We start from the raw sequence: 288,358 nt of genomic DNA on the forward strand, positions 1-288,358 counted from the left end.
TTATATGTATTTTTGTTTTGCCTTGGGGGTTTGCTTCTTTCCAATTTCATTGTGCTTGTGCAATGACAATAAAGATATTCAATAATAATAATATGACGTAGTTTAGATATATTTTTAAGATGGAAAAACGCAATTTTACAGGTGTTGGCGACCTGGTTCTCAAATGACAGAGTACTATCGAATATAAAGCCAAGATTCTTAGCTGAAGATGAGGGTTTTATGGAAAATCCATCAATAGTTAAGCAGTATTCTTGGTTGTTACGTAGGGCGGTTTTCGGTCCGATAAGTAACACTTCAGTTTTGTCCGAGTTCAATAATAAAAAATTGCTACTCATCCACTTTTTTATATCAACTATGCATTCCACTATTCGATGGAATTGCTGTGTTTCATGAGGCTTCGAGGAAATATAAAGTTGCGTATCATCAGCATAACAGTGAAAGCTTACTCCGTGTCGCTTTATTATATCTCCTAGAGGTAGCATGTAATGCGAAGAGCATAGGCCCTAAGACTGAGCCCTGTGGTACACCGTACTGGACTTGTGATTTGCGTGATACCTCATTGTTTATTGCTACATATTGAAAACGGTCGCATAAATAAGATCTAAGCCATTTCAAAGCTATTTCCTTAATACCGACATCATTTTCAAGTCTATGTAGGAGCATGCTGTGGTCAATGGTGTCGAATGCAGCACTAAGATCTAGCAGCACCAATAAGGAGATACAACCTCGGTCGGACGCCATAAGCAGATCATTTGTAACTCTAATCAGAGCAGTCTCTGTACTGTGATGTGCTCTAAATCCAGACTGGAAATCTTCATTAATCTCATTCCTTTGGAGGAAGGAGCATATTTGAGTTGAGACTACTTTTTCCAGAACTTTAGATAAGAAAGGTAGATTCGAAATAGGTCTGTAGTTAACTAGTTCTCCAGGGTCCAGATGGGTTTTTTTGACAAGGGGCCTTTATAACAGCAGCCTTATATGCTTTAGGCATATGTCCTAATGTCAGAGATGAGTTAATAATGCTAAGTAGAGGATCTATAATTTCTGGGAGCATCTCTTTCAGTAGATTTGTAGGTATAGGGTCTAACATGCATGAAGTTGATTTAGATGATCTAATGATTTTAGATAGTTCATCGTGATCTATAGTAGAAAATAAACGTAATTTCTCCTTAGAGGCGCTGTAGTTACCTAACTGTAGAAGCCTAATTAAATGATCAATGATCAAATAAAAAATGTAATAAAACAAAACATAATATGGCAGCAAAAACCTGACTGTATTTATTAACTTTATTTAATAAAAAGTTTAAATAATAATACAATTTTATTTCATATTTGTATTATTTTTCAAATCTTCCCTCGGGCCGTATTGGACGCCTTATCGGGCCGTATTCGGTATGTTTGACACCCCTGGCCTAGACCAAGTGTCAAAAGGGGGGATGTTACAGGTAATGTGTTTTTGCTCTCAAAATATTTGTGCAGGTCAAAAGAGCAGTAGCAAACTGAGCTGATAAATCATTACACAGCTTCCAGCCAGGAGACTTCGTGGTGGTCAAAGATTTCAGGACGAAGTCGTCGGAAAGACATGCCTCCCACTGCAAGGCCCATCACAATGGCATCCACATGGCTCTTCGCTATGGTCGAGCTGTCTCAAACGACAGGAAGAGTGGCGCTGCTGGTGCTCGCAAAGGGAATCAACAGTTCGAGTCGGGACGCATCGAACCCCGAGAAATTAGAGATAATAGAATTTTGTTTTTGTGCAACACTATATTCCAAGTTTTATAAAATGGTATGGGGAGGGACAGTGTTACCCTAATTCCGCTAGGTACTGGGGAACAAATAGGTATTTGTGTAGAGGTACGTGTACCTCAGGTGATGTGGTGGATAAGGCAATAAAATTAGAAAATGTGGGCCATTATGTCCCCTGGGACGGCAAAATAAAAAGGGAAAAGAGAAAGTTTTCGACTAGCTTTAACTCAGAAAAATTTTAATATGAGGGGAGGGACTCCCCAAATGAGAGTAAGAATATGGAATCTGACGATGGAAGATGTAGGGCAGTATTGGTGTATGTGATCAACAGAGGGGAAGGACACAGGTTAGAAGGTTCATATATCAATCAGTGCAGCAAAGGAATTTTCAGGCCGCAGAGCAGGCAGAAAAAGAGGCAGAAGAAGAAGAGGCTAGAACGTGGATAGACCCAGGAGAGACAAACGGAGACACGAGAAAGGCAATATATCAATGCAAAGGCAATAAGGCATGTGCATTGGCACTGATGCAAAAGAAGAGGTTGGAATGATTGACAGTTGTTGGGTGGTGTATGCGACTCGATTCTCCCTAGTCTCTAATCTAACTCAGCCCTACTAACACCTAAACACATTTCTGGTTGAACTGGTTTGCCTGATCTTGATATGTAGCGGACTTCTGTATCGTTTATCATCTATGATTAAAACATGAAGTTGCATGTTTTTGTGGAGTTAAAAGGTGAAAGAAAACCCAAAATACGAAGTCACATGTCTGAAAACAGTCATCTGCGCAGGTAATATATCTGCCACTTTTGTTCTGACAATGAAAACATAAAAATAAATCACGTAAGCCGTGTCTCCTCTGGGACCCGTTTCAGAAAGCAGGGTAAGTGCAAACTCAGTGTAAATTAACCCCAGAAAACGGGATACTCTGGGTTTTCAGTTTCAGAACGCGAGGTATATCAAACATGTGACCGTGTGGTAAGTCAAGCCCGTTTCAGAAATCAAGGTATCTTATACTTGGAGTGAGTAACCATAGTAACCTACTCTGTGAACCTAACCTGGTCAGGAGCAGGTTTTATTCCACTAACCCAAGGTTTTTTACAATCTCCGCCCCCTTTAGAAGCGCGAGCAGTGTTGAAATTGCCTTCGCCGTTTGCTTTTTCAATCGTTTTCCTTAATCGCGCACAAGTTCATATCACAGACATTAAAATGACATGTCCAATTATTCAGGAATCCGTAGATGAGGAAGCTGCATTCATTCAGAGAGAGTTAAATTTACGTCGGGAGAGAATATATGGTGAAGCCCCGTTTGGATGTTTTATCATATCCGGAGGATGTTTTTTTGAGCCATACCGTTTTTCTTTACAATCCATTAAATATATCCACACTCTGCTTCATCCTTACATCACAAACCTCACTCGTCGGGGTCGCACTCTTACATCTGAGCAGATTCTTTGTATGGCCTTACTTTTCTTTGCTAATGGAAGCTTTCTATATAACACGGGGGATGCAGAACACGTTAGCAAGGCAACTGTATGTAGAGCAGTAAGAGAAGTGTGCATCGCTCTCACGCACTTTTTATACATTTATACAAGTTTCCTGTGAGAGCCATCAAAGAGGAGTTTCATAGGATTGCAGGTGAATGGTGAACGTCTTTCTGAATTAGGCTGATCAAATAAATGTGGTCTTGCTGCCACCTCTGGAAGTAAGCTAATAATTCAAATACCCTTTAGGATTTCCCAATGTGATTGGGTGCATAGCTGTCTTAAAAACAGGATTTAGAAAACCAGCCATGATTGTCTTGGGGGAGCAGGTGCAAGCATGGCCAGTTTTCTGTCTTCTATCTTCAGTGCTCGGTTCTCATATCCTCATAACTTTCAAGGCCTGTTTATTAAATATATCAAACATTTCACAGTCAGGCATCCAACTAGCAAGAGCATTTAAACTCACCGGACTGAATGATGTTCTTACATTTCATTTTCAGCTGCTGCCATGTTCTTTTTATTGAAGAAGGATTGCACCTACATGACACACATCGTAGATTTTATATATATATATATATATATATATATATATATAAAAAAGCAATTCAACTTTACATTTTCTCCCACGCCGATTGTCTCTTTTGCTGCTCTTCTTTCTATAAATGTGCTCATATTCGCTGTATGTTTGTAACAGTGCCTTCAATTCGTTGCCATGGTGAATCGTGTTATCTTCGCTCAATTGATGATGGCTTTTTAAAACCGCGGTGAACACGCGTAACCTAGAGTAAACTTACTCTGAGTTTTCTGTTTCAGAACAGCTGGTTTCACTGAGTTAAATCCACTCTGAGTAGCGATTATCTGAGTAAATCACCTCAGAGTTCATATTTTAACTCCGTGTTGCTTGAACCTCCTTATTGAAACGGGTCCCTGTTCAGTGGAAGAAAGTCGTCACTTCATCAGTATTTAAAGCTTTCAGATATGAACTCTTGCTTTAGCACTGACTGACCAAAGCTTGAGGTTTCTTGTCATTTTCTTGTGATGGCATCACTTGCATGACGATAACTTTGTATTTAATTCTGGAAAGTTCTAAACAATGAAAAGTATAAATTTAAAACCAGGACTACTCATGTCCAGGCTAGCTCCTGGAGGGCTGGTGTCCTGTAGAGTTAAGTAACAACCCTGAGCAAGCTAATCAAAGTATTCAGGACTACTTGAAAAGGATGCAAAAAGTGTAATGGATTTGGGTTGGATGAACTGCTGTAAGGACAAGCAGCCGGTTCAACTCTCTTCTGTTTACGGGTAAAACATTAATTTGCAAAGATGAATGAACCACATTACCCGTACAATCTGACCGGTGCACTCAAATGACAATCATTACTGTATGGAATCTTGAAGTTAAGACAGTTTTCAACACAGATTTTTTATGGCTCTTAACAACTCTTTTAATAACTAGATATTTAAAGAAGAAATATTATGAAAACAAACTTGCTGCAAAGAGTTATGCATTTTCTTAAGTGTTTACATATGTAGTTTTCTATGCAGCGAGCATGTGGATCACAGGTTTGTGTCCGTCTGTAAAGGTTTGGGTGCCATCTGAAGCGTTCTTTTTGCCATCTCCAGAGCCCCATTCTGTGTCTTGTTGCCTCCAATAAAACCACTTGCATGAACAAAGACGCAGTCGGGAATCCCACTGAGCTCGGACAGTCCGTCATCCCGGACCCCTCGCCATTCCTCCAACAGACTCAATCTACACAAAAGCATGATTCCATCAACAAAGACACGACAAGACCTGTTCAATCTCTGTGCATTTAAACACAAGACGCACCTGTTTTGAAAGGTGTTGGGTCCCGCAGGAACACATTGCACTCTCCAGTGGCCGTTCTGATCCGGGTACAAAACAAACTTGATTGGCACATCCACCTTCATCTCTTTCTCCAGAGCGAACAGATGCTCTTTCCACGGACATCCACCCTGAGCCAGCAACGCAATCTCACCGCTCGGGTCCACCTGCACACCCGAACAAATACTTTCTCCAGTTGTCGGTATCTTGTGGATGTTATAATCGTGTTTGAAGGCTTGTACGGCCTTTGTGAGGTATGGTATCAGAGCACAGATCCTTACCTGATATCTGCTCTGAACAGCTTGCTGCACGATGTCTCTCGCTGGAAGCCAGGCGTTCATGTAATAATTCAAACGGTCCTGGAATTCAGCTCCTACGAGAGCCATGGCTTTATGGAAACCCTCCTGTGAGAAAACACTTCACTACATGAACAAAGATGTGACGGAGAGGAATGAGAGCGCAGCACTGTGTCAACTAATATGTGAAGTAGTGTTGTACATTTTTATTACAACACGCTTTTTATTCTTATCTATGCATGCGCATGTTAAACCCTCAAGAATACGATGCATACTACATGTGTCTGATCCGTGCTTAATTACGGAGTAGACACTCACTTTACTTTGAATAATTTGATGTAAGGTGTCTTTACGGCTCCAGTTGTAATTCAGGCAAGATACCCTTCAACAGTGTTAAAACACTCAAGTCAAATGTTTCTAATTAGCTTCAAACGCTTTCGGTCTGATGGTATGTGCTTAAACGTCTGACTTTAATTTAGTTGACAAAAATACATTTGTTCTGATGGTGTAGATGAGATGCTGTGGATCCTCTCCTCGTTCTTATGCCACTATTCAAGCTTATATACAGTTGTGTTCAAAATAATAGCAGTGTGTTTAAAAAGTTATAATCCTTATAATAACTTAGACATTTCAATACACAACTGCATTGGGAACACTGCACTATTCTAAACCAAAACATGAAAAAAGTAGTAAAAATTTTTAGTAAAGTAGTAAAATAGCACTTTACTTTAGAAAGTCAAACATTTACTGTATAAAATGAAAAATGCTTGAAGATTTAGCGTTCTTGTGATCTTGTCACTGAACAAATATTTAGTTGTATAGCTACAGTTTATGAAAAATGCTTCACATCTATGTTGCATGGAGTCGACCAACTTCTGGGACCTGTGAACGGATATTCCAGCACAGACCACAATTCCTCTACATTTCTTGGTTTTGCCTCAGAAACAGTGTTTTTGAAGTCACCCCACAAGTTTTCTGTCGGATTAAGGTCTGGAGATTGCGCTGGCCACCTCATAACATTAATCTGGTTGGTCTGGAACAAAGATGTGGCTCGCTTACTGGTGTGTTTGGGGGCGTTGTCTTGCTGAAACTCCCATTTCAAGGGCATTTCCTCTTCAGGATTTCTCTTTAGTCCAGTCAATGTGTTCTTTGGCAAATTGTAACCTCTTCAGCACATGTTGTTTTTTCAACAATGGAATTTTGGGGGGCAAGAACCCTGCGTTCAGCAAACAAGCGGAGGCGAGTCAAAATAGTCTTGGCTACTGGATCCGTGTTCCGCCCACACGTATTATTTCCCCATCTGCACCGGAACCCCAAATGACACTCATTGACCATTACATCAAATATTAGCGGTTCACCCGACAGTTCTGACACCATTGCACCGAACAATGTTTCATGAGAGGAAAACGCAATAATACAGACTGGACATGGATTAGTTTGTGACATGATCTCTGAAATGAGCAAAGTTAATGCTGTGAATATTACAGTGATCTGAATAGCTCTTTTTATGTTTTCAAGTTACTTCATTCAAAAACGTAAAATAAATATATGTATTGGGTTAGGCTTAATACGTAGGCTATATATGTTAATATATATGCATAAGAATGTATACAAATAAAATATACAATATTAATTCAAAAAGCTAAATAGTTATTTTGCATATAGTTCGTTTATAGTAAATATTTTGGGGCAAAAATTATATATTTAGATAGGGTTAGGGTTACTCCTCTGCATCTCATATCTGGAGCCGGGCCTGGTTTACAGCACATTTTAGTGTATAATGGATGTCATTGAACAGGCTAAAGAAAATCTAAATCATGTTTGAGCAGTGGTCAGTTTTCCTCTGACTGTAATGAAAGGGAAAGATATTTATTGCAAGTGTAAAATAACGCTATTACAGTCATCTAACTAATGACAAGTCCAAACTAGGGTGATTTACACAATAGATCAAGGGGTAGCTGACAAACACACCGTAGTGGTGTGACAGCAAAAATGTAGAAAACAAACTGTTAATTATAAATTATTATGTTTTAAATATAAATCAAATCAAATATTTATAATATAACATAAGAGGGATGTCTTTTTTCTAAATGTTTGCCGTGACACCATATAGTACATTTGTTTAGCAGCCCATCATGTAATACTATTGTCTCACGCTAACCTCTGTGTCCTGGTTTTTGCTGTTCCAGTGAGGATTGAGATGGCCAACGCGAGCACTGAGGGTGGTGTTGATGGAGTACCGCGCTTCACCGTTGCACTGGGAAATCCCATTATCCACTGCATCCACCTCCTCCACAAAGTTCTCATACATCTGAAACACAACACGTCACGTCACGTGTCTGACACTGGGAATAATACAACTAGCTCCTTGTTCAGAGGAGGTTTAGTGGCATTTCACCTGTATTAGTCACAAAGCAACATTACACACTGTATGAAATTTCATTTGAAGGACATTGTAATAGCTCCACTTTAATCATTCAAATGCTCAACATACTACAGGAAATATATTTCTGTGTTACGTTTAAGTTTTAGAGGTCACTTGAGTGCATAACTCCAGTAATAAGAGAGAAAGGGTGCACAAAGAGAGATATTTTGGAATAACGTGAGCAACAGACAGTTCAGAAGCACCATTGACTTCCATAGTAGGAAAAACAATTAAGTAATTGAACACAAAAAATGATATTTTGAGGAATGTAGGAAAACAAACAGTTCTACTATGGAAGTCAATGGTGCTTCAGAACTGTTGGTTTCTAACATTATTCCAAAATATCTCTCTGTGTTCAACCCAACAAATAAATGTAAACATGTCTGGAACAACTAGAGGGTGAGCAATTCCTGACAGAACTTTCATTTTTGGATGGAGTTACCCTTTAAAGTCTGAACAGAATGTTGTCTGACAGCAATAACAACGCTTTATTGATCAGGTTAGGCTCTTATTACTTCTAAACAAATAAACGGATTTAACAAAATAAATGACAGTAAAGTTTTATTAGATTTTATTGTATTATTTTTATGGTTTTTATACAGCATGGTGATGGTTAAGAGTAACCACGGCAACCAGAACATGACCCGCACCTGAAGAGGACATACAGTAAAACTCAGTTTAGAAACAATCACATTAGTGCTTTCATAATATTTATGCATCTGTAATTTCGTATGTTTCTTTAATCATCTGCGATATATGATTCGTTTATATCAAGTCAAGCGTCTGGAGAACACTTTGTTGTTCATTTCCAAACATGTTTATGGTTTTTAATGCGATTTGATATGTTGCTTTTATCTGTTTAGTAAATGAAAAGTATTCCAACTCTGATAGAAATTTACATTGTTTTAGTTATAGTTACGGGAATAAGGACAAGTGAAATTAGTTGTACTGTATGTCCACCCAAAGAATATTAAATAAAAATGTAAAATTAATAACTGGTTACAAACACACAATTTTTAATCCATTACGTTGTCTTGACGTGACCACGACCGGCAAATTACGTCAAGAGGTTACGTCGAGGTGACGACACCATTGGTCTCATTTATCAACAGTATCAACACAAATTTTTCATAGCGAGTTCGAAAGTATGAGATCTACCAACTTTACATTTACATTTATTCATTTGGCAGCTGTACAAGAAAACATTGACTATAAGTAAAACATAAAAGGTTATGGAAGTCAAAACACAGGTCAAATATCAGACACACTATAAATTCCTAAATGCAGTGTTCATTAAATAACACTATCAAATTTTATCAGCCCCCCCGGCCAGGCAAACAGTATGCAAACGGTGGCGAGGAACCCAAAACTCCATTGGAGGAGAAAAAAAACCTCAGAGGGAGACCAGGCCTAACCAGGGATTCCAGTTCCCCTCTGGCAAAAACTGCTGCCTCTGCACAAGCTCGACAGTGCCCGCACAACAAGGCAAAATAAAAAACAAAGTTAGATTTAAAATTATCATTAATAATCTAATAGCGACTGAAGTTTTGTAGAGTCGCAACGTCCTTCGTCCAGCATTTGTCAGGTCTAGGAATGGATTGCGCCCTGCCTGCTCCGATAACCTTGGAACAATGAGACAAGACTGGCTGAGAGTAGAGTTCTGTTCTGCACTCTTTGATGCAACAAATGCATCAGTTGTTATTGGAAGTGTCCCTGGTTCCGGTTGATCTAACTAGTGCAGCCTAGATCTTTGAAATATATATATTATGATAGTGTAGTGTATGCAAGATTAAAAAGATGCGTCTTTAGTCTAGATTTAAACTGACAGAGTGTGTCTGTGTCCCGGACAGTGCAGGGAAGACTGTTCCAAAGTTTAGGTGCTAGATAGGAAAAGGATCTGCCGCCTGCACTTGATTTTGAAATTCTAGGTATTACAAACTGACCTGACGCCTGAGAGCGTAGTGCACGTGATGGACTATAATACGTTAGAAGTTCTCTCAAGTAGTGAGGAGCTAAACCATGAAGGGCTTTATAGGTAATAAGCAAGATTTTAAAGTTTATGCAATGCTTTATAGGTAACCAGTGCAAGGTTGACAGAACCGGGCTAAACAAAAATGTCAATATGACTCTAAATTACATATAATTGTGTTTTGATAGTGACCAATTTGCAAACATAATACATTTGTGGAAAGACATTTTTCAAAATGTTTCCAACTCGGACTTTGCACAAATTCTATAGAATGCGATTTATGGTTGTGTGTAGGACCTACGCCGTAGGCTGTGCATAGCCTGATGTGCACCTCTTCAAAAATGGAATGTGTGAACTCAACGCGGAGCACAAGTGCTGTGATTGGTCTGTTTGAAGCCCTCCTTAAGATGCGATGGTGCCATGTTTACACAAATGCATTTGGCGAATAAATTATCCAAGTAAATTTTTTGTTATGCTTTTTTTAACATCAAGCTGCAACAAAAAGTGACTGTTTACTTGCCGCTATCACTACTAATGCTTCTCAGACAGCCTAAACAACATGCTGCTGCTTCTTCGGCTCTTGTCTTTGTTACACAAGCAACACACGTGTGGACACTGATGCCTAATGGTCATTGCCTGTTGACGCGGACACTGACACACAAGTATAAATGAAAACTGGCACTTTGCAGGGGGTGTAGAGCAGGCGTCGAAAGAGCCATTTTGGGCCCTCTCCCTTCAAATAAATATTTGGGTGGAGTCGCAAGACATACAGCGGATAAATAAATATTGAACACATCACCATATTTCTCAGTGAATATCTTTCTCAAGGTGATGTTGACATGACATTTACACCAAATATCATTAACATCCCAAATAATCCATACATGCAAAAAAACTAAAATAAATTCACAAATTAAGTTTAATGTAATAAAATAGAATGACAAGGTATTGAACACTCTTAGTAAAATGTATTTAATACTTTGTACAAAAGCCATTGTTGGTAATGACAGCTTCAAGACACCTCCTGTATGGAGAAATGAGTCGCATGCATTCCTCAGGTGTGATTTTGGCCCATTCTTCCAGACAAACGGTTTTCAGGTTCCGTGGGCATTTTCTATGAACTGTAGCTCTTTCCATAGATTTTCTATTGGATTTAAGTCAGGTGATTGCCTGGGCTATTCTAGCAGCTTTATTCTCTTTCTCTGAAACCAATTGAGAGTTTCCTTTGCTGTGGGTTTGGGATCATTGTCTTGCTGAAATGTCCACCCTTGTTTCATCTTCATCATTCTGGAAGATGGCAGCACATTTTTATCAAGAATGTCTCTGTACATTTGTCCATTCATCCTTCCTTCAATTATATCAAGTTTGCCAGTGCTGTATGCTGAAAAACACCATAATGTTCCCGACTCCAAAATTCACTGTTGGTTTGGCGTTTTTGGGGTGATGCGAAGTGCTATTTGACCTCAAAACATGGTGTGTATTATAGCAACCAAAGAGTTAAATTTTGGTGTCATCAGACCAGACTTAATTCTCCCAGTATTTCATAGACTGTCTAAATGTTGTGTAGCAAAACTTTAAACAAGCTTTAACATGTTTTTTCTTCAGGAAAGAAGTCTTGCGTGGCGAGCGTGCATACAGGCCACTGCGGTTCTTATGGTTTCTTTGAAACAATTGTCTTTCTGAAGTTCTCCACAAGTGGTCCTTGGCTCTTGGATCACTCTGATGATGCTTTTTGCTCCTCAATCATGCGAGGAGCACCTGGTCCTAGTTGGTTTATGGTGAAATAACACCTTGGTAATGAGACACCCTTTTATATGCCATCAGTTGGGGCTGAACCAGCCGATGTTCATTTGCTTGGACGAGGGGCAGTATTGCTTTCTAATTACTGATAGATTTCTGCTGGAGTCTTGTCTTTCCATGACTTTTTACACCTCCCATTCCTCCCCATGTGTTCAATACTTTTTCCCTGTCTCATTCAATTTTATTATACATAACTTCATTTAGGAATTTATTGGTTTTGTTTTCTTTGTGTGTATTAATTATTTGGATTGTTACCGACATCTGGTGAAAATAATTTATTGTATTTAGATTTAGCAATTTATAAATTTTTGTCCCTAGCAAGAAGTGGAAGTGTTGCAATAGGAGAGTAGCATTGCGGTGTTGCTTTAGCTTTTTTCTGAGAACCTTTGTTTTGGCAGCGTTTGATGAACAGCCACGAGAGACCACCTACTCTCTGCATACAGACATCATGCGTAAACATTATGAGAATTGCGCTAGCCAGACGGGATTTAATCTATGCTGGCTAAAGACCTAAAAGTTTGGGTTAAAGACGAAAAACGTACCAAGCAGAATGTTCTCACCATATCATTTCTAACACACATATACAGTGTTCGCCGTGTCTCTCATCTGTCAAAGTAGAAATAAAACTGCTCTTTGTTTTTCTGTCATCTCCTGTCGCGCTCAAATGTACATTGCATGCATTTATTTAGTCTATTCTAATGTAATATTTAAAAAATAAAATACATGTGTGTGAATGGTGTATGCATTTTTAAGATATCTCTTGAAGAAATTATAGCAGAAGTGGACAAAATAGACGGATTACAGCAGCAGATGTAAACGGGTCAGTGCCTCTTTCGTCCACTTGTGATCGGATTGACCAAAAACGAATCTTCATACGAGGCATAAACACCGGGCTTTAAAGAGTGCAGGGAGCAGCAGCAAGGGGGCAGAAGAGCCAACATGCGGCTCAAGAGCAAGGGGTTTACCGACCCCTGGCATAGAGGCTATGCACGACCATAACTTGTCTTTTAGAATTAAGTTCTACTATCATCTGTTTAAAAAGTTACAGATAAACTGACCTTCTCATAAAGCACCTCCAGCTGTCTGTCCTCCTGTTTCAGCTGTGTCAGTTCGGTAAGGACACGTCTGCCAAAATGAAGGTATATCAAACCCGCTGAACTCAACTTCGTCACCCATGGCTTTGCTGAACACAAACTATTGAAACTTTCCACAAAAGATCTGTTGAAAAAAAGATAAAAGGGGATATTTTAAATAAGTGAAAACAGGCTTAATTTTACACTGAGCAAAAGAAAAGCAAACTATTAACCAATTAATTAACCAATTCTGACTCGCAATTTTGGAAATATCAGTTCAAATGTTCATTAGTTTAACAGTCACCTACACAATATTTAATCAAATAGGTTGATGCTTTGAGACAATATCTTATGCTAATGTCAATTCCACATGTAGAATGGTGAATGGCGGCGCGCACAGACGCAGCGGTTGAGATATCTCTGAAACGGAACTGTATTTTATCTTTTTTTTAATATGGGTAGTCAGAGCTCATCCCCTTCACTCAGGAATCACTGATTTATATTGGGACGACACAAAAACAGTCAATATCGGTCACCGTTCAGTACATGCATGGAATTCCAGTGGAGATCACTAGATCACCGGCGTCTCCGTGGAATACCATGCCCAGCAGTGGACGGAGACGGTGCAGAGAACGTAAACAAAAGTGAGGATGCAGGGCTGGTGTGCTAGCGCGGCTAAAAAATGACCTCAAGTGGTCAATTAACCCTGTTGCCCTGGTCAAAACAGCCCACCAGAGACTTTACTTCCTCAGAACTTAGAGGAAGGCCCATCTCTCTGCCACACCGCTGAAGTCCTTCTACCATTACACAGTAGAAAGCATACTAATATATTGCATTACAGTCTGGTACGGGAGTTGTTCAATGGCTGAAAGAACCGCACTGCAGAGGGTCATAAAAACATCACAAAAGATTATTGGACTTTCATTGCCCCCCCTTGAGGAGATTTACAGGCTTCGCAGCTGCAGAAGAGCTTCTTATATCATTAAGGACTGCACTCATCCCTCTCGTGATCTGTTAGCACTACTGCCATCGGGAAGACATTACAGAGCTTTAAAGACTCGCACTTCCAGATTTAGAAATAGTTTTGCCTAACAGCCATTTTGAACGGAATTGCCTCTCCCGTGCCTCTGTCCTCCCACAGCTGCTTTAATAACTCACAACGGACATGCAATATTGCTTAAACAACTTCCACAAGACACCAAGCTATTTTTTTGTTTTTATTGTTCTTAAATGATTTACTTTGATGAATACAGTTTGTTTGTTTTTCTATGAGATGTCAAATTTCGTTGTATACCATGCAATGACAATAAAGGTAAAACTAAAGATGGCAGTTGCAGTACAAACGGCACCCCTTGAGTAGTTTATACAGTGAGGGACATCATTATTTGATCCTCTGCTGAAGTTTGCCTGCTTACAAAGAAATGAAGGGTCTATATTTTTTATGGTAGGTTTAGTAGTTAAGAGACAGAATATAAAAAAAAATCAGGAGAAAATTTTTTTATATAAAGGTTTTAAATTGATTTGGATTTCAGTCAGTGAAATAAGAATTTGATCCCAGAGCAAAACTTTGTGGAGAAACCCTTGTTGGCAAGCAACTCTAGAGGTCAGACATCTCTGATAGTTAGTCACCAGGTTTGCACATGTGTCAGGATACATTTGAGTCCACTCCTCTGTGAATCTTTAAAGACTGTGTTAAAAGAAATCAGAGAATTTTTTCTAAACACATCATGAATGTTAGAAATATATTGCTGAAACAGTTACAAAGACTCAGAAGTATAAAGTTCTGAATTGTGGTGTTAAACAATTTAACAGGACCTTAAACGGTTAATCGATGATGAAGTGGGCGTCTGAGCATGCATGGACCCGCCCCTAGCTCTATTTGACAGTTGAGAAACGGTGTGATGACAACACGAGTGGGCGTGGTTTCAGTGGCGACATCAGACACGCTCCCAGCGTTACTGTGTGTTCACATAGAGCGCGAATGAGGCGTCAAAAACGCGCTATTCGCGAGTAGTTGGACGCTTGAACATTTTGTGTTTACTCGCTTCATTCACGCTATTCGCGTGTGAAATTCGCGTCATTCGCGCTATTCGCGTCATTCGCGAGTGAAATTCGCTTCACGAAAATGTTTTTACAATTTACCGGATTCTCCGACCTCCTCACTCACTTTCTTCCAAGCGAGATCCTTTTCATTCCTATTTTTATGAACACGTATCATAAAGCTCCGGGTGTCCACACACTGAGATGAGCTTGTCCTCCATTTTTTATTTCTGCCTCTGCTCGCTACGTCGTCTACGTCACTACTAGAGCAGGCGCCTGATTGGTTAACGCGGCGCGAATTTTCGCCAAAGTTCAGATTTTTTAAATCGCGCGATTCGCGCAATTCGCGTCATTCGCGCAATTCGCGTCATTCGCGCCGCCTCATTCGCGCTATTTGCGCCGCAAGCGCGTCTATCGCGTCTTTGCATTGACTTAACATGTAAATCACTCGCGCTTGACGCCTCATTCGCGCTCTATGTGAACACACAGTTAGGGTTAGATGTCGTTATTTGCGCTATTTGCCAAATGGAGTTGGCATACCACACCATGCTGTCACCATCAGATGCAGAGAAGCTTATACATGCCTTTATGACATCAAGACTAGATTACTGTAATGCACTATTAGGTGGTTGCCCTGCAGGCCTATTACAAAAACTCTAACTGGTCCAAAATGCGGCAGCTCGAGTTCTTACACGTACAAAAAGTATGAGCATATTAGCCCGGTTCTGTCAACCTCATAATATATATATTTCAAAGATCTAGGCTGCACTAGTTAGATCAACCGGAACCAGGGACACTTCCAATAACAACTGATGCATTTGTTGCATCAAAGAGTGCAGAACAGTACTCTACTCTCAGCCAGTCTTGTCTCATTGTTCCAAGGTTACTAGAGCGGGCAGGATGCAATCCATTCCCAGACCTAAAAAATTCTTGACGAAGGACGGGGCGACTCTACAAAACTTCAGTCGCTATTAGATTATTAAAGATTATTAATTATTAATAATTTAAATCTAACTTTTTTTATTTTGCCTTGTTGTGCGCGCACTGTTGAGCTTGTGCAGAGGCAGCAGTTTTTGCCAGAGGGGAACTGGAATCCCCTGGTTAGGCCTGGTTTCCCTCTCAGGTTTGTTTGCCTGGCCGGTGGGCTGCTAGAATTTTATAGTCTTAATTAATTAACACCGCATATAGGAATTTATAGTCTGTCTGATATTTGACCTGTGTTTTGACTTGCATAACATTATATGTTTTGCTTATAGTCAATGTTTTCTTGTACAGCTGTTTTGTAACAATGAAAATTGTAAAAAGCGCTATATAAATAAAGCTCACTTGACTATTTGTAAAACCCAATTGGGGCGTTTGCACTGCAATGTAAATAATTAGCTAAGGTGGGAAGCAACAAAGTCCATTTACTTGAGTACTGTACTTAAATACACTTTAGTATTTGTACTATATTTGCGTATTCTTTTTTCTGGACACTTTTTACTGTAATTCACTACATTTGAATGACAACTCACTTTTCATGCCACAAAAAAAAAATGTCCTTGGCCTATAGGCCCTTTTCACATGTTGTCACGCATCTTCCGTTCTGCCGTGAAGCAGTGTAACGTTACTTCCAGTAGCGCCTCAGAATGGAGTTCACCAAGTCCCCTTCACAGCTACCACAAATACGGCAAGATGACAAGTCCCTAATGAAAAGATCAAAGCTAGATAAAGGATACAAATTCTTCATGAACAGTACCGTTTGATTATGAAGGTAGGTGTTTTGTTTTCTTTTTGTGTTAGTGAAGGTGCTAGGATAAGTACTCGAATAAGTTTTTGCAGTCAATAACGTTACGAAATATTAACATGCCTGATACTAAACACAATAACCTTACCAATGTCTTGACCACTCGTATTTTCAGTCACCGTTTTAAATTCTAATGCGACGGCAAAACTAAAGTAATGACACACTGCTTGCAAAATGGCGAAAGTTGAATGACGTCATCGTGAAAAGGGACAATTGTGGGATGTTTCTAATATGACACACCAGAATAAACTCAGCCTTGGTGTGTCGATTAGGGAGACATTTTGGGAGATGACATGTTGAGTTCAGTTGTGTATACGCTAGGCATGGGCCGATAACCTGTTTCAAGGTTTACCGCGGTATAATATTCCCGCGGTTTCAAAACCACTAAAAATGTCCGCTATACCGTCTCTGCGGTATGCGCAGCTTTTTCTCGTCGTCATAGACGAAAAGTAAGTTACAGGAATCCCTCAGGTTGTGTGCGAACGTAACGAGTCACATGACCCTCCTCCCTCTCTGGTTGGTACACGCAGTCAGAGGGAGAGAGTCACGTGTATGGAGGATGGCCGAAGGAGGTGAATCTTTCGAACTTTTTCCCCCTTCAAAAAAGTCTGCAGTGTGGGAATTTTTTGGGTACCGAAAAAGGTCATACGGCAGCGGCTTGGAGGAGGAAGGACATCCAACTTGTAAAAATTTTTTTAAAAGAGCGGCTGCTCGGGAGGCAATACGTCAAATATGATAGCCCATCTACGGGAGCACCACCCATCACTCTTCGCTAAATTCAAGGCAATGCTGTCTTTAAATAAACATTTGCAACCATCTAAGAGAGTTTGCGTGTTTAGCACTGTGAAAATAAATACCATTCTGCTTTCTACCCCAAGCAAATGTAACGGAGGCCAGCTAGTGAAGAGCTGTGCAGTGTGTAAACCTCAAACCCCGACCTACAAAGACGCGACTGCGGTCTTTAGCCTCCTCGTAAGAGCGCCAGTCTCCCATTCAACAATGTAATGCCGTCATAGAAGCCCACGCGAGCGGGACCGGTTAGCGGTTACACACATAGCATGGCTAATCAACTAGCCGAACATGAGTTCCCTCCCTCACGTTACTTCACAGAGCGGGGACGAGTCTAATAAATCAATTTAGCGATATCCCGTTCACGTTTATACTTTTAAGGCTCCCGTAATTTGTGTAACGTTACATCTGTTAACAATAACCACATTTAAAAACGCAAACTGCTGGTAATGTACAGAAAGAGCCCGTTTGTGTGTATGCAACACACTAGCAATCTCGCTCTCTTTCTCTCGTACTGTGTGTTTACAGCTATATGTGTGTGTGTGCGCATCAACACTGAAATAACAATAATGGATTTCAGAGCATTATTGTGATGACACATTTAATTTAGAAGAACTCACATATTCATTTAAATTATTTAACCTGACATGTTTACTGTTCCAAAATGTTGTATAGGTTTCTTCAAAATAAAATGTATTATGTTCAGTGGAAAAGTTGTTTTTATTGAAAAAATAACACATTTAAGAGATGTTATATTAATACCGTGAAACCGTGATAGGTTTGTGCAAGGTTATCATACCGTCAAAATCTCATACCGGCCCATCCCTAGTATACGCTTTTCATCTCCGATTTACTTATAAGCTAAAGATGTAATTAAACGTTTTAACAGATTAAAACTATTTTGCAAAAAACAAGATTTTGAAATTTTGTTAGTAGTTTAAAGAGTGAAATAAAAATGCTTATTTTTGAATCCGATATCAGAAACCAGATTAAATCCTTCGTTCTCTGTAGTTTTTTTCCCTTTTAATTGTTTATACTTTACATGCTCACCATTGCGCTATTTTTAGGGCTTCAGTGATGCATCATATTTTATTATCATATTATTAAGAGTTGTGTCCCAAATGACATCCTAAACAATATGCAATTAAAAATCTATTCTGTATTGAACCGGTAGCCAAAGGAGTGAGATCAGCACCGTTGTATTCTGCACTTTTGTGGAGTCGAGCTGCAGCATTTTGAATAAATTGCAGACCTTTGAGATGTTTGAGGGGTTCTGATATACAGCAGTGTAGTATCTGTTACGTGGTCGCCTTTAAAGAGTTTATACGTTTATAATGAAGTCATATAATGCAATGTTTGCAAAAAAATTTAAAGCGTATTATAATTTGAAGAATTTATTCTTACCTGACATATATGTTCTATGAATGTTGGTTAAACATTAAATGTATTCGTGTTCAGTTGAAAAGTTGTTGGTTGTGTACACAGAAGTTGAAAAAAAATATTTTTGTGTTGTAATTGCAATTTTGCTCTTGCTAAAGGTTATCATACTGTCACAATATCATACCGGCCCATGCCTACTTGTGAAACACTTCTTATATGCTGTTGTGTTTGTTTGTCACTTTAATCGAGCGCGAGCATCTCAGACTCAACACTGAAACGTACTCACACATTTATCATATGACTTTTTGCAAAAGCAGGTTGTACTACAAGTAATATGAACTTTATCGTCTCCTCCGCTGATAGAGTGACTGAGAAACTCACAGCAACACAGACAAAAAGAGAAGAAAAACAATGATCAGTGCATTACATGACTTCATTATTCATTTTTGTGTAAACAAAGCTCATACCTTAGAAACGGTATCACCGAAAATGTTTTGGGTTTTGAAACTTTGACAAGTTGCAATCAAAAGTCCACTGTAGCAGCTCATATAACAGCCTGCCTAGATGACATCTCAGCTTGGATGAAAGAGCATCACCTGCAGCTGAATCTGGCCAAGACAGAACTACTTGTTTCCGGCACACTCCACGTTGTAACGCAATCTCACATTCAACTTGGCAATACCACAATCCCAATACCCAAAACAGCCAGGAACCTCGGAGTCATATTTGATGAACAGCTGTCCTTCAATGATCACATCGCAAAGACAACGCGCTCCTGTCGATATGCCTTATTCAACATTCGAAAGGTTAGACCCTACCTCACTGAGCATCAGCAAAACTCCTTGTTCAGGCCCTGGTCATCTCAAAGTTGGACTACTGCAATGCTCTCCATGCTGTTCTTCCTGCAAAGGCTATCAAACCACTTCAGCTGGTTCAAAACGCAGCAGCACGCCTCATCTTCCAACAGCTCAAAAGGGCTCATGTACTGAGCTCTCCACTGGCTACCGGTTGAAGCCTGTATCAGATTCAAGTCACTGATGCTTGCATACAGGACTATCACTGGATCTGCACCGGCATACTTTCACACCCTCCTACACCCCATCAAGAACCCTGCGTTCAGCAAACGAGCGGAGCCTTGTAATGCCTCCTCATAAGGGCATTAAATCCCTTTCCTGCTCATTCTCCTTCACAACTCCTTTCTGGTGGAACATTCTTCCTACCTTGGTCCAGTCAACCACATCTCTCACAACCTTCAAACAACTACTTGACGGACAAATATATTTTTTATTTTTAAAGTACACTAGCGCTCTCTCTTTCTCTCAACAGGTAGTGGTCTAGCTTTTGTTGAAACTAGTAACTTTGTATTAGCACCTATTGTATTATTGCTCCTGTATGACATATCACTTATTGCTCCCTGAACTCTCTGTAAGTCGCTTTGGATAAAAGTGTGTGCTAAATGAATAAATGTTAATGAATGTGTGTCTAATCATCCTGCTTACTGAATTTGATAAATGACACCTGGGATATAAGATGATGATGATTTACCCACTTCACTGCTGCTGCTTTCTGGATTTCATGTGAGAGGTGTTGTGTTATGACATACAGCAAAACGAGATCACCTTCACTGAACATCACACATGATTTACTCCTCACAAACAGGCTGCAGTGTGTCCAATGAAGATTACACTTCATTACCCGATCGAGTTTTGTTTAGTACTGCTGCTGGTGTAATAACACTTCTTTATACCACAGGCCTGTGGAAAGCTTCAATCTGATTGGTTGACGGACGGTGTGCATTATTTATCAGTTAAACGCATACCTATGAAGTAGTTCCAGATCAGTTGACCGAATTACAGCTCAATACCACTGCACAAAGTTTAACTGAATAAGGTTATACTGTAGCCTACTAAATAAAGATATAACAACAAACTCAATGACAGGTAACTTCAATTGTATGAGAAAAAATAACTTATTATTTACAGACAGCATGACAATTTCAACAACAACACCTGGTGGCAGCGCTGTGCAGGACTGTCCAGACAAAGAACCAAAGCGAACAGCAAACCACAAGACACAATCAGCTATTTTAAGATAACACTTAAAAACAACAGCTCAATTTGTTAAATGATGGACTTAAAGTAAAAAATATGTTTGTGAAAGAGATAAACAGCCTTCAAATACACAACTGCAAGCTTCGTATGGCATCATGAGAACCGCAGCCGGAACAGAAATATCTCTGTTATGTTTTCTCTCCAAATACTTTTCTGATTTGACCGGACTGTTGAATACCACGAAAACGATTCTGTCTAAATGAAGCAAACGCATGAGCTTCTGCGCTGTGCGTCTTCCTCTCGCTCGCTCTCTGATAACTGCATACAGGCTCACACAACAGTTTAAAAAGAGACCTGTAAGAAATTAGTCCTATTAAAAATGAGCGCACTCCAGGACAAATACCTTAAAAATGTATTGACAGCAAACATTAGAACAACATGGTAACTGTGGAATAAGAGTAATAGTTACGTACCTCTGATGGTGATCGTAACGCTGAACGCTGGGATTATATTCTCCACCTACATCAACCACAACATCACATTCAGCCAGGAATGACGAATCTCTGCTGCGCACGATTTCTGCATCCTGAAACATGAACACACATCTTCAATTACTGCAAAACACCAGGGGCCTGTAACGTGGAGCTGGTTTAAGTCGCTAGAAAAGTATGTTTTTTGGTACCATGAAAGTCATTTTGAATCTTAAAGTTTAACCTTTAATCACCAGAAGGGATGCCTCTATTCTCAATATAATATTGAACCGTTCGAACAGACACAGGCTGGCTTTAGTGTATGCTGAATTTTGTCAGATCAAGAATGTATTTTCACACGGCATACGAAAGCAGCACGTTCACTTTGCTATCACCCAGCACATGCAGAAAGAGCTACAGCACCACGCTAAAGTCAGTTTAATAGCTGTGTGGGTCAGCTGTGGCCTGCTGGTTAGTCAAGTCAAGTCAAGTCAGCTTTATTTATATAGCGCTTTTTACAATTTTCATTGTTACAAAGCAGCTGTACAAGAAAACATTGACTATAAGTAAAACATAAAAGGTTATGGAAGTCAAAACACAGGTCAAATATCAGATACACAATAAATTCCTATATGCAGAGTTAATTAAATAAGACAATCAAATTCTAGCAGCCCCCCCGGCCAGGCAAACAGTGCAAAACAGTATGCAAACGGTGGCGAGGAACCCAAAACTCCATTGGAGGAGAAAAAAAACCTCAGAGGGAGACCAGGCCTAACCAGGGGATTCCAGTTCCCCTCTGGCAAAAACTGCTGCCTCCGCACAAGCTTGACAGTGCGCGCACAACAAGGCAAAATAAAAAACAAAGTTAGATTTAAAATTATCATTAATAATCTAATAGCGACTGAAGTTTTGTAGAGACGCCACGTCCTTCGTCCAGCATTTGTCAGGTCTGGGAATGGATTGCGCCCTGCCCGCTCCGGTAACCTTGGACTGCATCCTGCCCGCTCTAGTAACCTTGGAACAATGAGACAAGACTGGCTGAGAGTAGAGTTCTGTTCTGCACTCTTTGATGCAACAAATGCATCAGTTGTTATTGGAAGTGTCCCTGGTTCCGGTTGATCTAACTAGTGCAGCCTAGATCTTTGAAATATATATATTATGATAGTGTAGTGTATGCAAGATTAAAAAGATGCGTCTTTAGTCTAGATTTAAACTGACAGTGTGTCTGCCTCCCAGACAGTGCAGGGAAGACTGTTCCAAAGTTTAGGCGCTAGATAGGAAAAGGATCTGCCGCCTGCACTCGATTTTGAAATTCTAGGTATTACCAACTGACCTGACACCTGAGAGCGTAGTGCACGTGATGGACTATAATACGTTAGAAGTTCTCTCAAGTAGTGAGGAGCTAAACCATGCAAGGCTTTATAGGTAATAAGCAAGATTTTAAAGTTTATGCGATGCTTTACAGGTAACCAGTGCAAGGTTGACAGAACCGGGCTAATATGCTCATACTTTTTTGTACGCGTAAGAACTCGAGCTGCCGCATTTTGGACCAGTTGGAGTTTTTGTAATAGGCCTGCAGGGCAACCACCTAATAGTGCATTACAGTAATCTAGTCTTGATGTCATAAAGGCATGAATTAGCTTCTCTGCATCTGATGGTGACGGCATATGACGTAGTTTAGATATATTTTTAAGATGGAAAAACGCAATTTTACAGGTGTTGGCGACCTGGTTCTCAAATGACAGAGTACTATCGAATATAAAGCCAAGATTCTTAGCTGAAGATGAGGGTTTTATGGAACATCCATCAATAGTTCAGCAGTATTCTTGGTTGTTACGTAGGGCGGTTTTCGGTCCGATAAGTAACACTTCAGTTTTGTCTGAGTTCAATAATAAAAAATTGCTACTCATCCACTTTTTTATATCCACTATGCATTCCACTATTCGATGGAATTGCTGTGTTTCATGAGGCTTCGAGGAAATATAAAGTTGCGTATCATCAGCATAACAGTGAAAGCTTACTCCGTGTCGCTTTATTATATCTCCTAGAGGTAGCATGTATAATGCGAAGAGCATAGGCCCTAAGACTGAGCCCTGTGGTACACCGTACTGGACTTTCGATTTGCGTGATACCTCATTGTTTATTGCTACATATTGAAAACGGTCGCATAAATAAGATCTAAGCCATTTCAAAGCTATTTCCTTAATACCGACATCATTTTCGAGTCTATGTAGGAGCATGCTGTGGTCAATGGTGTCAAATGCAGCACTAAGATAAGGAGATACAACCTTGGTCGGACGCCATAAGCAGATCATTTGTAACTCTAATCAGAGCAGTCTCTGTACTGTGATGTGCTCTAAATCCAGACTGGAAATCTTCATTAATCTCATTCCTTTGGAGGAAGGAGCATATTTGAATTGAGGCTACTTTTTCCAGAACTTTAGATAAGAAAGGTAGATTCAAAATAGGTCTGTAGTTAGAGTGTTGGGTTTGTGATCAGAAGGTTGCCGGTTCGAATCTCAGTGCCAGCAGGTCATGACTGAAGTGCCCTTGAGCAAGACATTAAATGTAATAAGTGTCATGCACTCGCCGGCCTTTTCGGACAGCTATTTATGTCATAGCAAGAGTGCCTACAGGCAGCTACAGTATTAAGCATTGCATTTCTTCCAATTTATTACAATGGCAGTGGCGCACCTTGTTAATATACAGCGGGGGAAATAAGTATTTGACACATCAGCATTTGTCAGTAAGGGGATTTCTAAGTGGGCTATTGACACAAAGTTTCCACCAGATGTAGCCATCAAGCCAAATATTGAATTCATACAAAGAAATCAGAACATTTAAGTATACAAGTTGAGTCATAATAAATAAAGTATCAAGTTAAATACTCTTTGTAAGTCGCTTTGGAATAAAAGCGTCTGCTAAATGACTAAATGTAAATAAAGAGAATTTCAGTAAAATATAATTTATATAATGAAATGATAGAATTATAATATACACTGATGATCAGGTGTTCCCTTTATTTTTTTGAGCAGAGTTCAACACTAAGTCAGTTAACCCTCAGGGACCCGTTTCAGATGCCAGGGTAAGTGCAAACTCAGTGTAAGTTAACCCCAGAAAACGGGATACTCTGGGTTTTCAGTTTCAGAACGCGAGGTATATCAAACCTGTGACCGCGGGGTAAGTCAAGCCTGTTTCAGAAATCAAGGTATCTTATACTTAGAGTAACCATAGTAACCTACTCTGTGAACCTAACCTGGTCGGGAGCAGGTTTTATTTCACAAACCCAAGGTTTGTTACAATCTCCTGCCCCTTTAGAAGCGCGAGCGGTGTTGAACTTGCCTACGCCGTTTGGTTTTTCATTCATTTTCCTTAATCGCGCACAAGTTCGTAACACAGACATTAAATGTCTAACCGGAGGATTTTTTATTTGAGCGATACCGTTTTTCTTTACAGTCCATTAAATATATCCACAATCTGTTTCATCCATAGAAAACAAACCTCACTCGTTGGGGTCGCGCTCTTACATCTGAGCAGATTCTTTCTTTACGTTTCTTTGCTAATGGAAGCTTTCTATATAACACCGAGGATGCAGAACACGTTAGCAAGGCAACTGTATGTAGAGCAGTAAGATAAGTGTGCATCGCTCTCAAGCACTTTTATACATTTGTGTTAAGTTTCCTGTGAAAGCCATCAAAGAGGAGGTTCATAGGATTGCAGACGAATGGTGAACGTCTTTCTGAATTAGGCTGATCAAATAAATGTTGTCTTGCTGCCACCTCTGGAAATAAGCTAATAATTTAAATACCCTTTAGGATTTCCCAATGTGATCGGGTGCACATGTAACCGGTCCCACTTGCGCGGTCTTCGAACCGATTTCGGTCTGAATGAGAGACGGGCGCTGTAACGATGAGCCTAAAGACCACAGTCCCTATTGCGTCTGTCGCTAGAGCGTCTCTGTTGGTCGGGGAGTGAGGCTTGCACACTGCACAGCTCTTCACTAGCTGGCCTCCGTTACACAGCTGGAGGAGGGGCAAGCAAGGCCAGTTTTCTGTCTTCTATAGCAACAGTGCTCGGTTCTCATATCCTCATAACTTTTAAGGCAAGTTAATTAAATATATCAAACATTTCCCAGTCAGTCATCCTACAAGCAAGAGAATTTAAACTCACCGGACTGAATGATGTTTTTATATTTCATTTTCAGCTGCTGCCATGTTCTTTTTATTGCAGGATTGCACACACCTGACAAAAATCGTAGGTATTTATATATATACACACATATACACACACACACACACACAGTGCCTCCAATTCGACTGGCGAGAAATAAACAGAGCGCTTTTTGTCACTTGCCGTTGCCATGGTGAATCGTGTTATCTTCGCTCAATTGATGATGGCTTTTTAAAGCCGCGGTGAACGCGAGTAACCTAGAGTGAACTTACTCAGAGTGGATTGAACTCATTGAAACCAGCTGTTCTGAAACAGAAAACTCAGAGTAGAGATTATCTGGGTAAATCAACTCAGAGTTCATATTTTAACTCAGGGTTGCTTGAACCTCCTTATTGAAACGGGTCCAGGACTATCAATCAACCCGGTAAGCAAGCATAAGTGATTGTGAACCATTTTCACTTGTTTTGGTGCAAATAAAAGTGACAACCGGTACACTGGAGAGGCGACAACAGGTCTGGGGAGGACCACTCAGAGGGTCTTACAGACCTCCACGTGCTATGAAGTATTGGAATGAAATCCTCAACTCTATTGTCAGATCTTATGCTGGTGTCGTGCAGAGCCCTCATGTTGCATGATAATACTCGACCTTATGTGGCCTGAGTCTCTAGGCGTTTCTAGAGGATTTGATTGGATTCAATTTATTGTCATTACACACATACAAGTGCAGTGTAATGAAATGTAGTAAGAAGAAAAATACAGCATAACTTGGGGAAGGTGAGGAGAAAAACATGTACACAATACACCATAGACAAGACTTGCAATAGGGGAAGTAATCATTATAAATCATTATAAATCATTATAACTATGAAAAATTATAACTATGCAACCAGAAGTGAGACCCGCTGAACAAACGACTAACTACAGCGCCCCTAAGGAGAAATTATGTTTATTTTCTACTATAGATCACGATGAACTCTCTAAAATCATTAGATCATCTAAATCAACTTCATGCATGTTAGACCCTATACCTACAAATCTACTGAAAGAGATGCTCCCAGAAATTATATATCCTCTACTTAGCATTATTAACTCATCTCTGACATTAGGACATGTGTCTAAAGCATATAAGGTGGCTGTTATAAGGCCCTTTGCCAAAAAAAAACATCTCGAACCTGGAGAACTAGTTAACTACAGACCGATTTCAAATCTACCTTTCTTATCTAAAGTTCTGGAAAAAGTTCCTTCCTCCAAAGGAATGAAATTAATGACGATTTCCAGTATGGATTTAGAGCACATCACAGTACAGAGACTGCTCTGATTAGTAACAAATGATCTGCTTATGGCGTCTGACCGACTACAGAAACGTGGATCAAACCAGAGGACTCTGCCACTCCCGCTACCCTCTCCCATAACCACACTTTCTCCCACAGCCCTCGCATCACAGGAAAGAGGCACCGGTCTACTTATCCCCAAAGACTGGAAATTCAATCAGCTAACACCCATGTGTGACATCAGCTCCTTCGAGTTTCATGCTGTTACTAATCACCCACCCTGTTAAAAGTCATTTTGTAGTTATATATATCGTCCCCCAGGTCAGCTTGGACATTTATTGGAGGAGCTGGATGTGCTTCTTTCATCCTTCCCTGAGGATGGTACTCTGGTGGTACTAGGTGACTTCAACATCCCCATTGGAAAGCCATAGGCTGCTGACTTCGTCAACGTGACCACATAATTTCTCCTCGAGCAGGTTTCTACATCAGCAACCCACAAGTCTGGAAACCATCTAGATCTGATCTTCACTAGGTACTGCTCCACTCATCACTCGCAGGTCACCCCGCTGCACACGTCTGATCACTTCTTCGTCACCCTCGACCTCACTGCTCCGGATATCGCAGATGTCTTACCGATGGTCACTTTCCGGCGCAACCTGCGCTCCCTCCCTCCCTCCCTCCTGTTTTTCCTCTGCTGTCTTCTCTGCACTCCCCCCCTCTGATGAGCTCTCTCTTTTGAATACAGACAATGCCACAGACACTCTGTATTACACGCTTTCAATCTATGCCCTCTTGCATCTGGACCAGCCCGTGCATCCCCGGCGGCTCCCTGGTTATCGGATGTACTGCGTGAACATCGCGCCGGCCTCCGGTCAGCTGAGAAAAAATGGCGCAAGTCAAAAGACCCTGCAGACCTCTCTCTCTCTCTCACAAAAACTGATTACTACCACTCTAAGGTCTGCAACTCTCCGGACTCTCGAACGCTCTTCAAAACCTTCTCTGCTCTCCTCTGTCTGCCTGCTCCTGCACCTTCATCGGAGTTAACATCGTTAACTTCATAAAGAAAACTACCGCCATCAGCAGCCAGTTTTCTACGCCACCACCTGTCGAACCCGCCCACATCCCTGACACGTGTGTGCTCCCCGCCTTTTCTCCTCTGTCTGAAGCTGATGTTTCCAAGGTCATAGGTTCCAACCACCCTACCACCTGCCCACTGGATCCCATCCCCACCCATATCCTCCTGGCCATCTCTCCAACGGTTGTGCCTGCTCTGACCCTCATTATCAACTCTTCGCTCACCACTGGGACATTTCCCACAGCGTTCAAAGAGGCCTGCATCACACCGCTACTGAAGTAACCCACCCTCGATTCTACACTTCTAGAAAAATACAGGCCTGTCTCTCTTCTTCCCTTCATTGCCAAAGCCCTGGAGCGAGTTGTGTTCAACCAGCTCACCTCCTTTCTCATGCGAAACAGCCTCCTGGGAAGCAATCAGTCTGGTTTCAAGACCGGTCATTCCACAGAGACTGCACTGCTCTCAGTCATCGAAGCCCTGAGACTGGCAAAAGCATCATCCATGTCATCTGTGCTCATCCTACTGGATCGGTCTGCTGCTTTTGACACTGTGAATCATCTCATCCTCCTGGCTTCTCTCAGTGCTATGGGTGTCTCTGGAATGGCTTTGCAATGGTTTGAGTCCTAACTCTCGGGTAGGTCATTCAGAGTATTCTGGAGAGATGAGGTCTAATGCAGACCTATGTTCCTGCCAGATCACTGCGGTCTGCAAAGGAACAACGACTAATGTCACTCTCCTGTACCTTCTCTGGATCTGTTCCACATTGGTGGAATGATCTACCTGCTGCTACAAGATCAGCAGACTCTGTTGCCATTTTTAAAAAACGCATCTCTTCCGTCAACACGTCTCTGATTGATTTATCCTAATTCTTTTCCCTTTCCTTCAAAAAAAATAAAAATAAAATAAAACTAACCTCACTATTCTTAGCTTTGTATACTGTGCTAGGCTTTAATGGACTAGTTTGATGCACTTATGTATTATGTTGTTATAATTGCTTCCAATGTTTGCTCATCTGTAAATCGCTTTGGATAAAAGCGTCTGCCAAATGACTAAATGTAAATGTTGTATCTCCTTATTGGTGCTGCATTCGACACCATTGACCACAGCACCCTCCTACATAGACTATCGGTATTAAGGAAATAGCTTTGAAATGGCTTAGATCTTATTTATGCGACCGTTTTCAATATGTAGCAATAAACAATGAGGTATCACGCAAATCGCAAGTCCAGTACGGTGTACCACAGGGCTCAGTCTTAGGGCCTATGCTCTTCGCATTATACATGCTACCTCTAGGAGATATAATAAAGCGACACGGAGTAAGCTTTCACTGTTATTTGATTTTTTGATTTTGATTCAATTTATTGTCATTACACACATACAAGTACAGTGCAACGAAATGTATGCTGATGATACGCAACTTTATATTTCCTCGAAGCCTCATGAAACACAGCAATTCCACTGAATAGTGGAATGCATAGTCGATATAAAAAAAGTGTTACTTATGTTACTTAACTGTCTGTGTTGTTTGTGTTTGTGTCATTTCTTTCTCTCATTGCTTTTGATGTCGACGCTCTACCAGTATATGATCGCTAAACAATGCTGGATCTTAGATTTTTTCCAGCCCCGCGGCCCTTGCTCTACTCGTCGGCTCCTACGCCTTTTTGGACTGAGACTGGGGTCGTACCTAACCTCGTTGTTCGTCGCCGCTCGTTGGACCCTGTCGACGCCTGGCAGATACCTGTCGTCAGCACAAAACAGTCAACCGGACAGTCAACGCCATGGTCGCGCTGGTTCCTGCCAGGATTGGCTTGGTAAATGCTAGATCGCTAGCAAACAAGACTTTTATCATAAAGGACTTTTTTATGTCCCATGAATTGGATTTCCTCTGTGTGACTGAGACATGGCTGAGTGTTGGTGAGTCCAGCGCTTTTATTGAACTTCTACCTAGTGATTGCTGCTACTTTAACTCCCCGCGGATGTCGGGTCGAGGAGGAGGAACAGCGATTGTCTATAATAAACATTATAAATGTAAGCAGTTATTGTTATCATCCTCTTTCACCAGCTTTGAACTGAGTTTATTTGAGTGTGGTCGCTCTAACACAGTGCTGTGGTCTATCGCCCTCCTAAGTACAATAAGGATTTTTTAGATGAGTTTTCTGATTCTCTGGCTGAAATCATGCCTAAATATGATCGTGTTCTTATTGTTGGGGATTTTAATGTCCATATGTGTTGTCCTGACAAGCCAATGGCAAAGGATTTTTTAAATCTCATAGATTCATTTAATCTTGTGCAATCTGTGTCGGGACCCACACAAGAACATGGACACACACTTGATCCTATCATTTGGTTTGCCCATTTCGAATCTGGAGATGTGTGATGCAGTGTTTTCTGACCATATGCCTGTTTTATTTGAGGTTGCTTTGGTCTGTAATACAGTTAAACCTAGTGATGTTGCTCGGTGCTGTCGTATTATTAACCCTTCCACTGCTGCTCGGTTCTCGGATGCTTTCAGTAAGGACTCCATCATCCCGGATTCTGTATTCACTACAGAGAAGCTTAGCTCATGGTTTCACTCCACCTGCCAAACTGCTTTAGACACTGTGGCTCCATTAAAACTCTGGCAGCCAAAAATTAAATCTGAGCCCTGGCTAAATGATACAACCCGTGTTGTCAGACGTGAGTGCCGTAGAGCTGAGCGTAAGTGGAAGGACAAACTGCAGTTGTCTTTGCAAATGTTAAGGGAAGGCTGGCAGCTTCCTTCACTTTTTTAATAAAGTAATTTTTATTAGGGCTGAAATCTCATCTCCAGTTTATGATCCCTCAATCCCTGCCTCCTGCTCTGCTGTTCTTGATCAATTTGAGCCTGTGACCCTTTCCCTTTTACAGAACATTGTTGATCAATTGAAGCCCTCAGGTTCTATAAAGGATACTGTCCCTCCCCGACTATTTAAAGAGGTTTTCCCCACTATAGGACCATCTGTTATTGCAGTCGTAAATAGTAGTCTGTCCTCAGGTGTGGTCCAGGGAAATTTTAAACATGCAGTAGTGCAACCTCTGATTAAAAAACCTGCTTTAGATCCATCTGTACTTACTAATTTCAGGCCTCTCTCTAAACTGCCTTTCCTTGGAAAAATCCTGGAGAAGATTGTGCACAATCAATTAATAGCCTTTTTGGAAGGTCACAATATTCTAGAGGTTTTCCAATCTGGGTTTAAAACCCTGCACAGCACGGAATCAGCTCTTTAAGAGTTTTTAATAATATTTTTTTAGCTACTGACTCTGGTGACTGTGTTATCCTTGTGCTTTTAGATTTAACCGCTGCATTTGACACGGTGGATCATGAGATATTGATCTCACGTTTGAAGCAGTGGGTGGGCATTGGGGGCATAGCACTGGAGTGGTTCTGGTCGTACTTGGCTGATCGAACTTTCTGTGTCAGCCTTGCTGGCTGTGTATCCTCCTCGGCTCCTCTTATGTCAAGTCAAGTCAAGTCAGCTTTATTTATATAGCGCTTTTTACAATTTTCATTGTTACAAAGCAGCTGTACAAGAAAAAAATGACTATAAGTAAAACATAAAAGGTTATGGAATTCAAAACACAGGTCAAATATCAGACACACAATAAATTCCTATATGCAGTGTTAATTAAATAAGACTACCAAATTCTAGCAGCCCCCCCGGCCAGGCAAAACAGTGCAAAACAGTATGCAAACGGTGGCGAGGAACCCAAAACTCCATTGGAGGAGAAAAAAAACCTCGGAGGGAAACCAGGCCTAACCAGGGGATTCCAGTTCCCCTCTGGCAAAAACTGCTGCCTCTGCACAAGCTCAACAGTGCTTGCACAACAAGGCAAAATAAAAAAAAATTAGAAAAAAAGAAGTCGCACTAAAATTAGATTTAAAATTATCATTAATAATCTAATAGTGGCTGAAGTTTTGTAGGGACTTCACTTCCTTCGTCCAGCATTTGTCAGGTCTTATGTGTGGGGTTCCACAGGGCTCAGTACTTGGCTCTCTTCTTTTCTCTCTCTATCTGCTCCCACTTGGTTCCATACTTAGGAAGCATGGCATTTCTTTCCACTGTTATGCAGATGACAGTCAGATTTATATACCACTAAAAAGGAAAGATTCATACTCTGCCAATCTACTAAAGTGTCTTGATGACATAAAGGCTTGGATGGCTTTGAACTTTTTTAATTTAAATGATGAAAAAACAGAAGTAGTGGTTTTTGGTAGCACTCCCGGGGGGGGTCCCTGTAGATTTGGGTTCCTTGGGCCAGTACATTAAACCTAGCATCCAAAACCTAGGAGTTAAAGTAGACCGGGAGCTGAAGTTTAGTGGTCAGATCAATGCATTTGTTAAAGCAAGTTTCTTCCACTTGAGGCAGCTGTCAAAAATAAAGCCAATACTATCAAGGCAGTATTTTGAAATGATAATCCATGCCTTTGTTACCACTAGGCTGGTTTACTGTAATGCACTATATGTGGGGGTAAGTGGGTCCTCCATCGCCCGTCTCCAGTTGGTACAGAATGCTGCTGCACGTCTTTTAACTAGCACACGTAAGCATGAGCACATTTCCCCCATATTAGCTGCACTTCACTGGCTGCCCATTCAATTTAGGATTAGTTTTAAAATTCTTTTATTTGCTTTTAAAGCTCTAAATGGTCTTGCCCCGCCCTACCTCTCAGAGCTACTATGCCCTTATATACCCAGCCGCTCTCTCAGATCTGAGGATCAGCTCCTCCTGAGTGTGCCTAAAACTAAGCGGAAGCTCAGAGGGGACCGTGCCTTTGCTGTGTCGGCTCCTAAATTATGGAACGATCTGCCTCTTCATGTCAAGCAGGCTTCTTCGTTGCCTGTTTTTAAGTCCCGTCTTAAAACCCATCGTTACACTGTGGCCTTTTATACCTAGCAAGATGTTGATTTTATATACTCCAGTATAATATTTATTTGGGATTGCTTATTGCGTCGAGATTCTCTGTTTTATTAAAAATGTTTTATTGTTGTATTATATGTGTAACTGTGCAAATTGTGCAAGTTTCTAGATTTTTTGAATATAATGTCTTAATTTCTGTACAGCACTTTGGTCAGGTTTGGCTGTGTAAAGCGCTCAATCAAATAAAGTTAGATTGGATTGGATTGTAACAATGAAAATTTTAAAAAGCGCTATATAAATAAAGCTGACTTGACTTTATTTTACTGTAATTCCTGCCCTGAATGGGTCTATAATTTTGGCTTTCATTGACCATTGTCACATTATTTTGTTCTTGCAAGTTATGCAAAGTATGTAAGTGAAGAGATTTAACCTGGAAATTTTGTTCATTGAGATCTAATGTAGTGTGATTTAGGTGTTCCCTTATTTTTTTGAGCAGTGTACATGTAATTCTTAACTTTTTACTGTTCCTGTCACATTAGCATAGAACAATGAAAATTGATGTGCTGAGCCATCAGAACAGAACTGAAAACCGTGGGTGAAAAACTGAGGTTCGTATTGAACCGTGAGTGACCTGTATTGTTGCATCCCTCATCTCTATGGTAACATATGCTGCACTGGAGCAGGTTTTTATCTAGGTTAGAGATCTCGCAAATTTACATAGAAGTGATGCCATCAATTTATACAGCACATTGCAAGGACTCATTCTTTCTAAAATATAAAACCTTATCCATTTACATTTAGCAGACGCTTTTATCCAAAGCGACTTACAAAGAATTCAGGGAGCAATGGTTAGGACTAGGATTAAAGTCATCAAATGTAACATAACATTGCATATGATGAATCATTATTGAAGTTACAGAAGCTATTGAGTCACAAGCAGTGAGTTTCCTTGACTTCTGACAGACAGAAGTAATATGCTGCTGTCGCTTTAAGAGGAACACAACAGATCCAGTCCACTGATACTGTACACGTGTGTTGTTTTCCTCTGTTCTGTCCGTTCACTTAAGACATAACCTACAACTCGAAAAGAGGGGCATGTTGACCTACTTTGCATGTGAATTTGTCCGTTTAAGCGCAAGACAATATTTGTGCCATGCCTGAGACTCAGCATTGCTTATGCGCGCTTCAGATCTTCTTACAGAACACGAGTGAGTTCTTGTGCATCATCTTGCACTTAAATGTTTAAATTGGCAAGGCTTGAATGAGTTTAGTTTAAACAGCAACATGTGCTGATCAGGTCTCGCCTGCACTCGAATGGGTGATGACGACATAAATGACTGGTCATATAACAGCACACGTCAATCCTATTGAAATCTATCCACGTTATTTGATTTGTTGTAGGTATTTAATGTGCATTCATCGACAAACATAAATTAGCTGAACTTTGTCAGGTGGTTTTACGCATTGTAGTTTTTAATGAACCTTATAATAAATGCGTCGTCAGATTTAAGATGAGCCACGGTTCAAGAACGTGCCGAACCGTTGGTGGAGAACAGTGGAGTAAAACTTTTTACCGAGAAGTGTTACTCTTTACTAGCGCTCACACAGTCGTTGTCTTCTTTGCATTGTTCTGTAGGAACAGAAATCGAAAGCAAATGTCGTAAAGTAGATTAATTCCTATAATATCACCAACAAGCTTCCGTAGATCTTAGCTCGTGCAAAGAAAATAACAGAGTCGGTGGTGTATTTTATTTGTAAGGATTTGCCACAGTGTGGTTGAAACCCCTGCTTCGGGCATATGGTGAACACTAGCTGTGTTATGCGATTCCGACTCGCAGGCACATAACGGACGTAGAAGTACCGAGGATTTACGAAGAGGTAAAAACAAGGGTCAAAAAGTCCAGAGCGAGTGGCCCTGACTTGCAATGCATGGACCTCTCGAGTTACTGAGTCGTATGTTAGGATTACATCACAGACACGCGCATTGCATAAAACGAGCCATACTGGCATAAACATTGCGGAGTTACTGAAAACTGCACTGGTGGAGTGGGACATAAAAGAGAGGCATAATGACAATTTCAGTTTTATGAATAGATTTTAATGTACTTTGTTTTTTATTTACAAAATACTGAAAAAAATATGTTTTTGTGGCATTTGTATTTAAGTGTTTACTGACTAAATATGCACTTTAAACATTATATGTTCGCTGTTCAGTAACACGGTGTAAGCAAGATGACAAATACCTCTTATAAATAGCTTTGTTAATAAAATTGAATGGAATCTTGTGTGTCTGCCGAGTTATCACTAATGTGATGAACATACCAGAATACCATAGATTGTACACACCAACATGTATTTTTAGCTCACTCTTAATTTTTATTTATTTAAAACAAATGATTGCAATATATCGGACGTTTGTATCGTATCGAATGTATTGTGATATATTGTATCGGGACCCATCTATCGTGATGTGTATCGTATCGCGAGGCCCTTGCTAATACACAGCCCTAGTAGTCACAATTGCAGCGAGTTGTACTTTGGTAAATTGGCGATTGTACTGCAGGCGTCGTTCTAAAAAAAACATCCTCTGTATTTAATAATTAGCATTTTCGATCACATGACTTCTATTGTAGTTCATGTTTACTCGTTATTATAAATATCATAACTTTCGCAATCCTCAACTGACTTCCATAATTCGCAATCCTCAACTGACTTCCATAATTAAATGGAATTTTCTGCTCGGTCTAGAAATAGGATTTAGAGGTGTTTGGATTTTGGTATTTTGTTATCATACCTAGTTTGTAATGTAAATATGCCCAACTAAAGCTGGGGTATTCGTTCTAATGAAACATTAATTATCAAAAAATAACATGATAAGAAAATAAAAAGTATTTATGGTTATTTATTGAACATTTCGAATAATAGACATTTTTGTGTTTTTGGAAACATTTCCTCTGCCACTGAAAACACAAATCATCTGTCGTGAGAAACACGATTACACACAGAGTGTCAAAACTGCGTTTTTAAGAATGCACACAGCGCAGGAACGTGACGAATTAAGCACAAATATAAATAAAAGGCATATCTAACTGAACTTATGTACCAAGAAAAGCAACCAAACGCGGTCTTTTTGGGGCCACGTGGGCTCGGGAGTAGTAGTTCCACCACAGATGTGTTTGGCTGTCTGACAGCAAGAAAAGAGACGTGGTGCAACCCGTCAAACTCCTCTGTTCAAACACTTTCTGTTCAATAGTATCATTCAAAGTATTTAAATGCGTCCGAACATGATGTATAAATGTGCTTTTGTTTACCTTGTATTCCGGTAGTTGTTGAAGGAGGAAGCACGCGAGTACTTCATCACAGTGGAATGTGCCGTTATGAGTCCCGATCCTCACGCGAGCTTTATTAGCTTCTTTACTCATCTTTATGAAATGAACTTTATTACGAAACACTCGAGTGATTCTGCCACGGATGACGTTCATGAACAAATCTCACATACGCATGCGCGCTACTCCTCTTCTTCTTCTTCTTCTTCTTCTTCTTCTTCTTCTTCTTCTTCTTCTTCTTCTTCTTCTTCTTCTTCTGCGCGGACTCGAGCGCTCCGTCCCGGAAACACGATTTGTTCCGCGCATGCGCCAAACTGACGTCAATTTCTGTCTGAATTAAATCGAAACATTTTACGGCACTTTCGGGTATTATTTATACCGTGACTGCTGTTGTTTTAAACTCGCTACCCGATACGCCCACTGTTTTTTTTATAAATATTTTATTAGATTGATCAATAAGTGTATTTATCATATTTGTATAAGTTTCGTTTTTCTTAATGTGATTCTTTCGCTGCTTTGAGATATTCCCCGGCTTGTTAAATTGTTGCGAGTTTGGTTGTTTGTTTTAAGGAACTACTCAATCCATTTCGGTTAAAATTGGCTAATATGTGGCACAAATTAACTTTGTTGAATTAAATAAATGGTCAGATTAAACTGAATTGTTTAAATTCTCTAGACAGAAAAGTACAGATGTGTATACAGATGTGTTTCAATTCATTTTCTAAAGAGGGATCTACTTAACTGTTCTAGATTGTTTAACACATGTCTGCATTTAAGAAACATACAGAATAAAGTTACATGTGTATTTATTCAATTTATTTATACATTTGTTCCATTCATCACTCACTCTCTTTCTCGCTCTCTCTCTTTCTCTCTCGCTCTCTCTCTTTCTCTCTCTCTCTCACGAGCACACTCACACTACATTTCTCATTGTAGAACATAGCATTGACCTTTAGGCCTTGTTCATCAACACAATATGACAAAAATGTTTCCATGTCTTCTTAGTGGTAAAATATAAACAAAAAGTCATCCTTCGCCTCAGAGAATTGAGCCCCCGGAGGTTCTTGAAGGCATTTTGTTGATCACCCCTGTTCATCTAAAAAAAGACCTCCTCTATCACCTCCCCACGGAATAAGTGTCTGTGATCCTGTACCCAGTACCATGCTGTATTTAGGTCTCGTACAATGGTTGGTTCCTGCACCTAGTGAAGTTTGTTACATTCTAATTGGTTGACTAAATTATTCCTTGCATACTAAAATGTCAGTTTACTATTTTAAACTATTTATTCAGCATGCATGCAAATGTTTCATGTATAACCACTACTGTATAATCATTTACCTTAATAATGTCCTTGTCATCCACTACTCTTCTGCTGGGTGACAGTTTGGTGGTGGTGGATTTTGAAACCCTAAACACAGGCTCAACGATCCCCTGAAGGAGTTGGGAGGCTTCTTCAGTCCAGTATGCAAACCTCTGTCCATGCCTTTGACATATATGTAAATGTATATGAACTCGATGTAATAGCTTTAGCTTACTAAATACAGCCAAGATACTGAAATTATATCTGTAGAATCTATCATATCCCTCTAAGCAAAATCTTTCTCATATGAGGTTAATGCACCACCAATGGCGAATTAATGGCACCTCCTCCTAAAACACACAAACACAAAATGAAATGTACACATACCAGTAGTTAAATGACATACTTGTGTGAAAATGCAGCTTACCTTTGTGAATGTTAAGGTACATGATGTGCAGATGCTGAGAGCATACTGTGAAACACAAATTACATTGAAAGACTTGCATGTAGACACCGCAAGAATCCCCACTGGACTGTTGAGGAAAAACTGGAAAAGGAAAAGTGCATCCACAGTTAGTTTAAAAAACACCTATTGCAACTGCCTCTGATGCCACAGTGATTGCCAGTTCCAGGGTTATTATAGCACTCTGCAAGAACAGCCCTCTTCTTTCCTCGGACAGGACAACTAGCCGCATGTACTGTTTAGTTGGGCCGGCGTAGAAGAGTCTGTCGCCTGTTTAAATAAGAAAGAAAGCATGAAAGTTGCAGTTAAAATTCATATTATCTGACTATCTGATATCGATAAAGGTCAATAAAAACATGACATCAATTTAACCAATTTTTTATATAAATTGATTTTATGACCAATAACACAATTCAATCCTACAGGAATCATGCCCAAACCAAACTGCAAGGAATGACATTTGTAATGGTTTTAATAGTAAAAGCTAATAGTTCATAGTAGTATTTTAATGGAAAAAATTTGCATCTCTGTGAAGGTTTTTATAGTTTTCTAGATGGTCAGTCCTCCTTTTTGTTAAATATAAAACCGCTTAACGCTACTTAATTCGAAGATGTCCGGTAGGACAGTCAGGAATTTCTCCTTTTAAGATGCATTTTTGAAGTCTTTCGTGAAAAGCAAATGAATCCATACCGCTGTCACACATAATGAAAGGGGTTTGGCTGCACGACGTAACCGAGCTGGTCCCAGGTCGAGAAAACTGTCGTAAAACGTCGGCGAAAACAGGAAGTGACGTCAGTTTCACGCATGCGCGGAACAAATCGTGTTTCCGGGACGGATCGGGTAGCGATGTCGTGCAGCCAAACCCCTTTCATTATGTGTGACAGCGGTATGGATTCATTTGCTTTTCACGAAAGACTTCAAAAATGTATTTTAAAAGGAGAAATTCCTGACTGTCCTACTGGGGGACCTTCGAATTAAGTAGCGTTAAGCGGTTTTATATTTAACAAAAAGGAGGACTGACCATCTAGAAAACTATAAAAACCTTCACAGAGATGCAAATTTTTTCCATTAAAATACTACTATGAACTATTAGCTTTTACTATTAAAACCATTACAAATGTCATTCCTTGCAGTGTGGTTTGGGCATGATTCCTGTAGGATTGAATTGTGTTATTGGTCATAAAATCAATTTATATAAAAAATTGGTTAAATTGATGTCATGTTTTTATTGACCTTTATCGATATCAGATAGTCAGATAATATGAATTTTAAGTGCAACTTTCATGCTTTTTTTCTTATTTAAACAGGCGACAGACTCTTCTACGCCGGCCCAACTAAACAGTACATGCGGCTAGTTGTCCTGTCCGAGGAAAGAAGAGTGCTGTTCTTGCAGAGTGCTATAATAACCCTGGAACTGGCAATCACTGTGGCATCAGAGGCAGTTGCAACAGTTGTTTTTTAAACTAACTGTGGATGCACTTTTCCTTTTCCAGTTTTTCCTCAACAGTCCAGTGGGGATTCTTGTGGTGTCTACATGCAAGTCTTTCAATGTAATTTGTGTTTCACAGTATGCTCTCAGCATCTGCACATCATGTACCTTAACATTCACAAAGGTAAGCTGCATTTTCACACAAGTATGTCATTTAACTACTGGTATGTGTACATTTCTTTTTGTGTTTGTGTGTTTTAGGAGGAGGTGCCATTAATTCGCCAGTGGTGGTGCATTAACCTCATATGAGAAAGATTTTGCTTAGAGGGATATGATAGATTCTACAGATATAATTTCAGTATCTTGGCTGTATTTAGTAAGCTAAAGCTATTACATCGAGTTCATATACATTTACATATATGTCAAAGGCATGGACAGAGGTTTGCATACTGGACTGAAGAAGCCTCCCAACTCCTTCAGGGGATCGTTGAGCCTGTGTTTAGGGTGTCGAAATTCACCACCACCAAACTGTCACCCAGCAGAAGAGTAGTGGATGACAAGGACATTATTAAGGTAAATGATTATACAGTAGTGGTTATACATGAAACATTTGCATGCATGCTGAATAAATAGTTTAAAATAGTAAACTGACATTTTAGTATGCAAGGAATAATTTAGTCAACCAATTAGAATGTAACAAACTTCACTAGGTGCAGGAACCAACCATTGTACGAGACCTAAATACAGCATGGTACTGGGTACAGGATCACAGACACTTATTCCGTGGGGAGGTGATAGAGGAGGTCTTTTTTTAGATGAACAGGGGTGATCAACAAAATGCCTTCAAGAACCTCCGGGGGCTCAATTCTCTGAGGCGAAGGATGACTTTTTGTTTATATTTTACCACTAAGAAGACATGGAAACATTTTTGTCATATTGTGTTGATGAACAAGGCCTAAAGGTCAATGCTATGTTCTACAATGAGAAATGTAGTGTGAGTGTGCTCGTGAGAGAGAGAGAGAAAGAGAGAGAGCGAGAGAGAAAGAGAGAGAGCGAGAAAGAGAGTGAGTGATGAATGGAACAAATGTATAAATAAATTGAATAAATACACATGTAACTTTATTCTGTATGTTTCTTAAATGCAGACATGTGTTAAACAATCTAGAACAGTTAAGTAGATCCCTCTTTAGAAAATGAATTGAAACACATCTGTATACACATCTGTACTTTTCTGTCTAGAGAATTTAAACAATTCAGTTTAATCTGACCATTTATTTAATTCAACAAAGTTAATTTGTGCCACATATTAGCCAATTTTAACCGAAATGGATTGAGTAGTTCCTTAAAACAAACAACCAAACTCGCAACAATTTAACAAGCCGGGGAATATCTCAAAGCAGCGAAAGAATCACATTAAGAAAAACGAAACTTATACAAATATGATAAATACACTTATTGATCAATCTAATAAAATATTTATAAAAAAAACAGTGGGCGTATCGGGTAGCGAGTTTAAAACAACAGCAGTCACGGTATAAATAATACCCGAAAGTGCCGTAAAATGTTTCGATTTAATTCAGACAGGAATTGACGTCAGTTTGGCGCATGCGCGGAACAAATCGTGTTTCCGGGACGGATCGGGTAGCGACAAGCGACATAACATCTGCTGTGCGACGTACAAAATACATCTCATTCTTCTTCTACAGGGGTTTAATGGCCGATGGCAACCAACTAACTAGGTGCATTCCCGCCACCCACTGGATAGGAGTGTGAAGCACTGATAGGAAGTTCACACAACAACAACAAATTAATTAATAATAAATAAACTTAGCAAATAACTATGTTTTGAATATATTCTAAATACTGTTTACCAATCCTATTTCCTTAAAATAAATTATTACTTCACTATAAATTCTTCTTTGATTAGTTTGATTTCCTAACAGAGTCTGTAATGACAGTTTCTTTATTTCCACACTCATTAACGCTTGACTGAGCTGAAACCTTGCTCTTTCATAAGCTTCACATCTTAAAAGCACATGTTCTACGGTTTCTAACAATCCTAATGGAATTGTATGTGCCTCACGGCTCACGTCCCGCCTTCCTCGCCACAATATTCTTTTGAGGGAATGTCGGCAAGCTCTCCACTCAACTCCTGCTAAACATCTCATGACATTTATCGCTTTTTTGCATTTATCTACCAGCTTCTGGATATGTGGCTTTGCTATTGGCACAATAATCCCATTCCACTGGCAACTTTCCTGACTCGCATACTTTATTAAAAAGTCTCAATATTATCTCTAGTGATGCGTCTGATAGATGTTTTACCATCTCATAGCAAATGTCATCTCTACCTGGTGAAGTTTGTTTAGTCCCTGCTAGCGATTTTTTCAACTCAGACTAGGTCAATTCTGAATCCAACGCACGTACAGATGCTTCTTTATCATCCAGTAAATGTGGATATTTACTCAATATCTCTTCCCTATTTCTCCTTAAATTATCTAATATGTACTTAAACAAACATTTTTGCTAGCACCTCAGCTTTTCCACTATCAGTAAGAATTTTCCTGTCTTTATATTCTGGAACAGGTATGTTGCCATATCTTTGAATCCCTCCCATCTTTCTAATCATACTCCATACTTCATTAATTTCAATGTCTTCCCCAATAGTATTACAAAATTCCCTCCAATAATTTCTTTTAGATGAACGAATTACTCTTCTAACTTTTGCCTGTTCCCTTTTACATGATACTAGATCATTAAAGTTAAGTGACCTTCTTACTCTCTTAAGAGCTTTATTCACATTTTCCAGCTAATCGTTCAGAGACTATTGTCCGGTCCAACGCTGAATGATTTCCCTTAACTAAATCCATTCTAGTATAACTACCATAATTTATGCAAACTAATCCTCCCCAGTCCAACATGTCTTCAATGATCTCTCCGTTATAATCCGTTTTCACACTTCCCCATAATGTGCTGTGCGCATTAAAATCTCCACACCATACTACTTTTTGTTTCCCATTCCCTCCAAGTTTTTCTAGACTTTCCTTACTCAACCTATCACAAGGATTGTAAGAGTTGATTATTCTAATACTCCTAGATCCTTCCCAAATTTCCACCACCACAGCTTCAAGTTCTGTTACTACTTCAACTCTTTATCCAATTCCTTGTTTACTAAAGGTTGCTACCACCACCACTACCTTTAAATCTATCTTTACGAATTGCAATGTATCCATGTATGGTAAATTTAAATTGTGGTTTAAGCCAAGTTTTCTGTAAACATATGATATCAGGACCATTTTCTTGATTTGCTATATATTTCTTGAATTCTTGTCCATTCGATATTATGTTTCTTGCATTCCACTGCAAGATAGTTATTACCATTATACACCACCATATGTTACGTGACTATTTGCTCTTTGACTGTTTAATGGTTGTATCAGTAGTAGCCTTTTCCTATGCGACCTTTGTTCGCTTTTGCTACTACTGTTGGCTGAGCTGGATATAGCTTGACACGTGCAGTTATAAAGATGAGTAGTAGAAATTGATCCAGTCGGTCCAATGACCATTTATTGTTATTGATGTAGACAGAAAAATAAAACAAACAATTTAAATGAAAGCAGTCTCTTATATGGTAGCAAACGGCTTGTCACGTCATGGAACCATACAGCACGTAACCACACGTTCAAAAGACTGTTTGCCTTCTCAGCCACGCCCAGATTATGTGGCTTCCTGTCTTTAAGGCCTTTTCCCTTGGGCTCCACCTTCAGTCTCGCAACAGTCCTTTAGGGGGCAGTAGACAGACCTGTGGCCATATATATATAATCACACACTCTACTATTCACAAACATGAAATCAACACAGCTCGGTTTGGCTCCTACATACCGGCCCCTAATTGTATTTGCAGAGGCAAAAACAATTACTCTTTTTAAATGATAAAGGAGTGTCATGAACGTGTTGCGGGACAGAGACAGAGGACCCAAGCGCAGACAGCGGATGAAGGGTTAACAAGGGATTTTAATAATAAGTAAAAAACAGGAACAAAACAAAAACCCACGAGGGAGTAAAACAAGAGAACAGCACAGGTACACAAGAACATAAACTGACTTCACTAAACTAACATACAACTTAAGACAATACACTAGACTTACGTTACATGACAAGGCAGGAGACAAGTGCAACATCTGACACATAACAATGATCCGACACAAGACACTATGGCATTAAATAGGGAAATAATCAAGATGGGGACAGGTGCAGGGCATCAACTAATTAACAAGCAATAACGGGAAACAAGAGGACGGGAACAGAGACGGGACCAGAGAGAGCCTATGGCAAACCAAAATTAACCATAATCGCCTCTCTCCACATTAAACATGAGGTTATGTCATGATCCTGCCACTAGACTAAGAGAAACATGACATGATGCGGCAGAATCATGACAAAGGAGCCTTGCATTTTAACATTTACATGAAACAAAACAAACATTTCCATTTATTTGCATCTTATAGTAAAATTCAAAATTAATCTCTAAATTGAATGAGTCAACTTATCTTTACTGCTCTTGAATGATCAGGACTTCTTTACAGAACCTTCGTCACCCTCTAACAGCAAGCAGATTTTGGACACTGGCCTCTCTAGTATGCTCGTTTTTGTTTTCAGCTTCACGACTCTTACATGACCTCTGGCATCAAGTTTGGCCTCAACAATTCTTCCCAGTAGCCACGAACTGCGAGGAGCAGTATTGTCTGCGATCAAGACGATGTCCCCTGGGATGAAATTCCTTCTTGCCCTTGACCATTTTTGTCGTTCTTGTAGAAGAGGGAGGTATTCCAGAAGCCATCTTTTCCAAAACAGCTCGGCCATATACTGGATTTGTCTCCAACGTCTTTTGTGGTATAGATCCGACCTTGAAAAGACTCCAGGGGGCAGAATTGGGTTAGTTCGGAGCGACAGAATATGATTCGGTGTTAGGGCCTCTAGATCTTGTGGGTCTCCAGATACTTTTGTAATGGGACGGCTGTTAAGAATTGCCTCAACCTCGCAAAAAACAGTGTGTAACCCTTCATCATCTAAGGTTTGTTGTTTTAAGACTGAGCATAAGACATGCCTTACCATTCTAACGAGGCGTTCCCAGAACCCACCATGGTGAGAGGCTGCAGGGGGGTTAAAGCTCCACTGAACTCCTTCCTTCATCAGTTTGGTGGATCTTCCTTTGATCTAAAGTTCTGATTGCTTCTCTTAGTTCTCTTTCTGCACCTACAAGGTTAGTGCCATTATCTGATCTTAGGGTGGTCATACAGGTAAAGATGACGCCGTATCTCTTCATTGTGCTTCTTCCCCTTCTAAGTAGTCAAGGCCAACGTTGGAGAATGGTGGCAAGTCTGTGACCAGTCTTTCACTTGGCAGGTCAGCCATCTTTTGTTCGCCGGTTTTACCTCTGTGCTTTCTACAAGTCACACAGTGAGAGAGAACTTTTCTTGCAGCAGTTACCATTTATTATACAGTATGCTTTTCGTACCTGAGATAGCACATGGTTCCTTCCCCCATGTCCCGTTTGAACATGGAAGTGGCGCAGAATCAGTGTGGACACATGGTGATTTTTGGCCAAAATGGCCGGGTGTTTTCTTTCCTCAGGCATCGCGGTTCTTCTTAGACGACCACCCACTTTGAGGACTCCATTGTCCAGCACTGGATCCAATCTGTATATGCTACTGCCCTTTTTCACATTGGACGCACCCTCCTGCAGCATGCTGATTTCCTCAGGGAAGCTTTGTCGCTGTACATAGGAAATAACAGCCTTTTCTGCGGTTATCAGATCATCAACTGTTATTGCTTCTTTTATGAGGTCTTTGACATACCCTTTTGTCATTCTGGTTACCCTTTGAGTCTGCTTACAATCTTTCTTTCAGTTTTTTCCTTTCTGCGCAAGTTTTAGTGCTTCTTTAATTTTTAGGATCATGCAACCGCTACCTTCAACTTCAGCCAGTCTGAAAAGTGATTGAGCAACTTGTCTGTGTGCCTTTCCTCACAGGTCGGCGTGATTGCATTCACTGTAGCAGATTTCCTCACCTCTGGATCGTCTTCACAAAGTTCAACTTTATTCACAGGTTAATTCGGCCAGTCCTCTTCTGATGACCAAAGGAACTCCGGTCCAGAGATCCATCTTGGGTTGTTCATGAACCTCTCTGCGCTCACACCTCTAGAACAATCATCAGCAGGGTTTCTCTTTGTGTCAATATATCTCCACTGAAAGACTTGTGTGGCTTCTCTAATCCTAGACCTTCTATTCGCCACATAAGTATGAAAATGAGTGTGGTCGTTTGAAATGTACTTTAAGACAGATGTGCTGTCAGACCAAAACACTGGCATATCTGTAGTTGGTAGCAATTCTTCCTTTAACATTTTATCCACTTTAACTGACAAAGCTGCAGCTGCTAACTCATTTCAATGGAGCTACTCTTGCTTTGCCAATCAAGAACGCTACATAGACCTTTCCTTCTGCATTTGTCATTCTGAGATAGCGGACTGTTCCATAGCCTAGCTCGCTGGCATCAGAGAAGTGGTGAATCTGGTTATGCACAGACTCACCAAAATGATTTGGCTTAAATCAGAACTTCAAAGTCTTTTAGTTGTGAGAGACTACTGATCCATTTAGTCCACTGGTCAGAAAGTGTGTTTGGAATGGTCATGTCCCATCCAAGGTCCTGTCGGCACAAATCTTGTAGCAACAGTTTAGCTGGCAAGGTAAGCGGAGACAGATTACCCAATGGATCGTATATAGAGCTTACCATTGATAGGATGCCCCTTCTGGTTCTAGCACGCTCACTGATGGTGATGTTGAACTTGAAGGAGTCACTTTGGACACACCACAGCAGTCCTAAGGCTTGTTCCATGGGCAATTGATCTTTACGCAAGTCCAAGTCTTTTATCTCTTTAGCTCGGTCTTCTTGTGGAACAGCACCAAGAACAGCTCTACTGTTGCTTATCCACTTTGGCAAATGGAAGCCTCCTCTATGACAGACTTCAGTGAGGTTTGAGATTAGTTCTATTGCTTCTGGTTCTGTGGGCATCGATTTCAAACAATCATCTACATAAAAATGTTCCATGATTGTGTTTGCTACCTCAGGAGGGAAGTTGCTTGCATTGTCCTGTGCAGTCTTTCTGAGAGCAAAATTAGCTATGCTCGGTGAAGAGACTGCACCAAACAAATGAACAGTCATGCGGTATTCCACTGGAGCATCATCCGTTACTCTTTGTGGCCACCATAAGAAGCGCAGGAAGTCTGTATCACTTTCAGTCACCTTGACTTGGTGAAACATGGCCTGTATGTCCGCCATCAGTGCTACTGGTTCTTCTCTGAAACGTGTCAACACTCCAATCAGTGTGTTTGTCAAATTTGGGCCTTGGAGTAGTTCAGAGTTAAGGGATGTCCCCTTAAAAGTTGCACCACAGTCAAACGCTACTCTAATGGTCTTCTTTTTTGGGTGATCTACCCAATGACGAGGGATATACCAAACCTTTCCATCAGTCCTATTCAGTTGTGCAAAGGGAACAATTTTAGCCTAACCCTTGTGAATGCAGTCACTGAGGAACTCTGTATACTCCCTCTGATAGTTCGGATCTCTTTTGAACTTCCTTTTCGGATTCAACAAGCGCTGTTCTGCAACAACGCGATTGTTGGGCATTGTCATATTTTCTGCTTTGAAAGGTAAGTTAATGCAGTAGTGACCCTCCTTTACTTTAACAGATTGATTGACAATGTTCAGGAACTTCTTAGCATTCACTGACATTTCACTTTTTTTCTTCATAGGCCTTCTCTTTGAAGTCTGTGTTGTATTGACTCACCAGAAGTTCTTGCAGGTCGACCAAGGAGATCCGGTTTGCAGTCACTGTGGTCATTTCATCACCTTTGTTGCCTTTGTTGCTTCCTCCCAATGGACCGTTGATTACCCAACCTAACAACGTTTTTATTGCATAAGGTCCATCTTTTTGCGAGTTGATTACCTGCCAAGGTTCCATAACGTTTGCTGCATTCATTCCTATGAGCAAATCAATGTCACTGTCTATGTGAGGTAACTGGATTTCACTAAGGTAAGGCAATTGCTTCAAGTCTTATTTTGTTGGGATGTTCTCTTTTGTTGCAGGCATAGAATTTTGTGTATAGACATCAGGTAAAGGAATGAATTTCTTGCCATTAAGTTCACTGACTTCGAAACCTGATACTAACACACTTTTTATGGGTTTCTCATGTGCCATTGTTCTCAGTAGTACGGTCGTTTGTTTCCCTTCTAGACATAACATCTGTGCCAGCTTCTTCGTGCAGAATGTTGCTGAACTGCCAGGATCAAGAAGAGCATACGTTTGAATTGTTTTGTTGCCTTTAACAGACTTAACTTGCACGGGAAGGATTGACAGTGCACATTTACTGTTAGAACAACATGCGAAAAAAGGTGTCAACCCGAGAAGGGGGGCGAATCCAGGTGGGAGCACCACCGGCGGGGAGGACACAGATTCACCAATCGGAAAATCAGGAGTGAGGAATTCAACACACAGGACGAACCAGAGGGGAGTCACTACGTATGGGGCACTAGCCCTAGTATAGGGGTCTACCTGGGTAGGGATGACTCTACCTATACTGGGCCTGGTTCCAACAGATGGCTCCGCTCAGTCTGTTACCAAGTGCAAATGCTTAGTGATGGATGGAATGCCTATACTTCGCCACGAGGGGAAAGTAGGGAGGCTAAATAGCGCTAAATAGTCTCACCTAGGGAGGGGAGAAGGCGCTTTCGCAGGCGTACGCCCAAACCAGGAGTCCGCCCTAAACGCCGGTGGCGTTAAGGACGTGGGCTGCAACTGGCAACCTCGCAAAGGTAATGGGCGTAGCCCAACCCGCAGAACTACAAAAGTCTGCCAGAGAAGCGCCCTGTGCCAGTGCCCACGAGAAGGCTTTACTCCGCGTGGAGTGGGCTCTCACTGCGAGCGGGCAGGGGGATTTTGGGACTGGTATGCCATCGTGATGGCATCCACAATCCAGTGCGCCAATCTCTGTTTGGAGCCCTCCCAGAGTGCTGTCCTCCATAACAGACAAAGAGCTGCTCTGAACTTCTAAGGCTCTGTGTGCAGTCCAGATAGAGGCGCAGAGCGCGTACTGGACACAACACATTAAAGGCTGGGTCTTCCTCCCTGGAGGGGAGCGCCTGCAGGTTCACCACCTGATTCCGGAAGGGAGTGGTGGGAACCTTGGGCACGTAACGGGACGGGGTCTCAGGACAACGTGACTCTTGGTACCCTTGGGACTCGGAGAAAGCCTGTAGGTCCCCCACCCTCTTCATGGAGGCGAGCGCCGTCAGGAGTGCAATTTTCATCGACAGATGAGGAAGACTGGCAACTCCGAGGGGCTCAAACGGGGCCGTACCAAGGCCCTGCAGGACCACGTTAAGGTCCCAAGAGGGTACGGAGCACGGCCGAGATTGATTCACCCCCTGAGGAACCTGGTGACCAGGTCGTGCTGACCGAGAGACTTACCCTCCACGAGATTGTGATGCGTGGCAATAGCGGCTACATACACTCTCAACGTGGACGGGGAGAGATTACTCTCTAGTCTCTGCTGAAGAAAGGCCAGTACTGACCCAATCGGACAACTCCGTGGGTTCTCCTCCCGGGGAGAACACCAGGACGAAAAGAGGCGCCACTTATAGGCGTACAACCGCCTAGTGGTGGGGGCTCTAGCCTGCAAGACGGTCTCCCGGACCGCTACTGACAAGCCCCTCAGGGTCTCTTCGTCCCGTCCAGGGGCCAGGCATGGAGGTTCCAGAGGCCCGGGTTGGGGTGCCAAACCGTGCCCTTCCCTTGCGACAGAAGGTCCTCCGTCAGGGGAATGGGCCAGGGGGGGCGTCGTCAGATCTACCAGATCCGAGAAGTCTGGTTCCGGGGAGGCAAACAGGTCCACCTGCGCCTGGCAGAACCGCTCCCATATGAGCCGGACTGCGCGGGGATGGAGTCGCCACTCTCCGCGGGGAATAACATGACGAGAGTGCGCATCGGCTGTCTGGTTCTGGTTGCCCGGAAGAAACGTGGCCCGCAGGGATTTGGTCTCCTGCTGACTCCAGAGGAGGAGGCGTTGGGCGAGTTGCGACAACTGCCGTGAACGTATGCCGCCCTGGCGATTGATGTACGTCATGGCAGTCGTGCTGTCCGACCGGACTAGCACGTGTTTGTCCTGCACAAGGGGCTGGAGAATCCTTAGTGCCAGATGGACTGCCAGCAACTCTAGGCAATTGATATGCCACCGCAGTCGGGGACCCATCCACCGACCCCATACTGCGTGCCCGTTGCACACCGCACCCCACCCTTGCAGGGAGGCGTCTGTCGTCGACACGACATGCCTCAAAACCTGTCCGAGCGGAACCCTCGCCCGGAGAAAGCAACCCTGTACGTAGTCTTGCCACTATGAGACGGCTGTCTGCCGCTCGTAGGGGACGAACCAGGTGAGCGTGAAGGGGTATGGGTGGTTTATTATCTCGGAGAAGGTAGGTTCTCAAGATCAAACCCCAGTCAGTCTCTCAACACAACGTCGAGAGACCGACTGAAGGGGAACTGCCCTTTCAAGAGTTTCTGCAATAAAAGGGAGGAGAGAGACAGGTCTGTAGCTGTCGGTAATAGTAGGTTTAGTAGGCAATGTGGGTTTCTTGAGTAGGGGCATGACCTGGGCCTGTTTGAATGTGGATGGATGCTATAACATTGTTTACATTGCACTATAGGGCTGTCATGCATGACTGAACTGTACACACCAGTACTTCATGTTTATCTGCTCTACCAGACTGTTTATATACACACACAGCATCCTCTGCACTCTATACTACTCACTTGCACACCAGAAATATTATACTGAATGCTCATTTGCACTACTGGACTACTTTCAACTGCATTAACTGATCCAATGCACTGTAACTTCAATAAGTGCACTAACTGATCTAATGTACTGTAACTTCAATAACTGCACTAACTAATCTATTGCACTGTATCTCTATTAACTGCATCTACTCATTTATTGCACTGTAGCTTCAATAACTGAATTATTCATCTACTGCACTGTAACCTTATTAACTGCATTTAATCATCTACGGCACTGTAACCTTATTAACTGCATTTAATCATCTACTGCACCCTAACTTTAATAACCGCATTAACTAATCTATTGCGCCATAACTCCAATAGATGTATAACTCATCCACTGCACTGTAACTTAAATAACTGCATTAACTCATCTATTGCACTGCAACATTAATAGCTAATGTCTATAATTTATGCACTTGCATTACTGTTTAGTCTAAATTGTTATCTGCTCATAGCCACCTGTACATTTCTGTTCATAGTATATAGCCAGCTGTATATATTGTTCAAAGTACAAACCCACTGTAAATTTTTCATAGAACATACCTACTGTAAAGTATTATCTGTTTAAATGTTTTTGTCATGCTGGTTGGAAGTGTCTTAACATCCTGATAGCTCTCAATAAGTAAAGTGATGCATTGGAATTTTATAATGATATATCGTCCAAAAAACACGTTTGCCCAATCCTTTTCCCTCGGTGCGAGGGCAATGATAGGTCATGTGTTCATTTTCAGTCATCGTATTTTGAATCCATCTGCTCATCCTGTTCACACAGAGTGTGGCACTTGCAAAAGACGAACAAATAAAGACCATCTTAAAAACTGCCATGACTAAAAACGTCTAATAAGCAAAGAGGTGAAAGCAGAATTGCATTTGCGAATGCATTCCGGTCCCTGACCTACGGTTCGCAGGAGTTTCCAAGGGTGTCCCGTTCGGTCTGTTTGTGATTTTTTCTGGAGGTTTCAACAGGAGATGGGTGTAATTTTTTTTGAAACTTGGCCAAAACAGGAGTTGTTGCTTTTCCACGATGGGAGCAACTACGGGCGTCAAGGGTTTCAAAGATGATGCCATGGTAACTTCTGGACATGTTATGATTCGATTTTAAAAGGTTTTGATTATGTTGCTTATATAGTTTGTGGATCTTTATGTATTACATTGTTACCCAACATCAAATGGGAACTGGGCTGCATCTAATCCCGTTTTAAAGCTGTTGTTTACGTTAGCTGTTTTTGCTATTGTAGTAGCGTTATATACTTTCTACTGTAACATGTTCTCACTGGTGAATGAGACATGATTTAATTTCAATTGATCCAAGAGTTTTTGGTTTGTATGTGTTCATGAATCCATACTGCGGTTAATAGTCTCAGTTTCAGTGCTGAGCCTCCATTGAAAGCGAAATGAGAATGAAAATAACGAAAATAAAAAAATAAAGACGAAAATAAAAACATACACGAAAAATTTCAGCCTTTAGACCGCATCATAGTACTGAAACTGTGCTCCTTAAAATTACAAACGACCTGTTTATAGCATCAAATAAAGGTAACAACTCACTCCTAGTCCTGCTTGACTTTAGTGCTGCGTTCAATACTGTAGACCATAACATACTTCTAGATTGCTTGCACGATTATACCGGTATTCAGGGTCAGGCACTACAATGGTTCAGATCTTACTTATCAGACAGACATCAATTTGTCCATTTAAATGGGGAATCATCAAATCTAACGCAAGTAAATGATGGATTACCTCAGGGATCGGTTCTAGGACCCGTGCTGTTCTCCATATACATGCTGCCCATTGGAAACGTTATTAGAAAACATGGAATTTGGTCCACTGTTATGCAGATGATACTCAGCTTTATTCATCAAGACCAGATTATTCCTTCCAGCTATCCAAATTGGCAGTGCATTGAAGATATAAAACATTGGATGACCTGTAATTTCCTTCTTTTAAATTCTAATAAAACAGAAATATTACTTGTCGTACCAAAGACACGTGAGCAGAATATTTCTGATTATAACCTGCAAGTTGAAGGCTGCACTGTTACTACAACAAGGAGGTTGTTGGTTGTCCTGCATCATCAATAAACAAAGTACAGTTAGTTCCGAATGCAGGTGCCAGAGTTCTAACCAGGTCCAGAATTACGATCACACAACCCCAATGTTATCAACCCTTTACCGACTACCCATCAAGTATCGTATTGACTTTAAAGTTATTTTAATCACATATAAAGCCTTTAATGGTTTTGCCTCTACCTACATAATAGAGCTTCTATCACACTACAACCCATCACGCTCTCTAAGATCTCAAAACTCAGGACTTTTGATAACACCTAGAATAACTAAATCCACCAAAGGGGGTCGAGCTTTCTCATACAAAGCACCTAAACTCTGGAACAGCCTTCCTGATACTATTCCAGGGTCAGACACACTCTCCCAATTTAAATCTAGATTAAAGACACATCTTTTCAGCCTAGCATTCACTTCATGCATAATATGCTAAATAAACCACCGCGAGACTGCTGACATTAGATATTATTTACTAGAACAATTTAGCTTGTTCTATAAACACCATGAACTGTGCTGTGTTTTATCTTTTTTGTGTTTTTCTTATTTTCTCTTCTTAAGCTGCTTTGGAACAATGCACATTGTGAAAAGCGCTATATAAATAAAATTGAATTGAAAAGACAGTCAATCGTCTTATTTTTTAAAGTAAGTGGCAGTTTTTTTTTAAAAACAGAAGCATCTCTGCATGTTCAGCAATGAACCTGTTTCTGTTGTCACTTAGAATGTGTGACACAGAGCTGAACAGCCTTTCACTTTCCACACTGCAGTATGGGGCTGAAAGATATTTTTGTGCCATATGAGACAGAGCAGGAAATCGCATATTATGAGCTGCCCAGTACATGAACGGTTTCTCTGAAAGACATACATTGCTTTCTCATACTTTCAAGGTATGCTTCCACTGGTATGGTAGCGGTTGTTGGAGCTCTGCTCTCTGATGTAGATGCACATCCATCTGCAATGTCTTCGAAAAAACTATCCAGACTGCTACTTGGCTTGTCACTGTTAGACCTTTTGTCAGTTGGTGCCCCCTGTGTCTCAGGTTTGGATGTCTCAGACATTTTTTACATCTCCAGTATCAACATTTCTTTGGCCTGCCTGGCAGTGTTTGAGTTGGATAAGAATCAATCTTTATACCTTGAACAAAAAACAATGAGAGCTGAGAGACTCGTGCGGGACATACAAGCTAGGACGGGACAGGGAGTCTCTCAGCTTGCTTTCCCTGGCTTGGGCTCGGGCTGTTGGTCCGGAGGCTCGGGCTGGGGGTTCCGGAGGCTTTGGCTCGGGCTGTGGGTCCGGAGGCTTGGGCTCGCGCTGTGGGTCCGGAGGCTTGGGTTTGGGCTGAGGGTCCGGAGGCTTGGGTTCTGGGATATCCGGGGCCCTGGGAAGACTGGTGGGCGCCAGGCTCCCCACATAGGCAAACATTTGGGTTGGCCCCTGGGGTTCCTTGGGCTCTGGAGGCACTGAAGAGAGCTCTGGGACGGGTACAGAGGCCTGGGGAGGCTCGGGATCAGGTACAGGGTTCTGGGGAGACTCGGGAGAGGCTCGGGGCGCAGGCACGGGAGTGCTTCGGTGCGCTGGCACGGGAGTCCATCGGGGCGCAGGCACGGAAGTGCATCGGGGTGCTGGCGCGGGAGTGCTTCGGGGTGTTGGCACGGGAGTCCATTGGGACGCTGGCACGGGAGTGCTTCGGGGCGCAGGCATGGGAGTGCATCGGGGCGCAGGCTCGGAACACCAGAGGGGATCCAACTCCCGGAGTGACTCTGGTGTGATCAGGACCGGTAGCTGTGCCCGGGAAGGCCGGAGATTTTGTCCCTCTTGGCATTCCATATTCCGCTGCGGCGGAATCCCGGAAGCGCACTCGCGCTGCTTGCGCTGTAATGCCCGCCGATGTGGATGGCGCCGACGGGACTTCGTGGAGGAGTGGGGCGCGGTCCCGGAATGAGTCAGAAGGACCCCCATGTGGATGACCGATAACGCTAACCGCTCAAGCCACTGTCCCGCTCCTCAACGTGGTCCACTGATTCCTCCCCCGGGAGAACCTGATTGATCAACTCCTCCAGGGGAAGGTCGTCCGCGTACAGGAGCAGAACGGCGGTGAGCATGTCGTCGTCCAGACCGGTCAAAAACACACGGTTAAGTGTAGGATCGTCCCAACCCACCCGGTAACACACCCCAAAGAATTCCTCCACGTACCTCTCCAGTGGCCGTCCCTCTTGAAGAAGACCCACGAGCGCGTCCACTGGAGAGATGTTGATGTAATCCATTTTTTGGTCAGTCATTCTGTCACGGCTCACGTGCTGACTTCACAAAGGCGGATGACCAAGGTTTACAAAAACAGGTAACTTTTAATAATTAAACAGACTGGTATACGTAACGCAAGACATTCAATAACCGACAAGAGAATAACGGAAACACAGAGTATAAATAGTCTTTGGTGATGAAACTGATGGCTGGCAGGTGCGGGAAAAGACGTGATTACAAATGACGAACAGGTTCGGGTTTGCGGTAAATAAAGTCCATAGGGAAAACAAGCAGGGAAACAGACGGGAGTGTTACAGCTCCATTTTGGAAAAGAGCCTCTGCAAAACATCAAGCAAAGTTCACTTCATTATTTTGATTCCGTGGTCCTCATCTATTTGTTTCAGCAACAGGCTCTTTAGCACAGTGACAGCAGGAATCACATGTACAGAACTTGTAGGAATTGCCCAAGTTGTAAGCATTTCCTCAAATATGTGTAACAGGTTCGTTATGGCCCGCATAGTAGGGGAAATTAATAAGTTACTTTGGAAGACTTACAGCGGAAAGGATCTTAGTCCCCCACCCTAGTACTTTGAGTCTCGGTTTATTTTAGTTGTACGTTTTATCTTACCCTGTTGTATCATATACTAAAGGAACCAAAGAGTGTGGCTTCAGGTAAGTTAAATAACACGGCGGCTGTCTGAAGTATAAGTATGTAAGACAGTAACTGTCGTTCCACACTCCACCAGTACCTAACAGAGCAAGTGAGACGCCCCCACTCCAAAGTAAGTAACACCACAATATCGTTTTAGATTAATTGAAACCATTAATCATTTATTTTGCCTTTCCTTTAAGGTTTATTTTTCTCCTCTGCAATACTCAGCAAAACTGAGTTTAGATTAAGGCATAAAATGAATAAAATAAAACAATATAAACAATAATAATTCAAATGATAAGATTTGTGCAGGGTAACATTTACAATTTACATTTGCAACAACACAACTATAAATTATCAAATTCAAATCGTCAGTTCACTCAGTCTATATCAACAAAACGTGTAATGATATAAAAGTACCACTCCGTAGCCACGTTGACTTGCGTTGAGTGCGATGACTTTCGTTGAATGTGATGACTTAACACACGTGAGAATAGTAACCAGGAAGATTATAGATGTGTGCCAAAGATGTCACTTGGATGGCAGGGCAACTATAAAATTACTATAAATAATGCCCGAACGTGCTCGATAAGTATCCTCGGAGAAACAGGGGATCACGCACGTGTTCCTGCGCACGTGAATCGCACGTGGAAAACCCAATACTCCACAAACAAAATCTCGAAAACAAAACACAGTCACGGACGCAATTGCTACTTGCAAAAATATGCGTTATGATGACGCTCGTATCACTAGCACTCGGGGATTCTTCATTTCGGCATTACAGCGAAGACTACGGTGTAAAATCAAACTCCAAGTTACAAATATTGTAGAACAATAACTTCGACTACAAAAGGTACGTTTCTTGATAATTTGCCTGAATTGTCTCAAATCTCTAGCATGAGTAATAACGTTGAAGATCTTGACTTTACCATTGAAAATATTAATAACACCTTCTCGGAAACGCTAGACATAGTTGCTCCTCTGCGCTTAAAGAAGATTAAAAATGACAGACCGACACTGTGGAATAATGAACACTCTCAGGCTCTAAAGAAAACGGCACGAAAAATGGAGCGCAACTTTAAGAAAACTAAATTAGAGGTATTTCGTACTGCCTGGAAGGATAGTATTAAAAAATACAGGAAAGCCCTAAAAACATCTAGATCTGCCTACCTTTCATCACTAATAGAAGAAAACCAGGATAACCCTAGGTTTTATTTGATACAGTGGCTAAATTAACCAAAAAATAAATCGTCAGCGACTTCTGATTCTGTATACCAGCATAGCAGTGATGAATTTATGAACTATTTCACAAATAAAATCCAAGATATTAGAGAAAAAATTATAACTATGCAACCAGAAGTGAAACCCGATTAACAAACGACTAACTACAGCGCCCCTAAGGAGAAATTACGTTTATTTTCTACTATAGATCACGATGAACTCTCTAAAATCAATTCATCATCTAAATCAACTGCATGCATGTTAAACCCTATACCTACAAATCTACTGAAAGAGATGCTCCCAGAAATTATAGATCCTCTACTTAGCATTATTAACTCATCTCTGACATTAGGACATGTGCCTAAAGCATATAAGATGGCTGTTATAAGGCCCCTTGTCAAAAAAAAACATCTGGACCCTGGAGAACTAGTTAACTACAGACCTATTTCGAATCTACCTTTCTTATCTAAAGTTCTGGAAAAAGTATTCTCAACTCAAATATGTTCCTTCCTCCAAAGGAATGAGATTAATGAAGATTTCCAGTCTGGATTTAGAGCACATCACAGTACAGAGACTGCTCTGATTAGAGTTACAAATGATCTGCTTATGGCGTCTGACCGAGGTTGTATCTCCTTATTGGTGCTGCTAGATCTTAGTGCTGTATTCGACACCATTGACCACAGCATGCTCCTACATAGACTCGAAAATGATGTCGGTATTAAGGAAATAGCTTTGAAATGGCTTAGATCTTATTTATGCGACCGTTTTCAATATGTAGCAATAAACAATGAGGTATCACACAAATCACAAGTCCAGTACGGTGTACCACAGGGCTCAGTCTTAGGGCCTATGCTCTTCGCATTATACATGCTACCTCTAGGAGATATAATAAAGCGACACGGAGTAGGCAAGGCAAGGCAAGGCAAGTTTATTTGTATAGCACATTTCATACACAATGGCAATTCAAAGTGCTTTACATAGAAGAAATTAAAAATATCCATTTGATAAAAAAGTTAAGAAATAAGAAAAATAAAAGTAACCAGTTAAGAATAAAAAATAAAATAACATAGTTTAGAAGAAATAAGAAAAATAAAAATTAACCAGTTAAGAATAAAAATAAAATAAAATATAGTTTAGAATAGATAATAAATAAAATAAAGTACAAACAGTCGGAGGCACAGTGGCACATTTATCAAATGCAAAGTTAAACAGATGTGTTTTGAGTCTGGATTTGAATGTGGCTACTGTGGGAGCACATCTGATTTCTTCTGGAAGCTGGTTCCAGCTGCGGCTCGCATAATAGCTAAATGCAGACTCTCCTTGCTTGGAGAGAACCCTTGGTATTTCTAGCTGATGCGATCCTAATGACCTGAGTGTTCTTTTGGGTCTGTATTCAATGAGCATATCTGCAATGTATTGAGGTCCTAGGCCATTGAACGATTTATATACCAGTATAAAACTTTAAAATCTATCCTATATGTAACTGGTAGCCAGTGTAAGGACTGGTGTGATATGATCATATTTTCTGGTTCTGCTTAGAATCCTTGCCGCAGCGTTCTGTATGAGCTGCATACGTCTTATGGTCTTTTTGGGGAGGCCAGTTAGGAGTCCATTACAATAATCCACCCTGCTGGTGATGAAAGCATGCACTAGTTTCTCTAAGTCTTGACTGGAAACAAAACATCTAATTCTTGCAATATTTTTCAGATGATAGTATGCTGATTTAGTTATTGCTTTGACATGACTACTGAAGCTAAGGTCTGACTCTAGAGACACACCGAGATTCCTGACTTAATTTTTTGTTGTTTGACCTTTAGAGTGAAGGTACGCGTTCACCTTGAGAACTTCATCTTTATTTCCAAACGCAATGAATTCAGTTTTGTCTTTGTTTAACTGAAGAAAGTTTTGGCACATCCAACTATTTATTTCATCAATGCATTTGAGCAGGGAGTCAATGGGGCTGTAATCGTTAGGCGATAGGGCTAAGTATATCTGTGTGTCGTCTGCATAGCTGTGGTAAGCAATTTGGTTATTTCTCATTATTTGGCTCATTGGGAGCATGTACAGGTTGAATAGGAGAGGCGCAAGAATTGAGCCTTGGGGGACTCCGCATGTCATGGATGTCCACTCAGACTTATGGTCACCTATACTCACATAATAACCTCTTGCTTCTAGGTATGACCTGAACCATTTTAGGACTATCCCAGAAAGCCCCACCCAGTTTTCCAGCCTGTCTATAAGTATGTTGTGATCGACCGTGTCAAATGCAGCACTGAGGTCGAGTAGGACCAGCACGGATAATTTGCCTGAATCAGTACTTAAGCGAATGTTGTTTACTATCTTAATGAGCGCTGTCTCTGTGCTGTGATGCGGGCAGAACCCAGATTGAAAATTGTCAAAGTATCCGTTTGAGCTTAAGAATTTGTTTAGCTGGTTGAAGACAACTTTTTCAATTATCTTACCTATGAAGGGAAGATTTGAGATCGGTCTATAGTTGTTTAATATGGTCTTATCCAGATTGCTCTTTTTCAGGAGGGGTTTGACAACAGCAATTTTCAGGGAGTTTGGGAAACTTCCAGAGAGAAGTGAGGCATTTACCACATCTAGGAGATCTGCTTCTAAACAGTTTAACACACTTTTGAAAAAAGATGTGGGAAGTGCGTCAAGGGCGCAGGTTGATGTTTTAAGGTGTTGAACGGTTTCTTCCAAATTTTTGCCATCAATTTCTTCAAAATCAGACATTGTAACTACTTTCTCAGGTTGTGGTGTGATCTGCCCGACCCCAGCGCTACTCAAGGATGTGCTGATCACCTTTCTAATGTTATTGATTTTATCAGAGAAGAAAGATGCAGACAGTAAGCTTTCACTGTTATGCTGATGATACGCAACTTTATATTTCCTCGAAGCCTCATGAAACACAGCAATTCCATCGAATAGTGGAATGCATAGTGATGAACATTAAAACAATGTTCTGCGCGTTCAAAAATTGGAGAGAGGCCAGTTCAGAAAACGTTGAAATTTATTGATCAGAAGTCTCAAACAAACAGCTGTTTCGGTGGATCCTCAGACACACAAACGTCTCACAAAGGGTCGACCACCAGAAACAGCTTTACAGCTATTTATGTATTTTTCGTCGGGTCTGTTCTCCATGGCGGGGTCCAATCAGATCGTCTTCCCTTTGTCTGCATTCCAGCCAATCAGCTCGCTGCCTTGTTTTTCAAACCACCATCCATCTGTAACAAATTATAGAGGCCCAACACGCTCTGTGCGTAACCTGATCTTAACACACACACATACCCATTTCCTGTGGACAACCACAGTATCAGCTGAATTCTTGGGTAACCCAACTAACACACTGGTTATATTTTCAACATATTATGCATAGTTAGTAATCAATAATGAAATCATATTAAATGTAAAGGCACGTTTAAACCACAATAAGATCCTTGAGTGTACACATTTCTTCCCCAAAAATAAGATGTGGTTATTGTTACACATTCACACATAAGCAGATCCTGCAACCCCCCACTAACTGACCACATTCCATCTCTGGCAACATCTAGCAACTGTAGAACTCTCAACTTCAAGCTTTTGTTCACAATCATGTCATGTAGGAAAATACATCTGATTTAAACAACATCAATCATCCATTTTTATATCGATCCATATATTGATCTTAATTCCCACAATAGTCGATATAAAAAAGTGGATGAGTAACAATTTTTTATTACTGAACTCGGACAAAACTGAGGTGTTACTTATCGGACCGAAAACCGCCCTACGTAACAACCAAGAATACTGCTTAACTATTGATGGATGTTCCATAAAACCGTCATCTTCAGCTAAGAATATTGGCTTTATATTCGATAGTACTCTGTCATTTGAGAACCAGGTCGCCAACACCTGTAAAATTGCGTTTTTCCATCTTAAAAATATATCTAAACTACGTCATATGCTGTCACCATCAGATGCAGAGAAGCTAATTCATGCCTTTATGACATCAAGACTAGATTTCTGTAATGCACTATTAGGTGGTTGCCCTGCAGGCCTATTACAAAAACTCCAACTGGTCCAAAATGCGGCAGCTCGAGTTCTTACACGTACAAAAAAGCCCGGATCTGTCAACCTTGCACTGGTTACCTATAAAGCATCGCATAAACTTTAAAATCTTGCTTATTACCAGGGCCAGACGGAATCCGTGTCCACGGGTATCCGCGTATATTTCCGCGGATTTCTGCGGAATAGTGCCGTGTATTTGATTGTTTACGCATCAAGTGCTCTGCTGTTTAGGGTTGCAATCTGATGATTTTATGGCGTGATCGATTCCAAAGACAACCACAGTCTACTTCTCAAGCGAATCTCATAGATCGTGATCGTTTCTAAAGTAGGCTACAGAACAAGCGAATATTACTTCACGTACGCAAAAGTAAAATCCACTAATTAAACAGCCTGTGTATATAAATGTCCACACGATATGGCTGTCGTGTTCGTATTGCATCACGTGTTTTTGTTGATAAAAGCAAGTTTAGCCTACACATTATACTCGGGTTTAGAAGCGCTGCGTAATCAGACGCAGCAAACTCACACACAACAAGGCAATGAGCGAATAAGTTTGTTAAAGCGCTTATGTTTTTTTCCACATTAATTCCTTTCTTCTTCATCTCATGAAAGATCCATTAAAGTAGTCAAAAACACGACTGAGATCGTCATAGTTTAAAGCTGTGAACAGCGCACAATTACATGTATGATCATCATTATAAAAATATTTCATTCTGCATGTAAAGTGTATATTATAAATAAAGGTCTATATTCAATAATGGTGTTTATAAAACATGTTCATAATTTTAGGTTTAATTGCAATTTTGACAGCTGATTTGTAAATGCTTTTATTTTGTAAAGTTTAAAGGCCCATTCTCTCAAATCTTTCTTATTTTTTTTTATTTATAACACATTTCAAACTATTTAAAAACTATTCAGCAGAATTCCGCAGATTAAGAAAAACATTCTGCACAGAATTAACAAAAAAAGTCAGCAGATTCCGTCTGGCCCTGCTTATTACTTATAAAGCCCTGCATGGTTTAACTCCTCACTACTTGAGAGAACTTCTCACGTATTATAGTCCATCACGTGCACTACACTCTCAGGTGTCAGGTCAGTTGGTAATACCTAGAATTTCAAAATCAAGTGCAGGCGGCAGATCCTTTTCCTATCTAGCGCCTAAACTTTGGAACAGTCTTCCCTGCACTGTCCAGGAGGCAGACACACTAGACTAAAGATGCATCTTTTTAATCTTGCATACACTACACCAGGGGTGTCCAAAGTTGGTCCTGGAGGGCCGGTGTCCTGCAGAGTTTAGCTCAAACTTGGCTCAACAACCTGTCTTGAAGTTTCTAGTCTGCCTACCGAGACCTTGATTAGCTGGTTCAGGTGTGTTTGATTAGGGTTGAAGCTAAACTTTGCAGGACACCGGCCCTCCAGGACCGACTTTGGACAGCCCTGCACTACACTATCATAATATATATATTTCAAAGATCTAGGCTGCACTAGTTAGATCAACCAGAACCAGGAACACTTCCAATAACAACTGATGCATTTGTTGCATCAAAGAGTGCAGAACAGAACTCTACTCTCAGCCAGTCTTGTCTCATTGTTCCAAGGTTACTAGAGCGGGCAGGGCGCAATCCTTTCCCAGACCTGACAAATGCTGGACGAAGGACGTGGCAACACTACAAATCTTCAGTCGCTATTAGATTATTAATGAGAATTTTAAATCTAACTTTTTTTTATTTTGCCTTGTTGTGCAAGCACTGTCGAGCTTGTGCAGAGGCAGCAGTTTTTGCCAGAGGGGAACTGGAATCCCCTGGTAAGGCCTGGTTTCCCTCTGAGGTTTTTTTCTCCTCCAATGGAGTTTTGGGTTCCTCGCCACCGTTTGCATACTTTTTTGCACTGTTTGCCTGGCCGGGGGGGCTGCTAGAATTTGATAGTCTTATTTTAATTAACTCTGCATATAGGAATTAATTGTGTGTCTGATATTTGACCTGTGTTTTGACTTCCATAACCTTTTATGTTTTACTTATAGTCAATGTTTTCTTGTACAGCTGCTTTGTAACAATGAAAATTGTAAAATGCGCTATATAAATAAAGCTGACTTGACTTGGCCATGTCTCTGAGAACTGAACACCTCGTACTTCTTGACACTCCAGGTAGGTTGCAGTTGTGGAATATGGCAGCACTGGAGGATAATGGGTTCCTGGTAGCTTCATGTTTGATTCTTCTCAAATCTTTGGCAGTTAATTTGCATCTTTTCTTCTCGACACGTTTCTTGCGACCCTGTTGACTACTTGCAACAAAACGTTGGATGGTTCTGTGATCACGCCCCCAAAAAAAGGGGAAAACGAAAAACACAAAAAAGGTAAAACACATAACATGAATAGTTTAACTTGTTTTAAAAGAGCGTTTCTATCACCGTTTTGCTGTCTGTCACCATTTGGCCGGTTCTTGGCCACCAGAGGTCCCCAGAGAGTGCTTCACACTTGATTTTGATCATTGTTTGCACCTGTGCCTTGTTTAGTTTGAGTATTTATACCCCTAGTTTTTCCCTAGTCCCTTGCTCTAAGTTTGTATGTTGTAGCACTTCACATGTTACTGTGAGGTTAGAGAGTGATTTTGGTTTTGGAATATCTTTTGTGCCATTACCCTACTGTGGATTTATATTTTTGCTTCAAGCATTATCTTTTTGTTTTGTCCAATTAAAACTTTATTTCAAGCATTGTTGCGTCTGCCTCGCCATTTTGGGTTCAAACAACTCCTAGTGGCTAAGTCTTGAAATTTACCACTTCTCACGCTGGCGACCCGAGTTCGAGACCGGGCCCTGACAGAAACTTAGAGGCATCATGAACCCAGAGGCAGTCAGTCTCCAGGAGCCTCTCGCCATGCTGTCTCGCCAAGAGGAGATGGACCAACACCACGCAACCGCGCTGGGCCAACAAGAAGCCTTATTGATGAGACACTCACAACTTCTGTCGGAGATGCTGACATCCATCAGGGAGATAATTACTCGGATTCCAGGGAAACGTACAGGCCGGGGGGGCCTGTAACGGGAGACTCAACTTCCTCCCATCCATCCAACACCCGTATGCTCCTCCCAGTCACCCTTTCCTGGGACAACCGGGAACTCTCGCTTCGAGCTTTGGTCGATTCTGGAGCCGCAGGGAGTTTCATGGACTGCAACTGGGCGAAGGAAAATGGTGTTCCCTCGGGTCTTCTCACAGATCCCGTCAGAGTTGCCAAGATGGAGACACGGCGACGAGTGGAAGACAGCCTTCAATACACCTACTGGCCACTATGAATATCTAGTGATGCCCTTCGGCCTGACCAACGCCCCGGCTGTCTTTCAAGCGCTCATCAATGATGTGCTCAGAGACATGCTATACCTTTTTGTATTCGTCTACTTGGACGATATCTTCATCTTCTCGAGCTGCCCCCAAAAGTGTGTGTATAGCACAGTCACACACAACAATGACTGAAAGAAGAATAGCAGATAGCATATCAGCAACCTGTGTGTGATTAAGAATGTTTTTACCATCAGCTTTTAAAAAGTTTCTGTGTTTCCACAGTGTGCCAAAATCATGAGTTACACCAAATGCATATCTACTGTCTGTGTGAATGTCTACATTTTTATTCTTTGCTAATTTGCATGCGCGTGTGAGTGCAATGAGCTCTGCTGTCTGAGCAGAGAAATGGTCCCTAAAAATGATATCAATTGCTTCTTTGCTTTTGGACATGCGATGTCTGTAATTGCAGACAAGCTTTGCGGACAGCTGTCTGCCGCGGTCAGTAATTTCGTGACCCAAAAAATTAACAAATCGTTTTGCCAGCTGGACTTTGGAGACATTTACTTCTACTCTCTTATCTTTTTAACTGGAAACAAAGGCCTGCGCACCGGTAAATTTGGGCATGGCACAACTATGCCCTTTTTTTGAGAAACTCGTTTAATATTGGCCATTGAGGGCTTCTGGTTTGAGGCTTCTGTTTTGAAGGGGTATTGCTGTTTGCATGGACGAAAATTACCCTTGGGCGTTATCACAACAACCTCACAGTTCCTAATCAACCCAACATCATATTTTCCTGTCACCCACCGCTGTACGGGCACCTTCCCAAAATTTCTGGTATGTCAACATGCATCATTAAACTATTTGTGTGTGAAAACACTTCAAGTCCCCTTGTTGCTCACAGACAGGCATGATTCTCAAGATGGGCGTGCAACACATTTGAATATTGCACGTCATCCCTTTTAACCCATTCTATGGCGTGTGCATATTTGTCAGCAAAACACCCACAGCTCCCCACACCATTGCAATCAACGTCATGAGGCTCTGTGAGGCAAAACTTTCGACATCATACTTACGTAATTCAATATTACATCATACAGCTGTACAAGCGCTGCACTCGGGTCGTGTTGGTATCATGCTCAATCTGTCATCATACACATTATGACTCTGCTCAGCAAATGAATCGGGCAGCAGTCAAACATGAGGAACCTGTGTTGAAATTTGACACTCCCCAACTCGCATTGCACCCTTTTGACATAAATTATTTTACATTAGAGCCACTAGCATTTAGAGAAAACATAGCTAGTTTAGACTCTGGCAAATTTGAACACTTCTTGTGAATCACAGTAGGCTATTTGTTGTCCCTGAATCTTTCAAAAATTCAAGCGGTTTGTTACACACAAGCATTGTGCATTTTAGCAAAGTTCAGAAAGCAGTTTCATTCATCATGGAATGTGAGCATATGCTAGGGGAAATCATACTCACCACCCTCGGAATGATGCCTCACTTCAATCGCCCTTTTCTTTTGTCCTCCGTGATCTCCGAGGCTCAGGACAGTCTCTGCGCCAGTGCACCGTTTTCTTGCAGTTGTTACACTCCTCTGGATCATAATTACTAGAGGGTTTAAAACCTCCTCTCCCTCGCCATCTTCCTTTTCCTCCGTGCTCTCCTCCGTTATTCATTGGAGCCATGTAAAGTTCTTTGTCTTGTTTATGTTCCTTCTGAAGCTCTTTCTTGCCTGTTTGTCTTTCGGCATTTACAGCATGACGGACGATCTCACTTCTTCTCGCGTGATCTGGCTCAATGCATGATTTTTCAACTTCTCGTCTCAGCTCTCCTCTGAGGTTCCGCAGAAAAACGGACCTGAGATGTCCTTCGAACGGACCAATGTCTGGTCCATCTGCATCAGGTTGAAGTCCAGAATGTTCTTTACATACTTCCTCCAGCCTGGCCAAGCAATCCTCCACTCTTTCATCCGTTTTTTGCACACAAGCAGCAATCTTGTCCAGGTTCAGAGATTTGGGAAACTTAGTTATTAGTCCTTGTAAGAATTCTTCCAGAATCCTCCTGTACTCGGCATTGTCTGCGTGCGACCAGTTGACATGTTCCCATAATCCTCCACAGGCCATTTACCCTGTAGCTTTCTCAGGTCAGATGGTTTCAGTTTGACTTTCAACAGTCTCTCTTATTCTCTTGTTGAGGGTGAGAATTCTTTGCAAAAGGTCAAAAGTTCTTTGTACGTCGGTGCTGGATGCGCTCTTTCTTGCTTTTGACGCACCATAGGCTGTGGTGGAGACGGCACTGGACACTGGTGGGGGCACTGGAGCTGCCTCAATCGGGTCTGGGATTGGTTTCAGATGTCGGTGAGGAGGGACACAATCATCCTCCGGTTGGTGTTTGTAACAAGTCATAGATGGGGGTAAAGAAGACAGAGGGGTTAAATCATTATATTCAGGCAAAACAGGGTACAATGGAGTTTTCGGCGGTGGCAGTTCTTCCAATGCCTTTTCTTTAAAAACATAGTCACGTCTTTTTGCTTCCCTCTCCCATAACTCTAAACATTTACATGCTTCATCATATTTTTCTTTTTCTTTTTTAGACATTTTAAATATGTCTTTTTTTCCACGTGTTTTCTTATTTTCTCAAATTTTTTGCTACTAAATACCGTTTTCTGGAAAGTTGGCTTTTTCTTTTAAATAGGGTACACCTTGTATGTTGGTTTATCCATATTCATATGGGATCTTCCTTGTCCCATTTTTCACGATTCTGAGTAGTCCCCCTCTACAGACTGTTTAGAAATCTACTATTTCAGAGTAGTCCCTGCTCTAGAGACTTTTTAGAATTCTATTTTTATTTCAGAGTAATCCCTGCTCTACAAACTGTTTAGAAATCTAAAATTCCAGAGTAGTCCCTGCTCTTCAGACTGTTAAGAAATCTACTATTCCAGAGTAGTCCCGGCTCTACAGACTTTTTAGAAATCTATCTGACTCACCGCTTCTGTGCCTTGCACTGAGTTTGTTTGGGATCACGTCAGCTTGGGGTCCGGAGTAGAGTTCTCTCGTCCCTGTATGGGGTTAGAGCTGGATTTGCTATGTCCAGAATGATCAGTCAACTCTAGTCCGTTCTCCTTCAGTCTTTTGATCCCATCCCTCATCACCAAATTGTTAAGGCGCTCTTTCCTCCTGCACACAGAGTATATATTAAAATGTGACACCCCCTCCCTTTGCCCCCTAGTAAGAATCCCGAGCTGGTTTACGAGAAGTGATGCCACCGAGCCGGGTCCAAACGGAGGACCTACCAATCGGCTATTTGTCCCCAAGGCAGTGCAGTCTCAGGTCCTTCTGTGGGGGCACTCCTCTCGCCTCACGTGCCATCCCGGTGCTGGCTGCACGCTGGAGTTCATCCGCCGGAGGTTCTGGTGGCCCAATATCGAGAACGATGTTAACACCTTCGTCAAGGCCTGCTCCTTGTGCAGTCAGGGCAAATCATCTCACCTCCACCCCCAAGGACTTCTCCATCCATTACCCAATCCCCGCCGACCCTGGTCACACATCTCACTCGACTTCATTTCTGGTCTTCCCCCTTCACTTGGTAACACAGTTGTGGTGAGCAAGGCGGGACGAGAGCCGTGACGCGAGGCCGGTGGCGTGAGTGATAAGTGCAAGCAGCTGTGCGCGCACCGGTCCCGCATCTTATCACGGAGGAGATTGGGAGCTTAAAAGGACGATCGGCAGGACTGTTGACGAGAGAGGACCGGGCCCGGACATATGTTTAGTGTGTGTATGTTTTATGGCCGGCAGTCGACCGTGAGGTAGCTGCCGGTCAGTTACTTCCGTGTTTATTGTTTATTTAATTAAAGTTTTATTGTTCAAATGTTCGCCGGTTCCCGCCTCCTTCCTTCCCTTATATGGAACTTCATTACAACAGTCATCTTAGTCATTGTCGATAGGTTCTCCAAAGCAGCCAGATTCATACCCCTGCCCAAGCTCCCCTCTGCCAAGGAGACTGCTGAATTGATAATCAACCAAGTCTTTCGAGTCTTTGGTATCCCCCAGGATAGGGTGTCCGACCGAGGTCCCCAGTTTTCCTCTATATTCAGCTCATAGGCGCCTCTACCAGCCTGTCTTTGGGGTATCATCCAGAGTCCTATGGCCAAACTGAGAGGATGAATCAGGAACTGAAAACTGCCCTCAGGTGTATGGTCTCCACTAACACATCCACCTGGTCTTCATTCATTGTCTGGGCTGAATACGCGCACAAAACACTACGCTCCTCTGCAACTGGTATGTCTCCGCATGAGTGTCAGCTTGGTTATGCTCCCCCATTGTTTCCGGATCAGGAAGCGGAGGTCGGTGTACCTTCAGCTTGGAGGTTCATTAGACGCTGCCGTCTCACGTGGAAGAGAGCCCGGATCAACCTCCTACGCTCCTCGCAACAGTACCAGCAGCAGGCCAACAGACGTCGCCGTCAGGGTCCCACCTTGCGCCCAGGCCAGAGGGTCTGGCTTTCCACTAGAAACGTGGAGACCCGTAAGCTGTCCCAAAGATTCATCGGTCCATTCAAGATTTTTTTGATTTAATTTGATTTATTTATTAGACAGTAAAAAATAAATAAAATAAATGCATAACAAGATGCCAACACAGTGACATTGTACATTTATCCAAACTGTCGAGGATAACACAAGAAAGTTGCAAAACTTATTTCCATTGTGGTCCTCGTTGTAGTCTGATATGATGTCCAGGCAAGCTATAAATATGACTAAAGGTACCTTGTACACTCAACCACATACAAATACAAAGCAAACACAAATATAGACACAGTAATAATAAATATTCATGAAGACTAAAAAAATCTAATTAGCATTTAGCAACCATTCACCACAAGCTCGATCAAAACAGTAATCTGACTGGCTTAACTTAATCTCAACTGGAAGTTTATTCCATTCCATTGCAGCCATGTACAAAAAGGTATTTTGCCCAGAACAGGTCTTAAATCTACACGGAATTATGTCTGTGGCACTGCCTCTGGTTGAGTAGCTATGAGAGTTCCTAATTAGCCTAAAATAATCTTTAAAATATCTTGGCTCATTTTTGTGCAAAATCTTTCGAGTTAATCTCAGTTTCAGTTGTCTTACCCTGTTTTCAACTGTCAGCCATTTTAATTTCTTAAGTTCTGAAGAACCAACATGGTTTCTATTGTTGAGGTTTAAAATTACCCTGACTAACTTATTCTGTGCTGTTTGGAGTTGAACTTTAATTCTCTTGGGGGTGCTACTGTACCATGTAGTACAGGCATAATCAAAGTGTGGCTGAACTAAAGCATTAGATACAATTTTTAAAGTTTCTTCATTTAGAAACTGAGCCATACGAGCCAGAAATTTAATTCTTTGGTTTACTTTTATGATAACCTTTTGACCCATACTTTAACCACTCACAGAACTATCTAAATCACAACCCAAATATTTAACATGGTCAGGAAGGTCAGGTGGCTCAGTCTGGAAATGTACCACTTCTCACGCTGGAGACCCGAGTTCGAGACCGGGCCCTGACACTGTTGTCCTTAATCTTTCTTCTCCCGTTATCTTGGGAATGGATTTTATGTTTTCGATTCATGTTCCATCCAGGACAGTAGTGCTCGGCGATGAGCCGGTGCCCCTCGAGGAGTTAGAGGGTGCTGACTTAAATATTCCTGGTACTGATTTGTCTTGCCTGGATTTTGATTCTTCTGCCCTGTCTGAGAAGGTTGGAGAATCATCTCTGAAATCCGAGCAGCAAGACAAATTGACTGAAATGCTCCAGACCTTCAGTGGGTTGTTTGATGGGCATTTAGGACGCACTTCTCTAGTGGAACAACGAAATTGTTACGGTTGATGCAAAACCGGTTCACCTTGCCCCGTACCGCACTTCTCCTGCTAAAAAGGAACTCATTGAGTCTCAAATTGAGGACATGTTGAAAGAAGGAATAATTGAACCTGCATCTGGTCCTTGGGCTGCCCCTATTGTAATTGTACCAAAGCATTCAGGAGAGCCAAGGTTCTGTGTCGGTTATCGTGCACTAAATAAACTGTCAAAGACTTGTATTCCTTGCTAGGGTGACTTTCATTTTCACCATTGACTTGGCCAGAGGCTACTGGCGGTGGCAGAGAACTCAAAGTCTAAGACTGCTTTTATTTCCCACTCTGGGTTATTTCAGTTTCGGGTCTTACTTTTTGGATTGTGCAACGCGCCCACCACATTTCAGAGGCTAAGGAACACAGTACTTGCGGGACTCATCTATAAATCTTGTGCCATCTATACGATATCGTGCTGGCGTCGCATACTTTCGAGCAGCACCTTGTTGACCTGAGAGATGTTCTTACCAGGCTGGAATCTGCAGGACTGTCTATTAAGCTTGCAACTGCCAGTTCTGCAGGAGCGAACTCACCTTTCTGGGTTATAAAATCACCCCAAATGGTATCCTACCAAATTAGGAAAAAGTGGATGTAGTGACTGTTTTCATACCCCAGCTAATGTGAAACAAGACAGTTTCTAGGAATGAGCAGCTATTATAGGCATTTCATCCATGATTATGCCCACCATGCTGAGCCACTCTTTGTGTTGACCAGGACGGACGTTCCCTTTGTATGGTCAAATGAATGTCTGACGGCCATACATTTTCTCAAGGAAAAGCTGACTTTGCACATATTTGGACATTCCCGGACTTCTCTCTTTCTTTCTCTATCCATGCGGATGCGTGCGACAGTGGACTTGGTGCCGCACTCATGCAGAAAGACAATGATAGCAGAGATGTGGTGGTGGCCTATGCAAGTCGTGCCCTGCCTAAGTCTGAGAAACCCTATTCAACTCCGGAAAAAGAGTGCTTGAAAGTCATCTGGGCCCTTGAACATTTTAGGCCTTATATCAAGGGTCTACACATGTCTATGTACTAACATCATACCCGTTTAGATGCGCTGGCGAACTTCATGCCTAAGCTAGCACCTCTGTATGCTGGCCCTTACCGCATTGTTGTATGTGAACTACAGACTCACAGACGCAAGTACAGGCGTGGACGCAGGTGTATTTCATGTCGTAAATCTGCTTCCTTTTCGTACCTGGGAACCGTTAATTGACTTGGAGGCTGGGCACACAGGAGTTTCTGTTGTAGAGACGTCGGCTGTCTGTTCTTTGCCTGATGATGTCCCTGAAAATTCAGAGGATAGTGGTGGTGCTAATGCCGTAAACCTAATGGTCTTGAGAGTCGACGATGACTTTAGTCGCCCTGTGGCGTTTAGTAATTATGATGTTTCTGGAAGTGTGGACGGTGTTGACATTGGGTCTCTGAACAATGGCTTGACTGTTAATGATAATGAACTTGACATGTACCGCTATGCCTTGAGACCTCGATGTGTACCAAGAATCACATCGGACTGGTCGACTAATAGGTGGACGAATGTGTACCACACAGACAGACTGGGCCTTGAATAGTGTTTGAATTACTTGATTGTGTGTTCATTTGTTTGGTTTGTTACTGGGGAAGGAGAAAAGTACAATTTTGGGAGAAGATGGGAATTTAATATTTAACATTGTTAATTTGTCTGTTGACTTGTTGTTTGTTACAATGTTGGACACAATGGGAGAAAGGAGTGGATAAAGTATGTCATATATTTCAGTTTTAGTTGGTTAAATGACATTTTCTTTTGCCGCTGCAGACAATGTGTTTTGGTCAATCTGTACTGTCATGTATGCCAGTGTGTACCTATAATACTACAGTCTCCTGAATGGTTGTTACTTCTAAAACTTTTCATGTATGCGGTTATGTTAAGTGTTGCTGTACTCAGATGTGCACGGCTGAGGGCAGCCTTTATCTTCCTGGGGGGGATCTGTAACGGCCACCTAGTGTTTAGGAGTGTTCATGACATGAATGTTGATGTGCCTTTAAGATGACTTCTATGGCGTACGTTATTGTATGCATGCTGTTCTTGTGAGCGCGTGCGCAGTGAGAGTGAGAATGCTTGCGAAAAGGGGGAGATGACCACTCTACTGCTGACTGTTATTTTAGTATATGTTTACGTCTAATTTGATTTTTGCAGCATGTTTCAGACTTAAATTGTTTCCCTGTTAACATTCACTCGTTGACATGTATGTGAATAGTGTGTTTAACTAAGGAGAAAAATATATAAACGACTCGTGGAACTACCAGTCCGGGTTGCACTGTGTCTTTCCTATTCTTCATCTGGGCAGATTTCAAACTCGCTGAAAGACATTACAGATGATGAATCATCGATTGAGGGTTTACTCCTGAGTGGAGGGAGAACATTTTTACCAGCATCATGAAACAATTAACCTGGCTAAGATTTTGTCAACTCAATCTGTACTCCCTTGAACTGGCTTTGTGCAACAGGGCACAGGTTTTTTACAAAAGTCACAAGCATTTTACAAAAGAAAACACACAAATAAAGGTTACAAGACCGTGATGTTACCACAAGAACTTTAATGAAGTCAGATACACAGTTCAAATAAAACACACCAAAAACTGCTTTTTACTGAGTCTTTGAGGCTAAATAGCAGCATGGCTTTGTGTCTTACACAGAAATTCTACACAGTATTTTTTCTATATGTTTATTAGGCTAATATTCTGTAAAAAATGTTATTAATGATATGATTTTAACATGTTCCTCTTATGATAAAACGCCACCTATCAAAATAAGTTTCAGCTTCAAAAAAGCCTTAAAGGGATAGTTCAACCAAAAAGGGAAATGATGTTTGTCATTTCAAACCTATTTGACTTTCACACTTCTGCAGAACACAAAAAAATATATTTTGATCAATGTTGGTAACAGAAAGACATTAGTCCCTGTCCACTTCTATTGCATGAACACAAAACCAGTTCAAGTCAAAGTGGACCAATGGCCCAACATGCTTCAAAACAACTGTTGTGTTCTGCAGAATAAGGAAAGTCATAAAGATTTACTTTGATTTCGTTTATAAAATGCCTGTATAACTCATTTTCAACAGTGTATTGAAAAGTGCAAGTCAAAATGAGTGTCACAAGAGGTTTGTGCACAGCATCCACAATATACATCAGATTGTGCCATCACTCCAGTGGGTTGCCCATTGCTTTTTGTGAACAATTAACGACTTGTCCAGAAATGGTGACTCGTTGCGCCGGATCTTCACAGCATGATATCGGGGCACTTTATACTGAACTCTCTGGAAGAAACCACACTGTAAAAGAGAAAGAGGCAGAAAAACCACACATCAGTTTAGTCAGTGCATGGGGTGAGATTGAGCTCAGGATACAAAATGAACACTTGCCAAACAGGGTTTAAAGGTATGTGTGTGACAGAAACACAAAACAAATTTGATTACAGCCAATTTCCAAAACACTCCCTACATCTCTAGCTGAAGATTCACAGGACTGGACGAGTGACACAAGCAGCTGTTTTCTGCTCATAAACAATAACATTGTCTTAGGGACCAGAAACACATGAGTAATGATCTACCGTGTCACCAGATGTGGCAAGTTGTTCTTTTTTAACACCGTTGGTTGTTTTGACCTGAAGCTTAAAAACTTTAAAAACTGTAACTTTTAAACTAATATAAGAGAGCTTGTTAGTTAACAGTTTTGACCTAATACGATAATAATAAAAAAAGCATTAATGCCAAAGTAGTTAAAGTCTTGTTTTTCTATACATCCTTTTCATAGTTTTGCATTGTTGCAGAGCTGATTGGTGATTGGCTGGATTGCCTTATGACTGTCATTGTGTTGTTATGTGAACTTGAGCGGTTTGGGGGGCCAACCAAGGGTGCACAGAAGTGATGGGGTCCACCGAGGGGAGGTGACAGGTTCACTGACAGGGGATCCAAGAGTGAGAAAGCGTCAGACGGGACTACCCAAGGAGGGGAGTCACTACGAGTGGAGCACTTGCCCAGATACAAGGTTCACCTTGTGAGAGAAACTCACATATACTGGGCTTGAATATGAGCTACTCCGCTGGGCTCGTAACCCTGAAGTGCTTAGTGATGGATTGAATGCCTATACTTCGTCCAGAAAAGGGAGGGAATAGGGAGACTGGAATAGCGCACTTACTCGCCTGAAGAGGGGAGAAGGCACTTCGCAGGTGTACGCCCAGCCGCCTCAAGACCCGGTTCGGCACCCGTGCGAAAATGCTGGAAGCAGCCCGACCCGCAGCTCTGCAGATGTCTGGCATAGAGGCGCCCTGAGCCAGTACCCACCAGGAGGCTACACCCCGGCGGAGTGTGCGTCACAACAGTGGACAGGGGGCTGAGATCGGTAAGCTAAGTGATGCTGTCCACGATCCAGTGCGCCAGTCTCTGTCTGGAGGCAGCCTCCCTGCTGTCCCCTCACACAGATGAAGATCTGTCCAAATTGGGAGCTCTGTGCTTAGTCCAAGTAGAGGCGCATGGTACGTGAGCTCCGAGAACCAAGTCTGGTTGGGACAATTGGGCACAACTAGCAGACTTAGATGCTCCTCTTCCCTGGCTCTGCACAGTACCTCTCTGTTTTGATGTACTCCATTGCCTTGACTTTCCTTGACATTGGCAGCCAGGGATATGTTAATGTACCCCACGTCAACCGTGCAGTCGCCGTCAAGTAAGTTTTACGACACTTGTGCCGAACGCTTGCACTGCTGCAGTTTTAGCTGCAAATGCTTGTGGGAAGACACGATTCAGCTGCACACCGCCACTGACTTTGGGCTTCAGCCAAATAGGTGACGGCCTGCGCTGGGTTGGCCGATGCCCACTCCGATGGTTCAAGAGGGACACCTATGGCTCAGCCTTGCGCAGACGTGAGATGCCAAGAGAGTACACTTTCTCGATGCGCCTGTTGTATACAGGGTGGACTGTTCACCGTTCTCGGCGGTGAAGAAGAATATGCTTTCCAGCAGTTCCTCTGTTCCCCCTGTGGTCCCGGTGGCCCCTGTTTAAGAGCCCCCCCATTATAGGAGCTTTGAGCAGGGCATTGACTCCCTGTCAGCCACCTCCTAAGAAAAGTGAACTTGACAGGGACAATCCAGGGAGGCCAGGACATTGGGCATGACTCCAGTTAACATCCCTGTCGAGTAACACTGGGATGGTTCAAGAGGGACACCTATGACTCAGCCTTGCGCAGACGTGAGATGCCAAGAGAGTACACTTTCTCGATGCGCCTGTTGTACAGGGTGGACTGTTCACCGTTCTCAGCGGTGAAGAAGAATATGCTTTCCAGCAGTCCCTCTGTTCCCCCTCTGGTCCCGTTGGCCCCTGTTTAAGAGCCCCCCCATTATAGGAGCTTTGAGCAGGGCATTGACTCCCTGTCAGCCACCTCCTAAGAAAAGTGAACTTGACAGGGACAATCCAGGGAGGCCAGGACATTGGGCATGACTCCAGTCAACATCCCTGTCGAGTAACACTGGGACGGCTTTTTCACTTTTTGTCTCAATAGAGCATCCTTCTCCCTGGGTGTGTTTTTCAACATAGCGCAGCCTCCACTCGACGTTGCGACATGCTGTTCCTGCTGCCTTCTGCACTCTCCTCTCAACTGTGCAGCGAAGACTTCAGGCAGATGAAGTCTGCAGAACTGCTCGCCTCCCCTGGGTGACGCCCCTGGCCAGCCACACAACCACCCCCCACGGGGACGATGTTATAGATCACTCCCCTGGCTCCTCTGTCGTGGTTCCTGGGGCGCAGTTTCAGCTCCCCAGTCTGTCCAGTTGGCTAGCAAGGAGAATCCATCTCGGCTATGCGATCCAGTTTGCCAGACGCCCGCCCAGGTTTCGGCACATTCCATTTCCTTGGTTTGATGCAAGAATGCTCCCGAGCTTCGGGTCGAGGTGCAACGCCCTGGCAAAAGGGACGAGTTTGACCGAGGGTTTCTACAGCCCCTACTTCATCGTCCCCAAGAAAAGTGGGGGGCTGCGCCCATCTTGGGGCTGCACTCTCTGAACTAAGCTCTTCAGGCTTCCGTTCAGAATGTTGATGCAGGGGCACGTCCTGAGGTCCATCTGACATCAGTATTGACATCAGGGATTCATGCCCTGCCCTTTGATCTGACTATTGCACATCGCGGTAATGACAGACGGCTCCCTGCTGGGGTGATGTGTGCAACGGGCTGAAGCCTCCTCGGGACTCCAATGGATCAGGGTGCCTCTCTGGCATACATCCGTAGAAGCTGAGAGTTGGGCTACACCCAATACTTTTGCGACAGCTGTTGGGCTCTTTTGCCTCACTACTTTCCCCACTGGGAGGATCCATCACTAAGCATCCCTTCTGGTTACAAGCTGGGCAGAGAAGCTCATATACCAAAGCTCGGTAGAGGCGAGTTTCCCCCTCGAGGTGGACCCCTGTTACTTGAGCAGATGCTCCACACGTAGTGACTCCCCCATTGGGTCATCGCTTATGACGTATTTCTCACTCTTGGTTCCCCGCTGGTGAATCTGTGACCTCCCCACGGTGGACTCCATGCACCCCTGTGTGGGTCATGCACCATTCTCCCATGAGTTCTCCCCATTCGGCAACACTGTGTGTAATTGATTCCCGTAATCTCCCCTTAGTGTTTCATTCCCCTCACCTGCCCAGTGTCATCATCTCTCGTTAGTTTTCTCCAATTAAGGCCCTGGTGTTCTCTGATCCTTTGCTTGTTCATTAATGTTTGTTTCTAGTCCCTGTGATCATAACCAGTCTTTCCTTGCCTTATCATGTTTGTGGACTTATTATTTGGACTCGTTTGTTTTGCCCCCTAGTGGGAAGTATTTATTTGAAGTCCTGTTTATCCTCCATCGTGTTTTTTTGTTATATTAAAAGTATTTTTGTTGCCACCTGCTGTTTGTGTCTGGGTTCTGTCCGTAATTTCATGACAGGCATGACACAGGCTCATTCATCTACTGCAGGTATATTTTAAAATGGCATAAATGTATATGAACATATAACATGATTTCAATGTAAAAAATGCATGGGGCTCTACAGGTCATGAGGAAGGGACGTCGTGTAAATACACAGCCTGATTGACTGTCAGTTTACATGTAACTGTTTTAACAGGGGTTAACTAGTTACTTCCCAAAACGTATGGCTTTCTCATAGCTCAGTGGTTAGAGCATGGCGCTAGTAACACAAAGGTCATGGGTTTGATCCCTGGTATCGCACATACTCAGAAACTAATATATATTGTATAAAGTTGCTTTGAATAAAAGTACCTGCCAAATGTGTAACTGTAAAACTTACTCGTATCAGCCTGACCCATTAGCAGGGTTTGTCTTGTTTTCTCTAACTCACACATCCCTTGCGTCCTGAGGACCACCAACATCGGATGCCCAGATCAACCTGTTAATCATCCCTTCACCTTTCCTCTCCTTCCCCTCCCCCTTTATCTCCACTTTTATATGTTCGCAGTGTAGCATGGTCATTGCTAGTGAACTTCCAAGTATATAAAGTTGAAACTTTACATGGTAATATTAAATTGTGAGGTACCAACGATTTTGCAGTACAAAATATGCTTCTATGTATTGTAGAGCTCTGGCTTTTTTATATGATGTCTGATTAATTTGTACTAAGTGTACTAAGTATAGTTTTGTGCTCTAGGTTCTCTCTTTGGGTTTGGCTGTTTAATTCATCTTTAATCTTTCTTTAATCAGAGATATCTATTTATTTTTATTCAATTAAAGACAGCATCTTCAAGAGGACCGGTTCCTGGGTAGTGTAGAGTATTGGATCATTGAAAGAACGGCCATAAATCCCCCCCCCCATTCCCTTTTGGTCTGTTTCTTGCTGCCACCATCAAAGGGCAAACCCTTTTGCTTCTCTGTGGGATATTTATGACTCCTGGGCTTCAAAGGAAAAAAAAGAGATATGATAAGACTTCGTTTGCATCTGTAGTTCGTCCAGAGGAACTCATCTGACTGTTCTTTGATCTTAATAAGTTTTATGAGAGGACACCAATCAGCTTCCACATGCAAAGCAAACTCCGGAAGGCAAAGACTCTTTACTTTCCCTCCAAAGGTGCCATCATCAGATTGTGTCGGTCACAGCCATAGGGCGTGACATCCTCACAACTTAAATAAGAGATCACTTGTTTCTCTTCTCTCTTCCTTGGTTTCGCTTCTTTCACTTTGGACCTGTCTTGACCAGAAACTAGTTCTGGGCATCTCTTCGGAGACCATCTTCACCCCCATTGGGGGGGGGGGAAGGAACAATGGACTGCGACCTACCACAGGGCCACGAGGCCAGAACTTTTCCAGCGAGACCGCACTTTGAAACCAATTGCAACCTTTCCATCTCTCCAAACGCTACGGATACAAATACAGCACAGAGCTCGCAAGTATTCCGTCCTAATCATAGAATAGCTGCGTTAAGTTTGTGCCTCTTTGTTATAGACGATTTATTGGTGTTCAGATGTTGCGGCCATGCTGCTCTCCCAATATATTTCTCACATTTCTCTCTCTATATATGTTTTCTCTCTCTATGTTTTGTGTTTCATGTTGTGTATTGTTTTGTATTTGCGATCGTTATGTGTACTATTTAGAATAGTTTAATAAACAACCATATTATCATTTGTGATGGGTTTTCTGTGTTCAATGCTCACAATGCAAAGTCCCTTAAACCGTGTTAGATTTATGCTACCTTTGCTCCAGTCTCTGTTTAGTGAAGTAACGTAACTTATGGCCATGAGATAACGTAAAGTGTATTAATCATTGATGCATTCGCTGGATGAATGAATACCAATATTGTTATACTGTACATTACTAATCAGAGACTGTAAAATATGTATATTTAATAACGATTATTATATGTATTTTACTTTGGGCTAAACTAATTCCTTGAATTTAACTGATAACTAAATTACTCAGTTCATTAATTTGATCTTGACAGATCTGGTGGAGAATTATTTGGTGAGTTAAGCTCATCCTTATTTTAACATGCAGCTAAAACCGCTACAGTAGATATGAAGCTACTGTTAGGTCTACTCACAGTAGATATTGATAATGCGCAACAACATGCAGATGTTCATGCCATTTATTTTGGGAAAGTGGCATGCAGCACACTGAGGTTTACCACAAGAGGTAGATGAGGGATGTTACTGAAGGTCTGTGCTCTGTTTTTTCTCGGCATCAGACGGCTGTTGCTGCAGTTGAGCACGGTAATACTCTGTTTCATAATGAGCCTTCCTCTCCGTTCGTTTGAAAAATCCACACTGCTCCATCACATATGATACAAGACAAATGAGCAAAGAAATGTAGGTACAGACAGAAGAAAGGACGAGCAATCACACATACTCTTCAGATCAGATCGTTCATTGACACTACGATGACAATGTGCTCATCGGTTCACTGGCAAACATCAATGAAAGTTGTAAAACGGCCAATCTAATCGGCCATGACGCCAGTGTTCAAATGTTTCTGTGTCTTCCTCAGATGGTTTGGTGTCATTGAGAAATCAGCTGAAAGAAGTTCACACTGGTCTATAATGAGATGTGAGTAATGCATTTACAGCGTCGGAGATCCACAACATTATATTGTGGAATAAAGTTTCGCTTCCACACGCTGCAAGAGATGGCTACCTTATTGAAAACAGACCAATAATTGAGACCTCCTAGAGAAACATGCTAAGATAATGGATGTGTGTGTGCTAACATCATGGTTTCATTCTGATTTCAAAACAGATGCACTCCTACCTTCCACAATATACACACAAGCAGAGCGAGAACACTAATTCCAGCAAGAACGGCGATGAGAATGATCCACCACGGGATCACGTGCTGATCAGACAGTCCATGCTCTGGATAAACTGTTACTGACACCTGCAAAAACAGCAACAACACGTGGAAAACATTAAGAAAAGCACTGCAGAAGACAGCTTTTCTTTTGCAATATTTCAATAACTCACGGTTGAACTTTTTAACGTGTGTTTTATTCATTCCTGATACTTAACATATAGCATATAGTATTTCATTATAAAGGTATTGCAAAAGAACTGTTTTGTTTTTTTAAATCATTATATTATTGTAGGATTGTGTAAGTGTGCTCTTTGACCTGTGTTGAAGCATCCTTGAGCACAAGATGTTTGATGGTGGATTTAATGCTGATATTGGCTCTGACAAGTATCTCCACAGCACTGACAGATGAAAACTCCTGTTCACAACAAACAGCATGTAAACACACATACACACACTACTGCAGCATTTAATCAAATCTAAACAGTATAAAAAACTGTAGGCAATAGAGTATATCCAATGTGAGCCAGAGATTTCAGTCAAGGCGGTGTGTGATGATGACACATAACCTGCTGTAGGCAAACAGTTCTTGCTCATGAATGATTGCTTTCTAAAGTAAAGACTCACTTTATAATTATGTTTAAGATTTAATTTTAAATTAAAAAAGAAGGTTTAATTTTGACATGGATTCTTTTTCACTTTTGAATTTTGGTATGACCTATAAAGCATTGCATTAACTTTAAAATCTTGCTTATTGCCTATAAAGCCCTGCATGGTTTAGCTCCTCACTACTTGAGTGAACTTCTCACGTATTACAGTCCTTCATGTGCACTACGCTCTCAGGTGTCAGGTCAGTTGGTTATACCTAGAATTTCAAAATCAAGTACAGACGGCAGATCCTTTTCCTATCTAGCACCTAAACTTTGGAACAGTCTTCCCTGCACTGTCCGGGACACAGACACACTCTGTCAGATTAAATCTAGACTAAAGATGCATCTTTTTAATCTACACTACACTAAGGTTTAGGCTGCACTAGTTAGATCAACCGGAACCAGGAACACTTCCGATAACAACTGATGCATTTGTTGCATCAAACAGTGCAGAACAGTACTCTACTCTCAGCCAGTCTTGTCTCATTGTTCCAAGGTTACCAGAGCAGGCAGGACGCATTCCAAGGTTACCAGAGCGGGCAGGACGCAGCCCAAGGTTACCAGAGCAGGCAGGACGCATTCCACGGTTACAAGAGCGGGCAGGACGCAGCCCAAGGTTACCAGAGCGGGCAGGGCGAAGTCCATGCCCAGACTTGACAAAAGATGTGATGATAGAGCTGGACAAAGGACGTGACGACTATACAAAATGTCAGATTATTCGATTGTGGAGAGGGAGGAGTGGTCAAGTGGAGTCGGCAGCAAAAGGTTGAGGTAAGCAGGGTGTATAAGTAGGTCAATTACACATTGTGAACACCTGTGTCTCGTTAAAGTAATTGGTGGGGAGATGGTTAAAAGCCAGCTTCGCCAACGAGGAGGTTGAGAGAGACCGGCTGGGAAGCCCGAGGAGAGCGAGGAAGTTAAACTTCTCCTGCGAAGACGACGTCCCGCAGTGTGTCTAGAGACGACGAGTCATTTCGATATTGTTTTGCATTATTGTTCTGTAAGAGCGCAGTGGCGCCAAGTTGCAAACCTGTAAAGAAACCTTGAGGTGCTTCCGAGCCTACGCCGACACAGACTTGTTTCTTTCCGAGCAAACAAATCTTCATTACATAGATTATTAGATTATTAAACATAATCATGCAAGCACTGTCAAGCTTGTGCAGAGGCTGCAGTTTTTGCCAGAGGCGAACTGGAATCCCCTGGTTATGCCTGGTTTCCCTCTGAGGTTTTTTTCCTCAGCACCGTTTGCATACTGTTTTGCACTGTTTGCCTGGCCCGGGGGGCTGCTAGAATTGTATAGTTTTATTGTATCACTGCATAGAGGAATTAATATATATTAATATCAGAGTCTGTCTGATATTTGACCTGTGTTTTGACTTGCATAACCTTATATGTTTTGCTTATAGTCAATGTTTTCTTATACAGCTGCTTTGTAACAATGACAATTTAAAAAGCGCTATTTAAATAAAGTTGACTTGACCTACAGGATAAATTTTCACTTAAAATTAGTTTATTGTTTTGCGGGATATTCTGTTTTTCAAGGGATTCTTATTTAAATTCTCTGATGTTGTAAACCCTTTCTGTCGGTCTCCAACGTTGTGTCGAGAGAGAATGGGGTTTGAACTTGAGAATCATAAAAAGATTAATTCATTCACCTTTTGTTCTCCGGAACCGGTGAGGCATTCTTATGCTGAGCATTCTTTTTCTATGGAAGAGTCATTCTACTTTGTCCTCTTGTGTGCGTCTTTCCCTGGTCGTTTCGGGGGCGAAGCTAGGTGGCTTAAGAGCAAATTTCCAAAAAAGCAGAAATTTCATACAGCGTGTACGTGTGGCCATCCATGTCTTTGTCTCAAAATGGCGTCCTTTCGCCCTGGGTATTTTTTCCAGCAGCGCTCAGCCTAAAATCGATGTTGCATCATGCTGGTCTTGCATACCTCAGCCTCACCTTTACCTTGCGTAGTGCCGATCCCGCAGCCTCCAGTACTCTCCATTCAATGGTGCATCATGCAGCAAGGGCAACAGGCAGGTAAGTCAGTGGAACTGCCTGCTTCCCGGGGGCCCTGCTCCAGCAAGATGGCTGTTCTGCCAGCCACAGAAATACCCCCATGGGGATGGTGATGCAGATAGCTTCCCTAGTCCCTCTGTTTCGGTGCCTGGGGGCGTGGTTACAGCTCCCCAGCCCAGTTTCTGGCAGTCTGTTTACCTCTGTTAGAGGTGAGAATGCTCCCGTGATTTGTGCTGAGGTTGCCAACCTTCTGGCAAAAAGGTGCATCCGAGCCCGTCCTGATAGCCGAGATGTCTTTGGGGTTCTACAGCCCATACGTCATTTTCCAGAAAAAAGGTGGGGTCCGCACCCAATTCTGTTCTGCGCACTGAACAAGGCATTTCTCAGCACAGAAGCGCATCCTGACGTCCGTCCGACGGACGGGATTGGTTTGTGGCTATCGACCTGAAGGACGCATACTTTTTGTCTTGATTCTTCCTCGTCACAGACTGTTCCTTAGGAGCATACTAGTACAAAATCCTGCCGTTAGGCTTGGCCCTGTCTCCCAGTGTCTTCACCAAGATCGCGGAGGCTGCCCTCGCTCCCCTCAGGGAGCAGGGTGTGCATATTCTCAACTAGCTCAACAATTAGCTTAGTGAACTGGCGAGATCTGTTGTTTATGCTCAGGCACCTCGACTGACTGGGCCTGCAGGTCAATTGGGACAAGAGCAAGCTTCCCCCACCGGGCGAAGTACAGGCATTCTATCCATCACTAAGCACTTCATGGTAACGAGTCTCCCTATGGCAGGATGTGATATCCATAGCGTTCCCACTCAGGAGAGGGTGTAGCCCTTCCCAGTGTTCCCTACGGTGCCAGGCAGAGAGTTTATCTCGTTTATAGAGTAGGAAGTCCCTCACCTGTTTGTCAGTTGTTAAGACCCTCTCGTCATGGACTGACCCGATCTGATGCCTTACTACAACAGTGGAGGGTGATGATTCACGGTAGCGCTAACTTTTGAAGTTTCACTACGCTGGAAGTTGTGACGTGGCTCAGCGCCGTGGCATTTCATATAGAGACCCCATCCTGCCTCAACACAACGTCTGCCTTACGTCTGTAACCTCTGTTCCCTGATGGAGGGATGGATGGTTGTGTCCTTCATGCCACAATGCTTCGCCATCTGCCGCAGCGACCGGGAGTTGACTCTCAGGTTCCTCAGCCCAAAAGGTCAATGAATGGGCATGCCATCTTCCTTTTATACCCTGGCATGCCATGCCATTTGCCAAGTTCATTAGCCTGTTACAATTACAATTAGAGAATATAGGTTTTCAAGTTCAAACCCCATTCTGTCTCGACACATCATCTCGTTCCCTCAAACAGGGAACAGAGGTTACAGATGTAACAACTGAGACATTTTTGAGTTCATAACATGTTCACATATGCAAATAGAATAATGTAACATTTAATTTATTTTTTAGGTGATTTTGTGAAATTTTTCAAAAAGCCCAAAATTATGTTTGTACGTTTTATGTGCCTCTCTGTCCAAAGGTGTAATATTTTAGTGTACTGTACTCTAGTCTGCTTTGTTAGTATTCAGTCCTCTTTTGTTTTTGTGTTTACCTTTTTGGATGTGCCTTAGTCTGTTATTTGTACTGTACATTTGAGCAATCAAAAAAGATAGCTTTTTCTAGCGCATGGCTAGTGTGAGAATCTAGGTCCTGTGTCCTGGTTTGACCCTGTTAAGGATGACATTAAGAGTCATGATTAGGAGGTGGGGGTATACAAGTACAAAGTGTTCCAGACATCTTGACCAAGGAACTAACAATTCTGTACCCTAGATAAGAATGACTAGATATAGTATGTTGTGACTTTCTGTTAACCAAATATTTTGGATCTGTGTACTCTCATTTTCTCATTTATGCATTATATTATATTATATTATATTATATTATATTATACCGGACCCATCCTTAATAAACTTTTACTTTTAGTGAACTGCAGTTCTGTGTCTGTGTCATTCTTGGTCCCCGGATCCGGAGTGTTCCATCGACTAGACTTGTCAACTCTTTACCTAGACAAAATAATCTAACATACCTGTTCATAATTTTTAGTAGTCTTTTGATTAGCTTGGTAAGGTGTGTTTGAAATCTACAGGACACCGGCAATCCAGGAATTGATTTGACTTGCCCTGTTCTAGTGTGTAAAGTGGGAAAAATTACCTCAATGAAAGTGCTGTTCCAAACGTTCGCTTTGATCCTTAGACGAATTGAGCCAGAAAATGTGTGTAGAGGACACCTGAAGGTCAGACAGCGTGCATAACCAAACAAACAGTCCTGAAACACAAGAGCCCATGTCATTTCATTACGACTCATATTTTTTGTACAAACTTTCTTTTCTTGAACTCACCAGTGTGAGAGTTTTCCTCCTCTCTGATGCCGATACAGCTGGAGTGATCTCCCTCACTGGGGTTTTCGTGATGACGTTTTCATCTGTCTCCACATGAGATCTCACCTGTCGGCTCTGATTACCCAGACAAATGTTTACCTCAGGTCCAGTTTACACCTGGTGTTAAGATGACTTTTGGTTGATTGGATCAAAAGTGGACGATACTAAATACAAGTGTAAACGGGATCACTTTCCACCACTTCCAGAGTTAGTCGAAAATTCCCCTTGAGTTGCCACAAAGACCACCCACTCTCTTTCTATGGACATAATGCATAAACAACTTTTTGGACTGATTACTTAAAGGAATAGTTCACCCAGAAACCCAGTTTTACAAGAACGTAAAGATCACAAACATTGTTGGACACGTCTTCTTACTGGCTACACGTTTTGTCTGTATTGTTTGTCAATAGTTTTCCATGAAGAAAAGGAGAATGATATGTTATGCCTCTTAGGGTGTCATAATTTTCGACATCACTGTTTGTATATTATGCATGAAACTACCCCCCTGTTTTGAAAACAACCTTTAGAGGTAAGCTCATGTGTTTACATGACTCTAATGTTTACTAACACAATGCAATTAAACAGAATGAAACAGTTCTTAGGGATTCTATTAAACAACAGTGATGGAGGGCATGCTGTTTATGCGAAACATGGTGTCATTTGGTTTTGCCTCTATTGCTTTAAAGTCTCCCCCTCTCAACAACAACTCTTCACCACATTAAAGTCATCAACAACAAAAAGAGTTAGGACTATATTGCCTTTCCAATGGCCAGGCATTTTAGCCCTCCCATCCAGGCCCAACTTTCAACAAACCAATCAAAAAGGGAAGCGCAAAATAAAGCCCAGCCCTACAATTGTTCTAAGTTCAGAAGCTGTTTCACTCGAACACACCTCAGAATATGGAAAAGAAGTCTATCGCCACTTGGTTTCAAGGTGAGGTTAATGGTCCAGTGAACAAGAACAGCTGGAAGCAACAATACAACCATGATTTCAATGCTGCATCACCATGGCAACATCATTAGAGATTTCATAAATAGTTTTGTAATTAAGCATCTTCCTCTTCCCATACTGCGTAGCGGTTGAATTATTGTGTGTGTGTGTGTGTGTGTCACATTTGACAGGATTCTTAGAACGTAGGATACAAAACACGTAACCATGGCAACACTATTCCCTTCAATTAAATTAAATTCAATTTTATTTATATAGCACTTTTTACAGTGTGCATTGTTCCAAAGCAACTTTACAGGGGAAAATAGAAACCTTAAAACATAAAAAAGGTAAAACACACTACATGGTGTTTTATATAATAAGTTGAATTATTCTAGTAAATAATATCTAATGTCAGCAGTCTCCCGGTCATTTATTTAGCATATTTTGCATTTAAATAAATGCTTTGCTGAAAAGATGTGTCTTTAATCTAGATTTAAATTGGGCGAGTGTGTCTGATCCTCTAATAATATCAGGAAGGCTATTCCAGAGTTTAGGTGCTACGTATGAGAAAGCTCAACCTCCTTTGGTGGATTTAGTTATTCTAGATGTTATCAAAAGTCCTGCGTTTTGAGATCTTAGAGAGCGTGATGGGCTGTAGTGTGATAGAAGCTCTGTTAGGTAGGTAGGGGCTAAACCCTTTAAGGCTTTATAAGTGATTAAAAGAACTTTAAAGTCAATACGATGCTTAATGGGTAGCCAGTGAAGGGTTGATATCATTGGGGTTATGTGATGGTACTTTCTGGACCTGGTTAGAACTCTGGCAGCTGCATTCTGAACTAACTGTAGTTTGTTTATTGATGATGTAGGACAAACACTAAGTAGTGCATTACAGTAGTCAAGTCTTGAGGTCCTAAATGCATGAATAAGCTTCTCTGCGTCAGCAACACATTGAATATTTTGTAATTTAATGTCTGTCTAATAAGTAAGATCTAAACCATTGTAGTGCCTGTCCCTCAATACAGGTATAATTGTGTAAACGATCTAGAAGTATGATATGGTCTATGGTATGGAACGCAGCACTAAGGTCAAGCAGGACCAGGAGTGAGATGTTACCTTTATCTGATGCTATAAGCAGGTCGTTTGTAATTTTAATGAGCGCAGTTTCAGTGCTATGATGCGATCTAAACCCTGACTGACATTTTTCGTGTATGTCATTATTTTCTAAGAAATCGCATAACTGAGTGGACACTACTTTTTCTAGAATTTTAGACAGGTATGGGAGATTTTAAATCCGTCTATAGTTTCCTAGTTCATTTGGATCTAAGTTTGGTTTCTTGATTAGAGGTTTAATGACGGCCATCTTAAAGGGTCCTGGGACATGGCCTAGATTAATTGACGAGTTGATAATGTTATAAATCGGCTCAATTGCAACAGGTAGTAACTCTTTTAATAATTTAGTTGGTATGGGGTCTAATAAGCAAGTTGTAGGTTTAGATGTTGCAATAAGTTTAATTAAATCTTCCTGTTTTATAGGTAAAAAACACTGGAGCCTTTCTTTTGGGGCGATGGTTGGTACTAATTCATAGAACAGACTTGGAGGTTGAGTTTTTACTATTTTGTAGCTATGACACTAAATTATTCTAAGAGCGTAAAGACTATTATAAGAGTGACATGAGTAAATCTAAGTGGACAATTTTAAAGCTTGTTGTGAGTGATATACTTCCTGTTTCCGTTATTTTGTCAATAGTCCACAATAGTGGCAACACTATTCAAGATATCAAAAATCCATTCGCTATTTATCATCTTAAATGTCTTGACGTCATGTCCCTTAGATTTGGTTACAATTGGATAAAATGACTGAATTCCTGCGCTAACGGGTGTAATTTGTGTAAAGTTGTTCAGTTTGGTGATCAATGTACACTGCCCGTCCACAAAAAAGTCACCACCTGTATTAAACTAAGCAAATACGTATACGTCTCTCATTGGATTGGAGGTCTAGGTTCAGCAACGTTATGTGCTCAAAGAATGAGGTCAGCTGACTACCTGAATATACTGAATGACGGGGTTATTCCATCAATGGGTTCTTTCTTCCCTAATGACACGGCATATTCCAAGATTGTGAAAGATTGGTTCAGGGAGCATGAGACATAATTTTCACACATGGATTGGCCACCAAAGTCCAGACTTTAACCCCATTAAGAATCTTGGGGATGTGCTGGAGAAGACTTGGCACAGCGGTTGGACTTTCCCAACATCAATACATCATTAATGCAACTCTTGACGGGGAAAAAATTACATTCTGGACATTGCAGAAGCTTATTGAAATGATGTCACAGTGAATGCATGCCGTAATCAAAGCTAAAGGCGGTCCAACGAAATATTAGACCCATCCTTAAATATTATACTTTTTTTGTGATGGGCAGTGTATGTTATGTGTTTTATAGGTACACCATAACCTTTATAGGAGGCTCAACACAAGGACCACAGCTGCAGACTTGTTGAACCATGCTTTATTATTATTCCCCCCTTCAACAACAACCTACACAAGGTTCCTACCCCAGTAGTTAACCTGATACTACATGTACCAAGTTTGGTAATTGTAAGTAAAACTAATATTGCCATTTTAGTCCAATGGTGGCGCTACAGAGCCTCCCTGCCACAACTATTTCTAAGCTTATGCACACAGCTAAAGGAAACCAGCAGTGTTGTGTGCAAATTACATTATGGTTTAAGCAGGATAAGTACTTAAAACGTCATGGAAATACATCTAAATATAGCATTAAAGTTTGTTAGGTTACCATGGAAACTCCATTTAACATAAATAATTGCAATAAATTTGCAATTTATCATCTTCAATGTCTCTGCAATATGTTGAACAAGTTTGATGGTGTCACGATCGTCAGCTGGAGTGCCCATGGACTCCAGTAGAGGGCACTCCTCTCAGGACTCTGGCATTTGTGTTCATTCCCACTTCCAACTCCATTTCCCATGGATGCTAATCACCCCCAGGTGTTCCCCATGACCACTCCCCTATATATACGGTGTTTGGACTCTCAATGATTGCGAAGTCTTGTTTAGCCTGTCTGACATTTCCGAGCGGTTCCCTGTGTTTGTTCCTGCTGTGTTTTATTTTGGATTTTTGATATTAACTGTGATTCTCTGCTACCTGCCCTGACCTCTGCTTGTTACGGTTTCTGATTTTGGATATACCCTGACATAACTGACGCTGTTCTCTGATCTCTGCCTGTTTGACCATTCTTATTAATAAAGAACTGCATATGGATCCGAACGTCTCTGACTCCATGTTACAGATGGCAATGTGATGAGACACTTCAAGTATCACCAAATTTGCCAGACATTTATTGCCTCGCCACGGTAACACAGTTTTGAGATATAAAAAATCAGTTTGCAATTTAGTCTTGGCATAATGTTCACCAAGTATGGCACGTTTCCAAGTCATAATTTGTCATTTAAAATATAGCAAATAATACTGTGACGTTGTAACAGCTCATCAGATGTCACATTAATAAATGAGGAGGGATCAATCGCCACTTAACACCATATTATATTTCCCTTGTCAGAAAGGTATACAAATTACAGATTACCACCAAAATATTACCCAACAGAAATAAGGAATAATTATTAACTCTTCCACCGTTTGGAGGTACCCTTATAATTGTCCATCTGATATTAAGTCCAGAGTTACCACAAATGTCCTTGGTAATGACAAATCAATCAACAAGTGCTCAGCACCTCTGGAAACTCCTTCAAGACTGTTGGAAAACCATTCCAGGTCATAAAGCTGATTGAGATGATGGCAAGAGTGTGAAAGTTATTATCAAAACAGATATGAAAACCACTGCTCTCAGTGTGTAGATTTTTTGTGTTTGTTGTCTCTAATAGCATTCATTTTAAATTGCATGTGCTCCCTTTATCCATTAGCTTGAAAGATCTAAAAAAAAGCTGAAAGTGGACACCAGGTGTGAACAGGTCTCCATCCACTTGTGATCGGATCAACCAAAACGCATGTTAATAACATGTGAAAACAAGGTCTTACACAGGTGCATAAAACAGGTTAACATGTCAAAAAAGAGACTTATGTGATACATTTTGTAAATACCTTGACTTCCGCTGCAGGTGACTGTTCAGTGTGGGCTAACCGGAGAGAATTCACTGCTGACTGAGGTTCACAATGAGTGTCCGTCTGTCCGTCCACCTGCAGAACGCTGGGATACAACAGCCACTTTCCATTGATGAGCTCATACGGCCACAGAATGTTCAGGGAGGCCGAGCCGAATGTCTGGAGAGGCTGACCAGTGTAAGACACCTGGTCAAAACAACAATTATTGCCACATTAACTCTTCCTGAAAATCCACAGAAAGAAAAAGAAAAGCACCCAGGTAGTAATAGATGGGGGAGATTTGCAGTTTTATAAAAATATTGAGAAATGAAGTCTTACTGTATACATATGAAAGACATGACAGAATTGAAATCGTTTGAATGTATTAATACAGTAGGTCATATACTTTTTCTGTTAAATTTGTAAAGAGAATATTTTTAATTCCCCCTTATACCTACACACACCCACATAGACAGTCTCATGAAATATACTTGGCTTGAAAACTGCTTTACTGAATTATACTTTTGTACAGAGACAGGTTGTAGAATTTTAAGCAAATTGTCATGGAGAGGCCCGTGACTATACATGAACTATGCATGCACACTGACTCACTTCACACATTTTGCATATACATATACAGTAACATGGTGTGGTTGCTGGCACTGTCGTGTTATATTGTAATGTGATTTTTGTGTTTAAATGTGAATATGTGAAGAGTTATGGACGTGTGTACTGTGTTTATGATTTGGCTTATTTGTATATTGTTGTATTATAATTTGTTATTTGTTAAAATGTTTAGTTAAGTCATTTAGTATTATTACCAGGAGAATGGTATGTTCCAGGATTTAGAGGCGCTCAGTCGTAATCCCGCAGACGGTAGCCTCGCGCCAGTGGCTCCTCAGCCAAGCGCACAAACCAAATGTCTGAACCTGCGGTTCCTCTCGTACTGAGCAGGATTACTGTCGCAACAACACGGCATCAGTAGGGTAAAACTAACCTGTCTCACAACGGTCTAATATACAGTAGTTTTTGCTGGATGGTTGCTAGGGTACTTTGTTTGATTGTTACAGAGTTGCTTGGCATCTACAGTATATAACAAAGTTGTCCGTATTGATTGGTGGTTTGCATCACTGCCGGCGGTTTGTTTGTATCACTGCACTTGCACTTTCTTTAATATTAGTGTATTTTATTCGTTGTATACATTGTAACGTATCACTTTCGTTGCTAACTTATATCTCAATAACCCTGTCCTGGTTAGTTACTTGAAGATTGTAAACAAACATTGATAGTTAACTCGGCGCCATTGGCATAGCATTAGCGTGCTAGCGGGCTTTCTGTTTACCCTGTTAAATATCATCTTGCCTTCTAGTTGTCTTGTGTGCTAACTGTTTCTCTTTTAAATATTGTCCCCATCAAAATATTTTGAGATGATAAATTTGTCCCCACCAATATTTAGTAAGTTCCTTTGCGCTGCTATTTTGATCTTTGCGCTGCTATTTTGATCGATTCCAACGGCCAGGACGACGACAGTACAAGAAACGCTGCAATTTGATTGGCGGCGGGATATCTGACAGGCTACACGCGCTGGTCGGGACTACTTTGTGCTTGCACTGGCAGAGAGTGAGCGGGTGGTGTGTGTGTGCGCGTGCAACAGTAAATTACCAGGGCCAGAGTAAAACATTTTAATATTCTGTTTTTTTGCCCATTTTCAGTTATGATCAGTTATGCCACCCGAGAAGAAGAAAGGGGACATACAAAGCTTTTTCATAACGCACAGTGTAAGTAGGCAAAATAACTAGCCACACCAATAAACTAGCAGTAGTAGTGACTGACCAGGCTTTCTACTGTGGAAAATAGTATGAAGTGGTGATAGTTTGTGTTACCCAGGATGTTAGAATGCTACGTTAGCAAGTCACTGAATGTTAGTTAGCCTATCTTAACTTAGCATCTTGCAGTCAACATAAACAGTGGATTTGAGACATTTTTCTTTTATACATTCTGTTTATGTATTTGTGAGTGTAGCCTACCCTACCCAGAAATAAAAGGGAAACCACCCACAGTTTAATGAAGGACTGTCATTGCATCGCTAGATACATGTGCTGGAAAAACGTGTTGGCAATGTTAAAAAGGCTAAAGTTAACATTGTTGGTTATTCAAATATAGTGAATCATTATTTGATTGATAATATCCCAATAACACTATCTGGAAGGAGGGTTAAACTTGCTAGCCGTAGGATAAACTACAAAATTAATGAAGTATAAACAGGCTACTAACGTACATTGTAAATTGTTTGCTTGTTAATAAACCGTATGGTTGTTCAGCATTTCACATTCCCAGGTATTAACATGAGTGTTAGTATTTGTTGGAGGTACTGGAGGGTAAATAGTGTTCCCTTTCTGTCGGTCTCTCGACGTTGTGTCGAAGCCGACAGATGGGGTTCGCCCTTGAGAACCAATCATCTCTGACTATTTTGAAAAGGCCAATGAAATTGGCGAATGAAATTTGCATGCCGGGCTCCACCCCCGGATATCCGGGTATAAAAGGGGAGCCGGCGTGCTCATTCATTCACCTTTTGTTCTTCGGAGCCTTCGCATCTGATGACATTCTTCGAATTGCCGATTTCTACGACGCGGTGCAGCGGAGATTCCCCTGGGCGTCCTGGCAGTTCCTGAGGTATTTTTCTAAAAGAGCAATTTCCTCAGCGTGGCATTGCCCGCTGATCTCTTGGGTGCAGTACACTCATCGAGGACGGGGACGGACACGGTGGTTGCCGCAAGTGTTCGGGGGTCCGACCACTGTGGCAGCCTCGTGGATTCGTCCTGCCCGCACGGCGCGCGGATGGCTATTCAGACGTTGCGTCACTGCGCGCGGATGGCCAGTCAGACGTTGCGTCACTGCGGGCGGACGGCTATTCAGACGTTGCGTCACGTTGGCTATGTTCTGTCAAGAGCAAGCCACCACCTCGTTTGCTTCCCGTTCTGTGACCGCAGCGGCTACGGCCCTGCCGTCAGCGGCGGCGAGCAGCGAGGGTGATGTGGGGATTATCGTGAGCGTTAATCCGTCAGCCGGTCGGCTCGCGGACCGCTCGCGCCCCGTCTCGCTTGTTTAGCAGGTCCCCAAGGATGGTCCTAAGCCATCTTATTCCTCAGCCACGCGCTCGGACACGAGCCGTGGAGATGAGGTGTCTCTTGCAACATCGGAGCGCGACCTGCTGGCATCAGACTCTGGCGATTCCCTGAAGCTCCCTCCCTCGGGAGGTCGAGCACAGGTGAGAGCAGACGTCAAGATGTCAGCCATGCTCGCTCGGACCGCCGTGAGCGTCGGGTTGTGGTGCAGCCCTGGTGCTCGCGGCTGGGTACTCGCACATTGGGCCCGGCTCAAGTGCCAAGTTTTACCGAGCTGCATAAGGAGTTCAGTAGGACCTGGAGCGCCCCCTTCGGCGCGCTTCCGTCTAGCTGACTCTATCGCCCTCTCTTCCCTCGGGGCGGGGGGGCAGCTAGGGACTATGTCAATGCACCCTGGGTGGAGCATGCAGTCGCGGGTATCCGCAGACGGCGGCCACATGGGGAGCTTGACCTAGGCTCACCGTCCAGGGCATGTAAGGTCTCGACATCGCTGGTGTTGAGGCTGGCAGTGCCGTGGACCAAGCTGCCTCCACTCTTACGCCATGGCCACCCTGCAGGCCAGGGCGCTAAAGAGAGCCCCAAGGGGTTAAGACCGACCCAAGTAGTGCCGCCGCCGACTGGCCCTCCGGGGACCGCGGTGGCAGCGCAGGCTGGGTCGGACGATGTCCACATCAGTGGCCGGAAAGATGCCTCGGACCCAATCTTGCGCAGGGGGGCGAGCTCGAGAAAGGCCACTTTCCCGACTCCCCTCTCGCAAGGTCGGCTGATTGGTGGCGCTGTCAAGGACTGCTCCAGCAGCCTTTTGACAGTGTAGAAACAGACCGGCCTGCTGTGACCCGGCCGCCTTTCGGCCGTCGAGGTCTCGCACGTGGTCTGCCCCCAGCAGCCCTGGCCTTCTCCAGCGTCGACTCCGGTTCCGGTGCCCCCGCAGGTGGCCCCCCGGAGGAAGACGTCGAGAGAAGGACCACCTAGAGAGATTGAACCATCGGGCCTGACCCAGCCTGGTTGCTGGATGGTCGGAATGGGGCGGTCCCTGCCGTGTCCCAAACACCTTCTGGGCCCCTTCGGGGGCCTAGTGCCCGCCTTCTCACAAGGAGAGGTCTCTCTCTGGGTCCCACTTGCAGCCGCTCTCACCCTCTGAAAGATGGTGTTCGGCAACTCGACGTTGCATCGTGGCGGCACGCAATGACGAGTATAAAGCAGCCCTCAGCACTCTCGCTTCGACGGTGCGTCGAGCTGCGCCATCGCCTGGCAGGTGATTTAGCGGAGCCGTTTCCCCCGGGGGGAACAGCACTGCTAGTCATTGAACCAACCCCCGCGGGTTGATGAAGTAGATCGCAGCCCCCCCTGTGAGGTCTCTGGGTGCTTGGTTAGCATTTCAAACCATCACGGTGGCTGGGAGTGTGGTCCGTCTCGGCATTCGATCCAGCTCGCCAGACCTCCGCCGGACTTCAGGCATCCTCTTACCTCAGCAGAGGCAGGGATGTTCCTGTGCTCCAGGCCGGGGCTGCCACCCCTCTGGCGAAGGCGATCGAACCGTCCCCTCGGCCGAGATGTCCAGTGGCTTCGACAGCCGCACTTCATCATCCCCAAAACCAGGGGTCGCTGCATACCTTGAGCAGCACCTTGCAAGGGTGCCGTTCAGGAGGCGCAGAAGCGCGTCCTGGTGTCTGTCAGACGCCAGGCGTGGTTCATGACAACTGACCGCATACTCTCATGTACAGTTTCCCTCGGCACTGTCGAGGGGCTGGCATGTCAGTAACGGGTCAGCAGGGAAAAAGAGAGCAGCTCTCCCTGGCGCGGAGCTCCCCTTTTTCCTGGTAGAGAACTCAACACTGTCTCCATGACTCGCTCACGAGCACGCACAGTCAGTGCTGAGCTGCTTGAACTTTCAGGCAGCAGCCAGCGGTCCCCTGAAATCAGTTTCAGAGGCTCCTGGGCATGGTGTCCTCGGGGGTGGCCTGTCCCCCTCGGGTTGACGCACATGGGACCGCGACAGCACTGACTACAGAGATGAGTTCCCTGGAGAGCGTGGCGCACTGGCAGTAGGCGTATCGTCATTACGCCTGCTGCCGTTGCATCCTAACCCCGAGCAGGTCTTGAGGCCGGTCGTGGAACGACAGACGCCTCCCTACGGGGTGCGGGTGCGGTGTGCAACGGGCACGCAGTGTCGGGTCGCTGGACGGGCCCCCGCCTGCGTTGGCAGATCACTGCCTTCAAGTTGCTAGCTGTCCTGCTTGCACTGATGAGGCTCCGGCCTCTCGTGCAGAGCCAGCATACTGGCCCGGACAGCACGACCGGCGTAGCGTACTAAACCTCAGGGTGGCATTCGCTCGCTGCAGTCATCGCAACTCGCCCAAAAACGCCTCCTCCCGTGGAGACAGCAGGTGGCAAGGCCCCTGCAGGTCACACGCCCACCGGGTGTCCTGAACCAGACAGCCAAGCGCTCTCTCGTCAGTTGACACCCCGTGGGAAGTGATGACTCCACCCCTGCGGGCTGGCCTGGGTGTGGTTTGGGCGGGCACAGGGGGACCTGTCGCCTCCCTGAACACCACCCAGTACCGCTGGGCATTCCTTGGACGAGGACCCCCTCGACACGGAGGCCCTAGCGCGCAGCCTCCAGTGGAGACAGCAGGTGGAAAAGCCCCGGCATGTCACACGCCCACCGGGTGTCCTGAACCAGACAGCCAAGCGCTCTCTCGTCAGTTGACGCCTCGTGGGAAGTGACGACTCCACCCCTGGTGGAGACAGCAGGTGGCAAGGCCCCTGCATTTCACACGGCCACCGGGTGTCCTGAACCAGACAGCCAAGCGCTCTCTCGTCAGTTGACACCTCGTGGGTAGTGACGACTCCACCACTGCGGCCGGCTTGGGTGTGGTTTGGGCGGGCACAGGTGGACCTGTTGCCTCCCTGAACACCACCCAGCGCCGCTGGGCACTCCCTGGTCGAGGCCCCCCTCGACACGGAGGCCCTAGCGCGCAGCTGGCCGCGGGACAAGCGGAACTACGGTTCCCCCAGTGAGCTTCATTGAGCAGGTCCTGTGCAAGGTCTGGGTAGGGAGTATCAAGTGCTGCTAGTTGCGCCTTACGGGCCCAACTACACTTGGTCCTCGGAGCTAATACTCCTGACGACAACTCCCCCTGGCCAAATCCCCTGGCGAAGGGCCTACTCGCAGGGGGTGGACACGTTGTGGCATTCGAGCCGGACCTCTGGGTCTGGCTCCTGGATGGGACGAGGAGTTCCTGGATGACCTACCCCCTCAGTGGTGGAGACTGTCACTCAGGCAAGGGCCATGCCCACAAGGCTGGATGCCTTTAAGTGGCGCCCCTTCTCGTCCTGGTGCTCTTCTCGAGGAGAAGACCCGCGGAATTGCTCGCTCAGGAACGTGCTGTCCTATTGCAGGAGAGGCTGGGGAGTAATCTCCCCTTCCACATTGGAACGTGGGTACCCGCTGTCGCGGTTATCACGTACCAGTTGCTGGTGAGCCTCTGGGGCGGCATGACCTGATTATTAGGTTCCTCTAGGGCGCGAGGGGCTAAGGCCTCGTCCGCGCCCCTTACCCTCTTGGGACCTCTCGGCAGGGCCTTTTTTCGGGCCCTGCCGAGAGCCCCTTCCTCGTTCTGCGAGGGGGGTTGACTCTCCTGCTGGGGCTCGAGTCCATCCAGAGGGTGAGGCACCTGCAAGCATTCCGTGTCCACCGATTGCCAAAATTCAGGCCCGGTGACTCTCACGTGATCCTGAGACCCCGGCCGACTTACGTGCCCAAAGTTCCGACGCCCCCCTTTTGGGAACTAGGTGGTGAACTTGCAGACGCTCCCACACCGGGAGAAAGACCCAACCTGTACGTGAGGTGTCCAGTAAGCGCATTGCGCCTCTACTCGAACCACACGGAGGGCTTCAAGGCCCTGAGCAGCTCTTGTCTGTTTTGGAGGTCAGCAACGGGAGTGCTGTCTCCGAGGAGAGTTTTCGCGCCGGATCGCACACGCTGTCACTACGGCGTGCCGATCCTAGCCCGTGCCCATTTGAGTGACGGTACACTCCGCTCGGGGTGTGGCCTCCTCGTGGGCATCGGCTCAGTGCGCCTCTCTGGCAGACATCTGTAGAGTTGCGGGTTGGGCTACGCTATACCTCGCAGAGGCTTGCAAACCTCCGTGGGGAGTCGGCAGCTCGAGTCTTGCCAACAGGTGAGACCAGCAGTCGTGGGGCGTACGCCTGCGCATAGCGCCTTTCCCCTTCTTAGGTGGATCAGTGCGCTATGGGCTGCCTCCCTTCTTTCCCCAAGGGTGAAGAATAGGCAGTCCGTCCTTCCATCAATAAGCTCTCAGGGCGGCGGGCTCGGCGGAGCAGCCCTGCCGCCTATGGCCGGGTATCAAGCTGAGTTATTACATATAGCTCTAACCGGACCTAGTGCCTCACACGTAGTAAACTAGGGTGGTTCCGTCTGAGATGTCGTCATGAGATGGTTCCCCACGTGGCAACCCATGACCTCCCCCAGGTGGACATCCACCTTGCGGCATTCCGCACATACCTCCCATGAGTTCTCCCCTATTTGGTGAGACCATGTTGGTGTCTCCACTGTATTCCCCCCTAGGGTGGGAAGTGGTCTCCGTAGCGCACGTCCTCATTGAAGGAACAGCGCTTACCCAGTAGCCCTACGACTGGATGGCCCTCGCCAATGGGGCCGTCTGAGTTGGCAGAGGGCAGGGACTACTCATCTTTGCCAAAAGCTCTGGGAGCCCCTGCCTGCCCACTGGAAGGTTACAAATTTCGCGATAGCGCTCACGTGTGGCTCGCCCAGGCCGGTCAACGTCGCTTCGCTAGAGATTGTGACGCGGCTAGTGCCGTGGCGTTTTCAATAGGAACCCCATCTGTCGGCTTCGACACAACGTCGAGAGACCGACAGAAAGGGAACGTCTCGGTTACGTATGTAACCTCTGTTCCCTGATGGAGGGAACAAAACGTTGTGTCCTTCTTGCCACGACAATAGCCGTCCGCTGCAGCAGTCACGAGATGCTCTCAGGCTCCTCAGCACAAAAGGTGAATGAATGAGCACGCCGGCTCCCCTTTTATACCCGGATATCCGGGGGCGGAGCCCGGCATGCAAATTTCATTCGCCAATTTCATTGGCCTTTTCAAAATAGTCAGAGATGATTGGTTCTCAAGGGCGAACCCCATCTGTCGGCTTCGACACAACGTCTTGTTCCCTCCATCAGGGAACAGAGGTTACATACGTAACCGAGACGTTTATAATAAAAAAAGGTTATTATATTTATTTATTTAGATTTGTTTTGCTCCACAAGTTCTGAAAGTACTTCCTTGTGACAGTATTATTTGTTAGTGTAAATACTAATGTACATAATAATTTATGTTAATAAAATGTTTGGTTGTTTAGCATTACAGTCTCAGGTTTTTATTTTTTGAGATTATACAGTTATACTAGCTCTTTAGGGACAGTATACAGGATGGTGTATCGGGGTCAGGATACAATATAATGAGATGAAGTAGATTCGCTTCTGTATTGTGATTTTCTGTATTGCCAACAGTCTGAAATAAAAAAAGGAAATCGCCATTAAAGCACTGGTATCTTACAACAAAATAATTCCAGGGGGAGGGGGATGTCCCCACCAAAGCTGAGACCAAACCTACGACCAATGGTTAGCGCACACAGCTTCCGGTTGAAAATCCCCCTCAGCTGGGAAACTTTGTGACTATGAGACGGTGTAGTGACGCACTGACTGAGAAACCTGCTCAAAGTGCCCTAGTTATTGGTGATTCTATTGTTCAGAATGTTAACATAGAGGCACCAGCCTCCATAGTCAAATGTTTACCGGGAGCCAAAGCTATTTTATAAATAGCTGGAAGAGTTTTGAGGGCAGACCTGACCTGTTGAAAAGTGATGGTCTCCACCCCTCCCGCGCTGGAGCTTTTCTTCTGTCTAGAAATATGTCACATAGTTTCAATGCTAAAATTTGACTCCCTCGGGCCCAGGTCAGGAAGCAGACAGAATGGCATAACCATGGTCTCACGTCGCAAAACACACAAAATGCTCAACATGCGATAATACTTTCTCCCAAACATCATAAAATAGAGACTGTGTCTGTCCCCTGGATTAGCAAACATAAAATAATGTGTAAACCCCTCAAAGGTAATTTAATTAATGTTAAACTAATTAAACATGAACAAAATACAGATGAGCAACTGTTACGACTTTTAGCATTTCCCAGAAGTCTAACACACAGATTTTATTAAAGAATTTGGTGGGTTCTTATCAGAACTAGTACTGGCCTTGTTGTTGGTGACTTTAACATTCATGTAGATAACAATACATATGCTTTAGGAATGGCTTTAAAGACACTCTTAACTCCATGGGCTTTAGACAACATGTGTCAGAATAAATTAGAGGTATTTCATGCAGCATGGAAGGATAGTATTAAAAAATACAGGAAATCCCTAATCTGTTTATGGCGAAATACCTGGCGTCTGACCAAGGTTGTATCTCCTTATTGGTGCTGCTAGATCTTAGTGCTCCATTCAACATCATTGACCACAGCACGCTCCTACATAGACTTGAAAATTATGTCGGCACTAAGGGAATAGCTTTGAAATGGCTAGATCGTATAGATAATATTTAGCAATAAACAATGAGGTGTCACGCAAATCGCAAGGCCAGTACAGTGTACCACAGGGCTCAGTCTTAGGGCCTATGCTCTTCACATTATACATGCTACCTCTAGGAGATATAATCAAGCGACACGGAGTTAGCTTTCACTGTTATGTTGATGATACACAACTTTGTATTTCCTCGTCCTCACTAGGCATCATGACGTGCTGGGGAGCTGTGACCAGTCCCCCAGACATCGTGACGGAGGAACTAGCAGGGAGATCTGCTTCATTACAAAATGTGCATGCAGTCCCTATGAGCTTAATATAAGTTTGCTAAACTGTAGCTCAGTTGTATTTTACCACACAAAGCATCCATTCACAGCTTGATGTACTGAAAAATTTTAAACATTTGAACTTAAAATTTCACAGCTTTTTTGAGTTTACTCCACTTTTTGCCAAGCATTTCACCTTACTCCATTAACAGAGTAATGTCACATGACTCTCAATTGAAAAAAAATATTCATTCGTTCATTCGTTCCTTTTCTACCGCTTATCCGGGGCCGGGTCGCGGGGGCAGCAGTCTAAGCAGAGATGCCCAGACATCCCTCACCCTAGACACTTCCTCCAGCTCTTCCGGGGGGACACCGAGGCGTTCCCAGGCCAGCCGGGAGACATAGTCCCACCAGCATGTCCTAGGTCTTCCCCGGGGTCTCCTCCCGGTCGGACAGGCCTGGAGCACCTTCCGGGGAAGGCATCCAGTAGGCATCCGTAACAGATGCCCAAGCCACCTCAGCTGACGCCTCTCGATGTGGAGGAGCAGCGGCTCTACTCCGAGCTCCTCCCGGGTGACCGAGCTTCTCACCCTATCTCTAAGGGATCGCCCAGCCACCCTGCGGAGGAAGCTCATTTCAGCCGCCTGTATCCAGGATCTTGTCCTTTCGGTCATGACCCAAAGCTCATGACCATAGGTGAGAGTAGGAACGTAGATTGACCGGTAAATTGAAAGCTTCGCCTTGCGGCTCAGCTCTTTCTTCACCACGACGGACCGGTACATCGACCGCATTACTGAAGAAGCTGCACCGATCCGTCTGTCAATCTCCCGTTCTATCCTTCCCTCACTCGTGAACAAGACCCCGAGATACTTAAACTCCTCCACTTGAGGAAGGAACTCTCCACCAACCTGAAGTGGGCAAGCCACCCTTTTCCGACTGAGGACCATGGCCTCGGATTTGGAGGTACTGATTTTCATTCCAGCCGCTTCACACTCTGCTGTAAACCGTCCCAGTGCATGCTGAAGGTCCTGGTTTGAAGGCGCCAACACGACAACATCACCCGCAAATAGCAGAGACGAGATCGTGTGGTCCCCAAACCTGACACCCTCCGGCCCCTGGCTGCGCCTAGAAATTCTGTCCATAATAATTACGAACAGAACCGGTGACAAAGGGCAGCCCTGCCGGAGTCCGACATGCACTGGGAACAAGTCCGACTTACTGCCGGCAATGCGAACCAAGCTCCTGCTTCGGCCGTACAGGGACCTGACAGCCCTTAGTAAAGGACCACAGACCCCATACTCCCGAAGCACCCTCCACAGGATGCCACAAGGGACACAGTCGAATGCCTTCTCCAAATCCACAAAACACATGTGGATTGGTTGAGCAAACTCCCATGAACCCTCCAGCACCCTGTAGAGGGTGTAGAGCTGGTCCAGCGTTCCGCGGCCTGGACGAAAACCACACTGTTCCTCCTGAATCCGAGGTTCTACTATCGCCCGTATTCTCCTCTCCAGTACCCTGGCATAGACTTTCCCGGGAAGGCTGAGAAGTGTGATCCCACTGTAGTTGGAAAACACCCTCCGGTCCCCCTTCATAAAAAGAGGGACCACCACCCCGGTCTGCCATCCCAGAGGCACTGTCCCCGACCGCCACGCGATGCTGCAGAGGCGTGTCAGCCAAGACAGCCCCACAACATCCAGAGACTTGAGGTACTCAGGGCGAATCTCATCCACCCCCGGTGCCTTGCCACTGAGGAGTTTCTTGACTACCTCAGTGACTTCGGTTTGAGTGATGGACGAGTCCACCTCTGAGCCCTCAGACTCTGCTTCCTCAATGGAGGACGTGACGGTGGGATTGAGGAGATCCTCGAAGTACTCCTTCCACCGTCCGACGACATCCCCAGTTGAGGTCAACAGCCTCCCACCTCCACTGTAAACAGCGTTGGTAGGGCACTGTTTCCCTCTCCTGAGGCGCCGGACGGTTTGCCAGAATCTCTTCGAGGCCAGTCGATGGTCCTTCTCCATGGCCTCACCAAACTCCTCCCAGGCCCGAGTTTTTGCCTCCACAACCACCCGGGCAGCAGTCCGCTTGGCCTGCCGGTACAGGTCAGCTGCCTCAGGTGTCCCACAAGCCAACCAGGCCCGATAAGACTCCTTCTTCAGCTTGACGGTTTCCCTTACTTTCGGTGTCCACCACCGGGTTCGGGGATTCCCGCCTCGACAGGCACCGGAGACCTTACGGCCACAGCTCCGAGTGGCCGCTTCGACAATGGAGGCGGAGAACATGGTCCACTCGGATTCAATGTCTCCAGCCTCCCTCGGGATCTGGTTGAAGCTCTGCCGGAGGTGGGAGTTAAAGATCTCTCTGACAGGAGACTCGGCCCGGCGTTCTCAGCATACCCTTAAAGCACGTTTGGGTCTGCCGTGTCTGTCCAGCTTCCTCTCTTGCCATCGGATCCAACTCACCACCAGGTGGTGATCAGTTGACAGCTCCGCCCCTCTCTTAACCCGAGTGTCCAAAACATATGGTCGCAGGTCAGATGAAACGACCACAAAGTCGATCATCGACCTGCGGCCTAGGGTGTCCTGGTGCCACGTGCACTGATGGACACCCTTATGCTTGAACATGGTGTTCGTTATAGACAAACTGTGACTAGCACAGAAGTCCAATAACTGAACACCGCTCGGGTTCAGATCAGGGGGGCCGTTCCTCCCAATCACGCCCCTCCAGGTGTCACTGTCGTTGCCGACATGGGCATTGAAGTCCCCCAGTAGGACGACGGAGTCCCCAGTCGGAGTACTTTCCAGCACCCCTCCTAGAGACTCCAAGAAGGTCGGGTACTCTGCACTGCCGTTCGGCCCGTAGGCACAAACAACAGTGAGAGACCTAACCCCGACCCGTAGGCGCAGGGAAACGACCCTCTCGTTCACCGGGGTAAACTCCAACACATGGCGGGAGAGCTGGGGGTCTATAAGCAGACCCACACCAGCCCGCCGCCTCTCCCCATGGGCAACTCCAGAGTGATGAAGTGTCCATCCTCTCTCGAGGAGTGTGGTTCCAGAGCCCAAGCCATGCGTAGAGGTGATCCCGACTATCTCTAGTCGGAACCTCTCAACCTCACGCACCATCTCAGGCTCCTTCCCCGCCAGCAAGGTGACGTTCCACGTCCCTAGAGCTAGCTTCCGTGTCCAGGGATTGGGCTGTCGAGGCACTCTCCTCCGACTGCCGCCCGATCCACTACGCTCCGACCCCCTATGGTCCCTCCCGCACGTGGTGAGCCCACGGGAAGGCGGCCCCACGTTGCTCCTTCGGGCTGAGCCCGGCCGGACCCCTTTGGGAAAGGCCTGGCCACCAGGCGCTCGCATGCGAGCACCGACCCCGGGCCTGGCTCCAGGGTGGTGCCCCGGTTGCGCCATACCGGGCGACGTCACGGTCCTTGTTATTTTAAACGTCATAAGGGGTTTTTGAACCACTCTTAGTCTGACCCGTCGCCTAGGACCTGTTTGCCTTGGGAGACCCTACAAGGGGCATATAGCCCCCGACAACATAGCTCCTAGGGTCACTCGGGTACTCAAGCCCCTCGACCACGTTAAGGTGGCGGTTCAAGGAAGGGTGAAAAAAAATATGCAACAATAAAATGCTTGAGTTTCACTCAACTATGGACTTAATTACCCAACTCAAAAGATTATATTTTATACAAAGTTAATATACACTATAATACATACACTCTACTTAAGTAACTGCTTAAACTGTTTGTGTTTTTAATATTTTAGCAGCTTTTCTGTAGCTCAGTGGTAAGAGCATTGGGTTATTTTTACAGACCACATTGACCCAACCTATCCATAATCATTCAATTTTCTCATCCATATTAAAAACTGTCTAATTTCTAACTTTGCATATATCACATATTGAACAGTGAGACTGATTTATGAAGGGTTAATGAGTTGATAACAAGCCCTGGTGAGATAAGAGATTTTACAGCTACACTGTAAAAAATAAATATATTTAATACATGTTTTGAGTGAAAAGCATGCAACATAAGAAACGGCTGACAATTAAATTAAACATCCCCAGTTGATTCAGCTGATACTTTGTTTGTGTAAAGTTTAGATCTTTTGTTTAACACTTACAAATAAATTCCCTTAATGTAATAATGTAAAATGTTTAGCCTTCTTGGGATAATTTGCTATCAGATGTACAACATGAAATAATGGCGATGCAAATTATAGTTTGCTGTGAAAAGAGGATGTGGGGGTGTTTTTGAGTCCCCCCAAAAACTCTTCAACCTATTACCATAAACACATCCTTAGCTAAAACTCTTTACACAGAAGCTAAACCCAACGCTGTGACACAGTCTCTACTCAACAGGATGCGTAGAAGTTATTTGACTATTCTACTTTTTTGAAACAATACGGTAGTCAATCTAGAATTTTGAAAAGAGTGCTAAACAGTTGTATTTTAACCTAGGCTTAGAACTAAACTAGCACTATCCTTTTTGTAGATCTTGAGATATCATCCGAAACTAAATATTTATTATATAAAACAGTGTAGAATGATGGGTTTACGATGTTCTATGCATTATAACTTTATATTTACTGTTGTTTTACTGTCAAATATAATGATATGAGTATGTTTATGCTGTGCGGGTGTTTTAAACTTGAAAACTAGTTTGCAGGAGTGTGAAACAAGAGCTTTGAGGAATGCAGGAGCCGAGTTTAAGATAACGAGTGTGTGTGTTTGCGAAAGAATGTTCCTGTCATTAATCACATTCTGTTTGCAAGACAGGCTGTTTTCAAATCATGTTTTGCAGAAAACCAAAAGTTTGCTGGGAAATGGAGTCAGATTAACGTGTTTTGAGGTGATTGGTTTCAGAGGAATGAACGCCTGCCCCAGGGCAGGGGAGGAGGCTGAAGAGAGAAACGACGTCACATATGTTTTAAATGTCTGTTACACACGAGGCTGGGGGTTGTTTTTCTTACTCATGTATGTGAGAAGCAACCCCAGCTGGAAAGAAGCTTTTACATCTGATAATAAATTGTACTTAAACTTTTTGGGAAGAACTGTCTCTTTGACTTTCTTCAAATTTTGAACATGCAGGACTGAAATGAAAAGTCCGTCAAATGGTGACCCCGACGTGATTTGAGGACAAAGAGAAGTTTTGGCGCTACATTCCGGCGGACCCTGCGGGGGAGGGGAAAGATCTCGAGACGGATTCAGGTTCAACACAAAAGCCGGCTAAAAAATAAGAAAGTTAAGCAGAAACCTGTTAATCCGAATTCTGCTATTGGATATACTTAATTTCTGTGTTGAATTTGATGAACATCTCGATGAATAAAAGAGTAAAATTGAAATAGTAAAGTAAGGAAAATCTGATTTAAAAGATTCTTTAAGGGTTAAAGTCGCGTGGTTTTAAGAGAAGAAACCATAAATTTAATAGAGGTTAAAGTCCTTTGGTTTTAAGAGAAAACCATAAATTTTATACAGATTAAAGTTCTGTTTTATGGGTTAAAGTCCCAGTGATTTTAAGAGAAAAAAACATAAGTTTAATAGAGGTTAAAGTCCTTTGGGTGAAAGAGAAAAACCCATAAATTTAATAGAGGTTAAAGTCCTTTGGGTGAAAGAGAAAAACCCATAAATGTGTTGTTTTGGTGTGAATGTGATGCTATTTAATTGAATAGGGTGTGTGTATGAGTATAATTTAAGTTGGGGTAGGGAGACAATCGTAAAGGATCTAGTAGGGAAATTCTATTGAAAATGTAAATAAAAGTAAATAAATATAATAGAATGGCAGAGTTTCAAAAGGAGTGTGATGAATATGAGTGTCCATCCGTATTAGCGCAGTGGCAGAATATCGCTCAGAAGATGATAGCGCAGGCTGAGCCAAAAGAGAGGAAACAAAGACAGAAAGAATCTGAGGAATGTTGGGTAGCGTTGTGTGATGATTACGCATGGGCTAAGGAGGCCGAAAAACTTAAAGTGCCCCTGGCCCCGAAAGTAAGAAATATGGAGAAAAAGGCTCATTGTAGGTTAGTCAGACATAAAAGTGATGAAAAAACAATTAAATGGTATAATACAAGCAGACATAAGAATAAAGAGTGTGAGTTGGAAAAACAGTTAAGAAAATGGACTCGCATTGCCCTCGTGGCAACAGCTTTATCACCCATTAGACATGATAGAAAGGAAGTGAAGGCGACAGGGGCTGAGGTTAGACAGGAAGTGAAGGACGGAAACAGTGAGCCTAATTCATCAGCACCGCCCCCTGAACAGTACCGCCCATTGTATCCAACCCTCACTTAGCCCCCACCATACACTTCACCAAAAACGACTCACAGCAAACAACAGGTTATGGTGGAAATAAAAGAAGGAACCCTAGAATGCGATGTAAAAGAATTAGAAGAGCTTAGACAAGAGGTAAAATACATGGAGCTTTCAGAGGGAAATGGTGGTAGTAGTAAGAAGCGAAGATGAAGAGGGCAGTTTAAGAGCATCTAGCCCTGAACACACAACAGGTCAGGCCCATAGCACAATGCACACAGTATGTATTAAGGGAACGATGGTAATGGATGAGGAGCCAATAGCGAAACGTACTAGGGGAAGGGAAAGAGAGCAGGATTTGAACGTTACAATTGATCATCACCCCCCTAACGAGCAATAGCAGAGAGAGCAGGCCGTGAGTCACCATACTGATCAGTTATATCCACGTGTACGAGCCCCATTGTTAGTAATGAGCACTGGGGTGCAGTACCAGCCCTGGTCACACAGTGACATGACCGCTATTTCTAGTAAACTTCCTCCAATTACATCAGGAGGCTCTAAGTGGTTGAGTAAATTAACGGCCTTGAGTCATGGTACCACTCTGGCTTTGGGGTACATTTCGAGATGGTACAACCATTAACTGTACCCTATCAGGTAATACGACAGACAGCCAGTGGATGCTGACCTCGTGTGGTGAGGAGGAGGCAGCTGATCTTTACTGGGTAAAATTAGATGATGACACACAGTGGGACACAGCAATGGAACTGTATAATAAATACCGTTCATGGATTTCAAACCAAGACTGGTGCTGTTTCAGGGCTGAAGACTGAAGTTTGAAAGCGGCTTATGCAGTGGTAGAGCAGGTAGGACATGAGATGATTACGAGGGATGCAGCAAGGTTAGATTTGAAGCAGTCAGCACAGAGGGCAGAAATGGTAGCAGTGATCAAAGCCTTGCGACACGCTGGTGGACACCGTGTAAACATATGTACTGACTCTGCTTATGTTGTTACAGCTGTACATGTAGAAATGCCGTTGTGGAAATGTTGTGGCTTTATCACTTCATCAGGTCGACCAATAACACATGTATGTGAAGCCAGAGACCTTTTAGAGGCTCTGATGATCTCCTCAGAGGTGGCAGTGATTAAATGGACTGGTCACTCTAAGGTGGATAGCCCTTTGAGCCGAGGCAATGACGCAGCAGACCTGGCGGCAAAAGCTTCTGCTGGTTATGTGTCCTCGCAGATGATGTGCACATCAGAAAGAACATCTAACGATCTATTGCCGAGATTCACAAGGGAATACCTTTGTAAAGAGCATCAGCGCTGTACCCCTGAAGAAGTCTCTGTGTGGGCACAACATGGAGCTGTTCGTGCCTCTGACGGACTGTGGCAAGCTCTGGACGGACGTCCGGCGCTCCCAGCGATTCTGTGTTATTCCATCATGGTAGAGGTTCATGGAGTGAGCCATGTAGGGGACAAACAGATGATGAGAGCGCTTGAATATTGGTGGCATCCTTTTTTAAAAGCTATGGTCTCAGCACATGTGAGCACGTGTGAAGTTTGTCAGGGATATAACGTTAAACCCACGATTAAACCAACAAGAGGTTCGTTTCCTTTGACCGGTGGTCCAGGGGATGAAATCGTGATCGATTTCACCGACATGATCATGAGGGTACAGGGTAAACGTTATGTTCTGGTAATCGTAGACTATTTCACGGGATAGCCTGAAGCTTATCCTGTCAGCAGAGAAGACAGTACGGCAGTGATAAAATGTTTAATAAATCATTATATACCTCATTACGGTTTCCCTCGCCGTTTACGATCAGATAATGGCAGTCACTTTAAAAATGAACATTTGCGAATCGTTGAAAAGGCCCTAGGCCTAAAACATGCATTTGGTGCTGTCTGGCATCCTGCCAGCCAAGGTAAGGTCGAACGAATGAATCTCATACTAAAACTCAAATTGGCTAAAATCTGTGCACAGACAAAACTAAATTGGTTGTCAGCCTTGCCATTGGCCTTAATGTCAGTAAGATCATCTGTTAACCGAATCACAGGATTTACCCCTTTTGAATTGCTTACAGGTCGCCAGTTTCCAGGGCCACGGAATGCACTGTCGGATGCCATTGTGACACCATTATCTCACACCGTCTATTTTGATAAACTGACTGCTCTCATTAAGACTTTTTCATGCCAGGTCAATCCATCTCCAGCAGCAGACCCCCCTCCAATGACGGTACAGTGGGTGAGGCTGAGGACGTTCAGGAGAAAGTGGAATGAGCCAAGGTGGTCGAAACCCTATAGGTTGACAGCGAGGACATCACACTGTGTTCAATTGCAGGGCAAGGGTGACACTTGGTTTCATTTAACCTCATGTCTAGCCTGAGACCCCCCCCTCGAGAGATCTTGCAGAGACACGGGTGGACCTGAGGAGTCAGGTCCAAGAGAGGGAAAGTGAGGGTGGAGAACCAGAGGCTGAAGAAGCCACAGGTGAAATCACTACACCACCAGTTACAATTGCAAATCGTCCATAAGACAGGTGACGTGTTCACAAGTCCATAAACAGAAACATTGGCCCACTGTGTAAGTGCCGACTGGGCATACGGTGCAGGTATAGCAAAACAGTTCAAACAAAGATATGGTACTGAAAAGGTAATTGCACAGAACAGGCAACCAGGTGAATGTGCTGTGACCAAAGAGAAGGACGGTAGAATCATTTTCCACTTAATAACTAAAGAATGTTATAACGAGAGGCCAACCTATGACAATTTCACCAAAAGCATAAGATTCATTAGAGATTGGTGTGTGGAAAATAAAGTAAAGGGTATTTCAACACCCCGGCTGGGGTGTGGTCTGGACAAATTGGATTTTGAGAAAGTGCAACGGATTTTGAGTGAAATATTCACAGATGTGGAAATACGTATTTCATTTATTCTTTATAATCAATATATATTGTTCTTATAGTGATTTTTCATATTCTAAATATTCACATTTTTCATATTTATTATTTTTCATATTTACTATTTTTCATATTTTTATATTCACATTCTTTATATTTTTTATATTCACATTTTTCATATTTTTATATTCATTATTGCTATTGTGATTTTCATATTGTCATATTCATTAACGTATAACCATTTATTCCTTACAATAAAGTACATTTTGTGTGATTTTAACCATCTATTTTTCCTCAATCGCATATCCTCATTAAGTATACTGTGTGTTTAACCGTTTAAATTTTCGAGAGTGTGTTTATTGTTCCTTTAAAGTACTAGAGAGGGTAACGAGATGTAAGCTGTTGGGGATCCTATTAATAATTTCAGGAGTTATAATAGGAATAATTTTTAGCTTAACTGAGGGTCAGGAAAGCAACAACACCATATCGAAACCGAGACACAAAAGAGCCATAGCTGATACGAGGTTACCATGTGAACAACTCGTAATTAATTATGTTTGGGGTAAGACCACATCATTTACTTTCGACCTATGCGCTGTCATAAATTGTGGGGGAAAAAATTGCTCATGGAGGGGGTACGACGTATATGTATGTATGGACTGGAATATGGACAGTGTTTGTAATGTGTACCAGTCTAGGCAAACCCATAGGGGTGAATGGTGTCCGGCATGGAATAAGGTAATAGCATATACCGGTGGTTGGAACCCTGAAAGAACCCAGCCTTAGGACCCGTACCTCGGCAAAATTTGATTTCAAAATAAAAAGAGATTACAGTGCAAGCCCAAATCCACTCACCCTTTCAATATCCACCAGAACAGGATCAGCCAACTATACAGGGGAATTTTTCCTTATAATGGGGGTGCATGTGCAAGGAACAGATAGAAAAGCAGTAATACAATTTGTTGTGGACAGTTCACCTGAGGAGGAAAGAAATGGGACAGTAGCTGAGCCATTATCGGTAGAACAAAAGAATGGAGTAGTAGAAATAGATAACACCATGTTAAAACCTGAAGATATGATAGAAAGAGCCACAGGATATGGGGAAAATTATTTGTGGCTGGAATGGATAATTACCACAGCCAGAGAACAGAGGTTAGATGATTGTGTAGGATGTGCTAATGCAAGACCCCATTTATAAATTGAACCAGCCCCGTTGTACCAAAACGATACGTGGGGTTATGAGTGTATGTTGGCACTGACACGGATGGCCAGTCCAAAAATTGTACCACACTAGCAGCAATATTCCCACCAATAACCAACTTTTCACAGGCAGGTCCATTTACACCAAAGAAAGCAAATTATACTTGCTATGATATTAAACGTCAATCACCAACCAGCAACCTGGGGGAGATAAACAAGGAGTGGTGTGATCAGATAATAGTAGATAATGGGACTAGAATAGGTACGTGGGCTAGGGCAGGTTTGTATTATTATTGTGGAGATCGAAGATTGTTTACTAGGATACCTGAGAAGGCAAAGGGAGTGTGTGCTTTGGTAAGACTGGGAGCCCCAATAACTCTGGTAGGTGACAGAGCAGTCAGAACGGAAACCATGAATTCAGCAACATTGACTAGAAGACGTAGGAGACACATCATTAAAAAGAGAGCAATAGGTTCAAGTGTAGATTTGTCATTGAATAGTCCCACGTATATCGACGCGATAGGAATCCCAAGAGGTGTACCAGATGAATATAAACTAGCAAACCAAGTGGCAGCAGGTTTTGAGAATATACCAAAAATAGCTGCTCTTTTTCCAGTCACCCCAAACAAGAATGTAGATAGGATTATTTATGTGCATTATAATGTGATGAGATTAGCAAATATGACAAGGGATGCCGTAGATGGTTTAGCGGAGCAACTAGCACCAACTTCACTGATGGCCATCCAGAACCGTATGGCTTTGGACATGTTGTTGGCAGAGAAGGGAGGAGTATGTGTTATGTTTGGTGATCTTTGTTGTACTTACATCCCTAATAATACGGCCCCAGACGGATCAGTGACTAGGGCATTGGAAGGATTGAAAACTTTGTCTATTGAAATGAAGGAACATTCAGGAGTAAATAATCCTATTGGAGATTGGCTAGACAAAACATTGGGAAAATGGAAAGCAATAGTAATGTCTGTTGTGATGTCCATAGGGGTATTTGTAGCTATTTTGATTACGTGTGGTTGTTGTTGCATTCCTTGCCTTATATCGCTGTGTAATCGCCTAGTAATTGCGGCCATAGAGAAACCGGAAAGCCCTCAACCATTTTATATGCCATTGTTATCTAGATATAATAACGACATGGAGGACCAAGAATTGTGACCTCTTTCGAGGTCAAGAGAGGGATTGATGGGTTTACGATGTTCTATGCATTATACGTTTATATTTACTGTTGTTTTACTGTCAAATATAATGATATGAGTATGTTTATGCTGTGCGGGTGTTTTAAACTTGAAAACTAGTTTGCAGGAGTGTGAAACAAGAGCTTTGAGGAATGCAGGAGCCGAGTTTAAGATAACGAGTGTGTGTGTGTGTGCGACAGAATGTTCCAGTCATTAATCACATTCTGTTTGCAAGACAGGCTGTTTTCAAATCATGTTTTGCAGAAAACCAACAGTTTGCTGGGAAATGGAGTCAGATTAACGTGTCCCGAGGTGATTGGTTTCAGAGGAATGAACGCCCGCCCCAGGGCAGGGGAGGAGCCTGAAGAGAGAAACGACGTCACATATGTTTTAAATGTCTGTTACACACGAGGCTGGGGGTTGTTTTTCTTACTCATGTATGTGAGAAGCAACCCCAGCTGGAAAGAAGCTTTTACATCTGATAATAAATTTTACTTTCTTCAAATTTTGAACATGCAGGACTGAAGTGAAAAGTCCGTCAAGAACTAAACAAGTTTGAAGATATTTACTAGGTTTTTTTTCTTGTTCCTTGTTTTATAAATTTGACCCAAAACAGATGTGGGGCATGTTTGATTTTTAATTCCAAAAAGATTTCATAAAGACAAACATGAAAGATTTTCCTTCACAACAGATGGTAGACACACAGACATTTCAGGATGAAAACACAAACCTTTTTTGGTTCATTGTCTTAAGCCTATACCATTGTTAGAACCCATCCCTCAGAGATGCTAACAAAAACAATCTCCCATTTCTCCTTGACCAGGAAGAATATGTCAGGCCATATGTCCTTTAATGAAAAAGTACTTTATGGCACAATAATAAAAACGCTGACCAAAACACTTTAATCATTTATCAGATTAAAGTATTTAACCTGGAACCAATTTACTCTCAGAAGAAACATCACATAACATTAACTTGATTTCTCTCTTTCATTTAAAAACACAACCAACTTTCACACTGTAATGTGAGAACAGCAGGTTGTTATGGCAGCAGGCTGAAAACACCTTTTCTTGCAGGGTGTAGTGGACGATAGATAGACAGCGACAGGTATACAATAACAAAAGTTGTAAAACATAAATGTCAACAAGACTGACAGGCCATAAAAACAAAAGCTAATTTGATTGCCTGGATGACATGATTTGCCTGGGAGAGAGGTGGCCAAATCACTCTTAAAAAAAAAATTAATCAATATAGATTATGTCTATATTGCGTCCGTCGGTCCAAGACCGATTCTGGAAATCTACACGACGTGCAAACTAGGTCCGCTATTTGGAAGTCTAACCATGACCCCACTTGGATGTCAATATGCAGTTCAAAATTTGCACGTCGAACTAGGAACCTTATTTTCGACGTTTAAGACATGTGCAGAAAATTGAAATTATGTATACATTAATTATTAATATATTATTTTATATTTGTCAACATGGTTAATGAATAATTATTTGTCATGATTTTTTTCTTGTTTAATTATTTATTGAGTAAACATTTTACTAATTTCCTCTAAATTACTGGTTCATTTTAAGTGTCTCTGTTTTGTGTTCGTGTCCGAATGTGTTCAATGTGGTAGATGTTATCATGGTAAATACAACACTGTAGATCTAAAACCATTAGCCGCACGCTAACATGCAGCTATTGCATCAGTTACGTTTGATATGCGTGAAATTCGCGGGGTTGCAGGCCGTGTGGAACACGAACTTTACGCTACTCTGATTGGGTGAGGCAGGACGTCTACATAACACAACCATTAAACGCCAATCTGGTTGGCCTAGGCAATACGCCAAACATGCTGCGTCAAATATTCAGAGCGCACTGCTGAAGCAGATGGTTTCTCGACTCTCGTCAGTTTAACTTAACCGTCAATCAACATTAAGTCCTCTTTTTCCACTCAGTTGAATGTAAGTACGGTCATCTTATTTAGTTTTATGTGCACTTATATACTATAGTGTTAGATGTTTAAGCTTTGTTGTCTTAAACTATCTAAACCTGCTGTGGCTACAATTAGCATTATCTCTTTCCTTTATATATATATATATATATATATATCATTCAAGTTTATTTATAAATCTAATTTAATTTTCTTTAGGCTCTTCACAAACTCCATGATGGCTCAATTCAATATGAAGGGAAAGGGCAAAAAGGGAAAGAAGTCTTTGGAGAAGACAAATATTTATAGAGCAATTACACGTAAGCCTCTTTTTCATGTTGACCAAGGAAAGATAAATAGCTCCTGCCAATCTGTTAATGACTTATTTGGACAAAACATTTTCTCCCCTGATGAGATTTAAAATACAATGCTGACTTGGTGTATGACAAGATTGCCATCCACATCTCTAATCATTTGTCTTTCTCTACTTGCAGATGGAGTCATGAAATTTGATGTGACAGCCACAGAGGACTTCATAAGGGTGAACACTTCAGAGCATCTGAAGCATGCATGTCATGATTCCGCTATCATGTCATGTTTATTCTTGGTCTTACAGCGGAGTCATGGCATAGCCTTAAGTTTTGTGTGAGAAAGACATGGCTTTGTTTTGATTCTGACTTGCCATGTGCTTTCTCGTGTCTTGTCAGTGTTTCCCACCCTTCTGTCTCGTTAACCTTCCCTGAGTGTTTCAGTACCCACACCTGCCCATTGTTATCTCCTTTGTTAGTTTTCCTATAAGATGCCCTCATGTCTATTGTCTTGTGCACGTTCGTTGTACATGTTTCCTGGCTTGTTCTTGTTCCCTTGGTCATGTTCAGAGGTCCCGTTGTGTTGTATGTATACTCGTGTTTAAGATTCCTAGTAGTTTAATTTTGCCCCCCATGTGGGAAGTGTTTGGTACAGTTTTTGTATTTAGTTTGAGTAGGGTTTTCCCCCATTGTGGGTGTTTGTTTTGTTTTATTAAAAGTCTTGTTAACCCCTTCACCAACGCTGCCTGCAATTGGGTTCTTCCACCACGCCTTCTGTGACAGTCCGTGACAAACGCAGAGAAGTGGAGGACAAACAGCAGTCACTCAAAACTGTGACATTCACCACAATAAATAATTATTCCTGTTTACACATATTTTATAAATTGTATTTTCTGTGTGTGTTGCTTATGGTTGGCTTTTTTTGTGTCAAAACACTTTCAGTTTAGCACTTGTTTTTGTTTTGTTTTATATTATTATTGTGGTACAGACCTAAGTTAACAGTCCCAGTTAAATAAAGATTGAAATAAATGAGTGGTGATTGAATTGTTTTTTTTGTAAACCTTTGTGTATGACTAGTCATATGTTTCAAGAAGGTGGATGACCTGTTTCTTGTACCAGTTAACTTCCTGTAGCTTCGTTTATGCCTCTAAAATAAGTTTGAATTTTATGTTGAAAAAACCCCCACAACAACCACATTTGGACTATATCTAGACCATATATAGAGGTCCTGTGTACGTCAATACTAGAGTCACAGTCCGCACCCCAAATTGGATGTGCAAAAATGACGTACAAAAGACGTCGTTTAGACGTGTCTTTGCGCAGTGGGATCTTAGAGAAAAAGTCATAACACAAAAGAACCAAAGCATTCTTTCTAATATACAAACACAAACGGCTTTCACAGCATGTAGCCTAGTTGAAAATCAGCCAGGTTGAAAGCAAACGTTGTTTGGTTCGAGTGTGAGGGGATAGCCTCCTACAAACATAAATGTAATTTAGATTGACATGCCATAAAAGAACCATCTGACTGACAGGATGACAGGATCATAAATCAATCAATATTGACACATGTAATGACCTCAAGTAATTCGATAATTTGTTTCATGTCTTTGTTTATCATAGATAATTTGCAGTTATATAATGTTAAGGATAAATATAGAAAGTCTCAGAAAGGATGTGTACTGTTGGGGGCGCTGTGAGAAGAAGAGACTAGTGAGTAACAGAAGCAAAAGGAGAAGCGGGGTCAACGCATGTGAATGTTGATGTTAAAACTTTGCGCCCCAGAATCGGTTACAGAAAACAAAAGAGAAAACAACCGGGGCAAATAAAACTACAGAAAACAAAACGCTGTCGTTATTATTGTCCGAGGGGGCAACACACACAGTATATGATTATACTACTCCGTTGTTGTAAAGCACAGAGGTAAGGCGTTTATTTTAGTTCGTCACCAGATTTGCACATGTGGCAGAAGACGTTGTCGTCCAGGCAACTTGAAGTTTTACCTTCCTTCACAGATTTCTATAGGACTAGGGTCTAGAGACAGGCTAGGACACTTAATGTTCTTCTCCTTGAGCCACCCCTTTGATGTCCTGGTGATATGTTTTGGGTCTTTGTCATGTAGGTTTACAATCTTGTCCCTGACGTTCTTTCTTTTTAACTTTAGGACAGTGGAGGCAGACAGGAACATGAGGGTAAGTGACAGGGTGTGGAATTGGGATTCGAACCCGGGTCCCTGTGAGCCAATAGCTCAGGTAAATGTGTCTGGAATGCTAACCACTGGGCTAATGCTTTTCTTTTGGCAGGCATATTTTATATACATTGTGAGTACTTATATGACACGAGGTGTACTTTCTTAAAGTGACAGGACTAATCTGTGCTTTATACAGGCACAAAACATATGTGCGAGCCAGAATTTTTGCTTGTCGGTTGGGTTGGGGTTAGGGTCAGACCCTTCAAGCCGGCAAACTTACAAAATCAGCAGGGGATCAAAATAAATTTGTCCCAACTGTACCAATGCTGATACTAAGTAAAAGTTTGTCACTCTATAGGATTTTTCAGCCAATTTTTTGCCCCGCCCTATGAACACAGTACGTCCGACGGCTTATAATATTAAATTTGACATTAACAAATTAATCTATTTTAATCTACGTGCTTCAAAATATGTTACACATTTTATTCCCTATGTAGTTGGTAATACAGAACAAGAATTATGTATTTTCTGTTTGAGGGAGACGAGAAAGTGGTCGTTCATATGGAAAGTGAAGCCTGGAAAACACAGGTTGCAAAACTTCTTTTTTTCCAAAGCAGTTGGCAGTTAGTGCTCTTATAGAATCTACCATTGTTAAGAAACCATGAGCAATAAATACAAGAAGGTTCCAGTGAAGGATGATGCTCTTTTTATTTGTGTTGTCATCATCTGTATTTTTTATGTTGTTGGGGAAAAGGTAAGGCTGTTTATTCCATGACTTGTGGTGCGCTTGCGGCATGGTGAAAATATGAAATTTGTTTATCTTGCTGTGGCCGCGTTATTCAAGCTTTCTGCACATCTACATTTAAAATTATGAATGTAAGCGTGAAGACTATGCAAAATGTTAACATCCCCTAAAGTGTTTTGCAGCAAACGTGCTGTCTGGTGTATTAATATAAGATCTGTATATTTAACAAAGATTGTCATCCACACTAACAAAAATTATGTTTTTCTTTCCTTGCAAATGTAACTTATTGTCTTGGACTAGAGAGAAAGTTATCACGTTTGACAGCCCTATTTTTCCAGCTCCAAGGTGCAGTTGTCAGAGACTCTTGGCTAATGTTCATGTCAAAGATCAAGTCAGATAATGTCAATGTTTGTCGCTGTTTGTCATAACAGCATTTATCGCCTCCATGCTTACTGCAGTACAATGCATCATTCGTTTATATTTTTACACAGCTCCCTCCTACAGTCAGCTGACCTTACACAATATCCATGCTTTACCACACCCCCTTTTTAATAACTCCTCGCCGGGGCGGAGCCAGACGTTGTAGACAGAGTAGGCTTAGCCCAAATAAATGGTCATTGTCCCCCAAGGAGCATATTTTTCCCCATTTATGGCCTCTATATTTTTTATATAATTGTTCTTTGTATTATCATTTTGAAACCATAACAAAAGCAATGTGTATGCTGACATTTTCTCTTTTCCCGCCATTGAAGAGTTATCTCGTCATTTACAATTCTACCGTTCCCTGCCTAAGACGAGTAATTATGGCAATCAGTGTTTGTACTGTTAGACAGCAGGTGGCGCTGTTACACACCTTTGGAAAACGTACAGACTCTCTTAACCTAGAACGTATATATTTGATCTGTTTTGGATGATTGTTCCGAGTCTAATCTGGGCGGAGTCTTTGACCAAACAATGCTAATTATCTCAGCTGTTTAATCAAAGTGATGCAGTTTTAAACCTACCCACATTCAAGGGGTAAAAAAAAACTTAGTTGTGTCTGCCTTTTTTCGTCTCACTACAGTCATCTCCGCACTGGAATTCACGCATGCTTTCTTTTACGCGCCCGCCTGCCGATTGGCTGAAGTTCGGGTATTCTTCAGTGTGATTGGTTGATATTCTGCTTGGCCTCTGTAATTTCATTGGTTTTTGTGTAAACTCTGTCTTTCTCATTTGATTGGTCAACTTTTTGACATTGACGAGCTCTAGCCACTGGTACCACTGCTGCAGCTGCACCAAGCTACTATAGGGCACAGAAATCATGAGAAAAGCTGGTAAAAAGTCGGTAAAAAACTATTACTTATATTATTTCTTTATATCCCAATAGTTGGCCGGCACACATAGCCTATTCGCCTCGTGTTAACATTAGCCATTAACCGGTAATCTCTGCATCAGCTAACAGTTTTCACATCACATAACTTTCACAGAAATAATGATAACACTGTATGACCGATTTGAAAAGAATGTTAAATGTCAAAAGATTCAGCAGTTTAATTTGCACACATGTAATTTATCTTTGTTTTAATCTGAACGTCTTTGGTTCAATTTACTGGAGTGGAGGACCGAGTTTAAAGCTGAATGCTGCCACCCAGTGTACTGAATGAATTCATTTCAGAAACCAGAGATAGATTCTGGGCTTTTGAAAAAACATTTTTGGCTTTAGCCACCAACACAGAAGTCAGGAAATTGTTGAATACAGTCAGTATTTAGTTTGTTTGCAAAACGCGCTCTTTATATAAACCACTGTAGTGACATGGACTATTTCAACGATTTTCAGTCGTTCAGGGCTTTGAAGTTTGATTACGTTGCAGTCTATGGAGGAGTCAGAAAGCTTCCAGATTGCAAAATAATGGTAGTTTCTCTGTGTATCATATAGTTTGTTACCTCTTAAATACAAACCATGCACATGATAATGTACTCACGAGGAATTCATATTGGACGTCACTGCCGACATCATGCACAGACGTCATAGCACTCTCTCCCACGACTGCACCGCTGTAAAAGAGCTGATGAGGACGAGCGAGCCTACAATACATTCACACATTCAGTTAGACACTTCACAGTGTTTTACTCCACACAAACACATGAATGATGTGCTGAACCGACCCGCTGAGCACCAGAGGAAGCTCGATCACCATACGTGCAAATGCCATGACCGGAGTCAAAGACGGCTGCTCGCTGATCCTGCGGCACATAAAATACACAACAAATTCACAATTAAAGTTAAGTGAATCTGAAATGAGCACGGACACTAACATTGAAAGATGCTATAGTGTTTATTGCTTTATTGATTTTAAATGTGCGCAACTGTCTTTCACTTTGATCAATCCATGGATCATGCACGTTCTGATCCGTACGGGATCTGTTTAACCATCATACAAGATGTGTTGGATTTGTATTATCAGAGCTTTCCGACTTCCGTTCACGTGACTGAGGGCAAATGTCTCAATCGACGGCTCAGTCAGCATTTAAGTGGCACCGAAATGAAGCACCGAAATCTGCCTTTTGATTTGGTCCAGTTACATATCTGATAAATTGTATAGGTACCGGGTTTTGGTACCCAACCCAAGTCTGTTCCCGACTCTGCATTACATACTTTCCTAAAACAGCTTTACTTTTCTAGAATGATATATAACCTAGAGATGGTTAGAAAAACTCACGTGGACATCACAAGCCGAACAGACAGCGATGTTGTTTCAATGGTGATGGCAGATGTGCTCAGAAGAAGATATAATTTCACCTGGAGTTAAAGGAGAAGATAGTTTAATCTCAGTGTGTGGTACGTATAAGAGAAGTGAGGTGTTGCACATTAGTGAGTGGTGCTGTACCGCTGCGTCTCTTTTCACAGGATTGCCCAGATCACAAAGAGCTTGAGAGCCATTCTGATTGGCTTCACACAAAACCTGCCGACCAATAACACACAGCACAGATGAATGTAGCACGTGACGGACGTGACACACGCATGTGAATGTTGAGCGTCTACCTGCTGTCCCATGATTCCAGAGTAGGAGAGAGTGTCCGGTAGAGACACCAGCAGCTGAGCGGCGTGAGCGTCATCTCCATCCTCCTGTGGATTCTCAGGGTTCGAGGGCACATTCGTCACGGTCACCTCCAGCATTATTGACCTCTGATCTGACAGCGAGAACACTGGCGTATCCCACTTGTCTCTGAAGACAGTAAACTCATGTTAAGAACGAGAAAAATTCTTGAGAATGCACTCAATATGCATGTGTGAGCAGGTACCGTGGGAGAGGAGTGAAGGTGTTTGAAATGGGAGCTCTGGTACCAAACTGATAGGTCAGCTGAAGGTTACTCTGGCAGATTTTATCCTCACCACAACCTTCCCGAACAAAATTCACCTAACAGACAGACAAACAGCAACATTTTACATTTCCCTCCCAGCTTTAAATGGATGTTCATCATTTACTGCCACGTTGTACCATCCCATCTCGCTCTAGCCTACTTATAACATCACTACCCTTGAACGCGGTTAATCTCGTTATCTCAACGCTCCCTTCCCTCCCCTTTCATCCACTAACCATGTTTTTCCCCTCATCTCTAGGTTGAATCGGGGTCCTCATCGCTCGGCCGAACATTTTTTGAATGGGATTCCAGCAAACACAGGATGTTCTGTCAGCAATGTTAGTTAGTCTTCATTCGGTCTGTGTGATGTTAGTTTATGACAACGTTGTGATTAAGTTCCATTTTACAGAAATTTGGCAAAGGTCCCAAAAACATTGTGGGCATGTTCTGAAATAACATGTCAATTAATGTATTGACATGGTGTATTGTGCTCCAGATAACCTTGAGCCTTTATTTATTAACAAGGATTGTGCATTAGGGAAATCATAATCACAAAGTTTGTTATAGTATCTAAATCAATGTTAAACATTCGGCTGGAAATATAAAACTTAAGCTTCATTATAATACAACAATTATGAATCTGTGTTCTTAGTCCTTTAGTGCACGAGTTGGACATGTGTAGCACGCGCTTTCCCCTCTGTATTCTTTACAAATGAGCCACATGCTTGCATCATTTAAACATTAACGGTCAACTGACTGACTGACAGTAGTTTTTCTTTCTTCACATGCACATGTACTGACAGACATGACAGTAAATATGTTTTTAGTCATTATTGATGGATACATCTGATTTAAGCATTTAAATCCATCTAAAACGTTAGGGGCGTCGCTAGACCCCTTATACTGGGGGCACTTGCCCCAGTCTAAATCTGCTGTGCCCCGATAATAATTTTAAGTATAAGTTTGAACTATTTTGTAAAAAAAATTGTGTTCTGTACTTTCATAATTGCTGAGATAACTATGTGCTATTATAGGCAGAACAGTTTAATGCTGTACGGAACATTGTTTGGACGTGAAACTAGAAAATATTCATTTATTAAGATAAAATATGTGGAGGCAGACACACTCTGTCAGTTTAAATGTAGACTAAAGACGCATCTTTTTAATCTTGCATACACTACACTATCATAATATAAATACTCCGAAGGTTTAGGCTGCACTAGTTAGATCAACCGGAACCAGCGACACTTCCAATAACAACTGATGCATTTGTTGGATCAAACAGTGCAGAACAGTACTCTACTCTCAGCCAGTCTTGTCTCATTGTTCCAAGGTTACCAGAGCGGGCAGGACGCAGTTTATGCCCAGACCTGACAAAAGCTGAGATGATAGAGCTGGATAAAGAACTATGCGGCGATTTGACAGGTCTTCACTTCAAAATTTCAACTGCTATTGGATTATTAATGATAATCTTATTTTGCCTTGTTGTGCAAGCACTGTCGAGCTTGTGCAGAGGCTGCAGTTTTTGCCAGAGGGGAACTGGAATCCCCTGGTTAGGCCTGGTTTCCCGCTGAGGTTTTTTTCTCCTCCGATGGAGTTTTGGGTTCCTCGCCACCGTTTGCATACTGTTTTGCACTGTTTGCCTGGCCGGTGGGCTGCCAGAATTTCATAGTTTCATTTAATTAACACTCCATATCGGAATTTATAGTCTGTTTAATATTTGACACACTTTCTCCCACAGCCCTTGCATCACAGGAAGGGGTGGAGGCACCGGTCTACTCATCCCCAAAGACTGGAAATTCAATCAGCTAACACCCATGTGTGACAACAGCTCCTTCGAGTTTCATGCTGTTACTATCACCCACCCTGTTAAAAGTCATTTTGTAGTTATATATCGTCCCCCAGGTCAGCTTGGACATTTCTTGGAGGAGCTGGATGTGCTTCTTTCATCCTTCCCTGAGGATGGTACTCCTCTGGTGGTACTAGGTGACTTCAACATCCACATTTGAAAGCCACAGTCTGCTGACTTCGTCAACCTGAACGCATAATTTTTCCTCGAGCAGGTTTCCACACCAGCAACCCACAAGTCTGGAAACCATCTAGATCTGATCTTCACAAGGTACTGCTCCACTCATCACTCTCAGGTCACCCCGCTGCATACGTCTGATCACTTCTTCGTCACCCTCGACCTCACTGCTCCGGATATCGCAGATGTCTTACCGATGGTCACCTTCCGGCGCAACCTGCGGTCTCTCCCTCCCTCCTGTTTTTCCTCTGCTGTCTTCTCTGCACTCCCCCCCTCTGATGAGCTCTCTCTTTTGAATACAGACAATGCCACAGCCACTCTGTGTTCCACACTTTCATCCTGCTTGGACAACCTATGCCCTCTTGCATCTGGACCAGCCCGTGCATCCCCGTCGGCTCCCTGGTTATCGGATGTACTGCGTGAGCATCGCGCCAGCCTCCAGTCAGCTGAGAGAAAATGGCGCAAGTCAAAAGACCCTGCAGACCTCTCTCTCTCTACCAATCTCTTCTCTCTTCTTTCTCTGTAGATGTCACCTCTGCAAAAACCGATTACTACCACTCGAGGATCTGCAACTCTCCGGACTCTCGAACGCTCTTCAAAACCTTCTCTGCTCTCCTCTGTCCGCCTGCTCCCGCACCTTCATCGGAGTTAACAGCTTCTGATTTTGCATCGTTCTTCGTAAAGAAAATTACTGCCATCAGCAGCCAGTTCTCTACGCCACCACCTGTCGAACCCGCCCACATCCCTGACACGTGTGTGTTCCCCGCCGTTGTGTCGAGACTGACGGAATGGGGTTTGACTTGAGAACCTACCATCTCTGATTATACTTTGAAATGGCCAATGAACTTGGCGAATAGGTATATATACACACGGGTATAAATGGAAAGATGGCGTCCCATTCATTCACCAAAGTTGCAGCACCGTGTCACAATACCAGTGGAACAACACTGACGAGCTTTGGACACAGAGAGCGGTGGAGTCCACAGAGGGTAGGTCACAGATTCCTGACTGGGGGACCAAGAGTGAGAGAGTGTCAGACGGGACTACCAAAGGAGGAGAGTCACTACGTGTTGAGCACTAGCTCAGATACACATGTTCACCTCATGGGGGGATACTCACTCGCTCCACCCGGCTTATACCCCCGAAGTGCTTAATGATGGATGGAATACCTATACTTCATCTAGTGGAAGAAATAGGGAGGCTGGAGCAGCGCGCTTACTTGCCTAAAGAGGGGAGAAGGCGCTTCACAGGCATACGCCCAACCAACTGTTGGTCTACCTGGAGGGCGGCTGGCAGTGAGTTGATGGCCTCCATGAGATCTCCGTCCGCAGTGGGCCACCTGGGGAGGGGACACCCGGGCCTGAGGTACAGAGCATAATCACGCTGAGGCTGCGCGACACCGCCACTCCGAGGGAGCAAGCGCAGTCTCGGGGTACCCCCGGCCTGTGAGGGGCGATGGGGTATGTAGCGAGGTAGGTGGGACGAGAGCCGGTGCATGAGTGTTAACGAGCGTTATTTATGTTTGATTTTTATTAATTAAAAGTTATTTTATGTTCGCCGGTTCCCGTCTCCTTCCTTCCCTTTTATGGAACTTTGTTACAGTGACTAAACTAAACTAAATAACAATTTAATCAAAAGCCTATGACTGAAAATAAATCAAAATTAACACTGCAGCCTGCATGATCATAAAAATAGTGACTATTAAACCACCCGGATGTTGTGTGCTTTTCTATCAGAAACATGACGACCACACATGCTCGTCATGTTTCTGTGGCCTCACCTGTTGCCGGTAGAGGAGCTAATTTCATATGGGATGTCATTTTTAGGAAGTATGAACTGGATAATAGGTTTGTATTTCCTGAACGAATGCAGTTGTCATTGTATAAACATGAAGCATGAGTTTTTCATAACCTCAGAGTAGAGCGTGTTTGAAGGGCTGGGGCTCAGTACAGGACTTAGTTGGTTGTAGCGTTTATGTCCAGCATGATGATGGTCGTGATGTCTGGTTCTCCGTAAAGTGTGTGTGATAGCCAGAGCGACGGGCCGCAGCTTATCTAGAATGTTTTCCTGGTGGAATGACAACAGAAATGTGGCAAAACAACTAACACAGTATTAAACCAGACATTGACCTTTATCTCTGCCCATCTTACCTTCACAGCGAAAGTAACCGTCTGACAATCAGGATGTTTTTGTCCATGGAGCTCAACTTCCACAGAGTGGACATACTCCGGTTCTGAGACACTGCGCTCCAAGAAGTGAACTCTGTGAGGCAGACTCAGTTTTCTACGATCTACGTCTGCCTCAAAATGTACACCGAGTGCTGATGTGGAAATTGATACAGAAACATTTATATGCACATGTGTGGTGTGTGTGGGATGGATATTGTTGTTGTATATACTGTATATGGTCTCTCTTACTGATGTGTGGTGAAAAGGAGTCTGGATAAGCAGTGTATGTGTAGCAGGCTTTCACTTCCACACTATAAGAAGACAAAACAGACAGATTTCAGAAATACTGTCATGACCTTCATGCACACACCAATAGTAAAAACTGTATAAATAAATGTTAACTAACCAAACGCCATGATTCCCTGGGCAGTTGTGCTGCGTAAGGTCAATATACTGAGGCTCGATTGAAATCTCTCGAATCACATGGACCACTGGACGTGACCTGATGGATAAAAAAATCCCTTCGGAAGGTTAATATTCCTGTATAATATGACCTAGTAACATGATCAAGTGTGTGTTTCAGTCAATTTACTTGTAAAGCACAACTTGATCACTGAGGGAGCCGACAGCCAGATCCGGATAGAAATTTCCATCAATATCCAAGCCTCCTGATATAGAGTAGCCCAATCGCTTCACTCCTGCATTCAGCCCATCTAGAACCTTAAAATGATGATGAAGACATGACTTATTATAAATCCAAATGCTGGTATATAATATACTGCATATACAGTGCCCTCCACTATTATTGCAACCCTTGGTAAATATGAGCAAAGAAGGATGTAAAAATACATCTGCATTGTTTCAGCTTTTGATCTTTTATTTAAAAAATCTACAATATTTCTAAATTTCATTTAAGTAAAACAATTTGAAGTGGGGGAATATCAAATTATGAAAAATTATAATCTAATACACCCTGATCACAATTATTGGCACCCTTGTATTCAAAACTTTATACAACCTCCGTTTGCATGAAAATCAGCTCTGAGGTGGTCCTGAAAATCAGGTATTTTCTTTTATGTCTGACGAGGTTTGAGAATACATTGAGAGTCATCCAAGTCCATTCCTTCCTACAGAATCTCTTAAGATCCTTCAAATGTTGGTGCTCTCTTATCTTCAGTTCATCCCGCTCATGTTCTATAGTGTTCAGAGACATATTTTGAAGTTGAACCAATGTGCTGTTGGAAGATCTAACCACAAGACATTACAATATTTCTAGCAGAGCAAGTCAGAGCAGGTTCAGTTTTCCTTTATTTTTATTAAATGCTTTCTGACCCCAAAATTAAACTGATTACTGCAATTTTCCATCTGTGATCTCTGAAGAGTCTTAAGTCTAAACAAGAGTCTAAACAAACAAAATAAATCATCAATGCCCAAAAGTTCTATAATAATCAATACATTATTTGTCAATTAATAAAATGCTAATTCTGCTCCAATTCTTGCTGTTATTAGGCCTTTGAATGTTACTTCAGGGTCCACACAATTGTCATCTCTTAATTTCCTTTTTTCTTGATAACCACATTGCTAACTTTGATTCGCCCAATATAAAATGTAGTAAAGAAATATTTTTCCTCCTCCGGCATATTTTGGACAACATATAAAAATTACAGTACTTACAGCAATTTTCCATTGGAGATCTACAGTGCGTTTCTCTATTGGAATTTTAAGGACCTCCAACAACCTTTGGGGAAGAGTCTATCCCAAAAATATCAATCCATTTTGATTCTTGTTTCATCTTAAGTAAAATATAATGTGACACTTTCAAACTGCTTCTTCCAAGTTTGTCAATTGTGGGATGCTAAAATGTTAAATGGAGCCATCCTCTGGTCGATCTTCAAAAGTTGTAGAAATCCTTGATTCTAGAAACCCCTGATGCTTTCCATTCTCCAATGATAACATCTCGGTTACGTATGTAACCTCGATTCTGACAGAATGGGGTTTGACTTGAGAACCAATCATCTCCGATTCTACTTTGAAAAGGCCAATGAATCGGGCGTGCCCATTCATTCACCTTTTTGGGCTGAGGAACTTGAGAGGCACTCTCATTCGCTGCAGCGGGCCGGCACAGCGCTCGTGGCATGATGGACACAATGTCTCGTTCCCTTCCTCAGGGAACCGAGACTGACATAATGGTGTCCCTTTCGAAAATGCCACAGTGCTGCGCCGCGTCACGATTTCCAGCGGAATGACACTGACCGGCCTAGGCAAGTCACAAATGAGCGTCTTCGCGAATCGTTACCATCCAGTGATGTAGTAAGACATAAATTTGTGTGACCATGATGAGAGGTTCTTACTATCGGCCGTACAGGCGGTGGCCTTGCTACTCTAGAGGCGAGTAGGCCGCCTGACACCGTAAGGAGCACGGGGAAGCACTACCACCTCCCCTGAGGGGGGGAACGCTACAGAGACCACATCTGCTGAAGGGAGATCAATGTGGAATACCCACACGGTCTCACCAGTTGAGAGAACTCATGGGAGTAGTACTGCAGGGCCCAACCCAGGGTTGCACAGAAGCGGTGGAGACCAGAGAGGAGAGGTCACAGGTTCGCTGACCCTCCTGAAGGAGCGCAGACAGAAGCATCTTCATCATTAGAGAAAGATCGGGTTCTCCAGGAGCTCAAAAGGGGCCTTACACAGTCCCACTAGGACCATGTTAAGTTCCTAGGAGGGTACGGATAGCGACAGGGGGGGAATTAGCCCCCGCGCGCCCCTTAGGAATCTGCTGATCGGGTCATGCTGCCCAGCACGACACAGATCTGGGCACAATGTGCTACAGGAAAGCGCAGCAGGGCGAGAAGAGGCACACCTCTACCCTAGCTCCGCACAAAGCACAGCAGATGCGAGAAGAGGCGCTCCTCTACCCTAGCTCCGCACAGTACCTGTGTGGCGAGGCTCACTAGGGGGGAAGATGTACTCCCGCTTGTCGCGCAGTCAGCTGTACGCAAAGGCATCCGTACCGAAGAATTTGATAAGGGTTTTGTCAGGACAGCTAAATGCTCTATCAACTGAACCTCGGCTCTGTCAAATAAAGAAAAATCTACATCTATTTTTTTGTGAAAGTGTGGGAAAAAGGCCTATTAAAGTTTGTGCATATGTACATGATATTTCAGTTTTTATTAATAATGAAAATGATGTTAAACTGTTGAAAGAAAGACTAAATGTTTATGAAAACGCTTCATCTGCAAGGGTCAATTGGAGCAAAGGTGAGGGTTTTATTATTCGTCATTGGCAAGAGAGACCTTCTCCAGTACTCCCAGGTAAAGTAAAATGGGGAAAAGAGGGATTTAAATGGTTATGGTGGAAAAAGTGTCCGAAGATTTTTTGGATTAACTTAATTGTCATATGGGGGAGAGTTTTGGCCCAAATTTAAATTTACTGAAAGATTCGGAATTCAGAGGAAATTGTTATTGATTTTCTTTGTCTGGATACCATTGGAAAAAGGCAGCTGTGCTTTATTTGTCAGTCAATGAAGGAGGACATGGACTGTAAGACATTCAAAGTCAAATTATGACCTTCAGATTTCAAGTAGCACAAAGATTGCTGTATTTTAGAGAAACTATGTGCACTGATACAGTTTGTGCTTTATTGCATAAAGTGGACATTTTTAAATATGATAAGCAGCTGTTTTTAATGACCAGTTGATGCTGTGCTGCCTGGCCCTCGTCATGCAGCAGTCAGCGTTCGCCCTGAAACACTCAGAGGCTCCTGGGGCATATGGCGTCCTTGTCGGCAGTCATGCCGCTCAGGTTGATGCATATGAGATCGCTTTAGCATTGGCTTCAGAGTCGGGTTCCCTGGTGAGCATGGCACACTGGCACAGGGCGTGTTCCCATCACGTCTATCTGCCGGCGCACCCTAGCCCCTCGGACAGACATTTCCCACATCCGGCTGTCCGAGTCCCGTTAGAGCAGATGGGAGGCGTGCCATAAATGTTAATGTAAAGGAAACATTTCTTTCCCACCTCCTTTTCCATTCTACCTAATCTATCATATCACGATGTGTTTCTTGTAAAAAAGTGATATTCATATTTTTAGCTTGAATATATTCAGATAGAACAGCTCTTTTATTTATCCCTCCCTCCATTTATGTTCATATATCCTAATTTTAAACTCTCCATTAAAAGAAGAAAAGATAAAGGTAAAATATAGGATAACACACCCTTTGTTACATTAAATGCTTTCCTGTAGCTCAGTGGTAAGAGCATTGGGTTAAAAACGCAAGGTTGTGTGTTGGATCCCAGGGGATTGCAGATACCTATGTAAAATGTATAGGATAATGTAATGTAAGTAGCTTTGGAAAAAAGTGTCTGCTAAATGTAAATGTAAATTGTCATACGTATTTTATTCACACCTTTCCCTCTCCTTAATTTTGTCATAATTTTCTTTGGTCTAAACCTTTTCCCTCTACTGAGTTCATCGAAACCTACGGACCTTTGTATTTTATCAGCTGAGGTAATACATTTATCGATATCAAGAAAAATATTTTTTACCTCAAAAGTCTTGAAAGTAATTTATTTCTGTTACAGTGTACAACTGATCTAACAGATTATCATCATAATCCTCCTCATCATCATCACCACCACCTCCTTCCTTTACACCATATGCAGTTTTTACTGTGAAGCGGGAAGGTGATTCTCCATTCCTTTACTCTTATCAACAATCTCAGGAGCACATGTAGCTTTATGGGCGTCAACTTCCATGCACTTCTCACTAGCATTCTCAACACACAGCCTAACTGATTACATTTCCACTTTCTTCCGCGTCTCTTTTATCAACAGCTTGCGCTTCCACGATTGGCAAAAAAATCCAGGTTCCGTTGGTGTGTCTGTTTCTTTCAACCTGGTTTTTGTGTTTACACGCATATTTCTTATGACCAATATCTCAAAATATTTCAGACTGCCAGTATTTGCGTAAATCATATACGACTTTCCTTCATGGTCTATGTGAAAATTAATGTCCAAAGAGAGCGCATCTAGAAAAATAAACACCTGGCATCTAAATGAAAGCACATGCTTCAGCGCTTGACTCTTACAATCTAGCAGAATCATTTTTATTCTCGTTCAATTTCACCATTTAGAATGAACGGTGGTACAACTCTTGTTGAAAGCGAAACCCACCTTGCAACCCCCACAAGAGAGCGAGAGAGAGAGAAAAGAAAGAGAGATATATTGCCTGAGAGGGTTTGGTATCTATGCCAGATGGAGAGCCGCGGTAAATAAACACTTTCCCATCTCCATCAAACGGTGCGCCAACAGCAAAATCTGTTGAAAAAAATATGTAAAAAAGTATGTTTGATATAGTCTTACCAAATCTAACATTCGTACAAAATCACAAATCAATTTCTCAGCTTTCAAAGCAGAAGATTCTTCAATTTGAGCTACTTTTTAGGAGATTTGTTACCATTAACTACACTCTCTCAACTACAAGGACAGGAACGTGTGCCTATTATTCTTACCGTTATAACCATCCTGGTCCAAATCTCCTGCACTGCTGATGGTCATGCCAAACATAGAGTCGTAGGTTCCGTTGAGTCGGATCGGTCGTGCTTTCTCCCAGTGACTCGCTGGATTCAGGAATACATATACCGCACCGCCAATCTCTGCCTTGCGATCAAAGAAATTTGGAGCTCCCACTACAAGATCTGTCCAGCTGTAAGTTGACACAATCCATTCAGATTCAGATATTATGAACATCCCATTCAGTGCATTACACAGCAGCTGTCTTACCCATCTCTATTTAGATCAGCTACAGCCACAGAATAACCAAAGGAGGAGGCCAGCTCCTCACCCCACAGGATAAACTCTGGCATCAGTCTGTAGACGTTGTCTTTCCTGAGCAGAAGCACAGCTCCGGTGTGATTGGCTCGTGGAGCTCCGGCAACAAATGTCAGCTCAGATTGACTCATCACACCTTTAGCTGAGTCCACAGAGAAACCTGTCAAGATAAGTAAATCTGTTCAAAAATCTGTATTATGATGTATGTTGCAGTGGAGATAACCTTGCCACCTGTGCCAGATGTCCCTGCCCAAGATTGTGTCAATGTAACGAGACTGGGGGTTTTCTCATGGGAACCCGAAGTACCAATGGTCATTTCAGAAAACTGCTAAGTACAGTTTGCATGCCTTTATCCAGCCCAGACATCCGACCCATTAGGTTGAGAAGTAATGCTACATGGTACCCGTTTCTCAGCCTTTCTCTTTCTAAATAGGTTCCTCTCCAGCTGTCACTTGCCTGTGTCCCCTCTGCCATACTTCCTGACACTATTCACCTCTAGTGTCACTACATCGACACAACATAAAGTGACTGAGTGACAGATAGGGAATGTTTCTGTTAGTAACGTAACCCATTTTTCATTGATGAGGGGAACTAGTTGTGTCCCTCCTTCCACAGCACTGAACTGACAGCTGATATGGAGTAATCAAGACCATTTGGTTATCTTAAATTAACTTGATTATATGCAATAACTGCAAAGGACTCATTTGATGTCTGACGCCCCATTTACATCGCCAGCGACTGCCAGAGCAACATGGTCTCATTCATTTCAGTGGTACCTTGGCGATATCCGGCAAACAAGCAAAAGTGACTGTTAGTAACAGGAAGTGGGCGTGTCTTATGCTGCAACAAAGTTTTATGCAAACGATGAGCGACCAATTGGAGTAATGCAGTGGAGCCTCCACCATCCGTCTCTGGTCTTTTTGCAACTGTTCCTAGAGCAACTAAAGGAATGCTTTCAAACCACATCAAAGCAAGAGACTTGCGACAGAGTGAGCTTAAATCAAAGAGAATGTTTAAACTTTTCTTCATTTGCAGTAGTGCAAAATGAGTAACCAAAGCGAGTAACTGACAAACACATGAATACACAACCGGAGCAGTGGGCAGCCATTTTTGCTGCAGCGCCCAGGGAGCAGTTAGGGGTTATTGTCTTGCTCAAGGGTCTCACCTCAGTCGTGCTATTGAAGGTGTTAGAGAGCGCTGGTCATTCATTCCCCCCACCTACCATCTCTGCTGGTACTAAGACTTAAACCTGCAACCTTTGGGTTACAACTCCATAAGGCCACGACTGCCCCAGTTAAAAAAAGTTATCATTTACGTTTGTATTCTGCAGGGTACATTTGTATACGGTTTAAAATAAAATAAAGTTCTTAAAAGAATGAGCGATGGGGTTTCTTTTAAATGCAACTATACTTTTCTCCCAGAATAAACTTGACTCATTTTATACTATCACCACTTCATCTCCCGGCAGCTGTTCTAAATCTGCAGATCTGATAAATTATACTATCAGGGGAGTATGAAGTTTATTACATTTATTAAATAAAGAATTACAAACCCAAGTAGCTGTTCTGAGCCACATCATCAAAAGAGCTTTTGGACGGTTCCAGAGTTTTGTAGACAAGAGCATCCTCAATCGGACTGGCCATAAACAACAGCCCTGAATGGCAATATACAAAATCACAGAGAAAGCGGATCAACAGAGAAATTCTTCCAGGTGAAAAAACATATACAGTTGGACAAATCAAATACTCGTCACTGGTTGCCAAGATGGCACATTACTATCAAGTTTATACTATCAGGCAAATGCGATCCGAGAAATTGATTATATTTTGTAGGGTTAATAATATAATTACATTTGCTTACATTTATTGTAGATTTTGTAGACTTACATATATATTGTTAATTTCTTTGAAAGATGACTTTTAATCTTTTATATCTCATTTATTTTAATTTACGATTCCGTTGAAAACGGTAAAACACAAAACATGTTTTGTTCCATCCATTATTGATTACCTTTCCAGTTGTACGTCCCTGGAGCTCCAAACAGAATGAAGTTGTTGTCGGGTGTGAAACTGACAGAAAGACCCTGTTGACAGAATCCAAACTGTTCATGTCCCTGTGAACGACCCTCACAGAACTTCCACTCTCCTCCATCCAGATCATCTCTCTCAGTCAAATCCTCACTCAGAACATAACAGCGTCCGATGGGGTCACGTGTCTCAAACGTCTGATTGACGTGTCGTCTGAGCTCATAGAGGTGAGCACAAGTCTGGATGATGACATCAGAACACACACACAAGTCATGCTCACATTCCGTAAGTACACATTTGTAAAGAAATTAAATCCAATGCCATAATCTTCTAAATGTTTACAACAAAAATGACATCCAATAAGTTCATAGTGAAGTAAACAGACACATGTCTGTCACAACCAAAATATTAAAGAGTGTCAATAGAAAGAGATTATATTATATAATGTGTTCTAAAAGACTCTATATACTGAACCCCATAACAGATCTTTATACAAACCATGGAAAAATATTATTGTTTATTTAAATGGGTGGCAACTGTGACCGAGGAACGTTCAATACAGCATGACTCAATGAATCGAATGACCACTCTTCAAATTTCATACCACAAAGTTCAGATTTTAGAAGTTCTAAGCAAAAACATCAATTTTTCTCTTTGGACCAGTAGACGGCGCTGTGTAAAAACGTTGTTTTATGTCAATACACAAAAGTTGCTGAAGATACAGCCTCAAAACCTGTTTGCTGTCGAATTTGTTGACGGACTATAGAAGAACCATTTAATAATTGCAAATGTTTCTGTGAGTAGATGCTGCATACCACATATCATGCAAATTGAAAAAAAGTTTATTCAACAATAACGTTATAATTTATGATGTAAAATTACATGTTCAAATTGTTATCCAGTCCTTGATTCTGATTGGCCAAACAACGGCCCTTAGCTGTAATCAAATGCACTGTAACTCACTGCTTCTTGGGGCTTAATGAATTTTAACACTTATAGGGGCTCCCTAATGAGTTAAGGGGGTCCTGGATACCCCCAAAATTTAGAGTTACAGTTCAGTATTCATATGAATCTATTGACATACAGAAAATAAAGACACTTACCACCACCTTTCCACCAACCCCCTGGCTTTTAACAGTGACACCCAACCACTGGTTGTGTTTGCTCTCTCGCTCCAGACTCACTTAAAAAAAGGAAATCTGTTATTATGTTGGGTCCTGCGTGCAGATGGTTGCAGAAAGGAAAGTTGTCTCATCATTAGCTCTTTTATTATTGTTGTTTGTTTAGGAGTGTCTAGATTTGCATTGTATAAACCTACCTCTATGATATTTTTAGTTTGTGTTCATCTGAATGTGAGTAAATCATCATTAATTCCTTCCAGACAGAAAACCAGAATCTCACCGTTTTCATCAATGTCCACTCGTTCACACTGCTCAGGTGTAACAGGACAGCGATACAGGGCACCAGGACGACTGCCCTCCAAAGTTCCTCTACCTCTCGCCTGGGGCGCTCCCACTAATATCCTGAAGAGAAACACACACAGAGACACAAGGTTCAGTGTCACCACAGTATCCTCAAAACATTTAGAGCTTACTTTCTTTATTAGTTCTTTCTAAACATGAAACCTGATATTAAAGGTTAATAAAACACTGGATGCATCATCACATCTTATTTGGTTATTGCTGTGTCTCATGATTAAACCACGTCATTAAACTTCAGCATCTCTTTGATTTCATTGTAATGAACAAGACCGATCAATTATTTCGTGTGAAGATCCATAAAGCTTCAAAATCAACAACCAATATCGAATGCAATTACATCAATTCATAACAGAAATCATAAACATCTTTGGTGGCCACTGAATGGAAAGGAAAACTTAGTTCAACCAAAAACAACACTTCTGTATGTGAGTCTTTCATTGGTGGAACACAACAGAACATATTTTGAGAAATGTCTCAGTGGTTTTGTTTTCATATGATGGAAATCGATGGGGTTCAGTGTAGTTTGGATATTTATATTCATTAAAATATCTTAGTTTTTGTGTTCTGAAGAAGAATGTTTTTTTTGGGGGGGGTGTTTATATTACTTTAAGATGTTTTGAAGACAGAGTGTGATGGAGCCAGTCATGCTCTTGGTTTTGTATTATGGCGCCCGGACACGGCTCAAGCGCTGGAAAAACTCTGGAAAATCATTAGCATGAGAAAGACTCGATGTGAGCAGCATCTACATGAGGAACAATGAGCGTGTCCTCCCTCTGCTCCTTCACTTCAATACTTCATTCAGCTACACATTTACTGCATATGTGTTCAGTAAAACACACACACACACACACACACAGGATTGTGTGATTTTGTCTGCAGCTACAGTCATTTTTCTGGCTCCGTCGTTGTATTTTTATTTACATCAGCACAAGTTTTAATCCAGAACAACTGAAAAATGATTGAGCCTTAAGGGCAACAATAAGCACCGTACACAAAGCTATGTTTACATATGGCAATAGTGCTGACGCTAGAATGAAAGACTGGGGAGTCATAGCTTAACTTACAGTTATCAGCGGATGACTAAGTCAATCTTAAAGGACAACTCTCAACGTTTGTAAAGCTACTTTCAACTCTTCCCATTTGTGCGTAGGTTCATAGTTCCACAGTGTTGAACAAAGTAGTATAAACTAAAAAGTTGCTATGACCTGATGGCAGCATCACTTAGATAAACAAGCAATACTGTAAGGCCTTTTCATCTTTACTTTTTTTATCTCATTCACGTAATTATTTTAGTTCAAGAGGTTATAGTAATGCTGGAATGCTGGAGTGTAAGGATAATTATGAACTCATACACTGCAAAGCAAATCTACCTAAGGGTACAAATGAACCAACCCAAACAATCCTTGGGCCTTGCTCAAGGGCACCTCAGCCGTTCCCTGTCACCATCAACCTGCAACCTTTGGGTTACACATCCGACTCTCTTAACCATAAGACCACGACTGCCCCCATATGTCATCCTTACGCAGGGGCCCGAGCAAGCAAGAACCTAACCAGCCTAAGAATAAAGAATGATGTGTTGTACAGTGAATGATGTTCAGTTTTAGATGCAGCAGGTCTGATTATAGTATACATAGAGTAAAAGCAGCACATGACTTCATAATACAACATCAATCTCTTCACACAAACATCAGGAGGATGTGACCTCACAGCGTTTCAGTTGTAGTTTAATGTTTCAATGCTTTCTGAGTAAAAGACTGTGGAATGAAAACCTTTATCAAACACAACACTTGAGGCTTTAAACTTTGTAATCTGACACATCTTCAGAAAGCCGGAGAAACCCATGAGTCATGAGATTCATCACAACTACTGTAGTTTTCCCTTAAGACCTACAGATGTCAGGACTAATGCGAACTCTGCTGGTTAACTTCTGTAATCTTTATACTTCACGTTGACTATTAGAATACTGTTGGCTGTTTGTGTTATTACTCTGAATGAATTTGTGTTCATTCAATGTAAATGTAAAAGAATGTGTGACAGTATCGGCGTCACATCTCTTCTCTGGGTTTGAACCACAAGCTGTCTGGCACTAAACTCTCTTTGAACAGTGCGTTGCTAAAAAGGCATCTTGAAACCGTATAGCTCGCTGACACACACACAGCTGATTTTAGATGTTGTGGACAGACGGGCACCAGTGTAAGTGAGTGAAGTACACCAGTCCATTTACAGCTCTGATAGACACTGGGACCCACACACAAAAAGACACTGATTTACATGAAACAGAACAATTGTTTTACTCAAGTGTTATTTATGTACAGTGATAGGAATATGCTATGTATGAATTACTGGACCACCCTAAAGAATATTTCACCCCAAAAATATGAGTTTCTTTCTTCTGTAGAACACAACAGATGATATTATGAAGAATGATGATCATCAAATAATATTGAACCCCATTGACTTCCATTGTGTGAACACAAAACCATGGAGACATTTCTCAAAATGTCTTCTGTTGTGTTCCACTGAAGAAAGACTCACAGACACATTTACAAGCACATGAGAGAGAATGAATAATGACTTTTGGCCAGTTATAGATAAGCATTATTCATTCAAGTGTAACCTATACTGTGTAAGTGCTGTCCATATTACAAACCTTTATGGTACTGACCGACTGTCTTAAATCAGCTGTTTCGCACATGAACCAATACATCATTTCACATCAATACACGCATAGATTCAGTGGAAATGGTTCACTTCATTTAGAATAAAAACAGCCTGTTGTGGTGTGTGCTTACATTATTTGTGCATGTTTGTTGTGACTCACCAGCTGTGAGGTTCAGGTGTAAGCTGCTGGTGTAAAGCCAATGAAAACCCAAAGAAACTTTCCCGTTCTCCGTCTTTGATGAGGATGGACGTGGTGTCCAGATTAAACGCTGAGATGTGACACAAGAGAGACAGCAGGATCAGGACGAGTGCAGACGCACGCCGCTGGTATGTGTGCCACAGAGACATGTCAAACACAACACACACACGTGGATCATCTACACATAACGGTGCTGCTGGTAATGATCAGGATTTATTCTGTGTATCCGCTCTGTTTGCTGACGCTCCCGTCCTGAGAGTGTGTGTCGAGAATGACTGCACAAGTGCACGGCCACCCACACACACACACACACACGATGAGCCATGAATAGAGCACACACCCCCACCTCAGCTGACATCATCACTCAACGATCTATGCCACATTGATCAGTGTAACTGGAAATCAGACTAAACATAGACAAACAAACCTCACATCTATAAGTTTCAAACCTTTATTTCTGTCTTGAGTTATATTCTTCATAATCATCAACATCAAAGAAATAATTCATCCAAAGATGAAAGGATTTGTTCTTTTTAACTCTTTCTTTAATGAAACACAAAGATGGAGGAGAGAATGTTTCTACAGTATAACTCGCAGTAGGAAACGTTCTTCTGAAGTCATATGATAGTTTTGTGTGTGAAACAGGACAAATGAAATAGAGTGAGGAGCGTAATAAACATGCTTTGGTGTCGTCATTGTTGTGATATTTTGGCCACAGCTGGTTTTTATGGTATCTCTTCTCTTCCTCTCTGGCCTTCTGCATCTGTCAGTCAACATCTTAACACTTTATTTTTAGACTTTCAACACAAAAATAACATGCATTTGTTTACTAGCGAGATGAACAGATGATCATTATTGTCCATTCAATCAGTGTGTAATAGTAAAGACTTACTGTAGGCTTTACAGCGTTATAATAAGTTATTATACTTTGACTAATATTTCACCTTTTGTGAAAAGAAATATTTAGTTTCAGTATAAATGTAATAAATTAAATACGTTTTTATCTCTTGAAAACTACCGATTTAACAGTCTAGAACAGGAGTTCTCTAAGTTTTGGGGACGAGGAACCCTTAAATGTGAGACAATCTTTCAAGGTCCCCTCAAAATTAAAAGAGTTATTAAGCATATGTTTACCACAGTTTGCACTCTTATTAAAGTACGTGTTTTGTTTTTGAATAATTTTAATATCACTTACGTGCTTTCAAAATTATTTCTTAAAACAAATGTTCTTTAAGTAATTTAAGTGTTCTAATAAAACAACAGAATTTTATTCATGAATTTTATTCATTATTTATTTAATTTTATAGAAAATTTGGCTATTACCTCCCTCAACTAAGAGATTGTCTAAGGGAGAACTAAGGGATATGTCGGCATTAACTCTCCACCCGATGGTGTGTCGCACAGCGAGGCAAAGTCAACAGAGCTGTCAGCCTTCACAGGCCTTCACTTGGGCGAAGCGACCACACTGCCAGTCACCGAACCCCCCCCCCACGGGACGTTGAACCAGATTTGTCCCCTAGTTCATGGAGTCTGGAAGCCTGGCTAGCGCTTCAAAGCCCTTCACGTTGGAAAGGGAGGGCAATCCATCTCAGCTCTGCGGTCAGGCCGAGGTCGCCACCCTTCTGGCGAAGGATGCAATCGAACCCGTCCCTCACGCAGAGATGTCCCCAAGAAAGGTGGGGGGCTGCTCCCCATTCTCGACCGCCGCTCCCTGAACAAGCACTGTTGATGCAGAATAGCATCCTGATGTCCATATGATTTTCGACTTTCATGTGTCAATCCTCCTTCGACAACGGCCGTTTCAGTGGTTTGCATTCGAGGGCTGGGCAAGTCAATCTCTCGGAGTTCCCTGGAGAGCTTGGCACACCGGCCGGCACAAGACGTATTTCCATCATGTCTCAGTGCCATCACACCCTAACCCCTTGGTCAGATTTGACCTTCCTCTGAGATATGGACTTTATACAGACAAGGGTCCCTCTCGGGCAGTGCTCGAGGCGAGTTATGGTAACGTAACGGTTCCCTGCAGGGTTGGGGTGCTCTCTGCGACGGGCGCGCAGGCAGGGGCCTCTCATCTTTGCCTAATCTCTGGGACCCCTACCTGTCAACTGGATGGTTACAATTTCATGCTAGTGCTCAAGTCTGACACGCCAAGGCCAGTCAACGTCGCTTCCCTAGAGATTGTGACGCGGCACAGCACTGTGGCATTTTCAACAGGAACCCCATCTGTCGGTTCGACACAACTTCGAGAGACCGACAGAAAGGGAACGTCTCGGTTACGTATGTAACCTCTATTCCCTGATGAAGAGAACGAGACGTTGTGTCCTTCATGCCACAACACTTGCCGTCCGCTGCCGCAGTTGAGAGTGGCTCTCAGGCTCCTCAGCACAAAAGTTGCTTGTGTCAGATCGTTAAGAGTTTTTAGCGCTGTTGATTGCCCAGTCTAGTTCCTTGTCTTGTAATTACTTTGCACTTAGTTATTCCCTTATCTTGTCTAGGCTACAGAGCGGTTTGTCCACTGTGCATTGTCTACCCCTTCTGTGCCCATTAGTTCTGCCCCGGCCACCACGGCTCCCAGACCGGCTATTACTTCAGTTCTTCCGTTGAGTGGAGACTGCTCTTCTCTGTCAGCGTGCTCTTCTGTTGAGTGGATTTCTGTTGGTGGATCAGTCTTGTTTCTTGGATTGTAAATGTATTCTGTCGGGTGAACTCTTGGCTTGTGTATTTTATATTCTTCTACCGAGCATTGTGGATTAATTCCCCTCACAGGTGAGTGGACTTTTGCTTTGTGGATTGTTCACCCTACAGCCGAGCGGACATTAGCCCTGTGGGTTTTTTCCTGAGTGTATCAGTGGACTACTGCCATGTGGTATTTCCTTGCTTTCCTGTTTTTTTGTTGGACTATTTGCCTTTGCGGACTGTTTTCATTGGGGGTTATCCCTTGCCTAGTGACAGGTCAGCCACTTCTCCCCCCCGGGTCACCTTTCCCCGGCCACCAGCCCTGTCATCATGACCGAGCGCTCCAGTCTCATCCCTCCTCCAAGACTGCCCAGCGATTTCTCTGCCTCAGTGTTTTTTGTCTGTCTCTCTCTCCGCTGTGACAGTTGTATTGAGTTTTGCCTGGGTATTAAAAAAAAATCAGTTTGACTCCTGATTCCTTTATCACAATTCCACTCTCACATGCGCTCAGACTTCAATAAAACGTTGATTTCTGCATTTGGATCCTCTCCCTATTTCCCTGCCTGCCTGTTCGTAACAACTTGTGTCTTGTCCTTCATTTTGTGTTGTCGTCATAATGCCCCACCTTTGTTCTCACACGTGTCTTGTTTCATCTGATTGTTGCCCTAACTATATATATATATATATATATATATATATGTCACGAGTGAAGCTCCTGCTTCGCTCCTCGATCGCCACCAGAGAGAGACATCTCCTGAGTATTAACATTTACCCGGACTCCACTTCCCATAGACCCACATACCGGAACTAATTGCACTTGGACTGCCTACTTAAACCTCTTACTCATTCACATTCACTGTGAAGTCTTGTTTTGCCCTGGCACCAATTCTGAGCGTTATTCCTGTCTGTTTATCCCGTGTATATTTTGGAGAGTTTACTTACATTGCGATTGTTTTCTGCCTGCCCTGATCATCCGCCTGTTTTGTGACTACGAGATTGCCTTACCCTTATTTACGTGTTTGCTGGAGATTGACCCTGCCTGTACGACAACGATTGTGAAGATTAAAGTGTGCAAATGGATCCTCAGCCTTCTGGTGCTCCGTTACAATATATAGCTGTGATGATTTTGTTCATTGTTTATGTCTAGCCCTTTGGTAGTTGAAGTTATTGTTCTACCATATTTGTAACAAGGAGTTTGATTTGCCACCATAGGCCAGTCAAGCAAACATAATAGTCAAGTCAAGTCAGCTTTATTTATATAGCGCTTTTTACAATTTTCATTGTTACAAAGCAGCTGTACAAGAAAACATTGACTATAAGTAAAACATAAAAGGTTATGGAAGTCAAAACACAGGTCAAATATCAGACACACTATAAATTCCTATATGCAGTGTTAATTAAATAAGACTATCAAATTCTAGCAGCCCCCCCGGCCAGGCAAACAGTGCAAAACAGTATGCAAACGGTGGCGAGGAACCCAAAACTCCATTGGAGGAGAAAAAAAAACCTCAGAGGTAGACCAGGCCTTACCAGGGGATTCCAGTTCCCCTCTGGCAAAAACTGCAGCCTCTGCACAAGCTCGACAGTGCTTGCACAACAAGGCAAAATAAAAAACAAAGTTAGATTTAAAATTATCATTAATAATCTAATAGCGACTGAAGTTTTGTAGAGTCGCCACGTCCTTCGTCCAGCATTTGTCAGGTCCTAATACTGATCCAAAATGTCTTCACTCTGCTGAAGAATTTGAATGTCGTCCACATTTATACCTTAAGACAGTATTAAATCTAAAGTATGATTATGAAGGTGAGTGGGTCCTGACCAGGGTTGGTCCTTTAATCTGGTGGGCCGACGCACTTGGGAGCCAATCGATATAATTTTTTTATTTTTTATTTTATTGGCCAACCACCGGCCCATAAAGCAAGGACAGCGGCCCATTGATTCATTTTCCATACTGACACTGGGCTGGCCCAATCATCTCTTAACAAGCTACACCCCTCCCCCTCTGTTTCTTGTGTCAGATGCAGTCAGTGGTTCGTAGCCAGAAATCTGTGGGTTTAGGATGGAGAAACAAAAGCGCAAGGGCAAGGCGGGTGTCGAGAAGTTGCAGGCCAAAAAATAAAAATTTTAGAGGATTGATGCCTCAACATGTGCAAAAATAACCGACATGTTTAGTGCTGTAGCTTCAGTTTCCAAGCCTACAGTACCTGACAACATTTAGCAAAAAACAGGTGAACATAGCCAATGGTATATTTTTGTTTAGCTGTATATTCAATGAAGTAGATATTTTCTCATGTTTCTAATCAGTTTCCAATATCATTAATATGCAATATTTACGGTGAGTGAATAATATGAATATCATATATATTATTAGGACGTTTTGTGTGAGTAATTTGGTAGTATAGTTTGTTTTTCTTTTTTTATGGGAATTATCTCAACTATGTTGAAATAAATGTTGTTCGGTGTCATATTAAAGAGGGGTTTGTGCTCTTTAAAACAAAGTATGGTGATAATTTTACTCATTCAGTTATCATTCTCGTCCCTCTCTCCCTCTCTCCCTCTCTCCCTTTCTCTCTCTATCTCTCTCTCTCTCTCTCTCTCTCTCTCTCTCTCACTCTCAGGATGCCATCACTTTGTGTTGGCCCGAGTCCACTACCACCTTTGATCACCAGGGAGTCAGTCAAGAGAGAGTGAGTACACTGGTCCACTTCCACTGGTACACTGGTCCATGGCACTTAGTTCTCAGCTTTGTAGGGGTTTTTGGGAATGGAACAGTTGATATGTATATCTACAGGGACCGCAAGGATGGTGTACTGGTTGGTTGTGTCCGACCGATTGTGGTGGGCCGGTCTGAGCAAAAATGCCAGGGTCCTTTTTTGTCGAAGTCCAGCCCTGACCCTGACACATGCTGTCTAACGCCCATGGAGTTAAGAGTGTCTTTAAAAGCCATCCCTTAAGCATCTGTATCGTTATCTACATGGATGTTAAAGTCACCAACGACAAGGACTCTGTCTACGGCCAGTACTAGTTCTGATAAGAACCCACCAAATTCTTTAATAAAATCTGTGTGGTGCCATGCTGAAGTCATGTTATTCATTTATTAATTAGCAATCCGAATTTAACAGTTGATAATCTGTATTTTGTTCATGTTCAATTTGTTTTACGTTAATTCAATTACTTTTGAGAGGTTTACTAACTATTTTTTGTCTACTTATCCGGGGGATAGACACATTTTTTGATGTTTGGGAAAAGGCATTATCACATATTGTGCATTTTGTGTGTTCTGCAACGTGAGACGGCAAGCAGACCGTTGGTTATGCCATTCTGTCTGCTTTCTGACCTGGGCCCCAGTGAGTCAAGTTTTAGCATTAAGACCAGGAGGGGTGGAGACCATCACTTTTCAACAGGTCAGGTCTGCCCTCAAAACTCTTCCAGTTATTTATAAAAACAATATCATTCTGCAGGCACAACTCAGACAACCAGCCATTTAGATATGATAATCTGCTATGTATCTCTTCACCACGGTAAGCAGGGAGGGGGCCAGAGAATATTACAGTGTCTGACATCGTGCTTGCCAGCTCACATACCTCTTTAATATTATCTTTTGTGATCTCCGATAGACGGAGTCGAACATCATCGAACATTTGTGCCGACGTGAATAAAAATCTTACTGAATTTACGATTAGCCTTAGCCAGCACATTTAAATTTGACTTGATGTTAGGCGCTCTGGCGCCTCTATGTTAACGTTCCGAACTATAGAATCACCAATAACTAGGGCACTTTCAGCAGGTTTCTCAGTCGGTGAGTCACTGAGCGGGGCAAACCTGTTCGAGACTGTAATCGGAACCGTTGAGTAATGTTTTGACCTGCGACTATGCCGGCTCACAGTCACAAAGTTTCCCAGCTGTGGGGGATCTTCAACCGGAACAGAGCTGTGCGCACTAAAATTGCTCGCAACCAAAGTGTCTTCTATGGTCCTTACACTCTAACTATCCTCAGATAAATATTGGATGGAAGACTCTAATTCTGAGATCTTTCCTGTCAGCCTAGCTATTTCCCCTCATGTGAAGCCCTCGCCGCTGACCGAGAAGGTTAAGCTAAACATTTGACATGAGGTGCAAGTAACAATAATAAGAGGAGAAGCCATAACTCACCGGGTTTGAAAAGTAATTTCAACTTACTGTAGCGGGATGTGTATTTTAATGGTACGCCCCGTTAGATCGGGTGAATGGTTTGTTCCGGTAAGTGACTGGCTGGTCACCAATTATTTGAATTAGCATCGGGGATAAGAGCATGGCGTTTGTGCCAGTTACAGTATAGTAGTCTGGAGGAACGCGTTTGTGGATAATGCACCTGTAGCAATCGTCTAGTGGGAGTCCTGGTTGTATGTTTCCAACTGTCCAGCGGGAGTGTGGGGTTAATGGTCCATACTAAACGGCTTTCTCAGTGTGGGGGCTGAAGGTGGTCAAAGAGGCGGAGTTGTTACAACTTCCAAAGCGTGTTCTCCGCTAGTACAGACAGACTCGTACTACGCTGCTGTTTTGCCTTTAATTAATTTTCTTTCTGACTTTAGTTTGCTTGAGTTACCGTCTGGTTTTGATTTGGCCATAACCTGTATTTTTGGTTAGTTTGGGTCTCTACGGAGTTCTCCCGCTTTTGTTTGTATTTCTTTTGGTTGATTTTATTTAGGAGTTTTTGCTTATTTTGGGGGTTCCAATTAATTTATAAATGTTATTCTTCCCATGGGTCATGGCCATTGCCTAGTGAGTTACATCAGTACTGTTGGGGACGAACTAAGGGGGTTATCATTTGGTTTATATCTCTTGTTCTTTGATTTGCTGTGGTCTGGGTTGCCGTGACGATCACTTGGGCTGCAGTGTTTGTTTGAGTTGAAGTGTGACATTGGGGTGTTTGGGGTGGCTTTAACGTTGTGTGCCTGCCCTCGGTGGTGTCCCCAGCCCTGTACTCACTGGCAGCACGTCTGACATCTCCACATCGAGCTCGTCCTGGGCTCGACCGGCCGTAGCAGGGAGCTGCAGGGAGTCCTCAGTGTCTGATGTCAGGAAATCACCACCCGATGTTGCGGCCGAAATCTCATCCTCTGCATGCCGTGGCGTGAATCCTCTATGGGACTGTCTGGCGACGCCGTGACCGCAATACCATTACCACAAATGTTACTTCAGCATCCCGGAGCATGTGAGGTAGGTATCGTGCCTGTCTGTCTCAAAGGGTCGTGCGGTCGCACCCAAGACTACAAAGGCAAGACATGCCTGGCGACATGTGCACGCTGAAGAGAATTTGCTCTTTTAGAAATGTGCTCTTTTAAGACACCTCCGACTAGCTACTGAAATGCCCAGGGGAATCACAAACACCAAGACGAGTTTTGCTGCTTTGCGTCATAGATCCAGTAGGAAGATCGCTCAGCATAAGCCTCACAGGTTCCGAAGAACAAAAAAGTTAATGAATAGGCCGTCCCATTCGCCAAGTTCATTGGCCTTTTCAAAGTAGAATCGGTGATTATAGGTTCTCAAGTCAAACCCCATTCTGTCAGTCTCGACACAACGTCACGTCCTTTGTCCAGCTCTATCATCACAGCATTTGTCAGGTCTGAGCTTGAATTGCTTCCTGCCCTCTCTGGTAACCTTAGAACAATGAGACAAGACTGGCTGAGAGTAGAGTACTGTTCTGCACTCTTTGATGCAACAAATGCATCAGTTGTTATTGTAAGTGTCCCTGGTTCCGGATGATCTAACTAGTGCAGCCTAAACCTTCGGAATACACTCACCTAAAGGATTATTAGGAACACCATATTAATACTGTGTTTGACCCCCTTTCACCTTTAGCTTTAATTCTACATGGCATTGATTCAACAAGGTGCGGAAAGCATTCTTTAGAAATGTTGGCCCATATTGATAGGATAGCATTTTGCAGTTGATGGAGATTTGTGGGATACACATCCAGGGCACGAAGCTCCCGTTCCACCACATCCCAAAGATGCTCTATTGGGTTGAGATCTGGTGACTGTGGGGGCCATTGTAGTACAGTGAACTCAAGAACATGTTCAAGAAACCAATTTGAAATTATTCGAGCTTTGTGACATGGTGCATTATCCTGCTGGAAGTAGCCATCAGAGGATGGGTACATGGTGGTCATAAAGGGATGGACATGGACAGAAACAATGCTCAGGTAGGCCGTGGCATTTAAACGATGCCCAATTGGCACTTAGGGGCCTAAAGTGTGCCAAGAAAACATCCCCCTCACCATTACACCACCAGCCTGCACAGTGGTAACAAGGCATGATGGATCCATGTTCTCATTCTGTTTAGGCCAAATTCTGACTCTACCATCTGAATGTCTCAACAGAAATCGAGACTCATCAGACACCAGGCAACATTTTTCCAGTCTTCAACTGTCCAATTTTGGTGAGCTCGTGCAGGACTGTCGCATACTGGATTTTTTTCCTATTCACACCATTCTTTGTAAAAACTAGAAATGGTTGTGCGTGAAAATCCCAGTAACTGAGCAGATTGTGAAAAACGCAGACCGGCCCGTCTGACACCAACAACCATGCCTCGCTCCAAAGGCTTAAATCACCTTACTTTCCCATTCTGACATTCAGTTTGGAGTTCAGGAGATTGTCTTGACCAGGACCACACCCCTAAATGCATTGAAGCAACTGCCATGTGATTGGTTGATCAAATAATTGCATTAATGAGAAATTGAACAGGTGTTCTTAATAATCCTTTAGGTGAGTGTATATTGTAATGAAAATTCCTAAAAGTGAAGGAAGGAGGCGTGAACCGGCAAACATTTAACAAACCTTAATACAATAAAATAAGCAATAAGACAGAAGTTAGACACTGTAGACTGCCATCAAGAGTCTTGCCGCTCGTCCTCTTAAGCTCCCGATCTCCTCCGTGAGATATGCAGGACCGGTGTGTGCACAGCTGATTCCAACTATCACTCACGCCACCGGCCCCACCTCACGGCTCTCGTTCCGCCTTCCTCACCACATACCCCCATCGCCCCTTACAGGCCAGGGGTCACCAGAGGAGCGGGAGAGGAAAATAAAAAATGTATTGGTCCGGTTCCCCGACACGCTGTCGCTCGGTCCTCAGCCCAGCTGAGAGGCTCTTCCTCACTGTGCTATGCGGTGGTGATGGATGTCGGGGGGCGGCACGCTCCTGGTGGTGGCTTCTTGGCTGAGGGTAGCCGGCAGGAAGTTTTCCAATCCCTGCTCCTCCCTTTTCCTCGGTGGACGGCAGCAGGCTCCGGCCCACGGCCCGAACTCCTGCGCTCCCTCCTCTACGGCTGCCTACCTAGGCCCAGGAGTACGGCAGCGAAGTCTTCGTACCCTGGCGACTGGCGATGGCTCCACGACAAAGGGCTGCCAGACGGAAACCACCCCACCTCGACCCAGGCGCACGCTTCGAGGTCTTCTTCCAAGCCAATTCCTCTTGCTCCAGCACCTCCGCCTTGGGCAGCCCCGCCCCGAATTTATCGGCACCGCGATGCCCCTCGGCAGCGAGGGCTCTTCGACAGCATGTCCCTCCTTCCTCACGGGTTTCGGCACCAATGTAATGAAGATCCATAAAAGGGAAGGAAGGAGGCGGGAACTGGCGAAGGTACAACAAACTTTAATCAAAATAAACAAACAATAACACGGAAGTAAAAGCCCAAAAGAACATCAATACAAACTTAGCAAATGTCCGGGCCCGGTCCTCTCTCGTCAACAGTCCTGCCGCTCGTCCTCTTAAGCTCCCGATCTCCTCTGTGAGATATGCAGGACCGGTGCGCGCATAGCTGATTCCAACTATCACTCATGCCACCGGCCCCGCCTCACGGCTCTCGTCCAGCCTTCCTCACCACATATATATATTATGATAGTGTAGTGTACTTGATTTTGAAATTCTAGGTATAACCAACTGACCGGACACCTGAGAGCGTAGTGCACATGATGGACTGTAATATGTGAGAAGTTCACTCAAGTAGTGAGGAGCTAAACCATGCAGGAATTTATAGGCAATAAGCAAGATTTTAAAGTTAATGCGATGCTTTATTGGTAACCAGTGCAAGGTTGACAGAACCGGGCTAATATGCTCATACTTTTTTGTACGTGTAAGAACTCGAGCTGCCGCATTTTGGACCAGTTGGAGTTTTTGTAATAGGCCTGCAGGGCAACCACCTAATAGTGCATTACAGTAATCTAGTCTTGATGTCATAAAGGCATGAATTAACTTCTCTGCATCTGATGGTGACGGCATATGACGTAGTTTAGATATTTTTTAAGATGGAAAAACTCAATTTTACAGGTGATGCCGAGTCACAATAGATAACAAGTCATGATTTTAAAACATTTTATTAATGCACACCAATTTATTACAATTACTGTTATGACGCAACACACTATATACAGTTAAGATAGTGCCATTAGAAAGCATTGTTAATGTCCATTTTGTAACATAATCCTTTAATACTATGATCTTTTTAAATTGAACACATTTATAAATCTAAAATAAAAAAGAATCTTCATTTATTCTTCTCCTCATTGAGAACTAAGAACAGAATACTTTCTGAAGGCACTGACGACTCTTTTGACACTTACCCACTAGCAACCGTAAAAACTGTTATAAACTGTAATCCATATAGAGCGTGTATCTTTTGCCTTTTTTATGTTGATGCAAAGCGATATCAAAGCTACCACAGGCAGAAAACATCAAGTTTAAATCGCTTTAATAACACAATGATATTCTATGATATGGCTATTATTAAAGACAGTTTAAGTAAAGGACTTTAGGGAGAGAGACAGATTCGGTGCTGATATGAACACAATCGAATTGAAAAAAAATTAAAATGAACCACCATTAATGATGTATTATTTGATTAAAAAGTGTTTGTGTTTCACTCACTTTCCTGACGAGCGAGACTGATGTCTATATGTTTCAGTTCGGCATTCTTAAGAGCATTTGCAGTACATTTGTAAGACAGACATAAGTAGCGTTATGTATGTGCTCTGAAAAAAAAAAAAAACGGTTCAAGAACATGAATATATAAATGTGAAGAAAACAATGTTATGCAAACAAACCACGGTTCAGACCCAACTAAAACCATATGAATGCAGTCCAGCGGGGGCAGGGGGAGCGATTGAACAAGGGATCAGACTAGGCAATCAAACCAAGTGTGAAACCCCTCTGAATGTACTGTATAGTGTCTTTCACATAAAATACAAAAATAGATCTGTTGACAATAGCAAATGTCCGTACATGTTAGTCATCTGCAGGCATGTTAGTGAAGCATACAAATGTTGTCATTCTTAAAGATAAAGTTTTACTTTATCAGTGCAAATGCAGAAATCTTGCCACTTTTAAACAGGAAACAGAATGAATGCTAGTAAATGGAAATCTGTACACGCACACTAGTTTAAAGATGCATTGTGTCACCTTTGGCAGCAATAAACCATAACCTTTGTATCCGTCAGATCCTTACACTCTGCAAACGAACGACGTTTTGTGGTGCCGTCCCAAAAAGGTAAAACATTCGCTCTAACATACCTTATGTGGAATGATCTGCCCGCTAATAAAAGATCGCCAGATTCTGTAGCCATCTTTAAGAATCCTCTGTAAACACATCTCTTCCGTCACTTGACCGATTAATCTCTTTTCTACTCTTTCAATCCTTAAAATGCTCTGTATACTGTGGTGAGCTATAGGAGACCAGTTTTATTGCACTTATGCTTCTTGTTGTCCTTATGTGTTCCAATTGCTTCCATTGTTTTCCTCATTTCTAAGTCGCTTGGGATAAAAGTGTCTGCTAAATGACTTAATGTCAATGTAAACCGAATTGCTAAACTCCGCTCCACCTGAGCCCATATTTCCTCTTCTGGCTGAGCCGAAAGTTGAAACTCCGTTCAAACGAAACAGTGAAACATTGCACTGAAGAAGTTAACCTGCCAGTGGCTGGTTATAGCTTATAATCGAGTAGTTTAGTACAAGAAAGTATTTTAGCATCCAAAAAATGACACACATCACCTTTAAAAAGAGGAACACACACCAGCAAATGCAAACACAAAGTAACAGACTTCTCATCCATAGTTATAGGTGAAATTATACGTGCTGGGTTCCTTCGGCACTGGAGGCGGAGCCTCAGGGATGGTAATGTTTTCTAAATCAAGGAGGCGGAGTTTCATTTCCATGCTCATTAATGTGTCAAGGTCACTTCGTGTCAGGTCACTGCCCAGCTCCTTCCCCAAAAGTGCAGAGAGTCCGTCCGTCCAGATGCAATACTGTGTAACATACAAACAACACTTTAAATATTAAAACAAACAAACAAAAATGTTTTGTTAGAAAGTGAAAGTTCATTCATATACAGTATCCCAAGAAAGTACGGAAGTGAAATCTAGTTCCGATGATTAAATAAATGTTGGAAAAGAATAAATGGTCAACAGTATTAAACAAAAATTCATTTTTGTATCATTAACCTCATATTTGTTGGGTGCCACAAAGTTGAGAGCTTCATCTGGATCATAGAGAATTGAGAAAGCCAACTCCAACACTTCCTACAAACACATCATTACACAGTTGATTTCAGCCATTTATTCAGACAAAATGTAAGTTTTGGTGTAAAGGGAAATTAGCATATTCATACAAAGAATCTGTGTGCTTGATTGATTTTAGCTAGTGTTGGTTTACATGCAGGTCTTCAGTAATGATTGTTTTAGTTCTAACTGTAGTGGGCTCCTCTGACAGACTGACAGAGTCAGTAGAGCTAGTAACAGGAACTAATGTAACAGAACGAGCAATGAGTTCCAGAACTAATCCCTCGGGCCGTCTTCATGGTTGCATTCACACCGGCATTAGCACCTCTGAAGTGATATAGGCTAGCCAACAGAGAACGCAGCATTTAAAAGAAACTACTGAATCTGAGATGTGGTTTTGTTGTGTGTTGTGAGCTTCTTGGTAACAGAGATGTCATGTAGACACTAATAAAAAGAAATACTAAGAGCCAAAATCTCCTACGCCAACTGAAACGGCTACATATCACCAAGCCGGAGAAAACACACAATGCACAGACGGAGACAACAGATTCACTTTCTGTAAGTTTATATGTTTACAATGGCGTTCTGTGTTGTAGCGATTTGATCAAAGTGAAATGAGAGCTTACATAGCAAACATTCTCCCTCAGACACAAGGGTCAAATTCATGAAACTAGCTATTAAAACCACTATTCAGGGAATCATTGGTTTAGCTCAAAGGAAAGATACATATAGTATCTGATCAGCTTATGCACTCATCCAGCGAATACATCCGCAATCTCATCGTCCTTAAGAAACAATTTTTTTATGACTGTGTCTTTACTTTACACAACTTTAGAGCAGGTGGCAAGATCAGTCACAGTTTAGGGGAAATTATTCATTCAAGTTGAATAATATAGCACATTTCATACACAAAGGTAAGTCAAAGTGCTTCAAAAAAGAATGACAAATGAAAAATAGAATGCTGTGTATGTTAGAAAATGTTACGGCCCATAACAAGTTTGGCTCACTAAACTAAACAATTAAATAAAAAAGGAAAACAGGCCGAACATATAAAAAGAAACACAACACCTGATTGAGTTCGAAACCGCCTCCAATTTTAATTAAATAGCGAAATGCAATTCAACACTTAGAGAAATTATATAACAATTCGAAAAGATTCTTATAATTCACATCTAACGAATTGATAACCCTAAAAGAAAATAGCAGTCCACGGGTAGGGAACTAAGAAAACAGAATCCCTAACTACACCTGTTCTCTAGGTAAAGTTCTTACCTGGCTCCCGAATGAAGCATAAAAAACAGGTGAGTCTTTCGGGCAACTGCTTCCCTCGCTCAGCTCTAAATAAATAAAAATAAACGTGAACTATAAATACCTTACCCGCTACTGCTGACTTAAAACAAAAACAACATTATTGGGAGAGACGCCTGTGAGCAATGAGGATGGAGAAACCGAGAGACAAAGAGAGACCGCCATTGCGGCGTCACATCCTATTTATATCCGAAATCCCCGATAACGCAAATAGCTATCTGTCAGGAACGTGGTAAGGAGAACCCAAGTGCAGGCAGACACAGGGGATGACGGGGTTAACAAGGACTTTAATAAACAATGAAACAGGAACAAAACAAAAACCCACGAGGGGGTAACAAGACAGTACACAATAACTAACACGTTAAACTGAAAACTAAACACTCAACAAGAACTCAACTGAACTTAAATGTCAGGTCAGGACAAGGCTTACAAGACACTAGACCAGGCTTCTACAACGGTGTAACAAGTACAGCGTACAAGTATAACGAACGAGCACAAGACAATAGACATGAGGGCATCTTATAGGAAAACTAACAAAGGAGATAACAATGGGCAGGTGTGGGTAATGAGACACAGGAGGAAAGCAATACTAGGAACGAGAGGGGCGGGACCAATGACGAGACTGGAGAGAACACATATTATGTCCTGATTGACCATAATATGTTTCTCTCCACATAAAACACGTGGGTCTGTCATGATTCTGCCCCTAGACCAGAAAACCAAGACAAGATTAGGCAGAATCATGACAGCTATCGTCCAGTGCGTCTTTCAACACAGCTCCTCCTATGGACTCAAAAGACACATGTCACAGACTCGTAACAATAATGCAAGACAGTCCATGTACAGGTGGCAGTTCATTTGTTTTTGATTTACAATTGAAAAATGTATACGTTTTACGATGCCTTTATTCCTTGTTGGTTTTTACATTGAAAAACGAATGATAAAAGACTGTTTCAAAAACTACTTTTGTTTGAACTGCATTTATAGTTTCTTGCCATCTTATTTTTTTTCTTAGGGTTAGAGATCTGCATTCCCGTGATTTTCGTGTAAAAGGCGGTAGCAGGCAGTTACTCTGGTGCCCTCAAGACGGGAGAAGGTCTTTGGATGCAAGCCCACACACGACAGTCTTCTAACTGACCACATGTACAGCCCGGTCAGCAGAGTGTGTACTTTATAAGAAGAGAGAGAGTTTGTTTGGAGGGGAGTCAGGACATTTCTTGCACATATGTTAAATAGTACAGTTAAAAAGGTGCTATATGCGACCTGGTTTCTTTCATTCTTACTTTGCTTAGGCTATAATGTTACGTGTCAGCTGCCTGACAAAGCAGGCAGGTGGTAAAGTGCACCTTATTAGAAGAGAGAGAGAATTTAGGAGTGGAGCTGTTAAATAGTACGCTTATTTAATTTTGCACAAGCTAGTTATAAGCCAACGGGTTTCGTTTATCACATATGTGAGTGAAAGACGTAGCACGCAGACCTCTAGTTAAATGGTCCTTAATGTCGACCCTCACATGCTCGTATCCCATTGGCGGACAAGTATGCTGTCAAAAGTTTTCTGCCAAATGTTGGGCCCGTTTAATACACGACAAAGTACTTTGAATGAAAACAAAAATTGTATAGGTTAGGTTTGTTAGATTGGAAATATTGTGCAATTTGTGGAATTCCTCATATTTTGTATGTTTAAACAAATATGTAAAATGAATAGTCAAAATTAAAGTGTTAATAACACGCTAACGCAAATTCATTTAAATGGCACTCATTTTATTGACGGGTGATTAACGCAGCGAGCATTTCCTGTTGGACCCTTGCCGTTGCCCGTAGTTTGAGAAATGGGGATGCAGCCATAGACAGTGAATGATGCAGCAGCAAACAGAAATGGAGAAAGAAAAATGAAAAAATGTCTTCTGAATGAATGGAATTCCATTTATAAACGATGTCTTATGGTTCTGTCGACAAGACTAAAGTTTTCTGCATTTATTGTCAATGTGAATAAAGTTATCACCGCAGCACATCGAGTTTAAAATATCACTTGATGGCGAAGCACACAACTGATGCAGAGAGCTCTCCTCCTCGCCAAAGGCAGACCCCACTAGATTTTTTTCAGCAGAGACGGATGGACGACTCCACAAGCAACAGACTTACCACATCGATAGGTAAATGGATGGCAACAGCATGTAGGTCAGTTAATGTAGGTTCTAATGGAAATTATTCGCATTGCATCTAACGATTACACGTATGAACTACCTTCGAGAGCCACTGTTACAAGTAAGAGTCACAACTGTTACGAAGTGTAGAAAGCTAAAGTTGAGGAGGAGTTAAGACAGACAAACACGGTTGCGCTCACCGGAGATTACTGGATTTCCCTCAGTAACCATAGCTACCTGGGGTCACGGCTCATTATTTTGACACACTTGAATCTACGGTTGTACGCTTTGACCGTCATGAAGACAAACGAGAGGCACTATGCTGACGTTTACGCTGAGCACTTTCTGCAGGTAATTAGACAATGAAATATTGAACTCAAAATTAGCACACTGAACACCGAATGCAACATGAATGCAGTGGCCAGACAGCTTCCATTCGAGCATATGCCTTGCATTGGACACAGCCTCCATCACAGTTTTTCTCCAGAACAGCTCGTTTGACTTCACCTTGGCAAAATGCAGGAAAGTAGTGGGCCATTCCAAGCATTGCCCACCAAACGCAGCCAAGCTCGAACAGCAGTAAGTTGCACGTCTCAGAAGATGACCCAGCATACGTGATTAAGTTTAAGGAAACTTTTACAACAGACATGGACAAACGGAAGGCAAAACCCAACATCATATGGCTAAGGGTTGCATCAGCACTGGACTCTAGATTTAAGGACCTCAAATGTCTGAGCAGGGCTGACAGAGCTGAGGTGTGGAGTTCAATCTGTGGCTTGCACCGGGAGAGGGGCTTGCACAGCGAAATAAGCCAGTCACTGAGCCACCTAAGAATATGTCATGTCTCATGTCTTTGCCAGATTCTTAATCTGATAATGAAGAGGACTGTATTGAGAAATGTGTGGAGCACTACAAGGTAGAGCCCTCTATTGCCATAGAGGACTGTCCCCTGCAGTGGTGGTCCAAACATGAAGTGGCACAAAGTGAGATGGCCAACCTTGCACGCAGATACTTAGCAACACCTACTACATGCATACCTTGTGAAATACTTTTTTCACTGTCAGGTCATGTTGTTCAGAAAAAGCGATCTGCCCTGTCATCTGAAAATGTAAACAGGCTTGTCTGTTTGAGTAACTCGCTCAGTGGAAAGAAAGGGAAGTAATGGGAACCTTTGTTTTTACTATGTATTTTTTTCCATGTGTTTTATAGACATCTATGATCTTTGAAACATTTTGAAGCCATAGCATGAAACCAGATAATGATCAGAAATGTTTTCGCTCTGCTGAAAGGATTTTTACGTCGTCACCCATTTATACCGTAAGACAATATTAAATCTAAAGTATGATTACGAAGGTGAGGGGGTCCTGACACATGTTGTCTAACAACCATGGAGTTAAGAATGTCTTTAAAAGCCATTCCTAAAGCATCTGTATTGTTAAAAGTCCACAACAACAAGGACTCTGTCTGCAGTACTAGTTCTGATAAGAACCCACCAAATTATTTAATAACTAGGTCCACTGCCTTTCAAGTGGAGCCCTTTCAAAGGCTAAGTCTGAAAGGCCATTCACTCACTTTTTCCCAAGTTGCACATCACCCACAATACATTCCTTGGCTGCAACATTAGTCTTTAACCTGTCGTTATGTCCGAGACCCAACACAATCAAGAAACTACACTGGGCTTTGCGAGTTTCTATACAAGATTCACAAGTTTGCAATAACATGTAATCAGATGAGATAAAAGCATATTTGGCGTGGGGTCCGACAGCTTAGAGAGACCCCCATCATAAACTGGAAGAGTGAGGCCATTGGGTGGAGGAGGGATGCTGCACCACTGCTTTAAAAGTTCTGACTTATTCTAAAAATTCCTCCACTGCACCCACCATCTTACAATGCACGCGTGCTATGAATGTTTCCTTAGTCAAGCAATCAACCTATGATGCCAGGTGGGAATCAGGCAGAGCTGGTCAGCGGGTCTGGTTGTCCACTCAGGACCTTGAGCTACGGCTACTCAGTGGGAAGCTCAGATTGGGGGGAACCACGAGAGACACACTGAAGCCATCCCTTATCATTCCATCAAGCGCACCCTGACCGCTAGGGTTGTCCCTATTGACGATACTGAGACATATCGGCGATAGCTGATTCCTTAGATGATAGTTTGCTGTTTGTCAATATATGTTGCAAAAATGTATATTAACAAGCGTACAGTTCTCCGTGCAAGAGAGCTTGTAATGCACGCAGTGCAGGCTTTTCCGTGCGGCTCTGGATTTTTCTTGTAGGCATTGCTATGCGTTTGAGGGTTTAAAACCAGAGCACAAGTTGTTCCCATTTGGCAATCAAGCGCACGCAGGCATCAATGACGCATTTGGATGAATGATATTGACTTACAGCAATACTTTTCCTTCTCTCGTTTAAAAGGTTTTGGTGGGAAGTAAACAATGTTGCCAACTGCTCTGAACTTACACACTCTGATAAAATGCTAAATCCAGTCACACATGAGCATTTTCTAGCCAAACAAGCTTTTGTTTTTGTACACAAATCCAGCTTGACATAGGTAAATGCGTAAATTGCCTGCGCCTCGATACTATCGTGTATCGGCGATCCACAGGTTGGCTATAGAAAGATGTGACTGTAGAGAATATCAGACCTGTTGTGTTTTTTCTTACCTTGTTCTGTTTGAGTGCACTCTTCTCCTTCATGTGAGGACAATCTTTTCCTGTCAGTACTGCTTTAATGTCTGACACAGCGACTGTGAGGGAATTAAAGGGAGTTAAACTGCAAATAAATATAAATTGTGTTCAATGCTCTTTTATTCACAAACATGTGCTCACTTTTATCCATGAGCATTTCAAAAGGAACTTCACCCTGAGGAGACTCATCCAGATCTCCATAGTGAAGAATCTTGTGATTTAGTGACAGACGGCAGAACCAAAACTTCTCTGTCAGGGACATAGAAGCAAGACTTTTGTTAGACTCAAAAACTTAGAGGTGTTCTGGAAGCTCTCGATCATTGTGATAGTCGGGATGCTCAGGTATTAAATGTTTTTACGGTAGATGGTTTAATCACTGTGTTGAAAAGATAAGCAAAGGTTTCGATAACAGGTTTAAGAACTTAATAAAATAACAATAAGTAATGCGAATAAGTAAATAAATCGTCAGGTGTAAATAATACACATGACACCAAATAATTTTCCCGTCAGTGTCAGTACTGTCACGATTCTGCCTCTTTTTTATCATGTTTTTTTAGCAGGATCATGACAGACCCAAGTGTTTAGAGTGTGAGAGAGACATGGCATTGTTTGTTTTGGCACGCCATGCGCTCTCTCAGGTCTCGTCTTTGTCCCCGTCCTCGTTGTGCTAGATTCATGTATTGTTCCGGTCTGCCTTGCGACTTTGCTGTTTCCCTGTCTGTATGGATTATCCCCAGTGGTTTTGTTTTTGCCCCTCCTATTATTCCTTCTTTGAGTTCCTGTTTCCCCATTACGGGCTTATTATTAAATTAATGTTTTTTGTCTACCTGGATGCCTGCAATTGGGTTCTTCCCTTCCCGTACAACATAATATATTTCATGTTTTTTCTTCCAGATAGCCAGGATTGCTACTATAACTAATCAATAGACACTTACAAACAACTATTGTGTTGCGTTCCATCTTCAACTTAGAATAATTCTTCTGCCACAGTGACATTATTAACTTCATAAATTAGGGTTAGTGGATTACTTTATTTTAGTTGTTAAATTGGGAGACGGAAACTTTACAGTAGATAGTGGACTTCTTATCTCTTCAACTGTGAGGAATGCCAATGGCAACAATTCATTCTGTGTTATTCAGAAACACGTGAATACGAGACGTGTCCTGTCATTACTCATATCTCACGTTAAGGTAAGTTTAAGCCATTCTTCTCCACATGAGACTGTTGACATCAGAGTAAGGGTGCGATGCCTCTGACGCTTACGCAGTATAAACGGTCAAAGGAAAAGATAAGGCACATTCTTCTACACGTCATTTGAAGTGCCCTCAATAACACTATGGTACCTTTTTACTACTGTGATGTACCGTACAACCAAATGCTGGCACATGTCTATGTGATAGATGAGGTGAAGTGACCTTGTCTGCGTCTGTTGCCCAGTTTACGGAAGCAGCTGCCCTCACACAATCGATTAAGTCGCTGCTGTTTAATCAGTTCCAGAATCTCAGGCTGGATTCTCTCACGAAGCTCTCTGAAACACACAAACATACACAACATAAACACAAATACTAGTTCAACCAGAACAACTGTTAGATAATAACGAGGAAACACACACATTATGGGGGGAGATTGGAAGTCATCCTGACTCATTCTCTCTGACTGACGCAGTCGCAGAATCTCAGCGTAACTCAGACTGCGCAGTTTCACTCGCATCTGCTCCAGAGATGACGGCTTCATGGCGAGAGCTCTACTGATCTGCTCTCTCACCACAGTCATCACCTACACACACATGTTGGATTTCCAGGTTAAATGGGGTCTTGAGATAGACATAATGGTTCTTATACTGTATAAAGAAATCTTTCTAAAATCGTATTATCTTTGTGCGGACGTTTGTTCCACACTCAAGGGTTTACCAGGACTTACTTAGAGAGTAGAGATGCGCGGATCAGCTCAAATGTCACCCGAATCCGCTGCTTCAAACAAATCATCCATCCTCCACCCACCCACACCAATTATTTTCTCCGATCTAGATATTCGCAACCGATCATCACATTAGCCATTCCAATTCTAATTCTTTGTTTTAAGCGTGATGTCAGTGGATCATTCGTTTTTAACAGCAGCTTCTGTGACGTTAGAGCTTATTTGCACGCCTCTGAAAAATAATATCTTAGACTGCTTTTAAATACTTCCCGTGGGCTCACCACGTGCGGGAGGGACCATAGGGGGTCGGTGCGTAGTGGATCGGGCGGCAGTCGGAGGAGAGTGCCTCGACAGCCTGATCCCTGGACACGGAAGCTAGCTCTAGGGACGTGGAACGTCACCTCGCTGGCGGGGAAGGAGCCTGAGATGGTGGGTGAGGTTGAGAGGTTCCGACTAGAGATAGTAGGGATCACCTCTACGCATGGCTTGGGCTCTGGAACCACACTCCTCGAGAGAGGATAGACACTTCATCACTCTGGAGTTGCCCATGGGGAGAGGCGGCGGGCTGGTGTGGGTCTGGTTATAGCACCCCAGCTCTCCCGCCATGTGTTGGAGTTTTTCCCCCGGTGAACGAGAGGGTCGTTTCCCTGCGCCTACGGGGGGTTAGGTCTCTCACTGTTGTTTGTGCCTACGGGCCGAACGGCAGTGCAGAGTACCCGACCTTCTTGGAGTCTCTGGGAGGGGTGCTGGAAAGTACTCCGACTGGGGACTCCGTCGTCCTACTGGGGGACTTCAACGCCCATGTCGGCAACGACAGTGACACCTGAAGGGGCGTGATTGGGAGGAACGGCCCCCCTGATCTGAACCCGAGCGGTTTTCATTATTTTACTTCTGTGCTAGTCACAGTTTGTCTATAACGAACACCATGTTCAAGCATAAGGGTGTCCATCAGTGCACGTGGCACCAGGACACCCTAGGCCGCAGGTCGATGATCGACTTTGTGGTCGTTTCATCTGACCTGCGACCATATGTTTTGGACACTCGGGTTAAGAGAGGGGCGGAGCTGTCAACTGATCACCACCTTGTGGTGAGTTGGATCCGATGGCAGGAGAGGAAGCTGGACAGACTCGGCAGACCCAAACGTACTGTAAGGGTCTGCTGGGAACGCCTGGCCGAGTCTCCTGTCAGAGAGATCTTTAACTCCCACCTCCGGCAGAGCTTCAACCAGATCCCGAGGGAGGCTGGAGACATTGAGTCCGAGTGGACCATGTTCTCCGCCTCCATTGTCGAAGCGGCCACTCGGAGCTGTGGCTGTAAGGTCTCCGGTGCCTGTCGAGGCGGGAATCCCTGAACCCGGTGGTGGACACCGGAAGTAAGGGAAACCGTCAAGCTGAAGAAGGAGTCTTATCGGGCCTGGTTGGCTTGTGGGACTCCTGAGGCAGCTGACAGGTACCGGCAGGCCAAGCGGACTGCTGCCCGGGTGGTTGTGGAGGCAAAAACTCGGGCCTGGGAGGAGTTTGGTGAGGCCATGTAGAAAAGTGTGGTTTTCGTCCAGGCCGTGGAACGCTGGACCAGCTCTACACCCTCTACAGGGTGCTGGAGGGTTCATGGGAGTTTGCTCAACCAATTCACAAGTGTTTTTGGATTTGGAGAAGGCATTCGACTGTGTCCCTCGTGGCATCCTGTGGAGGGTGCCACGAGGAGTATGGGGTCTGTGGTCCTTTACTAAGGGCTGTCAGGTCCCTGTACGGCCGAAGCAGGAGCTTGGTTCGCATTGCCGGCAGTAAGTCGGACTTGTTCCCAGTGCATGTCGGACTCCGGCAGGGCTGCCCTTTGTCACCGGTTCTGTTCGTAATTTTTATGGACAGAATTTCTAGGCACAGCCAGGGGCCGGAGGGTGTCAGGTTTGGGGACCACACGATCTCGTCTCTGCTATTTGCGGATGATGTTGTTGTGTTGGCCCCTTCAAACCAGGACCTTCAGCATGCACTGGGACGGTTTACAGCAGAGTGTGAATGAGAATCAGTACCTCCAAATCCGAGGCCATGGTCCTCAGTCGGAAAATGGTGGCTTGCCCACTTCAGGTTGGTGGAGAGTTCCTTCCTCAAGTGGAGGAGTTTAAGTATCTCGGGGTCTTGTTCACGAGTGAGGGAAGGATAGAACGGGAGATTGACAGACGGATCGGTGCAGCTTCTGCAGTAATGCGGTCGATGTACCGGTCCGTCGTTGTGAAGAAAGAGCTGAGCCACAAGACGAAGCTCTCAATTTACCGGTCAATCTACGTTCCTACTCTCACCTATGGTCATGAGCTTTGGGTCATGACCAAAAGGACAAGATCCCGGATACAGGCGGCTGAAATGAGCTTCCTCCGCAGGGTGGCTGGGTGATCCCTTAGAGATAGGGTGAGAAGCATGGTCACCCGGGAGGAGCTCGGAGTAGAGACGCTGCTCCTCCACATCGAGAGGGGTCAGCTGAGGTGGCTTGGGCATCTGTTACGGATGCCTACTGGACGGCTTCCCCGGAAGGTGTTCCGGGCCCATCCGACCGGGAGGAGACCCCGGGGAAGACCTAGGACACGCTGGTGGGACTATGTCTCCCGGCTGGCCTGGGAACGCCTCTGTGTTTCCCCCCGGAAGAGCTGGAGGAAGTGTCTAGGGTGAGGGATGTCTGGGCATCTCTGCTTAGACTGCTGCCCTCGCGACCCGGCCCCGGATAAGCGGTAGAAAATGGATGGATGGATGCTTTTAAATAAACACTTTTATTTACAAAACAAACGTTTGCCTTTGCCCAGACTTGTCTACATATTTATGAATGAAATAAACACAGGCTTTATTACTCCCTTCAGACTTTAATAGGAATATTGCTGTTTCTGTCATTGCAACACACAAACTATAGTGTTCAGCCCAAGCAATGACTTTATAAACTAATAAACATCAGAGTACGGTGCAGTTGACACTGATTTTTTTATTTTCTCTCAGATGTGTTTCGCCTCCATTTCTGCTTTAAGAATGGACCCCAGTCACATCCTCGCGAAGCATGCTTTTTTGATTAGTCTTCAAGTTAGTGCCCATCTGCCTGATTAAAACATTGCATTTAAAACACGCTTATATTTTAGTTAATATTTGCATAATTATTATCCACTCGCGACCCACCTGCAATTAATCAGAATGTAGTTTTTAATAATTTACCAGCCCGACCCGCAGATTATTAGATTAGATTCAACTTTATTGTCATTACACATATACAAGTACAGTGTAACGAAATGTAGTTTAGGTCTAACCAGAAGTGCAATTAGCAAGTGCAGGATATACAATGTGCATATATACAGAATACAATATTAGAAAAATACTATACAGTGGGCATGGACTATGAAACTACTTTACAGTAGGTATGTTCTATGAAAAATTCCACGCATCATCAGACAGACAGACACACACACCTTGTTGAAATCCTCAGTAGTGGCTCTCATCTCTTTCCATGTTTTATTGATCAGCTGCATGCAGACGCAGAAGAATTCCTCCCAAGCACGCTCGTGGGTGAAAAACATGGGATGATAGTCATTACATCCTTCATTCGCTGCGAAGACGAGATGTGATGTCATCAAAAAACAAAATGTGTGATGAGAAATAGAAGACAAGCCCTGCGTCCCAATTCACAAGGTGTAAGTCCCAACTAGTATTACAAATTTGAATTAGCCACGAGGCACAGTGTGTTGAGATCCGGATTCTCTGTTTCCAGTGAATATTCAAAGTGAAGATCCATGCACACTCAACGGCTGATATTCCCAGAGTTTAGTGACGGTACACTTCATTAATACAATTAAATACGTTATTAAATGTAAACATCACGTAAAAGATTATAAATAAATTCATACTTTAATGCAAAGAAGAGATGTATTTTTACTGATTATTGTGGCTGTTAACAATGTGTGTGTTAGGACTCTGTCCTTCCTGTCTCGAGCTTTCAAGCTCCCTGGGCAGAGTCATGACATTGCCACGTCTTTCGGGTTTCTGTTGTGTTATGTGTGGAGACATGTGGCTGTATGTGGTTACTTGATGCCACGTGTCTTCCTGTTATGTCTCTCAGCCCCACCCTCCTATCTCCTGTAATTTCATTAGGGTTTTATTCCCATCGTCTGTTTTGTAATTCACCTCGTTAGGGTTTTATTCCCATCAGCTGTCACCACTCTCCCCATGTAATCACTCCTCGTTAGTGTCTCCCTTTATATAGTCTTAGTTTCCCTCTGTTCAGTGTCGGTGCATTATCTATGCCCATATGCCCATATGCCCATATGCCCATATGCCCATATGCCCATATGCCCATATGCCCATATGCCCATATGCCCATATGCCCATATGCCCATATGCCCATATGCCCATATGCCCATATGCCCATATGCCCATATGCCCAACACTGATGTCTTGCGTGCACGGTGTTATCCCCTGTTATTGGATTACCTGGTTCCTGTTTACAGTTTGTGAACTTATTATTTATCTTTCCTAAAGATTCTTGTTTTGTTTTTATCCCCCTCGTGGGAGGTGTTTGTTTCTAGTGTTTGGTTGCTAGTGTGTTTTTTTTTTTTTGCCCATTGCGGGTGTTTGATTTAATAAAGTTTTTTGTTATACCTTCGTCTGCCTGCATCTGGGTTCTGTCCAAAACCATTTCGTGACAGTGTGTGCATACTGTTTGGCTACGCACTAAAATGTGTGTATATACATCTCTAGAACAAAAGCAGTTAGAGGATAGTATAAGCCAATTGGGACATAACAATAAAGGGATACTTCAGCCAAGAACACAAATTGTCCTCATGTTTTACTCACTCTCAAGGCATCCTACTGAAAATGACTTTCTTATTGAAGAATAATGCAGTCGGAGATATAATACCACGTATCCTATAATTCATTTATCCCTCGGCTGCGCGTCAACCAGAAGCTTGTTTTTCCGGCTGTACATTCACCGGAACGTATGACATTTTCTTGGCTGAAGTATCCCTTTAATTCTAAAGATCGTGTCGTGTTAAATCCACAGCAGAAAGTCTTCTAGAGAGATAAGACTTACGCAGTTCTCCGACCTGTAGAATCTCACACAACATGCGTGTCAGCTCTATAGCACAGCGAGCAAATGGACACTCGTGTTTGTCTTCACGACTGCTGTTTTCTAGGACAATCTGAACAACACAAACACCATCAGCAGAGCTCTTTAAAGGTTTAGTGTAAATGACAGGATAAAAACTTTCCTTTCATCATCATCAATGTCCCTGCATCTTTTTAAAGTCTTATTGTATCAACCCAAACACATGCAGATAAAACAGCACTTATAATATAGTGTGATATTTAATATGGGGCAATATAATACGTGAGCAGATATGAGGTAATGTTCTCACTCTGATGTAAGTGTCCTGATAGACTTTGGCGAGGTACAGCATGTTATCCAGCGCCAGCATTCCTGGAGGAGTCTGAGTAAAATCCAGCGCAGGATTCCCAGCATTCTGTGTACATTCGCTCTCAATAAACATCTTAAACATCATCAGATCACTCAACAGCTCTTTACTAGTGTCATGACTCACAGTAAAGCCCAGCATCTTGTAGTCTTTTGTGTAGATGGCTTTCCTCTTCTCTGTCGCACTGGGATCATTGTCTCCATCAAATGCTATTCTACGCAGTTCAAAGATGAAATCTCTCTGTGCCTGTGGACATAACAACATAACAGCATTAGATATAACATCTATAAAACATTTTTGTTCATTTGTGGGGACTTGGATGAAGGTTTCTGTGCATTATTAAATTAAGTTTGCGAGTTAGGGTTATCCATTCAATCTGCAATAGAGGAGGTCCATATATATATAGCTGTTCCTCAAATCTCTCTGTGATGGTTTTGTAGCCTCTGCTAGTACCTATCCTAGTTAAAGAGGGTGGAAGTACTCTGGGCTTGAGCACAATTGTCCCCACTCCCCCACTGACCTGCACTCATACTGTACTTTACTAGTCGGACCGAACACTCTTTCGTCATTACAATAAAAATGTTTTATGTTAGCAGCACAACTCATAACAATGTAGTGACTTCAGTGTAGTTATGTTTATGTGTAAGGCACTGCACAGACCGATCCACTAATATCACTCCCACTGTACTTTAATATCAAAAGCCGATCGATCTGTGAAGAAATGTTAAAGTCCAACAAAACATCTCGGTTACGGCTGTAACCTCCGTTCCCTGATGGAGGGAACGAGACGTTATGTTGAGATACAGACTGGGGTGAGATCTTGAGAACCTATCATCTCCGAATGGAATTTAAAAACGCCAATGAACTCTGCGAATGGCACGCGCACGCAGGTCCCTGGCCCATGCATACTGGTATAAAAGGGAAGTGGCGGCGGCCATTAATTGATCTTATTGGGCTGAGGTCCTGAGAGACATCTTCTGGTCGCTGCAGCGGGCCAGTGAAGCGTTGTGGCACGAAGGCAGAACTCCATCAGGGAACAGAGGTTACAGCCGCCGAGCCGTATCATGAAATTAAGCGGAGCGACACTGACTGGACTAGCTAGTGACAAGTGAGAGCTACTGTGAGACGTAATTTTCCAGTGAGATTCACAGGCAGTGGTGTTGTTCTCAATTAGCGAGATACAGCCCGTACCATACGGGAACACTGAGAAAAACTATTCTCTCTACTGTAAGAGTGTGCTACGGAGGCCACAACAACATGGTCTCACCAGTGGGGAGAACTACATGCGATATAATGCGCCAGCTGAGTAGAGGGGCACATTACCCTGGTGGGGTAATCCACCGGGGGGGAGGTCACAGGTTCATTGACAGGGGAACCAAGAGTGAGGGAATCAACATATGGGACAACCCTGCAGGGCTATGTATGGGGCAAAAGTCCAAGTTTAGGGGTCCGCCTATATAGGGGTGATTCTACCACTACCGGACTTGGTACAAGACTGCTCCGCCAGCTCTGCTACCACGATCGCTAATGCTTAGTAATGGATGGAATGCCTATACTTCGCCCTCACTCAACTGAAGAAGGGAGGAGGCACTTTTGCAGGCGTACACCCAATCTAGTTGCCGATCTCACCTGCTGGTAGCGTGCAAGACACGGCCTGACACTGGTTCCCTGCAGAGATTATAATCACGTGCCCACAAGGAGGCCATACCACAAGTGGAGTTGGCTCTCAATGCAAGCGGGCAAGGGCAATCTTGAGAGTGGTCTGTAAAAAAGCAATGGCATCCATGATCCATTGTGCCAATCTCTGTTTGGAGACAGCCCTCTCCTTGTGCTGTCCCCCAAAACAGACAAAGAGCTGATCAGAGCTCCTGAATCTCTGTGTGTGGTGCAGTGCATGTACTGGACACAGCACGTTAGAGGTTGGGTCTTCCTCCCAAGAGGAGAGCGCATGCAGGTTCACTACCTGGTCCTGAAAGGGAGAGGTGAGAACCTTTGGCAGGTAGCCTGGGGTCTTAGAATAACGTGAGAATTGCCCATCGCAAACTATGGGCCCCCACGGGACATGGAGAACGGCTGGAGGTCCTCCACTCTCTTGATGGAGGTGAGCGATATTAAATGAGGAAGACTGGCATCCCTCAGGTGCTCAAAAGGGACCATACGAAGGCCCTGTAGGACCACACTAAGGTCCCAAGAGGGTACGGAGCACAGTCGAGGAGGATTCACCCATATCGCACAACTAAAGAACCTGGTGGCAGTTTAAATCTAGACTAAAGACGCATCTTTTTAATCTTGCATACACTACACTATCATAATATAAATATTCGGAAGGTTTAGGCTGCACTAGTTAGATCAACTGTAACCAGGAACCCTTCCAATAACTACTGATGCATTTGTTGGATCAAAGAGTGCAGAGCAGTACTCTACTCTCCAGTCAGTCTTGTCACATTGTTCCAAGGTTACCAGAGCGGGCAGGAAGCAGTCCATGCCCAGATCTGACAAAAGCTGTGATGATAGAGCTGGACGTGGCGACTGTACAAAATTTCAGCTGCTATTAGATTATTAATGATAATCTTAAATAATTAGTTTTATTTTGCATTGTTGTGCAAGCACTGTCAAGCTTTTGCCAGAGAGGAACTGAAATCCCCTGGTTAGGCCTGGTTTCCTCTGAGGTGTTTTTTCTCCAACAGAGTTTTGGGTTCCTCGCCACCGTTTGCATACTGTTTTGCACTCTTTGCCTGGCCGGGGGGGCTGCTAGAATTTTATAGTTTTATTTACTTAACACTAAATATAGGAATTTATAGTGTGTCTGATATTTGGCTTATATATATATATATCTGACTTGCATAAAAATTGTAAATATTGCTATATAAATAAAGTTGACTTGACTTTGTGACCAGGTCGTGTTGGCCGCGGGACTTACCCTCCACAAGATTGTGATGAGCGGCAATAGCAGCTACATACACTTTCAGCGTGGACGGGGAGAGGTTGCTCTCGAGTCTCTCTTGTTGAAAGGTCAACACTGACCTGATCAGTGATCTCTGTGGGTGTTCCAGTCAGGAAGAACACCAGGACGAAAAGAGGCGCCACTTAAAAGCATATAAACCCCTAGTGGCAGGGGGTCTAGCCTGCAGGATGGTCTCCATGACTGCCTGCCGCAAGCCACTCATGGTCTCCTTGTACTGTCCAGGGGCCAGACATGGAGATGTCCCTCTTCCCTGATCAACCGAAGCACAGAAGCATTCTCTCGCCAAGCGTGAGAGAGTGGACGCCAGGCCCTGAATAGGGAGCCATGACAGGAAGCGTCCCTTCCGACCCGCTGGCGATGAAATGGCCAGAAGGGTCAGGCCCGATGGTGCTCTCCCTGGGCTCTTCCCGTCAGGGCCGCTTAGATATCTTCTTAGTGGACTGTTGACGGGGGGCAGATAACTTCCACATTGGGAGTCTATGTCTCTCAGGCTGTCGACTGGGAGGGCGCTGATTCCGGAGGGGCGGTCGTGGGGGGCACCCGTTATCAGCATCAAAAGAGCTATGAATGGAGAATAACACTCCTGGAAGCAGCCTGTGGTGTCTACGGTTAAATTGAGATTCAGACAAATTGTGATTTGACTAGCCTGGTCATTGGGATCCATTTTGGTCATCATGCGTTCTTCCAAAAGATTGAAGGTTAAGACCTGCAGCACATAGAGTTGATGGGCCATCTCGGCTTTCACTGGCCGATTCCCACGGATGATGTGCTGGACACATCAAAAATACATATATTACTTTCCATTTTGCATAATGTATGTGCAACTGTTCAGCTAGAATTGTGTATATATTTATTTTTGAAATCTGAAAGGTAAAATGTCAAGTAATATCCATAATGTGTCTCTTTTCTGTCAATCTGCAAACACTTGCTTTAAAACAAATTATTCTAGAACCCCTTAAACTGTCAGTGTAACCCAGATACGTCCCTTTTTATCAAGCGAGCTAAGTTTCCCTGGGCATTTCAGCAGTAAGGGGGTCTAAAAAACTATTTCCAATTCTGTCTCCTCAGGGTGTGTTTGTGGTTCGAAAATGGTTTGCCATTGTGCTCCGCCACTTCATCTGAGCGGCTTGCATCCTGGGTGATATGAAGACCTCCATGGATGTTGTCCTGCCATTTAAAAAAATTAAAATTTCATGATTTGGAGTGACCCCGAATAGTTGAAGATTCAATGCTTGGATGGAGGAGCCTGATTCGACTACCAATCTCACTGTTGAATCTTGTTGACAGAGGTGTTATCATGCTGTTTTGGTTATATGGGCAGTGGCGTATAGTAAACGGACACACACTGTTCAGCTAAAAATATTCTATAGTGGTTGGGTTTGTAGTCACTGATGGCCTGGATGCCCTGCCACATGCGTCGAGGGACAGAATTGGAAAAATGCTCCTCTAGCTTCAACTTGTAGCAGTGCTTGGCCTTTTTGATGCCCCTCTTCAGATTTGCCCTGGAAGTACTATAGGCCTGAGCATCACCCGTTCTGATGGCAGTGTTGCGTGCTTTCAACAGGAGGCGCACTTCCTTGTTCATCCATGGCTTCTGATTTGGGTATGTGGTGATCTGCTTCTGAATTATGACACTATCAAGTACCGTCAAGTACGTTTTTAGTAGTGAGTGAATATTTTAAACACTTACATTAAGTATGATAGCACGCAGATGTTTCTGTGCCAGTGTACTCGCCATCTCCTGAAACACAGACACGCATACGGTCGGAAACAGACAAGTGTTTCATCAGCAGGACTTTTTCAAAGTGCAGCTCATACGATGGCAATTCAGATGATTTTACTGTAATATTTGTATAGAGTGAGACATTGAGGGGTACCTGTCGTCTGTCCTCGGGTGTCTTAAGGAACAGAGCATTGATCAGAGCGATGGCATACGTCTGAATCTCTTGGTTAGAGCTGCAGGAATAAGGAAGACAGTTAGAGGTATGTCACTCTTCTCTAAGGTTAAAGTGTGGATGTCAGCTCTATAGAGTACAGAAGAGGAACTCAACAGCCAACTTTACAACACAACAACTATAACAAAAATATTTTCAGTTTTTAGGGTTGGGCCCTGCGGTGTTATAAAAAAAGAGGCCTGTTTAGGCATGAGCTGCGCATAGACATATCTTCTTTATACAGTGCGAGCTGGGCAGTTAAAAATCCAGGTGTGTGTCATCTGTACAGCGAGAGCTTTAAAGTTATAAAGTGAGGCTTGATTGTAATGTTATTCTGATGTTATATTGAATAAAAAAGCTATAAAGTGAGGCGAGTCTTTTTATATCGCCGGCTGCAAAGACACGCGTCTTCTTTATTCAGTTATAATATCAGGCGGGTCTGATCTTTAGAGTGTGAGCTTATATGTCCCTTAGCGTTGTTCATATTTTTTAACGTGATTTGCACAGAGCAGCGGGAGTCACGTGACGAAAGTGAAACATTTGTTAAAATCCCGATGCTCAACATCACGTCATGTCTGTCAGCCATCAGCGATGGGCCAGGGCATCATCTATCGGCCCAACCCTATTTGGTTGAATGTTGAACAGGTTTATAGAAATTATTTCTTTCTCTTCGCTTCTATATAAAGTAAATTATAAATATATGTAATATCGAACAGTTCAGAGAGTGTGATAATGGGGGCGAATCGTTTTTTTAGTCAGTAACGCACAAATGTTTGCACACGAGTCCAGAGACACGATGGCACAAAGGGATCACGTAATGGGACTGTTCGTGCCTAACACACACTGATGGGCAGTAACGCGTTAGAAGTAATGAGTCCTGAGTGACAATCACGTATGAGTGCCGTACCGTACACATGAGTACACCGTCATGTGTAGTGTTGAACAATAGACAACATGGAGCGGGGAGAGAGCAGGACCATGCAGCGTTTAATGCTTGGAAGTACCGATATTACTTTGAGTTTGACTTGGTAAAAGGTGACAAAAACATCAACTTTTATCTACAGCGAAAAATTCCACCTCAAATCTGAGCAAGCACCTAGCAAGCCGGCACAGGAATGTGAAACTCACTGAAAAAAAAACCTGAACCCCCAACTGGCCTCTCTTCTGCTAAACAGGTGAAAATAGACTAAAAAGCGACCGGACTTAGTGCCGCTGAACTTAAGAAGCTCATCGCTGGCTATATTATCGAGGACATGCTGCCAATTTCCACTGTTGACTCTGAATCGTTCCGACGCATCCTAGAAAAAATACCGTCCAAACACGGTGTCAAGCTGCCGATGTCACTGGTCAGTATCTTATAACATGTACACTGCGCACTGCAGGAATCGGTTTAATTAAACTTATTGCAAAAACAACCTTTTCCACCTTAGAAATGTTGTCAAAATATGAAATATTAAGTGTTTGGTGGACGCAGAGAAGCTCCCAGTTCCCAAACCTCAAAAAGATGTACATGAAATACAACACTCAGGGCAGGGCAGCCATTTAATGAGACTGGACTAACAGCCTAAATGTGGCATGCAACAGCACTTTTCTGTTTTGGTAAACTAACTTTGACTCCTCTCTGCACTTTACTGTTAAAAGACGTAAATGTTAATAATTTGGAATACAGTCAGAAGAGACTTTCTTTTGAATTATTTCATTGTTGTATTTTATTAACATCTATTCGAATGAAGGATTTCACCAAAAAGATTTTTATTTTATATGCTGGAATATGTAGAAATATAAGTTAACAGAAGAAGGACTTCCTTTATTTAATTCAAATATGGTGGAATGTGCAGAAAATAGGTTTAAATGTTTAACAATTTTCTTCAAGTCAGAGACTGTTGCATTTAATTACATTTTTGCTTGATGCAATGTACATAAAGTTCAAAGATTGAAACTAATAAAACAAGTTTTAAAAAAAGAGAATGTTTCATTGATTCAATTTTAGATGATGGAATATGCCATAGAATTAGGCTGAAAGGTCTATTTATTGCTTCTTAGTGTATTCAGGTCGTGCATCATGTTTTTGAAAAGTAACTTAGTAAAGTAACTAAATACTTTTGATAATAAGTAATCAGTAAAGTAGCCGGATTACTTTCTTGGAGAAGTAATCAGTAATTAATTACTATTTCCAAGTAACTTGACTAACACTGCTAACACATGTGTCAACCAACATGACTGGATGATCTGTCAAGTACTGAAGTACACAAACGATCTAATCTGAGTAAGATGCTGATAGTAAATCTACTTGAGACCTCCCTCCACGTCAACATTTCTTTGTCCTCACTGTACGGACAGTTTTCACATAACGTTTATTGAGAAGACAAGCGGACGGGATGTCTATCGAGCACCTCTGCGGGATGAAATGCGTGCAGGGGAGCGTGTACACTAGCGTGACATGTGAGTGTATGCGCTCACACTTGCAGGTGTGAGATGAGTTGTCCCACAGTGATCTCCAGAGCCACACGCTGGTACAGACTGTGACTGTTCAGCACCATACTCTCCAGAATGGCCAGCGAGCGCTGCAGAATGGACACATCTACCATGGGCTGATTCACGTAACCAGTAATCTATAACAAACAATAATAAATCATAGCAAACCTTTGGTTTGGTTTCAATGCAACAGCACCACATTTCATGCATTTGGCAGACACTTTTATCCAAATCGACTTACATTGCATTATGCTGTACATTTGTTTAGGGATGGAACCCATGACTTTGGCACAGTGCTCTATCCACTGAGCTACAGGAAAGCTGTCCTGTCTGAAAAGTGCTGTCTCTTTCTCAGGTTTTCACATTTAACATTGACCTTTTAAAGTGTTACAATTACTGTACAATGAATTTGTAAAATGCTGAAATTCATTTGCCGACAGGTAATTGTTTTTGATTCCTACATTTTGACTAGTCACGATCCAATAAAAGCCGATGGCCACCTATTGTATCATGATTCTGCGATTTTCTAGTCTAGTGGCAGAATCGTGACGGAGCCACGTGTTTTATGTGGAGAGAGACGTATTATTGTCAATCAGCACATAATATGCGTTCTCTCCAGTCTCGTCATTGGCCCCGCCCCTCTTGTTCCTAGTATTGCTTTCCACCTGTGTCTCATTCCCCACACCTGCCCATTGTTATCTCCTTTGTTAGTTTCCCTATTTAATGCCCTCTTGTGCGCGTTCATGTTCCTGTACACTGTATGTACATTTCCAAGTTCCTTGTTTGTTATTCCTGGTTGATTATTTTTGTCCCCCTTGTGGGAAGTATTAGTTTTCTGTTTGGTTAGTGGTTTTCCCCATTGTGGGTGCGTGGGTGTTTGTTTTGTATTTATAATGTTCATCCCCGCTGCCACCCTTCCTTGAACCGCCACCTTAACGTGGTGGAGGGGTTTGAGTACCCGAGTGACCTTAGGAGCTATGTTGTCGGGGGCTATATGCCCCTGGTAGGGTCTCCCAAGGCAAACAGGTCCTAGGCGACGGGTCAGACTAAGAGTGGTTCAAAAACCCTTTATGATGTTCAAAATAACAAGGACCGTGACGTCACCCGGTATGGCGCAACCGGGGCACCACCCTGGAGCCAGGCCCGGGATCGGTGCTCGTATGCGAGCATCTGGTGGCCGGGCCTTTCCCCACGGGGTCCGGCCGGGCTCAGCCCGAAGGAGCGACGTGGGGCCGCCTTCCTGTGGGCTCACCACGTGCGGGAGGGACCATAGGGGGTCGGTGCATAGTGGATCGGGCGGCAGTCGGAGGAGAGTGCCTCGACAACCCGATCCCTGGACACGGAAGCTAGCTCTAGGGACGTGGAACGTCACCTCGCTGGCGGGGAAGGAGCCTGAGATGGTGCGTGAGGTTGATAGGTTCCGACTAGAGATAGTCGGGATCACCTCTACTTATGGCTTGGGCTCTGGAACCACACTCCTCGAGAGAGGATGGACACTTCATCACTCTGGAGTTGCCCATGGGGAGAGGCGGCGGGCTGGTGTGGGTCTGCTTATAGCCCCAGCTCTCCCGCCATGTGTTGGAGTTTACCCCGGTGAACGAGAGGGTCGTTTCCCTGCGCCTACGGGTCGGGGTTAGGTCTCTCACTGTTGTTTGTGCCTACGGGCCGAACGGCAGTGCAGAGTACCCGACCTTCTTGGAGTCTCTGGGAGGGGTGCTGGAAAGTACTCCGACTGGGGACTCCGTCGTCCTACTGGGGGACTTCAATGCCCATGTCGGCAACAACAGTGACACCTGGAGGGGCATGATTGGGAGGAATGGCCCCCCTGATCTGAACCCGAGCGGTGTTCAATTATTGGACTTCTGTGCTAGCCACAGTTTGTCTATAACGAACACCATATTCAAGCATAAGGGTGTCCATCAGTGCACGTGGCACCAGGACACCCTAGGCCGCAGGTCGATGATCGACTTTGTGGTTGTTTCATCTGACCTGCGACCATATGTTTTGGACACTCGGGTTAAGAGAGGGGCGGAGCTGTCAACTGATCACCACCTGGTGGTGAGTTGGATCCGATGGCAGGAGAGGAAGCTGGACAGACTCGGCAGACCCGAACGTACTGTAAGGGTCTGCTGGGAACGCCTGGCCGAGTCTCCTGTCAGAGAGATCTTTAACTCCCACCTCCGACAGAGCTTCAACCAGATCCCGTGGGAGGCTGGAGACATTGAGTCCGAGTGGACCATGTTCTCCGCCTCCATTGTCGAAGCGGCCACTCGGAGCTGTGGCCGTAAGGTCTCCGGTGCCTGTCGAGCCGGGAATCCCCGAACCCGGTGGTGGACACCGGAAGTAAGGGAAACCGTCAAGCTGAAGAAGGAGTCTTATCGGGCCTGGTTGGCTTGTGGGACTCCTGAGGCAGCTGACAGGTACCGGCAGGCCAAGCGGACTGCTGCCCGGGTGGTTGTGGAGGCAAAAATTCGGGCCTGGGAGGAGTATGGTGAGGCCATGGAGAAGGACTATCGACTGGCCTCGAAGAGATTCTGGCAAACCGACGGCGCCTCAGGAGAGGGAAACAGTGCCCTACCGACGCTGTTTACAGTGGAGGTGGGAGGCTGTTGACCTCAACTGGGGATGTCGTCGGACGGTGGAAGGAGTACTTCGAGGATCTCCTCAATCCCACCGTCACGTCCTCCATTGAGGAAGCAGAGGTTGAGGGCTCAGAGGTGGACTTGTCCATCACCCAGCCGAAGTCACTGAGCTAGTCAAGAAACTCCTCAGTGGCAAGGCACCGGGGGTGGATGAGATTCGCCCTGAGTACCTCAAGTCTCTGGATGTTGTGGGGCTGTCTTGGCTGACACGCCTCTGCAGCATCGCGTGGCGGTCGGGGACAGTGCCTCTGGGATGGCAGACCGGGGTGGTGGTCCCTCTTTTTAAGAAGGGGGACCGGAGGGTGTGTTCCAACTACAGGGGGATCACACTTCTCAGCCTTCCCGGGAAAATCTATGCCAGGGTACTGGAGAGGAGAATACGGCCGATAGTAGAACCTCGGATTCAGGAGGAACAGTGTGGGTTTCGTCCAGGCCGTAGAACGCTGGACCAGCTCTACACCCTCTACAGGGTGCTGGAGGGTTCATGGGAGTTTGCTCAACCAATCCACATGTGTTTTGTGGATTTGGGGAAGGCATTCGACTGTGTCCCTCGTGGCATCCTGTTGAGGGTGCTTCGGGAGTATGGGGTCTGTGGTCCTTTACTAAGGGCTGTCAGGTCCCTGTACGGCCGAAGCAGGAGCTTGGTTCGCATTGCCGGCAGTAAGTCGGACTTGTTCCCAGTGCATGTCGGATTCGGCAGGGCTGCCCTTTGTCACCGGTTCTGTTCGTAATTTTTATGGACAGAATTTCTAGGCGCAGCCAGGGGCCGGAGGGTGTCAGGTTTGGGGACCACACGATCTCGTCTCTGCTATTTGCGGATGATGTTGTCGTGTTGGCCCCTTCAAACCAGGACCTTCAGCATGCACTGGGACGGTTTACAGCAGAGTGTGAAGCGGCTGGAATGAAAATCAGTACCTCCAAATCCGAGGCCATGGTCCTCAGTCGGTAAAGGGTGGCTTGCCCACTTCAGGTTGGTGGAGAGTTCCTTCCTCAAGTGGAGGAGTTTAAGTATCTCGGGGTCTTGTTCACGAGTGAGGGAAGGATAGAACGGGAGATTGACAGACGGATCGGTGCAGCTTCTGCAGTAATGCGGTCGATGTACCTGTCCGTCGTGGTGAAGAAAGAGCTGAGCCGCAAGGCGAAGCTCTCAATTTACCGGTCAATCTACGTTCCTACTCTCACCTATGGTCATGAGCTTTGGGTCATGACCGAAAGGACAAGATCCCGGATACAGGCGGCTGAAATGAGCTTCCTCCGCAGGGTGGCTGGGCGATCCCTTAGAGATAGGGTGAGAAGCTCGGTCACCCGGGAGGAGCTCGGAGTAGAGCCGCTGCTCCTCCACATCGAGAGGGGTCAGCTGAGGTGGCTTGGGCATCTGTTACGGATGCCTACTGGACGCCTTCCCCGGAAGGTGCTCCGGGCCCGTCCGACCGGGAGGTGGGACTATGTCTCCCGGCTGGCCTGGGAACGCCTCGGTGTCCCCCTGGAAGAGCTGGAGGAAGTGTCTAGGGTGAGGGATGTCTGGGCATCTCTGCTTAGACTTGCTGCCCCCGCGACCCGGCCCCGGATAAGCGGAAGAAAATGAATGAATGAAATGAATGAATCCCCGCTGCCTGCACTTGGGTTCTTCCATCCCGTTCACGACACTATTGCTCCTACATTTGTCGAGTCAGGTAATAGGCACTGGTCAAAGTTGTCTGGTGTACAGTCAGAGCGTTTTTTTTTTATCTTTTAAATAATGCAGCTTGACTCATGTACAAAGGTTTCCCTTATGAATCTGTGCATGCGTATTCCTGAATAAGCCTGTGTACCGCTTCACCTCTCCTCTGGGGTTGATAGATGCTGTGACTGAGCATAACTAAGATTGCCCTCTGCTTTAGTCTCCAAATAAACGATGACGACAATCACTCTGGTGTTCATAGTGTATAACAGTACGGATAAAAACAAACAAAACTTTCGTAACAAGCATCAAATGACTTCATTGACTGCCTTCACAAACTTTATTTCAACAGAAGAACGCTGTATGGATGTGCAACTCGCCTGCTTGATGAAGGAAACCGATACAAGATCCCAGGACACAATGCCATGATCCATCAGCTCGAGAAATGCAGTGAGAGTAAAGGCCAACATCTCTCCAAAACTACACAAACACACACACATATGGTATAAAAACACAGATATTCATGTAGAACATTTAGAAAAAACCCAGAAGCTCTGAATATGATCTATAGTGAAGAACTGTACTGTGTGCCGCTCTCCACCAGTCGTGCCAGTGTTCCCAGGCCTTCCATGTTTATGAATTCAGAGGCAAACGTCGGGTCAGCTGAGAGTTTCGCCAGTTCCTTCAAAGCCTCCAGACGGGCATCAATGCCATGAGACTGGATTCTTTCCAGGAGCTGTCGAGCAGCGCGCATCTAAAGAACAAAACATTACAAAATTGAAACAATTCAAAAAATATTGTGAGAAAAGACGTACAGTACATGTTCATTACCACAACATTTTAGACATTATTGAATTGCATGTTTAGCCGAGTCTGCACACTATCTTTACATTTGATGCACTGGTCATTACAAAACTGATCTACAACATAAAAAACGTGACAAATGTGTTAAGCCTTACTTGAACATTCTTGTCTATTTCAATTAGTTTTCTTTGTCGTTTTGGGTGTGTTTATGCAAACATCATACATTTAGCAAAAGGTGTGTATTTTTATTGGAATTTTAATATTTTCCTCCACTTTTCTTTCATAAATGTTTTATTCAGTATGCTATGCAAGCATAAATCCTACATTCCATATAAAAATCCTTTGATCATGTTGGCAAAAATAAATAATACATTTGAAGAAATAGAAGATTTTCTCCATTTTAGTTTATGGAGTATTTCAGTTTTTCTGTTTCTGCTATATTTTGCAGCACTGCAGGCAAACTAAACAAAAGATACAGCTATAACTGTGTTTATGTGCAAGTATAGATGTCAAAGAGTGGTTTGCATGTATCTATTGAAAAACTGTGTGTGTGTGTATATGCAGTTTGAAAGAAAGACGTCATATTTTACAGCAAATTACAAATGTACTTCTTAATTTTCAAGTCCCTGTAGCTTACTGAGATTAGAAAATAGTTTTTATCCCTTGTTTGCATTTTTTTTCAATTTGAGCTTGATTTTAATGTAGACATTTAGAAGCCCCTCAGTACAGTTTTCACTATAAAGGCATAATAGATTAGTATATGTTGCATAAACTGTATTAAAAAAACTGCAGTAGATACGTTGAACCATACAGGGGAAAATAAAAATAGAAATAAAAATACATTTAGCTTTTAAGTCTATTCAAATGTAAGTAATTTTTGTATTCTGTTACTAGCACCTTTATTGTAACTGTACTGAAACTGTAGTTTACTGAAGTTAATAATATAGGGGATGGTGTGGTAAACTGGACTTTTATTTTGAAGGGCTGCCGCAAATGGTGTTTGACAGTTGCTTTTCCCACATGAGACAGAAACAGTACATGTGCACGCATTCACTGAAAGCTCCAAGAGCACACGCAAAATAATTTGTAGATTACATATTTAAACACCATCTGAATAGAATTGTGTTATCTGTTCGGTGCTACTCTTTGGTTAAGAAATAAATTTCCCTGATTCTGTGCCATTCCTCGTCATACAGCAAAATCTGTTTTATGCCTGGATTCCACAATTCAATCATTTGGACCTAAATATGGGAGCCTGTATGTTGTATTTGTATATTTCTGCCCCATCAGACACCCAAAGTTTTTTCCAACATTTAAACACGCTGACGTTGTATTTTAAACTGGACAACAACAACATATTTGCATTGTAAGATGCCTAATGAAACTAACAAAGTTCTCATTTTTCATGAAAAGCATTTAAGGGTTACAATTCTCAAAATTAATGATCGTTTGGTTGGTTGAGAAGAACTCATAAAAATATGTATATACTGTATAATATTTTTATGGACCGTTTGGACATGGACAATTTTCAGCTTACTTGTGAATTTTGTTGATTGATGTACAAGGTTTTAACAGAGCTGGGTGGGCCAAACTCCACAATAAAGCAATAAATGGGGAGTTCTTGATAATGTCATTCATTCACAGAGATTGTGAGGCATTTCAGAACATTGACATTAAGGTCCATCATGCACTTCATGTGATGTGTAGAATGTGTTTGACTGATGATGCTGAAGAACTTACAGGAGAGATGGCTAATCGAAGAATGGTCCCATTTTTGATTTCACCACGACTCTGAAAATGACAAAAACAAATGAAAATGACAATGAAAACAAATAAATGGGGCTGACGGTAAAGTCATCATCAGAGTTTATTCTAACCATTATATCCAATAGAGCAGTGGTTCTGAAAATTTGATCTGTAAATGACTCCTATGGGGGATTTATTAGCTTTATCAAAAAACGGAACTGCTTGTGATCCCAGCCAACCCAAAGATTCACCACAACCTTGCCATTCAACTAGGCTCATCAACGATTACACCGTCCAGCACAGCCAGAAACCTGGGGGTGGTAATTGATGATCGGCTTAACCTCACAAGTCATGTTGCCAGCACCACCCGGTCCTGTAGATTCATATACAACATTAGGAAAATTAGACCTTTCCTCTCGGAGCACTCTACGCAAGTCCTAGTCCAGACTCTTGTCTTGTCCAAACTGGATTATTGCAATACGCTTCTGGCTGGACTTCCTGCTTGCACAATCAAACCTCTCCAGATGATCCAGAATGCGGCGGCAAGAGTGGTCTTCAATGAACCGAAGAGAGCGCATGTAACTCCGCTCTTCATCTGGTTACACTGGCTCCCTGTTGCCGCCCGCATAAAGTTCAAAGCTATGCTCCTGACCTACAAGACCAACACCGGATCTGCACCATCGTATCTCCACTCGCTAATGCAGATCTATGTTCCTGCCAGATCACTGCGGTCTGCAAAGGAACAACGACTAGTGGTACCATCCCAAAAAGGAAAAAAGTCACTCTCCCGTACCTTCTCTGGATCTGTTCCACATTGGCGGAATGATCTACCAGCTGCTACAAGATCAGCAGACTCGGTTGCCATCTTTAAAAAACGCCTAAAAACGCATCTCTTCCATCAACACGATTGATTTATCCTAATTCTTTTCCCTTTCCTTCTTAAAAAATAAAATAATAATAAAAAAAATTCTAACCTCACTATTCTTAGCTTTGTATACTGTGCTAGGCTTTAATGGACTAGTTTGATGCACTTATGTATTTTGTTGCCTATGTTGTTATAATTGCTTCCAATGTTTCCTCACCTGTAGGTCGCTTTGGATAAAAGCGTCTGCCAAATGACTAAATTTAAATGTAAATGTTATCAGGACTTGCAAAAGGTCACACTGCCAGCCTTTATGCTCAATTCAGACTTTTTGCTCAAATCTGATTTTGTGTTTGGCTGTTCACATCATGTTTAGGAATGTAGCCCATATTAGATTGCAGTGTGAACTGGTCATAGTCCTGAACTGAATCACATGCGCACAAGAACAATAACAATACGTCAAACGCAGTACACTCAAGAGTAAACATGGAGGCCACGGACGTTTGTGTTGACGCATTAGGAGCTTATTTTTTTAAAGCACTGTGTAGCATAAGTCACAAAATTCACGAGCAAATGATACATACAACAAGGAGCAGGGGGAAAAAAGCTAAAAGTTCAACCATGGCACTTTGTGGGGCAATTGCTACCGTTTCTGTGCGGGGGTGTGTGTGTGGATGCGAAGTCGGAGTGGTGGGATTGGTGTGATGTAAATAACTTTACTGAAATGATTTCATGATTATATCTGCCAGCGCCTCTCCAAAGCACTCTCACAGTAAGACACTCCCACTCACTCACCCAAATGCTGATCAAATCTAGCACTTCACTGTCCCTTCATTGGCTAAACTCACTGCTCTCCTCCATGTTGTTACGAATAAACATGTGACACGGTAGGTCACACCGGCCCAGAATTATGATGTGGGTCGATTAAGAATGATGTATAAGTCGCATGAATTCCGATATAACCGTTCAGACTGATGTCGAAAACATCAGACCTGTATCTGATATAGGACCACATATGGAAATGGCTCAGATCAGTTTTCCATGTGGTTTGCCTGTTCACACTGACATGCAGTAAACCGATCTGGGTCACATATGAGCAAAAAAACAGATTTTGGTGGCAATGTGACATAGTCTTAAAGTCAAACAAGAATACTTATCAGTGTTTCCTGTCCCATTACCTTAGGGGGGCGCTTGGCCCTTCCAAAGAACTCCCTGCCCCCCTTGAAGCTCAAGTTAATTTTCTTTTCTAAATAGCGCCCGGTTACAAGAAAGTATGTAATTTAAGGTTACCTTTCCTATAGAACATGTCTATACCTTGTTTTTTTATTAAACAAATTAAATAGCATTATGTGATTTATCTTATTTTCACGGCATGTCATTTCTGTCAGTACATGGTCTGCTCTCCGTATCAAGTTCCGCCCTCATGCGCGCACACACAAAGACACGTGCACGAACATACACACAGGTATGCAAACTCCCACCAGCGGAGAGCACGTGTGTTGCGCCAACCACCTGACCACCTTAAACACTCCCATGGGGGTGAAAATGGCAACATTAGCTCTCATATTCCGAGACTTCAACAAAAGCCAGAACACTACCTGTTGGGCGAAGAGAGAGGGTTATTTTTAATGTTTTTCTCATTTGTCACTTGTCTCAAGTATTCACAGAAGAGATGTGTTTGAAGTAGTTTTTTGAAGGTTATGAGAGATGTGGTCGACCGGACCGAGTTAGGAAGAATGTTCCACCAGGAAGGAGTTGTGAAGGAGAAATAACAGGAAAAAGCTATATCTTCTAATATCTTTCTCTGGCGCCAAACGTGCTTAACCTTGCCTATAACCCTTTCCTCTCCGTGAGCGCTGCTTCTCCCGCCAAAGACACGTCTCATATACAGACCTGCAGACACCAAGAGCAGGTCAATAAATGGACACTTTTACTGAAACGCCTTAAGTAAACGAAAATGCAGCATTAGCCTATTTAGGTATTAGTATTTTTCGCTGTCAGACAGTTTACTCTTTGCTATATAGGTTTTTGACGGATTATAAACCATAACGTCTTGTATCTACATTTAGAGTTAATGATATTAATAATAAAAGCCGTAAACCAAGGGGAAACACTGCTTACGTATACTTAAACATCAAGGGAACGGCTGTATAGGACAAACAGAGATTCACATTCTACTGCAGCGGCTCGTCAATGCGTGTGTCAAAACTAAATCACAACGCGCGCTTCATTGATTTAACCTCGAGTAGATGCAGACGCGTGTTGAATTCGCACTTTACAGCAATAACAACAACAGTTTTAAACAGCCGTTCAAGTGCAGAAATACATAAGAAGCTTCATTTACACACAGCTTCTTCATCGGAAGAGAGAAGAAAGTAAGAGACGTCTGTCTGCTTCCGCTCTGTGTTTGAATCTGAGTTCCCTTGACCAATCATAAATAATAAACAATAAATATATTAAAACTGCACAAAACCTTTGATGTATTCTGAAGTACATCTTCGATGTATTCAGTACACTCCAATGGAGTCTACTGGCACATGTTACCCGAACTATGGTACTCTGGGAACTGAATAAATAAAAGTACCCGTAACATTTAAGCCATGAAACAGTTTCACACATCTGACTATAGGTGTAAATGCAATGTGTGTTTGTTCTTGACAAAATATTTTGTATCCACACACTACACCTGCTGACTTTCAGGTTCCTCTGGTCTTGACTCATCTTGACTCTTTTATATATTATGTATTAAGAAGTTAACAGGTGATCTTTATCAAATGTAGTTTGTTTATTCCCCCCTTAGCAGATTGTATATACTGTATAATCATCTCAGTGTAATGACTTGGTTATCAACTGTAACAGAAGCCTAAGGCTTACATGGAAGTGAGTTTAGGAACGAAATCAGAATGTCCACAGCAAGCGTCGAGAACGAGTGACGCATTCATTGAAGCATCTGTAAACAGTGTGTGTGGTTCTTGTTTATGATGCTCACCTGTTCTGTGATATAAAGCTGCTGACCTTCAGCGTTACGCAGAGCAAACTGCTCCGAGCCCGACAGAGACCATCTACACAAACATCACAAAATACATCAGTTCACAGGGTTTCATTTCAAGAACTCCAAACTGAGCACAACTTGTCTGATATGATGAATTCTGCAGTGTTCGATATATGAAAGAGTCACTTGTATCTACTACAGGTTCACATACCCATCACACACTTCTCTAATGATGGATGGCAGCGGCTTTTTCTGCAACGAGAGACATACAAACACTTCAAGAAAAGAATTCAGACTCGACTGTGTGTTAAAAACAAAACACGTGGTCATTTTTAGACGCTTGTCCTCAGAAGAGAGATTTGACCAATCATTGTATTTTGAGGAATCGAGTTTCACCTCTTACGATGAATGAAGCATAATCATGGCTATATGTTAAGAGCAAGCACAAAACATCATCATGACAGATTATAACATCGCCTAGTAAGTGTAAAAAACACGTCAAGTGAAATGATTCAAAAACTGAAACTTTGAGTCATTGGTGGTGATTTTCACCATTTTACAGAATGATCTCAACATGTTCGTAACAGGATGGAATACTTACAAAAACATTTCAAGAAAAAGTATTAGCTTTTATTGGCATCACCAGTAGCAGTATTCTGAATAATAACATTAGTAATAGCAATGAAACACTGATAATAAATCTAGGATATAACAAGAATAGACCTGGTCAATTTCAATGAGTTGAGCATTGGCACCGGGCCACTCGATGGCCACCTTCACAATGTCTGCTGGAGGAGGCATGACTGGCATTTCCCCCTAAAACACAAACACAGCAAATAAACCGCATGTCAACTACTGTTGTGTCACACATGACAGAAGCAACAGCCAAGACACACACTGAAGAGTCAGATAGAAGCTGTAAGATCTGTCCACAGTCATGTCGTATATCTACACTGTGACATCATCATAGCTGTCATCACACACACACACACACACACACACACGTATGATCTGATGTCATGACAGTAATATGGACATTAAACTGCATCCTTAAACTGTTCAATGTGAAGGAAATGTGTCATAAGAAAACATCCGAATATGAACACACACTGACAGCATCGTGATGGTTTAATGTTGTAAATCTTTAGTGACCACATTTAAACGACGGTTTATTAACGGGAGCGTCATTGTGGTCTCGTGACACCTACAAACCCGTATAACCGTCAACCGTCATTCCTTCTGAAGATCGTGAGTGACATGTATGTCGATCAGGTGTCATGTGAATTCAAGCTTGCGCACATACGTGAGTCCACACGTCGTGAACGCTGTTTTCCACACGCTGTGTATTACGGTAAGATGTGATGTGATTTTACCTCAGAATAAGGTTTCAAACGCGATGTTTTCTTCGAGCTCGAGCAGATTTCAGACGGAAGATGATGATGGGCGGAGTTTACGGCGTCTCGTCTTCATCACAACACTCGCGCTGTGTCCTTCGAATCATATCTGCACGGTATTCACGTGATGCGATATATAACCGTGTACACGAGGTCGCTTTATTTCGTGTTTATTTCAGTGTAAGTGAACATCTAACACTGCGCTCCATCACATCCCACTCCAAAAGGACAGACCAGCCAATGAGATCACGATCTGCAGTTGACTGACGTGATGAAACCACGCCCTATGATTCACCGCATCATCATCATCCTCATCATCCTCCTCTCCATGATGAGTCCTGGGGGTCTCTTTTAGAAACGTTGCGTAGGCACACAACTATGGAAGGCGAATCCTGCCAAATTTAAATAAATAAATTCAACGATGAAAATGAAAACCAGATTAACAATTGCGCGCACAATATTTGCCAAAATTAAATATAAAATGAAAAGATTTTATTTTCATTCTTACATTGACAATGCGTTTTGTGATTTGACATTTCATTTTCACTAAAATCTCGATGCAAGACTGCCAACATGAAAATGGAAAGGCAAATGTGAAAAAGATACAAATAATGCTCACGCAATACTGACACAATTCAAATTAAAATGTAATGTTTGATTTTCATTTTATTTTCTCTTTTATTTCATTTTCATGGTCAACTTGCATGCAAATGGGTTCCGTGTATCATCTGATCATTTGATTATTCCATTCAATAGAACAACCGGAAAAAGAAAAACAGCCGATATTTCGTTTTTCCGTTTTACTGTATGCGCAAAAACTAATAAAAAAGACGTTTTTTCTTATTATTTCAGCTTGAAACGGGAATTCCAATAAATAAATGAACAAAAACCAAATAACGACTCTGTTTTTAAACGTTTTTAAATATTTCATTTTGGAATAATTTCCCATGATCTTTTGCGCACGTGCAATGTACAGCCGTCTGCCTTGATCAAGTGCATGCGAACTGCGAAGCTTAATATCTTAATGGAAATGGATGCGTTTGTGCTGTTCACTCCCACTAAAAGAGTCACACTGAAAGAAGAGAACATGACTGTTGAAAATATTTCAGGTAATATTAAACAATTCCTTATTAACGTTTACATACAATACTTTACAGTCGAAGTTTGTTAACATTAACGTAATTACTTTTAATATGTGACATTCAAGTGTACAGTAAAGTAGCCACAGCTCCTTTTGGCAGCAGCAAATGTGTAAATCGGCAGTTAACCAGTTCATTAGGCCTCACTGAAACGGCTGGGGTACTAGCTAATCCTAACTAGCTAAATCCTATCATCTAATGCTATTGGATATGGGGAGTCATAATTGGGAAGTCATTTTTCAGCACTACACCCCCAGCTTAAATTACAGTGTTGCTTTATATAAATTCATAAAAGATGTTCAGTTTGTGTTGAAACGGAGAGGTTTTTATATAGTCATTTGCACTATAACTACTGTACATTACAATAGTTTAGCTAAATTAACCCAGTAAACTGCCAAATGATTGTAGTCATGTACCTATGTCTATCTAGGGAATTATTTAAACTATGCAGTTTTTGTTTGCATTAATGTTTTTAGGTAACATGCCAAAGCCTGTACCTCACGGACCATAATAATGTGGCAGTGTTCCCCAGAGAGGATGGCCACTTTAGTTCTTTGGATCTCAGGGACCAGGCCCACTACGAAGTACATGGATTTGGGGCTTCACCCAATGCAAGTGTTGTTAATGTCCCTGCTTTAGGGCCACCTAATGCACCTTCCTCAAGCAGCCAGTTTCGTTTTGCCAGGTCAGCAAGCGTAGCTAGTACCTCAGTGCAACCCAGGGCCCAGTCTCTGAAGTACTTTACAAGGTAATCTATTTATTTTATTGACTTGCCCCTGGCAATAAAAGTTAAATGTTTTAAATGTACTCTTGTATTATTGTTATGAATGACCCTAAGTAAAATTATAATTAACTTCAGGACAGTCAACCTGGGAAAGTTACAAGCTGGTAAGATTCACTGAGCAGGAGGCAACTGTCCCCAGCATAACTGCCAAAGTAAGAGAAGCCATAGGAAGCAATGCCCAACTGATTCTGACAGATCACAATGGAGTTGAAATTTTGGACTCAGAAGGAACAAGAGGTGCTTTCGTTAATTTACCTTGTCAGACTGTGTCTAGGTAACCATTAGTCTTTAAATATATCGTGGGCTTTAAATTGATGCATCAATTTACACTGTAAAAAAAAACTGTGAAAAAACGGTAATATTCCGGCAGCTGGGGCGCCAAAAAATTACCGTAAAATAACGGAAAAAAACAATCTCGTAAAAATACAGTAATTTTCCATAATAAAATAACAGATTGTATTTTTAATATCACATTAGATCGTATGTAATTATTGGGCTATTTAATGTTTAAAAAAGGACACCTTTAAAAAACAATTGAATTACCTATAAATACAGTTGAACGCTGCTTTAATACAAATAATCTGGCTTAAAATTATGGAAAAGTGCCACTATTATTTGAGTTTTATAATATAATTTTATGTAAAAATCCTGTTATTTAATAAAAAATTAATGTAATAAAGTGATACATCACCCACAAAACATTTGATTTAACTTTAAAAAAAATGTCAAAATACTTTTGTAAAACAGATAATAAGCTTTATATTTACAACAATCTACCCTTAATTTTAGATCATATCAAGTGTATTATAGGTTTTTACATGGACATTTACGTATAAATCCTGTATATTTAATTGATTTTTAATGTGGAAAAAAATGCATACTCTGCCATAAATACAATGAATTTGAGTATAATTACAGGAATATACCATTAATTTTAGACTTTATAAAGCATATGATGAGTATTTATATGTCATTTTACATAATCTTCAATGTTAAATAAGCATACTTTGCCATAAAAACAATGGATTCGCCTTTAAAAAGAAAAGCAAATGCTGTTATTAAACAAGTATGTGTTAGTAAAATTAGAGCAATCTACCATTAATTTTAGAGCATATTAAGTATCATGACTTGTTTTATGCAATTGTACATACAAATCATGTATATTTAATTTATCTTTAATGTTAAAAAAGCATACTTTGCCATAAAAACAATGGATTTACCTTTGTTTTAAATGTCCAAATACTGTCAAAGAAATACCGATTATAGCAACATTCTGCTGACAATTTTGTCAAATATAAACACTGCTATAACAATAATAATAATAATAATAATAACAACAACTTAACGTATATATTTATACACATTCAACCTGCAAATGTAATGGACAAGTTCAAAAACTATCGAGCTATAACAGAGTGGTTAAATGACAAATTATAAAAAGATTTAGCTTAACAATAACAGCTCTCAGAAACTACCAGGACACAGTTACTACTGTTCAACATTTATTTTATTCTGTTGACCAACAGATCAGAATTGAAAACAGTTGCTGCTCTAGCAACAAACTTGCTTACAAAGCTTAACGTGGCATGGCTACATACTGCTAGCAGTCCAACAATTGGCTGCTTGTGGGCAAAAGTTCAAGAACAGTTTACAGTAGAGCTGGGCAATATATATCGATATTATATCGATATCGTGATATGAGACTAGACATCGTCTTAGATTTTGGATATCGTAATATGGCCTAAGTGTCTTTTTCTGGTTTTAAAGTCTGCATTACAGTAAGGTGATGTCATTTTCTGAGCTTCTGAACCAGACTGTTGTAACTGTTCTATGATTTGCCTTTACCCACTTAGTAACTATATCTACATTACTGATGATTATTTATCAAAAATGTCATTGTGTAAATATTTAATGAAAGCACCAATAGTCAACACTACAATATTGTTGCAGTATCGATAGAAGTATTTGGTCAAAAATATTGTGTTATGCTTGCTTCCACTGTTATTGCAGTAACTTAACTGAAGGTACTGGAGTAGCTTACAATTTTCAAGAAGTAACTTCGTCCAGTACTGTGAACCAATTCTATACTTAAAATATGGTTACAATGTGTACCTAGTATTCATCTGGGTCACAGTGGTACTATCTGACAACAATTAAAGAACACTCAAGAATACAGTAGTGAGACCAACATGAACTGTGCATGAGAAAGAACTAGGGACATTGGATTGCAATGGCCTCCCTTCTGAAAAGTGTTTCTTTTTACTCCCTCCATTCATAGTCCGCAATTTTTGTTATCAAGGAAAGAACCTTTGGACTGACCGCCAGCTGCTTTCTGGTAGCATTCTTCTCCACTTTCGATCCCTTGTCTGGGTTGATCTTGAAAAGGCATCTATGAAGTGAAACACATCAAACAATGTCAGTAATAAAATGTGGACTCCTGCGTAATATACTTTATATCTTGACATGAGGACGAATCAGGAACAAATTGGAAAACATACGTATGTGCCAAATTCAACATTTGGATGTATTATGTAAAAAAGAAAAAAACGGCACAATGTGAGAATTCACCTGTCAAATTCATATTAAAAAAAGAAGGCACCAAAGGTGTGAGGTATGTATCGTCTACGCTAATATCTAAATTATTGTTTTAACAATGAGCAGACATTATCAAGTATGCTACTTCACTCACTTTTTCAAAAACTATATTTTAAAAAAAGAAACTCCAAAAAAAAAAGCATGTATTTGCTGAAAAATTCCTCACTCAAGTCAAAAATGTCTGCAAAAACAGCAGCAGGAGATAAAACACAGACAGCATCAGCATATAGATGGATATAGGTCCTTCCAGAAAAATGCTGAGTTTTTTTGTGATTGTTGCAGGCAAAAATCCTTGATTATGCGGCACGTTTTCTTGAAAAATGTGATGGAATATGCGGGATATTTATGCAATTTTATGCGATGAAATTGCGGGAACGTGCAAAAACTGCGGTTTCATCATGGCTTCATCACGGGGTTTGCAGCTTTTAGATGATGTTCACGTCGCGCAATTACGTAACTTCATAACGTTCCCATGGCAACAGGGGAAAATGGCTGCTCATGTGAAGTAAAAACAACATTTTTCAACTTTCTGCTGAGATATATGCGACTTTTTTGCAATGAAAAATGCGGGGATTATGAAATCATGCAAGCCCCGCATATTTTGCGCGGAAATCTGCATAAATATGCGGACTTTGGCTGATTATGCATTGAATTATGCAATCGCATAATCACGTTTTTCTGGAGGGAGTGATATATTTCAGATAGCACAGAGAGGAGGCATACTGGCACAATACTGGCCACTGTAACTTAAAGTATTATAATATAAAGTGGCTTATTGTAGACCTGCTGCTCACTGTGCTGCTGAGGCACACAAGGCCCACACAATGCCCACACCCACACACACAAGGCCCACACCCACACACGGCACACACCTCAGCTCAGCTGAAACTAGAGGGGAGGAGGCATAAGCTTTACTATCAGACTATCACCTCTTGATATAAAAAGTAGAATAACCACACAAGATGGGCCGGGTTAGCTTGTTAGCATGCTAACTTCAGTAAATGTCTCTGCAATACAATACATAGATGTCTTTAACATGACATTATAACTCTTAGACTCTCTTATTCTGTTGATAAGGTTAGTTAATTGTTTTCCCCACTACACTTTAGACATATAGTACCTTTTAAGAAGTTTATTAATACACACTCTACGGTTGAGAAAATGTAGTGAAAAAGACAAAGGCTATGACAACAGTCAAAGTTGTAAAATCCTGTCCTGTGCAAGGTTCTTTTATTAAATTGCATTATATTGTAAAGGGGTAACTATTTTTCTGGTCATTCTATATCTGTTTTGATATTTAAAATGGACTTCTGTTTTCTTACCTCTGCAAGAACTCCAATGTTGCTCCTTGGGTGTCACGGTGTCGTGCCGGATCGAGACAGACGAGAATGCAGGCATACAAAAAACGGGAAACTTTTAATCACTAACATAGACTGGTACACAAAACGCAAGACAATCAATAACTGACAATGGGAAAAACGGAAACACAGAGTATAAATAGTCTTTGATAACGAACAATGATGGCTGGCAGGTGCGGGAACAGCGTGATCACAAATGACGGACAGGTGCGGGATAGTGAATATAAGTCCATGGGGAAAAACCGGCAGGGAAACGGACGGGAGTGTTACAGTACACCCCCCTCCCCAAAGGCGCGTCCTCGCGCCAACGAAACACCAGGGAGGGGGGGTGGGCAGCTGAGAGACTCGTGCGGGACATACAGACTAGTACGGGACAGGGAGTCTCTCAGCTGGCTTCCCCCTGGCTTGGGGTCAGGAGGCTTGGGCTCGGGCTGTGGGTCCGGAGGCTTGGGCTCGGGCTGAGGGTCCGGAGGCTTGGGCTCGGGCTGAGGGTCCGGAGGCTTGGGTTCGGGCTGAGGGTCCGGAGGCTTGGGCTCGGGCTGAGGGTCCGGCGGCTTGGACTCGGGCTGAGGGTCCGGCGGCTTGGACACGGGCTGAGGGTCCGGCGGCTTGGGTTCGGGCTGAGGGTCCGGCGGCTTGGACTCGGGCTGAGGGTCCGGCGGCTTGGACTCGGGCTGAGGGTCCGGCGGCTTGGACTCGGGCTGAGGGTCCGGCGGCTTGGACTCGGGCTGAGGGTCCGGCGGCTTGGACTCGGGCTGAGGGTCCGGCGGCTTGGACTCGGGCTGAGGGTCCGGCGGCTTGGACTCGGGGCTATCCGGGGCCATGGAACGACTGGTGGGTGCCGGGCTCCCCGGATAGGCAATGTGCACCCCCCCAAAAAACATTTGGGTTGGCCCCTGGGGTTCCTTGGGCTCTGGAGAGGGCTCGGGCACGGGTTCGGAGGCCTGGTGAGGCTCGGGCACGGGTTCGGAGGCCTGGTGAGGCTCGGGCACGGGTTCGGAGGCCTGGTGAGGCTCGGGCACGGGTTCGGAGGCCTGGTGAGGCTCGGGCACGGGTTCGGAGGCCTGGTGAGGCTCGGGCACGGGTACGGAGGCCTGGTGAGGCTCGGGCACGGGTACGGAGGCCTGGTGAGGCTCGGGCACGGGTACGGAGGCCTGGTGAGGCTCGGGCACGGGTACGGAGGCCTGGTGAGGCTCGGGCACGGGTACGGAGGCCTGGTGAGGCTCGGGCACGGAGGCCTGGTGAGGCTCGGGCACGGGTTCGGAGGCCTGGTGAGGCTCGGGCACGGCTTCGGAGGCCTGGTGAGGCTCGGGCACGGGTACGGAGGCCTGGTGAGGCTCGGTCACGGGTACGGAGGCCTGGTGAGGCTCGGGCACGGGTGTGCCTCGGGGCGCTGGCACGGGTGTGCATCGGGGCGCTGGCACGGGTGTGCATCGGGGCGCTGGCACGGGTGTGCATCGGGGCGCTGGCACGGGTGTGCATCGGGGCGCTGGCACGGGTGTGCATCGGGGCGCTGGCACGGGTGTGCATCGGGGCGCTGGCACGGGAGTGCTTCGGGGCGCTGGCACGGGAGTGCTTCGGGGCGCTGGCACGGGAGTGCTTCGGGGCGCTGGCACGGGAGTGCTTCGGGGCGCTGGCACGGGAGTGCTTCGGGGCGCTGGCACGGGAGTGCATCGGGGCGCTGGCACGGGGGTGCATCGGGGCACTGGCTCGGAACACCAGAGGGAATCCAACTCCCGGAGTGCCTCTGGTGCGATCAGGACCGGTAGCTGTGCCTGGGAAGGCCGGGGATTTTGACCCTCACGGCCTTCCATATTCCGCTGCTGCGGAATCTCAGGAGCGCACTCGCGCTGCTTGCGCTGTAGTGCCCGCCGACGTGGATGGCGCCGACGGGACTTCGTGGAGGAGTGAGGCGCGGTCCCGGAGTGAGTCAGAACAACCCCCACGCGGATGACCGGTACCGGACGCGAACCGCTCAAGCCACCGTCCAGCTCCCCAACGCGGTCCACGGATTCCTCCCCCGGGAGAACCTGATTGATCAACTCCTCCAGGGGAAGGTCGTCCGCGTACGGGAGCAGAACGGCGGCGAGCAGGTCGTCGTCCAGACCGGTCAAAAACACACGGTTAAGTGTGGGATTGTCCCAACCCACCCGGTAACACACCTCAACAAACTCCTCCACATACCTCTCCAGTGGCCGTCCGTCTTGAAGAAGACCCACCAGCTGGTCCACTGGAGAGACGTAGATGTAATCCATACTGGGTCAGTTATTCTGTCACGGTGTCGTGCCGGATCGAGACAGACGAGAATGCAGGCATACAAAAAACGGGAAACTTTTAATCACTAACATAGACTGGTACACAAAACGCAAGACAATCAATAACTGACAATGGGAAAAACGGAAACACAGAGTATAAATAGTCTTTGATAACGAACAATGATGGCTGGCAGGTGCGGGAACAGCGTGATCACAAATGACGGACAGGTGCGGGATAGTGAATATAAGTCCATGGGGAAAAACCGGCAGGGAAACGGACGGGAGTGTTACATTGGGCTGCTGGGTAAGAGATGTTCAGGCAGTAGTACGTGGCAAACATCAACACAAGAGCATCAGTGAAGGCATTGATGTGACCATTCACAATGGTCTGGTCCACAGAAAGCATGAAGTACTCTGCTTCCAAAGGAGAGCTTCCTGTTGTAAACATACAAAAGACAGGGGATCAGTTTTTTTGTGACAAACTGTGCTCAAAGACCATAAAGTCCAGTAATTATTCAATAAGTTTGTAAAGTTAAATTATATTTAACGAAAACACACAAAAAACACATGAAAAAACATCAAATTTCATGCCTGCAAACAAAAAAATTAAGCATGCATATGTCCCAAGTTTTGTTGTGTGTGCTGCAGGCATGGAATTCCAACTTTGTTTATATATTAAAATACAATTATGCTGGTCAGTAAAACTATTGGAAATCATTTGTCTGTACTGTTTTTTTTAAATAGGGTTTGTTGTAGTTTTTAAAAGTATCCACCTGAAAAAATCTCACCCCCTCTCTAAAGTCCTCCCTACAAAGCCAATCCCCCAAAACACGTTATATTTTTGTGTCAGAGCATCCGCTCTGATTATGTAAGCAATAAAGTCCAAAATATAATAACCCTTTCTAAGAAATAGTTCAGATTTTGTGACATATGGTGGTATGAGTCATTGTTTGACATATCAATGTATAAACAGTTCGGGACACAGAACTGTGTGTGCTATAGATGGAGACTTCACAGGTAGGCAGTATCTAGTCAGAAATAAGCTGCATATGAATCAAATAAATGCAAGCTGCTGGCTTACTGATCAACCTTGTCTACATGACTGTAGCCTGAGCAAATGTCCATAATTAATTTTGCTACCAGTGTATAATCCATGCCCTCAGAGGAAGAAGGCAAAAAAGAAGAACTGCACCTTTAATAACCAATAGTAAATTATAATAATAGTATAATTAGATAACTAGGTCAGAAAACGAAAATATTCAAATTTACCACACACAACAATGCATGGCGTACTTGGAAGTTCAGCACAGTCCACTTCAGAGGGCAGGGTTGTCTGATCCAGTTTATGGAACATCTGGTCCTCTTCCTCATTGAAATATTTAACAAGTAGTTGAAGAAACCCAGCAGCATTGACATCTGCAACATTCTTGCTTGAGGTGTCCATTTCTCTGAAGATGGTCTCCATCTTCCCTGTCTTGTCACTGGTCTTGAGGTATGAAATAACCCTGGCATATTTGTTTTCTATGGCTTTCTCATCAATGTCCATGCCTGTAAGCTCTTTAAAATGAGTCTTCATGCCAGTTATTTCAAATAAATATGGCCAATCGTTTGTCAAATCAGAGGTCTCAATTCCATTGATAATGTCTTTTCTCTGAGTGAAGAAGGTGGCCCTCATCATTCTCTCAATACCTTTGGTGTCACGGCATCTTTCTTTGTACATTTTCTTTAACTGTTCTTGTGCATGCTTCTGGGATTCCAGTGTTTCATCAGTTGGTAGACGCATTGGTTGCCAATTTATGCATCCATAGGTGTCTAGTCTTCTTTTCCTGGGTGGGGTATCCTCTCCTTCACTGGTGCTAGTAAGTTGTCTCTTTAAGGAAAGTGGAGTACTTCCTCTCCTCAAGTTATCCACCCTACTGATCATCTGTTTTGTGAGTGAGTCATATCCACTGCCCACAATTTCACCTTCAATGACATCAGTGAATGCCACAGGATACACCTTTGCCATCTTTCTTGCGATCTCACTGAGGTGTTTCTTCCCGGGTGTTGGGCATATTGTTAAGATTTCACTGATAATCAGCCGTATCATTTCAAGTCTCTCACTCTTTGTTGGTCGCTTCCCTTCTTCTAATTTTCTGATGAGCTCAGATGGCAACTTCTTCCAAGGAATTTCAAAACTGAAATGCCAGCTGTTGTCAGACGGTCGACGAGGTGTGCAACCCATACTTGAACTAGATGTTGACCTTGGTGAATTTGAACTTGCTGAGCTGTAGCCACCTGAAAGGTTACAGATGAAAATATGATGATACAACATGCACTGTAAAGCCAAACAATGTCATACCAATTTTTGGTGGATTAGTTTGTTTTTTAACCAATCACAGTAAATTACACAAAATTATGTTATGTTTAGTTATGTAGTGGAGCAACACTGACATGGTCCCTTTTTATTTTTTATTATTAATAGTTAATGGCCATATGCAGAGAAGATGCATACTTGCTAAATAGTGAAACTCCAGACAATCAGACACTTTAAAATATTTTAAGAATAACGATCAGTGCAAAGACCAAAAAGTCACATTCTGTGCAATAGGCACGGACTCACCAGAAGGAAACATCTCATCAGGCTGTGTATGAGGACTGTCACAGGACTGTTGGTTGCTGGGAAGACTGTCCAACGCATCTCTTTGGCCTTAAAAGGACACACAATAGTTGAGTTATGTCTTGTTTAATAAGAACACCAGAAAAAGCATACACACAAACACATCTTTTTTTCTTAATATTAAAAGTTTCATTATGTACAAACACATACTTGTGGTTTTGAAATGGGAAATAAGTTTCCTTGCTTCCACTGGCTTCAGGACATGAAGAAGGTCACTCTCTTGAATGTAGTTTAAGTCTTCAAGGTCGTGAACTCCTAATTCTTCAAGAGCCTCAAGCAAAGGGTCAAGTTCTCTTAGTTTTGGGAGCGTTGAGGTAATGAAAGAGGAAAGACCACTCCGTTTATCCATAACTATACGGGAGAGAAGAGACACATTGATAGTTTTCTTTACTCTGTTTCAACAACGCTGTGTTTCAGTGAAATGACTCTTGTCCCAAAAAGCTTGTACTCAGGCAATGGATAGTAATCCAGTTTGAGCTCTCCTTTCATACACTTCATGGTTTGCCTTGCCTCTTTCACTTCATAAAGTCCAAACTCTGTTAAATATGACACAATATGAGGTGTAACAATGAAGTACACATGTTTCTCCTCCTTCACCAGTATGAGCTGAATTTGTCCGAATTCGGTTGACTCACCATGGCTCAGACAAAGAAAGAACCCCTTTCTGTATTGAGTGCCGTTCCACTGTACCTCTGTACTTGCCACAACATTGGGTTCCTTGACCAAAGTTTCTCCTACAGCAGTGCGCACTGCATTGTTGTACAGTTCAGCATGGAAAGGAGTGGAGTTCTTCACCACCAATGAAGGTGCAAAAAAAGAGCCTGAATGTAGGTATGCTTGTAGTAGCTGGTGGTTCCTGGCAAGTGTTTGACATACGTTTTTGAAATTTTGTGTTCTTCGCACACATCTTTTGAAGTACGAATGCTTGCTTTCGAACCTCATTGTCCACAACCGCATGAGTGGGCCAAGTTTCAGTATCAATGCAGGGTAGTGAGTGAGGTAATGGTGCTTTGGTTTCAGTTTGTGTGCAGGAAACATTTCTTTCCTTGCCTCTAGATAGTCACGTATCTGAACATTGAGCAGAGCAATCTGTGGTACTGATATTTTAGGGGCAGAAATTAATTCCACTACCTCTTTCAGTTGGACAGTCAGCTGCCATACTGGATTCTCCGTATCTGTGATCTTATCACCGATTATTAGAGGGAGAAGCCTCATCAAGGACCAGTTTTCTGCCACCTGGCCACCTAGTTTTACACCCTTTTCAGAAACTTCTGAGGGTGTAGAATTACCATCAGATCCCTGATAGCCAAACTGTCTGATCCTACGATTAAGTTGGGAATATGTGAAGAATTTCTTCACCTTGACAAAATAGTTGATGTAAATGGCAAGGTCGTATGCCACAACACCCTCAAACAAATCATGGCCAATACAAGGTGGGAGGCCTGGCTGGCAGACATGGAAAAATGCCAGAGAATTAAAGACAGAGTCAAATTTCAAACCTCTGACTTCATGTACATCATCATTGTGCAGCTCTTGCACAGTGGCATTGTAGTCTTGTACTGTGCGGATGGGTGCATTGTGATCAAAGTCATCTAGCTTATCTCTGGTAATGTGACAATACCGGCAGAAATAGCGTGATGTACTGAAGTTTTCTGTGAAGCCACCGATATTATGCGAACCCAAGTTATCACCAGCAATGCAAAAGAGTGTTGCTTTCACAGTGTTTCCATGTATATTCAGACCATTTGTCTCCAGTTCTCTGAGATCTGATAACAATGGAGAGAACACTTTCTCATGGCCAAAATGCTTGAAATCAGCTTCTCGACACAAGAGCAAAAGCTGCAAGTTGTCAATGGTGGATCGATGAAAAGGATCAAAGTTTGCAAGAGTGAAGTAGACCCCAAGCATCTTGTGTTTTTTCTTTGCAGAGCCAATGGGATTAACCACCTCGAAAGCATCTTGATACAGTATCACCTTTAAAGTGAGACCTGACTCTGAAAACAGAGGATTGGATTTGAATACAGATCCATCACACACATCGTTTAAAATAAGAGGAGCACTCTCATTCCCAGTTGTAGAACATTCTTCCCACACAGCAGGATCTTTTAACAGAGCTGTTAATGTATCTTTTATGGGAATGTACTGAGCATTTCGCTCCTTTCTGTTTTCATCAAACCCCAAAAAAACTGTCTGCGGATGCACATAGGCAAAATTCTCCTCAAAATATTGTTTTCTCTTGTACTCTGTAGAAAGTGCAGAGCTACAGGATGAATGCATATCTATGTCATCTAGGGTCTTCAAAACATCTTCAATTTCTGTCTCAGTTAGTTTAGTTTTCGCGTGAAGAGATACTTTAAGTTGATTCTTTGTGTGCTGCTGGCAAACACCACTGAGACTATTAATTTCTTCTACAATCAACTGTATTGTAGAGGAGGGGATAAGGTGCTTTGCTTGCAACTTCATGTAAAACATGCATAGATTTCTCATGTATAAACTCTTCATTTGCGCAGGATCCAGTGTAACCTCATCAGGCCCACCAAAAACTGCCCCTTCATCTGACTGGCTTTCAGCAACAGAAAACTGAGGCTCACTAGGAGCTGAAGGAAGACAGTATGCACCAGAGACATGAAGAGCTGTGGCGTGCTTGTGCTTTCTAGATAGGTGGGACGTTAAAGACGATTTCACTGAAAAAGTCTTATCACAGTTTTTGAATGGGCATTGTACCTCCTCTCTTTTTGAAGCATGAGATTTCAGGTGAGACAAAAGATCTTTCAGATCAAGCAACTCTTTCTTACAGTGAGTAAGTTCACATTTAAATGGTCCCTGCAAAGTTTCACATTGTGACACAGAAGACGCCTGCCGATGATGACGGTAAACATGGCATTTAAATGCATTATAATTTCTAAAGTGAGACTTGCAACCTGCTATGCAACATGCATACTGGTAATGAGCCTCATTTCTGTGTAGCCCTTGATGTTGTACATAACCTTTTAGGGTTTTCACAGAAATACCACACCTGTGACAAGTGTAATCTTTGAACATGGCAAAACACTCACCTCTTCAGATTACTTTGAGGTCAGCAAATCTGTTGAGAGACAGAAAAAAAAGTATTTGAGTGCATAGGCAATCTTAATTAAGAAATCTGCCAAAATAAAAAATGCATTGGAAAATATTGTGTGCTAGTAACGTTAGCTAAATAGGTAAAACAGTTAACACTAGCTAGCTATCTCAACCTAACGTTACATTATACTAGCTAATGAGCCAACACTTCACTCATAACGTTAGCTACCTAACGATACTGTAACGTTGCTTAATTTACTTCAAACTGTTAACCACGTTAACGTCAAGGTTGGTCACAAGTTACAGAATTAGCACGTCTGCCAAGCTGGAGTAAAGTCAAAGTTTGTAAATGATTAACAACCTAACATTTATGCTAACTAAAGTTACCAAGCTTGTGTTGGTAACGCTAACGTTAGTTATACAGTTTTATATGTCGGGCTTACGGACCTTGCAGTTCTTGTTTACATGCAGACTGTCAATGGTATCTTTTGCATTCGGAATTTTACACGCGTTGCACATAAAAGTCGCTCTCTTCCACACTGTCTCAAACACTATGACAACGTTAAACTGCCGCTCTCCTCTCTACCGGTCTCTACGCTGTATCCATGGATGTATTAAGAGGCTGTGTCCACCGCGCTTTCTAACGTAACCCCTCACACTCAAACGTTGCCGTTGTTCTTTAAAATGATTGGAAGTTTCACACGTTTAGAGTCACGTGTCCCAAAATCTCCTGCTCCCGTCTTTGCCATAGGTTGCTGAGAGTTGTCTTTGAAGTTGACCCGCTGTCTGCACCTGGCAGATCCGTTAACGACTCTGAATTATTTTCTACAGAATGGTTCCAGATTTTCAAGTCTATCGTGCTGTTTCATATATTTCCAAGATATTTCAATACAAGAAGTTGTTTGCAATTCCTCACATGGAAAAGTCTCTCCATGTGGTTGGATTTGAAAAGAAAAAAAAACAGTCTTCTTACTTTTAATGAAGAATTTTGTTGTTCCTGCAAAATATCCCAATTTCACTGTCCAGATTGGAATGTGAAGGCAGACAGACACATATGGAATTATACATTCTGAATATCAGAACATTATAGAATGCTTTAATGCTGTAACACACAAGATATGTTAAAATGTTCTGCTTGGGTTTTGTTTGTATCACATTCCTGTCTTTTTTCCCTGCATGGATTTTCATCTATTTTGTATACCAAGTAACTCAAGCACACACAGATACGCAAACTTGGCTCTAGAAAGTCATAACATATCAAATTGAATCAAGAAAGTGAGAAAGTCTTTGAATTGTACATGGAAGTTCACTGTCTGGGATACCACCATTTTGTATTAGCCGTTTATCAAACCTTAATACTTAAAAGTTTTATCTTTTAAATAAATGAAATATTTGTGAATATATGATACATTCTGATTGTGTTTTTAGACTTATGTGAAAAAAATACATTTTCTTCTTTGTGTGTATAATTACAGTGATTTTGGCTGTTTTAAATGATAAAAACTGCATTTTGGCAGTTTAATAATGCTTATAGACAGTTTAACAATGCGTATAGACATTTATACACTGATTAAAAAAGCAATTATTCATGGATTTTGTTTTGAAATGTCCATAATTTTACGAGTAAATTACAGAAAAAATACTTTTTGTTGCTGTTAATTGCCGCTAATTGTATCTACTTTTAGCAGTGTTTTTACAGTATTAAACTTAAATTTAACAGTTTTATCTTTTAAATAAAAAAACAATATTTGTGAAAATACGATACATTTAGAATGTATTTTAAAAGTCATTTTATGTAAAAAAACATATTTTTTCTTTAAAATAATGGAAATACTATGCTTATTCACAGCTACAGGTTTTTTCTGTTATTTTACACTAAACATTTAAATTCAAAATTTATTTTTGTAATTTATTGGTGTTTTCATGTATTTAAAAAATACGGAAATAATTTGTAAAATTAACAAGAAAAAGTATATAAAATTACAGATTTTTTTTACAGTGTACAATACAATACAATACAAATTGTATTTATATAGCACATTTAAAAACAACCAGTGTTGACCAAAGTGCTTGACAAGGCCAGAATAGACAAACAATAGAGTAAAAATAAGAAGCACATACAAATATTAATACAAGGAAAGGTCACTGAAAGCGGAAACACAATAGATGTACCCACATTTCTACAGACACAATCAATGCGCTACTTTTGCTTCTATTTTAGATAAATATATGTCCTATGCAAATAGCCATAGCAAAATTTAGAAAACAAACTGTTAATAATACATTATTTAATATTATAAATATATTTATAATATAAAATAGAGAGATTTATTTTCAATTTATATATTTTTTATATGTCATACGATAGGATACATTTGCATATGAATCTGTCAACTACCTATTCGTATTCATGTGTCTGTCATGATTCTGCCTAATCTTGTCTTGGTTTTCTGGTTTAGGGGCAGAATCATGACAGACCCACGTGTTTTATGTGGAGAGAAACATATTATGGTCAATCAGGACATAATATGTGTTCTCTCCAGTCTCGTCATTGGCCCCGCCCCTCTCGTTCCTAGTATTGCTTGCCTCCTGTGTCTCATTACCCACACCTGCCCATTGTTATCTCCTTTGTTAGTTTTCCTATAAGATGCCCTCATGTCTATTGTCTTGTTCGTTATACTTGTACCTGTTTCCCGTACATGTTTCCTGCCTTGTATGTAGTGTTCCTAGTTCATGTATGGTTTCAAAGTTCCTTGTTTGGTAGTCCTAGTTGTTTCTTTTTGCCCCCCTTGTGGGAAGTCTTTGTTTTCAGTTTTGCATCTTAGTTTTGTTAGTGTTTTCCCCCATCGAGGGTGTTTTTGTTCTTGTTATTATTATTAAAGTCCTTCGGTTAACCCCTTCATCCCTGTGTCTGCCTGCGCTTGGGTTCTCTTCCACAATCATAACAGTATCAGTCTTAAAGTTTGTTCTGGGGAAAGAGAAAGTTATACAGGTTTAAAATGACAAGATAAGTAAATGATGACACAAATTTCATCTTTGCATGAACTGTCACTTTAAGAATTACATCTCATTCAGATACTTTACATTTGTGGAAATCATTTAGGCTCCTTTTACTGGAAGCAGAACTCGAGAAAAATCATGGCTGTACCAGAGGTTGACTTCCAGGCTATGCAACAGAAGAAGCGAAGAATCTCGTAAGTTGCAAGAGGTTTCTGTTACCCCTCCTCACTGTTTTTATTTTCATATCAATCACCATAAAAGGCTTAACATGAGCATTGTCTCATTTAAAAGGCTGCGTCCTATGGAGGTCACAATTGTAGGCTGCATATGTCATATGTTTTATTTAAGATAAGCTGAAATGAGATGGCCATGATGATGAATGTATTAAATTCAACTTTATTGTCATAAAATTTGAATCTAATCTAATACATCATCGTGGCCATCTCTTATTATATGTAGCCTTCGAATGCGACATCTGAAGGATGCAGCCTTTAAAATAAAAACATTGGTCTAATATAACATATTGAAACACACTAAATGAAAGTGAGTTAAAGAGTGACATTCATCACTCTCAGTGAATTCACAGTTTGTCCAGACACCTTCATGTAACGAGTCTTTACCATTCCCACAGCATATACATTCCTAGTTATTTGGTATCTTTATTAACAATTAATATTTTCATGTTTCCTAGACGCAGAGATGATGAGGGTGGACTGGACAGTGTGTTCGAAAAAATTGAGGAGGTTGTTTTGGCTGCTCAGAGTTTAACTGGAGTGACTTCTGCTATCCAGGAACTCTCTGACATTGTCCATCAAAACAGGAAGACCACATTAGCACTCACTGAAGAACAGTCCAGTCCTTTACCTGTCTGGTTTGCAGAGGTTAGTTTTGTCCTTGAATAGATAAACAAATATTTATGTTTACTTTTGACAGGCGCTTTTTGTCCTGACTCAAGCAATACTTTTTTACCAGTATGTGTGTTAACCATGATAGTGTGATAGCATGTAGGGAATGACATTGATTTTTGTGATCTAGAAAGATCTTGATTTACTCTTTCTAAAATAGCTGTTGATCAGAGCACAGCTTTTTAAAATCTTTTATCAACTTTAAAAAAAAATCACATTTAGCTGTTTTTGTCATGCACTTTCAGAACTGTGTTATATATATCCACACTGACAGAAATTATGGAAGATCCTGTATATGCAGCATGCTGTGAGAGCTTGGTGGGATGTAGATCCTGCACTACTTTGTGGCAGCAGAACTCAGCATTGTGCCTGAAGTGTCGAGAGGATGATTTTTCCAGTAAGATTCACAGGGTCACTGTCCTTTCCGAAATAATAAATGTAGTTAAAGAACTAGCACAAAGAGATTAAATGTATTATTGCTGGAGTTATTATTTCCACAAAGCCTTTTTAGTGTTGTGTGATATGTAAAGGCAAAATGTTGTTTGTATTGTTGTTACAAGATCACAGAAACTTTTAAGTTGAGAAAATGTGTTGTTCATTGTATTGTACTAAAAACGTTAGAAATGTTGTAACATGTTATGACAGGCTCGTCTGTGAAATGCCACATTAGTTTAAAATGTATTTGCTGCTGTTGTTTTTCGAAAAATGTCAATTATAAAGTTCATTACCAGTTTGTTTACAATTTTGTCTGTTTTGTTTCCTAAATTCAGCAAAAATATGTTTTCCTGTGTAATATAGACATGATGAAAGCAAACAACGGCATTGGAATGGAATTTCTTTAATTAGTATTAAGATGGACAGTTGACACTTAAAGTTGCATTTACACAGAGCTTTCTCATTATATATTACACATTTAGGAACACCTCCTTTTTACATCAATTAGGTAGATCAAAGCATCCTTGAATGGACCATAGTTGTAATTCACAGCACTATCAAAAACAACAAAAAGATCAGGGTAATATTGTGCGAAGTGCTGTTCTGCTCGCACTCTTTCAACCTCAGAAAGAAAGGGGTCACTTCCGAATGAAGATGTTCTGGTAAGGGATGATCCCATGTCCCTGTCATACATGTCAGCTGCTACTGTTGCATCTGGTAGAATATGTGTCAGGCCTCGGGACTAGCACTTGTCTGTTTCGTCTATTGGTGTGTGTGTGTGAATGTTCATGTTTGTTAGGATTGCTTTGACAGCCGCGCGTTCTATCTGCGTGTTATGTGCCACACCTGCCGCCTCATTACTGCATGCATTTAGTTCATTGTTCGCACCTGGTGTTCATTTAGTCTGCCCTATTTAATCCTCACCTATTCACACTCCCTTTGTGCGATCGTTGTACTCAGTTCACAAACCCTGATTCTGTACTCCAGTTAAATGTATTCTTGTCTTTTCCTGTTCTGTCAGTTCGGATTATCGCGTCTAGCCCGAAGTGCTGGATACCTTGTCGACTGTGTGCGTGTCGTGTTGTGGATTACCTTTATCTTCGTTTTCCCTTGTTAGCCCAGTCTTCCCAAATCTACTGGATTTACTCCTGCCACCTCTGCGTCACCCGTAGCGGACATCGCCGCCTCCAAAAGGATTGCCGACGCTGCGCTCAGCTGTCTCCCCACTCGCTACTGCCGTCTTCGGCACACACGGGGTCTCGTTGAGGCTGCTTATTTCTGAAAGTTCATACGGCAACTTTGTCGTATCCAAAACAACGGAGGGAAAAAAAAAATCAAAGTACCAAAATAAAGAATACAATGAACTCAAAAAAGACTCATCAACTCCATCAACAAGGAAAGTCCAATATGTTCAACTCGTACATCCATCGACGTTGACTCACCAGAGTAACCAACACAAATAGGGCAAGGATGGGTCACACACACTTCAAACACCAAGCACAAAACAAAGGAAACAGAGAGCTTAAATACAAGCTGCATAAACAGGACACAGGTGAAACTGATGACATTAATGAAACAGGTGAAGGGCAAATAAGAACTCAATGGGGCCACTAGTGGCCAAAAAAGGGAACAATGGGTAAACCCTGACAGAACCCCCCCCTCTAGGAACGGCTCCTGACGTTCCCACTTGGTCTATTAGGACGACAGGCATTAAACTGACGAATTAACTCTGGGTCCAAAATGTCTTTGGCAGAAACCCAGGAGCGTTTCTCAGGGCCATAACCCTCCCAGTCCACCAGATACTGCCATGATCGCTGCACCTTGCGGGAGTCCAGTATCCGGCGGACAGTGTAAGCAGGTTGGCCTGCAATGATGCGAGGTGGAGGGGGAGGTCTGCCTGCAGGGATGAAGGGAGAAGACACAACAGGTTTAAGTAATGAAACATGAAATGAGGGGTTGATTCTTAGTGTCCTAGGTAAGTATAAGCGGTAAGTGACGGGGTTTACTCTCCTGGCTACTTTAAATGGCCCAATGAACCTTTGGGCCAGCTTGCGGGACTCCACATGTAGGGGTAAGTTTTTAGTCGAGAGCCATACTCTCTGGCCTGGGCGCAAGGTATGCGACGTCTGTTGGCCTGACGTTGATATAGTTTAGAGGTGCGTTGGAGTTTGAGACGAACTCTTTTCCACGTTAGCCTGCAACGTCGGACAAATCTTTGGGCTGAGGGCACACCAACTACGGCTTCCTGCTCAGGGAATAGTGGGGGGGTATAGCCAAACTGGCACTCGAAAGGGGACATACCAGTAGCAGAAGAGCGTAGGGTATTGTGAGCATATTCTGCCCAGACGATGAAGGAGGACCACGTGGAGGGATTGCTCGAAGCCATGCACCTGAGTGTGGTCTCTAACTCCTGGTTCATCCTCTCGGTCTGGCCATTGGACTCTGGGTGATAGCCCGATGACAGGCTGGCAGTAGTTCCAAGGAGCTGGCAGAATGCTCTCCAGAACCTTGAGGAGAACTGGGGGCCTCTGTCCGAAACCATGTCCTGGGGGATGCCGTAGATACGGAATACCTGGTTAATGACCAATTCAGCCGTTTCCTTAGCAGTGGGTAACTTGAGCAGGGGAATGAACCTGGCAGCCTTGGAGAATCGGTCGACGATAACCAAAATAACAGTATTGCCTTGAGATGGGGGAAGACCAGTGACAAAATCCAGCGAAATGTGGGACCAGGGTCGATGAGGGATGGGCAGAGGATGGAGTAACCGCTGAGGACGGAGGTGAGACGGCTTCCCTTGGTTCCATATTGGACATGACTTAATAAAGGTGCTTACATCGATCTTGACTGTGGGCCACCAAAATCGCCTTTGAATAAACTCCAGGGTGCGACCAATACCCGGATGACAGTCAGGTGGGAAGAGTGCCCCCACTGAAGGACCTGTGACCGTGCCGCTTTGGGAACAAACAGACAGTTAGTAGGCCCCCCTCCTGGACTGGGCTCAGTGGCCTGTGCTTTCCTCACAGTATCCTCAATTCCCCAACAAACTGGAGCTACAATCCTAGTGTTGGGAATGATATGCATCTCAGTTTCACTTCGGGTGGGGAGGGTATGAACTCGGGAGAGAGCATCTGGTTTGAGGTTTTTAGACCCAGGTCGATAGGAGAGGACAAACCTGAATCGACTGAAGAAGAGGGACCATCAAGCTTGTCTGGCATTCAATCGTTTTGCCTGTTGGATGTATTCCAGGTTCTTATGGTCAGTAAGTACCTGGAAGATATGAGTCACCCCCTCAAGCCAGTGTCTCCACTCCTCCAACGCCATTTTGACTGCGAGAAGTTCCCCATCCCCCACATCATAGTTCCTCTCTGTGGACGTGAGCCGATGGGAAAAGAAGGCACAAGGGTGGAGTCTCTTGTCCTCACCTCTCTGGGACAACACAGCCCCAACTCCCACATCCGAAGCATCCACTTCCACCACAAAGGGTTTGTCCAATTCAGGGAGAGTCAGGACGGGAGCAGAGATAATGTGTTGCTTGAGTTTCAGAAAGGATGACTCAGCTCCTGCACTCCAGAGAAACTTTGTGTTGCCTCCCTTGGTAAGGGCAGAGAGGGGCGCTGCTACCGAGCTAAAGTTTTTAATGAACTTTCGGTAGAAGTTGGTGGAGCCGATAAATCGCTGAACCTCTTTGAGGGATGTGGGACTGGGCCAGTCCACTACCGCCTCAACCTTCTTAGGGTCCATTCGGATGCGGCCAGGCTCCACAATGAATCCCAGAAACTGTACTCGGGAGGCATGAAATTCACATTTCTCTGGTTTAACATAGAGATGGTTGTCTAAGAGACGTTTGAGTACTTTCCTAACATGCTCAATATGATCTTGGAGGGAAGCAGAGAAGATGAGGATGTCATCAAGATAGACAAACACAAAGAGGTTAAGCATGTCTCGGAGCACATCATTGATGAGAGCTTGAAATGTTGCCAGGGCGTTGGTTAGGCGGAAGGGCATCACTAACTATTCGTAATGGCCAGTGGGTGTGTTAAAGGCAGTTTTCCACTCGTCCCCTTGTCTGATACGTACAAGATGTAATGCGTTACGTAGATCCAGTTTGGTGAAAAAAGATGCTCCTTGTAGTAGTTCAAACGCTGTAGCCATGAGAGGAAGAGGGTACCGGTTGCGGACAGTGATGCTGTTGAGGCCTCGGTAGTCAATACATGGGCGTAATCCCCCACCTTTTTTGGCCACAAAGAAAAACCCGGCTCCTGCAGGTGATGTGGATGGACGAATGATTCCTGCAGCTAGAGACTCCTGGATGTAGGTGCCCATGGAAGCCCTTTCCGGAGGGGACAACGAGAAGATCCGGCCTCTGGGAGGACATGAGCCAGGGAGCAAATCAATACTGCAGTCATAGGAACGGTGGGGAGGTAAGGTGGAGGCCTTCTTCTTGCTAAGCACCGCTTTGAGATCATGATAGCACTTAGGGACTCGAGACACATCAATGGATTCTTGAATCTCGGGAGAAGGGTCAGGGGAACTCGGGAATATACAGGTAGCATGACAGGTAGGGCCCCATTGACGGATAGACCCCACAGACCAGTCAATGTGAGGATTGTGGTAATGAAGCCAGGGGTAACCAAGGATAAGGGGAAACTCTGGAGACTGGATAAGGTGGAATCCTATCATCTCTTGATGCTGGGAAATGGAAAGTCGAAGTGGAATGGTCAACCGTGTGACAAGACCTGGTCCTAGGGGTTTCCCATCTAGGGCGGTGACTTCCAAGGGTGTGCTGAGAGATTCGGTGGGAACATTGTTCTCCTTAGCCCAGGAGCTGTCGATAAAGTTTCCTGCTGCGCCAGAGTCAACCAAAGCTTGGAGAGGTAGGTGTTGATTGCCCCAGGAGATGGTGACCAGCAGGAGAAGTCGAGCCTTGGAAGTGTGGGAGGAGCTGATGTTTCCTGTTACAGTCCTCCCTGGCCTGCACGGGATTGAGCGTTTCCCTGGAGCTCAGGACAGACAGCCCGGACATGACCAGGCTTGCCACAGTACAGGCAGCAATGATTTCTCATCCTACGGTCTCTCTCAGCTTGGGAGATACAGGTACCCCCTAGTTGCATGGGCTCAGGGGGTAGTTGTGCCAAATGGGGAGTGACTTGGAATGGGCAGGAGTGTCTGCGACCTAGTTCCCTCTCTCTCAGCCGGTTGTCGAGTCGAATAGCTAGTTTAATGAGGGACTCGGGATCTTCTGACGGTTCTTGCTTTGCAAGCTCATCTTGTAGAGGGTCAGTGAGGCCATTCAAGAAACACATCCTAAGAGCCTCGTTGTTCCAGCCACTTCCTGCAGCTATGGTGCGGAACTGGATAGCATACTCCGCCACTGACCGCCGGCCTTGTTGAAGCGTCAGCAGCTGTTTCGATGACTCTGGACCACCGGTGGGGTGATGAAAGACCCGTTTAAACTCCTCTGAAAAGGCCAGGTAACTGGAGCAGCACAAGCTTTGGGCCTCCCAGACTGCCGTGGCCCAGGCCAGAGCTCTTCCAGACAAAAGGGTGATGATGTATGCTATTCTTGATCGATCAGAGGGAAAGGTGGAGGGCTGTAGCTCAAAGGTGAGGGAACATTGAGTTAAAAATCGCTTACAAGCACTGGGGTCTCCAGAAAATCGTTGTGGTGGTGGTAAGCGAGGTTCCATCAATGGGCTAGTTGATATGGGGATAGGTAAGGCATTAGGGATCCGATCCAAGATCGTGGCAGCAGCCCCTGCTGGAGGAAGTCGATCAGAAATCTGTCTGATGGAAGCAAGCATCTCAGATAGTAGCTGTGAATGATTGGCCATTAGAGTCTCTTGTTGGATCAGCATAGCCTCGTGCCGCTGGACTGCACCCTCTTGGTGGGACAAGGCAGTGAAGAAGTCCTGGGTGCTGGCTGCCTCTGGGTTCATGTTTGGCTTGGTGTTTCTCGGGTCTCTGGTGTGAGAGTCTGCCTCTTTACCAGATGACCCACTAGGCAGATGTGAAACCCAAAAGGTGAAGCAGACACAGCAGATTTCAGAAGGCAATTTATTTCTGAAAGTTCATACGGCAACTTTGTCGTATCCAAAACAACGGAGGGAAAAAATGTTTCAAAGTACCAAAATAAAGAATGATAAAATAAAAAATACAATGAACTCAAAAAAGACTCATCAACTCCATCAACAAGGAAAGTCCAATATGTTCAACTCGTACATCCATCGACGTTGACTCACCAGAGTAACCAACACAAATAGGGCAAGGATGGGTCACACACACTTCAAACACCAAGCACAAAACAAAGGAAACAGAGAGCTTAAATACAAGCTGCATAAACAGGACACAGGTGAAACTGATGACATTAATGAAACAGGTGAAGGGCAAATAAGAACTCAATGGGGCCACTAGTGGCCAAAAAAGGGAACAATGGGTAAACCCTGACACTATTATTCCTATGAATACTTCTTAATGTGAACCGAAATAATACATAGATTAATATTCAAATGCATGCATAAATGAAGATATAGAAAATACTAATTGTGGTTAACTATTCAAGAAAATACTAATTGTGGTAATTAATTCAAGAAAATACTAATTGTGGTTAACTATTCTTAATGTGGAATACTTAGATACTAAAGAAAATATCTCAAGAAAATACTCAATAATACCTGACGCCGTTCTTCATGGTATTGGGCAGGGGCTGCTCGCAGAACACGTCCAATTCTCACGGAAGCCGTAAAGTGCCAAACAAAACAACAAATCTAAAAGCCAAAAAACGAATCCCAAATCACAATTACAAATCTGAAAACGTAACACCAAATCTGAAAACACATTAACAAACCATAAAGCACAACAACAATTCCGGAAACAAAATAACAAGTCAGAAAACACAACGACAAATCGGTCAAACCGGAAAAGGTAGGTCTTTTGTGTGACCGGGGTAGTTACTGCTGATTGGACGGAACCCCTGTCAATCAAGATAAACAGGAAGTACAGTTCTGTAGCTAGCAGTACAGAATAATAATAAGAAAGAAGTAGCGGGCGGCAGTGTACACAAATATAGAATGTACTGTCCTTATTGCGGGTTCAAATTTGGTGTTTTGCGTCTGCTATGATAGCATTCCTGTCATCCCAGTAGGGGTTCAAGCTTCAGCTGGCTGGCAGGAGCCGCCACTGGCATGTCACGTGACCTGTCAGTGGCTGGCTGGCACCTGCCAGTCTGCCTTTGGCGATTTCAAGAAACCATTGATTTTTGGCTCATTTTGTGTTTTGTTTTCCTCCCTCTTTAGCTCATTTATTATGCATCTGTTGATATGCTTTTGTTCTTTTGCATGATTGGCGTTTTAGAGAATTTATCCGAATTAAACCAGTCAAATAGCCGTGATCAGACTGACAGCTTACTGTGTCGTTAATGTTGCCTGCCTCTCATTCTAGGGAAATTCATCTAATTTGTATGGATACTACCGCTTGTTGTGACGATTTTAAGGGTTGTGTAATGTAGATGCAGAGTAGCCTATTAAAACATGATTTAATTCCAATAACATGACTCTTTGTCTTTGCTTTTGAGCATTTTCTGCGACAACAGGACACAATACAGCAATCCATTTTAATAATTCAATTAAAGAGAGTTTTTTTAATTATTCAATAAAAGAAAGCCAACTTAAACTGTAAAATGGTGGTGAAAACAGCCCAGCGCATCACAGGGACTACACTTTCTGCCATTGAGGACATCTAGAAGAAACGCTCGCAGCATTCTCAAGGACTCCTCTCACCCCGCTCATAGACTGTTTACTCTCCTGCCTTCCGGTAGGCGCTTCCGGTGCCTCCGGACAAGAACCAGCAGACTAAGAAACAGCTTTTTTCCCAGAGCTGTTTCATTATTGAACTCTGCCCCCCACTGATTCCAGTACCTCTCATACCCTTAACTCCAATGCTGCTACAACATTGTTTACATTGCACTACAGGGCTGCATGCATGACTGAACTGTACACACCAGTACTTCATGTATCTGCTCTACCGGACTGTTTACACACACACAGCATCATTTGCACTCTATACTGCTCACTTGCACACCAGGAATATTTAACTGAATGCTCATTTGCACTAATGGACCACTTCCATAACTGCATTAACTCATCTACTGCACTGTAATTCTATTAACTGCATCTACTCATCAATTGCACTGTAACTTCAATAACTGCATTAACTAACCAACTGCACGGTAACTCTATTAACTGCATCTACTCATCAATTGCACTATAACTTCAATAACTGCATTAACTAATCAACTGCACTGTAACTCTATTAACTGCATCTACTCATCAATTGCACTGTAACTTCAATAACTGCATTAACTAATCAACTGCACTGTAACTCTATTAACTGCATCTACTCATCAATTGCACTGTAACTTCAATAACTGCATTAACTAATCAACTGCACTGTAACTCTATTAACTGCATCTACTTGTCACCCGGTGACAGGGCCGAGGGTTATTTACCACACTCCGGAGGAGCAGACACCAGAGAACACCAAGAGGCGGACAACAAGGATGAGTTTAAAAGGTAAGTTTCTTTATTAATCTAAAAAGGGATAAAAGCAGGGGTGGGGATGCTCGTGGCTGTAGCGTGGACGCAATGAAGAAGCAGGGGCTGGTAGGTACTTCTCCGTCCTTCAGGTAAGGATATTCCTCTCTTGGTGGGCCTGTGGCTGTAGCGTTGATGAAGTGAGTTAGGGGGGCTGGTAGGTACTTCTCCGTCCTTCAGGTAAGGATATTCCTCTCTTGGTGGGCCTGTGGCTGTAGCGTTGATGAAGTGAGGAAGGGGGGTGCCGGTAGGTGCTTTTCCGTTCTCCAGGTGAGTATACTCCTCTCTAAACAGGCTCGTGGGACCGATCGGGACTTTCCTCGTCGTCAGACTCGTGGAATTACTCGTGGGGCAGGCAGCTTCTGGACTTGGATTCGTCAACGTGCTCACAAAGCCACCATCCAACTCGTCACAGTAGCTCCCTCTTTACTCCCTGTAAGGGACGGACAATTCGATAGTGAGGCAGGCAGTAGTAGGTGAGACAAAAACCGGGTACTTTACCAGCCTCCACTCTCGTTCTGGATATACTGGAAAGGCATCATCGGAAGAATTGGCAAGGCTGGGCTTTCGCTGAGGCGGGATACAGTGCTCGTGATTTGTGGCAACAACGGAGCATTGAGTTCTCCTTCCTCCTCTACGCCATGCGCACGATCGTTAGGGACCTGGAAACAACTACGGGGACAGTTCAATTCGAATACATCTTCAAGGTTATAGACCAGTTTCATCCATCAGAGACTCAGAGAACACAGGCGCCGGCGGCTCCTCAGTCTCTTGCCGCGGATAGTTAGGGCAGGGGCAAAGCAAGTTTCGGTGCAGGATTCTCACAGGGCCGGCCTTCCCCTCTGGCCGGATGTTGTAGACGGGCTGGTCAGGTCTCTGTCGTTGCTCTACCACATATGGCACGGTTTCCCACCGGTCGCTGAGCTTCCCCTTCCCCTGGCGCCGGTTGTCTCGCACCAGCACCCGTTCTCCGGGTAACAAGGGGGCCTCTCTGGCAGTACGGTCATACAGACGCTTGTTCTTCTGGGCGGCCACGTCGAGATGTTTGGACACTTTCTCATACGCAGAGTGGAGTTGGCGGTGGTGTCGGTGTACCCATTCGGTGGTGGTGGCGGGGGCCTCGACCACTGCTGCTCCGAGGAGCAGATCCATGGGTAAACGCACATGTCTCCCAAACATCAGGTAAGCAGGGGCATAACCCGTAGTGCTGTGGACGCTGTTGTTATAGGCCTGCACCAGGGCCGGGAGGCTATCCGTCCAATAACCCTGGTGGTCCGCATCCAGAGTCCCCAGTAAACTCAGAAGCGTCTGATTGAAACGTTCGCATCCCCCGTTTCCCTGTGGGTGGTATGGAGTGGTGTGGGTCTTCCTGCATCCGTACAGTTGGCATAGTTCTTGGATGACACAGGACTCGAAGTTCGGCCCTTGGTCCGAGTGGAGTGTTTCGGGACATCCAAAGGGCTGGAAGACATGTCTCCACAGAGCGTTGGCAGTGGTGGTGGCGGTCTGATCTAAGGTCGGTATGGCCCAGGCATACTTGGTGAACAAATCCGTAACGACCAAGATGTTCTGATAACGATCTGTTGGACGACTCAAGGTCAAGAAATCCATAGCCACCATATGCAATGGGGCTCTGGGCCTCACCGGAACCATGGGGGCCCTCACGTTTCGTCGGGACTTAAACAACACACAGCGGGGGCATCCTTGTACGTGCCTCCCCACTGATTCTTCCATCCCGCTCCAGAAAAAGTGCCGGCGCAGCAGCGATACCGTCCGTTCTTGACCCTGATGTCCTAGCCGATCGTGGTAGGCCTGGAGCAATGGCTGAATTTGGGCTTCAGGCACCACCACCTGGTATACCATCTCGTGGGTCCTCGAGTCCAAGACAGACCTACAGATCACTCCTTCCTGCAACGTCAGTCGCTTCCAGTGCCCCAGAAGCTTCTTTAATCCCACGGGCTGTCCCCGTCGTTCATCCATCCCCGGGAGTTTGTTCCGCTCCAGGTAGGTCCGCAGGGTAGCCAACCCTTCATCCTGTTCCTGCCTCTCCTTCCATCGGTGGGGGTCCCATCCCCAACTTGCCGGTACTCCCTCCGATCGTGTTCCAGGTACCTCCACTATCCCTACCATCAGCCCTTCCTCTGATTCTGGTTCTGGGGTTCCTCCTTCCCCCGACGGTGGTAATCGTGACAGAACATCAGCATTTATATGTTCACGGCCTGGCCGATACTGCAGCCGATAGTTGAAATTGGCGAGCTGAGCCACCCACCTCTGCTCCACCGCCCCCAGCTTTGCGGTTTGGAGGTGGACCAATGGGCTGTTGTCGGTCACCACCAACACTTCAGCTCCCCACAAGTAGTCCTTAAACTTCTCACACAAAGCCCACTTCAGGGCCAACAGCTCGATTTTAAAAGAGCTGTAGTTGGCGTCGTTCCGCTCTGCTGGGTGGAGACTCCGACTGGCGTAGGCGATGACCCTTTCTGTTCCGTCCTGTCGCTGGGCCAATACGGCTCCCAGTCCGCTGTTGCTAGCGTCGGTGTACAGTACAAAGGGTCGGGTGAAATCAGCGTAAGCCAGAATGGGGGCCTGCAGCAACTCCTGTTTTAGCCTCTGAAAGGCGGTCTCACACTCTGGGCTCCAAGTAATCGCGGGGGAACTCCGGCTCCGTGAAGAACCGGATCCGACCAGCAGCTGATTCAGGGGCTTCGCAATTTTTGAAAAGTCTTTTATGAAGCGTCTGTAGTAGCCGACAAATCCCAGAAAAGACCGCACCTGCCTGACGGTCTTTGGTGGAACCCAGCCTTGTACTGCGGACACCTTCTCCGGGTCAACAGCCACTCCTGCAGCGCTCACTCGATGCCCCAAGAACTGGACCTCCCTCTTAAGGAGCTGGCATTTCCCTGGCTGGAGCTTCAGTCCATACCGTTCCATAGCTCGGAAGACTTGCTCCAGATGTAACAGGTGAGAGTCAAAGTCGGGGGAATAGACGATCACGTCATCTAAGTATACCAAGGTGGAATCCATCAGCTGTCCCCCCAGACATCGCTGCATCAGCCTCTGGAAGGTCGCAGGGGCGTTGCAGAGTCCGAAGGGCATGCGATCCCACTCAAACAGGCCAAAAGGGGTGGTGAAGGCGGTCTTCTCTCGGTCTTGCTCCTCTACCTGTACCTGCCAGTAGCCACTCGCCAAGTCAAGGGTGGAATACCAGGCGGCATTGGTCAGTCCTGTAAGGGAATCCTCGATCCGGGGCAGGGGGAAAGCATCCTTCTTGGTGACCAAGTTCAGTTTGCGATAATCCACGCAAAATCTCCAAGAGCCCGTTTTCTTTCGTACCAGGACAATTGGGGCGGCCCACGGACTGCTGCTCTCCCGAATAACTCCACGTCCCAGCATCCCCTTTAGTAAGGCACGAACCTCGGAGTATAAAGTCGGGGGTACCGGACGGTACCGCTCTCGACTGGGTGGAGCGTCTCCGGTAGGTATAACGTGTTTGACGATGTCGGTGCACCCATAGTCCTCATCGTGGGTGGAGAAGACGTGTTGCCACTTGGCCAACAAGCTCTGAAGTTGGTGGGTCTGCTCTTCTTGTAGGCCCTCCCCCTGCAGGGACTCACTCCGCAAATGGGTCGGCATGCTGTGGGTAGCGGGTCCATGACCAGATTCCTCCCTTGCCAAACCGACCTCAACCACCGTTGCGCTTACTTGGCAGAAGCGAACCTCCTGCTCCTCCCTCACCTGATGGGAACTCACTGGCGTGATACGGGTCAACCGTTGGTGACGATAGAGTTGGACAGGGTAAGTGTTCGTGTTTCTCACTTTAACTGCAATTCGGCCCCGTCGGGCTACCGTTAACCCCCGAGCAACTTCGACGGCCTGACATTCCCAGTGGGGCTCGACAAGGACACACTCCTCAGGACCATCGGCCCGCTCAGGAAGACGGACCCAGACCACAGCCTCGCTCCGGGCAGGAATGGAGACAGCGTGTCGACATGCCACTCGGCCAACGTCCTCCCAATCCTGTTGGGAGCTGGCGACCTGTACTCGTCGACAGTCGGTGATGACACGTTCCCACTCTCGCTTCTCGGCTACAGAAGTGGAACGAAGAGGACCCACGCGAAACAGCTCTTCCCAACAGTCCATGATTACGTTCATCCCCAACAAGGCTCGATGTTCCCCCAGACAGGAGTCCCGCACAATCACCACTCCCTTCTGTGGGATCGTGGTGCCCTGGATCTCAAAGTCGGTCACCTGATATCCGATATAGGGGATGTTCAGGCCATTTGCTCCTCGCAGGGTGAGCCAGGGGACTTCAGCTTCAAGTAAGTGATGGGCATCGAACAGATCTTTAGACAGACTCTCGGCAAACATGGTGACCTGGGATCCTGTGTCTACCAGGCACCGAACAGTAACTCCATTGACTTTAATCTCCACGAGGGGGCAACGTCCCACCAGGCCGTCTCGTGGAGTTGAGCTTAAAAAGGGGTCCATACGGGGGTTTCCGACCACTTGACCCACAGTGGCCGGTCGTCCTAAAAAACCCCCCTGTGAGTTACGTCGGGGGCCGCATTGGCGGCTGTAGTGTCCTGGCTCTCCGCAGTTGTTACAGATCGGGCGCCCTTGCCCATCCCACTGGAACCTGGAACTGAATGGTCGGCCGGTACGTCTCCCCGGATCCCTCCCCCCGTCAGAATACGACCGGTCTCGGAGCAAAGGCGGGGGCTCTGGCCGTCCACGACGGATCTCTCCCAGAAGAGTCTTCGAGAACTCAGCCATTTCTTCTCGAACATCCTTCATCAACTCTGCACGTAAGGCCTGTTTCCAATCCGTCGGTTCAGGCAGTACTGGGGCACTAGTACCACTTGCAGCCATACACACCGGCGACTCCACGGTCTGGTGGTGATCCTGTTCCAGGGCTAGGGCCTCTTTACGTAGGTCTTCGAAAGTCAGTGCTGCGTCCCGTCGAAGCTGCAATCTCAGACTCTGTCGCACTGGACCTTCTCGTAACCCCAACAGGAACTGGTCTCTTAATAATGTCTCTTCATCTCCTAGACCATGGTGCTCCCGACTCTTCAACCTGGCGAACTGTTCTCGTAGTCGCAGAGCGAATGCTCGCAGGGTCTGCCCAGGTCCCTGCTTACAGTTAAAGAACTGAGCCCGCAACACTGCCACGGGAGTGGAATCGCCATACTGTCTGGACAAGAACTCAAAGATCGCTTGTGTAGTGGCTCGGACGGCTTCAGGTGCTGCTCGAACTTCTCTCTTTGCCTCCCCCTCGAGCGAACTCAGCACAAACTGTATCCTCTGGGTTTCTCTGAGCCCTTGCAGTCCGGCCAGGTACTCGACTTGCGCTCTCCAGTCTGTCAAGCTCAACTCTGAGCCGGGCCCACCGTACTTCTGAGCCCACGGGGCTCCCATAAATATAGATGCCATCGGTTGCCGGGCGGCTGGCAAATCCTCATCCGCCATCCTGGGTCCTCTGGCCGCTCAACCCCGAGTGGTAACCCTGCCGACTATGCCAAAAGTTATGTCACCCGGTGACAGGGCCGAGGGTTATTTACCACACTCCGGAGGAGCAGACACCAGAGAACACCAAGAGGCGGACAACAAGGATGAGTTTAAAAGGTAAGTTTCTTTATTAATCTAAAAAGGGATAAAAGCAGGGGTGGGGATGCTCGTGGCTGTAGCGTGGACGCAATGAAGAAGCAGGGGCTGGTAGGTACTTCTCCGTCCTTCAGGTAAGGATATTCCTCTCTTGGTGGGCCTGTGGCTGTAGCGTTGATGAAGTGAGTTAGGGGGGCTGGTAGGTACTTCTCCGTCCTTCAGGTAAGGATATTCCTCTCTTGGTGGGCCTGTGGCTGTAGCGTTGATGAAGTGAGGAAGGGGGGTGCCGGTAGGTGCTTTTCCGTTCTCCAGGTGAGTATACTCCTCTCTAAACAGGCTCGTGGGACCGATCGGGACTTTCCTCGTCGTCAGACTCGTGGAATTACTCGTGGGGCAGGCAGCTTCTGGACTTGGATTCGTCAACGTGCTCACAAAGCCACCATCCAACTCGTCACAGTAGCTCCCTCTTTACTCCCTGTAAGGGACGGACAATTCGATAGTGAGGCAGGCAGTAGTAGGTGAGACAAAAACCGGGTACTTTACCAGCCTCCACTCTCGTTCTGGATATACTGGAAAGGCATCATCGGAAGAATTGGCAAGGCTGGGCTTTCGCTGAGGCGGGATACAGTGCTCGTGATTTGTGGCAACAACGGAGCATTGAGTTCTCCTTCCTCCTCTACGCCATGCGCACGATCGTTAGGGACCTGGAAACAACTACGGGGACAGTTCAATTCGAATACATCTTCAAGGTTATAGACCAGTTTCATCCATCAGAGACTCAGAGAAAACAGTTGTTCGATCTCACCACACTCGTGCATAAATCACTCTGGTAAATCCTCACACGTGTTGGTTTCACTCTATCAGACACTGCAAACTCACTCTCTCTTTACAGCGATTAATCAACTCGTTTCTCCCCTCTTCATAGGGTGAATGATCCAAAGGTTAGTAGTTCCAAACGATAAACCCGTACTCGATGGTCTCCCTAGCTGGTACAGTTTCTGTTCCTCACTCACCACTCACTGCCACTACGATGATCCTCGAGTATTCCTACAGCGCTTCACAACTGCACGAACACTCTCTTCCCCCTTCCTCTTCTCTTTCTACCATGCTTTCAACCTCTCTCTTTATACTGGAGCACATGCTTCAATGAAGCGCTAATCATTAGCTTCAGCTGGCGCTCGTTATGGTGTCGCACCGGCATTTCTTCCCCCTAACAACGAGTCGCAGTCTCTCTTCGGTTCCTGGTTCGTTCACCCGGTGACATACTCATCAATTGCACTGTAACTTCAGTAACTGCATTAACTAATCTACTGCTCTGTAACCTTATTAACTGCATTAACTCATCTTCTGGACTGCAACCTATTAACTGCATTAACTCATATACTGCACCGTAACTTTAATAACTGCATTAAATCGTATACTGCACCGTAACTTTAATAACTGCATTAACTTCAACAACTGAATTAACTCACCTATTGCACTGCAACTTTAATAGCCAATGTCAATAATTTATGCATACCTAAGTCACTTGCACTATTTTGGTCTAAATTATTATCTGTTCATATCCACCTGTACATTACTGTTCATAGTATATAGTCATCTGTATATATTGTTCATAGTATATACCTACTGTCATATTTTCATAGAACATTCCTACTGCAAAATATTTTTATAGTCCATGCCCACTGTATTATATTCTCACTATTGTATTCTGTATTTATTTCAACTGTATATCCTACACTTGCTAACTGCACTTCTGGTTAGACCTAAACTACATTTCGTTACACTGTACTTGTATATGTGTAATGACAATAAAGTTGAATCTAATCTAATCTAATCTAAAATCACAGAGCACAGACTGTATGATTATTTTTAAATTTACAAAGACTATTTCAAAGTAAAACCCAAGAAACAAAAACTATTTACAACTAAAAACAAAGAAACAAAAACTATTTACAAATAAAACGATGAAACAAAATCTATTTACAAATAAAAAAACAAGGAACTATATAGGCCATTGCTTGTAAACTATTATTCCACACACATAAACACTTGTGCAGTTGCAAAGGCTGTTTCTGCTTGGAATCTGTGAAACCCCTCTGTCTTTCTGAGAATCAGAATGGTTATCTATAATCAAGGAAAAAACACAATCATTAAAATCTTATCACACATTATAATTTGTGCATTAAATGTAGAATTGGTAACCGCATAATTCACACACTATATTTCAAATATATAATTAGCTCTTGAATTATTATTGTGTTCTAAACAACGTCTAATAGGAAGATCCACTGATAAATTATTAGAGTAAATGACCAGTTTTTGCTTCTTTGTCAAACATTGCATATTTAAAATGTCGCTGTGACAGATGTGTCTCTGTCAGTGTGACTGCAGTCCTGCAGTAAGGGCAGTTAATGTTTTCTGAGTCTGAGACTATATAGTTCTGAAACGGAGACTATATAGTTCATCTTCTGAGGCAAACACAAACTGCCTCCATCAGGGAACCGAGGTTAAATACGTAACCAAGACGTTCCCTTTCTGTCGGTCTCTTGAAGTTGTGTCGAGACTGACAGCATGGGGTTCCTATTTTTAACGGCACTGTGCTGCGCCATGACACGATGGCTTCCAGCAGAACGACACTGACCAGCCTAGGCGCGTCAAAAATGAGCGTCCCCGCGAACCTTTAGTAAGGCATCAATTTGTGTGATCACGACGAGAGGCTCTTACTATCGGCCGTACAGGCGGTGGCCTTGTTACTCTAGAAGCGAGATGGCTACCTGACACCGTAAGTAGCACTGGAAAGCGTTATTCCCTGAGACCACTTCCTACCGCAGGGAGGAGTTTTAGTGGAGACCCCTACATGGTCTCGCACGGGGGGGAGCACTCATGGGAACAATGTGCGTTGGAACCGCGAAAGGTGGAGGCCTACCTGGGGGAGGTCATGGGCTACCAACACAGGAGCCAGCTCATGAGGATACATCAGACGGAACCGCCCTGTGGGGGGTTACTACGTGTGGAGCACTAGGTCCGGTTAGAGCTATACACTAAGTGCTCAAGTAGTACTTGGCCTAAGGAGGCAGAATGCCTATACTTCGTTGAGTGGAGGAAGTAGGGAGGCTAAAATAGCGCACTCACTCACCTGAAGAGGGGAGAAGGCGCTTCGCAGGTGTACACCCAACTGACCATAGGTCTTGCTCAAGACCAGGTCTGACATTGGTGAAGTGCTGGGCGTCGCCAAACTCTGCAGATGCCTGCCAAAGAGGCACACTGAGGCAGTTCCCATGAGGAGGCTAAAATGACGGCATGCGGGCGGTGCGTTTTGCCTTTAGGCTGGACTCTCTGCACAGCCTCTCTCATTGTTAAACCGTGGTTATGCATGATCAATGACTGTAGCCACTCTTCTTGTTCCTCCTCCTCTTCTTCCCCTTGCTCTTCCTCCAACTCCCCTTACTCTGTCTGCATTGTTTGTATCCATTGTTCAGAACCCATAACTTGACATTTGGCCTATTAATATGCCTCTACTAAAGTCATGATTGGTTGGCAAGTAATGAAATGAGAATTAGTGTATGGTCTTGGTGTGTGGTTCTGGTGTTTGACTGTTAGGTTTCAGAAATTGTGTGACAAGTTAACATTTTGTGTGAAAGCAGTTGAAAATAACTGTAACGTAGTTATGTTGTGAGGACGTATCTGGACCGGATCATATTCGTTCCAGTGCTGTACCTAAAGCTCCAGCGATGAAACTGTGTGATTCCCATATTGGTTGTGACTTAACACTGAACCTTGTTGGGACGCAGTGATTATGTCCTAAGACGCACCTGAACCGGTGTTCTGTCAAATAGCAGTACCGTGTCAGATTTTCCTACCGCAGCGCAAGAATTTATATAATCTAAACCACATCGATACGTAGAATTTCAGGACACCGGACCATATTCATGTACAAAACAATGTTTCTGGGACATGACAAGTTCTTCCCAATGACAAAACAGCCACATTGTTAACATCATTTTCTTATTCATTTTAAACACATCGTCACTCATTCAATTAATTTGCTATTTAATTTGTCTGTAGATACATATTAGCTATTAAAATATGTATATTATACAGTATAACGATTAATAAAACTTCACTGTACATCAGCATAAGTCATTTGTTTTAGATTAAAAATAAAAACCCACAAAAAGGGTAAAACACGCTACATGGTGTTTTATATAATACATTAAATTATTCTAGTAAATAATATCTAATGTCAGCATCTCCTGGTGGTTTATTTAGCATATGTTGCATTAAGTGAATGCTTGGCTGAAAAGATGTGTCTTTAGTCTAGATTTAAATTGGGCGAGTGTGTCTGATCCTCGAATAATATCAGGGAGGTTATTCCAGAGTTCCCTTTCTGTCGGTCTCTCGACGTTGTGTCGAAGCCGACAGATGGGGTTCGCCCTTGAGAACCAATCATCTCTGACTATTTTGAAAAGGCCAATGAAATTGGCGAATGAAATTTGCATGCCGGGCTCCGCCCCCGGATATCCGGGTATAAAAGGGGAGCCGGCATGCTCATTCATTCACCTTTTGTTCTTCGGAGCCTTCGCATCTGATGACATTCTTCGAATTGCCGATCTCTACGACGCGGTGCAGCGGAGATTCCCCTGGGCGTCCTGGCAGTTCCTGAGGTATTTTTCTAAAAGAGCAATTTCCTCAGCGTGGCATTGCCCGCTGATCTCTTGGGTGCAGTACACTCATCGAGGACGGGGACGGACACGGTGGTTGCCGCAAGTGTTCGGGGGTCCGACCACTGTGGCAGCCTCGTGGATTCGTCCTGCCCGCACGGCGTGCGGATGGCTATTCAGACGTTGCGTCACTGCGCGTGGATGGCTAGGCAGACGTTGCGTCACTGCGGGCGGACGGCTATTCAGACGTTGCGTCACCTTGGCTATGTTCTGTCAAGAGCAAGCCACCACCTCGTTTGCTTCCCGTTCTGTGACCGCAGCGGCTACGGCCCTGCCGTCAGCGGCGGCGAGCAGCGAGGGTGATGTGGGGATTATCGTGAGCGTTAATCCGTCAGCCGGTCGGCTCGCGGACCGCTCGCGCCCCGTCTCGCTTGTTTAGCAGTTCCCCAAGGATGGTCCTAAGCCATCTTATTCCTCAGCCATGCGCTCGGACACGAGCCGTGGAGATGAGGTGTCTCTTGCAACATCGGAGCGCGACCTGCTGGCATCAGACTCTGGCGATTCCCTGAAGCTCCCTCCCTCGGGAGGTCGAGCACAGGTGAGAGCAGACGTCAAGATGTCAGCCATGCTCGCTCGGACCGCCGTGAGCGTCGGGTTGCGGTGCAGCCCTGGTGCTCGCGGCTGGGTACTCGCACATTGGGCCCGGCTCAAGTGCCAAGTTTTACCGAGCTGCATAAGGAGTTCAGTAGGACCTGGAGTGCCCCCTTCGGCGCGCTTCAGTCCAGCTGACTCTATCGCCCTCTCTTCCCTCGGGGCGGGGGGGCAGCTAGGGACTATGTCAATGCACCCTGGGTGGAGCATGCAGTCGCGGGTATCTGCAGACGGCGGCCACCTGGGGAGCTTGACCTAGGCTCACCGTCCATGGCATGTAAGGTCTCGACATCTCTGGTGTTGAGGCTGGCAGTGCCTTGGACCAAGCTGCCTCCACTCTTACGCCATGGCCATCCTGCAGGCCAGGGCGCTAAAGAGAGCCCCACGGGGTAAGACCGGCCCAAGTAGTGCCGCCGCCGACTAACAGCACTGCTAGTCATTGAACCAACCCCCGCGGGTTGATGAAGTAGATCGCAGCCCCCCCTGTGAGGTCTCTGGGTGCTTGGTTAGCATTTCAAACCATCACGGTGGCTGGGAGTGTGGTCCGTCTCGGCATTCGATCCAGCTCGCCAGACCTCCGCCGGACTTCAGGCATCCTCTTACCTCAGCAGAGGCAGGGATGTTCCTGTGCTCCAGGCCGGGGCTGCCACCCCTCTGGCGAGGGCGATCGAACCGTCCCCTCGGCCGAGATGTCCAGTGGCTTCGACAGCCGCACTTCATCATCCCCAAAACCAGGGGTCACTGCATACCTTGAGCAGCACCTTGCAAGGGTGCCGTTCGGGAGGCGCAGAAGCGTGTCCTGGTGTCTGTCAGACGCCAGGAGTGGTTCATGACAACTGACCGCATACTCTCATGTACAGTTTCCCTCGGCACTGTCGAGGGGCTGGCATGTCAGTAACGGGTCAGCCGGGAAAAAGAGAGCAGCTCTCCCTGGCGCGGAGCTCCCCTTTTTCCTGGTGGAGAACTCAACACTGTCTCCATGACGGCGTGCTCGCTCACGAGCACGCACAGTCAGTGCTGAGCTGCTTGAACTTTCAGGCAGCAGCCAGGGGTCCCCTGAAATCAGTTTCAGAGGCTCCTGGGCATGGTGTCCTCGGGGGTGGCCTGTCCCCCTCGGGTTGACGCACATGGGACCGCGACAGCACTGACTACAGAGATGAGTTCCCTGGAGAGCGTGGCGCACTGGCAGTAGGCGTATTGTCATTACGCCTGCTGCCGTAGCATCCTAACCCCGAGCAGGTCTTGAGGCCGGTCGTGGTAACGACAGACGCCTCCCTACGGGGTGCGGGTGCGGTGTGCAACGGGCGCGCAGTGTCGGGTCGCTGGACGGGCCCCCGCCTGCGTTGGCAGATCACTGCCTTCAAGTTGCTAGCTGTCCTGCTTGCACTGATGAGGCTCCGGCCTCTCGTGCAGAGCCAGCGTACTGGCCCAGACAGCACGACCGGCGTAGCATACTAAACCTCAGGGTGGCATTCGCTCGCTGCAGTCATCGCAACTCGCCCAAAAACGCCTCCTCCCGTGGAGACAGCAGGTGGCAAAGCCCCTGCAGGTCACATGCCCACCGGGTGTCCTGAACCAGACAGCCAAGCGCTCTCTCGTCAGTTGACACCTCGTGGGAAGTGACGACTCCACCCCTGGTGGAGACAGCAGGTGACAAAGCCCCTGCAGGTCAAACGCCCACCAGGTGTCCTGAACCAGACAGCCAAGCGCTCTCTCGTCAGTTGACACCCCGTGGGAAGTGATGACTCCACCCCTGCAGGCTGGCCTGGGTGTGGTTTGGGCGGGCACAGGGGGACCTGTTGCCTCCCTGAACACCACCCAGTACCGCTGGGCACTCCTTGGACGAGGACCCCCTCGACACGGAGGCCCTAGCGCGCAGCCTCCAGTGGAGACAGCAGGTGGCAAAGCCCCTGCAGGTCAAACGCCACCAGGTGTCCTGAACCAGACAGCCAAGCGCTCTCTCGTCAGTTGACACCCCGTGGGAAGTGACGACTCCACCCCTGGTGGAGACAGCAGATGGCAAAGCCCCTGCAGGTAAAACGCCCACCAGGTGTCCTGAACTAGACAGCCAAGCGCTCTCTCGTCAGTTGACACCCCGTGGGAAGTGACGGCTCCACCCCTACGGGCCGGCTTGGGTGTGGTTTGGGCGGGCACAGGGGGACCTGTTGCCTCGCTGAACACCACCCAGTGCCGCTGGTCACTCCCTGGTCGAGGCCCTAGCGTGCAGCTGGCCGCGGGACAAGCGGAACTACGCTTCCCCCCAGTGAGCTTCATTGCACAGGTCCTGTGCAAGGTCTGGGAAGGGAGTATCAAGTGCTGCTAGTTGCGCCTTACGGGCCCAACTACACTTGGTCCTCGGAGCTAATACTCCTGACGACAACTCCCCCTGGCCAAATCCCCTAGTAAGGGCCTACTCGCAGGGGATGGACACGTTGTGGCATTCGAGCCGGACCTCTGGGTCTGGCTCCTGGATGGGACGAGGAGTTCCTGGATGATCTACCCCCCACAGTGGTGGAGACTGTCACTCAGGCAAGGGCCATGCCCACAAGGCTGGATGCCTTTAAGTGGCGCCCCTTCTCGTCCTGGTGCTCTTCTCGAGGAGAAGACCCGCGGAATTGCTCGCTCAGGAACGTGCTGTCCTATTGCAGGAGAGGCTGGGGAGTAATCTCCCCTTCCACATTGGAGCGTGGGTACCCGCTGTCGCGGTTATCACGTACCAGTTGCTGGTGAGCCTCTGGGGCGGCATGACCTGATTATTAGGTTGCTCTAGGGCGCGAGGGGCTAAGGCCTCGTCCGCGCCCCGTACCCTCTTGGGACCTTAAGGTGGACCTTTGGGTCCCCTTTTTTCGGGCCCTGCGGAGAGCCCCCTTCCTCGTTCTGCGAGGGGGGTTGGCTCTCCTGCTGGGGCTCGAGTCCATCCAGAGGGTGAGGCACCTGCAAGCATTCCGTGTCCACCGATTGCCAAAATTCAGGCCCGGTGACTCTCACGTGATCCTGAGACCCCGGCCGACTTACGTGCCCAAAGTTCCGCCGCCCCCCTTTTGGGAACTAGGTGGTGAACTTGCAGGCGCTCCCACACCGGGAGAAGGACCCAACCTGTACGTGGGGTGCCCAGTAAGCGCATTGCGCCTCTACTCAAACCACACAGAGGGCTTCAAGGCCCTGAGCAGCTCTTGTCTGTTTTGGAGGTCAGCAACGGGAGTGCTGTCTCCGAGGAGACTTGTCGCGCTGGATCGCACACGCCGTCACTACGGCGTGCCGATCCTAGCCCGTGCCCATTTGAGTGACGGTACACTCCGCTCGGGGTGTGGCCTCCTCGTGGGCATCGGCTCAGTGCGCCTCTCTGGCAGACATCTGTAGAGTTGCGGGTTGGGCTACGCTATACCTCGCAGAGGCTTGCAAACCTCCGTGGGGACTCGGCAGCTCGAGTCTTGCCAACAGGTGAGACCAGCAGTCGTGGGGCGTACGCCTGCGCATAGCGCCATTCCCCTTCTTAGGTGGATCAGTGCGCTATGGGCTGCCTCCCTTCTTTCCCCAAGGGTGAAGAATTGGCAGTCCGTCCATCCATCAATAAGCACTCAGGGCGGCGGGCTCGGCGGAGCAGCCCTGCCGCCTATGGCCGGGTATCAAGCTGAGTTATTACATATAGCTCTAACCGGACCTAGTGCCCCACACGTAGTAACCCCCCACTAGGGTGGTTCCGTCTGAGATGTCGTCATGAGATGGTTCCCCGCGTGGCAACCCATGACCTCCCCCAGGTGGACATCCACCTTGCGGCATTCCGCACATACCTCCCATGAGTTCTCCCCTATTTGGTGAGACCATGTTGGTGTCTCCACTGTACTCCCCCCTAGGGTGGGAAGTGGTCTCCGTAGCGCACGTCCTCATTGAAGGAACAGCGCTTACCCAGTAGCCCTACAACTGGATGGCCCTCGCCAATGGGGCCGTCTGAGTTGGCAGAGGGCAGGGGCTACTCATCTTTGCCAAAAGCTCTGGGAGCCCCTGCCTGCCCACTGGAAGGTTACAAATTTCGCGATAGCGCTCACGTGTGGCTCGCCCAGGCCGGTCAACGTCGCTTCGCTAGAGATTGTGACGCGGCTAGTGCCGTGGCGTTTTCAATAGGAACCCCATCTGTCGGCTTCGACACAACGTCGAGAGACCGACAGAAAGGGAACGTCTACGTATGTAACCTCTGTTCCCTGATGGAGGGAACGAGACGTTGTGTCCTTCTTGCCACGACAATAGCCGTCCGCTGCAGCAGTCACGAGATGCTCTCAGGCTCCTCAGCACAAAAGGTGAATGAATGAGCACGCCGGCTCCCCTTTTATACCCGGATATCCGGGGGCGGAGCCCGGCATGCAAATTTCATTCGCCAATTTCATTGGCCTTTTCAAAATAGTCAGAGATGATTGGTTCTCAAGGGCGAACCCCATCTGTCGGCTTCGACACAACGTCTTGTTCCCTCCATCAGGGAACAGAGGTTACATACGTAACCGAGACGTTTAGGTGCTACGTATGAGAAAGCTTGACCCCCTTTGGTGGATTTAGTTATTCTAGGTATTATTAAAAGTCCTGCGTTTTGAGATCTTAGAGAGCGTGATGGGTTGTAGTGTGATAGAAGCTCTGTTAGGTAGGTAGGGGCTTAACCCTTTTAGGGCTTTATAAGTGATTAAAAGAACTTTAAAGTCAATACGATACTTAATGTGTAGCCAGTGAAGGGTTGATAACATTGGGGTTATGTGATGGTATTTTCTGGACCTGGTTAGAACTCTGGCAGCTGCGTTCTGAACTAACTGTAGTTTGTTTATTGATGATGCAGGACAAACACTAAGTAGTGCATTACAGTAGTCAAGTCTTGAGGTCATAAATGCATGAATAAGCTTCTCCGCGTCAGCAACACATAGAATATTTCGCAATTTGGCAACATTTCTTAGGTGGAAAAAGGCTGTTTTTGTGACATTTGAGATGTGATTTCGAAATGACAGGTTGCTGTCTAATATAACGCCTCGATCTTTTACTGTATATTTGGAGTAACGGTACATCCTTCAAATTGCAGTTTATAATCAGAAATATTCGGTTTGCGTGTCTTTGGTCCGATAAGTAATATTTCTGTTTTATTAGAATTGAAAAGAAGGAAATTACAAGTCATCCAATGTTGTATATCTTTAATGCACTCTGCCAGTTTGGATAGCTGGGAGGAATCATCTGGTCTTGATGAGATATATAGCTGAGTATCATCTGCATAGCAATGGAAGCTAATTCCATGTTTTTAATAATGTTTCCGAGGGGCAGCATGTATATGGAGAACAGCACGGGTCCCAGAACCGATCCCTGAGGTAATCGTCTCGGTTACGTATGTAACCTCCGTTCCCTGATGGAGGGAACGAGACGTTGTGTCGACAGAATGGGGTTTGACTTGAGAACCTACCTTCTCTGACTGATTTGAACAGGCCAATGAAAATTGGCGAATGAAATTTGCATGCCGGACTCCGCCCCCGGATATCCGGGTATAAAAGGGAGCCGGCGTGCCGCATTCATTCACCTTTTGTGCTGAGGAGCCTGAGGATCTTGCCCCGACTGCTGCAGCGGGCGGCCAGTGTTGTGGCATGAAGGACACAACGTCTCGTTCCCTCCATCAGGGAACGGAGGTTACATACGTAACCGAGACGTTCCCTTTCTGTCGGTCTCTCGACGTTGTGTCGACAGAATGGGGTTCCTCGGAAAACGCCACAGCGCTGTGCCGCGTCACAATTCCTCGCGAAGCGACGCTGACTGGCCTGGGCGTGTCAGATGTGAGCGCTTAGCATGAATTGCAACCTTCCAGCGGAAGGGAAGGAGTCCAGAGCTTTCTAAAAAGATGGGAGCCCCTTCCACCGGCCGTCACGGACGGCGGCCTAGTTCTCTTAACAGCGAGAAGCCGCCCGGCACCGTAAGGCCACTGGGAAGCGTCATTCCCCCCTGAGGGAACGCGCTACGGAGACCACTTCCTACCGCAGGGAGGAGCTTTAGTGGAGATTCACACACGGTCTCACCGGATAGGGGAGAGCACGTGGGAACATGCAGACACGAGAGGGTGTCGCGAGCAGGTGAAGTACACCTGGGAGAGGTCATGGGCCATCGATTGAGAGCCATTCATGAGAAGACAACAGACGGAACCGCCCTGTGGGGGGGTTACTACGTGTGGAGCACTAGGCCTTGTTTGAGTCACTGAGCTCAGAAACAGGCCAAGGGAGGCAGGGCTGCTCCGCCGAGCCCGCCGCAGAGGAGTGCTTAGTGATGGATGGAATGCCTACTCTTCGCCCACGTGGGGGGAAGAGGGGAGGCTGGATAGCACCACGTCTCACCTATGGAGGGGTGCTATCGCAGGCGTACGCCCACCGGCTGCCAGACTTACCTGGCGGTGTCTCGTAAGACTCTGGCAGATAACGGTTCCACGCGTAGCCCAACCCGCAGCTCTACATATGTCTGCCAGAGGGGCGCCCTGCGCCAGTGCCCACGAGGAGGCCACACCCCTGGTGGAGTGTGCCCTCACTGCAAGCGGGCACGGGAGATCCTGTGATCGGTAAGCCATAGTGATGGCGTCCACGATCCAGTGCGCCAACCTCTGTTTGGAGACAGCCCTCCCCTTGTGCTGACCTCCAAAACAGACAAAAAGCTGCTCAGAGCTCCTGAAGCTCTGCGTGCGGTCCAGGCAGAGGCGCAGCGCGCGCACTGGACACAACACGGAAGGGGTTGGGTCTTCCTCCCCAGAAGGGAGCGCCTGCAGGTTCACCACCTGGTCCCGAAAGGGAGTGGTGGGAACTTTGGGCACGTAGCCAGGCCGGGGTCTCAGGATAACGTGAGATTGACCAGGCCCGAATTCTAGGCAATCCGTGGCCACAAAAAATGCATGTAGGTCCCCTACCCTCTTGGCGAGCGCCACTAGGAGAGCCGTCTTCATCGAGAGATGAGAAAGAGCGGCATCTCCGAGGGGCTCGACGGGGGGCCTCTGGAGGCCCGCCAGGACCACATTGAGGTCCCAAGAGGGAACGGAGCGCGGACGGGCTGACATCAGCCTCCTCGCGCCCCTCAGGAACCTAATGACCAGGTCGTGCTGTCCTAGAGACTTCCCACTAACTGGTCCGTGATGAGCGGCAATAGCGGCTACATACACCTTCAGCGTGGAAGGGAAGAGATTGCTCTCGAGTCTCGACTGCAGGAAGGACCGCACGCTCCCGATCGAGCATATCCGTGGGTCTTCTCCACGAGAAGAACACCAGGACGAGAAGAGGCGCCACTTCAATGCGTATAACCGTCTCGTGGCCGGGGCCCTAGCCTGAACAATGGTATCCACCACCGCTGGGGGTAGACCACTCAGGATCTCCTCGTCCCGTCCAGGAGCCAGACATGGAGGTTCCAGAGGTCTGGTCTCGGATGCCACAACGTGCCCTTCCCCTGAGAACGAAGGTCCTTCGTCAGGGGAATCGGCCAGGGGGGAGTTGTCGTCAGGAGCATTAGCTCCGAGAACCAAGTCTGGTTGGGCCAGTAAGGCGCAACTAGTTGCGATAGCTGGCGTGAACGAATACCACCCTGTCGGTTGATATACGCCACAGCAGTCGTGCTGTCCGACCGGACCAGCACGTGCTCGTCCTGCACGAGGGGAAGGAACCTCCTCAGTGCAAGCCGCACCGCCAACAACTCTAGGCAATTGATATGCCAGCGCAGGCAGGGGCCCGTCCAGAGACCCGACACTGCGTGCCCCCAACCCTGCAGGGAGGCGTCTGTCGTCACCACGACGCGCCTCGCAACCTGCCGCAAAAAGGTCATTGAAGACCCTGGGGTTAAGGTGCTCCGGCAGAAGGGCGTGATCGGGACGCGCCTGTTGCCGGTGTGCCCCGCACTCCAAGGAACTCTGCTCTGTAGCCAGTGCTGTAGCGGTCTCATGTGCATCAACCCAAGGGGGACCACCCCCGCCGAGGACGCCATGTGTCCCAGGAGCCTCTGAAAACGTTTCAGGGGGACCGCTGGCTGCTGCCTGAAGCTCCTCAGGCAGGTCAGCACCGACTGGGCACGGTCGGAAGAAAGACGTGCCATCATGGAGACAGAGTCGAGTTCCATACCGAGGAAAAGGATGCTCTGCACAGGGGAGAGCTTGCTCTTCTCTCGGTTGACCTGTAACCCCAAATGGTCTAGGTGCCGGAGCACCAGGTCCCTGTGTGTACACAACAGATCTCGCGAGTGCGCCAAGATGAGCCAGTCATCGAGATAGTTGAGTATGCGCACCCCCTGCTCCCTGAGGGGAGTGAGGGTGGTCTCCACGACCTTCGTAAAGACTCGAGGAGACAGGGACAGACCAAATGGGAGGACGCGGTACTGATATGCCTGTCCCTCGAAAGCGAACCGTAGGAACGGCCGGTGACGAGGGAGGATGGACACATGGAAGTACGCGTCCTTCAGGTCGATCGCCATGAACCAATCCTGACGCCTGACGGACGTCAGAATGCGCTTCTGCGTTAGCATCCTGAACGGCAGCTTGTGTAGGTGCTTGTTCAGGGTACGCAGGTCCAAGATGGGGCGCAACCCGCCACTTTTCTTGGGGACAACGAAATACGGGCTGTAAAACCCGGAGTACATCTCGGCCAGAGGGACGAGCTCGATCGCCCCCTTCGCCAGAAGGGTAGCGACCTCGGCCCGAAGCAAGGGAGCATCTACTCCCACTGATGTGAAGAGGATGCCCCGAAACTTGGGTGGGCGCTTGGCGAACTGAATCGCATAGCCGAGACGGATCGTTCTCTCTAGCCACCGTGCTGGTCTGGGAAGAGCCAACCAGGCTCCCAGGGACCGAGACAGGGGGACCAAAGGTTCGATCAGTTTCATTGCCCCCGTGGGGGGTGGTTCGATGGCTGGCAGTACGGCTCCCTCGCCGTGGGGGGGACCCCGGGGAGGAGAGCGGCTCTGCCGAGGTGCCTGCACGGTAATTCCCCGATCACCCTCGGTGCTCGCCGAAGCGGACGGCAGGGCTGATGCCACTGCTGCCGCAGAACGGGAAGCACTCGAGGTGGCGGCTGATTCTCGGAAGAACGCAGCTACCCGTGAACGCAACGTCTGAATTACCATCCGCCCGCAGTGCGGGCAAGATGTATCCACAAACGCTGCCTCAGCGTGCTGGAGTCCCAGACACACGAGGCAGACATCGTGTCCGTCCCCTTCCTCGATGAGTGCGCCGTATCCACGAGCACAGCGGGACATGCCGCGCTGAAGAAACACTAAGCCCTGAAAAGGGCTCGCTCTTTAGAGAGACGCTTTGGCAGTTGCCGAGACGCCCAGGGGAAGTCACAGGAAAAAGGGACAGTCCGCTGCACCACGTCGTAAGACCAGCAACACGTAGATAATATCTGCAGAGTCGTCAGCATCAGGATGCGAAGGCTCCGAAGAACAAAAGGTGAATGAATGCGGCACGCCGGCTCCGTTTTATACCCGGATATCCGCGGGCGGAGTCCGGCATGCAAATTTCATTCGCCAATTTTCATTGGCCTGTTCAAATCAGTCAGAGAAGGTAGGTTCTCAAGTCAAACCCCATTCTGTCGACACAACGTCGAGAGACCGACAGAAAGGGAACCATAATTTACTTGCGTTAGATTTGTTGATTCCCCATTAAAATGGACAAATTGATGTCTGTCTGACAAGTAAGATCTAAACCACTGTAGTGCCTGTCCCTCAATACAGGTATAATTGTGTAAGCGATCTAGAAGTATGTTATGGTCTACGGTATCGAACGCAGCACTAAGGTCAAGCAGGACCAGGAGTGAGATGTTACCTTTATCTGATGCTATAAGCAGGTCGTTTGTAATTTTAACGAGCGCAGTTTCAGTGCTATGATGCGATCTAAAGCCTGACTGAAATTTTTCGTGCATGTTGTTATTTTGTTAAAAAAAGAGCACAACTGAGTCCACACTACTTTTTCTAGTATTTTAGACAGGTATGGGAGATTTGAAATCGGTCTATAGTTTCCTAGTTCATTTGGATCTAAGTTTGGTTTCTTGATTAGAGGCTTAATGACGGCCATCTTAAAGGGTCCTGGGACATGGCCTAGATTAATTGACGAGTTGATAATGTTATAAATGGGCTCAGTTGCAACAGGTAGTAGCTCTTTTAATAATTTAGTTGATATGGGGTCTAATAAGCAAGTTTTAGGTTTAGATGTTGCAATAAGTTTAATTAAATCTTCCTGTTTTATAGGTGAAAAATGCTGTAGCCTTTCTTTTGGAGCGATGGTTGGTGCTAATTCATAGGAAAGATTTGGAGGTTGAGTTTTTACTATTTTGTCACGAATGTTTTCTCTGTAAAAAATATCATGAATTCATTGCTACCGAGGTGCGGTGGAATACCCAGGTCAGGTGGAGTCTGTTTATTTGCTAATTTAGCGACTGTGCTAAATAAAAACCTTGGATTGTTTTTGTTGGTTTCTATGAGGTTACGAAGGTGCTCAGCCTTTGCTGCTTTTAGTTCCTTTTAATAACAATTTGCAATCTCTTTCCACGCCATTTTAAAGACCTCTAATTGAGATTTTATCCATTTGCGCTCTAGTTTGCCTGTTTCTCTTTTAAGGGCACGAGTGGTGCTATTGTACCATGGTGCAATATTTTTCTCATTAATCTTTTTTGACTTCGTAGGTGCAACAGCTTCTTATGTATTAGAGAAAATAGTGCCCAATTTGCTGGTCATGTCATCGAGCGATTCTTTATTTATTGGTCTGGTTATTAAAGGAGTCAGATCTGGCAAGCTCTTTGCGAAACTATCTTTAGTAGCGGAGGTGATTGTTCTACCCTGTCGATAACGAGTTAAAGGGCTGATTCCTGACGTGCGCAAAGTACCCGTTATAAGATAGTGATCGGTGACATCGTCGCTTTGAGGCATAATATCTATATTGGTTAGATCGGCTTCGTGAGATATAATCAGGTCTAGTGTATGATTAAATCGATGAGTGGGTCCTTTAATGTGTTGTATTACTCCAAAAGATTGTAGTAGTTCTGTAAATGCCAGTGCTAATGCATCGTTAGCGCTATCTACGTGGATATTAAAATCTCCGACAATTAGTATTTTATCAACGTTAACCAATAGGTCCGATAGGAAGTCCGCAAACTCTTTCAGAAAATCAGTATAGGGACCAGGGGGTCTATACACCGTAGCCAATGTAAAAGAAAGCAATGGTTTTTTACTTTTGTTAGGAATAATTATGTTCAACGCAAGCACTTCAAATGATTTAAATGTATGCTCTGTTCTCTTAGTTACAGTAAGAAAGTTTCTAAATATTGTAGCGACGCCGCCACCCCGACCAACCGGACGTGGCTCATGCATATAACAGTAACTTGGTGGGGTACACTCATTTAGACCGACATAATCATTTGGTTTAAGCCAGGTCTCTGTAAAACAGAGTATATCAAAACTGTTGTCCGTGATCATTTCATTTACAATAACTTCTTTTGAATTTAGTGACCTAATATTAAGTAAGCCGAACTTTATGAATTGGTTTTGGTTGTTTATTACATTGTCTTCAGGTTTAATCACGATCAGATTTTTTCTCTGACTTTTACCAAAATATTTACTTTGTAGTATTATTCGGGGGACACATACGGTCTCTATATATTTGGAAACAGTAACATTTTGGAACATACGTAAATAAAACGCTTTAGTAATATGTCAGTCAGTGGGGTAAACAAAATGACTGTTTATATTTATATTAAGCGAGCATGTGTTTTTTTCCCACTAAATGAATAGAAATACAATTTAAATGGTTTTATATTATTAAACTGCAGTTTTATAGCAGTGAAAATTCAGATTTATAGCATTCATCATTATAACAGATTTTCTCATTAATTTTCCATATATAATAAATAGAAATGACCAGATTCATCCCATGAATACCCATCCCGAGGTAACTACAGATTGCTCCAGTTGAACGTCAAGTGTCATCCTCCTGTGTGAGCCTGTGGACTAATTTATCATCCCAGCTCCTTTATTTTGTAGGGACCTTTATTTTGATAGGGGGTGAGAATGTTGAAAGGTAAATATGGCCGCCTCTCACCTTTCTAAAACAAAGAACAAGAAAACTTTTGGAACGTGTTAAGCATACAGTTTTTTACATTGCTATGGAATTACTATTGAATCGTTATTGAACATTATTTTGATCTTAAGTTGTGACTTTTTTGACCACCATTCTTCTAACAACAATTACTTATTACCACTTACTAATCAAATGAAGTCTATGCTTTGTTTGATACTATCAAACTACTTACCTGCCTGCTGCCTGCATTGCTCTGCTTACCTTCCCCCTTTAACCATCTGCAGGAATCCCGTTTCATCCATCACAAAAAATGTACAATTTTAAGTTTATCTTTGTTGGATAGCTTGTCAAAGAAGTTAAGCAATACGTCCCAGCTAAGAGTGGTCTGCCAATACACCCTGTATCCATCTTCATCTGTCCAGAAGCCTCTGTTCAGCATTCTCTGCTTCAGTCTTCCTCTGTCCAGCATCCTCTACTTCAGTCTTCCTCTGTCCAGAAGCTCTACTTCAGTCTTCGCCTGTATCAGTCTCCCTCTGTCCAGCAGCCTCTACTTCAGTCTTCCTCTGTCCAGCAGCCTCTACTTCAGTCTTCCTCTGTCCAGAAGCTCTACTTCAGTCTTCGCCTGTATCAGTCTTCCTCTGTCCAGCAGCCTCTACTTCAGTCTTCCTCTGTCCAGCAGCCTCTACTTCAGTCTTCCTCTGTCCAGAAGCTCTACTTCAGTCTTCGCCTGTATCAGTCTTCCTCTGTCCAGCAGCCTCTACTTCAGTCTTCCTCTGTCCAGCAGCCTCTGCTTCAGTCTTCCTCTGTCCAGCAGCCTCTGCTTCAGTCTTCCTCTGTCCAGCATCCTCTTCTTCAGTCTCCTTCTGTCCAGCAGCCTCTACTTCAGTCTTCCTCTGTCCAGAAGCCTCTACTTCAGTCTTCCTCTGTCCAGCAGCCTCTGCTTCAGTCTTCCTCTGTCCAGAAGCTCTACTTCAGTCTTTGCCTGTATCAGTCTTCCTCTGTCCAGCAGCCTCTACTTCAGTCTTCCTCTGTCCAGCAGCCTCTGCTTCAGTCTTCCTCTGTCCAGCAGCCTCTACTTCAGTCTTCCTCTGTCCAGCAGCCTCTGCTTCAGTCTTCCTCTGTCCAGCAGCCTCTGCTTCAGTCTTCCTCTGTCCAGAAGCTCTACTTCAGTCTTTGCCTGTATCAGTCTTCCTCTGTCCAGCAGCCTCTGCTTCAGTCTACATCTGTCTAGAAGTCTCTACTTCAGTCTTCCTCTGTCCAGAAGCCTCTACTTCAGTCTTCCTCTGTCCAGCAGTCTCTACTTCAGCCTTCCTCTGTCCAGAAGCCTCTACTTCAGTCTTCCTCTGTCCAGCAGCTTCTACTTCAGTCTTCCTCTGTCCAGCAGCCTCTGCTTCAGTCGTTCTCGGTCCATCAGCATCTGCTTCAGTCTTCCTCTGTCCAGAAGCCTCTACTTCAGTCTTCCCCTGTATCAGTCTTCCTCTGTCCAGCAGCCTCTGCTTCATTCTTTCTCTGTCCAGCAGCCTCTGTCTCAGTCTACATCTGTCCAGCAGCCTCTGCTTCAGTCTTCCTCTGTCCAGCAGCCTCTACTTCAGTCTTCCTCTGTCCAGCAGCCTCTACTTCAGTCTTCCTCTGTCCAGCAGCCTCTGCTTCAGTCTTCCTCTGTCCAGCAGCCTCTGTCTCAGTCTACATCTGTCCAGCAGCCTCTGCTTCAGTCTACATCTGTCCAGAAGCCTCTACTTCAGTCTTCCTCTGTCCAGCAGCCTCTGTCTCAGTCTTCATCTGTCCAGCAGCCTCTACTTCAGTCTTAATCTGTCCAGCCACCTCTGCTTCATTCTTCCTCTGTCCAGAAGCCTCTACTTCAGTCTTCCCCTGTATCAGTCTTCCTCTGTCCAGCAGCCTCTGCTTCATTCTTTCCCTGTCCAGCAGCCTCTGTCTCAGTCTACATCTGTCCAGCAGCCTCTGCTTCGGTCTACATCTGTCCAGAAGCCTCTACTTCAGTCTTCCTCTGTCCAGAAGCCTCTACTTCAGTCTTCCTCTGTCTAGCAGCCTCTACTTCAGCCTTCCTCTGTCCAGAAGCCTCTACTTCAGTCTTCCTCTGTCCAGCAGCCTCTGCTTCAGTCGTTCTCGGTCCATCAGCATCTGCTTCAGTCTTCCTCTGTCCAGAAGCCTCTACTTCAGTCTTCCCCTGTATCAGTCTTCCTCTGTCCAGCAGCCTCTGCTTCATTCTTTCTCTGTCCAGCAGCCTCTGTCTCAGTCTGCCTCTGTCCAGCAGCCTCTGTCTCAGTCTTCTTCTGTCTCAGTCTTCCTCTGTCCAGAAGCCTCTACTTCAGTCTTTTGCGGGGTCAGTTGTGGCCTGGTGGTTAGATCGTTGGGCTTGTGATCAGAAGGTTGCCTGTTCTAATCTCAGTGCCAGCAGGTCATGACTGAAGTGCCCTTGAGCAAGGTACTTACCCCTGATTGCTCTGCAGTAATGTGCCACTGTAAGAAAACTACTTGTAAGTCGCTTTGGATAAAAGCGTCTGCCAAATGAATAAATGTAAATGTCTTCCCCTGTATCAGTCTTCCTCTGTCCAGCAGCCTCTGCTTCATTCTTTCTCTGTCCAGCAGCCTCTGTCTCAGTCTGCCTCTGTCCAGCAGCCTCTGTCTCAGTCTTCTTCTGTCTCAGTCTTCCTCTGTCCAGAAGCCTCTACTCCAGTCTTCCCCTGTATCAGTCTTCCTCTGTCCAGCAGCCTCTGCTTCATTCTTTCTCTGTCCAGCAGCCTCTGTCTCAGTCTGCCTCTGTCCAGCAGCCTCTGTCTCAGTCTTCTTCTGTCTCAGTCTACATCTGTCCAGAAGCCTCTGCTTCAGTCTACATCTGTCCAGAAGCCTCTACTTCAGTCTTCCTCTGTCCAGAAGCCTCTACTTTAGTCTTCCTCTGTCCAGCAGCCTCTGTCTCAGTCTTCTTCTGTCTCAGTCTTCATCTGTCCAGCAGCCTCTACTTCAGTCTTAATCTGTCCAGCCACCTCTGCTTCATTCTTCCTCTGTCCAGAAGCCTCTACTTCAGTCTTCCCCTGTATCAGTCTTCCTCTGTCCAGGAGCCTTTACTTCAGTCTTCCCCTGTATCAGTCTTCCTCTGTCCAGAAGCCTCTGTATCAGTCTTTCTCTGTCCAAAAGCCTCTGTATCAGTCTTCCTCTGTCCAGCAGCCTCTACTTCAATCTTCATCTGTCCAGCCGCCTCTGCTTCAGTCGTTCCTTGTCCAGCAGCATCTTTCTTAGTCTTCCTCTGTCCAGAAGCCTCTTCTTCAGTCTTCCCTTGTATCAGTCTTCCTCTGTCCAGCAGCCTCTTTTATGAAATGTTAGGAGTTGACATTATGGGTTCTTTTCCTTTGCAGCTCCCAATAACATGAGTATCTAATGGTGACTGTGGATTACCATACACGATGGGTGGAGCTCTTTCCCATGCGATCTGCAACTGCTTTGACCATAGCACGTATCCTCTAGATGGGGACTACCTACCCATATTCTTTCTGATCAATCACTCCAAAGCTTTCCACAGTGGCCTATTGGTTAGAGCGTTGGGCTTGTGATCAGAAGGTTGCTTGTTCGAATCTCAGTGCCAGCAGGTCATGACTGAAGTGCCCTTGAGCAAGACACCTTACCCATGATTGCTCTGCTGTAATGTGCCACTGTAAAAAACTACTTGTAAGTCACTTTGGATGAAAGCGTCTGCCAAATGAATAAATGTAAATTATTGCATCTTATTTTGAGGGCAACCATAAGAAATGGGATGTTTTCCTCTGTGAATTCAGATTTGCATTAAACGCAGCCGTACAAGAAACAGTCGGAGTGATGCCTGCTGAACTACACATAGGAAGAAAACTACAAAGTCCTATGGACAGAATCTTTCAGGCAGATGTCGTTGTTCCCTCAGACACTGTACCATATGAGACTGTTCGTCGATTTAAACAATTGCAGAAGAATGTGGAAATCAGTTCTAAGAAGGCACGGCTTCGTCAATTTAGGAACTATAACAAAAACCGAACGGAAGTGACAAATTTCAAGACAGAGTCTGGCTGAGGGCCTTCCCACAGACAAGTGGGCAGTCGTGGCCTAATGGTTAGAGAGTCGGACTTGTGACCAGATAGTTGCCAGTTCGATCCTCAGGGCCGGCAGGTAAAGACTGAGGTCCCCTTGAGCAAGGCACCTGACGCCCTACTTGCTCCCCGAGCGCTGCAGTGATAGCTGCCCACTGCTCCGGGTGTATGTGTGTTGCTGTGCCTCACGACTTGCTGTGCGTGTGTTCACTACTCTCTGGATGGGTTAAATGCAGAGGTCACATTTCAGGTATGGTTTAAAAAAAAATTAATAATCTGGATTTTGGAGTTAGTTGAATCAATGTTAAAATGATAAAGTTAATTTTCAATAGAAATATTTCTTGTTTTTGTATGAAAAGAGGTTGGGTGGTGGCAGTCGGGCTCATTGGGTGCTCAGCACCCCAAAGCTCTGACCCTAGAATCGCCCATGCGTGCAAGTATCATACTAAGTCTTATTAGTGGATTGATTGAGAGTCATTTAAACCTTTTGACAAAGGTGCTGTACAAGTAAGAAACTGATGTTATAAAACATGCTCTGTTCTTCTCTCTATTTCAACTTCAACCTTCTTCCAATGATAAACTGTGTGTATGTGTATGTAAGATTAGTGTGTGTCAAGTCTAGGTAGTAAAGGCCTGTTTTATGTCACACGTGACATCGTTTGTAGTTCATGCTCATAATCCAGAGTCCCTTATCATGCTGATTTCCCCAAATCATGAATTTGATCCAGATAAGTATAATTGATCATAATCAATTAAATTGATGCCAATTTGGGCTGATATTCATTTCCCTTGCAAAGGGTGGTGGAGAATATACTGCTTATAATTGTAATCAAAGCTCATGATAATTCTTATAACTTTGGTGGAAAATAGTGTTTAAATAATACTGTTCCTCATTGAATCCCCTACATAGATTATGATTATTCATAATCTAATAGAATGGTTTATATTGTTATTTCAGCAGGGTACTAAAGATATACAAATGTTTTTTTTTATCAATTATTAGTGCAAAGTCATCCATTAGGGAGTGTGACTAAACAGAGTGATAGTAAAATTAACCAATCGTAGGTCAATAAGGATATTAATATGTATATATAGCTTTAATGTTGGTAGAAATGTTTAGAATTTTGCTCAGCTGAAAGCACAGGATTATGATACAAATGGTCTCTATGGTAACGATATAACGGAATTACGTTATAGAAATACGCACCTAATCAATCACTAAACACCGAGCACAATATTATCTTGATACTTTGCTTATTTGATTTAGTGACATGGAGAACCTGTATTGTTAGCTAGCCATTTCAACGCTAGGCTGACTTGCTCTGGTTCTTACTGTTTATTCATTGTGCTGATGGCTTCGTTTCTTGACATAGGTCATGGTGTCACTTTGGTCTGGGCCATAAACTTTGTTACTCTTGGTGTAGAAGAGGATGCTGCGAATAGGAGACGATGGCTGTTGCCGGTTGTTCAGCTCACAATGTACAATGTGTTTAGTCGAACAGTTGGGGGTGTCCGACTGTCATCGAAACTGCCGTTAAACATCCAATAACAGCAAACAGTCATCCAACAGATTTGGTCCAGCACCGATCTTTTGACAGCGCTCAAAACATGCTCCAAACGTCATTAATACATTTATTATGAGATATTCTTGATTTTTATAATTTACAATACTGATTAGGGCAATAGTCTGGAAACTCATATTTGTCTCCGTACTCAACATTCTTTTTCCCGTACAAATCCAGAAATGGAAAACCCTCAAATTAAATTCCATACTTTTCCAAAACGCGTTTTAAAATTCCCTTTGATAAACACAGGTGCATCAGGAAATTTACTTAGCATAGCCTGGGCATTCTGGGCTGCTAACTCAGCTGTCTCGTTGATATTTAGGCCTACTCCTGGCAGGATATAAACACTACAGATAACAATTCTAGGGCAGATGAAAAGTCCTTGTCGTCACACCACTGATTGTTAATGAAAACACTCCTTACCGGAGTTGCATGTTTGGTTCCCTCTAATGATGGTAAAGCTGTCCAGGCTGACCTCTTCATGTGTGTGCAGACATCTCGAAAAGATTTGTACGTTCGGCATCTAGCGTGTAGTCTGCAGCTTCAACCCCAAACAAACACAGCTGAAGCAGCTAATCGGGTGCCTTGATAATTACAGATTCAGGGGCACCCCTGCACTAGAGCATCATCATATCTTATTTATAACACACAAAAATGCTTTAAGCTCTCATAACTGATATAAAAAGCACATGTCAGAGTCAAGTTTCATTGAATAAACTTTATTATAGCATTTATTAGAAGAAGCTGTCACTCATCCACGTGTTGTGTTCTGGCTTCACCACACAAGATGTTACAGTCAGTAAGTCCAGATGCCTCAACAAATAATACACATCTGGGACACAGAGAATGTCCATGGTATGTAATAATGCCAATATCAAACATCATATAGAGACGAAGCCCATCAAGGGTGTATTTTACAATAGAAATACAGGAAACATCCCAAGAGTATTGATACATAGGGAATAAAAAAAACTACTCTGTGCCACATGAGCTCAGGGGCTTTCCGTGCTTTGATCTTGATTTAAATCATTATGAGGGGAAGGACTATGACAGAAACAAAATAAAAGGGATATAAAAATAAAAACGACTCAATGCCTCATGCTTATGAACGACTGCTGGTAAACTGTGAACAGAGTTAATAAGTGAATTGGTTTCCATCAAAGACATGTTTATAATCTCAACAGGAAGAGTAAGGGGAAGATCCAGTCAAATCTGAGCACACTGAAGACGACGTCCAGAGACACAACAAACACACTTCACAAGAGTTACACTGGCATTACACGGTGAGCGTGTCGTTTATCTACCAGCCGCTGTTATCCCAGGTCTCTTCAGCAGATTTGGAGGGATTCTTCGTGCTCTTGTCCCAGTCGTTGTCCCAGCTCTCCCAGCCGTCTGCACTACTGTTCTTCTGCCCAGAGGCGCTGCTGAGAGCCGAGTTACTGCCGAAAGTCTCCCAGAAATCCTGCTTACAACCACTGCCGTCCTGACTACTGCAGGAATCTTTGCTCTGATAACCTTCCTGATATGCAGAACTAAGACAACAAAACAAAACATGTCATTCGGAAAGCTTTGTACAGGACAGGAGGAGGTTAAAACATGAGAACCGGCAAGCTGCTACATGCAAAAATGAATTCTGATGAAAGGTTGTCGTGTTTTCTGTACAGCGGCTCTAATGAATGATGCTCAACAGGAGCAAAGCAGAATATGAATGCGTGTATTCACCCATCATCTTGTTTTCCACTGAAGAATGATGTCACGTCATTCCAGCCCTTCGCACCGGCACCCTGAACCTGATCCAAAAAATACACACAGCCACTTTACTTGCTGCGCGCATTAGCATTAACATAACACCAGCAGCGTGTGTTACTGTAACTGATTACATGATGAAATATCACTTCTGCATCTTGACTTTACTCACCACCGTAATCACAGCGGCAGCACAAACAAAAAGAAACAGAAAACAGTGAAGCCAATTCATGTGTTGAAGTGTGAGAGTTCTGAAAGCGTCTGCTGTGAGTCAATCTTATCATCACAGACGCTTTGAGAACCACACACAGACTCGTACCTTTGTGGCCAGACCTGTGATGTTGACGGCCATTTCATCAAATAACTTTCCTTCCTTCACCTGAATGTGATGAGTCACAGTATCAGTAACGGCAGAATCATGGATTGTTACGTTCAGAGACAAACAAACACCAGATGAATCAGTTAATGATGGCATCATATTGATGGACGTTTTACTCTTAGCAAGACATCAGATGCTGTTTGAATGAAAGATTTTTTAGAGTAAAGTAATATGAGTCCTGTCACACAGCAGCTCAGGTTTCCTTCCATTTTTAATCGGCAGATATCATTGCTCTTTTGAACCTCATCATTTACTCGCCCTCATGTCCTCTTAAATGTGCATCAATTCAGTTCTTCAGTCGAACACAAATATACTTTTCTACTAACATCAGTCATTGTGATCACTGGACTCGTTATTGATGGATGTTTGTGCTTATTTGCAGCTTCAAGATGTTGATCCCCATATGTCATGAATGTGAGAAATTATGTGAGAGAATTCTCATTTTTAGGTAAACTGTCCCTTTTGAAAGTTCACACTCTCAGCTCTCTGCTTTCTTAAGAGTGTATCACAAGGGTGAACAACACTTTAAATATGTAGTTGCACCCTTTTTCAAGGGACCAAAAGTAATCTGACAATATGCAGTATATAACACTGTGCTCTGGAAAACTGTGTAATACATTGGTGGGAATGACTGACGGCTTATGTAGAAGCTGCACACCAACACACACCTCGTCCTTTGTGCGACGAAAGTGACAAGACACACACTGGGTCACACAATATCTACAAAGCGCTATATAAATAAAGCTGACTTGACTTGACATTAGTGATCCAAGAGCAGCACCTTGGGCTCAACCTTGTGCAGATGATGAACACAGACGAACCACGCTTTCTGCACCCATATCACAAGTGGGACCTTTCTGTGACAACATCTATGATAGAGACCATTGACGATCCAGTTTGCCAGACACCGCCCACATTTCGTTGCATTTTATTCACCACGGCTCAAGATAAGATTTCTGCCGTTCTTCAAGCGAAGGTCGTAATAGAGCCCGTCCTGCGGCTTCTACAGCCTGAACTTTACTGTCCCCATTTCAGATCTGTACACCCTGAACAAGACCCTGATCAGGGTGCCATTCAGGAAGTTGATACAGAAGCAAATGCTGACATGCATGCAGTATTAGGATTGGTCAGCAGCCACAGACCTTTCAGGTATCGATCGTGCCAAGGTTCGGGTTTGCCTTTTGAGGGGAACGCATACCAGTGCATGATTCTTCCATTTCGATCTTCTTGTGTTTTTACAAAAACGGCTGTCCTAGCTCCCCTCAGGTAGCAGGGTGCACACATTATCAACTGTAGCAACAACTGGCAGATCCAAGGAGAACCAAGCTACACTACCACCTTCAAGGCATTCTTCTCTCCACAGGCACTTTATCCTGATTTCTTAATTTATGTACTAGAAGCATTCATTAGCGAGCCACCCAACAACTGCTCAGCCAAATTCTAGAAAATCTAAGACTTGCAAGATCTGTTGTGTGGGAACAGTGACCTGGTGCTCTGGCACCTAGACCGTTTGAGACATCGGATCACCTGGGAAAAGAGCAAGCTCTCCCTCGTGCAGTCGCCATGACGACGTACCTTACCAATGAACGCACACAAGCTGGTGCTGGCCAGTCTGAAAAATTTCAGACAGCAGCTAGAAGTCCGTCTGAAGCTTTTCAGAGGCTCCTTGGGCACATGGGATCCTCTGCGGTGGTTATTCCCCTCTGCACATGAGGCCACATCAGCACTGGCTGTAGTTCCGAGGAGAGTATGACACAGCGACACACGGCATATTATCATGCCAGAGGGCCAAAACACTCTCTGCCCCTGTCTAGACCTGACTTTCCTTAGGGTGGGTGTAATTGTTACGCCTCAACTGGACTGGGCCCTCCTGGAGAAAGTAAGATGATTCCCAGCGTTTCTTAAGGATCAGGGTGATATCTTGTAAGCTCTTTAAGAAAAAAGCCACCACCTGAGCTACCTGGGTTAAGAGCCCACTCCACCCTAGTAGGACCAGAGAGACTTGAGATCTTGCTCCATACACTGGAAGGTTATGATTATGCATGGTGTTGCCTTCTCTGCTCAACTTCAAGATGCCGCTCTGCGCCAATAATACCAATGTTTTTACATGTATTTCAGGATCAGTAAAAAAATGATGGGATGAGGCAGATTTTGTACAACTTTCATGCGTCCCTGCATTCTCTCAGTCTATCATCACATAGCTGTTGAGTGACTAAGTTAATCCTAAAACTGGTTTCTGTTGAAATATATGGATTGACACAACAGAGTGATCTCCTAATGTTTTCTGCGTCTGTATATGATGTATAAAGCAGAGCTAATTATATCTGTGAGATATGTGGACAAATTTCAGGGTCACATTTGATCTTTACCTTCTCCTGTGTGGGTTTGAGAACAGATTCATTTATTGTTTGACCCAATTCTGCAGCCTGAGAGAGACAGAGAGAGAGAGAGCTTGATTATCAACATCATGAAAACATAACCCTGATGAAAACATGACGACAACAACAAACACGGCAAGCTCTTACTCTTGACATAAGGCATAAAACGCAAAAACCATACTCGGGACTCTACACTGCAACCATTTCAGTCGCATTTGCATAACGGACATTTGTTGGATGCAGGATTAACGTTACTGTGTGGACGTAACGTAAAACAATTTTTTAAATAAGGAGCACAAGTGCTACTAAAGAGTTAGTGTAGAGCCCTGATACTTAAAAAAAGTAGATAGCTTACAGCAAAAATGACTCCATTACAAGTTACTAGTCACAATTTCCAAAACGACTTGAACAGAAGTATCTGATTTGAACAGTACTTGAGTTTTTACTCATACTGAATGTAGGCTCAAAGAAGCACTAGTCCTCAACACTTAAGACGACATGTCAGTGACAAACAAGACACAGTTGATTAAAACAATGACATTTACTTTATGAAATCATAAAAAAACTCAAAATTGAGACAAATCAAGGTCAACACCTTTACCTATTAGAAACACCCAAGTCTCAGTTAAGTCTAAGTTAACCAATATCCTTTAAAAGGTCTATTCAGTATAACGGATAAATAAAATAATGTTCAGTAAAAGTAAAAAGTAAAAAAGCCTTTTTGCACCGGACACTCTGGTTTTGGCCTCATCTCACAAATAAACCGCCAGCGATTAACAACTACCTGATAATGCACTCGCATTCACATAAAGAAGCAAAAATGCACAAGATATACACTGAACAAAAAATAAACGCAACACTTTGTTTTTTGCCCCCATGATGAGTTGAATTTAAAGATCTAAGACTTTCTATGTACACAAAATGCCTATTTCTCTCAAATATTGTTCACAAATCTGTCTGAATCTGTGTTAGTGAGCACTTTTTCTTTGCCAAGATAATCCATCCACCTCACAGGTATGGCATATCAAGATGCTGATCAGACAGCATGATTATTGCACAGGTGTGCCTTAGGCTGGCCACAATAAAAGGCTGTTTTATCACACAGCACAATGACACAGATGTCGCAAGTTTTGAGGGAGTGTGCATTTTGCTTGCTGACTGCAGGAATGTCCACCAGAGCTGTTGCCTGTGAATTGAATGTTGATTTCTCAACCATAAGCCGTCTCCAAAGGCGTTTCAGAGTTTTTGTCAGAACATCCTACCAGCCTCACAACCGCACACCAGCCCAGGACCTCCACATCCAGTATATTCACCTCCAAGATCGTCTGAAAACAAGCACCCAGACAACAATCGGTTTGCATATCCAATATATTTCTGCAAAAACCGTCTCATGGAAGCTCAGTTGCATGCTCGTAGTCCTCATTGGGGTCTCGACCTGACTGCAGTTCGTCATCGTAACCGACTTGAGTGGGTAAATGCTCACATTCAATGACGTCTGGCACTTTGGAGAGGTGTTCTCTTCACTGTACAGGGCAGATGGCAGACAACATGTATGGCGTGATGTGGGTGAGCAGCTTTCTGATGTCAACTTTGTGAATCGAGTGACACATGTATGGACAGGCATATGTTATGAACAACGAACACAGGTGCATTTTATGGATGGCATTTAAATGCCCAGATATACCGTGACGAGGCCCATTGTTGTTCCATTCATCCACAACCATCTCCTCATGTTGCAGCATGATAATGCACGGCCCCATGTTGCAAGGATCTGTACACAATTCCTGGAAGCTGAAAACATCCAAGTTCTTGCATGGCCAGTATACTCACCGGACATGTCTACCATTGAGCAGTTTTGGGCTGCTCTGGATCGGCGTATACGACAGTGTGTTCCAGTTCCTGCCAATATCCAGCAACTTCGCACAGCCATAGACGAGGAGTTGACCATCATTTCACAGGCCCAGTCAACCTGATCAACTCTATTCGAAGGAGATGTGTTGCACTGCGTGAAGCAAATGGTGGTCACACCCGACACAGTAAAACTGCACATTTTAGAGTGGCCTTTTTTGGGTAAGACCGTCAGTGAGAGAGGACCAGGCCTGGATTTTATGCTGTGGTGTGTTTATTTACGTTTGATTTAATTTATTAAAAGTTAGTTTATGTTCGCCGGTTCCCGTCTCCTTCCTTCCTATTTTGATCTTGTGTTACGCATAAGTATCTGCAATCCCCTGGGATCAACCCACAACCTTGCGTTGTTAACGCAATGCTCTTACCACTGAGCTACAGGAAAGCTATTTGAGAGAAATAGGTCTTTTGTGTACATAGAAAGTCTTGGATCTTTGAGTTCAGCTCAAGAAAAATGGGGGCAAAAACCCAAGTGTTGTGTTTATAATTATGTTCAGTGTAGTAGCTTCAATGCCCTGTAAATGAAAAAATATTGCTTCTTTTGTAGCAGAAATACACTCTTGCAGATAAAGATAGGTGCCATGCAAAATATAATGTGTAACTCCATGAGTCATTACAAATGTAGTGGATTAAAGAGCACATATACTCATTCAAAAATGTAGTCAAGTAGAGAGTTAAAGTCGCTAATATCTTTAATACGGAGTAAAACTAAAAAGAAGCAAAAAAGATCAGACGTACAGTCCAATACTTTACACCACTGCCTAAAAGCCACTAAAGGCTTTTGACACATAAGACACACAGTGGACAGAAATGATGAGTAACTAGTAAAGAGCCCATAATGAAATGAGTTAGCACAATGAACACACACACACGAGAGAGAGAAATCAAGCGTGCAGGAGTATTACCGGCTCAGGGGGAGGCTTATAACCACGTAACTATCATCCGCAGCAGTGAGAGGAGAGTAAAGCAGCACATATAACACACACACACTTCACCCATCAGCACTATGCAGTGTACATTCTACAGCTCATCTCCATTCATGTTAAACATCACACATACCTTCAGAGTGGCTTGGCTGGCCAGTTTTGTGGTCTGTTTGAGGAGAGAAGGACAAAAGTGAGTTTTTCGTTTATAAAAAAGCTCTTGGACCTCATCAAAACTATCTAAATTTGATCTCATGGGTGTTGAGCAACATGAGGGCAAGTCATTTATGACAGAATTGTCATGTTTTGGTGAAATGTAAAGACATTCAATGGAGGCTCATGAATTTACTTACACTGTCTTTTGCAACAGATGCAAATTTACTGGCTCCAACAGTGAAACTGCTCCAACCCTTCACGACAAAAAACGGAGTAAATAAAACACAGAGACAGTGTATATCCACAGGGGATCATGACACGAATATTCTCCTCTACATTTACATTTAGTCATTTAGCAGACGCTTTTATCCAAAGCGACTTACAGATGAGGAAACATTAGAAGCAATTATAACAACATAGGCCACAAAATACATAAGTGCATCAAAACTAGTCCATTAAAGCCTAGCACAGTATACAAAGCTAAAAATAGTGAGGTTAGTAAGGTTTTTTTTTATTCTAATGAAGGAAAGGGAAGAGAATTAGGAAAAATCAATCAGCGACGTGTTGACGGAAGAGATGCGTTTTTAGGCGTTTTTTAAAGATGGCAACAGAGTCTGCTGATCTTGTAGCAGCTGGTAGATGATTCCACCAATGTGGAACAGATCCAGAGAAGGTACGGGAGAGTGACTTTTTTCCTTTTTGGGATGGTACCACTAGTCGTTGTTCCTTTGGAGACCGCAGTGATCTGGCAGGAACATAGATCTGCATTAGCGAGTGGAGATACGATGGTGCAGATCCGGTGTTGGTCTTGTAGGTCAGGAGCATAGCTTTGAACTTTATGCGGGCGGCGACAGGGAGCCAGTGTAACCTGATGAAGAGCGGAGTTACATGCGCTCTCTTCGGTTCATTGAAGACCACTCTTGCCGCCGCATTCTGGATCATCTGGAGAGGTTTGATTGTGCAAGCAGGAAGTCCAGCTAGACATTGCAATAATCCAGTTTGGACAAGACAAGAGCCTGGACAAGGACTTGCGTAGAGTGCTCCGATAGGAAAGGTCTAATTTTTCTAATGTTGTAGAGGATGAATCTACAGGACCGGGTGGTGCTGGCAACATTTCTTGTCCTCTCAACCATGCACAAGAAATACTGTTATTTAATTGTCCTATTCCCAGAAGCCTATTTATCAGACAGTCTAAACAACACAAAACAAAAAAATAAAGAGATGAAAAAGAAAAGCCAACTGGCAAAAACATAATGGCTGTGATCATTACCGAGTAGATTGAGGACATGGTGTTATTAATGAAATCCTCATCTTTCTTGGGTGGGTCTGGAGTGTTACCGAATCCTACGTATCGATTCTCCTGCGGCCCACAACCTCCAGCACTGAAATCACACACACAAAGCCCTTCACATCGAGTCCTGTGTCTTTCACCAGGTTTTGGATCAAGTGAATCTTTCACTGCACGATGGAGTCAAGACAAAGACAGATGAACTCACTTTTGATAAGAGTTGACATCATCTGTTAGCCAGTCCTCAAAGGCTTTATCAGAGGAGCGAGCATTATTCGGACCCACCGCGCCGCTGGACCTGCAACAACACAAACACACTTCACTCATAATGGAGACACATCACTACATCCACTGGCGGTGTCTTCTGTACCGGTGGGCGGAGCTCAGGCCTGTCTTTGCTTGAGGGGGGGTCCAATCACGAGCAGGTGAATTCTCTATAGACCATTCATTTCCTTCAGCGAGAGTCGCCACCTTCAACACAAACAGAACAACCAACCCATTGATTTATATGTAGGTGTGTTCGTCTACATGTGGCTCTGCATAGGCCGATCGGCTGATCGGTTCATGCTGGTTAGAAATGTTGTTTGACTTGAACCGGCACAGTCGCCACGTCACTGTGAAATATGTCTTTAGCACCAGAGCATTTGGAGAGCGTCTGCACACCGTATTAAACAGCACATGACCTATTCTATATAAATAGTTTCAAGGTGCTAGTTTTTAATGATAATGTTTGTTTATTGGATTACCTAATCCACTTAATTTGCGTCCCTTTTTCATCTCCTCCCTCGACTGCAAATCTCGACCATCTCTGATTTGCCGGATGAAGTCAAAGACATATAGTCGAAATCATCCGACTCATTCATCTGCCTTTAACGTCATTATTCATGATTGGTGTTTATGCGCTCACCTTGTCTCTGAAAAGAGCGGCAGCTTTGCTGTTGTATTTTTCCTGTAAACTCCAACTGGGATCATAGTCGTCTTGCAGCTCGAGAAACATACGATACTTTCTGTTTCCTCCAGCTTTCATCTTCTCCAGCTCAATTTCCTTCCACTTGTCCATTGAAACCGACCGTACAAAGCTATAGAGAACATGAATAAACCATGAGAAAGACTTCACAATCAGCACTGTTCTATCATATACTACAGCTGACAGTGTTCTTGAATAACTGCGTGTTATGATTATATGGAGCATAGGCGATATAATGTTCTGTTCATATGAAACCTGTGGTTCTTGTATTCACTTTGAATGTTTGCGTAATACAAAAGAGCATAAGAGAAATGCTACTAAAGATTTCAGATTGTATTCTGTTCACTGTTCCAACAGTCTAGGGCCCTATGAAATGGGTTTTATTTTATCCCAAATTCTGTTAACTTAAATTGCTGACTGTCTGGTAAATAAAATAGACCTACATTTGACATGCTTCCCAAAAATTTACTATAATTTGCAAGAGCTAGCAGGGCCTGAATTTTAAAGTGATTTTTTCTAGTTTCACTCCAACATAGTTGTTTTCATGTCATGTTTAAATAGCAAAGGCATTTCCGCCCATTGGCGTGCTGGTCTGAAAACAAGGTTTTCTTTTAACAATCTCAGCACATGGTATAAAGCACAGGGCACAAGTGCACTAAAGGCATGTCGGAATCCACTTTTGCTAGTTTAAGGACAGGAAAATGTAAAACATTATTGTGTAAATCTGACTTACTTGTCCTGTAACTGAACACACCCATATGAATAAAAATACTTTTTCTCCCTTACGAAAAATAACCATGATAAAATGACAAAACGTCAAATCAATGAAATACAATACTTTATTAAGAAAAATATTTATATAATAACTCTGTGGGAATAGGCTATAATAGGCACAGTGGGCAAGCAGCACATACCCTTCGTGGTCCGTCCATTGGCTACTTGGCTGCGATTTTCAACTACAACTCTCGGAGTTCCCAAATTGCGCACTCGGCTGCGGTAAATTACACTTAAGAAACAGATACATCACTAAAATTGACAACTGTTTATTGATTCACGTGTTTGTGTGCTTGGACAATGGATGGGCAAGCAGCATGTTTATAGCACGTGTTTGTACTCTTTTTTACCCTCTTACAGATGCGTGACCATTTATAGCCGTCACAAATAACAGATATACACGTTATTGCATAGTTTTTTTGATGATTTTGAATGTGTAAAATGTTGACCAGTTCGGACTATACAACAGTAACCTAATCAAGTATTACAGGAGCAGGATGTTTATATACAGAATACAGAATGCATTTGCCTCACAGAAAGTGTTTTTTAAAGCATACTTCAATGTTATTTTTATCAATAATAATAATTGCAATTACAATATCACAGGGAATAATATAACCAATAATGATTGCCATAATTGTGCAGTCCTCGTATTTGTTTAATTAGCTAATAGAACAAGATGTTTCTAGTAGGAGGCTCTTGATAGTAACAGTCGGTGTAAGGTATCTCATTGGAGTCATCAGGTGGGCACCCAATGTTTCGTTGATTGAAACCCACAACGTCTCCAGAAGGCTCAACAGTGTATCCAGCATCCCAGGTACAGCCCCCCCTCCATGCCATACCCTCTATATCCCTGATAGGCCCTTCTCCCTGAATCTGTCTCTACCTTGCTGCCCAGATGGGATCCTTACACTTGATCCAGAGCAAGTTACGGCTTTTTTCAGCAGCACTTGACTTGGACTTGATGACTTGTTGGAGAGAGCGACCCTACACCCAATTTATCTCAGCAACTGGTGGTAGATGTTGCAAAAAATCCACTGCATCTACAGGGAAGATGCTGGTCTTCCAGCTGTTCTGGGATGCTTCAGCTGCCATGCCGGAATTTTTGCAAGAACGCAAAACGGCGCTGGAAATAACCTGAGCTGACGATGTAATACTCCTACCACTTCTACTCCGCGTGTTTCTCTGCACAGAACCCAGGCTTCAAGAATATTTTTTTTCGGTCAAAATGAGTGTACCCCACCAAGCTACTGTTATATGCATGACCCACGTCCGGTTGGTCGAGGTGGTGGTGTTGCAACAATCTTTAGAGACTTTCTTACTGTAACTCATAGAACAGAGCATTTACATTTAAATAATTTGAAGTGCTTGCGTGGAACATAATTGTTCCAAACAAAAGTAAAAAAACCTTGCTTTCTCTTACATTGGCTACGGTGTATAGACCCCCTGGTCCCTATACTGATTTTCTGAAAGAGTTTGAGGACTTCTTATCGGACCTATTGGTTAACGTTGATAAAATACCAATTGTTGGAGATTTTACTATTCACCTAGATAGCAGTAAAGATGCATTAGCAGCAGCAGAATCATCCATAGACTCACTCATCGATTTAATCATACACTAAACATAAGTCATCGTGGACTTCAGGAAGGCGAAAGGAGGCACACACGACCCCATCCACATTAATGGGATGGCTGTTGAACGTGTTTCCAGTTTTAAGTTCCTGGGGACTCACATTTCGGAGGACCTGTCCTGGACCACCAACACCTCATGCCTGGTCAAGAAGGCTCACCAGCGTCTCTTCTTTCTGAGGAAACTGAAGAAGAACCAACTGTCTTCAACTATCCTGGTGAACTTCTATCGCTGCACGATAGAGAGCATCCTGACCAACTGTGTCACAGTCTGGTACGGGAACTGTTCTGTTGCTGAGCACAAGGCACTGCAGCGGGTGGTGAAAACAGCCCAGCGCATCACAGGGACTACACTTTCTCCCATTGAGGACATCCAGAAGAAACGCTGTTTGCGTCGAGCTTGCAGCATTCTCAAGGACTCCTCTCACCCCGGTCATAGACTGTTTACTCTCCTGCCTTCCGGTAGGCGCTTCCGGTGCCTCCGGACAAGAACCAGCAGACTAAGAAACAGCTTTTTTCCCAGAGCTGTTTCATTATTGAACTCTGCCCCCCACTGATTCCACTACCTCTCTTACCTTTAACTTCAATCCTGCTATAACACTGTTTACATTGCACTACAGGGCTGCATGCATGACTGAACTGTACACACCAGTACTTCATGTATCTGCTCTACCGGACTGTTTACACACACACAGCATCATTTGCACTCTATACTGCTCACTTGAACACCAGGAATATTTAACTGAATGCTCATTTGCACTAATGGACCACTTCCATAACTTCACTAACTTATCTACTGCACTGTAATTCTATTAACTGCATCAACTCATCTATTGCACTGTAACTTCAATAACTGCATTAACTAATCTACTGCTCTGTAACCTATAAACTGCATTAACTCATCTTCTGGACTGCAACCTATTAACTGCATTAACTCATATACTGCACCGTAACTTTAATAACTGCATTAACTTCAACAACTGAATTAACTCACCTATTGCACTGCAACTTTAATAGCCAATGTCAATAATTTATGCATACCTAAGTCACTTGCACTATTTTAGTCTAAATAATTATCTGTTCATAGCCACCTGTACATTAATGTTCATAGTATATAGCCATCTGTATATATTGTTCATAGTATATACCTACTGTCATATTTTCATAGAACATTCCTACTGCAAAATATTTTTATAGTCCATGCCCACTGTATTATATTCTCATATTGTATTCTGTATTTATTCTAACTGTATATCCTGCACTTGCTAACTGCACTTCTGGTTAGACCTAAACTACATTTCGTTACACTGTACTTGTATATGTGTAATGACAATAAAGTTGAATCTAATCTAATCTAATCTAATCTAAAAGTTAAGTCCTAAACTGAAAGAGAAATGGAGAAAATGGAAGTAATCATTTTATTGATTACTTTGATACTTTTATTGATTGATAACACATATTATTTTATTGACTTTAATTAATTTGAGCATGTGCTTGTTCGAATCACCCCTGGACTCGGCAAGAATTCAGTATTCCTGCAAGTTTATTTTACAATGTTACAAGCCAAATCGTGCGAAGCAAGCTGTGGAACTTGTGTTTCCCGACCTAGGAAGTTTTTCACCTTTTTAAGCAGAAACAAAATCGCACCGGACAAAATTATTCAACAGTTAAAATTCGGAAAAGAAGACGCGTTTGTCAGAGACTGCAAAAATAAGTCTCTCAAAAACTCTGCTTCCTACAATTATTTTGGCGAAAGTACAATCTCTCCGGAGAAAAAATGATGAGCTTCAAGCTATGGTGAAGTTCCAGCATGACTACAGGAAGTTTCCTTGATGGCGCTTACCGAGACATTTTCCAAGGGGGAATCGGATTCGGGCCTACGAATGGATGGCTTTGGAGTACCTGTTTGCATGGACCAGGATGTGAGGGAAACCGGTAAAGTGCAAGGAGGTGGAGTATGTCTGTATATTAGAGAACTGGTGCAAATCAGTGTCTGTTAAGGAGACGTGTGCACGAAAGATCTTGAGTTGCTGACTGTGGCACTAAGACCTCAATATTTGCCTCGCGAGTTACCTCAGCTGTTTTTCACGGTTGTTTACATTCACCCCTGAGCAAACAAAGACAATGCGGCAAGGTAGATGTGGTGCATGAATTGCAAACCGTTTCTCCTAATTGACCCAGTCTTATTCTGTGAGATTTTAATTTGGAGAAATCATTGGGACACTTCAACTAGTATGTAACTTGCCCAACACGTAAGGATACAATTTTGGAATTGTGTTATGGATCAATTAAAGGAGCCTTACAAATCATTTGGAAAACCACCTTTGGGAACAAAAGAGTATTACGCTACACAGCAGTAATACACAACACAGAATTACTTCTCCTTCATAACTCCTTCCTGGTGGAACATTCTTCCCAATGTCAACCACATCTCTCACAACCTTCAAAAAACTACTTAAAACACACCTCTTCGGCGAATACTTGACAGACAAATGTAAAAACTTACACTAACCCTTTTCTCTCAACAGGTAGTGTTCTAGCTTTTGTTGAAACTAGAATCTTTGTATTAGCACCTATTGTATTATTGCTCTTTGTATGACATATCGCTTATTGCTCCCCAAACTCTTTGTAAGTCACTTTGGATAAAAGCGTCTGCTAAATGTAAATGTATTACTTTTAAGATTTAAGATTTATAAGACTGTTTTGAAACGGGGTTATCCATGTTCAAGCATAAGGGTGTCCATCAGTGCACGTGGCACCAGGACACCCTAGGCCGCAGGTCGATGATCGACTTTGTGGTCGTTTCATCTGACCTGCGACCATATGTTTTGGACACTCGGGTTAAGAGAGGGGCGGAGCTGTCAACTGATTACCACCTGGTGGTGAGTTGGATCCAATGGCGAGAGAGGAAGCTGGACAGACTCGGCAGACCCAAACGTACTGTAAGGGTCTGCTGGGAACCCATGGCCGAGTCTCCTGTCAGAGAGATCATTAACTCCCACCTCCGGCAGAGCTTCAACCAGATCCCGAGGGAAGCTGGAGACATTGAGTCCGAGTGGACCATGTTCTCCACCTCAATTGTCGAAGCGGCCACTCGGAGCTGTGGCCGTAAGGTCTCCTGTGCCTGTCGAGGCGGGAATCCCCGAACCCGGTGGTTGACACCGGAAGTAAGGGAAACCGTCAAGCTGAAGAAGGAGTCCTATCGGGCCTGGTTGGCTTGTGGGACTCCTGAGGCACCTGACGGGTGCCGGCAGGCCAAGCGGACTGCTGCCCGGGTGGTTGTGGAGGCAAAAACTCGGGCCTGGGAGGAGTTTGGTGAGGCCATGGAGAAGGACTATCGACTGGCCTCGAAGAGAGAAACAAGATCCAAGATCCCGGATACAGGTGGCCGAAATGAGCTTCCTCCGCAGGGTGGCTGGGCGATCCCTTAGAGATAGGGTGAGAAGCTCGGTCACCCGGGAGGAGCTCGGAGTAGAGCCGCTGCTCCTCCACATCGAGAGGGGTCAATTGAGGTGGCTTGGGCATGTTAGGTGGCTTGTGGCTGTTCCGGATGCCTACCGGACGCCTTCCCCGGAAGGTATTCCAGGCCCGTCCGACCGGGAGGAGACCTAGGACACGCTGGTGGGACTATGTCTCCCGGCTGGCCTGGGAACGCCTCGGTGTCCCCCCGGAAGAGCTAGATGAAGTGTCTAGGGTGAGGGATGTCTGGGCATCTCTGCTCAGACTGCTGCCCCCGCGACCCGGATAAGCGGAAGAAAATGGATGTTTTGAAACGCGAAAAGGCACAGGTAATTAAGACGAAGGACTTGTTTACAAGGGTGTATGGAATGTACAGATTGGACTGTTTTTATGGACTATGGTTTGGACATTGATTTGTAGTTATGTGAAGTTTTGTGAGTATATGTTTATACCTGTGAAATCGTTTAAGAAATTCCCAAACAGTAAACCATGGGTCACAAAATCACTAAAGATTCTTCTGTGAAAAAGTAATAGGGCCTGTAACGAGGGAGATACAGTGGAGTATTTTATGCTAAAAAATTATTAAGTGGGAAATTAAGAGGGCGAAATCAGCTTACAAGGAAGATCTTGAGGTAAAATTGAAAACAGGAAATCTAGGTTCTGCTTGGGAGGGGATGTATTCAATAATACAATAACAGAATTAGTTTAAATGGATTCAGTTTAAACACAGTTCTGTCACTGGATTTTAATAACTTTTATCTAAGATTCGATGCTCATGATTTTAAAGAGGGAATCGATGGGTTGAAAGATGAATGTAAAAGAAAATGGGGGGGATAATGTGATTGATTTGATATCAGTTTCTAAACAGTGTAAAATCAGGAGGGCACCTGTGCCTGATAAAATAGGGGGTAGATTACTAAAGGAATGTGCCGTGCAGTTAGGTCCAATATGTTATGAAATGTTTGCTTTGTCTCTCCAACAACAAAAAGTACCTGCACTGTGGAAGCAGTCTACAGTGATTCTAGTGCCAAAAAAGATGAATGTACAGGAATTGGATGATTTTAGACCTGTGGCGCTTACATCCCGGGTCATTAAATGCTTTGAAAAATTAGTTAAGAAAGTAATTATGCAAAGGACACAGAGTTCTCTAGACTCCCTACAATTGGCTTATAGGTCTAAGCGAGGGGTAGAGTACTCTTTACAGTGCAGTAGCGACTCTTTTACATTTAGTTCTACAGCATTTGGATAAGCCGAAAATTTGTTAAATGACTTATTATTGATTTTTCATCCGCTTTCAATACTATTCATTAATGATTTCGGGTTGGATTTTAGTCTGGTAGGATGGATTTTAGATTTCCTTTAGAGAAAACAGAGAGTTAAAGTGAATGAATGCTTTTCTGAATGGCTGGGGTCATCTACTGGGTCTCCTCAAGGATGTGTCCTTCCGCCTTTATTATTGATCTTGTACACAAATGACTGTAAGAGTAGTTATAGATATAGGCATATTATAAAATTTGCTGATGATTTGGTTATCGTTAGTTTAATGAGTGAGGAAGACTCTATACATTGTCCTGTGGTTGATGATTTTATTATGTGGTTTCAGAATGATTTCTTAAAACTAAATGTTTCTAAAACTAAGGAGAGGATTATTGATTTTAAACTTAGGAAGAAATCTATTCATAATAAGCAAATGAGCATAAATGGAGTAGGTATTGAGAGTGTTGAACAGTAAAAGTACTTGGGTACTGTTTTGGATAATAAATTGTCCTTTTCTCCCAATACCGAGGCTTTGTGTAAGAGGGGGCAGCAAAGATTGTATTGTTAGGTAAAAACATTGATGTGCATGTTCTACAGATCCTATTTTGAGTCACTATTATCTTTTTCACTGTTGTGCTGGTTTAATTCTCTAAATGTGAAAAACAAGGACTGTCTTGAGAGGATTGTTAACCAGGGAAGTAAAATAACGGGGAGTAAGCAGATGACTATAGCCCAGTTATATCATAAACATGTTCTGGGTAAAGCCCAGAGCATTTTGTTAGACGATTCCCACCCAATGTATCATGAGTTTAACCTTCTCCCTTCCGGCATTCGTTGTAGAACCCTGATTAGTAAAACAAATTCGATTTAGACATTCTTTTATCCCCTCAGTTGTAAAATTTTAACATTTAAGGTAAGGGATAATGGATAATTGTTTTTCGTATTGTGTTTATGTTGTTTATGTTAATACTTTCAACCAAATTGGAAATGAATAAAGAACTAGACTTGATTATATCTCACAGGGCCAATATAACCAATATAGATATTATACCTCAAAGCGACGATGTCACCGATCACTATCTTATAACACGTACACTGCACACTGGACAAATCAGCCGTTTAACTCGTTATCGACAGGGTAGAACAATCACCTCCACTACTAAAGATAGTTTCACAAAGAGCTTGCCAGATCTGACTCCTTTAATAACCATACCAATAAATAAAGAATCGCTCGATGACATAAACCAGCAAATTGGGCACTATTTTCTCTAATACATAAGAAGCTGTTGCTCCTATGAAGTAGGGCTGTGCAATTATTCGCAATCGCAAAAAAATTGTGATTTGAGCACATGCGATTTCTAAATCGTGCAAAGCTGCGATTTTATTAATTAATTTATAACTCAGAATTCTAAAAAGGTGTTGTGCGCATGTTTAAGATGTTAACCAATCATAGCTCACTCTGCGAACTGCGCAAAATACGAAAAAAGCTTCAAGAACAGAATAGAAGGGACAAGAACAGAATAGGCGAACGGGAGGAATCGATATAAAAAATGGATGCAGGTCAGAATAAAAATTATTTGCTGTCAAAAAGAAATTCAACATCAGTCGTATGGGAGTATTTTGGATTTAGGAGAGAAGATGTGTCAGAGAGCAAGGTAATCTGCAAGACCTGTGAAATGATTATTGCAACGTAACAGGGCAATACAACAAACCTGTTCCAACACTTAAAACAGCGGCATAAAAAACTATATGATCAATGCATGTCAACAAAGTCTGTCGAACCTAACAAAAGCACACACCAAAGCCAGGCTGAACAAGTATCCATCGTTGAAGCATTTGTGTAACGCCTTATGAGAAAGGATCAAAACGCCACAAAGAAATTACCGAAGCGATCACCTATCACATTTGCAAAGACATGATGCCTGCGTACATCGTCAGTAAAGACGGTTTCCCAAGATTAATAAAAAACACTCGACAAAAGAAACCAGCTGCCCTCGCGCACTCATTTCACACGAGTTGTTATTCCTGAAATGTATGAGAAATGTAAGGCAGGCGTTGAATGCGAACTTAAGCAGGTCAAATACTACGGCACGATCACAGATATGTGGTCCAGCAGAAGGATGGAGCCGCATATGACCTTAACGGTGCATTATATTAATGACAACTTTGAAATGAAGAGTCGATGCTTGCAAACAGCATACTTTCCAGAAGATCACACTGGAGAAAATATGTCTCCAGGTTTAAAAGATGCTTTAGCATCATGGGGACTTGCTGAAGAGCAACAAGTGTCTATCACCACAGACAATGGATCTAATATAGTGGAGGCTGTCACGTTGAACAACTTACTAATTTTACTAGTGTAGTATTTTACCATATGGTTCATTAAATAATGTTAACATTGACAGTTTGATTTAAACAATGTATTATTAAATGCTAAAATTATTATGAACTAACATAATAAATTCTGTATTAGTATTGTTAATTGTTAGTTCATTCTAGCTAATGCATTTACTAATTGTTAACAAAATGCACTTTTTATTGTATAGTGTTATACTTGAGTTTTTTATTTAAATGCATGAAATACTTACAATTCAACACGTTTTCATCATGTTTTTTTTCCTTTTTTTAGAAAATGCAATCAAGGATGAACATTGCATTTCCAGAGCTAACGGCTTGTGCAAAAAGATTGTGGGACATTTTTCCCACAGTTGGAAGAAGAAGATGTTAGCCGAAGCCCAGGAAGAACTTCAGCTTCCCCACCATGCCCTCATAACATCATGCCCGACAAGATGGGGGTCAATGCAACAAATGATAGACAGCAACAGAGGGCATTGTCTCAGGTCCTTTCAGCTGACCGTAAAACAAGACACCTAGCACCACAATGGCAAGACACAGATGTTCTAGAATCTGTAAGTAAGGCTTTGAGTTCACTTCAGGAGTTCACGGATGCCCTTTCCGGTGAAAACTATATCAGTGTTTCCTATGTGAAACCTGTACTTCATCTGTTGAACACAAAGATTCTTGCAGTGGATGATGGAGATACTGACCTGACCAAGACTATAAAATCAAAGATTCTTAACAACATCAACAAACATTATGGGGAAGAAACTACCCAAGAGCTTCTGGATATAGCAACATTTTTGGATCCAAGATTCAAAACCAGCTACACTGATGAGAATAAACTTCAATACATTAAGGCCAGGGTCATGTCTGATATGGAAGTGAGTTCACACCAGGCGAGTAAATTTATGTAAACTGGATGAAACTGTCATCTCTTAATATCAAAACTCTTGTATATGGATTTTTCATCTTCTCTTCCTGTTCTGTATGTCAAAGGATACATCTGAATCTTCGAGTTGCACAAGCAAAGAGAATCCTGACATCAATCTACCTCTACCAGGCAAAAAAGCAAGGAAGTCCTTAGGAAGCTTCTTCAAAACGACATCAGCCATGCAGGCAGCTCTGCAACTTGAAAAAGCCATAGCATCTGAGCTAAACAGCTACCTGCTTTCTCCATCCATTGACCGTGAGGAAGATCCTCCGAAATGGTGCCATCAGATACATTTTCCAAGAATGAGCAGGGTTGCAAAAAAGTATCTTTGTGTTCCGGCCACCAGCTCACCTTCAGAGAGAGTGTTTAGTACTGGGGGTAATGTGGTGTGACATGTCACCGTTCATGCTTAAAACCATAAAGAATTCCCGCAAAAAACCTTTAAGAAAGCAATCTATTTTTTGGTTCTGTTAGTTTGTTTATTGCTATGACAGAAGTTTAGGTTAGTTCATCTTAATTGATTTTATGTTGTCTGATTTATGACCTAATTTATTAGTTTTGTTTATCAAGCAGTTAATACTGTACAGTATGTTATTTCATTGTGAAATGTGTGCAGTGAAATACAATTTTAAAGTTTATTTTTGGAATTTAGGTAAGTTAACCAGAATTAATTTTATGTTGTCTGTTTTAAAGACATTTATTTAAAGTTGTATTACTGTCAATGCTATGTTATTCCATTGTGGAATGTTTTGTTATGCACTTCTGGTGCACTGAGTACATTTAGAATGTTACATGCTTGAAAAAGTAAAACAATTACCAAAATCGCAAATAAAATCGCAATTGCAAAATTCCTTATAAAAATCGCAATGTGATTATTTCGTCCATATTGCACAGCCCTACTATGAAGTCAAAAAAGATTAATGAGAAATATAGAGCACCATGGAACAATAGCTCCACCCGCGCCCTTAAAAGAGAAACACGTAAACTGGAACGCAAATGGAAACAAAACCAATTAGAGGTCTTTAAAATGGCGTGGAAAGAAAGTACAAACTGTTATTAAAGGGCACTAAAAGCAGCAAAGGCTGAGCACCTCCGTAACCTCATAGAAACCAACAAAAACAATCCAAGGTTTTTATTTAGCACAGTCGCTAAATTAACAAATAAACAGACATCACCTGACCTGGGTATTCCGCCGCACCTCGGTAGCAATGAATTCATGAAAACATACGAGACAAATGGTCTGTCCCATGAAGTAGTACCAACTATCACCCCAAAAGAAAGGCTACAGTGTTTGTCACCTATAAAACAGGAAGATTTAATTAAACTTATTGCAACATCTAAACCTACAACTTGCTTATTAGACCCCATACCAACTAAATTATTATACTTATAGTTACGACCTACATTTATAACATTATCATCTCGTCAATTAATCTAGGCCATGTCCCAGGACCCTTTAAAATGGCCGTCATTAAGCCTCTAATCAAGAAACCAAACTTAGATCCAAATGAACTAGGAAACTATAGACCGATTTCAAATCTCCCATACCTGTCTAAAATACTAGAAAAGTAGTGTGGACTCAGTTGTGCTCTTTCTTACTAAATAACGACATACACGAAAAATTTCAGTCAGGCTTTAGATCGCATCATAGCACTGAAACTGCGCTCGTTAAAATTACAAACGACCTGCTTATAGCATCAGATAAAGGTAACATCTCACTCCTGGTCCTGCTTGACCTTAGTGCTGCGTTCGATACCGTAGACCATAACATACTTCTAGATCGCTTACACAATTATACCTGTATTGAGGGACAGGCACTACAGTGGTTTAGATCTTACTTGTCAGACAGACATCAATATGTCCATTTAAATGGAGAATCATCAAATCTAACTCAAGTAAATTATGGATTACCTCAGGGATCGGTTCTGGGACCCGTGCTGTTCTCCATATACATGCTGCCCCTCGGAAACATTATTAAAAAACATGGAATTAGCTTCCATTGCTATGCAGATGATACTCAGCTATATATCTCATCAAGACCAGATGATTCCTCCCAGCTATCCAAATTGGCAGAGTGCATTGAAGATATACAACATTGGATGACCTGTAATTTCCTTCTTTTAAATTCTAATAAAACAGAAATATAACTCATTGGACCAAAGATTATAAACTGCAAGTTGAAGGATGTACTGTTACTCCAACTAATACTGTAAAAGATCTAGACGTTATATTAGACAGCAACCTGTCATGTCAGGCAAATATTTTCAGTTGCCGAACATTCGGTGCATCCCTCTGTGTCAGTAACCAAACAGATCTCATCCCCCATAGATCTGTTTAACTAAATTTATTTTTCCACAAATAGATATTTTTCCTAATTTAAAATGATCAAGTCTATGGAGAGGATGCATTATAGAACGACTTAGGCAAAATGTAACTGTAGCACTTGCTTTTTATAATACATAGAATTATAGTGCCAACAACATCCAGAACTTTAAACAGAAAATATTAAATAATCACAATAACGACCAGAAACTGGAACTTTTATAAAAATATGAGGTCACTACATCATAATTGCAATATAATCGTCTTGCAGACATGATTATTTCTTACCTGAGGTGGACGCCGAGGCCTCTGTGTTTGCCCGAACACTCCAGACAGATCCAGATACCATACGTCACACTCACCCATTGCGGGTTAAACGCACCACACTCAAAACACACCTGTAACCAACAAATCACATAAACAAACATGCCATCAGCTATGAAAACACACCAGAAACAAACACTCTCCCTTAATGCATCTGCAAGCACCCAGTGTAAACCCCTGACAATCTGGACCCAGGTTTAGTGACTAGTAATTTACTTCCTTCTTTAAAAATATACCTGTACATATAAAGACACAAGCAGCACATACACACATTAACAGGCTGAGAGAGGTGATAGATATATAATGAACAAGAAGAGTAGATCTTGAGCCCAACTGTACGGGTCACGCTTCACTGATGTTTCCCGCTGACACTGCGGACCCGCACAGTTCAGGACGTCATTGACAAGTTTACACACACACAATGCAAGCACATTACTACGATGACAGGTTGCTTTCACTTTTGATCGATTTGGCGCGTTTAAATGAACGGACCCTGATGTTTGTGAGAGTGACTGAAAAAGCTTTTGGTGGTTGTAGCTAAAAACAGACATCCCACTAAACTTATGTGATAAGACATGAATATAATGTTATGCTTAAGTCTTAATGTTAAGTCTTTGATTATTTACTTGAAAATTGTCTTTACACTGTTAAACGTGTTGTCTTCTCATGCTTAACATGGTCAACTTGTCAGAAAACGAGTTGGACATATGACTATGCTATAATGTATTTATGTATTGTTTTAATATGAATTCTCTCGGACCATTAATTGAATACCCCTGACCTAAACAGTGGTTGCTTTTGACAACGACACGGCACAACTTGTGTTTGAATTCTGAGCAAAGAAGATGAAGTGATTTCCCATTTGCAGCGTTACTCAAAGCTAGTCGGCATAACTAGGTTCTGTTTAAGAAAATGGTATTGAATCTGTACATGGATTCCAGTACTCGGTGATACCAATACCAGAATTAGATCGGTGACATTTCTGATACTATTATCGGTATCGGATATGAATGTTCATTTTGGTAAATTTCCTAACCGAGAACCGCCCCTCGTTATTTGAACATTAACCGTTAACTGATAAGATTTTAATACTAAATTGGAATGAACTAAAAATACATGATGAAGGCGTCCTCCGGAGGTCACAGTTGTCAGCTGCATACACTTCGTCTTCGAAATGAGACACAGCTGTAGTGGATGAGGTCTGTGACCAGATAAAAATCAAAATATTTATTTCACAGATTTATTTTAACATGCAAAAAGCAGCATAACGAATAGATCGACAACAGCACCTGCATTCACATATGAAAACATGTTCACGGACCTGCTGCGTCTTGGAAAACTTGGCAAAGTTTGTTTCCATAAAAACAGCAGGCCGACCTCAATCTAAAGCTTGGTTAGTTTTTATTTAATAAAGTAACATGTTTACGTGATGACAGTCTGGAGCCTGTTGACAATTAGACCCGCGGCAGAAAACACCCTTTCTGATGGCACGGATGTCCCGGGAATGCAGCGATAACTTTCTTTTGCTTTCCACCAGCCAGGATTTATATCCAAAGAGGGCATAAATGTGTCTTAGCTAAACAGATATAAATCCAATCTGCTACACCCGCGCAAATTGAATTGAAATCTGAATCTAGAATATAAGAAACTTTGAGAAATCTTTATGATCTTCTCATTTGCAAAACCCTCAAAGTCCATCATTTTTCATCAGGGTCTAGTCTGCGACATGTTCACATTTACTTTAAGCAAAACCTGATATTGCAGAGCGGGCAGACAGTGGTATGTGTGGAGATCATTCACTTAACATCTCAATCTCATGTTTGACAGAGGGGGCTTTAAGAGGGATATATGACATAACAGTGTTAGATATAACTTAGGCTATAATGGATTGACTCACATTGTTTTCATCTTCTGTGCGCACCTCCTTCAGCACACGTTTTGTTCTGGGACTGGCCATTTGCTGTGAAACACAAATATCTCAACATATTAAAACACGTACACACACACACACACACACACACATATACAGTTAGAATAGACAGTATTTGTCTATTGAGAGTCTGTCAATCACAACATCACATGAGTGGATGAATCCCGTCTGGTCCTGTGTATGAACGTGATCCGATGTGACGTGAAGTCTCTTACCTCGCGCGCGGACGTGTGTTGATCAGTTCACGTTCTATTACTGATGAAGATGACGATTAGAATGAGGATGATCTCTGACGTGACACACACAGACTGATGACGTAATAAAGAAGAGTCAAAGCGCGTGTCTGATGTGTAAGTGACTCAACGGTAATTGATCAGAGTCGTTTACTTTTCATTTCTTTGTCAATAATGTAATGTTACTGCTGAGCGTTGATCTCTGCTGCGCTGGCACACAGCGGCATTCTGGGACATCCGCACTACGTCACTGCCGTCAGCGTCAGCTCTACGTCACGAGTCAAGGCGGACACACTCCCGCAGCAGTGAATGTATGGAAAGCTGTTAGGGCCAAATGTGAAGAAAAAATGGACTGAATTCGATTTGTATTTATTTGTTTTATTTTTATTACAGATTAATATAAGTAACAAATGCACCGTAATTATACAATATATACAAAGAAATATATAAAATAAGAGAAAGATGAATATACCAATTAAATAATAATACAAAAAATATATAAAAGAAGAAATACAAACAAATACAAAAATAAAAAAGCATTCAATTACAAAATTATGAAAAGCTTCAAAACCTTTTAAGTTGTTTCAAATTTCTTATTCTGTGTTTTTATATTTAATATGGTTTAAAAAAATCAAGATCATTATGGCAGAAAGTAATATATGAGGGTTTTGAATGTGTTGTTTTGGTTTTATGGATGTAAATAATAATAATAAAAAGGTTAAGAACATCATTTTGATTGTCAGACAAGTAAGGGTTCCGTATCACAAGTAAGATATCTCATGACTCCAAGCTTAAGGTGTCAAGGTGTAATTATTTGGTCATAATCTATTTTAAAATCAATCCAAAATGAAAGTGAAGGGCAAAAATAGAACAAGTGTTCACTACCCTCAACAGATTCATTACAAAAGGTACATTTATCACAAATCATATGATTATACACTCACTTAAAGGATTATTAGGAACACCTGTTCAATTTCTCATTAATGCAATAATTTAATCAACCAATCACGTGGCAGTGTGAAGACTGGAAAAATGTTGTCTGGTCTGATGAGTCTCGATTTCTGTTGAGACATTCAGATGATAGAGTCAGAATTTGGCGTAAACAGAATGAGAACATGGATCCATCATGCCTTGTTACCACTGTGCAGGCTGGTGGTGGTGGTGTAATGGTGTGGGGGATGTTTTCTTGGCACACTTTAGGCCCCTTAGTGCCAATTGGGCATCGTTTAAATGCCACGGCCTACCTGAGCATTGTTTCTGACCATGTCCATCCAATTATGACCACCATGTACCCATCCTCTGATGGCTACTTCAGTAGTATAATCATATACTATGTGTCAAAAATGTTTTGATTGATTTATGACCCTCCTGTCAAAGGCCTGTCATCCTGACAGCTGTCACTCAAATGTTTCTTTTACGGCCTGTCAATCTTACTGACATATATGTTTTATGACTGTTGTAGGGGGGTTCCTATGGCCCTCCCCCCTTCCTACAGTGGTAGCCCCCAACACCTTTTCAAACCTGGTTGCTTTTTCTATCAGGACACCTGCTGTGAAATGTGTATTAGCAAATTTAGAGAGAGTTAGAGGTTTAGTTAGAGGCATACATAGTGGCATACATAGAGGCATTGATAGACTAAACCTTGTAATATGTTCGATTGTCTTTTGTAACATGAGATAAGACACGGCCCCGTGTCATTTTAAATAGTGGCATTGATAGACTAAACCTTGTAATATGTTCGATTGTCTTTTGTAACATGAGATAAGACACGGCCCCGTGTCATTTTAAATAGTGGCATTGATAGACTAAACCTTGTAATATGTTCGATTGTCTTTTGTAACATGAGATAAGACACGGCCCCGTGTCATTTTAAATAGAGGCATTGATAGACTAAACCTTGTAATATGTTCGATTGTCTTAGTTAAAATTTTGTAACATGAGATAAGACACGGCCCCCGTGTCATTTTAAATAGTGGCATTGATAGACTAAACCTTGTAATATGTTCGATTGTCTTTTGTAACATGAGATAAGACGTGGGCCCCCCACATGTCATTCAAACTAGTTTTACGGCCTGTCAATCTAAAACAGGCTGGTTTATTGCCTGTCAATCTAAAATAGGATGATTTTATTATCTGTCAATCTAAAAACGACAGCTTTATAGCCGCCTCGTCTACCTAAAAACCACTTACCATCAATAAAGGTGTTTTTCACACTACCTCGTGAAAAAACCTGAAGGGTGTGTCGTAATAAAGGGTTTAAATAATGGAGGGTTTTCGTAAATTTAAAGCAGATACTTACGTTGTCTTACAAGCGATACAATGGCTCTAAAAAGTACCGAAACGCCTAAAAATGTTGCGACCGGATCGCCTACTGATGCCTGGATGGAATCGGAAGATTTGACAAGGGCTCCGCGGCGTTTAGAACGTATGCACATAACCCGTTTTATACATGACGATGAAGAGCTTGTAATACGCGATTTTTCACTCGCAGGTAACCGCGTTGGGTGTTTCGAGTTCGACAAGACGAGACGCTGTGTATCATTGTACAGCACCGATTTGGGGGTGGAGAGGTCCATCCTTGACCCCTGTCTGTTTCTGCCAGCGCAAGACTGGGCATTGTTTTACAACTACGTTTGGAACGATCTAAACAATTATCGTCAGGATCCTAGGTTCGTCGGTCAATGGTGGAGTGTAATACCCGGTATATGTTGTCGGATGTTCGCCGACGGCTGTGGCGAGAACCCTGAAGATGCCCTGTATATATCAAGTGGCTTTGATTCTGAGACGACGGGCCGCGGAATTGATTCTCCAAGTAAAGGGGTGCGTTACGATCTGCGGTTTATGTTTCAATGGAGAGATGTGTGTGTGCTTGATGACATTTTCGCGGATATTAACAACATGTTTAAATGGTGCAAGTTGCGGGACCGTTACAACTCTGTTAGAGCGAACTTGTTTGGTCCGGAAACGGATGTTGCAAATGACACCGCCCCCCTGCTATAACCTTTAAAAACACACCGTTCAGACAAAACCCTCACCACAACATCCAACATTCAACTATGTCCCAGGAGGAAGCAACCCTATACCACAGTGCCAGACAAAATCCCCCGGTGTGTGAGGCCGTCGCCGGTGTAGCCGAAGACACATTGCATCAATCTACAAACACATGGCTGGATAAATTCTGTGAAGAGCTGGGTTATCACAACCTTACATTCATCACTACAAGGGGTCAAGCCCTCTCGGATGCCTTCGTATGCGCTGGTGTTGATGGCGTGGACGGGTGTATCGGAGAGGTCGGATTTAAAATAATTAAAGCCATCGTAGCTGTTCTGATGTCGCACATCGTTAACCGGAAACTCAAGGAACTATGTCAGGGTTGTGAGGTCGACCATCCGAGCCAGATGCGACATTCGTGTCTATTTGAACCATCACCCTATTTCTTCGAAGGCTACTTTAAAGAATTATCAAACAAATTGTTCAACCCACAGTTTAAACACAGTATCGTACAGGCATTGACCACCTACGGGCTGAGACTTCACCCCCAGAGAATTCAGGGGGCCGTGGAAGCCATTCTATGTGAACTACGGAGTGAACCATTTATCGTGGGTAAACTTAATTGAAATTGCAGAGACTCTTGTGGATAAACATTGTGAGAAGGTAGTCAACGACGCGGTTGCTTGTTGGAAAGGGGTTACCGATAATCTCATTGTGTAGCTGTTGCGGAGTGATGGGGAACACCTGCGTTGCGGGTTTTTTCAAAAATGTTTTTAAGATGTATTACAAACGTGAATTAACTAATCTTTTGTATTGTGTGATATATAACAATGTTGATATGTGTGATGTATTACGTGTAGATAACTTAAACAATGATATGATTGTTGTGCGAAATTGTTCGGACTCTTGGGTTAACATGACACAGGCTTGTGTCAATGGTGATGATTCAGCAGCAGCTTTCATCAGAAAAGTATTAAAATCATTATGTGAAAACACTATTATATTTGATATTGAACATATCATAACGATGTTTACATACACAGTTGATGTTTGTATAAATCTGATATCCATAAAAAAAGATAGTAATGATGTTTCTGAAATTGTTGAAATTGTGAGCGACTACATGCTTGATAAAGATATTTTCACATGTGTTCGTTTCCTTGGCTATCTAGACAGCCTATGAAATGTGTTGTTTTTACTTTTTTATAGTTGTTGTAATTTCTTAAATAAAAACCATTGTTTTAAAAAAGGTATACTTTATACGTCTGTGTCTGTTGAAACGACAACATGTCAGATCTCATGAAAAAGGTTTATTACACACCGTCTAACCCGGGGTCTTTAGGTGGTAAAAGCCGTTTAAAACGGGGTGTTTTAAATGACTCAGGCGTTCGACTAACTGACAAACAAATTTCAGAGTGGCTCGCGGCAGAGGATGCCTATACATTACATAAAACGGCACCCCTAAAATACAAGAGAAACAGGGTATTTGTTTATGGTATGAATAAACAGTTTCAGGCAGATTTGGTTGATATATCAGCATACTCCGAGGAAAACGACGGTATCAAATTTCTCTTAACGTGTATAGATGTATTTAGTAAATACGCATGGACTCGGGTCTTGAAGAATAAGTCCGGATCTGAAGTCTCAAAAGCTTTTGTTTCTATACTTGCTGATAAACGCATCCCCCAAAAGTTACAGACAGATGCCGGGGGTGAGTTCTTTAACAAACAGTTTCAATCTGTTTCTAAAAAGTATAATATTCAACATTTAGCTACAGCATCGGATTTAAAAGCTAGCGTTGTTGAACGTTTTAATAGAACTCTGAAAAGCAGAATGTGGCGGTACTTAACAGCCGCTAACACACGTCGATACGTAGATGTGTTACAAGATATCACGCTGGGTTATAACACCAGTTTTCATCGAAGTATTCAAATGAGACCCGTGGATGTTAACGAAAACAACGAAGACACAGTGTTTCAAAATCTTTACGGACCTAGGAATGCTCGATGTGTTAAACCACTGTTTAAATACAAAATCGGAGATATTGTAAGAATATCCAAAGTGAGGGGTCCATTTGCCAAGGGTTACGAGAAAAATTATACAGAAGAATATTTCACGGTGAACAAGTGTGTACAACGAGACCCACCAGTTTACAAACTTTGTGATTATGACGGAGATATTATTGATGGTAGTTTTTACGAGCCAGAGTTACAAAAAATATCGGTGAGCAAAAACAATACGTTTAAAGTAGAAAAAATCTTGGACAAGAAAAAGCAGGGTAAGAAGACCATTGTCTTGGTAAAATGGTATGGATGGCCGTCTAAATTTAATAGCTGGGTCCCCGAAAAAGAAGTGGTCGACGTACATTCGATTTAAAAAGGAGAATGCATAGTAGTCTACGACATTCATTTAGAAAACAGCTATGGGTAGCGACGGCTTTTATGTCGTATTACCATGCAATGCATCGTTGGCGGTGTATCCTGACAATACTATTTCTAATTATAGGACGTGCCTAGCCAACCCATTACATGTGAAAGGTAAATGGGAAGTGGGGGTTGTTGAATTCGAATATCCTAGAACGTGGTATACGTTTAATACTGAAGATGCATTTTTTGAAATAAATGTCGGCCAACCACCGCTCAGTAGTGGTCCCATTAAGAAGGAGAATAAACACGATGACGATTCATTGATGCGTAATAAAATGTCTCCGATACGTTACCGTATAAAAACGGGGTATTATGATGACATTGCTTCTCTGGTTAGAGAGATAAATGAGGCCCTTACGCCGCATTCATCTTTCGGCTATGACAGTGTGAAAAACTGTGTGTTTCTGAATGCAAAACCTAACATATCTTTGACTATTTACGGGAAACTAGCCAATATTTTAGGAGCGAAACCCGGGGCTCCATTAGGTGGCTCTTCATACGTACCAACGGATTTTAATATCGACAAAAACAGTGTAACGCACACTCAGCAACAGGCGGACAAACACGGCCATGCATACATATCTGCTGACTTTAATAACGACACGGATGTTGTGACGTATGCACCGCATCAATCAGATATACAAGGGGGCTTCTACACCTTGTATTTATACACAGACATTATCGATTACCAGTCAGTTGGTGATGCCTATGTACCTCTCTTAGGTACAGCTCATATAGCCGGAGAAAATAAGCATATGGTTTGTTTGCGATACGACAAAGTGCATTACGTTTCTATAAACAAAACAACCATCACAGACATTGGTATTGAAGTTAAGGACGACCAAAATACACACGTAAAGTTTTCATACGGTAAAGTTAGCGTTAAGCTTCACTTTAGACCTGTGAAACATTTCGTATAATAATGTCCTCATTCAACAATTATAATCATGATCCTGAACGCTACGTGGCTTACTATACGAACCAGGCAGGTGGCGCTCTACCAGGGTATGCCGGCGGGGCTGTTATGTACGGAGGAGGTGTTGGGGGTCTGTTTAGAGGCCTCTTTAGAATGGCTATTCCTCTGTTAAGACGAGGTTTCAACATAGCGAAACCCCATCTTAAATCAGCTGCAAAAAACATACTTAGTGACGTTGTCAGTAACACAATGTCAAGCGCTTTTAACCATAACAAACACCCACAAGACGGTTCGGGTCTATTGGTAATGTCCCGTAAACGTTTGCTACGACCCCCAGGTGACAAGAGGAGGGGTCATTCTCAAAAGAAAGCAAGACGGTCATCTAAGAAGGTCTCAGTTGTAAAACGAAAACGTAGGGTGTCGGTAAAGCGTAAAATAAGCTCAAAGAGAAATCCTAACACCATCTTCTAGATCATGGCATTGCTACACAGCATGTCAGAAGAGTGTGTTAAATCAGAATTGGATTTGTTCACGGTGCCTCTAACTCAAACGGCTATTGAAAGAAATGCCTATATTGAGATACCACCATTATCTGCAATATCGGACACAGCACCCCTGGAATTTTTTATAGCGGGCAATGGAGAAGATTATATCGATCTAAATAATACATTGTTGTTTTTGCGTCTCAAAATCACAAATCCGGACGGCACGGATATTGTGGATGGAGCACCTGTAGGTCTGATTAACTACGCAGGAGCCACCATTTTTTCACAGGTTGACGTATCACTTGGAGATAGGCTTATCTCCCAGAGTTCCAGCACATATCCATACCGATGTGTTATAGAGTGTCTTCTTAACTACGGAAAAGATGTTCTTCAAACAACGTTTTCCGCCGGTCTCTTTTACAAAGATACAGCCGGTCATATGGACTGTACAGATCCGGGTGGAGGAAATGCGGGTCTGACAAAGAGAGCTGCGTACACTAATGCCAGCAGTGTTGTAGAATTATTAGCACCAGTTCACAATGACATATTTTTTCAGGAAAAACTTATGCTAAATGGTGTGGACATCAAAATCCGTATGACTAGGTGTAAAGACGAGTTTTGTCTGATGAGGGATGACAATATAAATTATAAAATAAATATTCAGTCTGCGTCACTTTTTGTGAAAAAAGTTACCGTGTCACCAGCAGTACGACTGGGTCATGCTCACGCACTGCTCTCGGCAACAGCCAAATACCCTATTGAACGAGTAATATTAAAAAATCATTCGCTGCCCGCTGGTTCTCGCGTCGTGACCCAGGAAAATGTATTTCTAGGAACCCTCCCCAAGTCTTTGGTCATAGCCATGGTTGATAACGATGCATTCACGGGGGCCTATAATAAAAACCCCTTTGCTTTTAAAAATTACGATTTAGAATTCTTGGCCGTATATGTTGACGGTCAGCAACATCCGGCTAAACCGCTACAACCTGAATACGGGACCGGTTCTGCTATACGGGAGTACTATCAACTAGCTCTGTCTTCTGGAAGACATCTGAAAAACCAAGCATTGTCTATTGACCGTGAAGAATATTTGCACGGGTACACATTATATTCATTTAATTTGACTCCTGATGAGGAGTGTTCTAGGCATGTGTCTCTCATCAAATCTGGAAATATCAGACTAGAAGCACGATTTCGACAACCGCTCCCCCGTACGATAAACCTTGTAATCTATGCTATTTATGATTCGATTCTTGAAATTTCAAATCGCAGACAGGTCTTGATCGATTACTATTAAAATGAATACCGTACAGCTCACAGTCTTGATGGATAAAATATCATGCAACACACATTTTCTAGGTGTGCTGCCGTGTGATTATTTACCAGAAGAACGTCTAAGAACAGTACCATCTATGGTCATAATTAACACACACCCCTCAGGACTCCCCGGGGAACACTGGTTAGCCATATACATAACCAGGGAAGGGGTTGGGTGCTTTTTTGACAGTTTTGGAAATAAACCCGATCACCCCCGGTTTCCAACACAAATCAGTAATTTTCTATTTCTTAACTGCGACAGTGTGATATACTCAAACAAGCAAGTCCAGAATTATTCGTCAGACACGTGTGGGCAACATTGCATGTTCTTTCTCCGTCATATGTCCACTACTTATGATTATGAATACGTGATGAGTTTGTACTCTGATGATTTAGATAAAAACGATACTATGGTGTCGTTTTTTGTGAAAAAACTAAAAACCTATAACCATTTTAATAAGAAAAATGTGTTTAAATGTATTCAATGTGTTCAGACTGGCAAAATGTATAATTGTGTACTGGAATAAAACCATAATAAATAACAAATAGTGCAAGATTCTTATTTTTGCGATGATTTATTTTTATTAACACAACAGAATATTCTTGTTTATGTCAAAATAAAACGAAAAGATTAGAGATGCATCCATCGACAGCGTTTGTGACTAGGCGAAATGATAACATCGCCGTCAGAATGGTCGTTATCATGACGTGGGGTACCGGCTCTCGCATCTCTACCCCTCGGGGTTGTTGCATAACTATCAGGCGATGAACCTACTTTAAAATTATCGATTACACGCCGTATATGACGGTTGGGTACCGTAGATTGCGGTATATTTAGTGCTGCAAAAGTCTCCAGAAACTCTATCCATCCTAGAGGTCGGTTTTCATCTTTGACATTGTATGGGGCTATGACATTTTTAACTAAATCCAACATGTGTGATCCGGGTATGTTCCGGCCTTTATATACAAACTCCCCAGAATCAGTCCATGAAGCGATGTCTTTAGCGTTAGTCATTTTATCTAAGATGTATCGAGTATTTTTCAAACTCCTATACGGTATATTCTTTAATACATCATTCACCACGTTGTCGTATAACCTAGTGTTTTCAGCATTCGGTACATGATTAGATGTTTCTTTATCAGACAGAGGCATGTTTAACGTTAACATAGATGTCTCGCGGTCAGCTTGCTTAGCAAATGTTAGATATCTCTGTAAAATATTTGTGTACCGTTTAGCTTTTTCATGAGACGCCATTTCAGAGTTGTGTAGGATGTCCCTTATAGCAGAGTCCAAATCATTCTCCACCGACTGTTGAATAGACTCACGTGGTATACCAGATTTTAGTTTATCGAGTTGATGTTGTGGGACTAAAAACATCTTCTCGGCAAACTCCATTTATCTAGAAGTAACCAAACTAGTAATAAAGGGGATTGCTATGCTTAAGAGGGGCAAAAGGAAACCACCCTGCTGGTTTATCATCCGTCTCTTTCTTTTAATATCAATCTTCTTGTTTGTCACAAATTTAAGCACTGTTTTCCGGCGTTTTAGCTTCTGGTATTGCTGCGATGTGAGCGGTATGTTACCATGAAGTACATTAAGGGCGAGCTCACACAGCGTTACAATAAGTTCATCGGATGTAGACTGTAAAATAACCCGTCTCTGGCTGGGTGTGGCTTTTAAAAGCATCTTTAACACAGGGAGATTTCTATAAAGTTTAGCAGACATTTTTAAATCGTCTCAATGTTTTCTTTTCTGTAGATACACTACCGGATTTGTAGAGAGTAAGTCTGTTCTGAGACGATATTGTTCAGGTGTTTTTGCTTTATAATCAATCATGAGATATCCGTAAGGTTTACCGGTTGCGTCCTGATAAGATTCCATAAAATATTTTGCACGGCCTGGATACATCTGTCTGGCTAGAACCATTACCTGTGTGGCGTCTCTGGGGTTTTTAAACAATATCAAATAGTTTGTGTTCAAGCTGATGGTCCTGCTGGATTTACCCTGACAAAATAAATTCTGTACAATGTAAATAGCACTAAGATTTCGGTGGTGTACATACTGTGTAAACACTTTTTCCACTTCATTGTTAACACTGGCTTCTTTCATTAAATCATCAATAATAAGCAGATTTGTTTTATTGACAGGAAACAAATGATCATCATTGAGAGTCTGTGGTATACCTTCAACAAATTTAATTTTATACAGTTTCAATAAATCATCATACAATGGTTGCCAACAATCATAAATATATACAATATTCTCCACATTTTTAGAAATCAATGTAACAGCATTTTGCAACAACATTTTTACAAAAAACGATTTCCCAGAGTTTGATGGTCCACTTATCACACATGAAAATGGATGTTGTAACCTGAAATCAAATGCCTCGGTGTCTAGCACACCTCGATGACCAAAAACGTTGTCAGTAGCCATATGGTAGTGTAGTGTAATCCCCAAGCAGAACTCTTTTATTGTAATTCACTCGAAAACGTTTGACTAGTGATTTGTTATGGAGTGTAAACCGCTTTTTATCCCTCACAATACCGTCCATACGGGCCAGTATGTGACGACTATCACCATCCCCCACAACATAGTGATTGACAAGTCCTATCAGAGTGTCCAATCTGATAGCCTCAGAGTTTACCGCATTAAGCGTTATACCTTTGGCTTTCATACAAACTTTCCCAGTGTTGGTGCGATAACCATATGTCTTCGGGCCTCCTGATGCATATTCGGTTATGAAGCCCCCTGACCCGATTTCATCGGTGAGATTACCTAGGTAAGGACCCAATGGTGGCTCCCAATCACCGTCTTTGGATGTGAAAATGACACTGTCTGTGTCACAGTACAACAATCTATCGGACAACCTATCCATTAGACCATACAGCTCTAAACGAGCATGCGCTGTTGTAAATGCTCCTAAGAAAATGTTTATATCACGGGTCTGGCCACCTTTACCATCAGCATAACACCATTGAATTATCGCTACAGTGTCTGAAACAAATGAGAAATGTTTGATGTCATAGCCATTGCCAAAAATATGCTGAGCAAACTCCTCAGGGTCTGAAAGTAACTCTGTTGTGGGTAGGTTTTCCCTCATTGAAAACCTGCCCCACAAACTATTAAGCAATAGCTTATTGATTGAGCGACGTGCCGGGTTGTGACTTATCTTAGCAGGGTTCAGTTGAATCCCTTCTTTTTCAAAATAGTCGTCGATGTATGATTGTTTGTCAGTGTCCGTTGCCGCATGTTCTGGATAACCGCTGGCTTCCTGTTTGTACTGCAAAAATGTTTTAACATATTCGCAAAACAAGGTATCCGACCGCTGTGGAAAATGCCACACCTCATCTATGTTAGTCACAATATATCCCTTCTCTACAGCTTTTAACAATTCAATACTAACCCAAGTACCGGAGATGGATCTTTCATCGTCGGTGTGTCTGCAGGGGGTTGTTTGGTTTTGTTGTTTGGTGCAGGTGCGACAGAGGGGGAATATTAACTTGCCACCAAATCTCATGGGAAGCACTGGGTGTAGTAGTTTACGCGGCGGTAAAACACAGCATTTCACAAGTCCGTAATAATTTTCTAGAGGTTCAAAATCCTTGAAAATGATTTGTGGGTGACCTACAGGGTACTCCTTTCTGGCTTGGCAGAAAGGATACAGACTTGTGAAATCGACATATCTTATTTTCTCACCTTCTGCGACCTTGTGGTACAATTTGAACGCATTAGTACGCCCCCCAAATAAAGCGTCGCGTGGTCTCAATCTTTCAGGGTGTTTATATGTGGACATAAAAACAATTACACCAGGATCGGATTGTTTAGCTGTTTTCCACTCACATTCCCACATCACCTCAACCTTCAGACCATAAAATTGTTTCAACACTACAAGTTTGTCATCAACCTGTCTTCTGAGATCACCATAGGATAGTTTTGAGAGGGGGTTAACATGTTCATGTCTGAAACATTTTAAACATCCATGGTGGAAACATCCAAAAAACTCAAAAACGGTCTTTACATCTGAATTCTCAAAATACCCATCAACAAAATATTTACCAATTGACACCTCACCGTAGTTTAAAGCATGTCGAATGTCTATGCCCCGTGTTTTTTTTACATATTCCAGCCATTCGATGGAGACATCTGAGTAGGCCTTGTTCTGATTGGTGTACGCATTGTTGTGGGTAAGAGCTAGAGTGTCTTTTGGGAGGTAATGTGTTTTGTACACAGCCATACAGCATGATGCTAATGTGGTGCACATAAACGGATCAATCCCGGTACATTGCATGAATTCATCGCGGTATTTCATACATGCCTCCCTCAGCAAAACAACGTCATTCTTGCCATACATGGCTAGTTCTTTTTTAAAATCAAACACCTTATCGGTGACTGTTGTGTACCAAGCATCGAACTGACCTCTGTCTTTATCACTCATGGTCTCGTACCCATAGAAATGCTTGTCTGGATAAGGGCCTATATAATCTTCGTTTTCTACCCTGTTGAAATGGTGTGGGAAGTATCCCTTATCCTCACAGGACAGGTTTAACGCGGCCGCTGTATTGGCCAAACGCATGGGTATGAATGAGTAGCTATCAATAAAACGTTGCTTAAAGCCGCTGTCATACATTAAAATTAAACGACACCCCTGCATTGTGATTTTAAGTGTGAGCCCTACTTTTGTGAAATGTTCCAAAAGTATGAAGTTGTCAAACCCTGATGCATTATGTGCAATCCATGTGTAATTTTTATAACGCGGTTGTCTGAAACGTCTGAGGAGTCTGTCGACACAATCTGTACCCTCTGCTGTGAATTCCTCACCAGAAAAAGTGATAGCACACACAAAATTCGGAACATGTTTACCGTCTTGGTAGCGTGTTTCAAAATCATAAAATATGTATTTCACACCAGGTTCCTTAGGGGTTATCGGTTGTATGAAACACTGATGGGCTCCATCAGCAACCAACACATCACCGCAATGGACACAACAACTTGCTGGGCATTTGTGGGGTTTAGGATCTGTGCCACTAATGTGATAACGTCTATTGCATTTTGGACAATGTTTGGTCACAACACACTGCGAAAACTGTTGACCAAGCGGTGGTTTCTTATGCATGTCATAACAATAGTCAGATCTGCAGTAACGAAGACAATCACCACATTGTCTTTTTTTCACAGTGTGTCTGAAACATTCAGACCCATTACAGATATCACACACATACTTACAGCTGTGATCTCTACGGCATGTGTAACCCCTGTAACAAAATTCACAAACGTAAGGCGTACCTATGAAAGCTTTTAAATTCTTAATCATAAAATAATGACCATCGTGCAGGTACAAAAACACTGTTCTGTTATGTGGTGCATCTTTTGTGTTGTACTTTTCCAACACACCAGTGTCTGACCTGTGGAAGACCACTATTTTAACATAAGACTGACGTTCAAACTTTGCTATGTCATTAAAGCCTATCATATCCTGATCCGTGTGACCAGCAGCATTCTGCAATGCTGAAGCTAATGGTATTAACTCTGTGTGTTGTTTTTGGGGGTTCAGAAAATGTGCCAGACAAATAGCAAAACACAGATTGTTTGAGATATTAACGGGGCAGAAAAGATTCATTCTGTTTCTCGCAATAACCTCGTTATGAGCTGTGTCACGGAGTTTTCTATAAGCACCACCTTGTCTACACATGGCTATAGACACTTTCAATTCCAATCTATCGTCAACGCACACGTCTGCGTTGCTCTGCATTATCTTTTCGATTTGGTATTCAAAAAGCTCTACACTGTAGTTATTGCTAGGTGACAATAGTGTATTAACATCAGCTGTCAGACTAGCACCTCGTAACGTGATATTAATCAAACCGCCATCACCAGCCAGCTGTCGCGAAAATTGAACTATTTCAGTCAACGCCTCATGTAAAAGACGAACATAGTCTGCCATATCGTTGGATGTTATCGAACGCAGATTCAATACTCTATGTATTTCCAAGCTGTTAAACCTCCTTCTAGGGACCACAGTATAATCACCAACACTACCGCCCTCTCTTACTAATCGCTGAGCTTCGCCAGGATTTAAACAAACAGAGGGTATGTCTGTTTCGTTTGTCTCAACATTTCTTACAACCGGTTCATCATCAACAACAATATCAGCACCTACATTATTTGCACCAACAATATCCGCATCATCAATATCTTCATCAACATCAGCACCTACATTATTTGCATCAACAATGTCTAATCCGTAACCAACTTGATGTTGATTTAGAACAGGTGCATCTAGAGCCACAATCGGTTCTGGCTGTACATCTGACATTGAACGAACGGTACTAATTAAAGCTAAAAGAGACTCGGTTGTAGTAGTCGGTCTATGCATCGACCTGACTGTGTAAATTAATCTCTGTAACGTGTCTGAAACACTTTGTTGGGGGTGTGAACCATCGTCACTGTGGTATCTAAATATTTTTGCCGCCGACTCACTTTCAGAATCATCTGACCCCTGACAACGTTTTGCGGCCATTTCACAATATTTTATTTAAAACTTTTTAAAAACACCGTTGAAATCCCACATATACACACTTTTTAAAAACAATAACAATAGAAATAAAAACAATAAAACATTAAAACAGGGGCAAAGTGATTTATATACACGGTGTTTACTCACCAGATCTGCGTCTGCCCATGTTAATTATCTCCATGAATAACACAACACTTTGCGCTTGACCGTCCTGAATGTCTTTTAGAGCCTTACGAATCAAACGTTGTCTCGCTAGACCTTCTCTCAGCGATACCGATGTTGCCGTGATGAGATTCCTTAATCTTTCAAAATCCCTCCTGTCTCTTCGTCTTTCTTCACGCAAACGACGCCGATCATCTCTCGCAATCCTCAATTCGGAGCTAATCAGATCCAAACGTCGTAAAATCGCCGCTGACTCAAATCCATTTGCCGGGGTCGCCGTCGGTAATGTACGAGCCTCCGCTCTGAACGCCTCTTGATTAGCTGGCAACTCCGATGTGTCAGGGCCAGAAACAATCTCTCTATTATTAGCCGAAGCCCCTGTTGGTTCGGCCTGGGTGAACTCTGCCGCTTCCCACGCTTCAACTAAATCGTCGTCCCACACAGCCTCTGAAATAAATAGTAAAACAAAATATGTGTTAGGCGAGAGAGATAACCAAAAAGGTTCAAGATATTTTATAATTAGATATAAAACCTTTAGACTCACTCACCGGGCCCGTTATTTAGATTTCGCAACGGTGTTGTAGCCTGCGGCGTTCGTTGATTGTTAAGGTCTGCGGGCTCCGGGTGAATTTGAGCAGGCGTTACAATCGTCCTTGGTGCAATAGAGGTACTTGGTAACGCAGGGTCTGTAGATATGTCTGCCACCAATCGCGATAAAGACCCTAAAAAACGCATTATTTAAAACACATATCTACATTTCTAGCGGATTACCAAAACATAAAACAAAATAAGTGTATTTTACTTAGTGTGTCGTTATCGCCGTAGCCAAACTGTGGTGTTTCGTCGCTTTGTGTGTCTCCAGAAACTGCTGCCATATGTAAAAAGAAAATGTGTGAATAACATGTTTATATAGGGTTTTGAACAACTATAGACACAACTATTTTACTCACCAATGAGTCTCCTTCTAACGTCAGGGTTTTGCGGGGGGGTGTCGACAGACCCCTGTGTTGGTCCTGTTTTGATAAAAATAACGTGTGACTAATGTTGCGATGTTTTTCTACGAACAATGGTTTATATATAAAAAATAAAACAATTAGACACACTCACCTGCTGCTTGGTTCAAAGCGTTTAGTTCTACTGCAAGCCAAGAATATCTCGGATCGTTTAATGCACCTACGGTATGATACAACCTGTTAAACAGTCCCCCGACAACCGTAACAAAAAGTTATATACAGACATTTTATTTATTTTGTTATAAAGAGAAAATGAAAACCAACATACCGGTCAGAAAGCTTGCCATTTTAGAAAAACTGTAAGTTATTTTTCAAGACAACAAAAGAGTAGCGAATATCTGTTACCACAACAAGTCCGTAGCCTACGTCTCGACACGAGGACTGGTAAGTACAAGAAAACCTCTTTTAAACTTTTTTAATGACCCCCCATACCCGTTGTGCGCATTGCAGGGGTCCGTCATTAACATATTTCAAACTTACCCCCCAAAAGCTGTGTGGTAGTGTGTGTGTATTCTGTGTCTGCTAGTAGGTAATTTGATTAAGGTATAACCAAAACCAACATATAGATTTTTGAAAATAGTCACTAAAACATTACAATAACTATTTATTGGTAAATCAGCCAAAAAGTAGCACCTCTTATAAGTGTATGAATAGTTATAACCTTTTCTATTTTATTTTTACTCAATCTTATGTTTGTTTCATTACATGTCTTATCAACCTAGTAGACATGTAACGGTGATTGTCTACCAAATGTCTCTATCAAACACACCGTTAGCATAACAAGGACCCTCAGGAGAGGTTTACCCATTTCAGACGGTTCGTCTAGGCCTAGCTATATCCTAATTAAATCTAGATGTCTGTCTTGAACACTTTTTCAAAGTAAACTCTTAGAAGAAACATCACACAAAAATTTACATGATTTCTCTCATTCATTTAAAATACAGAAACAACTTTCACACAGTAATGTGACCCTCGGTGCTTTCATGTCAAAAGGGTGAAAACCCTTTATTGATGGTAAGTGGTTTTTAGTTAGACGAGGCGGCTATAAAGCTGTCGTTTTTAGATTGACAGATAATAAAATCATCCTATTTTGGATTGGCAGGCAATAAACTAGCCTGTTTTAGATTGACAGGCCGTAAAACTAGTTTGAATGACATGTGGGGGGCCCACGTCTTATCTCATGTTACAAAAGACAATCGAACATATTACAAGGGTTTAGCTTATCAAATGCTTCTATCCAGGCCTCTATGTATGCCGCTATCTCTCTAAATTTACTCAAAACTATTTTCAATGACATAGGGATATGTCTTATCTCATGTTACAAAATTTAAACTATTACAAGGTTAGCCTATGTATGCTACTATTTGAAATGACACGGGGACATGTTTTATCTCATTACAAAATTTAAACTAAGACAATCGAACATATTATAAGGTTTAGTCTATCAATGCCTCTAACTAAACCTCTAACTCTCTCTAAATTTGCTAATACACATTTCACAGCAGGTGTCCTGATAGAAAAAGCAACCAGGTTGAAATGGTGAGGGGGCTAACCCTGTAGGAAAAGGGGGGCCATAGGAACCCCCCTACACCATCATAAAACATCAGATGTCAGTAAGATTGACAGGTTATAAAAGAACCATTTGAGTGACAGCTGTCAGGATGACAGACTTGACAGGAGGGTCATAAATCAATCAAAACATTTTTGACACATAGTATATGATTATACTACTTACTTCCAGCAGGATAATGCACCATGTCACAAAGCTGGAATCATTTCAAATTGGTTTCTTGAACATGCCAATGAGTTCACTGTAGTAAAATGGCCTCCACAGTCACCAGATCTCAACCCAATAGAGCATCTTTGGGATGTGGTGGAACGGGAGCTTCGTGCCCTGGATGTGCATCCCACAAATCTCCATCAACTGCAAGATGCCAATATCAATATGGGTCAACATTTCTAAAGAATGCTTTCAGCACCTTGTTGAATCAATGCCACGTAGAATTAAGGCAGTTCTGAAGGCGAAAGGGGGTCAAACACAGTATTAGTATGGTGTTCCTAATAATCCTTTAGGTGAGTGTATCTACTAATGGTAACATCCACAAGATAATATCTATGAACAATTTTGTAGATTGTTTCTTTTATTTTGTTAGATATAATGTATTTATACGTGTGGTGAGGAAGGCGGGACGAGAGCCGTGACGCGGGGCCGGTGGCGTGAGTGATAAGTGCAATCAGCTGTGCGCGCACCGGTCCCGCATCTCATCACGGAGGAGATTGGGAACTTAAATGGATGTTCGGCAGGACTGTTGACGAGAGAGGACCGGGCCCGGACATATGTTTAGTGTGTGTGTATGTTTTATGGCCGGCAGTCTACCGTGAGGTGGCTGTCGGTCAGTTACGTTATTGTTTATTTAATTAAAGTTTTATCATTGAATGTTCGCCGGTTCCCGCCTCCTTCCTTCCCTTCTACGAACTTTGCTACATTGGTGCCGAAACCCGGGAGGAAGGAGGGGCATGCTGTCGAAGAGCCCTCGCTGCCGAGAGGCATCGTGGTGCGGAGGAGTTCGGGCAGCGCGGACAAGGGACGTCCGCCGGCGCGCTGCCCGAGGCGGTGGTGCTGGAGCAAGAAAAATCGGCTGGGACGGAGAGCCCGCTGCCGTGCTCCTGGGCCGAGGTGGGATGGCGGCCTTAAGGAGGGAGCGGAGGGGTCGTCGCCGTTGGCCGTGGGCCGGAATCCTGTGTCCAACAACTATGAGGGTGAGGAACAGGAAACGGGGGACCCGCTGCTGGCTGCCCTCACGCTGAGGGCCATCGCCAACCGCCAGGAGGCGAAGGAGGATCGGGCCGTCCCCCCGACGTCCAGCACTACCGCATCGCACCGCGAGGAAGAGCCTCTCGGCTGGGCTGAGGACCGAGTGACAGCGTGTCAGGGAACCGGACAATTTTTTTTTCTTTTCCTCTCTCCCCTCTCTCGTCCCTGTCGCTCCGGGGGCTCCCGTCTCCGTTCTTTCGTCTCGCCGGTGCATACCCCCAGGCGCTGCCGACTCCGAGACTGGCTCCCCGGGGGGGGGAGTAGGTACGGTCTCGGGGGTGCCCCCCGGCCTGTAAGGGGTGATGGGGGTATGTGGTGAGGAAGGCGGGACGAGAGCCGTGACGCGGGGCCGGTGGCGTGAGTGATAAGTGCAATCAGCTGTGCGCGCACCGGTCCCGCATCTCATCACGGAGGAGATTGGGAGCTTAAATGGATGTTCGGCAGGACTGTTGACGAGAGAGGACCGGGCCCGGACATATGTTTAGTGTGTGTGTATGTTTTATGGCCGGCAGTCTACCGTGAGGTGGCTGTCGGTCAGTTACGTTATTGTTTATTTAATTAAAGTTTTATCATTGAATGTTCGCCGGTTCCCGCCTCCTTCCTTCCCTTCTACGAACTTTGCTACAATACGGTAATGACTGCATTAACTAATCTACCGCAGGGTAACTCTATTAACTGCATCTACTCATCTATTGCACTGTAACCTTACTAACTGCATTAACTCATCTTCTGGACTGCAACCTATTAACTGCATTAACTCATATACTCCACCGTAACTTTAATACTGTATTATATTCTCTCATATTGCATTCTGTATTTATTCTAACTGTATATCCTGCACTTGCTAACTGCACTTCTGGTTAGACCTAAACTACATTTCGTTACACTGTACTTGTATATGTGTAATGACAATAAAGTTGAATCTAAATCAAAAATCAATGTCCAGATACTATGCCATGTAGTATGGCAAGGCTTATGCCACCTAAATTTGCATGGAGGATTAGAACCAACATTAAGGGAGTTTCATATAAAGTTATTATTACAACGATTATCAAACAGAGAAAGACCATTTACAATAAATTGAGAATTTTATAATGTTATATCACTAAGTTATATCACCAAGTGTTTGGTGAATGTTATTTTGCCTTAATTACTTTCTTGAACTCTTTTTCATTTACAGAAAATCCATATGTTGAAATAATCATTTGATAGGTGTATATACCATTAAGTATATTATGTTGGATCCACTCCTCCGTGCACAATGATTTGTTATTATTCCATATATAACACCTGCTGGGAGAAAATTTTTGCTTGTACAAAAGTGATCAAAACAGTAATGCTTGTGTGATAGTTAGCTAAAGTAATCGGAAGCTTACTAGGAATGTTAGACCATTTCAACAAAAATGAATATAAGTAACCCTTTTATCTATTTTATCAATTTTTGAGCAAATGCCTTTAGGGCGGCTAAGTGAGATAAAGAGATCTGATGCTTTACTCAATAGAACTCTCCCGTGAATTGAAAGATCTCTAGCTAGCCATGAGTTATATTTCTTTTGCATTTTTTCAATAATAGGTCTAAAGTTTGACTATGCCATTATTTCAGTGTTTTTAGAAATACTAACACACAAATAAGTGATTGTGTCTTTAACCGATATATTACACACAGTTGACAAATTGTCATTCTTGAGTTGTAAAATCTCACATTTACCCAAATTGAAATTTAACCCTGAAAAATGTGAAATTCTATTAACAACATTCAAAGCCAGAGGTGCTTCATCACTCCCCCCAAGAAAATAGTTGTGTCATCTGCAAGTTGTGTTTTTTAATTTGTCTTTCATGAGTTTGGATACCTTTAAAGGGGTGTTGGTTCACCATATTTCTTAAAACTTGAGCTACAACTAAAAAAGGAAATGCAAAATTTGGACAGCCTTGTCGGATACCCTGGTTCATATCAAATCTAGGGGATGTTCCATTTGCAAGTTTAATAGAACTATTGCTACCAAAATATAAAGTCTTAATACTTTTAATAAAATATTAAAACTTTAGTTCTTTGCTCTGTTTTTGTAGGTTAGTTCCCAATCTTGGATTGTTGTCATACTTTTGTGGTCACGCAGAGATTTATCTTTTTGACACCTTTTTGTTTACCCATTTGAGCTATTGGGATTACCTTTTGAGTCTTTTGTTTGCATCCAGTTTTTCCCTGTGTCTGGGGGTCTTTGCTGCAGTGCAGGTGTGACAAGAGTTCACAAACGTGCTGGTGTCTGTCTGTAAAGTCTTCCACCAGAACCGGTCTAACTGTGGTAGTGATGCCTGGGTGGCCAGAGCTTGTGGAGGAGTGCACCCAGTGGATTAACTTCTCTCGTAGTCCTAGGAGAACAAAGGTTCGGTTGAGCGGGCATTCCGGGGGTGGTGGGTTCTATGCGTGAGCCTGAGTGATTTCGCCCATGTCCCACTGGACTGGAGCTAGAATTAGAGACGGTGAGATGATGGGGTCTGGAGAGGGATTTTCGAGGAGTGGAGTCATATTGGCGGGATAATGAATCAGCTTTGATGTTCTTTGATCCTGGATGATAAATGATTGAAAAGTTAAATCGAGTGAAGGACAGGGCCCATCTGGCTTGTCTGGGGTTTAGTCTTTTGGCTCAGCGTAGGTATTCCAGGTTGCGATGATCTGTTTATACTAGAAAGGAATATCTAGCCCCCTCTAGCCAGTGACAGCATTCTTCAAGTGCTGCTTTCATAGCTAATACTTCACGATTGCCCACATCATAATTCTGTTCAGTGGAGGAGAGTTTTCTAGAGTAATAGGCACATGGGAAGAGTTTGGGTGGATTACCTTTGCGTTGAGAGAGGATGGCTCCAATGCCAGTGTTGGATGCATCAACTTCCACTACGAAAGGTATGTTGGGGTCAGGATGATGCAGAATGGGAGCAGAGGTAAACCGATTCTTTAGTTCAATGAAGGCTTGAATTGCGTTGGTAGCCCAGCAAAGCTTGGTGTTTCCCCCTTTTAGGGGGCCAATTTAGAACTGCTCAAACCTTCCCCGCATCCATAGACACTCCTTCGGGACTGATGATGTAACCAAGAAGGACATTGAGGATTGATGGAACTCACACTTTTCCACTTTGGCATACAGTTGGTGGTTGATGAAACGCTGCAAAACTGCCCGGACCTGCTTGATGTTTTCCTCCATGGTGTCAGAGTAGATCAAGATATCAATATATACGATTAGGTACTGGTTTAGCATGTCTCTGAATATGTCATTGATGAAAGATTGGAACACGGATGGACTATTGGACAGACCGAATGGCATAATGAGGTATTCGTAGTGCCCGCTACTTATTGAGAATACAGTGTTCCATTCATCCCCTTCTCGAATGCGTATGAGGTTGTAGGCGTAACGTAGATCGAGCAATAGTTCGATGGCACAGTCACTGGGTCGATGTGGTGGGAGTCGTGAGGCTTTGGTTTTACTGAACACCTCCATCAAGTCAGCATACTCAGGAGGTACATGTGGTGCTGTGTTGAGCTTGTGGGTTGTGGTAGTAGTCTTTACCAGTATCAAGTTGGTAGGTTTCAGGCATTTGGAGTAGCAGGTGGAGTCCCACCGTATGATTTGTCGGGTCAGGCAGTCAGCTCTCAGATGTCCTGCTTGGCCACAGTATAGGCAAAGGTGGTTTCTGCTGCAGCGTTCACGTTCCTCTGTGGAAAGATGAGTTAGCACGATTTGCATGGGTTCAGAGTTGTCACTAGGTTGACTTATTTGGCTGAAAGAGCATGTAAGTCGGTTATGCCTCTTTCCGTGGAGGACATTGAAGATATCTACCTATTCGGAACCATGATAACAGGTATTATGCTGATTGGATTAGGCTGTGCCCTTAGTTATCGAGAAATTAAGAAAACGGTAACAGCTCTCAAAAGTCTCACAAGGCTGCCCGTTATGATGGAAGTCGTGGGAAGAGCAGTCGGCTCTGGAAAAGAGACTAATAACCAGTGGCGGCTGGTGAAAAATATTCTCGGTGGGGCTGTGCCATACTTTTTTGTTTCCGTAACCATCGCAATAAAATTTAACACAAACTGCAGGACAGCAGTGCTCAGTGAAATAGTCAGTAATTATTTAATGCCAATATTAAAAAGTTGAGGCATTCGTACACAAAAACATAAACATCATGATGCACAAACACAAGCCTTTTATTTGCATTTAAACTGAACTTGTAAACAATTGACTATTTCTACATATAAGTAACATCTTTTGGAAAGGCTGTTGGTGCCATTGGTAGTAAATAGGCAACACAATATGCATGCTGTCAGAACAGAGTGGAAAGTGGACAATAACATTAAATTATTATAAAGTTTATAGGAATTCTTACACTGTATAAAGGATGTATAATATAGAAATGGATATCAAGTGGCTGAACTCAAACCTTTGACTGGAAGAATAGCATAAAGTATTTTATGATCAAACTAAATGTAACTAATTGTTAATGTGCTCCAGAACTGCAACAATTAATTGATACAAAACATATAGACAGTAATATTAGCAAACACACTATTAACATTTTTTAGAGTACCATATATAACTGAATGATTTTTATGCTAAGGTCAACTATATACAAAGAAACGTGTGTGTGTGTGTGTGTGTGTGTGTGTGTGAAGCTACGGGAGAAGCCGCGCATATACTGCTTCCCTTTTTCGCTAGCCTGCTGTTTGATTGAGAGGTCAGGTTGATCTGGGCCCAGCTCTTTCACCCGAACTTTCTCCGACAAAGTTCTCCACTCAAACGGATCTTGGAGGAGAGATTTCACCGAGTTAGGGTTGGGTCTTGGAGGAGTAACGTCCGCGCTCGCCATTGTCGTTTAGTAAAAATGGCGCCCCTAGAGCCCAGTCCTTATTTTATCAGGGCTTGGGGCGATAAAATGATCGCCCTTCTTGGATTCTATTTAAGAACGCTGATTGGCTAAATTTTATGTCATACATTCATATCTTAAATTAGCAATTGGCTTAACTGCTACATAGACCCGCCTCCTTGGGGCGCTTTCTCTATCGCCCCAGAGCTGATGAAGCGGTCAGACAGGCAGAGGAAAGGTTGCAAATATGATTTTGTATCATATTTTACATGTATTACTGGGTGCATTCCATATTTAAAACACACAAATATTGACATACTGATGTTTTTCTCATTATTATTACTATTTTTGTTTTAATTGTTTTAATTTTTTTTTTTTTGTGGCTTAAGGGGGGCGGCGCCCTAGCGCCCTCTATTGGCCGGCCGCCACTGCTAATAACCCCAATATGGATTCTATCACGGAGAAGCTCACGACTTTGCAAAGGAAAATTGATATTGTTGGAGACCAAAATGGACAAAGAGAGTAGCCGTGGAAATGGAATGCGGTTGCTCGCCCCAAGACTCAACAATCAATTTTATCTTTTTCGACTCCCCCCTATCAGCCTTGGCCAAGGCTGCTGCTGGAATTCAACCCTGAGTGGAGCACTACGGAGAGACGCTCTTGCGTCCCTCCCCCATTCTACTGAAACACCTGCACAGACTATCACACAGACACTCACACACACACACAAACATAGGCCGCACTCGAGGGCGGTCACCCATTCCCAGATCCATCGCCTCCGTCGCTTTGACCCGCCAGCCTGACAAGCGGGTCTGTATACGGCGCCACCATGGCAGCAGGATCAGATGGCTGCTTGTCGGAACTGGATTACTTATCCCTGTTGCAAGTCTTGTCTATGGTGTATTGTGTACTTGTTTTTCTCCTCACCTCCCCCATGTTATGCTTTATCTTCTTCTAAAAATACATTTCGTTGCACTGTACTTGTATGTGTGTAATGACAATAAATTGAATCCAATCCAATCCAAAACTTCTCTTAAATGTTGAATAAAGTTAGTGTAAGTGGTGCGCTCAAGTCCTTGGTTGTCCCAGACTGCTGTTGCCCACTCCAATGTTTTTCCTGTGAGCAAAGAACACACCAACGAGATCTTACTGTTATTCGTTGAATAGAACGAGGGTTGTTGAGCCAGGAAGATAGAACACTGTGAAGCCTTTGCATTTGTTTGGGGCGCCATCAAACTTCTCTGGAAAGGCTAAACGAGGATTAGCAGACTGTGAACTCAGAGACAGAGCAACAAATGTAGTCAAACTGGCAAAACTTCAAGGCAGGCAGATAACAACAAAAATAGGAGTCCAGGTGCAACAGAGATCAAGGGCAGGCAGAGAAGAGTCATAAACGGTAATCCAAGGCAGGGTCCATACACAGGCAGACCAGACGATACGCTGACAAGATAATGCTTAGAAATGCAGCCGGGGCAAAAGAGACTTCGCAAATTGTGCATGAACAGGCAGGTTTTAAATAGTGATGAGGATCAGGTGTGCAGTATTCAGTCCCAGTGTCCCGACGGATCACCTTGACCCCTAGAGCTATGTCGGCGGGAGTCTTGTACTCCTGGTAGGGCCACCCATGCCGAACCGGTCAAAGGGTAGAGACCAGACTAAGAGTGATCCCAAACGCCTCAACGATGGAGTCGCCGGAAAATGGTGGGTGTGAGAGAACCACCAAAATGGCAGAAAAGTCTGAAGAAGGCAGCCCCACTGCCACGTGGGTAAACCCGGAGGGGTACAGTGGCGAGGGGAGTAAACCCTGATCACAAATCTGCCTTTGGGGACAGGCATAGGCGGAACCCAGCAGACCGGGCTACCGGCAGCCCCTGCAACTCCTTTCAGACGAAGGTCGTCATGAGTTTCTCTCATGCCACCTGAGATCCTTCTGGAAGGAGCCAAGGTGGTGGGAGTGTGGAATGCACACCTGCACCTTCACCTTAATCCTTACCTATGTGCAAGCTTCTTGCTTCCCCCTTGCTCCCCCACCATTTACCCCCCCCCCAAAAAAAAAGGTCCTGTGGTGATGTGGAATGGTGGTAGGTACAGGCCAAGGATGTGGCTAGGAGTGCCTAGCCAAACCATGCACACAGGCGGCAATGGAGTGATGGTCGTTGCAATTGTGGGATGGAGCAGCACATTGCCTCGGCAGCTTCCATTGCGACTGAGCAGTTCCACGCTGCTCACCCCTGAGATGGGGAAGGACCTGGAAAAGGTGGTTCAAAAAATGTCTGCCCCATACACTCTGGGCGGTATACCGCAACCGCCGGAGCATCCCACCATGAAATAGACACCTGAGTATTGCTTCATGGAATGTCCGCACCTTGTTGCACCTGGCTGAGACACCTGACAAGCCTCATCGTAGAACAGCACTTGTGGCCTTAGAGCTAGCAAGGTACAACATAGACGTTGCAGCCCTCAGTGAGACCAGACTTCATGGAGAGGACTCCCTGACGGAGATTGGTGCAGGGTACACTTTCTTCTGGAAAGGGGTCCCCGAAGGCACTCGTCGGACCCATGGAGTAGGTTTTGCAGTGAAGTCCAAACTGCTGCAGCTTATCCCTGAATCCCCTGTCGGCATCAATGAGAGACTGATGACCTGGCGCATCCCCCTTGCGAAAGG

At 43.4% G+C, this 288,358-nt stretch overlaps 5 protein-coding genes across 9 annotated transcripts; 1 reads left to right on the plus strand and 4 right to left on the minus strand.

The window, feature by feature from the left end:
• Positions 1–3,723: 3,723 nt before the first annotated feature.
• On the minus strand, positions 3,724–36,150 carry myg1 (myg1 exonuclease). Its single transcript, XM_079483300.1, has 7 exons — positions 35,848–36,150; positions 21,149–21,261; positions 12,615–12,774; positions 7,524–7,673; positions 5,348–5,470; positions 5,052–5,233; positions 3,724–4,973 (listed from the first exon to the last, which is right to left on the minus strand). Exons 1-7 carry the CDS (start codon positions 36,016–36,018, stop codon positions 4,781–4,783), a joined length of 1,092 nt encoding a protein of 363 aa, XP_079339426.1. The 5' UTR covers positions 36,019–36,150; the 3' UTR covers positions 3,724–4,780.
• Positions 36,151–71,905: 35,755 nt separating this feature from the next.
• On the minus strand, positions 71,906–136,010 carry itga7 (integrin, alpha 7). Its single transcript, XM_079483364.1, has 26 exons — positions 135,669–136,010; positions 132,768–132,889; positions 132,470–132,549; positions 131,350–131,605; positions 130,892–130,993; positions 129,292–129,499; positions 129,021–129,214; positions 128,738–128,826; positions 124,102–124,229; positions 123,916–124,011; positions 123,759–123,820; positions 123,492–123,661; positions 123,253–123,408; positions 119,256–119,371; positions 118,996–119,179; positions 118,841–118,915; positions 118,673–118,752; positions 118,119–118,196; positions 117,935–118,037; positions 89,267–89,473; positions 84,178–84,291; positions 83,991–84,104; positions 79,459–79,557; positions 79,101–79,226; positions 78,482–78,620; positions 71,906–72,658 (listed from the first exon to the last, which is right to left on the minus strand). The coding sequence occupies exons 1-25, from the start codon at positions 135,854–135,856 to the stop codon at positions 78,504–78,506; spliced, it is 3,264 nt and encodes a 1,087-aa protein (XP_079339490.1). The 5' UTR covers positions 135,857–136,010; the 3' UTR covers positions 71,906–72,658; positions 78,482–78,503.
• A 10,713-nt stretch (positions 136,011–146,723) lies between these two features.
• elmo2 (engulfment and cell motility 2) lies at positions 146,724–182,114 on the minus strand. Its single transcript, XM_079483922.1, has 21 exons — positions 181,866–182,114; positions 181,216–181,308; positions 180,704–180,744; positions 180,490–180,562; positions 176,633–176,683; positions 174,673–174,842; positions 174,469–174,568; positions 169,772–169,923; positions 167,255–167,333; positions 167,068–167,118; positions 166,024–166,146; positions 162,539–162,658; positions 162,356–162,460; positions 162,031–162,139; positions 160,412–160,548; positions 156,668–156,831; positions 156,471–156,583; positions 155,196–155,303; positions 155,031–155,113; positions 148,859–148,936; positions 146,724–148,663 (listed from the first exon to the last, which is right to left on the minus strand). Exons 2-21 carry the CDS (start codon positions 181,300–181,302, stop codon positions 148,463–148,465), a joined length of 2,145 nt encoding a protein of 714 aa, XP_079340048.1. The 5' UTR covers positions 181,303–181,308; positions 181,866–182,114; the 3' UTR covers positions 146,724–148,462.
• A 16,293-nt stretch (positions 182,115–198,407) lies between these two features.
• Positions 198,408–200,452, plus strand: LOC306909656 (uncharacterized protein). The gene is made up of 3 exons (XM_079483613.1): positions 198,408–198,930; positions 199,428–199,617; positions 199,916–200,452. The coding sequence occupies exons 1-3, from the start codon at positions 198,875–198,877 to the stop codon at positions 200,012–200,014; spliced, it is 345 nt and encodes a 114-aa protein (XP_079339739.1). The 5' UTR covers positions 198,408–198,874; the 3' UTR covers positions 200,015–200,452.
• A 37,508-nt stretch (positions 200,453–237,960) lies between these two features.
• arfgap1 (ADP-ribosylation factor GTPase activating protein 1) lies at positions 237,961–262,472 on the minus strand. 5 transcript variants are annotated; one of them, XM_079483182.1, is made up of 14 exons: positions 262,357–262,466; positions 262,185–262,277; positions 261,937–261,999; positions 260,004–260,113; positions 246,944–247,115; positions 246,407–246,507; positions 246,245–246,334; positions 246,019–246,130; positions 244,946–245,002; positions 244,729–244,761; positions 241,756–241,812; positions 239,327–239,386; positions 238,984–239,051; positions 237,961–238,793 (listed from the first exon to the last, which is right to left on the minus strand). In XM_079483182.1, exons 3-14 carry the CDS (start codon positions 261,994–261,996, stop codon positions 238,562–238,564), a joined length of 1,152 nt encoding a protein of 383 aa, XP_079339308.1. In that variant the 5' UTR covers positions 261,997–261,999; positions 262,185–262,277; positions 262,357–262,466; the 3' UTR covers positions 237,961–238,561. The 5 variants fall into 5 exon arrangements, with proteins under 5 accessions (XP_079339308.1, XP_079339307.1, XP_079339311.1 ...); XM_079483181.1 differs by having other exon boundaries at positions 262,185–262,472; XM_079483184.1 differs by lacking the exon at positions 239,327–239,386 and having other exon boundaries at positions 237,967–238,793; positions 262,357–262,460.
• Between the last annotated feature and the right edge of the window lie 25,886 nt (positions 262,473–288,358).

The sequence above is a fragment of the Barbatula barbatula genome, assembly GCF_947034865.1.
Source record: "Barbatula barbatula genome assembly, chromosome: 20".
Lineage (NCBI taxonomy): Eukaryota > Metazoa > Chordata > Actinopteri > Cypriniformes > Nemacheilidae > Barbatula > Barbatula barbatula.

Excerpts from the sequence above, each read along its gene's own strand:
- elmo2 (XM_079483922.1), bottom strand. The coding sequence starts at position 181,302 with ATGCCAGTCATGCCTCCTCCAGCAGACATTGTGAAGGTGGCCATCGAG. Across the intron at positions 174,843-176,632 it reads TTCGATTAGCCATCTCTCCT|ATGCGCGCTGCTCGACAGCT; the intron begins GTAAGTTCTTCA and ends TTTGTTCTTTAG. Across the intron at positions 167,334-169,771 it reads CTCATCTCACACCTGCAAGT|CTCTAACCAAGAGATTCAGA; the intron begins GTGAGCGCATAC and ends TTATTCCTGCAG.
- arfgap1 (XM_079483181.1), bottom strand. The coding sequence starts at position 261,996 with ATGGCCAGTCCCAGAACAAAACGTGTGCTGAAGGAGGTGCGCACAGAA. Across the intron at positions 246,131-246,244 it reads GATGTCAACTCTTATCAAAA|TGCTGGAGGTTGTGGGCCGC; the intron begins GTGAGTTCATCT and ends GTGTGATTTCAG. Across the intron at positions 239,052-239,326 it reads TCACAGGTCTGGCCACAAAG|GTTCAGGGTGCCGGTGCGAA; the intron begins GTACGAGTCTGT and ends TTTTTGGATCAG.
- myg1 (XM_079483300.1), bottom strand. The coding sequence starts at position 36,018 with ATGAACGTCATCCGTGGCAGAATCACTCGAGTGTTTCGTAATAAAGTT. Across the intron at positions 7,674-12,614 it reads TGGAGGTGCTTTATGAGAAG|ATGTATGAGAACTTTGTGGA; the intron begins GTCAGTTTATCT and ends GTTGTGTTTCAG. Across the intron at positions 4,974-5,051 it reads CCCAACACCTTTCAAAACAG|ATTGAGTCTGTTGGAGGAAT; the intron begins GTGCGTCTTGTG and ends GCTTTTGTGTAG.
- itga7 (XM_079483364.1), bottom strand. The coding sequence starts at position 135,856 with ATGTCTCTGTGGCACACATACCAGCGGCGTGCGTCTGCACTCGTCCTG. Across the intron at positions 128,827-129,020 it reads GGACCAGGATGGTTATAACG|ATTTTGCTGTTGGCGCACCG; the intron begins GTAAGAATAATA and ends TTTTTTCAACAG. Across the intron at positions 78,621-79,100 it reads TTGTGTGTATATTGTGGAAG|TGTGGATTTTTCAAACGAAC; the intron begins GTAGGAGTGCAT and ends GTGATGGAGCAG.
- LOC306909656 (XM_079483613.1), top strand. The coding sequence starts at position 198,875 with ATGGCTGTACCAGAGGTTGACTTCCAGGCTATGCAACAGAAGAAGCGA. Across the intron at positions 198,931-199,427 it reads CAGAAGAAGCGAAGAATCTC|ACGCAGAGATGATGAGGGTG; the intron begins GTAAGTTGCAAG and ends CATGTTTCCTAG. Across the intron at positions 199,618-199,915 it reads TACCTGTCTGGTTTGCAGAG|AAATTATGGAAGATCCTGTA; the intron begins GTTAGTTTTGTC and ends CCACACTGACAG.